General features: G+C 47.0%; 2 protein-coding genes and 1 long non-coding RNA gene across 4 annotated transcripts; 2 read left to right on the top strand and 1 right to left on the bottom strand.

Moving 5' to 3' along the window:
• Positions 1–7,696: 7,696 nt before the first annotated feature.
• LOC135905586 (uncharacterized) lies at positions 7,697–26,774 on the top strand. The gene is made up of 2 exons (XR_010565413.1): positions 7,697–8,008; positions 26,060–26,774. It is a non-coding gene; the product is annotated as an uncharacterized lncRNA (long non-coding RNA).
• Positions 26,775–36,648: 9,874 nt separating this feature from the next.
• LOC135905585 (coiled-coil domain-containing protein 148-like) lies at positions 36,649–120,375 on the bottom strand. Of its 2 annotated transcripts, XM_070532428.1 has the most exons (13): positions 120,238–120,375; positions 113,381–113,670; positions 71,974–72,151; positions 71,043–71,197; positions 64,623–64,748; positions 62,191–62,406; positions 56,857–57,006; positions 54,233–54,412; positions 53,563–53,707; positions 44,326–44,550; positions 42,853–43,223; positions 41,091–41,193; positions 36,649–37,764 (listed from the first exon to the last, which is right to left on the bottom strand). In XM_070532428.1, exons 2-13 carry the CDS (start codon positions 113,647–113,649, stop codon positions 37,744–37,746), a joined length of 2,139 nt encoding a protein of 712 aa, XP_070388529.1. In that variant the 5' UTR covers positions 113,650–113,670; positions 120,238–120,375; the 3' UTR covers positions 36,649–37,743. The 2 variants fall into 2 exon arrangements, with proteins under 2 accessions (XP_070388529.1, XP_065292594.1); XM_065436522.2 differs by lacking the exon at positions 54,233–54,412.
• Positions 120,376–127,201: 6,826 nt separating this feature from the next.
• LOC135905621 (kelch-like protein 10) lies at positions 127,202–179,625 on the top strand. The gene is made up of 11 exons (XM_065436577.2): positions 127,202–127,538; positions 129,593–129,799; positions 136,794–137,002; positions 140,063–140,388; positions 146,323–146,521; positions 152,844–153,043; positions 158,030–158,140; positions 160,356–160,547; positions 171,638–171,760; positions 172,305–172,448; positions 179,414–179,625. Exons 1-11 carry the CDS (start codon positions 127,221–127,223, stop codon positions 179,431–179,433), a joined length of 2,049 nt encoding a protein of 682 aa, XP_065292649.1. The 5' UTR covers positions 127,202–127,220; the 3' UTR covers positions 179,434–179,625.
• Positions 179,626–237,368: the final 57,743 nt, after the last annotated feature.

Below are 237,368 nucleotides of genomic sequence, written 5' to 3'. Positions count from 1 at the left end.
TCGCACTTTATTAAATGCCGCGGAAATAGCTGTGGACAATACGACTATGACACACACACACACACGCACGCACACGCACACACACAGGTATATATATATATATATATATATATATATATAAACGAGAAGAAAGGGGGTTAACCGAGGGACCCGATATTTATTAGTCTATATTTAAGCACATGCAATTTCCCCTATGTTGTACTTGGTGTCTGTGTTTGTTGGCTTCTCATTATATGACTAATATATATATATATATATATATATATATATATATATATATATATATATATATATATATATATATATATATATATATATATATATACCGTTGCGATTCTCAGTGACACATAAAAGGCGTAAAGAAAGAAGGAGTAGGACTGAGTTAAAAAGGGACTTAACAAGCGCTGACACCAACCAAGGTTTATAATGGAGCACACGTGAAATACACACGTCTTGTCCGAGCGATTTCAGATGAACAAAACGGTAAAACAAATCCAACTGTATTAGAGACGTTTAGCTTGTACGCTATTCCGGTAAACGGGAGCGGTTTGGGCGGATTACCGGATGGTCGGGGCGTAAACGTGAGCGGTGAAGCCGCCTGGTGTTGTAGAGCTCAACCAGACAAATGCATAGCTAAAACTGCAGTAACTCACCATATCCTGCTTCGCTACTCGTGCAAATTTTTGGCAGCGGCGTAAATGTGAACACGATTACGCCACTGTAGAAAATTTACGCCAGCAGCTAAGCAGAATATAGTAATTAGCTCTGTGTTTGTGTGGTTGAGCTTTGCGCCACCAGCTGGCGCCACCAAACTGGCCGCTCACCTTGACGCCCCCGCTAAACCGGAAAACCGCCCGCGCTTGCCCGAATACCGGACACGCTAAACGTCTCTATTAATGAAAGACAGAAAAATTGTGTAGATGCAGCCCGCATGTTGGAATTTGAGAAACGGAGCTGGTTGTAGCCTGCACAGCGTTTTGCACCACAGCTAGGACTCCGTGTTTTCGGATAAATCCCCAAAAATTCCAATAAACACTCGCCGGTAAAAATTTTGACAATTCGGATTTATCCGATAAACTCCGATTTTAACGGTCAATATGACCCTGCTCCGTTATTTATCGAAAGCCTTTCGATAAAGGGCATGTTCTGAGCGGTCATTGATACATCCGATGGTTTGGCCGATATACACTTTACCTCATGTCAACAGTATCTCGTAGACCGCGCACATGGCACACTTAACAAAGGGCTTGTCGCCCACCAGGGGTGCGAGACGATATTTTGATATACGGCCCCTGGCGGCACTCAAGCGGAAGGGGATCCAATCGAGCGCGGAAAGCCTGCCGGCGGAAAGCATGGCATGCTCACATGACGCATTTTTGTAGCGTGTGAACAGAAATTTTGGGCAAGCAAAATGGGAAGGAAACGGAAGTTTTCCAGCGACTACGTAAAGGAGTTTAGTCATTTTTAAGAGTCAAAGTCATCTGAAGGAGTCATTGTTTGCAAGTTTTATTGTGTGACAGTTGGCAATGCCAACGGCAAGGGCGCCTTGAGAGTGGCTTCCATATATGACAGCAACCTCGTAAAGTGTGCTTGCGTCTATTATAACAAGCTTTAAGGTAGTAATACACACAAACGTAGGTGTTTTATATTCAAGTATTTGTGCTTGGGTGTATATGTGTTTGTGCGTTCAAATCTTCCAGACAACTAAAATACGCTGGGTGTGTTCTGATGTTTTCGTGTTCAGATATTTCACCTACTATTTTGGAGTATTGGGAACAATGTGAAATTAAACTTCGAATGTCGTAGAATTGGGGATTTACGAGAAACAAACTTCGATAAACGCCGAATTTCCGCCAAAAATTTCACTCCGAAAAAACACCCTCCGAATTTCAAGAAACATAGACTCCGAAAACACGAAGCCCTAACCATAGCGAACACCTGCATACAAGGGAAGACGGCAAGCCGTGGAGACCTCCACCACGTCACACATGTGACCGTGCATTATACTGCCTCCGAAATTGGCCCCCTATGCTATGACAATATACTCAGGGTTGGTGCGCTGAGCGGGTCGATCCTGCAGATACCGCAACAATATAAACTGCCCTTTATTCGCCGAAAGACTGACCACGCAGATGTGACTAAGCCTAGGAAAGTGGGCATAGAAATGTTTGCGTCTTAAAGGAATTGTGCTCTTAATGACGTATATTTGTCGCAATAAGGATTTTTAGGTATAATTTTCGTTATCACTCCGTAATGCCCTAAGCAACAAGGCCAGTGTCCTACTTGCAAGGTTGTAAAGATAGCGGCTCTGCCCTGCATGTGAGCTATTCTGCAATAAACCCAGTAGTTCCCAGCAGCCACGTTATGCTGCCCTTAAAAAAAATAAAATAAGGTGAAGCAGAGTGTTGCACAGCGCAGGTGCACACTTTCACTGACAATAAGCAATATCAAAAATAGCGGGATAGACAACAAAGACCCCCCCCCCCCCCCTCCTCAACAAGAAAAAATAATTTTTTGTCTAGCTGGTATTTAGGCGCACCATCTCATTTTCTAGTAAGTGCACGGAAGTGTTGGCTCGCGCACATGACGTCCTACCGCTTAATACAAGCAGCATCGATTACCTTCCTAGATAACTGGTCCCTATCATGAAAACGGACGTGCTTTCTAATATAGGGTTGCAGCCGCACTCTTGGCAATGCCAGGCCCAGATTAGAATGGCGAGAACCTTTGAAAGAACTGTGGAGCTCGAGAGGCCAGATGTTCAAACATCTGTCAGTCTTGCCTACGTGCACTTTGCCACAAGCGAATGGAATGTGGCAAAGCCTCCCCTTTAACGCATGACGCAAACCTCCGGTGGACCTGAAAGGGAACGTGGGCCTCTCCCAGGCGGAGATACGGGCAGCGGATCAAGAGGCTTGCGGGTCATGAACGAGCTTCAACTCTTGTGCTCGGAACTTCCTGGACTTCGTGCATGCCTGCGGCTTATCCTCCTTGTTTCAATCTCACTTTCCTTTTTTTTCCTAGGCCTGTGGGCTTTTTTTATTAAACATAAACAACAACAATTTTACAAAAGATATTAATAATACTATTATTAGGTTTGCGTACATGAATTAATCACAGAAAGGAGGAAGAGAACTAGCTAGCCTCTGCCGCCAGGAGGAACACAACGCCTGCCGGCTCTGGAAGAGAAAAGGTATATGCAAAAAGAATATTGAGGGAGAGAGAGAGAGAAATAAACTTTATTGTTAGACCAGGTTTCTTGAGCCCAAAGGTGGGTGGGAAGAACAGGATAATGTAGGGGAAAAAGACATGGTGAGTGAAGAAGGAGAGAATTAAAAAAAAGAAAACGTTCGGAGAACAACACAAGAATAAGATATCCATCTATATCACGAACTCATCGGTCGGCACTTATAGTCCTACAAATTGTCTTTATCTCTCTAACGGACTGTTTATCAGCCACATCCTCGTAGTGGGTAAGCGTCACTCTTTGAAGAAGCAAACAATAATACGCCGAGTTATGGAACAGCTCGCGATGAACCTTGGGGAATGTATATCGCAGGCCATCTGTAGTAACTTATCTCATTTGATGCAAGCCACCTGTATTAGTCCTCTAATGACCCAAACAGTTGATCCCAAGGCACAAACTATTGATAGGAGTTCAGGTACCCATCCTTCGAAAGACGGTGTTGAACCTTCGACTTCCCCTTCCATACGGCCTGTCGATGGTAATCTGGTTAACACAGATTTGGAAATCACAGATGTGGAACAAAGCGCTCGAGCGTATAAAAGAACAATGTCACCAATCAATGATTCTTCCTCTTGTCCTCACTCAAAAGATAAGAAAAGTCAGCCTAGTGCTATACCAAAAGAAGGTGTTCTACAGAAGGCAGTTTCGGCTGCGGCACCTTTTAAACCATAGGTTCGCTGAAAGTGCTTCGGTGGAGCTGTCGCTCTTTATATTTTGCTTCAGTAGATTTAACTTGTATAACTACTCAACTTAACCCTGATTTATTTCTTTTACAAGAAACTCGGTTAAATTGTCCAAAACATTTTCAGATAAAATTTTGCAGATAATTTCGTCTAGACAGTCCTACTAGAGGTGGCGGATTAATTACATTTATTTCATCTCACATTTGCCATAAGGCCAAAATTTCATTTCAAATTTCTACTCCTGAGTATGAAATCCTAGAGATACAGCCGAATCTTCCTGAATGTAGCCCCTTCGCCATAGTAAATGCATATTTTCCTCTTGGCGTACAGGACACACGCACACTGGATAGGGTTCTTAGTTCTTGTGGACGGGACATCCTACTGTCAGGTCACTTTAACTCTCACCACATATAATCGGGATTAAAAACAGATTTTTGCGGCCCCAGATTATGAAACTGGGCTATGGACAATGGGTTAACGTGTGTAAACTCAGGATCTTTTACACACGTTAACCATACGTTATAGGTTTATGCGGGGTAGATCCTACTATGCAAAAGATCTTACATTCTGTGGCCCGAGTGTCTCCGTATCTTCTTGGTTGACTGTTGAGTATGTGACAAGCAGTGATCACCTTCCAGTAATTTTTGAAGTAGCACGCCCTGTAACGTTTATGAGCGATCAGGTGCGAAGTTTTATTAATTACAATATTTTTAGAAGATGCTTACTAAATGCTCTTTCATCGCTGTCTGACACGTCCACTGAGCAAAATACTATGATTATTTGTTCTGCTTTGGAAGGTTCCTGCAAAAAGTTTTAATTTGAGATTCATCTAAATAACAGAAATTCATACAGCCCTTGGTGGAATGAAGAATGCGCTCGTGATTATAGAAAGAGGAAAGCTGCTTGGAAAAAAATTATTGGATAACCAGAGTCCCTAAAATTGGAGCAATTATAAATTTTTCGAGCCGTCTTTAAACAATGTTTCAAAAGCCAAGGACGAATATGACTGCAAGCATTTTGGCATCCTATCTAATAATAGAAATAAACGCGCTTTGTTCAGTTTTCTGTGCAGTAGGAAAGTTCTTCCGTGTCCAATTAATATAGACTCCATAGTCTTAAGTAGTAATGAAATGAAAGTCGCTAGAAGAAATCGCGAAGGGACTAGAAATTAGACTTTCTTCAATTTCGCCACATTACATGGTCCAGCTTGCGAAAGGCATCAGTTTATTTTATAGAAATTACCACATTAGAATTGGTTGAAATCGTGGAGCGACTGCCAGATTCAGCTCCCAATGCAGATGGCATAACCTCAATCATAATCAAGATGTTATTTAAGGAAGTTACTGATGGCCTTTTAGCGATTATAAATCACTCAATTAGATTTTCATGGATTCCGTCTGCATGGAAAATTGCTAAAATAATTCCAGTTCTTAAAAATCATGGTGTATGATATGCAATAGATAACGTTATACCAATCGCGCTAACCTCAAATGTAGTGAAATTAATTGAAATAATACTATATACCAGTATGCTTAAATTTGTAGACACCAAAGACTTGCTTAATTACTGCCAAATTGGATTCCGATCATCATGTTCAATATGTCATGCTCACTTGGACTTAGAAAGTGGAATAAAATTAGCACGGCGCCAAAGACAGATAGATGCTAATACTACACTAGACATCTCCAAAGCCTACGACAGTGTAGAATATGCAATTTTATTGGGTATGTTACGAAATATAGAGTTTCCAAGTTACCTTGTATACTGGATGTGTGAATTTTTAAGTGGAAGGAAATTCTACTGCTCTCTGAGAGGCTTTTCTTCGAGCATACATAACCAATCACGAGGTGTTCTTCAAGGAGCTGTCACTACTCCATTATTATTTAACCTTCTGATGAGTTCCATTCCTCGGCATTTAGACTTAAAAACATATGTATACGCAGACGATATTGCTTTCTATGCATCAGGCACGGATATTCACTCCCTATATTATCGACTAGAGAGCCATCTCTACGCCATAGAAAGCTGGTTGAACAAGATTCGCCTTTCACTTAACGTGAGAAAATGCTCAATATTGGTTTTTCCCCTTAACAATCCCGTTAATATATCGCTATCTTACCGTCTCTAGACTATACCTCAAGTGGAGTCGGTGAAGTACTTAGGTGTAGTCTATGACGGCTCCCTCAGTTGGCTGGGCCATATTGGCCATATAGCTAAAGAAGGAGTGAGAGCAGCTGGCATGCTACGTAAGCTATACAACAGTCGGTCGGGGATGCGGAGAGACCCACTACTAATGATTTACAGAATGTACGTGCGGCCCATTTTAGAATTTGGTTGTGTGCTCTTTTCTGGTGCGCCAGCTTATAAATTACGCCCCCTTGTTCCACTTGAGTGGGAAGACCTGCGATTGTGCTGCGGATTATAGAAATTTGCGGCTAATAATGTCTTACATCAAGAAGTCAGGTTGTCCTCAATATTGTGCAGATTTCGGTTGCTGACGGTGCAAACATACTTAAATATATATACGAATCCCCTATTAGAAGATTGGAAAACATATTCATTTCCCAACCTGCATTATTTATCGAAGTGCACTGGCCTCGACAGGTGGTCTTTGTACAAACATTGATTAACTCCTTAAATGTGCCTATTTGGGAGATGCCACCTATTTGTGATGCGCGAGAGAGTCTACAAATGATCTATGATGACATCTACCCTAACAATGCACAATTTCTCTCTCACAATATATTAAATGGACTACTGCAAGATCATTTATTGAGTTTAGGTATAAATACGGTCATGGCAACAGACGCCTAGCAGTGTGGAGAAAAATCAGGAATTGGCATTTTCGCTCCTCCTCTAGAGTGGTCATCCTCACTTAGGATTCCGGACTAATTCGTATTTCAGGCTGAATTTCTAGCTGTAGTATTAGCCCTACGTGAGCTAAATTCATCAATATCTACGGATGGGATAAAAACGGGTTCTTCACCTTTGTGTACATCGCTCATAACGAATAGTGGTGCTAGCCTTCTACGTACACTGCATTTTCTAGTGCTTGACCACATAAATTTATATAGAATAATTTGGGTGCCTGGTCATAGGGGATTATACGTGAATGAGATGGCTGACAGTCTCGCGAGAGTGGCCCTCAATGGCCCTGTACCATCATTACTTCCGGCATCAGCTTACCTAACTACTACTAGATACAGGAGATGTGCAATTCTAGACTTTTTTAATCCAGCGATAGGAAAATTTTCAGAATATGGACATCTCCTATTCCCTTGGCATGAAAATTCCTTTCGCACGAGAAAAACTTAAGTAATTTGCACCCGGTTACGCTGTCATAAACCATTATTAACCTTTTATCGTCACAGGGCTGGTCTGGTATCCTCCCCTCTGTGCCAATTCTGTGCAGTAGATCAAACCATCTATCATTTTTTATTATTCTGCCGCCGTTTTCCCGTTTAAGGAAAAACATTTTAGAACCAACGTTCACGCAACATGGTTTAAATTTCTCCCTTTTAAATATCCTTTCTCTAGGGACCTCCTCTCTTGGAAACTACCACAGAGATGCGTGCTCAGCCATTGAGGAATTCATAGTTGTTTCAAGACGTTCTTGTTAAGTTCTTCAAACATTCTTTTTATCTCTTTCCACAAGGCACTCTTGCCAATTTTTGTACTAACAAAATCTTCCTAATACGATCCAAATATTGGCCGATCCCCCGCAGTGGGTACGCGCCATGGAAGAAGCAAATCGAATCCAATCCAATCTAAGCCGAGTTGTGATGACCTGGCTTTAATTCAACTGAATTTCAATTGTAATGCCAATGCCCCGTAGTGCTTACGAACCAGTATTTGAAGGCAAGACAAGACCTGGCCACTTATCACGATATGAACGCTGCAGGCGGTCCCGCGTGGTTTCACTCCACACACTCGCTACTTACGACGCGCTCGCCATCGACTGGTTCCCACCGAGATGTCGGCGTCGGCTCGTCTGAGGAGAAACCGCGCCCAGCGCCGAACCAACTGCAGGATTCTGCGCCGCTGCTCCCACTGGAACAAGTCGCAGCTGCAACTTCAGGTGCAGTGTCCTGCTTTGCTCGTCACGTACACTGATACGAGATACGCCACTGCAATTGCCGCTAACCAGTTGTGGTGGCGTACAGTGGCTTTAGGCGTTGCGCTGCTAAGCTCGAGGACGTGGGATCGAATGCCGGTTGCGGCGGCCGCATTTTCATGGGGGTGAAACGCAAAAACACCCGTGGGAATCGCGCCTTGGGTGCGCTTAAAGGGCACCTCACCAGGCCACATAGAAAAAAGAAGTTGTTACGTGCCCTCTAGGGAGCGTTCTACCACAAGTATTTTATAAATTGGTTCATTAATAGTAGAGATAGAAGTAGGTCAATGCCGCGAACCCATGATTTCAGGTGGCGAGCGGCACCGCCAACACACAGACCGTCTCCACTTGCTCCGTCTAGCCTCCGCAAGCGAAATTCCTTCCCTGCGTTCTCCTGTACCCGATCTTGAGGATCGCATGATGCATACGTCACAACCCCGCCTCCATTTCTTTTTGTCCCTCCCTTTCTTGCTGCACGGCGGGCTTCCGCTGACGGTGCCGCGCGCGAGCTGTTGCGTTTGTCTAGTTACGCGCAGTTCACGATTTTTCGCGCTGTGCACGAAAACACCTGAGTAGCGGTATAAGTCAGTGCTACACGAACACTGAGGCAGACACAATCGGATTACAGAGCGCGATCGCGCGCTGGCGCATGGTAGCAAATGGCACAATATTGTCCGCGCGCGCGAGTGAACGACGTGGTAACAAACAGACAAAACGGAAGCACATATCTCTTACTGCGGTACGAAGTGAAAGAAAAACACGCCAGACATTCGGTCTGTGTGTTTTATTATTTCTCTATACTTTAATTCATTTATTCAAGCAACAGATTACACAAATAATAGATGTTGCCTTGAATAATTCTGGAAGTCCCTTGTCACTGTAGTATGAGCGACGACACAGCATATACATGTACTACGTAGGTGCACTTAGGCATATTTTATGTATTTTTATTTATTTTAAATATTGCGAGCCCTGCCGGCCTGCATCAGGGTGGGAATACAGAGCACAAAGTTTACGCAAAGAATGCTTTCAAATTTTCCTCGAAAGAGTCCTTCATGTCACCTCTCCGGCTGGAAGCGCGGCGCCCGCGAAGGGAAGGGTAAACGGCGTTTGGTTTGAAATTTCAGCTCGTTCCGCAAAGCCTAGCCATGTAATACTGAGCAGACACGATCGTTAGCACGCCTTGTATATGCACTGTGCTTGTCAGCTCAAAGTGGCCAGACCTGGTGAGAGGCCTCTTGCAGAGCCCCAGAGGGTCTAAATTAACCCGGAGCGCCCACCACGGAGTGCCTCACCATGATATCTTGGTTTTGGGGCGTAAAACCCGATAATTGAAAAAAAAGAAAATTGGTGCTAGATGGGCCCTGTATGCGACACGACTATTTCCTCAATCGTGCGTTTCGGTTTCATGCGCCGTGCAGGAGCTCCAGCTCGCGGGTCCCAATGTTACAATTAAGCGACTGTCGGCACCTCTTTAGTATTTGATGATTTAGCGCTTTAGACAATATTTAGACAAGACAATACAATAGATACGCGAGACAGTAGACAAGACAATAGATTTAGACAAAATGTGTCGTGTCTATGTCTTATATATATTCACCGCTTCGTGTCGTTGCCGGCGCATGCATGCTGCCCGCTCCCCCTTTTTGCGCCATTGCTCCGGCCCCTCACGTGACCAGCTGTCGTTCGCCTCTCCTCCCTCGCTGGGAGCTTCCCTCCTCTTCCTCTGCTGTAAATGCGTCAGTGTCTTGCATTTTCGAGATTGATGTATTAATATTAATTGTGTTATTACATATTAATATGTATTAATAGCGATCAACGTGAACATGGCGCGAGCAGGTCGCTTCACAAGTCAGGAACACGCAGCTCTACGCGACCGACGCTTAACGTTACTTGAAGTGGACAGCTGGACTAGTTGGAATATCGATATTTAATCCAATTCCAGGGCTTTAAAGAATTCTAAAAAATGAGAGAAGAAAGAAATCTAAAGAACAGGTAGGCGTCCTATCCTGTTCTTTCGTCTTTCTTCTGCGTGAAATGTCGCTTAACGTTAGGGCGTGTCTAGTGGGCTAAGGCTCGAGTGCGAAGCTGCTTCGAGGTTGAGAAAACATCGTGTGTGCAACAGAGTGTCTCCCTGGTGTTGTATTTTGCGACTAACACTTTAATTTTCTAACTTTTTTTTTTTGCTCTTTGCCGTTGCATCGCACGAAGTCGCGTCTGTGCTGTGTGTGACCGGACACACGTATAGTGACGGATGGTAAGAAATGAATAAAATCCGAAGAAGTGGCGCAAGATTGCAGGTTGGCTAGCGTGTCAGGCTGGAAGAGTCTAAACGGGGTGTGACTGCTGATTGACTCAACCGAACAGTCGGTAACTGAGCTCGCACACTCGTGAAGACAGAGGCTATACTTCAGCCCTACATGCAAACTCGTCGTTGTATTTTCTCCTTTCTGGTTCTTGTAAACGCTCTCGCTTGTATTTTTGTTCTAAAAGGATATCGCTGGAATCAGCAGTATAGTACTGCTTCGCTACGATGGCCGAAGTGACGCTGTGGTGTTCTATTGAGTAACGGAAAAGAGCTCATACAGTGTGTTTACATACAGTCAGTCATACAGTCAGCGTTCTCTCGCTATCACGTTTTTGTGCCCTATCAGGCTGCTTCATTGATTAATCACATAATAATTGATTTAACTGAAGAGTAGAATTCTGGGGTTTTAAGTGCCAAATCAACGATTCCAGTATGAGGCACGCAGTAGTGGGGGCTCAGGGTTAATTTTGACCACCCGGGGATCTTCAACGTGCCCCAATGCGCGGGACACTGGTATTTAACTGAAGAGTAAACCAGTGGCCCTGCAACACATTCATCTTGAAGCTCAGATAACCCGCAAGGTTTTTCTCCTCACCAGCATGTTGTTCTAGCATTATCGTAAGCATCAGTACGTTCTGTATCGGCATGCTCGGGCCACTGAGTTTCACGCTGGTCCTTCTACGTAATTTTCTCGCCATACGGCGGTGAAAAATGTGAGCCTAGAATGCGCATACTTACTTCGCTGTTTCCTTAGCCTACGCGTGTGTTTATTTGGAATGTTCATGTGACGCAGAAATTTCTTTTAACAACCGTTGCTTTTCCACCCACTTGGCAAAAATAGACGAAGTTTGCAGTCGGTCGCGAAAGCTTACGAGACACGGTTTCGCCGAAAAATGGGAATTTATGCTCTGTTAAGCATAAATCTTACAATGCAATTGATCGCCGCGCATATCACAAAACCTGCTACGGATCGAAACGCTCCATGCGAGGTTATGTGCACAGGATTCGTGGGAATTCATCATGTTCGCAAATCCTGTATCCCGGAAAAATTTGTGGCTGACTGAACCTTTGGCTAGATCAGTATTATTCACCAGATCTGCTGTCGACATTCACCGAACCTACCATTTGTCAAGAATACCTATGGACAGCGTGTCGCTGTGATATGCTTTAAATCGACATTAGGTACAATGCTGTAGTCCATACATGCTGCCCATGCTCCATCCCGTGTACGCAGCCATCACTGTAAAAAAATAAAAAAAGAAGAATTGGGCGGATCTTCACGCGTATGTGGGAATCAACGGTAAACGAACCTTTCTTAGATTTTTGCGCTTATAATAAAGCAAAGGTTATGCAAACACAACGTCTTAATGAAAATTCATGTGCGAATTGGCGCGAATAGAACACAATGTTTATATACGTGTTGCACCATATAATGTTTATGCAAATGTAACACACTGGTTTCGATGTACAAGCGGTACCTGTTCTAATGCGACACAAATGCACATTATGCTTGTTGAACACGAGGCACGCGTCCGCTCATCTCTTGCACTGCACGTCGCTACATCACTAAAAGTAGTTTCTTCCCGTTAGAGAATATCAGCACTATGAGTTCAACCATACACTGAGTTTAACTATGAACTATGAGTTCAACGTTCAACGTGACACGGTTGCACAGGCGTCACGTAACTAGAGGATGCATCGAATGAAACACGTGCTTCTGTCTTCTTTAATCTGATCTTCTTATTCGTAGAGCAGCTGTGTCAAGAAGAGTGCACAGCTTCAAACGCTGCTCCATTGCACCAGTTGTCCTGGTGAACCACTCCTTGGAACTGCAAGTGCACGTTGATTTTGCGAGACTTGTCCGACAGTGCGCGTTCCTTGTTATAGCTGACGCTCATTCTAAATGGCCTGCAGTCTGCGCCATGAATACTACAACCAGCAAAACAACCAGATGTACAGGAGTGCGCTATTCGAATGTCCCTCAAGTCGTCTCCCAAGTCGTGCCAACGGTTCGAAGATGTCCTACCCGCACACGTCGACCCCCGGATTGTTATACCATCTTAGTTACTTGTTATTGTGGTACCCGCTAAATTAAGAAGGAGAGAGAGAGAGAGAGAAAGAGAGAGAGAGAGTCAACTTTTATTATTGCCAGGAATCACGAGGGCGTATACGCAGCCTACCTCCGCCTATAGCAGACGGCCGAGATCCCCTGGGTCTCAGAGGCTGCTTCGGCTAGCTGGACGTGCGAAAGGAGGAGGACAAAATATTATGTATGCGATAGTGGCGCAAATCGATGATGTCGCTATCAAAAGCTAACCAAGAATGCTAGTCACGTGAGCTGGCTGACAATTCGTTAAAAGGCCAGCACGAGGCTTCGCGCTCTCACTTTTTGTTTGTCTCGTATTGTTGCTGCGTGATGCGGTAAGACACTCGTCACTCAATCGTCTCGACACTCGTCTCTTTGGAGTACACAACAGCTTATATGTATATGCACAAATACATGCGGTGAGATACCGACGAATCCAGGAGCAGCAGAAGCCACCGCTGGCACCATACCAAACCCCGGGGGGTTTAGGGCAAAGAAAGCCTCTCTTTCAAAAAAGGGCGCTTAATAAAACTGAGCGCTGTAAAGCACTTCCTCACGGCTGCTATTGTTATCGTTTAGGCAGTCTTCGCGGTGTGCCTCCGCATTGCTATATCGCAGAATAGAAAACGTTCTCGTGATGCAACACTTCCGATTATTTTCTAGGACAATGATGAGCGCGCAGATTATCTGCACTGCCAAAGAGGCATTGGTACTACATCTAGCAAGTCGCTTGAACCATTGTGGAAGCTGCTGGACTCGGAAGACGACGAAGTGATCCTATTGCTGAGTGTTTGTTCTCCGTCACCAGTATTTTCTGGTAATTCTCGCTTTCTTCCTGGGAACACTGCTCCCTGCTCGACGGGAATGGAAGTGGAGCCAACCGCACTCCCACCTGATGTAGCGGCGCCCGCGTCGGCAGCCTCAAGGAAGTGGAACAGTCTCTCGAGCGGCAGCAATGCTAGCTACCCTTATAGACTCGACCGAGAGTGACGAGACAGCTCCGACGACGACTACGTGACTGTCCTGAGTCAGAAAGCAAAGAGGCGGATGCTTAGGGCCTCTGTGGACACATCTACTATGAGGACTCCGCAGAGGCCGCCGAAGTACACCATCCTTTTCTTACCTGTGCTACTCTCCGACAACATGAGGTTCCTCAACAGGCAAGTTGCATCGATTGAACTCGAGAGACTGTTGCCAAATGGCATTGAGGACGTCCGAGTCAACTCTCGGAAGAATGTTGTCGCGGTAGACGTCGCCCAAGCACCGGCGTTAGATTCTCTGCGAGCTGTCACAGCCCTAGGTGGCATGAACGTCCGTACCATCATCCCGATGGGAAAAGAGGCTACTACAGGCGTCATATATGACATTGATGCGGCCATCTCAGGCGAGGATTTACCACTTTTGATAAAGCCTGCCAATCATGGGACCCACATACTGCAGGTGGCCCGTCTCGGAAATGCCAGGTGCGTGAAAATTGTCTTTAAAGGTGACTGCCTTCCATCGCATGTGAAGGTAGGCCATTCCTGACATGCTCTCCGGCCCTTTGTTCCCAAGCCGCTTCAGTGCAGAAACTGCCAGAAATTCGGTCACGTGAGCGCCGTCTGTGGAAAGTCTGCTATATGTTCCCGCTGTGCAGCACAACGCTCTGCAGGCAACTGCCAGGCAAAAACTTATAAGTGTCCGAAATGTCAAGGGCCCCACGATGCCTCATCAAAGGAATGTCCTAGAGTTAAGCGAGAACTTTCCATATTGAAGAAAATGTTGAGGGACCGGTCGACTCATCGTGAGGCAGCTGTTGACGTCAGGCGACGTCGTTCTCGTCGCAGACGCTCATCAAGGAATTTCGCTAGCCGCACAAAGAAGACGCGTGCCGCAAAGCCTCTTGCTGTTGAATCTGCTCCAACCCCAGTGCAGAATGTGTCCAAACCGCGTATAGATAACGGAGCAGCTGAAAAGAATGCCGTGGATGAGAGAGAGAGAGAGATAATTTAATTGAAAGAAGGCAGAGAGGTCGGCCTGAGCTAAGGCACTCTAGTCTGCTACTCTGCACAGGGGGAGGGGGAACGGGGACATAAAGGTGTGATGAGGGATGATGATGACATAGCAAGAGGAATGCGCAAAGGTGAAAACAAGTTCAGCACTTTGATGATAAATATTCACAAATATCCATGAAGCCGCAATCAGGTTTCGCATCAAGTCTGTAGTCACCCCTCACCCAGATGAGCTGACAGAGCATGACCGCCGAATTGTAACAATGCTCAAGTCTTTTATAAATGCGATTCGCACGCTTGTGGGCAACTCGAATACGCCAACAGCTCGAAGCACTGTGCAAGTGTTGGATGCCCTGAGCCCAGTGCTTGCAAATCTTGCGTAAGCACAATGGCTCTTCAACTGCCTTCATTCCATGATGAAGTGCGTAGTGCGACGATTTTCCAGTGGAATGGCAGAAGACTTAAATCACGGATTTCATGTTTCCGCCAATACATCTTTACGAACCGATTTCCTGTCGTGGTAATATGTGAACCGAACGGGAAGGTGTCAAAAGTGCTAAGACTCTCTGGATACGAAGCCTTTATGGCGGCGACGTGCGGGCAATCCAGCAAATTGTTCACATGCGTACAGAACTAACTTACATTCCCCACTCGGTGCAGCCTCATGATGGAAACCAATACGTATGTCTCCGCATTACAAAGAATAAAGTGGCCTTCACCCTTATCGGCGCCTACTTCTCCTCATATAGTCGGTTCGACGGTGACCGACTGCGAGACATCCTGACGGCGACTTCTGGACCCTGGATTATCACGGGAGACTTTAATGCTCATAACTTGGCTTGAGGAAGCTCCAGGATAGATTCTAGGGGCCAGAAACTTGTGGAATTTGCTTCCGATCATGAACTCAGCATTATGAACGATGGAAGTTCGACGTACTTGCATGGTTCGAACTATAGCAGTTGTTTAGATTTGACTTTGGTGTCACGGCAACTTGATCAAAATGTTCGATCGTTCTCTGACATCGAGAGTCATAGCAGTGACCATATTCCCACCTACTTAAGAATCACTGGATTTGGAAGCTTCTCCTTTTCTACTTCCGGACAAGTATATATAAGGTGGTCAACATATAAGACAAAGGTGGAAGAGGCATGCAAAGAGGGATTTACCGGCACCATTGAGAACCTTATTACAAATGTACTGGAATCGTCTAAGTACACATTTAGATCCGCTAAAAAACGTACGGATTTCGACATGGAACTTGAGCGACTTCAAACGATTCGCAGAAGGGCTGAGAGGCGATACAGGCGCACCAAGTCAATTCATAATCTTAGAGTCGCTCGACGTATACACAAGAAAATCCAACGTCGTATGGACAGGCTGGAGGAACAACGGTGGAAGACGTTCTGCGAATCACTTGACCCCCGCAAGCCACTGTCTATCATATGGAGGACGGTGCGCGGCCTCTCCACAGCAACGACACCCATTCTCAGCCCTAGCCCTCCTTCAAGGCCGCACGCAGATCGATATAGCCGAATATTTTTGTTTAAAGATTGCGGGCAGTGTGGTCACCATCAATAGTGAAGTTGGTGAGGTTCCTGCGACACGCTTCCCAGAATTGAATGTGTCCTTCTCACTTGAGGAATTGGACGCTGCTCTGGCCACATGCAGGCGCTCGTCGTCGCCAGGACCAGACGGCATCACCTACGCTGCTTTATGCCACCTAGGTGAAGATGGCCGAGGTAGACTTCTGGAATGTTATAACCAGTCATGGAATGATGGCGTACGTCGTTCCTGAGTGGTGGAAGTCCAGCCGCCTGGAAAGTCGCCACTTGACCTAGCGACCGACCCATTGCGCTGACCCAAGGTCATGGAAAGAATGATTCTCACCCGCCTAGAGTGGTATCTTGAGCGCCACAACGTAGACCCCGAGGCCATGGCTAGGTTTAGAAGAGGCCGTTCCTCTATTGACAATGTCATCGACCCCATCACGTCTGTACAAAAAGAGAAGCATCACAAGCATATATCGGTTGCACTATTCCTCGATGTGAAAAGCGCCTATGATAATGTAACGCATGAAGCCATACTTGATGCCCTGGAAAATAATGGAATTGGTGAACGCATGTTTTGGTGGATTCGGAGCTATCTATTCAAAAGATCCTTCTTTGTGCACAGTGCACATGGCCGAACCGCTGACCATTACACTTGCCGTGGTGTCCCTCAGGGTGGGGTTCTTAGCCCCACTTTGTTCAACCTTGCAATCCTTGGACTTGCCGACGTCTTACTACATACAGTAAACCTTTCCATATATGCTGACGACATATGCATATGGGCCTCGGCAGTTACACGTCTCGAGGTGCGTGCACGGCTCCAAAAAGCAGTGACCTTAACATCATCGTACCTGCGCGCTCAAGGCCTCAGCATTTCGACCGTGAAGTGCGCCTTAGTCGCTTTTACCCACAAGCCCATGACCTGGTACCCCATTTCTATTGACCACCAACCAATTTCCTTTGCAAAAACTCACCGATTCCTAGGCGTTACTATCGACAGAGACCTTTCATGGAGCCCTCCCCCCCCCCCCCCCCCGCCATCTTCTACTTGAAGAAGAGGCTTACTTCTATCTCCCATATACTAAGGTTCCTTGCCGGTAAAACGTGGGGTACATCCGTGACATCTATGCTTCAACTATACAGGACGCTCTTCCTAGGATACTTGCTATATGGCACACCAGTGCTGTCCAATGCTAACAAAACTAACATCCATGTCTTACAGAGCATTCAAGGCCAAACCCTTCGAACATGTCTGGTGCTACCTCGAAATGCTTCAACCGTGGCAACAATTGCCACCGCGAGAGACCACCAATAATGACCTATATAACTGTCGACGCACTCCGGGCACATGTTCGCCATATATCCAGAGTCCCTGACCACCATCTCGCTCGCTTACCTAAGAAAGGCTGAAGGCAGCGTTCTCCACACCAATTGCGGCTAACCGGCACTCTTTGTCTTTGAGGCACTCACCCGCAACAAGAACGCCATCCCCTATGTGGTGCTTGAAAAAGCCTCCTGTGTATCTTGCTGTTCCAGGAATAGTAGTAGTAGTAGTAGTAGTAGTAGTAAAATACTTTATTGGGGTCCTGAGGAGCTAAGCGGGGGCCTGCAGGTCCCTACCCAGCCGTTGGCTAGTCCCATGTCCGAACAGAGATGCCATGCCTCTCCACTGGTTCACGGGCTCTCTGGACAGCCAGGAGCTGGACGTCTTGTTTCGGGTCTGTGATGGCCTTCGTCCAGTCTTCTTCTCTGTTAAAATCCTGTAACACAGGGCACTGCCAGAGAATGTGATTTAATGAGCTAAATTCAGTGCCACAATCTGGGCAGAGTGGGTCAATGTCCGGGTGGAGCATGTTCAGAAAGCCAGAGGGGTAGGACCCCGTCTGGAGCATGCGGAGTGTGCTAGCTTGTGGCCCGTTGAGCTTATGATGAGGGAAAGGAAAACTCTGCCTATTCCCTCTGTAACGAGAGGTGATTTCATGAAAAGTAACTAGTGGATCACTGTGGGCGAGCTCTCCCGAACTCACCCGAGACACCATCCCGTCGCGGCATTGGGGTTCAGGTGACCTGGTAATACGTCTGGTCCCATGTGAGCTGGGAACCAGACTATGTGGTGAACAATGTCAGAGGGGTGTTTGCCGTTTAGAATCCTGGCTCCTTCTTTGACTATCAATCTCGATGCGAACGCTCTAACGGCTGCTCGGGAGTCCGTGTACACCGTAGTGCGTTTTGAGGCCAGTAATGCGAGAGCTCTAGCAGCCTGTTCCGCCACATCGACCGAGGAGGTCTTCAGCGAGGCTGCCGTGAGGAGTTCTCCCCTGTCATTGACTATGGCTACGGAGAACTTGTTGGCACTGGCGTGTCGCGCCGCGTCAACAAAGGTCTCTGTTCCGGATATGTTCTTTAAGAAAGTTCTAGCCCTCGCCAACCTTCGACCTTTATTGTGTTGGGGGTGGACATTTCTTGGAAAAGGGTCTACAATAAAAAAGTTATTTGCTTGAATATCGAGTTGCGTGGTATTTCCGTGATTGAAGCTAGGACGGAGGCCTACCACATCCAGAAGTCTTCTGCCTGCTTTGGAGTTTGATAATCTAATAATTTGTGCTGATCTTTGTGCTTCTATTAATTCCGAAGTTGTGTTGTGTTCTACCAACGTCATGAGTTTCTCTGTGCTAGCCGTGATTGGCACGCCGATCACCCTTTTGATACTTTTGCGCATAAGCGTGTCTAATTTATCCATTTCCGTTTTCGTCCAATTGAGGGCCGCGACTATGTAAATGACATGGCTGATGAGGAAAGCGTGGTGAGCCCTAAGGAGTATATCCTCGCCTATGCCGCCTTTCTTGTTGGACACTCTCATAATTAATCTAATAATGTTCTCAGTTTTCGTGGTGAGTTGGGCTATAGTCTTAGCGTTGCATCCCTTTGAGTTTATTGAAAGCGCTAGTATTTTGATAAGAGTCTACTTTCGGGATGCTGCGTCCATCTCTGGTACGAACGCTAATGGGCACCTGATCGAGTGGGGTGAGTCCCCTAGCACCTCGTTTAGCCTGTCTGTACAGCAGGAGTTCCGACTTTCCAGGCGAGAGTGCCAGTCCCGTACCTTCCAAGAAAGGCTCTGTAACATCCAGAGCCTCCTGTAGAGCTTGTTCGACCGTAGCCTCCGATCCTCCAGGGCACCAGATTGTAATATCGTCAGCATATAATGCATGACCTACGTAAGGAATTGCTGCAAGGCTTTCCAACAACTTGCGCATTGCTATATTAAACAGAAGGGGTGAGATAACTGCCCCTTGGGGAGTACCCCTTTTTCCGAGCGTGAAATATTCCGAGACTGACTGCCTCAACTTTATGGCCGCCGTCCTACTCTCGAGGAAGGATGCAACGAAGGAGAAGAATTTAACTCCTAAGTTCAAGGCCGATATCTCCTGAAGGATATAGTCTTGTGCGATTGTATCGAATGCCTTAGATAGATCCAGTGCGATGACCCCTTTTACATCTTTGCTTTGAGAGTCGAATATCTGTGTTTTGAGCAGGAGCATGACATCCTGCGTTGAAAGCAAGGGCCTTAAACCAACCATATTATACGGGAATAGTTCGTTGCGCTCGATTTGTCTCGATATCCTGTTATGCACTGCATGTTCCGCTACTTTGCTAATGCAAGAAGTAAGGGAGATAGGACGGAGGTTCTCGAAGCTGGGTGATTTACTTGGCTTGGGGATTAGTACCACTGTGGCCTTCTTCCAACTCTCCGGTACAACGCCCTCCTCCCATACTTCATTTATCTCCTTCACTAAAGCTTGAATTGCTTTCTCGTCCAAGTTTCTTAAGAGCCGGTTTGTAACTCTGTCGGGGCCTGGGGCAGACCTTCCGTTTAAATTGTGCAGCACTTCCCTGATCTTTGCTTCCGAGAAGGGGACGTCCAGATCTGGGGCAGGCGCGCCCTAATACTGAGTGAGGGGAGAACCTGGACTTTGGCCATTTGGAAGGTATTTGTTCGCTAGTTTCCGAAATATGGAGTCCTCTGAGATGCCTTCCATTGTTTCCTTATTAATTAATCGGTCTATGACAAATCTCTGATTACATTTGGATTGTCCATCATCTAATAGATGTTTGAAGAGGGTCCATTTGCCTCCTTTGCGCATTTTTCCATCCGCTGCCGAGCAGGCGTCTCTCCATTGCTGTTTATTAAGTTCGGAGCAATGCTCCTCGATGAGTTTATTGAGCTCCGCGATCCTTTTCCGTAGCCTGCGATTGAGCCTTTGTGTCTTCCATCTTTCGAGAAGAGAGCGTTTGGCTTCCAGGAGGTGCGCTAACCTTGCGTCCATCCCTGGGGCATCAAAATCTGTAACTATTTCATTGGTGGCCTTCTCGACATCCATCTGAATCTGTACAAGCAGTTCACTGAACGTGTCGTATACTGCCTCATCTTCACCTCTTATTTTCCTAAAGAGGTCCCAGTCTGTGTATTTATAGGTTTTGGGAGGAGCTGCTATTATTTCCGTCCTGAGTTCTATTATGTAGTGGTCGCTCCCGAAGTTCTCCTGTAAGTTGGACCACGTGGCCACCGCATTTCTAGTGAAGCTGAGATCAGGCGTCGTGTCTCTGGCGACCGAGTTTCCCAGCCTCGTGGGGAAACGTGGGTCTGACACCAACGTTAGGTTTAGGTCTGTACTCGCTGAAACTAGGTTGGCCCTTTCTTTGTTCGTGTTACATAACCCCAAGCCGGGTGGGGGGCGTTGAAATCTCCTGCGAATATTAATAGCTGCGATTTCGCAGTGGTTGCGACCCTATTTAGTAGTGGGCGGAGATTATGCTTATAAGCGGAAGGAGAGCTGTACAAGTTGAGAATGAAAATGTTGCGTCGGATTTTTCCGCGGGGGATGATTTCGATTAACTGTGCCTCGAGACCGAATTTCTTATCCGAGTTACACGTTTTGACTTCGTGCTCCTGAAAAGGTATCTTTCCTGACGAATGTGGCGATACCTCTGTCATTTTCTCCTTTTTGGCTAACCGAACGGTAGCCCGATAGATTTACCTTCTCACTAAGTGTTTCTCGCAAGAGCAGGACGTGCGGCATTATCGCTTGTGCTTTGATGAGCTGCAATAGAGCAATAGAGCAGCCTTGCGCCTTAAGAAGCTGGCGCAATTCCACTGCCAGATAATTAGGTTTCCGCTTTGCCCCGCCATTTTGATTTCTATTGAACTAGCAGAGCCTGCAGGGAACTCGTGTTATCGGGATCCTGCTGTACTTTCTTAGCTTTTGCAATGGTGCCAGTGGTGATGCTTTTGATTTTTCTAGAGTCTATCGTTTTCAATTTAGACTCGAGGATGCCAACTCTACGTGTTAGGTGGGAGATGTTACTGTCCACATGCTCGACAGTGCTAGATTGAATGGCTAAGGCCTCTCTCATCTGCGTGAGCGATTCCTCAATTACCTTCAAAGACACGAGTAGGTTTGGCTCTGGCTTAAAGTCCTGAGCGGGGGACTCGTCAGTTTGCATGGGCTCTATTTCCGTGGTCGCGGGGTGGGAAATAGCTTTGCGCTTATTCGACCCTTCTGGTTGAACTGGGATGGGTAAGGCTACTTAGCGGAATTCACGCGAGTTACGGAAGAGCTCGAACTCAGACCTCAGCGTTCGTAGTGCCTCTTTTAGCTCTGCATTTTCCTTCTTAAGCATTAAAATCTCAGATTGCTCTCTTTTATGCTCCGGCGAGATGCCCTGTGTTACCTTTTTGCCGCTTGGGGTGTTTATTCTGGCCTTGTCCGCCCAGGACATTGGTTCCTGGATTCGGACCCTGGAACCCGATCGTCCTCTCGAACGGGAGCGTCTGCTGCTATTGTCGCGCCCTCTCGAGCGAGAGCGCGATCTGCTGCCGGGGTGCCCTCTGGAACGGGAGTGGGAGCGTCCTCTCGATGCCGATATGTTGCGGCGGGGGGAGTAGAAGGGTTTCTCTCCCGACATTGCTTCTCCGCCGCTTTTTGTGTCGAAGCCACGTGGTTCTGCCGCCAGCTGCGCGTGCAGTGCGCGCCTGCGGCGCCGCCGTCTTTGGCGCACGATGTATGGCACCTGGAAGCGCTGTTTGCACTTGCGGTGTGCCGTTTTGTGTCATAATCATCATCATCATCAGCCTGGTTACGCCCACTGCAGGGCAAAGGCCTCTCCCATATTTCTCCAACAACCCCGGTCATGTACTAATTGTGGCCATGCCGTCCCTGCAAATTTCTTAATCTCATCCGCCCACCTAACTTTCTGCCGTCCCCTGCTACGCTTCCCTTCCCTTGGAATCCAGTCCGTAACCCTTAATGACCATCGGTTATCTTCCCTCCTCATTACATGTCCTGCCCATGCCCATTTCTTTTTCTTGATTTCAACTAAGATGTCATTAACTCGCGTTTGTTCCCTCACCCAATCTGCTCTTTTCTTATCCCTTAACGTTACACCTATCATTCTTCTTTCCATAGCTCGTTGCGTTGTCCTCAATTTGAGTAGGACCCTTTTCGTAAGCCTCCAGGTTTCTGCCCCGTGGGTGAGTACTGGTAAGACACAGCTATTATATAGCTTGAGGGATAATGGCAACCTGCTGTTCATGATCTGAGAATGCCTGCCAAACGCACCCCAGCCCATTCTTATTCTTCTGATTATTTCTGTCTCATGATCCGGATCCGCAGTGACTACCTGCCCTAAGTAGATGTATTCCCTTACGGCTTCCAGCGTCTCGCTGCCTATTGTAAACTGCTGTTCTCTTCCGAGACTGTTAAACATTACTTTAGTTTTCTGCAGATTAATTTTTAGAGCCACTCTTCTGCTTTGCCTCTCCAGGTCAGTGAGCATGCATTGCCGTTGGTCCCCTGAGTTACTAAGCAAGGCAATATCATCGGCGAATCGCAAGTTACTAAGGTATTCTCCATTAACTTTCATCCCCATTTCTTCCCAATCCAGGTCTCTGAATACCTCCTGTAAACACGCTGTGAATAGCATTGGAGAGATCGTATCTCCCTGCCTGACGCCTTTCTTTATTGGGATTTTGTTGCTTTCTTAAATATCTATAGCGGCTGTGGAGCCGCTATAGATATTTTTCAGTATTTTTACATATGGCTCGTCCACACCCTGATTCCGTAATGCCTCCATGACTGCTGAGGTTTCGACAGAATCAAATGCTTTCTCGTAATCAATGAAAGCTATATATAAGGGTTGGTTATATTCCCCACATTTCTCTATCACCTGATTAATAGTGTGAATATGATCTATTGTTGAGTAGCCTTTACGGAATCCTGCCTGGTCCTTTGCTTGACAGAAGTCTAAAGTGTTCCTGATTCTATTTGCGATTACCTTAGTAAATAGTTTGTAGGCAACGGACAGTAAGCTGATCGGTCTATAATTTTTCAAGTCTTTGGCGTCCCCTTTCTTATGGATTAGGATTATGTTAGCGTTTTTCCAAGATTCCGGTACGCTCGACGTTATGAGGCATTGCGTATAGAGGGTGGCCAGTTTCTCTAGAACAATCTGCCCACCATCTTTCAATAAATCTGCTGTTACCTGATCCTCCCCAGCTGCCTTCCCCCTTTGCATATCTCCCAAGGCTTTCTTTACTTCTTCCGGCGTTACCTGTGGGATTTCGAATTCCTCTAGACTATTTTCTCTCCCATTATCGTCGTGGGTGGCACTGGTACTGTATAAATCTCTATAGAACTCCTCAGCCACTTGTACTATCTCATCCATATTAGTAATGATATTGCCGGCTTTGTCTCTTAACGCATACATCTGATTCTTGTCAATTCCTACTTTCTTCTTCACTGTTTTTAGGCTTCCTCCGTTCCTGAGAGCATGTTCAATTCTATCCATATTATACTTCCTTATGTCAGCTGTCTTACGCTTGTTGATTAACTTCGAAAGTTCTGCCAGTTCTATTCTAGCAGTAGGGTTAGAGGCTTTCATACATTAGCGTTTCTTGATCAGATCTTTCGTCTCCTGCGATAGTTTACTGGTATCCTGCCTAACGGAGTTACCACCGACTTTCATGGCACACTCCTTAATGATGTCCACAAGATTGTCGTTCATTGCTTCAACACTAAGGTCCTCTTCCTGAGTTAAAGCCGAATAGCTGTTCTGCAGCTTGATCTGGAATTCCTCTATTTTCCCTCTTACCGCTAACTCATTGATCGGCTTCTTATGTACCAGTTTCTTCCGTTCCCTTCTCAGGTCTAGGCTAATTCGAGTTCTTACCATCCTGTGGTCACTGCAGCGCACCTTGCCGAGCACGTCCACATCTTGTATGATGCCAGGGTTAGCGCAGAGTATGAGGTCTATTTCATTTCTAGTCTCACCGTTCGGTCCTCTCCACGTCCACTTTCGGCTATCCCGCTTGCGGAAGAAGGTATTCATTATCCTCATATTATTCTGTTCCGCAAACTCTACTAATAACTCCCCCCTGATATTCCTAGTGCCTATGCCATATTCCCCCACTGCCGTTTTGTGTGCCCCACCCCAGATGGCGCACTTGGGATCACATTGATGAACCTCTGATGGTGTGAGCATGCCACATCCGCGGCATTTTTTTCGGGTCTTCGCCCTTCGGGCAAACGTCGGACCTGTGGCCCGATTCTCCACACGCATAACAGACGTCTACTTGCCTGCGATACAAGGAACAAGGGTAGCGAACAAGGTAGTAAAAAAAGCTAGCCTGACCACCACGGCTCTCAAGCAGATCCCATTGGAACTTTTGAATTGTTCATACGCTAACGGAATACATGTTCACACGGATGGTTCCTTCTCGAAAAATTCTACGGGCGATATTGTTCTACCATCTCAATCGGTCGTCATCAAGTAAGACTTCACACGTAACGACATCTACAGGTTCCGAATTGGCCGTTCTTCGCGCTGCTGTCGAATACATTGAATAAGAACCGCCCAACAAATGGGCAGTATTTTGTGACTCGAAGGCAGCCTTCCAGAAATTGCGAAGTTTACGGCGTGGCAATTATGAACAGCTGGTGTCACAAATCAACGAAACCTACCATTGCGCTTCTGAACGAGGACATGATTTTATATTTCAGTGGCTGCCGGGACATTGTGGCGTCCTTGGTAATCACCTCGCCGATGACGCTGCCCGACATGCCCAGGCTGGCGCACCGACACTCCTGATACCTTTATCAAGAGTCGACGCTGCAAGAGAGCTTCGCAGTCTCACTTGTACCATCACGTTAAGTTACTTGCATACACCACAGAACTCTTAGTGTTGTTTATACAGCCTCGATCCATCACTGAAACTTAAATTATCAGCGAACCTTTCACGACGTGACGCAACACTGCTGTGTCGGCCGTGGGTAGGAGTAGCATTCACCAACTCCTACAGCTATCGTATTAGAATGGCGGATTCCCCAATGTGCGTTAAGTGCAAGTGGGAAGAGACCATCGGTCATCTTCTGTGCCACTGTTCTCGCTTCAATAATCAACGTGAGACTCTCCAGTGTGCTTTGATTAGACTAGATGACAAGCTATTTACGGAAGCGAAGATATTGGGAGCCTGGCCTCACAGTTCATTAGCGCAGAAAGCAGTTCGAGCGCTTTTTCACTACCTGAAGGCAACAGACTTGAGTGCCAGACTATAGACATCCTACACCTGTTTTCTCTCTCTCTCTTTCACTGGCCGTTCCCCTCCCCACGTGTATGGTAGCAAACTGGACTCAGCTTGGTTAACCTCCCTGCCTTTCCTTCTTCCCTTCTCTCTTTCTCTCTCTGCTGGACACCTTAGCCAATAGTAAGACCGAATGCCACTCGGGATGTGTTCATCTGCGCTGCGTCGTCATTTCACCGCCACAGTGTCTCGCGGTGAACAACGTGCATACGCAAAAAATCCTAACATGTCGCATATCGCTGTAACGTACCATGCACAAAACAAAATTAAAACTCTATAATCTCGCCAAACAAGAGAGTTACTAGGATACTAGTAACTCTCTGCGTAAGGATACTACATGTGTAGCCTCGTGCCTTTGGCTGTGCTGCAAACGCCTTGTTACGTGGAGTATATAGGTGTGACAAAAGAACAGTTCAAAGATCAACAATCCGCTTCTTTGACAGGCGGTGTCATGGCGGTGACCAGCGACGCGACGCTCGTGAGCTTGTCATCTTCCCGTGGCAGTGACGACGGTGGTACGATTGTGTCTCCAAAGGGCGCTGCGGCGGCGCTCTCCCGCTCTCTACTTCTTGCTTGCTGCAAAAAGGCGGCGATCACGGTCGGGTCTGTGTTACTGGTGTGTGCCGTCGCCGCAGCTATCATCGCACTGGTGCAGCTGCTGGCCTTAACCGACGTCATGGGCGAGGACCCTTCGTTCGATCCGTCGCTGCCCCTCGTCCGGGGCTCCTTTCCCGAGGGCCCGGTGCGACACGTGTCCGGTGCCAACGTTGCGACCACGGTGACGACGATTTCGAGCAGGTCGGACGCTGACCCTAAGCCGATAACCCCGGCGGCCACTCAGAGAAGTGTGAACTCAACACGGACGATGGTTGCGGAGTCGGAGCGCCATGTTTAAATGCAGTTTCTCGTAGCAATACACAAGAACAGCTAGCGCGGGACGCACGATTGTCGAAGCTGCGCGCATCATACAATTACGAGCACAGTGGGTAAGGCTCTTTGATTGCTAAGTTCGTCGAGTGCCCGGGCCGTTACACTTCTTGGCTTTTCAAGCCCATACTTAGGCAAGGTGCACATAGCCGACGATCTAATTATACCGTCAACGTATATCGCGAAAATAAAACGTTCTTTCTGCAACACGCGGGTATTTGGCGCAGCGAGGTTTTAAGGGTTGTTCGATGTCGTGACATGTGTCCTGGTTAGAAAACTAGGCGTTTTTTGTAACGCCGCGTTATCAACGTCGCGGCTACCACGCTCTACTGTGATTCGAAATCTTTTGCCAGAAATGTTACTCCGATGAGATGGAATGGTAACAATAGACCAACCAAAATTTTATTTTCAGTCGTAGAGTTCAATACCTTGCTCACAATGAGCTGGGGTCCCCGTGACGACAACAGTCGTTTCTGTCAGCGTTGTAAGTTGCGACTACGTGAAGTAATTTCAACTTTCAATGCTGGCTCTGGATAGTAAAGAAGGTGGGGTTGAATGGATGGAATAACGCTCACGGCGGGGATGGAGGGGGTGCGGGGTACAAGTGCTACGTATGCGTTAGGAAGCCCTCATATGCCTTTTAATGGTTGGATCACCCTATTAAACTTGGATTCGACGAAAAGAGACAAGACCATTGTCATTGAGCGAAACATTATTAGGATAGCATTCCTGGGCTACAAAGCGCCTACGCAACATTGTGTGGATGACATTGTGTGCAATCAGTACCAAGAAGCAACCATAAGTTCCAACACGGGCAGAATAAATAGATAATGTCTAACTATACCTAATGAACGACAATGAAATAAAATTAGAGTCATACCATCCTGTGAAGGTGGTTGGCCAGCGAAGATGCTATGATGGCATAAATGATGTTAGTGTAGAGTTTTGTTGGCGTGTAACCATACATATAACTGTGTACATTGTCGCAGGTCGCAAAGCACAGGCGCTTCATTGCGGCAAGTAGCAGTACCACGTTGTACTCGAAAAAGACGTGCAGGATGCAGGCCAGCACAAAAGAGTCTTTTTCTTTATCGTGCTCGTACTCTCGAGCGGCCCGGTCGTCGTCTTTGTTGCCGTCAGGGTGTAGCTGGTACAAGTAGTGACGCGGCAATATGTTATTTATGCGAAATACAAAGAAATATCAGGTGCGCATGACGTCGCGCACTATGTCATACATACACAGAGCTGCCACCGAAGGGCTTTTACGACGTCGCTCTAAAGACACAGGTGTTGACGACGCACCTGCGACGGAGCGCCGTTTAGACGCAGGTGGCCGTTAAGCCGAGCCTAGACGCGAGCGACGATATGCGTTGACGGGGGCGCAGCCCAAAATAGTTAACCGAACAAAATACGTTTGTCTATAACGTGCGATTGAGCATACGTGTTCCTAATTAGCTGAATGAAACTTGGAAGGAGTAGAGTTTTACTCTAACGGGCAAACATGGGGCTGTCCGTTCCCCCCCCCCCCCCCCATAGAAGTCCATGTATTGACAGCAGGTGGGATTTCCACGATATATACAACTTCACTGTGAATTACGTAGTAACTAAAAGTAAATGAAACTCGGCATAATGTTAGAGTCGTCTTAGCGGCTAATTGTCGTATAATTTTGTTATCAACACTTTCTTATGAAGCTGTGCAACTTTCATATACGCCCCCTCTCCCCTCCCCTTATGCAATATCCTCGGGCCCTTACGGTTCAATAAATGAAATGAAATTTGTTACTGGAATTCTGTAACGTTCACACCTTTACTGTGAACTAATTATGAGAAGTAAATGAAACTCGGCGTAACGATAGAGTTGTTTTAGCGGCCAATTTCAGTATGATTTTTTTTTCAAGATCACTACAATCGAGAGCTACAGAGCATTCGCGAGAAAGTTGGCTTTGCCGCAAGGCGTTTTCTGTTCGTCGCCACGTTTTTTTCCGGAGGGTAGCCACGGGCAGTTGTAAAAATTGACTCGCCGTCCCGGACCTGCGAAAATGGGTCCAGTGAAGCCGGTTGAGAACCACCACAACTACTAAGGGGGGCACGCAATGCTTTTATGGCTTTAGGATAATGTTAGTAAAGGGAATTTAGAGTAACGGTAATTTTACCAGCACGCTGCCCTCCCATCGTGGTGCTACAACTACATTGAAATTAACTGCCAGCTTATTTTGTATACGAAAGGCTATGGAAGTCACTCCCCACGTCGCAAGCTGCAGTCGCCGCGGCCGCTTGCGCAACAGTAATCGTTAACGGGAAACGTATGCGGGGAGCGTTGCATGCTTCGCGTTCTTATCAGGATGGCCTTATTATCAATTATGGTAGTACGGATGCTTGTTTTGAGCTAGATTTTATTGAAACACACGCTGTTCTATACGTTGCATGCGCGATTACAAAGAATGTGTGCATTGTTGGCTTCAGTTGGCTGAGTGCTTGTAGCCTCTGCCCTACCGGGGGTACGAGACGCTGCACCTGGCCTGCGCTGCACTGCATTGCCGCCGGAATAGGCCCACGTTTTTGCTAACGGGCGCGGGCAAGAAAAATGCCGATCACCGAGAGGCTACGACCTTCGCTGTAACATGACAACAGACTTGAGCGACCTTGCAGAATTTCAACAGAATTTGCAGCTAAGTTGTTTCGTTCGAGCAGTTGAATTAAGAATTTCAGTTGCCTGTAACTAAGCCACACACTTTAAAGCTTTGCCCGCATATGACTAGCCCGTATAAAACCTTGTCCTCACGTACCACTTTCGAGCACTTGTTAAGGAATGTTTTACAAAGACATTACTTCATCCGCTTCATCCGCATACATTTCGCTTCGCGAGAACAGCGGTCACAGTGGTTTCCCCATTTTCGCTAGACATGATCTCGGTGGCATTCATAGTTCTCCCAGGCAGAGGCAGTGTTGCGGTTGGGTACTCAATGAAAGGCGTCAAAACTTAAGTCAAAAGTAGCCAAAGGTAGCCAAGTTGATTATTCTTGCGCCATATTTGTCGCCAATTAGAAAAAAAAAAAACGCTGAGCACTGTAAAATGAGGGCTGTTAATGTTCATCATCGTCGAAGATAGACGTGGCTGCTCAATCCGCGGTTCGGAGTTTATTCTGATTATTGCTGTTAACAGGTTCAGCGTCATTTTGTTTCTAAGCTTTCTTATTGTTGACAAATAGGGGTGTGCAACTATGTTAATATGCGAAACTTTCGAATAACGAATCGAATAGTGTCATATTCGATTCGGTCTTCGTATTCAATAGTCAATATTTGTGAATGCGAATATTTTTAATACCTTTTGAATATTCAGAACGTCAACTGCGCCCAAATAAACGTAAAATTTAGCAAATGTACAGTAAGTTTTCTCCCCTGCGGGCATAGTATAGACTTAGAGCGTGAGAACTTGCTTAGTGGAGCAGGCTACGTATCTTAGGTAGCCATACTTTACAGGCTGTACACCAATCATTCGCACTTTCTGAAGAGCCCTGCGCATGCGAAGAAACGAGTTATTTGCTCCTAACGGTCCATCTGTGTTTTTATTGAGCAACGCTTCATAATGTACCATATAATGACAGAAACTTGCTAACTTGAAGAATACTGGGATTTGAACATTGTTTTGTATGCATTGTCATAACGGCTGGTCAATAGACACCTTTAGCGTGTCCCCTATTCCGGCAAACCGGGGCGGTTTTGGCGGTTTAGTGGATGGTCGGGGGCGTAAACGTCGGCGGCCGGAGCGGTGCAGCGGCCTGGTGTTGTAGAGCTCAACCACTCAAACGCGGAGCTAAAATTGCAGTAACCTACTTTATTCTGCTTCGCTGCTGGTGCAAATTTTCGGCAGCGGCGTAATTGTGTTCACAATTACGTACTGTCGAAAACTTACACCCCAACTAGGAAGAATGTGGTAATTGGCTCTGTGTTTAGGTGGTTGAGCTTTGCACCACCAGCTGGCGCCACCAATCTGGCCGCTCACGTTTACGACCCCGACCATCCCGAAATCCGCCCACACCACCCCGGTTTGCCGGAATAGGGGACACGCTAAGGGTCTCTATTATTTGAAAACTATTCGAAAACTAATCGAAAACTATTTGATCCGATTCATTTCTGGCACTATTCGATTCGGGTTCTATTTGGTCTCAAAAATCACTGTTCGCACACCCGTGCTGTGAAAAAACACGTGCAGATTCGGCATTTGAAATCAGGAGACACAAGATCGCCTTACGCGAGGAGAGAAAAAGAGCATGCGCCGGTAACATCACTGCAAGCAGCGGCCGCGTGCTGTAAGCCTAATCAGCATATCTGCAGTGGCGTAGCAACAGGGGGGGCCGGGGGGCCGTGGGCCCCGGGTGCAAGGGGCCAGTGAGGGGGGGGGGGGTGTCATACACGTCTGAAGACACCCCTCTTTCCGCCGGCTACACCCGGGGAGGGGGGTGACAGAAGACCTATGGGCCCCGGGTGCCAGGCGACCTAGCTACGCCACTGCATATCTGGTCTAATGTACTCACAACCATTTGTAAATACTGAATTTCCTACTGCAGCACCAGAGGGACCCATTCAAATAAACCACGTGGTAGAGCCATTATGTCACCGCGGCTTTTTGCGCTTCCTATGGTTACTGGGTTGATGACATCCTGCCTGCGAAGTGTAGGTGAATCATTTGGCAGCATCAGTTGCAGCTGTATTGCCATTTGTTACAGAAAATGCAAACAGCGCTCTCGAATGCTTCTTTGAGTTTCACTTGAGAGACTATTTACGCCCTCACTGAAGACATCTCCAAAGTCGAGCTCCTTCCAAGCTCGAGAAGATTCTTGGTTTTTGTCTTTGCGCCACTCGTGCCAGAACCTTCGCTTTGCACTTGAGTGTTTCTCTATGATCACTGCCGCAATAAATATTCGCAACGTCAGTCTGTTCAGTTTTTGGTGGCTTGGCTCAGACCTCGGAATCCAGACGTGGGCAGGCCAGCAAGCTCGTGAGTCGGCGTTGAGGCAGGGCCTTGACGTTCCCCCGTGGGAGACCTGAGCCCGAGTCGCGTTAAACCTTGCCGGACACACAAGAATGTTCCATCCATCCATCCATCCATCCATCCATCCATCCATCCATCCATCCATCCATCCATCCATCCATCCATCCATCCATCCATCCATCCATCCATCCATCCATCCATCCATCCATCCATCCATCCATCCATCCATCCATCCATCCATCCATCCATCCATCCATCCATCCATCCATCCATCCACCCATCTATCCATCCATCCATCCTATCACCCTTTTAAATACGAAGCATTTCTTGGCGAACATCTACCACTTGGACAGTATCTATCTATCTAGCCGCCTACGTCTTGGTGCTCTCATGGTCATTTCGTTAACTTGGTATGCACCAAAATTGGCATAGTATAACAAGAGTGTTTGAGGAACATGAATGATAGGTCATGACATGACTGTCACGACATGTGTGCCATGCAAATCATGAAACAGCCGCCTACATCTTGGCGCTCTCATGGTCGTTTTGTTAACTTCGTAGCCCCCCTCACTGTTTCGCGTACCATCATTTCCCACAAGGTGTGAGATCTGGCGGCTTTTTTTCTGTCATTGTAGCCAAATCATTTACGCTCAGGAATACAGTGATGGTGAAAAGTGTCGATTCTATTTTATTCTTGATTTTTCTGCGTTTACGCAGTAGACCGATTAGCCACTGAATATTACTGCCATCTAGGAAAACCCCGATTAGCCCTGTTTCTTAGCCTGCAAATGCAGCACGACATTTCAAACAAGCCTGGTGCCGGCATTGCGATACTCAATACTAGCAAAAATTCGAACATGTGGCAATGATCGAGCAGAGAAGAGGATATGTGAAAGCCCAGCAACATGATATAGAAAAATTATGTAGGGGCATGTGCATGCTCTCATGCTTGCATGAAGGGTTGACAATAAATTACGCTGAAATGCAATTCAAAAGTAGCCAAAAGGTAGCTAGGGTGGCTGAGGGAGCCAACCTTCTAATCTAAGCGCCAAGCACTACCAAAACGTAGCCAATCTGTCGCAAAGTAGCCACCAACGGCAACACTTGGCAGCGGGCTAAGTTTTGTGTTGGTAGTGGACCAGAGTCCTTTGATACTTTTTTGTTGGTCACGGAACATTGTCACTCTATAGGAAAGTTGCATACGTTGCCAACTGTGGCTGCGCGGCGGCGCCACCTGTTCAGAGTACGAACGTTGAGGGGTACTCAGCAAGCGGCGCAGCAGCTAGCAGGTGTGTTCGTGACTTTTGTAGCGGCTGTATGCGTTCATTCTGCGTCCGCAGAGTAGCTCGAATGGTGCTGCTTGACGGACAATGCCGAATGCCTGTTATGTGAAGCAGTGCCTCTCCGACTACAGAGGGAGAGACGAAACGAGCTGCCAACCGTAGAGAAATCAACCGCTGAAAGATAACATCGCACAGCCAACTCGACTGTAGAAGCATCTGTCCTTGTATAAATACTGAATGTCCCAGCTCACGGTAGCCAAGCTGTTCAACAGTATCAATAAGCGAGATTGACGATTATAGTACGATCGAGACGGCATGGCGAAACAGTACCACAAAGGATGCATGACAGTCTATGTGACGACGACGCAATGACGACAACGGCATGGCGTCGGCGATATTATCACCATTGAATAACGACAGCATGATTACGATAGAATGACGAACAAGGAATGATGTCGGTGGATCGACGACAGTTACATTACGATAATGAGATGTTGGTACTGAAGTTATGATGGTGGTGAAACGAGAGCGTGACGACGACGGTGGGGCGATAATGTTATGACGGCGATGTGATAACGAGAGTCGGATATCGAAGCTACAATGACGACGATGAAACAACCGCAACGGCATCCTAACGAGAGTATGATAATGAATACGGGACGACGACTGTATGACGATGATGCCATCACAACGGCATGACAAAAATGGGGTGACGCCGAATGTATGATGAAAATTGTGTGAGGATGACTGTATAAAAAAAAACCTGTATGACGATGATGGCGGGACGACGACGGCATGATGAGAGTCAGATGACGAAGCTGCAGTGACGATGATCGCCTGAGCACGATGGCATATCGACGAAGGTCTGACATAGGAGGCATGAGAGTGACTGTCTTACGATGGCGAGATTACAAAGAAGACATAACCATGATTGAATGACGATGGTATAATTATAATCACTTTAGAAGAATTAGTGACGTCAATACAACAACGAAGGTGGTATGACGACGATGGCATGGCGAAGATGGGAGGACGTTACTGAAGTGATGACAATAATAAAAGGACAGCGTGACGACTACAGCATGACCACGACTGTGGGACGACCGTGGCGTGTTGGCGACGTCATGACAACACTCGGATGACAAAGCAGGAATGACGACAATGCGACGACCACGATGGTCTCACGACCTAGAACACCCATCCACGATCATTGAACGATGGATCACTAGGGGAGTCTAGTCGTCTTGCGACGGCTAGAGCACCCGACCAGGCGGGATTCTGTCATACCCTTGACTTCAATGTTCTCGTGTGAGTGCCCGGATAACGGATCTGACTTTTGGCTCAAGGTCACTTGAAGGTCGCCGACAACGGGAGCTAGAAGCATTTCATGTTTATAAATAAGAATGATAACCCTAAATAGCAGTAACATAGCACAATTACATCGTAATAATCCTAGCTCCCACCTTAAAGGGAATTCGCGCATTAATTTTCTTACTGCAGAATATCTCCTTATATGGAATATTATCCTCAGTGACTCTTTTGTTAAGCTTTTGTTAAGACGAAGTGTCTGCGAGCCAGGACGCTATTTCTCTAGCTCAGCTGTTTTCTCCTTATTTCTGCGTACATCTTTGGAGAGCCATCTCATCTCTTACATCTCATACATCTTTGGTTCGTGGCGCGGATGCAAGTTGACGTCCCCGTGCCTTTGCCGGAAATGGCGACGTCAGTGGCGGCTGCGTCTAGTAAGCGGAGCGGCCTCCAGAGTGACACCGACGGCGATGGCACCTGCGTTTACTCGCTCAACCGTGAGGACTTCTCTGATGACGCCTTCGAGCTTGTGCGGAGCCGCAAGGCGAAACGAAGACTTACCACCAGGGCATCCATGTCTTCGAGCACGCCGACGGTAGGACCAACTCAGAATACCACAGTCCGTACGATTCTATTTGTACCAGAACTCGCTACCGACAACCTGAGGCGACTCAACAGGCAATCCGTATCGGTGCAACTTGAAGCGGTGGCGCCCAATCAGATAACAGACGTTAGAGTCAACACGAAAAAAAGTGTTGGCTATCGACGTCAAACATGAGACTGCACTGAGAAATTTGGCTCAAGTTACAGAACTAGGTGGCGTTAAGCTCCGCTCGTACATCTCCCTGAACAGTGGTTCCACTACTGGTGCCATCTGCGACGTGGACATCTCCATCTCCAGCGCTGACTTGCCGATTCTAGTGAAGCCTGCCGTTGATGGCGTCGCCATAACACATGTGTATCGCCTCGGCACATCCCGCTGTGTGAAAAGTATATTCAAGGGCGAGACTATCCCTTCGCACGTCAAAGTGGGCCGCTTTAGACACCCTGTGCGACCATTCATCCCAAGGCCACTGCAATACCGCAGTTGTATGAGGCTGGGACACGTGAGCGCCGTGTGCGAGAACACGAGAGTTTGCTCACGCTGTAGCGAGTCCCTTACTGCAGACTCTTGTGCAGCCGCGGTTATCAAATGCATCAATTGCCTTGGGTCACATGACGCTTCCTTGAAGGACTGCCCCAAAATAAAGAAGGAAAAGGCGATATTGAAGCAGATGGCTAGAGGCCATTCGTCTCGTCGGGAAGCTGTTGCGACCATTAGAAAGCGACGCTCCCGACGCCGTCAGACTTCAAAGCACGCTGATGCCTCTGTGAAGAGTACGCCCCATCCGACAACATCTCCTCCTCTGCCCCCTAGGCCTGGGGTTATTCAATCTAAATCTGACAATACAACTTGGTCCTCACAACTAAAGCAACAGGCAAAGCAGGCAACAGCAACAGACAACAGCGGAAGTCACAACCGAAGCCACAGATGATGCCACAGCCGATGCCACAGACGGAAGCGATGCCGCAGCCGATGCCACAACCGATGCCACAACCGATGCCACAGCCGGACCCGGAGTCACGTCAAGGGATACAGCTGCGCACGGCTGTAAAGTCCACAGCACGGGTTCCTGACAAATTGCCCGAAGACCGGCAAGTGGTTATGATGCTTTGGTCTCTGATGAATATTTTTCGAATGCTCTTAAATAACCTGCACACTCCGTCAGCGCGAAGTTCAATGCAAGTGCTGGATGCTCTCAATTCAGTACTTGCAACTTTTGAGTAAGCATCATGGCTCACCCGCATCATTATATTCGCACTGAGGCTGTGGTTTACCTTAAAAATATACTGCCACGCGCTGCAACATACTGCTGACGCCCACCGGCTTCTTGGTCTTCACTGGTGACTTCAACGTGCATCACCAGCTATGAAGCACCAAGATTACCTTCAGACAGCAGAATGACGGCAGCATAACGTATCGACGGTGCACTTGCTTTGACTTTACTGATTTCCAGGCGCTTTGCTGCGTACACAGACAGTGTTCACTCTATCCCGCTTTCCTCTTTCTGTACCCCCTTTCCCTTCCCCAGTGTAGAGTAGCAAACCGGTCGCTTGTCTGGTCTGGTTGACCTCCTTGCCTTTCCACTCTTTGCTATCTCTCGCTCTCTTCGCTCAGGACCAATCAATAACGGTTTCCTCACATCAACCACAAGAAGGCAACAAACAAAGTAGGCATAGAGAGCATCGGAGCAATAAACCGTTCTTCCTTTAGGAAAACAAATGAAAGTAGGACTACAGCTGCCGGTCGGAAGGCCATACTTACCTTGTCTCTTGGTTTCATGTAGTTGATAGTAACGTTAGAATTGGTTGTTCTCGTCCGATGAGTAAAATAATGCATAATAAACATAGTGAACTACGAATAAATAAGCGACTGATCAAGCAGTTCCTGTTGCTTTCCTGCCAGTGAAAGCAACACGTGCGCAGATAAATAATAGCCGACCTTTATTGGTTACTCTCTGCTGGTCAAAACAAACAATCTCAATGTCAACAACTATCATTTGCTCCACGGGCAGTGTATCTTGTCGAATAGCTTCATTCAATACTTTGGGCTTTGATCCAAATATATTCGCGCAGTCATCAATTTCACAGCTGTCCAGACAACATCCACACAGCTCAGCAACCGCGTACAGAAAGTACATTCAAAGGAGAAATCCACGGCCTGTTATAGTTTCTACGTTCAAAACGATTTTATCTTTATGACAACTTCCGTCCTGTTGGCACTTGTACTAATACGCATGCAATGCACCCAAGGGCATCTTGCAGTGTGAAGTGTGAATGTAATATGAAACAGCAATAGCTTTCGGAGCATGAAGTCGCAAAACAATCATCATAATGGTTTCCCCACTCAGCCTGTCCTTCAGCAGTATGATATGGTGGTAGCAGAATATTATTATGCAGCGAACCCTTCTGTTGTAGCGAGAACGAATTGCACGGAACAAGACGACCTTTTTTTTGTGCGCAAAGGTCTTGCTCCGAAACAACTTAGGTCAAGTGCTAGTGTCTAAGCCTACCCATTCTTGCATGATATCTCATTTTGTTTGCCATTGGATGAACAACAGATTATAGTTCAACAAAAAACTAAAGTCTGACATAGCAGGGAAGCGGTAATTCTGCTGGTTTTTTCTTTCATAGTAAAGCTGCATGGTAACCACAAGCATACTACCTTGTTTGTCTCAGTTAAGATGCTCACTTTCAGGGGAGGAAAGCTTCGATGCATGCACTGCAGCATAACTACACGGGGCTCGCGACGGGTATGCCGTGGGCGAGCAATGTTCGCGTGTTCTCCACTGGACTGATGCTAGTTGTCAGCGTTGTCCTGGTGTGGTGGTGGTTGGAGCCCGCTTCCGGTGGTACGCGGCCGCGTACATCCACTCGTAAGTCTCTGACAGGCCTTGGCTTCTTCTCTGGCCTGTGTATGACCGGCACGGTCAACAGGTGATGTTGCTGGGATGGCTGCTGCCGCTGATTTCTAGTGGGGTCACTGCCGAGACGCGTATCACTGCACGGTCGTAGATCACTGCATCCTCTTGGTTTTCTGGAAGGATCGCTCTGGTCACAATAGACCAGAGGGAAGGAGGAAGGAAAGAAAGTGGAAGAAAACGGAGGAGAACGCGTTGACATCCGTACTGTATTTTAGCAGCATCTGTTAAGACCACAACATGCCACTCATCTAGGCGTTGATTAGTGACAGCTATTTTTCAGGCGCTCAATAAAAATTTGCAACTGGCAGAATTGAATTGATTTATTATTTGTTCGACGAATGTTTGGTCCATCTGCCATGTTATCTTGTCATAATAATATTTTTTTTTTGTTTTAATAATAAGGGAGAGCAGTGGCAGTAGTAATCAATCTTTCTATAGGGATAACTATTAAAAAACAGACAAAGAACTTGAAGATTCAGCAACTTTTGGTTTGACTTTTTTTCTGTGTGAGCAATTATTATGTATTTAGGATTACTAAAACTACCATTTTGTCTTTTTGTTGATGTAATTTTTTTAAACGATGGATTTTTCAATCTTGTAGCAGCCTGCTACAAATTTAGGCCACCGATGTAGAATATTTAATTAGTTTTCAAGAAAATAGCAAAGAAGGCTTCACATTTAGAGTGACACTCCTTTAGGGATTCAAGCACCAATGATTTAGAGAAAGCGGGATGTAGCATTAGTATGTATAAAGCAAGGAAGTTTATTTATTTACATACTCAGGGTGCATTTGATGCGTCACGCAAACTGCTTCACAGAACAAAGCCCATCGGCCGCCACAACACACCACAAGACAAGCGCCACTATAACACATGCGACACCCAGGGTAGAGAGGAGCATGTCGATGGAACGAAACGCTTGCAGGCACAAAGAAACGTTGACGAAAAGAATCAAGGACGGCAGAATAGTGGCTGCAGGACGGCCACTACTGTCCCGACCAAAATTTACTTCGTCGAATGTTTCTTCTGCAGCGAACACAAGCAAACCGTTTCCAAACTGCTCATTTCACCATTCCTTCGCATACAGCCATTGTTGAATATCTTCTAAGATGTGTGTATCGGTCTCTCTGTACTGCCGTCGCTTTACCTCCGGCGTACACGGACATCATTTCTCGTGGGTACAGTCTGGGATTGTTCACAAACTGGGGGAAGGCACACAAAGAGCAGCCACGCAAGCTACGGGAGCCAAGCCACCGACAACACCATGCGACACGACCGTGCTCAACACACAGGCGGGTAAACGGGGGCTCTCAGTGCGTGCGAAGACTCACTCTGGACCGAGGTGGCAGCATGTCTACGGTCAACTCATGCCGAACCGAGTTCAGCTCCTTAAGTATGAGGCTGCGCTCTGACCTCGCCCTCATCTGTGACCCGGGACAAAAAGCGTGCACGTTCTGGTTACGCTGTTCTTTTTTCTATTGGTATTAAGTTTAGCTATTGTAATTGTTAAGCACACCGACATTTTTGTAGAGTTTGGGGTGGTCACTTTACGTGAGCCAAGAATGAACGAAAATATATTGTTCGAGACTTAACGCATACATCCGTGTCAACTGACGTGCACTGGTTATCTAAGTATTTAATCATATTTCTATGAATACCTCAAATCTCCGTCTAGTTTTTACTCTGGTGCTGCAGTTCACTGGCACAGTGGATTATAATAGCAGTTCTGTAATTATTCAAAAATACTGATGTTTTTCCGTAACAATATGAGTAATAAAATAGAGGAAAGGAGGTTTGATTCAAGCCGCGTAGTCAGAGAGAGATAGAACCCAACTTGGGAATTGATGGAAAGCGAATGAAGTTTAACGTAAAGTAATGACATAAAAGCATCGCTCTAATCGGCACATTGCTTCTACTTTGTCATATGTCCGCTTTCACGAAAGGTCTACAGTAGGTAATTAGGCTCCACTCTACGGCACCCTCAAATGTCTTTGAGGCAGGCGCACTCCAGCGTTTCAGTGGCTGCAGTATGTTCTTTCTGAGAACAATGCTGCAACACTAAATCCTAGCTTCGGAGGGACCACACTGCAGAATAAGTCCTTTTTCTTTGCTGCATGTTGGCGAATACGGAATAGCCAAAGTTTTGTCAAAAGGCTGTTATTTAGAACATCCTTCCGCCACCCAAGAGGCTCCCTTGAAATCAAGACCTGGCAGAACTATGAAAAGTGTTACGCCTTTGAGGCATTCTTAATTTGAAGACCAACGTGTTGCCACTTTTCAGGTGATCATTAAAGTCATGCTATCATGGTCTTAAAGTCATGCTATCAGTGCTCCATGCTTCGGGAATCTACCAGAGCTTATTTCGCTATGAAATTGCTTTAGTTATCTACGTGTCTACTTTATCTACACATTCTTCAAGCAGCTATAATTCAGAACGAAACGGTAACTTAGGCCACAATGCCTACCGAATGCCTGTCATGACTTTATTTGCACCATATACCCCTCCGCCTCCAAGAAAAGGACTTCAAAAGCGCTTACAGTAAGTGTCGCGAAGACCTCACTAACTCTTTGCTAGCTTATGGCAATCTGCATGGCGTAGCCCGAAGTAACAGTGTTCTGGTTGTTCTTCACGTCGCTGGAGATAACACAGCATCGGCTGAAGATTAGGTAGTAGTAGGTATTGTATCTTGTGCGTGCATGTATTTGCATTGGCCAGTGCTTTCTGACAGCTGACAAAATAAACAGGAGCATATTTTCAGTCTAGTACACGCTACGATACGGTCTCTTCTTCGCCTTTTTGCCTTACCTACGCCGGCAATGCCAGGCTCACATCGGACGATGGCTGATCAAGCTAGTGCACCCTTCATTGCTCTGCTAGAGGCGTAGTTTTCGCGTGCTAAATATTCACATGCCGTTTAGATATTTAAGACGGAACCGAGACAATATTTCTTAACTTGCGTGAAGCTCAAGATCGCGTGGAATGCTGCAAAAATATTTTTCAAGAATCAATGGTAGGAAACAATTGTTTGCTTTCCTGTTTTGTACGTTCTGCCTTTTACCTGGGCGTATCTAACGCAGCGTGCATTCAATGACAGTTACGCCTTAAAGTTGTAGTCTGCAGTTTATTCCCCTGTTGCATTTACAACTCTTTTGTTCTTCTAGAAACGGCTCTACAGGAACAATAAGTATCTACTTTTTCCCCCTGCTTTACCGATGCTGTGCTTCTTAGAAAATCAATCTCCTGTTCAAGATAAAATATAATTGTAACATAAAGAAAAACGCCTGACGGAGAAGGGCCTGGCGATGCACTTCGCGAAGTGGTCGATAATGGCAGAACATTGCGATCTCTAGCTGTATAAGCCAAGCAGACAACTACAAACGGTAAATGTACGTATAGAAAATAAAGTGCTGCATAAACAAGCTTAACTCGGCCCACTTGCCTGTAATTGGAGCTTTTCTAGCTTCACCTGTTCCTGCTTCTTCTGCTCGACTCGTAAACGGTCGCGTTGTTTCTTCATGGCCAGTTCCTGACGAAACTTCACTCTTGAAAGAGGAAAACAACGCAAACGTCACAAGCACTGTGTTCAGGCTTCAGGACAACAACAATGACAATACAATATTCGAGAGAAACGACAAAGTATATCACATCTTATAAAGACAACACTGTTCTGCTTTTGAAGAATGAATATTGAGGCTTCTTCAGTTGCGTAACGTCGCTAGAGCAATTCAAGTTTCGAAGATAGCTTTTTAGATTTGAAACAGGAAAAGTAGCACGTTAAAAAAAAAAAAAACATTGTATGGATAGTAGTGTCAGGTTTCCCCCCAAGTGGGTATCTTGCGTGTAGGAAAAGAACTGCCATCTTGGAGGCCTTCGGCCAAAGATTCTGGAAAAAAGGTAGCCTGTGCACAACTGGATGAACTATTTCGGCAGATGCGGCGTTATCTTCTACGCGTAATCTAAATCAAATCTACTACAAAAACGAAAGTTTGTTTTCATGTTGTTTCTTTTACAGAGCTGCAAAACAGTTTTTGACTATCCCGTTGTTCAGTTATTTACCAGTTATATAAATGTTTTATTGTATTTATGCATGTGCGGATTGAGTGTGTGGATTCGTGTGCGAATTTTGTTAAATTGTGCCTGGTATTCCGCTGCTCTTACCCGCCTTTATACGCAGCGGCCAGCAGCCGCCACGTTGACATAACCTTTTCATTTGCTTCCCTCAAAACATTCGTTGCAGTGTGTTCCAGTAGCCGTCGCCAGTTTATGCAGATATTGCATTGGAATGGCTGACTCACACATGTGTGGTCAGTGTAGAACGAACTATGAAGAGACTATCGATCATCTAATCCGCCACTGTACCCACTTCGACGAACGAACGACGCCAGGCTGTCCAGCGCGCCTTATGCAGACTGGATGATCGGCGTTTCACCGAATACCCGCCGTGGTTGCTCAGTGGCTATGGTGTTGGGCTGCTGAGCACGAGGTCGCGGGATCGAATCCCGGCCTCGGCGGCCGCATTTCGATGGGGGCGAAATGCGAAAACACCCGTGTGCTTAGATTTAGGTGCACGTTAAAGAACCTCAGGTGGTCGGAATTTCCGGAGTCCTCCACTACGGCGTGCCTCATAATCAGAAAGTGGTTTTGGCACGTAAAACCCCATAATTTTTTTTCACCGAATAAAAGTCCTGGAGCCTGGTCTCACAGATCTTCAGCCCAAAGAGCCGCACAGAGCCTGACAGATGCAGGCTTGAGCGTCCGGCTGCAGACACGTTGCACCTTGTCTGATACGCGTGTTGCTCTTAACTCTTGCCTTCTCTCACTTTTTCACTCCCCCATCAGCTTCCCAAAATGTATAGTAGCAAAATGGATTACGTCTAGTTACCGTTACTGCCTTTCATACAGTTCTCTCTCAGCGAAATGCGCAGATAAATGCGTACCTTTTTGTGCGTTTACTGTAGTCATTTGAATCTATTACGATCTACTTCCGATACAGAGCACGCGCCAAAGGCGAAGTAACATTACGCTTCGATCGAACATCCTTGCTGCGTTTGACGGTTGTGATCACGCGTAAATATACTACGCCAGGGAATTAGCGCATTAGCACTAGTGGGCGCCAGCTCTCGCCTCGGTAAATCGTATGGTTTCAGACGACTATCGGAGCTATCAGTATACACGCACTGAACGATTCTGACGTAGACTACCTTTCCAGGTTGAGCTTTCGCTGAACCTTGGCCAGTTCCTGAACTTCGGACGCGTCGTCCACACCGGCCACAACGATGGACTGCTTGCGGCGCATGCGCAGCACCTCTATCTCTCGCACCGTGGACAGCGAGCGCAGCCGCCACTCGCGGTTCCGCTCCTCCAGCGCCTGCCTCTCGGCCTGCCGGAGCTGGTCGGCCTTCGAGCCGACCGCAGATGCAGCCGCGACGCCGTCGAGACCGGCAACGGCGCCGAGATGCGGCGCAGAGGAAGACGACATGGTGGTGGGATTGGGCGCGATGCGAACACGGGCCCTCGGTCGTGGCGCCCTCTGCTCCTTGAGCTCGGGATCAATCGGCGGCAGACGGTTCGGCTGCACAAACCATGCGTGGAGCTTTCATTACAATAAACCGCGGCCGATTTCCAACGAAGTCACCAAGCCACCCCCTATAGGGCGGCTGTCACGTCTGTTGTATTAGATGGCAATACATCACACATCTTTATTACATTTCGTACCGAGTATATAAAGGTCACTGCCACGCGGTCTACCTTCCAACCATAATGACTCGTAATTATTTCTTATACGTACACCCATACCATATATACGCATGTCACCGAGGCATGTATGCCAATGCTTGCAAACTTGTAGCGTGTGTTCCCACAGAAGCGATTCCTGTTTGCAAATAAACATTAGTGTTAAAAACTTATGTTCCTCGTATCAGTGTTCTTTATACAGTTGCAATTGTTGCTAGTGTGCCCGACGAAAAAAGCCACATAAACTACTTCTTAATCAAGGGCTCGACGAAAGTTCATCTGATCAAGCACGGAATGTGGAGAGTCACGGCCACTGACCCAGTCTGATAGAATATCTGACGTTTCGGAACCGCGTACGGGTTCCTTGTTCAACAAGGAACCCGTACACGGTTCCGAAACATCAGATATTTCATCAGACTCGGTCAGTGACCGTCAGTCTCCTCATTCCATGGTTGACCAGACCAACTTTCGTCAAACCTTTGCGTAAGTAGTAGTTTATGTGGCTTCTTTTGTTTAATATACAAGGAAGCCGCACGCGGTAACGATACGTCAGATATTGCGTTAGACTTGGTCAGTGACCGTGATTCTCCTCATAAACTACTACTACGTTATCGGTAGGAAGATAGCGGTTGGCACACCGGTGTGCCTTCGCAATGAGACTTGTTCGATTTAAATTTATCCATACTGATAGTTTTCCATTTCTAGCCACGTAGGTCCCATTTCTATGGGGGCGTAATGCAAAAGCTCTCGTGTAAATTGATTTGGGCACACGGTAAAAAAAACTTCAGTTGGTCAACATTAAGGTCGAACCCTCTACTAAGAAGCCCAACGCACTGTGCAGTTTAGGGATGTCGAGGCCCACAATTACACTTTCCTTTCCAAGGAAAGAGAAAAAGAGAGGACTATGAAACAGGGGTGGTTTTTCACTCAGGTGTGGTTACCTTCTTTTGTAGTGACGGAGCAGGTGGCAGTGCAACGTGGTGCATTGTCCTTCGTCGCTGTGGTGGGCCACTGGACGCAGCCCCTGTGCCAGGGCCGTTCCGCGTGGTCGCCGTCTGCTTTGCCTTGGCGAGCCACTGAACGCGTGCGCGCTCCCACTCCTGCAGGCACGACTGCACCTTGTCCCGGTGGTAGCGCTGGTTTTGGCACCACGTCATGTAAGTTGACTGCGCAGCGACACAAGCCGGAAACGGGTACAGTTTGGCAAACCTGTCATAATATACGCGTTTACTAGGGCCATTGTAATACGTATACATCGCTGTCGGGGCTGCAGCGCAACTTTTCCGGCAGTATTGACGTACAAGTGGAAGATATTGGAAGAATAAGGTTGGATGACCCACCCTTTGTACATGTCACTTTGCCTTTGCATGCATTAGGTGTACCTTTGAAAACAGCTGTAGGTCTCCAGCTTGTCGTCGTCGGCTCTAGAAGAGCGCAACGTATTCAATTCAGTCCTCTACTATCTTTTTGCGGCATATGACCCATTGCAAAGTGAAAAGCGTGCCTTTGAAGCAGTGTGATCAAACAAGACATGTTTTGTTCAGCTTTTTTAGGTAAATTTATGCAATGCCTTGTTTATGTGAACAAATATATGCCCATCCCACGCACTGTACAAATTGATGTTATGTGAAGTGTTTTGCAGCCAGCTGGCTATTGAGCATCATTTGAGCGTTGTGAAATGGACCACCGTGGTTGTGGAAGGCGAGAAATTGTGTGGATGACGCTATTGCGATGGTGTGACGACAGTAGCAAGATGACGGTGACGGTGACAGTACGTTGGCGTCGGCATGACGACTGATTAATTATGATCTTTTGTCGCGTTCCGGTGAAGGAACATTATAACATGTCCGGTTACGACCGGTGCCGATATCGAAGGCGGGACAATATCATGCTGATCATTTTTGAAAACTCTACGTTGCTCTTTCCTAGAATATGTCAAATTCTCAAAACGTATTATAACAAGATGCTACCCTTACCTGAACATTCAAGCATTTCATCCTCGTACAGACTATTCAAAAATAGTTTTCTTTCCGTACAGTATAGACAAACCATTGGAATTTGATGCCTGGCAGTATTGGTGACTTGTCGCTTGGAGTCTCTAAGATATATTGAATGTTAGTGTTATGGAACTTGTTTTATATTACTTGACTACATCTCTTATTCCTCTGTTTTTTGCTCATTCATTATCCTACTTCTGCTATGGCCCCCTTTTGGCCATTGTATGTAGAATTAAAAAAAATGAGTCACTTCAGTATCCTTACGTGATTTCAACGTGAAATAATTATGACTTCTCTAAATAATTGGTTACGTCCATGAGAAGTGATGTCATACAATGCCAAGTGTCCTTCACAACTGTACCCTAATTCACCTTAATCCACTTTAATCCACCTTAGCCCACCTTGCTCTAATTTGTACGAAACTTAATCCACCTTGCTCTAATTTGTACAAACATTAATTAAGCTTAATCCACTTCAAGTGATATTTAGTCTACCTTGCTCTAATTTGCATCAACCTTAATTGACCTTAATCCATTTCATTGCGCCTTAATCCACTTTGCTCTAATTTGTACCAACATTAATCCACTTTAATTCACCTTCATCCACTTTGCTTCACCTTAATTCTCTTTACTCCACCTTAAGTCACCTAACTCTAGCGTGTTCTAGCTTTAATTGATCTTATTTCACCTTAATTTACTTTAATTCACATCAATTGACATCAATTACCCATAAGTATTAACAATTAACATTGCTATACCATTTACTATCTTCTGCATTAATGCTGACGTCATACAAGACTCATACCATTTACTAACTTTTGTATTACTACTGACGTCATACAAGACGCTGATTACATCACTGATGGTGATTTCTGGTAAAATTGCTTGATCACGTCGGACTTTCTGCCTCATTTTCTACCGAAAACATAATATTTTTGGCATTAATAAATAAAAATAAATTAACTGCTACGAGGAAAGGACTGGGGATTGCGGACCAATCCAGAAGGTGGTGCGCCGTCTAACACAGCGCATTAACACACTAAGCGTCACGAGGTGGAATGGGAGAGCCTAGAACAGTCTCGCTTCTATCAGCAACGGTAGTGCTAAATGCGCAGAGAAATAAGAACAGGCGCGTGTGCTCTCGCTCATGTTGTGCCACGTGACGCACGCACCAATCGCTTAAAGAATATGGAATTTTGGGGTTTTACTTGCCAAAACCACGGACTCGCCGTGGTTGCTTATAGAGGCTGTGGTGTTGGTCTGCTGAGCACGAGGTCGCGGGATCCAATCCCGGCCACGGCGACCGCATTTCGATGAGGAGGAAATGCGAAAAGCAGCCGTGTACTTAGATTTAGGTGCACGTTAAAGAACTCCAAGGGGTCCAAATTTCCGGACTCCTCCACTACGGCATGATAATGAGATGGTGGTTTTGGCGCGTGAAATTCCATGATTTATTCTAATGAAAAAAAAAAACATGATACGAGTACAAGGCACATCGTAATGGGGGATTGATTTTGACCAGCTGTGGTTAACATTAATAAGGTTGATGGGCCTATCAGACCGATCGTGCGGTTATTGTGTGGCATATGTACGCAGTGTGTACTCGGCTGAAGAACCGCAGCATAAATGGAGGTATTGTTTGTTTGCTTTCCCGCGTATTAACCATGCCTGGGCATGAACAATATCCATAGCGATGTGGGCGAGTTTATTTAAGTCCATGGTGGAAAATTTCTGCAGCGCGGATTCCTGAAGTGCGGAAAGAAGAAAGGAGTTAAAAAAGGACGAAGGAAAGAAGGAATGCAAGAGGACAAACACGAACACAAAGCAACTGGCCCACATCGCTATTCTCAGTCAGTGCATTTCTAGTACAGAGGACTCTTCCGCGATGTGTAACCTATCTCCTCAAGACCCATGCGCTCGTGTTTGTCCTCTTGCGTTCCTTCATCCCTTTTGCCTTTCTTTGCGTACTTCAGGGCTTCGCGCTGCAGAAATTTGGACAAGATCTCTCGTGCAGCGATAGCGTATTTTTTATGCATTAAATAGAGAGAAAAGTAAAATATTGTGATCTAGTGGTTAGAGCACCGGGTTGTTGTTATGGAAGACCGACGTTCCATCCTATCGTCCGGCAGAGTACATTTTAAATCTTTACTATTTCCTTCCTTTTTCTATATTTCGCGTGATTTAGTGGTCGTTCGTCTTCTAATTGCACACGCGAGCCTCTCATTGGATAAGAGGGTGACGGAATCTGAAGAAGCTAGCCCAGGGTGGAGGAGAGCAGGATAGCACAAGGACGGAGCTGAGAAGGATCAATAGCAGGAAGGAGTAAGGGCGTGTTTACGCGGCGTCTGAGGAGGACAAACGCGTCGGGAACGGCGGCGTCAAGCCTAATTCCAATGTGAAGCATAGTCAGGAATTAACCCAAAATCAGTCCCAGTAAGCCCACCTGTTTTTTGGCGTAATAAAACATTAATCCTGACATAAAACATGTACCTATAGTGTCGTTTTATAATAATATCTACACCTCGAAAGCATCTCAATAAAATAGAGCATGATATTCAACGACTTTATTTTTGCACGCCAGCGCGTGCGTCACTCCCTATCACGACAGCTGTTTCCCTGATGTGTCGCGCGCTTATTCATCAATTTGCCCTTGATGTGATCTATCAAAGGATGTGCTCTGAACTCTGAGTTAGACCTGCTGAAACAGAAAACAAGAATAATCATCGTGCAGAAGTAGCTCGTCGTCACCTCGCTAAAAAGGCCGAAGTTAAGCAGTGTTGTGGGAAACCTCTGAAAAAAACATGGGCAGTGCCCCTTGAGTCAAGAGAAGCAGCGTCAATAAGCGATGAGTAATCGTTATCGCGATCTTCAATGAGCGGTGAGTGAAGAAAATTCTGGTAGTACTCATTGCCGATAGCCGCCAGTGTCAGCGATAGCTTTCTTGATTTCCGCTGTGTCACTATGGCACGTTACGGTTGAACCAAACATATGGGTGGTGTCGTCAAGTTTTTGTCGAACACTTGACAACAAAAAATGTGGCACAAACTTCACGTAATAGTCCAAATACGAGAGAGCATTGCCCCACTTGCCCATCTCTACGCACGCCAGTGTCATTATATCAATCTTATCAAACTTGATCCGATCCTTATCAGCTCTTATCGGTTGTTATCAACCTTATCGGAATAGATCCAAGCCTGATAAACGCTTATAGGTGGTTATCAACCTTATCTTAATCGAACCGATACTTATCAACCCTGATCTGTCTTTGTCAACCTTATCGGGCTTGATCTGACCCTTATCAACTCTTATTGTTCCTTATGAACCATATCAGACTTAAGACCCTTATCAATCCTAATCTGGCCATTCAACCTTATCAGAATCTATCCGATCATTACAAGCACTTATCGCTCCTTATCCATTAGTGTCGAACCATTATCAACCGTAGCGAGACATATAAGCCCTCATTACTCCTTATCAACTCAATGACTGCTTATCTATTTGTGTTGCGCGCCCAACGCGAATTGCGTCAGCCCTCAGAAATCGGTGGCATATCGGTCGGTAAAAGAACGCTCCAACGGAAGGCGCATTCGACCGAGACGCATTGCGGTTGTTGCGTGTTTAGCATTACAGTTTCGCAAATTCGGAATTTTCCTAATGTGTTCCATGATTCAAGTCGGGTCTACATGTGGTCCTAGAGATGGCTTTTAGTCCACCATCACCAAATCTTTCAAGAAAGCCTACACAGAAACTCTTCTCCTTTGACATTTATTTTGTACCACCGGTGCAGCACATTCATATTTTCACGTAGGTGACGGTGAGCTGCCCGGCACGCAGGCAGACAGAAAGGGACACTGCGTCGGTCGTAGACCTAAAGAGAGTTTAATGGGCGAACTTGTGCCCTTAATCAAGCGAACAACTCGGTGACGGGGAAAGCAGCAAGCGCGCCTAGGGCGTTCGTCGGACTGAGCCAGCGCACGCGGTGGTCCCGTATTTATACCGTTTATACGTTTCGCATCCATGATCGAAAGGCGCCAAGCGACGCCGCTCGCGTCGCTACAAGCCGAAATAAAGGCACGTGGCATTACCCTCCCCCCCCCCCCCCGTAAAAAAAAAAGCATCGCCCCGATGCTAAACAACACAAGAAACTTGTAAGTATGCGAGGAAACATGGAAAACGAAAAAAAGAAACTGGCTGTGGCTTAGCTAAGGTTAAGCCCAGGATGCGAAGCATACTAGCCTTTATTTTAACGCGACAGCGTTAAGGAGCTCGTGTCGCAGAAAAGCCGGTGTCGTCGGCGTCGGCTCAGGCGTGCGGCGCTTGCTCAGGCGCACATTTCGTTGTCGCGCCGAGCGCTGCGTTGCTCGACGCTCACCGCGTCCGATGCGGGGCGCGTAGTCGCTGCGCCGTAGCAAAGCCACGTACAAACAGTCTCTGTAGCACGCCGCAACCTTCGCTTCTCATTCCAACGAGCAGCTCTGTCTCCAGGAGGCATCGCACCTCGTGAGTGTCTATAGCAGAGGCAAGCGCAGCTGCTTATATACCGCCGCCACGCCGCGAGCGACGGCGCGAGTTGGAGCCCCGTTTCTCCTCTGTCGTGACGTCACGGTGTCACGTAGTATTGAAGGCGACACCGCCGCGCCTGAGGAGCTGGGTTGAGCTCTAGTAATATGCTTCGCATAAAAAAGATTGTCTATTAGTCCGCTAACGTTCAAAAAACTTTTTAAGGCGCGTGACGTGCACCATCTCAGGTCGCGCGCGACGTCGCTGTGACTGTGTCACTCCATCGGGCACAACCACGTAGACCAGCGGTCCCAGTCGTCGAGTTATCTTGTAGGGCCCGAAGTAATGGCACAGGAGCTTCTCACTAAGCCGGCGGCGACGAATCGGTGTCCACACCATAACGCGGTCTCCAAGTGCATACTCTTGGTCTCGTCGTCGTAGGTTGTAAAGTCGGGCGTCGACGTTTTGCTGCTCTTTAATACGCATTCGGGTGAGCTGACGAGCTTCCTCGACGCATTGAAAGAAGCCGGCAACGTCTGCATGGATGTTGTCGTCTTCAACGTGAGCCAACATTGCATCAAGCATGGTTGTGACTTGGTGACCGAAGACAAGTTCGAATGGAGCATCTGCGTTGCTTCCTGTTGCGTGGTGTTGTACGCGAACGTCACGTACGGAAGGACTTCGTCCCAACTCTTGTGCCTGACGTCGACATACATGGCGAGAATGTCGGCGAGGGTTTTATTTAAACCCTCCGTAAAGTCTTTTGTCTGCGGGTGGTACGCTGTAATGCGCCGATGGCTCGTGTGCCTCAAGTGCAGAATCTGTTGCGTGACTTCTGCTGTGAATGCCGTACCTCTGTCCGTAATAAGGACCTCGGGTGCACCATGACGGAGAAAGATGTTCTTTATGAAGAATCTGGCGACCTCGATTGCATTTCCCGATCGTAACGCCGTTGTCTCGGCATAGCGCGTAAGATAGTCCGTTGCTACCTCTATCCACCTGTTCCCGCAAGTAGACGTCGGGAAGGGGCCAAGCAGATCCATCCTTATCTGCTGGAATGGTTTCCATGGTGGCTAGATATGTTGCAGGAGGCCGGCTGGCCTTGTAGGCGGTGTTTTCCGGCGTTGGAAATCACGGCAGGTTTTCACGTAGAGTGCGACGTCTGCGTTTAAGCCCAGCCAGTAGTACTTTTCTTGAATTCTTCTGAGAGTTCGAGGGAATCCCAGATGCCTTGCTGTTGGCTCATCATGAGACGCTTCTAACATCTCTTGCCGTAGCTTGACTGGCACGACGAGTAGGTATGCCGCTTTGTACGGCGTGAAGTTTTTCTTCACAAGCAGGTTGTAGAGCAGGCACAGCGATGAAAGCGTGCGTCTGAATGCCTTTGGCATTGAATTGGTCTTGCCTACGATATATTGAACGACACAGCGTAGATCAGGATCGGCGCGTTGATCTTGTGCGAAGGTGTTAGAGCTTATGGGCCCAAGGAAGGCACCGTCGTCATCGTCACAGGGCGGGGCGGATTCAGCAGGGGCTCTCGAAAGGCAGGCGGCGTCTGTGTGCATTTCGTGGAGGTGCTTATGCTTCGGACACTCCCTCAGAGCCGTGACACCAGCCCGAGTGCATCTGGAGCTGGTGACACAGAAAACAGCTCCAGAGAAGAGAAGAAGGAAGAAACCCGGAGCAGCCGCCAACTACAAGGACTGCCGGCTGAACAGGGACCACTACCTGCCCCTGGTCGCCGTGTAAACCACCGTTCGACGTCACCAATGCCAGCCGCCAGCACACTTGCGCCGCTCGTTGTCCAGCAGCCGCGAGTACCAGCGCTTTCTAGCGGCTCCACTTGCGAAAATGTACAAGATTGGCTGGAACGTTACGAACAAGTTGCAACTTTGAAGTGGTCTGACGAAGACAAACTTCGGAACGTCTTCTTCTCTCTCGAAGACTCTGCTATAACCTGGTACGAGAACCAGGAGCTGTCCTTGACAACGTGGGAGGCTTTCAAGAGGCACTTATCAGCAACGTTCGCAAGTATTCTGCGCAAAAGAACGAGCTGAGGCCTTGTTTGGATGCCAGCAGCATCCAAACGAGTCCGTAACCGTCTTTGCGGAAGAAATGCAAAAGCTCTTCCGCCACGCGGACGCCAACATGACTGAAGACAAGAAGCTTCAGTACCTTATGAGGGCCGTGAAGGAGCAACTTTTCATCGCTCTCATTCGCAATCCGCCGAGGACCTTCACCGAATGGATTAGCGAAGCGGCCACTATTGAGAAGACGCTCGAGCTTCGCGCAAAGCAATACGACCGCAACTTACGCGCTCCTCCGTCAGACTGCGACGACTCCCGAAGTGCCTGTGAAGTGGCTCTTCGAGATACCATCCGCGCCATCGTGCGCGATGAGCTGCGCAAGTTGCTACCGGGTGCGCAACCACAAATATCCTCGCTCGCTGACGTCGTAACGGATGAGGTACAGCAAGCGCTGGGCACACTCGATCCTGCCGAAACGGCACCAACCCTATCGCCACCTTGTCAGGAGCCACGCGTTTCAACTTACGCCGCCGCTCTGCAAAGCCAAGCGAGGCCAACCAGCTGGAGACGGGAAACGTACACGCCACCTCAACGCAGCCAAGCCTACCCAGCACCTCCACCAAACGTCACGTAGGTGACGGTGAGCTGCCCGGTACGCAGGCAGACAGAAAGGGACACTGCGTCGGCGGAAGACTTAAGGAGAGTTTAATTGGCGAACTTGCTCCCTAAATCAAGCGAACAACTCGGTGCCGGCGAAAGCAGCAAGCGCGCCTAGGGCGTTCGTCGGACTGAGCCAGCGCACGCGCTGGTCCCGTATTTATACGTTTCGCGTCCATGATCGAAACGCGTCAAGCGACGCCGCTCGCGTCGCTACAAGCCAAAATAAACACACGTGGCAATATAGTCGAGGTATAATCACCTTCTGCAAGTGGTTTTGCTTATCCCAGCTCAACAAGGCTGATGTCAATTCGCGACCTACACGTGATCACTTCATTGAACCTGTAGTACGGTTCAGGGATGTCCATCGGGCACTCCCTGTACAACCAACATGGATTGACATGCTAGATAAGCTTGCAGTATTGAAAAAATCTTAATATGTCGTGCCAGCAAAATCCTTCTTGACATGTTTGCTTTTTTGTTTATTGTTTGTGTATATCAAAGCCGGCAATAAGGGTAAAAAAAAATTGTGCTTATCCCAGCGCGTAAGACACACGGCTTCTGAGCATGGGGTGGCAGGTTCGAAACTTACCACGGCTAATGTTTTTCCTTTCGAGTTAATTCTAGTTTTATGCGTTAATTTCTTTATGGCGATTGGTATTACCTGACAGACGGACTGGTTTCCTCGTTGAGTGGGCATAGAGATGCATTTGAAAGGAAGTCCCATGTTAACGAAGGCAAATTCGGGTAGAAGTTATCGCTTGCTTTGATAATCTTAGGCAAACTTTCCACTGGCATTTTTTTATTCAAGAGATAAAAAAAACTATGCGAGACACGAAGCTATATACATATCGTAAAACTGCATCGTATGAGCGAAACAATGCTCTACTCTAATACCGCATGGCTGCCACTTCTCTGCGAGGCTATATATGGCGTCGTGCTTGCCGCATGCAAAGTCGTGTGCCTATGAACCCGTTGTAGAAGCAGCTGCGACTCACGATGTCCAGGATAGAGCGCTTTTTGAAGTGCCGGCGCAGCCAGTCCATGATGAGCGCCCTCCGGTTGCCCAGGTTGCTCGGGTATTGCTCGAGCACGTGGTTCACAACCGCGAAGTCGTCGGCGGTCCAGTCGGCAGGCTCCTCTCTGCGCAGTGCGAGCAGAAGCAGATAAAAAAAAGAGTAAAATAGGAGTTTTTCTTTCCAGCGAAAACCACGATATACTTATGAGGAATGCTGTAAGGGGGAGGGGGGGCAGGGGGGCTCCGGATTAATTTTTGCCACCTGGGGTTCTTTGATATCCACATAATACACAGTACACGGGTGTTTCTTCGTATTTCGCCCCCATGGAAGCGCGGCCGCCGAGGCCGGAATTTGATCTTGCGACCTCGGACTTAGCAGCGCGATGCAGAAGCCATTCGCCACCACAGCGGGTAAAGAGAAGGAAAAGAAATCAGAGAGCGAGAGGGGGGGAGAGAGAGAAATGGAAAGAGAGCGCGTCACAAACTTCCCTAAGGGGCATTGCCGCGGTACGATGCATTATACGTATGTATAGTGGCTTCTTAATTGCGCGTTTGCGGACTAAATGCTCTTGCTTCTCTTCTTCCGTTAGATTAGGGTGGCCCTACCTATCGCCGGCTGTTCCGGCGCGTGACGTAAAAGCAACGCTCACCTTCTCTGGTGGATGCATGTTCGCAGTCCCCGCGAGAGCAGGCGCAGCTGCGGAGAGTGGCGAGCGCCGTGGGGCGTCCAATCATTGCACCACTGAGCGCGCGCCTCTGCGCCAGGTGCGCGCCAGTTCGCTAGCTCGTGAAGGGCGCAGTGCTCCGGACTTTGGTGCGGGCGATGAGGCCTTCGTGCCCAAAAGACCCAGGACTCCCAAATTATTGCATGGTCATGTGACCCACCCCAAGCGGACCCTTACTGCGTAGATAATTGAGATTGGTTGTTTTCAAACACTTACGTTATAGCTCAACACCTAACACTCCTCACAAAACCTAGAAATTTAGATTTATTTACAATTCAATAATTCGCTACTGCATATATACTTTTGATTTTTCATTATTATACACTTTATTAGGTCTAGGTTAAGACTGTAGCATTATTTTGCCGGATATGTAAGTGTACAATTTATTTGTTACGCTGAACAGAGATACTGAAAATGGTCGTGCTTGACCTTGCCGAGAGCTTCCTATAGAGAGCTTCGCATTAAAATCTCGACTCATCTAAAAAAAATGTTGCAGTTTCGCCCGAATGGCAATGCACGTTCAGAGGTAGTAAGGTTGAGAGCTGCGCTATGAGTATTTCTGTTAGGGGCCTCTGCTCCGGGATTCAGCCACAAATACATTTGCTTCACAGCCCAGGAATCTTTTATGGAATCCAACGGAACAACCTGTAGAATTGTATACGTTTGCTTTCTTTTGTGCGCTTTTCAGCTATCGATTACTGATTATTCCCACTGTCATTGCTTTCATTTTAACGTGTAATTTCACCTTTCAATAGCATTTACTCTGCCGCAGTCCTTGAAGTCTAATTGTGGTTATAACTTGAAATATTCCGCCAATTGCTCGGCCAATCCCACATAGTGAGTATGAGCCATAAGTTGGACGGCAGCAGCAACAACGCCGCCTCCGAGAACCAGCGTTTAAACTAGACGCGGACGTGATTAGATGTTGCCGCGAGGAAGCACGCAACGTAGCTCCTGTTGCGTAGAAGGAACAGCGCGCCAGCAGAAGCGAAACGTCTCTTGCACGCAGGGAAATTGTTAAGGGTGTTCTATTTCACCAGCTAAAGTGTCCATGGCCTAATGGTTAGAGTACCGGGCGTCTGTGCTAGATGGCCTTTGTTCTAATCCAGGTGTCGGAGAATTTTATTGGTTTATTTGTTTAAACGCACGCACGCACGCACGCACGCACACACGCACGCACAGACTCACGCACACACGCACACACACGCACACACACACACACACACACACACACACACACACACACATATATATATATATATATATATATATATATATATATATATATATATATATATATATATATATATATATATATATATATATATAATGTGAGTGTGGGTTAAACAAATCATCATCATCAGCCTGGTTACGCCCACTGCAGGGCAAAGGCCTCTCCCATATTTCTCCAACAACCCCGGTCATGTCCTAATTGTGGCCATGCCGTGCCTGCAAACTTCTTAATCTCATCCGCCCATCTAACTTTCTGCCGCCCACTGCTGCGCTTCCCTTCCCTTGGGATCCACTCCGTAACCCTTAATGACCATCGGTTATCTTCCCTCCTCATTACATGTCCTGCCCATGCCCATTTCTTTTTCTTGATTTCAACTAAGATGTCATTAACTCGCGTTTGTTCCCTCACCCAATCTGCTCTTTTCTTATCCCTTAACGTTACACCTATTATTCTTCTTTCCATAGCTCGTTGCGTCGTCCTCAATTTGAGTAGAACCCTTTTCGTAGGCCTCCAGGTTTCTGCCCCGTAGGTGGGTACTGGTAAGACACAGCTATTATATACTTTTCTCTTGAGGGATAATGGCAACCTGCTGTTCATGATCTGGGAATGCCTGCCAAACGCACCCCAGCCTATTCTTATTCTTCTGATTATTTCCGTCTCATGATCTGGATCCGCGGTCACTACCTGCCCTAAGTGGTTAAACAAATAAACTTAAAGAAAATTGTCCGAACACCTCGATTAGAACAAAGGAGATCGTTTGTTAATGATATTTTCTTAATGGTCGACATCTATTGTGTTAGCAGTTAGATAGTCAGCGCAGGCGAATTAGCGCCTTCATCGTAATGTTCCGGACATTATATGCATACATATATATATATATATATATATATATATATATATATATATATATATATATATATATATATATATATATATATATATATATATATATATATATATATATATATATATATATATGTATATATATGTTCGGCACATTACGACGACGGCGATGATTCGCCTGCGGTGTCTATGTAACTGCTATCACAATAGAATAGATGTGGTCCATTAAGAAAAGATCTGTGAAACTCATTGAGAGTAATCGTCCTCGGAAGCAGTTTCAATTTGTCACGCGAAGGTATCTAGCTTCCACAAACTTAGGTTTCTCCTGAGCACGGTTGTGCGAAATGAAGTGAAAGCAGGATGATTTAGCTTACGAGGGACGGCTAAAGAAGAAAAGTTGGCTCAAGTCATGCAACAAACGTGCCAACATCGATTGAAAACTCGGCCACCGAAGTTGCTCCGTGCCACTCACTCCAGTTTGTGCGCCTTGTCGATGTCCTTGATCTTGGACTCGAACTTGTGGTCGATCTGCTTAAGTTCGGCCAGCAGAGGGCGACGCATCCGCTCGTCTCCGTTCCAGGACGCTTGAAAGTCGTCCTCGACGTTGCGGGAGAAGGTGAACCTGTGCCGCGCGCAGGAGTGAATTAAACGCAACTATTACGTGTATTATTGCAAATAGCATTTGATTCGCAGCGGCAGTGCCGTGTACATTTTTGCTCAGCAGAGTTTTGCTTAGTATAGCTGGTCGTCACCCTTTCCTTAAATCCATTTGCACATTTCTGATTACGTCTCTTTGTCATTCTCATGATTTAGCTTACATGTTTTGAATCACATCGAGTCCTCATCTACTGATCTTTTTTTGGTTCTTACTATCAATGTGCTGGCTTTAGTGAACTCGTGACGTTTCTTAACCCTGAAATAATTTTTTCTTCGCTGTCAGGTGAGAACGAATAGCCTTTGTATTTTTCAGGTGCCTAAATTTGTTTTTTCTCGGTCATTCGCAAATCAAACAAAAAAGATATGTTTCATTGTGGAACAATGAGCACGGTGAAAAGAGATTACGAGAAAAAATAGATATCTCACTTGATACGCCTCATGAAGCCTACGGTGCGATTAAAACAACTTACGCTGCGCAACAGTGGCGGGAAAATTAATGACGTCGACGTACGTGCGCCTAAAGAAACGATGGCGCCGGCCCGATAGCATATTTGGTTAGCAAATTAGTAGACAGCCATGCGAGCTGGTGCACCTTTCATGAAAAACGAAAAAGACTGCATAAAGCGAGTAAGCGTACTAGAAAGCACAGCCTAGGGCACGCGATGCCTTTGCTGCGTTTGAAACCGCATCTCGTGATTCTTATGCAAACAATCATAGGCGAAATTTACAGTGTTTCTCGTTTGTAAAAACTATTTGTCACTGGCTTACAGCCTTCGGAAATAATTTGTTCGAACATCACGATTCGATGGCGCCTATTTTTACGAACTGTTCTAGTGCACAAAGGGCCACGAACTGACGTTAAATAGACCCAACTCACTGTGGAGCTTCGCTCGTGAAGATTCAATAAGTGAACAAGACTTAGCTCACTCTCGTCGTTACACACTACCCCGAACAGGGCTCGAGCCATCATTCAATTATTAGCTCTCGTTGCGAGCATGTCGAAAATTCCGGCGCAAGCTCCTTTGCTTTCTTTTGTTGGCGGTGTCTGCGTACTGTCGTTGCAGCTACTATGGCTGATACGTTGTAGAAGGAAGAGACTACATTGCTGATCAATAAAAGTGCGCTGACGCATAGGGCTCATCACTGCCTGTATGTATCTCCTTATTCGCTAATTTTTCCATGTCGTTTCCACATATTCATTTAACCGAGGTAATAAAGCGTTTTGGAAATGTCTGGTGACGAATGTTTCGAACATTCACAATACAGCAAATAAATAAATAAATAAATAAATAAATGGGCGACGTTGGAATAGAGCTACGAAGGTGCGACCTGTGGAAGCCTGGTTTGCGCGAATTACACCCTAGATTTGCATCCCGATTTTTTTAGCCGCGCATCAATATCAACCCTTAAAACTCTACCAGTCTTGCTTATAATTTCTTTTCATTAAGCAGCAACTCCTGCCACTTGAAACTCGTCGTTCCGAGCACCACGCTGTATCACGTGGCAGTCGCGTTCTTTTTCCCAAACTTCGATTATTGGCCTTGCCGATGCTGCGCCTCGGACCAGTGGTCCTTGGACTCACGCCGATCGCACGCTGTCCGTTGGCTATGTGGACGAGGCATGCTCCATCGATGCACTTCCTTCGGACTATTAAAGACTGGACACTTCGGAAACGCAGTACGTTTATGGTGAGCTTTTCAAAGCATAATGTATGTCACTCGCATCCGCGCCCTGCTGTCGGGTTATATAGTTAGATTACCACCTCGCTTTCGACTGCTCTGTTTCCTTCTGACGCTCTGTATAGCGCTTTTTCACTGGGCGTTTCAGTGACCTTTCATTTCACTTTTTCACGTATATTTGAATCTGTCGGGTAATCTGTCGGGTATATTAACGCGCCAGCGTTAAGGAGCTCGTGTCCCAGAAAAGCCGGTGTCGTCGGCGTTGGTGGCGTTGGCAGTGAGCGATAAATCCCAGCAGGCACTTCATGAATAAAAACAACTTGCAAGATGGGCTGGGTGGGAATCGAACCAGGGTCTCCGGAGTGTGAGACGGAGGTGTTACCACTCAGCCACGAGTTCGATGCTTCAAAGCGGTACAAAAGCGCCTCTAGTGAATGCGGTGTTGCCTTAGAAATGAGCCGTAGAAAGTTATACTGGGGTGTATGTCGGTAATTATGAACATGTAACTTACAGAAGTCACAGTTCCACGAGTAGCGAAGTGCGTTTCCACTACATTTCATCTGCGCTTTCCGCACACGCAGAGCCATCTTGCGGCAAACACAGAAGACCCTCTCCTCGCAATGTACGGCGCTGCCCCGACACGTGGCGCGCCACTCGCCCCATGACCGCGTCCGCCTTCATGGCGCGTCGGGACCCTGCTATCTCTGCCGATCGCGACGCTTGGCTGGCGTAGCGCGTTTGAGTAGGCGGTGCGAACGGGATGCGATAACGCTATCGCGTTCCACTCTTGAAGGCGAAGCTTAAGCGTCTTCCAATTTTTTGAATATGTGCGATGAGAGGCATAGCTGCCTCTCGTCGCGCATTCATCGGGCAAAGATTGCAGATGTCGCAATTGCACATTAGTTTCGAGCATCACACTCCGAATCGGGAGGGCAGAAAACGGAAGAGGCTTCTCCGTGAAAAGGATGTCCAGCCTTCACGACGTCAGCATCCATATCGATAGTTTGGTAAACGTGAGACGAACGCCGCATAGCGTAGATAATCATTCAGTACCATACATGTGGGAATAAAAGGAAACGAAAAAGCAAGTTCTTTTCACCCGCGCACGAAATACAATAACCCAGAAGTTGGGCTTGCAATGGTTGACTTCAAACGGCTACTATTGTGTGTATTTCAATACTGGAGATACCAGCGGTTATTGCAGGATAACGCCAGAATTACAAGGGGTCACGGCACTACTGCTCTCATTGCTTGCGCTTGTTCATTTTCTCCATTTCGAGAGCGTTCATTGTCCTCCGGAGGGTTCGTTCTGCGTGAGTGCGGCATAAGCCTTGGTCATTAAGCTTGGCCAAAGCCTTCGTTGCACATTGGAAATAATGTCGGCCCGAAATGATAGAACAGTACTTAGGCATTATTTTTTTCGCAAGAGCTAGTGCCAAGCAATGTTGATGTTCAACATAATATTAGCGAAGTGGGTCCGCCAACGGCAAACAGTACTCTTCGTGAAATCGGCTCCCGATTCGCCCTGTTAGCTTCTTGCTGTTAATCCGGTTTTGTGAGCCATAATACTTAACCATGTATGTACTTAAGGTTCCTTCAGGGCTTACGCATTGCAGAGAACAGGGCCACTGTTTCACAATGTGAGCAAGAACATGGCACATAATGTGAGAGCAATTTTATATAAGAAAAGAGATCGATCGATGGAAAGCAGTAATCAAAAAGTGACATAAAATGTGAGTCAATTAGGATACAAGGAACATTTCAGAACATTGGGCAATGTGGTCAAATAAATTAAAGCGAAGCTTTCTTTGCCGACCCTCCCCGTTTTGTCGTGGCTGCTGGTTCGGTCACTCAGTATCTCAGATAATATACTGGGGGATATATATATATATATATATACAAAGGTTGTATATGCACCGAATTAACGCACGAGGGAACGCGCTGATGATGGGATGTGCAAATATGATCACCTCTGTTCTGCGTGACAGAAAGCAAATACATTCTTACACGAAACCTTAACATACATTGTCGGCTCACAGGTGTCTGCAAAGCACACCGACTTGATAATTGAATGGTGAATTATATCGTCATGTTGCACACAGAAAACTGGAAACGAGGAGGCGTGTTACAAAACAGCCTGTTTAAGAGATAAAGCGTGGCGCTTTCTTCTTTGTCTTCGGATCTTTCACGTTACGAGAAGGAGTCCGCCCAAACTGTCGTCGTTGTCTTTTGTCGTCTACATAGAGATAACGTGAGAATTTTTGCGGAATTTTTAAATTCAAATATGGGGTTTTACGTGCCAAAACCACTTTCTTATTATGAGGCACGCCGTAGTGGAGGACTCCGGAAATTTTGACCACCTGGGGATCTTTAAAATGCACCTAAATCTAAGTACACGGGTGTTTTCGCATTTCGCCACCATCGAAATCCGGCCGCGTGGCCGGGACTCGCGGAATTTTTCGATTTATGGTTATATTGCGCTCAGTTTTACACAGACGATATTAAGGAAGGACAGGACGTGGACGGACGTAGCGCAATCTTATTTTTTTCCACGTCCTGTCCTGTCCACGTCCTGTCCTTCCTTAATATCGTCTGTGTAAAACTGAGCGCAATATAACCATGAACGTTCACCAACTAGCCCCCTTCATTGCTTTACTAAATGTCATTTCGATTTACTTCATTTTTTTTAGCCATCCGGTATGTGCAACTTGAAAAGGGCCCGTTCTTGGCCAACCCTTCAGAATGAGTATCTCCCACTGTGAGACAAGAGGTATAAAATCTCTAGGCGTTATTTGATACATGTCGTACTTTTCTGTGCATACGCCTGTGATTGCTATTCTTCCATATAGACAAGCATCATACATGGCCTTCGTCCTCGTCACGTCGATGTGCGGACTTCTCACACTGTGAATGCGCCTGAATTGGAGTTTGCATTTTACCGCAGCTTGCGAGTGATGTAGTGCTTAAACATAAATATTGGATGAGAATAGGGTTGTCAGTTTGTGGCGGATAAATATAAACATTGCAATATATTACACCTTGCATAGGATGGAACTAAACAAAATTGTACGCATTGCCGTTAGCTGTGAAGCTTTACTTACCCACTTACTAAAGCTTCGCTTTACATAGATTGCAACATGTGCATTGTATCTGCATATTTTTTAGCGTATAAAGCGAGGATGTGACAAAAACTCATGGATAAATAGGGAACACAATGGCGGCTATGGTAGCTGTTAAACAGAAATTAGTAGGTTTTAGACAGCGTAGAATAAGTGGCACAATATAACATCGAGACACATTAGATTGCCGCAAAAACTCAATAACTACTGTAAACAATTCAGTAATATGAAATCTTAAAAAAGTATGACATATTTGTACACTGGCCATGAGGTTTTGCATCATCGTGCACGGTGTCGTAGCTAAGAGATCTTGGCTAACGACTTCGCAGAGGCAGTTGGGTGTTGGCCCACCTTGTGTTGCTGAGGGGCGACGACTCGAACGCTCGCGCCACCTCCTCGTCGGCCTCCCTGAACTGCTGCTCCAGCGTGGCGGTGAGCTGGCGCGTCTCCCGCTGGGCTTCCCGCAGGTCGGCCACCATCTGGGCCTCGCTGTTCGCCGAGGGCTGCGCGCCCCCTTCCTCGCCGTCCTGGTCGTCCATGAAGCCGAGCCGGCAGGCCAGGATGCGCCTGGTGGTGGGCGAAACGGCCACCTGCCGTGCGTGAACGGACACCACGCTCAGTGCCGCGGTTCACAACACGGCGCACTGAACAACCGAGCCCTCCCCGGCGTATACCGTCGCCGGTGTGATTAGACAAGTCTTTGCTGCGAACGGGTGCCGCGAGCTTTGCTACTGGTCGATCGTGTTCGTTCTTAGCGTTCGATTCTGGCACGGAACGACGTCACGCAATGAAGGACACATATAGGACGCTTGCGCGACAACGCACAATCACGGCTATGTTTCTTGTGAGTAGCTATACTAATAATATTGAATCCCTTGATTGAAGAGCATACCTTAAACTATGCCCGCACATGGCCCGCAACAAGGCCCTCATTCCCTCCGACGGTAGAACGTTCAGTTTTCCTAGGAGACCGAGAAAATTTGCGCATAGTGCTCGTGCAATGCTTTAGGGTGCTGAAGTAAGCAATTTATTGCAAGCGCCATGAACAAATAGCACACTTAAAATTTTGCACGCGCTTGAGGCGTAATGTACTCCCTCGTACCCTTCCTTCATCCCCATTTCGCAGTTGATACTAAACATGAATATGCTGCAAAATTTTGTTCTCCCAGGACAGCAGCTAAACGGTCAACGCCGTCCGGTAAACACGCGTGTAAAGTTTCCGAGCGCTTTTACAAGTAATTTACGGCAAATGCCGCAATTAACCCACACACTTTAAACTTTGCTTGCTCGTTGCACATAACGAAAACCCTTGCGCTGCCCCACATTTAAACCAAGTGCGAACTTAACCCGAATTCATTTTTCCCGGGATTATAGGGGCAAGCATTCTACACGGTTTGTAAAACATACCGCTAACGGTCCCTAGCGCTTGCATAAGAAATGTTGCAGTAATTCTGCGATTAACCTGTGTCCGCTGTGAGAGTGTGCTGCTTTCGCAGGAAATCAGTTCCGAGCTGAAATAGTCGCTGAATTGCAATGATGTTTCTTTCACGAGCTTTTAAAAGTTTACGCGTACGGTTTACAGATCTGACGCCCGACACGCACGTTAATTATTATAGACTTGAGGTAGCTGCCATCGTTAGACTCATGCATCAAAATAATTTAATTCTTTCAACTAAAGTTAATGTTCAATCCATAATTACGTGTCACACTTTTAGTACTGCCCACTTGATTTGGGTCCCCGCTACTGAAACAAATCTTCAGAAACTTTACATTGCCCAGAAGAAAGCTCTTAGTATTCTACAACAAACCTAATAATTGCCTGACTGCGGATCGTTTCTCTTAAGTCAAAAATAACAAGGCTGCTTTTCCCTGTATAATTTGCTGCTCTCCCTACGGTAGAAACAAGAGATAATGCACGATGAAACGACACTGTGGTATCGACTTGCTGTTCACTGGGAAGACTTAATGCGATCATCATTGAATGACCATAAAATATCAATAATTGAATTCTGTAGGAGTATATTTCGCATAATTTGACAAAATACGTCATGCAAAATAGATTCAGTTTGGGCAGTTCTTTCGAATGTACATCGGAGCCCAATGCGCACTTCCTGCAGAAATACACCATGAACTGGCCATGAGTACGAGAATAAATAGAACCTACGAGATGTCAGCGTTGCAATTAACCTAATTATATTTTTAATACGAAGCCCCTACACGGTTTACTCGTTTACATCCGGGCACTATATAGTCCAGCTGTTGATGGTTCATTGTAGATTACTCTGTTACATCCCACAACTGCGCCACGGCCTTACATTTTGCTCTTTCTTGGTGTTTTCAGGACTAAATGCATTTCTGGAGCTGCGCTTTCCGGATGAGTTCTAAAACGGTGTAGTCGGTGTTGATCTTGAGGAAAGAATTTAGTCTGGTAGGAAGCGTGGACTTGGTTACAATTTTCGGTTACCCGTTTGCGAAGAGCTCAACGGCCTGAACACTCGCAGCTAAGGAGCTTCAGACTGTCTTCTTCTGCCGAGAACGAATACTGGGAAGATATTGTTTAAACACTTTAGCACGGGCTTGTATTGGCATTGTAGTTCATCTGCCGACTTTTCTGGCCTATTGATTTTTTCGCTGATCGAATTGATCGACCGTAGAATTAAAGTCGTCGAGTAAAGATTAGAGTCGGTGGACGTGATGCAAACGCTCAGACATTATACCCGTTGAGCGCTGTTGTGCAAGTCAACAAATTTTGAAACAGAGAGGAAGCGACATCGCTTGCTCACCTGAACCACTCGACTCTCGAGTCGGCGCTGTCCTGGAACTTCGTGCGTCCCAGTTCATAATCGATCCAGTCCTCAAGGCACTGGCCCGCCTCATCGTCACTAGAGATGCCCGTGGAAGATATGTACCTGCCGAGAAGTCGAGAAGTCAAGAAGAGCCACAGCGGGTACAATTTCTATTGTAGAGGTTCAACGCATGCATGCTTTCTCGTTTCCTGCGTGTATCACGTATTATGTGCGCTGTACGCGCAATAAATTGTGTACATGCATGGAAAATAATAGTGCTAGCCGTTTTTTCTTGCGAAATGCTTGAACATAGTGTATAAAATGTGTCTGTAGTATTATCCCTGAGTTGGTGACAACACCAATATTTGAACAAACGGTGTATCTTGTAACATCGATAGACTTGCTGCACAACAAAAGCTGAAACACAGAACAAAGTAATGAAGCGGCTGAGGAGTAAAACTTTCAATTTTACTGCTAACATTTCCGATGAACTACGGAACGAAGACGCGATAGTATTCGTTTGTTCTTGGTGGCGGTTGTAAACTTTACTGAAAAGGGGAAAGGGGAGGTGGCTGAGTGATCGGGCTCAAGTAAGGCCCTGGGCCTGCTTGGCCTTCTCCGCCCGGTCTACCAGTTCAAGCTGTTGGTCGACGTCGCCGGAACTGAGCCAGGCGGTCCAGTCAGTTTCGCTGCTGACGGGGGGATGAGAAAACGGGAGTGAGGTGCATTCCCACATTATGTGTGTGTCCCCCTGTTTGTGAACAGAGCCTAAACAGGTCGCTTTCCTTGCCCCCTGTGATTTTGTTAATGTACTTTGCGTGTGGGTATGTGTTTGTCTCGGGTCGCCTAAACGCGACCGCTTGCGTTTTATCGAGTTGCTTGGCCGGTGGTGGGAGCGCGCGACGCCTCAAGCGATGCCTCTGGGCTATTTAGTGATAAGTTCAGGCGCGGCACAACGCGACGTAACATAACAATATGCAACCTTAGAACGAACCAGCGATCTGGTATTTTCAGGGCAAGCATCGGAACCACCATGGCAAGCCGACTTACTCCACGTTAGTGTGAACGAGAACATCGGCTACATCCATTTGCTCGCTAATCAGCATTGCACTTTTTCTGTCACTTGGTGGCATAGAGTAAATGTGTGGCTCCTGAAATGGACCTCTGCGTTCATGCATGAGCATGATGTGAAAGGATGGAAAGTTGCACTGTAGCGCTCTAACACAAGGCAAGCGAAAACGTATGAAGACATGCACAAAGCGTGATGACACAGACAGGACAGGCGTTCATATTTCTTCGCTTACGTCTTGTTAGCTCAGTTCAGCGCAACTTCGCACCCACGGCAAAGAACAAGCTATTCTGCACGAAACTGCTCACTCAAAGACAAAGTCGTCCTGATCGGAAAATGAACCTGGTTGATGCACCGGATGCAACAGCAGTTGGAGCTTAAGGAGATTTAAAGAAGGGCTGTCAGCGGGGGATTGCGTGAGAGCTGGGCGCGACACCTGGTGTCGAAATCGGGGCATGATGACGAGAAGCGCGCGCTTCCACCAACATGTGTCAATAAACGACTATAGTATAGAAAAGAGTATTTAAGAAAGCGTATATATTGTCAATTCCTTCATTGTAATTCGGGTGACCTGCGGGCTACTTCGCCGAAGTACACGGTCGCATGCTGGGCTCTGTTTTTCGTGCTTCAGCCGACAACATGTTCCAGCTAGCGAGCAATATCAAGGCTGAAAATCACTACCTGTTCTCTCTCAGGGCACCTTGAGCCCATCGAGGATCCATGTAGGGATCAGAAGGGCCTTGCCGGAACACACCATGAGCTCACCACAGAGTCCTCATTGGAGATACACAAACAGGCGCACTGTTCACACCTGTCCATATTCGCCTACTTACCTGGCCCCACACATACAAGCGTCCTCCTTTCTCTCAGTGTGATCTAAGATCTAACATAGCTCATGTATTTAGCAAGGTCACTAATTTCTTCCCGCACCGCCTCACACCCAACCCCCTCAACCTCTACCATATGGATGGCTACCGCTACGAACCTACATCAAACAAGTGCACCGGGCAAAATATATTTAGCAGGCTGTCAAGCATGCTGTTATAAAGGCCTAACACAGAGCCACGTAAACAAGTACAACGCGCAGTTAAAACATTCCTGTATAAGTATTCCCTCGATAACCATCGACGGAAGAACTTGTGTGGTAAGATATGCTAAGTTGATCATATATGTTGCTATGCGCATGTTTTGTCAATACGCGTGGATTTACACACGCTCTGCTGCAAGTTGTGCTGTGGAGCGCATGATAGGTTCAGCATGACGGTGTTTACGGATGTGTATATAACGGTGGACCCCCTCTTGCTATAAATTTGCAATAACCAACGCATTGTGTGTCCACTCTTGTATATATAGCCTACGTCTATTTTTGCATCACGAACAAGCCCATTTTTATTGAGATAACAATTGTACACTCCAGAAGTATTTTTGCCGTGGCCGTGATGTTCCGTATGAAGTCCAAGGGCGATAACACCGTCACCGCGCGAAGTGTGCTGTATGTGCAAGTGAAAGCGTTCGAGGGTAATCCGACAATCGCTGCTCAATCTCGCGTGCGCAAGGGAAGAAAGCGGGAAGGAAGCGCGCCGTCTTCTGTCGCGCGCAAGGAACCGGGAGATGGAGCAACTACGTTTGCGCAGCCGCAGGTGGTCGGGCAGCCTTTATCTTGGAAGCGATCTGCTTTTGGGTCAGAGTATACGTGGGCCGACGGCTCGTAGCTTTGCGTGTGTTATGTTGTCGCCGAACGCTGAGTTTGCGTTCAAGTGATAGACAGCACGGAGGTAACTTCGCTCACTGCTGCTGCCGCGCTTCCTCATTCCAGCGTTTTGACAGCGAGTGTCCGCGGTCATCGAGTGCGATGTGTGCATGTTCGTCTGTGGGCGCTGACACCACGCCTGTCAATTTAGTTAGTAGCAAGTGTTTACAAGTTTGTACAGCAAACAAAGCTGCTATCCTTACTTATTATGGTTGTCTGCTAATTTGCTATCGTAATCGATGGATCGCCTTTCGGGCTAAACGGCGTTTTTCTTTTATTCTCCCGAGGAGAGAATAATTTTTTATACTCTCTTCCGCTGATCAAAAAGAGTGGATGAGTTAAGGAAAGAGGAAGGAAGAAACAGAAATGTAGCGAAGTGGACCGCAGGAAAGCATACTATCTTCACAGCGACATTACACGCTCTCTGCTGCATGGGAGAGAGTACTATTTGGCTCTGGTCTTCAAGGCAGCATTGTCTGATGTCTAATATTTATTTATTTATTTATTTTCACATACTGTCAATCCCTCATGGGATTATAACAGGAAGGGCAAGTACATAGGGTAGTGTTTGCGAACAAAGAATATAAATAGATTATATAATCATAAGTGTGTTATTGCAAAGGTTTTGGTTTCACTAAACACAAGAAATAAGTAGTTCATCACAAATGCAATATTTGGGCACAATATACTATAACAAGAAAGAATCTGAGAAAACAAGAAACCAAACAAGAGAAAAAAAACACCTGAAAGCACATGTGATATACAATACCTAATGAACATGACAAACAGGATGCAGTCATGCGTATGATTCATCATACAAAAGGCACACTCATAGATTAAAGTGTTAGGCTGTGAAGATCGGTAACAAACCTGGCTATGTGTCAGAGCTGTAAGGCAAGGAGGTGTTCTTCCACTGAATTAGCAAATGTATCTAGTGAGGATATGTTACTAATGGATTCACTAAGTTTATTCCACTCTCTTATCGCTAAAGGAAAGAACGAATTCTTAAAGCAATCGGTATGAAAAGAATGCTCATTGAGTGTTTGTGTGTTTTTATGCCGCGTCGGCCGTGTTTCATTTCTGGAGATATATCTAGAGGTATCGATATTAAGCTTCTTATGTAAAAGCTGGTACATAAGTTTAGAACGGGCTAGTACAGCTCGGTTTTGTACTGTTAGGATTCCGGCTTTGTTAAGTAGTTCGGTGGGCGAGTCTGTTAATTTATGTTTATTGTATATATACCGTAGAGCTTTCCTTTGTACACCTTCTAGTTTTTTAATTAGTTGTTTAGTGTGTGGAAACCAGATAACATTTGCGTACTCAAGGACTGACCTGACGAAAGTTTTGTAAGCCAGAAGTTTTGTATTGGGTGGTGCTAGTCTGAAGTGCCTTCCAAGAAAGAAAAGGCGTTTCATTGCAGTTGCTGTGACATTATTTATATGGGAGTTCCATCTGAAGTCATGTGTTAACGTTAATCCGAGGTACTTGTGTTCATGAACTCGTATTAGTGGCACGTCGTTAACGGTATACGTAAAGCTCGAGTTATTTTTTTTTTCTGGTGATTGAAAGAACAGCAGATTTCTTAGTATTGATGGTCATGTACCAGTGGGCACACCAGTTAGACACAGCTTTCAAGTCGTTGTTTAATGTTATATGGTCATCATACGAGGTAATATTTCGATAAAGGATGCAGTAATCTGCAAACAGCCTAATGTTTCCTGTGATTTTTGCGGGTAGGTCATTAATAAAAATTAGAAATAAAACCGGAGCCAGAACGCTTCCTTGGGGGACTCCCGATGTTACCCGGGCTCTCTGGGAAATCTGTCCATTCACTTCCACAAACTGGGTACGGTTAGTAAGATAGTCGCAAATCCAGTCAGTTATGGGGCCTGTACCTAATGTAGCCTCAAGTTTCCTTATGAGCTTTTTGTGTGATACCCGATCAAACGCCTTCGAGAAATCGAGTAGGATGAGGTCTGTTTGTCTGTGTTGGTCGATAATAAATGATATGTCGTGGGTTAGTTCCAGTAGTTGAGTGATTGTAGAAAGGCCTCTGCGAAAGCCATGTTGATATGGTGATATTATACTCTCCTTGTCTAAGAAAACGGTTATATGTTTTAGTATGATGTGTTCTAGAAGTTTGCACACGGTACTCGTAAGCGAAATCGGCCGAAAGCTGGACGGGTCGTCTTTGCAGCCTGACTTATGTATTGGGACAACTTTTGCGGATTTCCAATCCTGTGGAAGAACAGATGATGATAATGATTTGTTAAATATTATACAAAGGTACTTCGTCATCCATTCTGCGTACCTTTTCAAGAAAGCGTTGGGTATTTTATCCGGGCCTGGCCCTTTTTTTGTGTCCAGGTTTAGGAGAAGGTTCAGTACTCCGGCCTCCGTGACGGTGAGGGGGCTTAGTGTGCTGTTAACGGTGATGTCAATTTGGGGTAGTTTCCCATCGTCAGATGTGAAGATAGAAGAAAAGTAGTTATTTAGTGAATTAGCGCGTTGTTTGCTAGTTTCGGGCGACACTTCGGGATCACTTGATGCCTTAGGATTAAGGTAGTTCCAGAATTTGCTTGGTGAATTTCTTAGAAATCCTTGAAGTGTGTTTGTGTAAAAGTTTGACTTCGCTGTCTTTATTTTAGATTTCATGTCTTGGATAGCCAGAGTAAGATTACTTCGAGATGAAGGTTTAGGTGCTAGTTCCATTGATTTTTTCAGACGTTTGACTTTACGTTTGGCATGAATGATGTCACGTGAGATCCAGGGATTGTGCTTTCTCGTTTTTTTAACTGTGAATAACGTTCAATTTCTACGTTGCAAATATGAATAATTTGCAACGTAGAAATAGTGTTGTCGGGTCCTTAAACTCGTATGACTAATGGAGAGTGATCATCAGCAAGCGAGCCAGGGACGCTTCAGCCTTGAGTCGACTTTTCGGCAAGAGGACTCGTCTTCCTGAGACACACACGCCCATGTCAAGATTCCGGCTCCAGCCCGAGACTTCCGTTGTGCCAACATTGAAAAAGGACAAGAAAAATCAAATAGACATTGACGACGATTGTAACGTAAGCGAACGCCGAACACGTTTTATTATTGTAATGATGGGCTCGGAGGCATGTATTTGTGACGATGTTTAGCTAGCGCTGGTTGCTTAATGGCGTAATTCCGTAGAGAATAGAGCCGTTAATCAGCATATATGTAGCGGTAGCCTAGACAGCTCTGCATAACCGCCGATCGGTCACATGTGTGCTGTTTCCAGCGGCGTAAGCGGCAATGTGGAAGGCGACTGCGATCCTCTTCTCTCGCCGCCCGCCGGCACCCTCTCCCGCAAGGCTCCACAAAGCGAAGGGGTGGCCGAACAGGAGGAGGCCTGTCTTTCCCGAGCGCCACCCCCACTACAGCCTCTAAAATCTTCAGACCCGCACGAGACCACGGCGTTCCGCTACCAACATGCCCCGCAACTCGGTCGCGCGAAAGCACGTGCCCTTTGCATCCGCGCCTCTGTATCGGCGCTAAAAGCGCGACCGCCACAAAAACGGGAGCAAGAGCCAAGTAAACCTGTCGTCACTTTGCGCAATGGCGTCGTGCCTACCTGAGCTTATCGACGATGTCGTTCTTGAGCCTCTCCTCGGCGTCGTGCAGCTTCTGGAACTCGTTGCGCCACACGGACCGGTGCTGCTGCATCAGCGAGGCTGCCTTGTTGCGTGGTGGCTGCAGGGGAGCTCCGCTGTCGCCAGGCTGCTTACCCTATATACGGTGGGGACGAGTGCAGGAATGCGTTCAACTTTGCCTCTGGCATTGCGGCGTAATAGGACACGAAACAACTTCGAGTAAGACTAGGACAGGGAATAAGCGTCCTTTCCTCTCCTCGTCTTACTTCAGTTTGTTCCGCTTGTAACTACACCGCGTAATAAGTATGAACCAGCTGGCCCAGCAACGACTGGCAATAATTTACGCGATAACGGCTGGCATTGCTCATGGGCCAGACAAGACACTGAATTTTCAACATAAGCGTGCACCTAGCTTTATCGCGCATAGTAATTAGTTATTCTGCAAATGTGTAAAATTTCAGCCCGGTCCCCGATTCCTCTATCTGCCGTGAAATGTTTACAAACCCCAAACGCTTTTATGCCGTATGCGGTCGCTCGCTAAGAGACGACATGAAATTGCGTGATTATACGGGCTAGTTAAAATGAGGCCACGTAATTTACAAGTGCATCTTCAACCTGCGTTCACTGTAAATGAAATATGTGCAAACCTTGTAGATCGCCACCCGAATTCCTCTGCTCGCAGAAAACGTTTCGAATTGTCGAGAAAGTTACGAATGCTGTAGGGCCCAGACGTATACAAGGGTGTATATGTGTTTCAAAAGTTAACTGTTCGCAAGTTAAATTTTCTGCTCAACGTTACAAAACCGAACCACCCCCTCTGCGCTAAACTGGAGTCTGTACAGGGTGAAATGAAGGAAATATGTAACTTTGGAATGGCCCTGCCTTGCAAGTAAGTATAGACGGGCCCGTTACCCTGCTGCTCTGCGAGTCTGGCGTCTGGTCGCGGCGTGGCGGAGTCGCCTCGTCCCGGTGTTCCTCCGTGGCCGCCACGATGGACTTGCGGGCGGCCTTCCGCGTAGGTCGCTTCTTGCGGCTGGCTTTGCCCGCGACTGGACTGTGGTTGGACTTCACCTCGACTTCCATTGTAGCGCTGCGTTTGGAATGACACCGATAAGTGTGGTTCGAAATTTCGGCACTCGGGTAATGAAATGATTTCTTTTCAAGTATAGTTGGATAAGAATGGGATCAAATTGAAGCTAATGCTTTCATAAAATGAAACAAAACTCAAAAGAATTACAGACTCCACGCACTGTGTGGATCGGCGTGAAGCATCGGACAAGAAGCCAGCGAACTTACTGTGTCGGGGTAAAGAGGATCGGGAGCGATTGGAAAGCCAGTAAAGACAATTAAGAATGTGTAAAAAAATAATAGATGACATTCAAACAGATAATTAAAAGTCCCACGATATTACACAAAGAGAAGTGTTTACACAAATCTTGCCGGTAAATCTCCTTTCTAATGCACACCGCTTCGTTCCCGTATGATATAGCATTCGGAATGATTATGCTGACCTCATGATATTTCACAATGTAATTATGATATATTACTTCATGTTTTATGATACAGTTTTCAGCACTGATGAGTATTTAGGAAGGCTCCGCAATGGGATTATCCACCTGAAATGCCGTAACCATTTCTATAACGCAGGTCACGAGCCAACGGATGTAGTATACCGCCCACATGATTCGGGCAAAAAAATTTCCCTAATGCGGAGTTTAAAAGTTTTTGAGTCTTCAACCTTCATTGTGGGTGCTGCTGTGTTACCGAGTAAACACGAACTCATTACCCCATACCTACTGCGCAGGGAAGAAGTAAGATGGAGAAGTCGGCAACAGAAAGTTTCCTTCCGAAGCCTTGGCCTGAACTGAATAGTTGCTATACTTCTTTCGTTTGGGGCCTTCTACGCCGGGATTCAGCAGTGCGCTATTGCCCCGCCATTCGGGAGCTACTTAATGCCTAACCGATTGCTCAGTTAAATGTAGATTGCTCTTCTTCTCTTCTAATTTTTTAGCTATTAAGTATACGTATCCTTACTGTTTTTCTTAGACATGTCATTTCGCCTTTCCACATGTTTAACTGTATAACAGTCCTGATAATTAATTTCCAGTTTTAACTTGCAATATTCAGTAGATTTCTTGGCCCATCCCACATTATAGTTGTTAGCCGTATATTTGTTCAACAACCACACAAGCAGCAGAGAAGGCGACCACAGCGTACGTGGTGCGTGGAAGAGACGAAGGCCCGAAAGAAGCGCCGACAGGAACAGAAGCGCCTTCGTCACGCTGTGAAGCGTGGTGCAGAACGGGATCGTTTGCTGCTTCGTAAATGATAAGCGGACCAACAGCGCTCGGCGGCCAATTTTTATTTATTTAGATGTAGAAGCTGGAGAACGTAGGCTACGTCAAAGTCGGCTGTCTCGAAATAAGGCCATGTGCAACGAGGAACGCGACGAGCACAAACATGATGCGAAGCGGCAACGAGTGGTCACATTGAAAGAGCAGCGCGTCTCATTTGCATGCGCAAGCAAGCACTTGGCCCAGTAGAGTTTTCCTGCTTAAATTACTAGAGGGAACTCTGGCACTGAAACTCACTGAGGCTCGCAGTCACGTATAAGATATGAGTGCACTTGTTAGAAAGTACGCTGAAAAATGAGTTGTTTCATAGGTGCACGTAAGAATGTTCGAAGCCGAACGCTTCGTCACGAGTCACACCGTCAGTGAGTGATGAAGGATATTACGTAGTTTCTGCAGGCTGCTACAGAGCTTCAAAAAACATAGATGTTTTAAGAGTGGAGCGTGGCATAAACAAATTGGCCGCAATCATTGCACTCACAAATGATTACGCAGAAAATTAATAATTTTCTGACGTACTAGCAAAAAACGTTACTGAACCCACAACATGGCAACATGTAGCTTCCAAGCCGTTCGCAATAAACGGAGGAAACGCGATGAGAGAATGACAATGATCCTGACCGAGAATAGTGGCTGAAAGTGCGTACCACCCTTTCCTGGAAAACAATTTCGGGCCCTGTCTTCTTGTACGCGCACCACACGGCAGTTCTCGTAGCATTTGGCCAAGGCGTGATGAGATCGTAATGATAGATATATTACATTTACATGTTTTCTGAAGCTTCAGCCAATGTTTCGTGTCGTTATCGTTAACGCAGTAATTCTCGGCGATAAATGCTGAAACGTCGGTTTGCTGCGATGCACCAGCGTCCTGCGCTGCCGTTGTAAACAGAGGCAGTGAAGGCCGGCCGAGAAAAGCAATTGACGCTTCACCACGTGATCAAACGTGGTGACACGTGATCAAACGTGGCGGCGCCCACGGGAACACGGTGAAAAGCGTCTATGACATTACTACAAGTAAATATCGCACTGCTGTGCTTAAGATACTATGCGAATGATAACTACAACGTCAAGTTATCTAGTCTTGGTTGTGGCTTTAAACGTTGTAATGACGCTATTGATTGCGTTTTACACATTAAACTTACAACAACAGATAGTTTCCTAAGCACAGGAATGCAATGATACTGTGCGCACATGGTTAATCGTTGCGAATTGTTGCAATTACAACGCCATGTTTTGTCGAAACTCTTCAATGTGCAAAGTCGGAACGCCAATTAAAGCCAGAAAGGAAGTTGTGGAAAATTCAGGTACTCCTCCGCTATTGCCATGCCGGCTGAGCCACCATAATCTGCAGCTGCAGCAGAGATTAGCGCCAGAGCTCTTCCACGGCAATTTTTGCAGGAAACTCCGTGCTTCTATACCCGCACGCCGTGAAGCACAATAACGATGCGGGGCGGTTGAGAATATCGTCCTCAGGCTCGTGCGCGTGCCTTAGGTCACCGGCACAGCAGAGCGTCAGCCAACGCGATGGCCTTCCGGACATCTGGTCTTCGTTGGTCGCTCAACGACCGTTTCTCAGGGCCGCACAATGTTCCTTTGCATAAAGGCCAAACTGGACCCTTCGCCATTGAGTGCTTCGACGCGTTCGTTTACTCGAGGCTTCTGCTCCTCTACGCGTATTGACCGTTGTTCCGTAGAACTGACGCTCACCATGTGCGGCTAAAGTCTCTTTATAAGAAGGACACTTCCTTTTGTTGAATCAGAGTCATTTTTATTGAGTTATTAAGTGTAATACAGAAATGGAGATACAGTATCGGCCCCGATTTCTCTATCTAGTGTTCGCCTATTTTTGTGCCACCGCCAATACTTCTGCGGAACGTTTTTTTCGCTCTTGGACTTCTCCTCCGTTAACATGAGTGTAGACACTTTGTAGCAAGGAAACCTCACCGGAAGACGTCATGATGCCAAACCGGCACAGATAGGGCACGTAATATTACGCTCATAGCTTTTCTAAACATGCAAGCATCTTAGGTGCTGCGGTTCACATCAACAATTGAGTTCGCACGTTGCATTCTTCATCTATTGCTGTCGAAGCGTTATGCATGCTAACCAAATAACCAAACGAATGAACGAATCGTGGCCTGTCTCTCTGCTGTGTTTCCAGTGTAGTCGTGTCGGTTATAAACGGGCGGCCTGATGTGCCCAATGGTTTCAGTGGAAACCTTATGTACCGTCAATCGCCCGTGGGAGCTGCATTCATAGCTCCAACCACAGAGGTTATGGATACCGACATAGGAGACCACCATTTAAGATGGCCTCCCATGCGGCATCAGCAGTAAAGCTTGTCGGCGAAAAAGAAATCACGCGTCTACACGCCTTTTTATACCGTGTGTCCCTGTTGACGTTAGCCCAACTGATCTACAAAAGAAAGAAAGATGTAAAAAACACGGTGCAAGATAAAAATATATGACCCACCGTGTGTGGCCGTCAGAGGTCTTACGACCGCACAACGCAATTCCTGAGATCGGATCTTCCAACGCGTATTTTTTATCCTTTTTTTTCGTTGCACCACATGGCTATAGCGTTAGTTGGTATATATCCGGCAGACCGGGTGCAACGTGAACAAGGCCGAAGGGGCACCCTCAAGCCAACCATCCACAAAAGATACTGCAGACGAAGTATTCAATACTCATTGCTAGCAGCTATTGTCAGACAGAAGGCTTTTCTCCTCAAGACAAAAAGTGTAACGCATTGAACGCGACATCAGCCAATACCGGTCATGCATTGTTTTTGATTAAAAGCGTCACACGGCGCTATATCCTTCGACCGAAATGCTGATTTATCCCCGAGTCCGAACTCACTGTGTAGCGACAGAGTTTTGCGGGAGTGAAAGAGCGGGGCTCACTCACCCGACTGACCACTGAACACCGTACAGCTAAATGCGCGCTAACGACAACCAACAAGCGTGCATGCGTCGCGGTGCGCGTCGCGTCCACTCTTGCGGAGCTTCGCGCTCTGTTAATTCGCGTGATTGCGGGTCGCACGTTTTTGTCTAGCGCCGCTTTTATTTTTCTTTGATTTATGGCGGAAGGCAGAACAAACTGCTCAATGTGGCGCGGAACACGAATGTCCTCATTATGATTACAAGCCCGCATGGCTGTCTGCTTGCGGTTATCACGATTTCAACCTGACTAAGTGACGCAATACGCAGTGCCTGTGCCTCGCGCTAATGGCATTTTTACTTTTGATAACAATCGTAAGTTAGAGAGAGGTTTATTTTTTTTTCCTTTACAGTGGAAGGACATAAACGCGCGCCCGCGAGAGAGAGACAGAAACAAAAAAGAAAAATCTAACGATTGCTGCAAGCTTTCGTCTTCTTTTTCAGATTTCGTTATCTTTCGACGTAAAATAGTGACAAAAGAAATCACGAAGTATATGCCCGAAAATAGCACAGCAGTGGAGTAGCCACGCATTTCTTTCGGGGAAGAAGGGGAGCAGGGGAGGGGGGAGGGCGGAGCAGGCGGGTGTTTTGGCACGCCGTTTTATGCCAGGTATCCTTGCTGCACAAAAGTGTAAAGCGAGGGGGAGCGGACGTACTCGCTTCATCCCAGTCGAATATGGTGCCAAAGAGATTCACTTAGGAGTGTCACATACCTAGTGGCACGTGCCGAAGCAAACGGCTCACATTTTGAGACTGCAAGACCTTCGGAATAATCGGCCAACATTTTAGGTGGGATAGGTGTGTGCTGGTCGGACAATGGTAGTAATGCTATTTGAATTAATACCGCATATATGGTTAGTGACTGACCAACCCATTGACCGACCGACCAGGTGACGTGAAACCGTGTTGGTTTAGGAAAGGAAAGCTTCGCCCTAAAAGTACCGAAGTTTTTTCGTTGTTCAGAACTATAGGTACGCGAATTGCACTGCACAATAGAGAGCTCCAAGTTATTCTGCACTATGACGAGGCCTAAGACAACGTGCGCTTTTCATAATGTTAACTTCTTCATGGTTCTCTACAGTCACGTCTAGGAGGAGGAGGAGGAGGAATGAACGTTTATCGTGAGAAACAGCGAGAAAGTGTTCTTTCTTCGCCCTAGGTGGGCGGCTCTCTTAGTCCAGGAAGCCGTTGGCTGATGCCGCAGCCTGGGCCCACCAGACTTCGCTGATCTTCCAGGCTCCGTGCCTTTAACATTGCCTCCCACGTTTCTTCGATCGCTTGTAGCGGTTCTGAGGCAGTCAAGTCGAGGAATAAAAAAAAAAAAGAAAAGATATAACCCCGCACCTTCGCCAAAAATGTTACAGGGTGTATTATATTTACGAGCAAACATTGAAAAACAGTGGCAAGATGGCATAGCCCTGCTAAGGTTAGCACGAGCACAGCGCACCAACCAAAACCATTCTCATCGTCTTTGTCGATGCGCACAGCAACCCGCCACAATATGGCTCGGGAAAGATGCCTGTAAAGAAGATCACAAGCTAGGCAGTCATCGCCCGTGTGGGTATTATTCTGAATGTCGCCAGTCTCTGAACATGGCATACCCCTTTTCGATGAAATGCGCACATGAAGTTCTTCTGTAAGGAAAGAAGCAAGTCACTGACCACACATTCAGAACAAAACTACTTCGCGGCATCAGTACGGATCCTGTATTCACAATTTTTAACCAATTTCATTCGGCTATGGTTAGTTACCTGCTTCTTTTCTGTAGCAATGATTATAGCTTATCAGACGGCTTTACGTCGAAGTTTCGACGACATGCATGATCAGCTTCTGCAACCCATTTTCTAACGAGACGTCTTTTGTCACACGCTGAAGGTGAATAACACTTGCACATTTTTTTTAGGGTTGCAATAGGGAATGACTGACTATTTTGCGAGGTGACCGTTCCCTACGAATTGGGATCTTCCCGTTTCTCAAGTGAAAGCACCTAAATTAGCAAGAAGTCGCACTGCAAGAACAGGCCAAAAATAGACGCATACTTGGTAGAATACGGGACGATTACAGGTGAAGCGTTTTCGTATCGCCGAGGAAAAAGAAAACGAGAATCTAGAGCTGATTATGATAGCTTTAATGGCATTGTGCTTAAATGTAGGAGCGACGACCAATATTCACGTAGCATTTCTAAGGTATTTACGTGCTACCACATCGTCACTAGCTAATTGATTGATTGATTGGTTGATTGAAATTGAATTACCTGCCTTAACTAGTAAATTTACATATGCCTCTGAAGATTCCACCCCTATCATTTCCATGCTTTTTTCCACCAATACCGCAAACGCATTTTGCATATCTCAATCGCTGACAAATTTTCGTTCCCATCCTCTTTAAGCCCAAGTGCCCCTATAAGGCAGACGTTAATTACCTGTGGTGGATCAGTGAATACTAGTTATTTGCCGAGTCGTCGCGGATTTTTTTCTGCGGATGACACAAGCTTCACTCTGGTATTCGCTGCGGTACATTTATACATCTGGCAGCCCGCTCGGCCCTTAAAAATAAACAAAAAAAAACAGGCACTGTCATTTTTATTGTTGTAGATATTTTCTTTCTTGATTTAGTTCTACCCGCCATCTTTCTAAAACACGCGCATTTTTTTTCTTTTTTTTTGGTTTTCATTCGATAGGGCTCTCACACTTCCATTTCACCAAATCTAAAACGCGTATACGAAGAAAATAAAAAGGACGGTGGCGCATTTTCCTTGCAGCTCCTACGAAATATTAGCTTACGCGAATCCCACCGCGCACGACTGTTCTCGACCAGGAACGTGCTTCTGGCCCCCTCATAACGGCTACAGTTTTCCCACATAGAAAGCAAGCGTTTTATGGTCCTGCGACGCGTTTGGTTTTCTTCTGCTCGACAGCATTTAGTGAACAAGTATGAGGGAGGCGGAGAGGAAAGTATTGTTCACGAAGGTAGTGGATCTAGAGTGCGTAGGCAAGTAAGTGCATGTCATTTCTCAGAAAAAAAAAACGTTTTAGGTTAGTTATAGGCCTGAAAGCAATTATGCGAAGTATTTTTTCCTGGTCCTACAGGAATATTAATTCGTGCAGGCGACTATTTTTACCGTGCCTAACTTCACCAGCAATCATTTTCAGTTTCTTTCATTACTTTCAGAGAGAAGGTCAGCTGAAATGAGACTGCGTTAAAACTGAGTGACACAATCGGGAAGATGAGGCACGCCCTGACGATCGTTATTCGAAGCAAAACAAAAAAAAAGTAAAGCGCAAGTGAAAGAGGTCAAGCTGGATTAATCGTTTCTGTAATCAGGTTACGCAAATTAGGACGCGCGAGGTTACGGTCCATTGTGCACAAGCGTGACCTAATGCCTCAGGACAAGGGACAGCCAACGCAGGTAAGGCTCGTTATGCAGACGGTTCGTTTTTCGATGATTGAAGGGAAGTGAGTGAGGAAAAGCGTTCGATACGATACGCATATTTTCAATTTGCAAATAGCCAATCGATTAGTAGGAACGCTGGCTAGGTTCGTTGTCTTTCTTTTTTTCCCCATAGGCCGCAACGTCAATCCGCTCCTCGAGAGTAGGTAATAGTGCCGTGCGAACACGACAGAGCACGCGTATTGCGGCTACATTGTGGACTTTGGAATGAGAAGGTCCCGTTGCATGCCTGTAAAGCAAAAAAAAAACGATACGAAGACATGTCTTTTTATGTAGCATACCATCTGCATGCATGATTACCTAATGCATGGTTGATTACAAATACGTATCATTCAGATAGTCTGTGGACCAACTCCGTGACGACTGAACGCTAGCAACTTGCGCCTCCCTGAGGTGCTGCTAAGGGGGGGGAGGGGGGGGTTGAGGTGATTGTTCGGAGCCCAGCAGAACGTCACAAAGAAGCCGGCGACTGGAAGGGCTCAACGACGACTCAAGTATGACTAATAAAACGAAGCAAACAGAGCTTTTTTGAGGTTAGCTCTTTTGCTGAAAATCCCCCTCCCCCTTAATTGTTCACATTTTTTTTTTCCTGTGTGTGAGAGACATTTGCCTTCCCAAGTGCATTGTAGCGTCGCATCTGTAAACTAGACATTAGAAAGAACGCGTTAAAACTTATAGTTATGAGTTGGGCTCTTAGAAGGTTGTCATTTCTCAGTTTCAAAGTTACAGAATCTTAGTTTTTAAATACTTCATGGACGACAGGTTAGTTCCCTGGGTCTTGAATTTGTCCTATGTACGTTTTGTGCATACCGCCGTCTGCTGCGCACTAGAGTCATAGCCCTTGTCTGATTTAGGCAGGGCTTCATTTACAAGGTTATTATGGCCAAATAAAGGGTTACGGTTATTATGCACAGTGTACCCTGTAGAAAACGCAGCATGTCTTAAGGCAATCAGTTTCACTCGAAAAAGAGCGCATGCGATTGTTTATACCTGGTGTGCGTGTGTTTTCTTTTTTTTAAATTTGCGAGACGACTGCGAGGAAACATGCAGGAAACGCCGTTTGACTTATATTGGTGGACCGTGTCTTTCTTAATGCCCTACCGCTGACACTTCAGCATCTAGTGCGAGCTGTTTTAGAAAAGAGCGGCAGCATTGAAGTTTTTCGATTGAAGAGTTCATTTATGGGGGTAGGAACGAGGGCGTGCTTTCCTTTTGTCTTAGCAAAACCTCAACAGAGGAACACTAACAAAATTGAAAACAGTCAGGATCAGAATACTGAGTGGGAGTGACAAATATTATTAGGGAGCTCAAACAAACCTTATTGGGGGAGTAGTTAGCTTTGCACGAATTGGTAACAGGGCTGCGATATTTTGGTGCATCGGCTAAAGAACACAGATAAGATGACCCCTCACAAAAAGAGGCCTCAAGAGGAAACTAGGCCGGCAGAGGAAGAAAAAAAAAAGGCACTATGGCACTGGAGGCGTTAAAATATCTACTACCGAAAGGACCAGTAAAAGGTGGGCCCCGCCTTAAAGAAAATAAACTTGTCAAAAAAGCGCTGCCACCCAGAAACCGGAAAGAGCAACCAAGGAAGAAGAACGAGGATGCACTTTCGCGAGGCCCTCGCGGGAGTAGCGTGATTTAGGCTTAAGAGTTTTACTCGCTGCGTACCACTAGTCCAGTTGCGTAGGTAAAGTACTGCACGCAATTTGAGTGAGACCACGCCTGCGCCCGGGGTCACGTCGTTCTGCTCCACCCACGTGCCGATACGGTGGCCCGTGCGCGCGCTCTGTCGGGGCTTCATCGTGTCACCGGGGGCGCATAAATGACGCGTGAAGAGAGCGTACCTCTAGCCCCGTTTGCTTGCAACGTAGTGCATGATACGGAGACGGAACTGAACGCTAAAAAGAAAAGAAAAAGTTATCAGTAGACCAGACAGGTCAAGGCTGATCGCACCGCCGTCACGCATGTGATGGTACATTGTTTCCTTACGTCAACATTTGAGAAGAAGCAATAAATGATCAGATTTGCGAACCCTTCGAGCCTATAGCAAATCCATTAGATGTTCTTTCAGTGTACGTGCTTTGCTTATTGGAAGGGAGCTACGCTGCTTACGATTTTGACTTTATTCCGCGCCTCCACATTTAGTTTTGTCATGCACTCACTGTTGTAGGAACATCGAGACCTAGAGTAATTTCCCAGTACTGAACGTAATATTCTTCAGAAAGGCGTTTTTCAATATTGCTGCCCGAAAGTACTCCGTTTCATGAAGAATAAATCATTCATATGGCATGCGGAACTGGCCCTAGAAGTGTCTTAAATGGGCGCGAAAATTACATTTCGGCTATAAAGATAGGCTTAGCTTCATAACCATATTACACAACTACTTCTTGAAAGGAGGTAGAAACCTATACAGAGTACATTTGTCTTTGTCTCTTCCAGTTGAGGATGTGGCTACGTAACTGATTTGAGGCTTTCAGCGTTCTAATATTAATCGAAAATGGCATTCCTGACCATTGGCGACAATGAGCTTGTGTGTACATCACCGAATTTGTCCTTCGTAGTGCGAATTCTCATACTTTTGAACACTAACAGAGTTATTCTGTTTACGCGCTACACACAGAAGACAGGGATGCTTCGTTTCTCGTCATAACAAAAAAAAAGAATACAAAAAAACTCAGTGCCCTTCAACTCTGTGAAGCAAGCTGACCAGCGAAGCTAGCTATGTATGTGGGCCCCTTAATGGTGGACTGCACCTCCGCCGCTGGTCGGCCCAGAATTGCACTATCTTCTGTGCCTACCCACGTATGGGGAGTGCTTAACGTCTGCTTCACCTCCGCCGAGGATCGCCCCGGCATTCCTCTATCTTGGGGATCGGCCCACGTATGGGGAGCACTTAACGCCTGCTTCACCTCCGCCGCGGGTAGGCCCGGCATTGCACTAGCTTCAGTGTCGGCCCACGTATCGGTAGGGCTTAGCGTCTGTTTCACCTCCGCCGCGGCTTGGCCCGGAATTCCTCTATCTTGGGGATCGGCCCACGTATGGGGGCGCTTAACACCTGCTTACCTCCGCCGTGGTTGAGCTTGGCATTGCACTAGCTTCAGTGTCGGCCCGCGTGTTGGGAGTGCTTAACGCCTGCTTCGCCTCCGCCGCGGGTTGGTCCTGCATTGCTCTATCTTAGGGATCTGCCCGCGTATGGGGAATGCTTAACGCCTGCTCAACCTCCGCCGCGGGTCGGCCCCTCATTGCACTAGCTTCAGTGTCGGCCCACGTATGGGCACGACTTAACGTCTGCTTCCCCTCCGCCGCGGGTCGACCCTGCATTGCAATATCTTGAAGATCGGCCCATGCAAGGGGAGTGCTTAACGCCTGCTTCGCCTCCGCCGCGGGTCGGCTTGGCATTGTACTAGCTTCAGTGTCGGCCCACGTATGGGGAGTGCTTAACGCCTGCTTCAGCTCCGCCGCAGGTGGTCCCGGCATTGCACTAACTTCAGTGTCGGCCCACGTATGGGTAAGGCTCAACGCCTGCTGCACCTCCGCCGCGGATCGGCCCCACATTCCTTTATCTTAGGGATCGGCCCACGTATGGGGGCGCCTAACACCTGCTTAACCTGCGCCGCGGGTCGGCTTGGCATTGCACTAGCTTCAGTGTCAGCACACGTATGGGGAGTGCTTAACGCCTGCTTCACCTCCGCCGCAGGTCAGCCCGGCATTGCACTAGCTTCAGTGTTGGCTGTAGGGGTTGAAGAACGGACTTCGGGATGAAAAGCAAACTTGGGAGGGTTTATTTTACATTATATACAGAGAGGTGAGACGTCAAGTAACAGTCGTACAGTCATTACGGGCCGGCAGCAACTCGGACGCTGCGGCCCGTGGCAAGAAGTTCGAGAGAGGTGAATCAGGGAATCAGGGAATGCTCCAGAATGCTCTGGTCTCTCTGGAAGGCTTCCTATAAACCCTTCGAGCACTGGAAGTCGCGTCATGTTCGACCAATGGAAGAGTCCGCTCAGATGACGCCATTTTCAGCCAATGGTTGGCGCCCGTATCGCGTTGTCACACCCGGCGGCTCTCAGCGGTCTTGCCTCGCAGACTTCAAATGCGCTTCTTCAAAGGAGGAGAAGTGGGGGCGCTCATGCTCCATTGTCCGAGGGCCCACCTGCTCCCGGTGCTACGGCCCCGCAGTGGTAGCAAATGTCTTCTTCAAAGGCGATGAAGAGGGACGATTGGGCTCCATTGTCCGAGGGCTCCTCTAGTCCCGGCGGTACGGCTCCGCTGTGGTAGCAAATGCCTTCTTCAAAGGCTACCGGTGCGACGCTGCCAGGCCTTCTCGGTACGTCACAGCCGTCCGGCTGTCACGGCGCATTACCGCCGTCTTGGTTTGGCACCCACTTTACTTCCAACAATGCCGTGCTATCCCCTCGCTTTCTGGAAGAGTCAAGCAGAGAATAGCTACCGGCGGCTTACAAACTTGTTGGCTCGTGCGCTCCTCTGGAATGTGCTGCGATTCGATGTGGTCCGGGGCAACTTGAAGTAGGCGCAGGAAACAGCTCCATATCTAACAGCTCGTCCTCGCCCCGGTTGTTCTGAATGGCCGGTGAACTCAATTCGCTGGCCATGAGGAACGCGGAAAGAAGCTGCAGGGTACTGGGGTCGAGCCTCGTTTGACGAACTTCGGGATCCTAGGCCCTGGAAAACATAAGTCAAACAAACAAAACAACACAGCGCTGCACCACGCGTAAGCGCAGGCTCTTCACCCCTGACTCGCCAGGCTATTACTGAGTCAAAATGAACCCTGATCTTTTATTTCCCCAATTTTGACAAAACAGTTCCAACCACCCTTCCAAACAGCCATCCATTTCTCCTCGAATGCCGACAAGACCAGAGTACTATTGTTGTTGCAAAACAAAGTGTCGTTGACGATGCAAACAACAAATGAAAACAGCCGAACATAACTTAAGTGGCCTAACTACACGAACAGCATGTTTTCAATCTATCGCAGTGGCGTACTTATCGCACGTATTGGTGCCACTGAACAATCTGGTCAACCTCACAAGTACGTAATCACAAGCGCACTAGCCTTGTGGTCACTAAACAGAACGCGTACTTGCGTTGTAGGCAAACTTTTCATTTACGCTTACTCACGTTTCTTCCCTGAAAGTCCTACAGGACGCGTGACTTAAACGAACAATTAAACTTGCGGGACTTACACACTCCGCAGAACCCTTAAAATAATGCGTCTTTTAATAACTCGTTCCACGCATACTTATCAGAGAAGTCAGAATACGGCTGCCCTCAACACACACGAGCAACCCAGTCATAAATCTGCTTCCTTCCGTCCACACAGGACATGCGCTAATGGAACTAAGAACGCTTCTCAGTGCAAATCATGCACTCACTGAAAGTCTACGCGCTTAACCTTAGAAAATTAAAAAAACACTTAAAAAGAAAGAAGGTTAAATAACACACGCGCTTTACCATAGGCCTTTCGACGATAACCTTGATCTTCAGGTTACTCACACACACACACAATAAAAAAGCCTATCTACTTATTAATGAGCATCTCGCGAGACTACATGTATACTTAAAACGCATCTTTCAAATCTCGAGACAAACAAAGCTCAAACCTTACACATAGAAAGAAATCCTAGTCTCAAATTGCGAACATTATCCGATGCTCAAAAATAAAACAAAATAACACGTTTTACTTCTACGGAAGCTCTCTTGGCCACCATTTCCAAACGCTTATGTCTGGCTCATACTTTGAGTCGGACTCGAGGTGGTCGCGGTTTCAAAGCTACCCTGGCTACGGAGGAACAACAAAAGGGCTGACTCACTATCAGCTCCCCCAAGACGTTACGGTCTCCTGCCAATTTGCGTCCCCGCACCCCGCTTTCAACATGACCTCGATTGACCGCGTCGCTACTCCCCACCTGGTCTCGTCTTGCCACCTTGCGCTTCTTTGTACTGCACGCTGAGCTTCGAAGAGAACGATGGAACGACGAGGAATTTGACTGCCCCGCGCCCTTTGTCCGCGTCCGTGCAGAACAAGCTTCTCGGTCCCCCTTTGACCGGTGGCTCGAACGTTCTGGATGCGTCAACATCGTCCTTGACGACCGCACCTTTTCCTTGCGCCCTGCCCTTTTGGGTTTCTCGCCATCTTTGGCGACGCTATATTAGTTACCGTCTTTCGGTCTTTACCGCGCTTCTTTTTCCTGCGCTTTCTCTTTGCACTCGCTTTCCCGTCGCCTTCTCGTGCCTCATGCTGGCCGGTACACATTTCGTCGGCCCGGATCGGTCTCTTACCCGCACAGTCTGAGTGATCTACATTTAAATCTACTCTCACTTTGCCTCGACTGGCGGACAGCCCAACCAACTCTGGAACAATGCAGCAGGCTTTACTCGAGTTAGACAACTCGCACTCTTGCGAACTGCCCTCTACTACATTGCTCAGCTCACGCTGTGCATCGGCACACAGCCCGTCGGTATCGATCGCTGTCTCACGCGCACAGTCCGAATGATTAACAACTGAATCATCCCTATCTAGGGTATCTAGACTGGCGGAGAGCCGCACCGATCCCTGAACAATGCAGTTGTTCTCTCGTGAACTACGGAGCTCGCCATCCCGAGAACTACTCTCAACTGCATCGTCCAGTTCGCACTTCACTTGTGCACGCACATCTGGCTCTACATGGGTGCTCGCGTCTGTCGGGTCAGCAGTACCCTTTTCTTCGCTAGCAACCTCGCTAACATTACCAGTGACGCACACGCTCGGTAACTGTGTCAATTTGTTCGCAGCTGGCCTAGCTGTCTCCACAGTCATCTGTTGGCACAGCACCTCGTCGCTCTCACTACGGCCTTTAACGGCCTCTGTTGCCACTAAGGCATCGTTAGCAGCTAGCCTTTTCCCTTACGAATCTGCAGCTAATCTCACAGGGACTACTCTTCTCGTCGGCTTTTGGCGAAAATCCGCTCGATGCTGCCTCATTCTTTCGCTCTGTACTACCTACAGAATTCTCAGACAGTCGTTGTCTCTGTGCCATTAACTGATCACAATACTGTATCTCTTTGATCAGTGCTGCCTTCTCTCTCTCATACTTTTGCTCGCGCTTTCGTTCCTGATACTCACGTTCGTGACGCTCACACCTAAGAGTAAGTTCTTGAAGCTCATGCTTCCGTTCATTCTCGCGTTCTTCACGCTTACTCTCACTCTTAAGTTCACGACGCTCTCGCACACGTACACGACGCTCACGCTCTCGTGGTTCCTGTATCACCTCCCAAGCAAGCTCAATGCTTTTGCCATCATTGCCACTATCGTTTTTCGCCTTTATGATAGCTGGTGCTTTCATCCGTTCGTCCGCCTCAACTCCCAAATCGTCGCACACTAACAACAAGTCTAACCTCGTCAACCTTCTAAGATCCATGGCAGCTGTCCCGACAGGTGGCTAAAACTGTTTTCCTTAATTAATTTGTGCAAACACACAATGCATCAAACTCCCGATTCCCAGAACTATCAAAATGAACACACAACATTTGAGTCTGGCGAATCAAAAGGAAAAAAACCACGCGCTCACTTACGGTTGCAGCACTCTGCCATCCGGTTCATTTGTCCGCTGTTCCCGGTTCCTCCGGACTCCCTGGCTCGAAGGCTCGCTCTTCTTCGCTACTCCCAGTTTCTTCGGACCTCTTTCGACGAAGGCTCTCTCTTCTTCGCTCTTCCCGGTTCCTTAGGATCTCTCTCGACGAAGTTTCATCCGTAGCGCTGCCACAAGCTGATGCATTCGGAGGCGATCTCACCGCTGCCTACCAGTTGTAGGGGTTGAAGGACGGACTTCGGGATGAAAAACAAACTTGGGAGGGTTTATTTTACATTATATACAGAGAGGTGAGACGTCAAGTAACAGTCGTACAGTCATTACGGGCCGGCAGCAACTCGGACGCTGCGGCCCGCGGCAAGAAGTTCGAGAGAGGTGAATCAGGGAATCAGGGAATGCTCCAGAATGATCTGGTCTCTCTGGAAGGCTTCCTATAAACCCTTCGAGCACTGGAAGTCGCGTCATGTTCGACCAATGGGAGAGTCCGCTCAGATGACGCCATTTTCAGCCAATGGTTGGCGCCCGTATCGCGTTGTCACACCCGGCGGCTCTCTGCGGTCTTGCCTCGCAGACTTGCAATGCGCTTCTTCAAAGGAGGAGAAGTGGGGGCGCTCATACTCCATTGTCCGAGGGCCCACCTGCTCCCGGTGCTACGGCCCCGCAGCGGTAGCAAATATCTTCTTCAAAGGCGATGAAGAGGGACGATTGGGCTCCATTGTCCGATGGCTCCTCTAGTCCCAGCGGTACGGCTCCGCTGTGGTAGCAAATGCCTTCTTCAAAGGCTACCGGTGCGACGCTGCCAGGCCTTCTTGGTATGTCACAGCCGTCCGGCTGTCACGGCGCATTACCGCCGTCTTGGTTTGGCACCCACTTTACTTCCAACAATGCCGTGCTATCCCCTCGCTTTCTGGAAGAGTCAAGTAGAGAATAGCTACCGGCGGCTTACAAACTTGTTGGCTCGTGCGCTCCTCTGGAATGTGCTGCGATTCGATGTGGTCCGGGGGAACTTGAAGTAGGCGCAGGAAACAGCTCCATATCTAACACGGCCCACGTATGGGTAGGGCTCAACGCCTGCTGCACCTCCGCCGCGGATCGGCCCCGCATTCCTTTATCTTGGGGATCGGCCCACGTATGGGTAGGGCGTAACGTCTGCTTCACCTCCGCCGCGGGTTGGCTTGGCATTGCTTTATCTATGGAATCGGCCCACGTATGAAAAATTGTTGGTCTATGTGCGGGCGTGATCAGCCAGATCCTAGCCGTAGACAGGTTAGCTATAAAAAGGTGGTTCCACCCGAAAGGAGCAGCGCTGACCGTGATCGAAAGCTTTAGCGTTGCGTTTGAACTCCTCCAGTGGTGGTCTACTATACTCGTGTTAAGGGCTCTAGATATTTTAGAGCGCAGCTCTTAATGACCTATTCCTGCGGTTAGCGTCGATGGTGGCGGCGGTGGCGTAACCGAGCTAACCAGCACAGGCGAGAGAGATGAAACAGCGAACGCGGAGCGGCAGATGAATGACCCGAGCCGAAGGCGATGGATACCACTGTGAACGACCTATGGGGGCCTCTTCAGTGACGTGCGCTCTGGAAACTGTTTTTGTGCACAACAGCCCAGCCGCATGATCCGCACGCGTATCTGTTCTCAGTCAGACCACCCGTGCCAGCTCTCGCTCACGCTCGTTTGGCTTGCGTGGTTTGGTCTCGTTCGCGCTTGTTTCGATTGTCATTATTTGCAACTGTTTTGTAATCTGATTGTACGCGTGACGCGAATTTTGTAGTACTTTCTGGGAGCCAAGTGGCATCGGCGATTACGCTCAAACATTCGATGAGTCATGTAGAAATGCCGACGCACTTGGCCAGCAGATCAGATTTTCCACGATTGTCGACTCTGCTACAAGTCTCTCTCAAATTCTTTGGCTCATTACATCGCGAAATGAAAACACATACTCAGCTGCGCTAAAATTTCGCATTAAGGAGTATCGTAATCGTCGGTGAACTTTTTCTGTTTCTTTCGCAAAAAAAGAAAGAAAATAAGGACATATCTAGAGTCATTAGGTCAGATTAACGTTGGCGCGACATACGCTGGTGCGCCAACATTTCTGACACCCTTGAAAGCTTTAAGGTGCCATTTAGGCCCTGCAATTACATCCCACAGGCCCCACCATACGCTTCCCGTAAAGAACCGCGCCAGTCAAATGACATTTACTAGTTTGTTATTGTTGGCACTTTCAATACTTTTATCAGTCCGAGAAGATTTGAGACCAATGCTATGTTTGATGACATTTGTTTGCGGGCCGCCGTTCTGAAAATTCTGAGGAATAACTTAATCAAGAACGTAGGACCTGCTTTTAGAAATTTGTTGGTTGGATAGTATAGTATTCTTACAAGGCCTATACGGCATACATAAACATATAGCATTCATATGCCCAAGTATATGTGCAGCTGCATGGCAGCGCTGACGGCGACAGTGACAACGACGGTAAAAATTCGCCTGTAGTGTCCATATAATTGCTATCTCTGTAAAAAGTGCAGATTTTGAGGAAACACGTATGCAACACTTCGTCATTAGCATGGTCAGCCCGGGATGTTTCTCTAACGCACAACGCCACCGACGCAAACACCGCATTTTCTGCAACACTGGCCCCTTAACCGTGCCGCGTTAAAAGGAGACTTTTTGAAGAGGAGTTGAGCGTCAAAAGACTAATTAACAAAGAAAATGTTACTTTTCTTTTTATTAGTGCCTTAGGGAGAGTTGTTGAAATGGCGAATGTGAATATAGTACATTTTAATGCTACCCCATTTTTTTTAAACAACTTCAAATTCGCACTTAATTAGAGATAGTTATCGTCAAATTTCAATGGTAAGTCCAGAGAATGTCGAAACTTAGCGTCGCGGGTTCGCAGAAAAGGCGGCCCCGCTATGGATGGATGGATGCTATGAGCGTCCGCTTTGGAACGGGGCGTTAGGTTGCCCCACCAAGCTCTTGTTATTATGTTGCTTAATGTCTTACCTATCTTAGGAAGAAAAAAAGTAAAAGAAACCCACGATGAATTCCGATAACCAAGTTACTGAACCGTTCTTGCAAACTTTGTTTTTGCACGCCTCCGTTGTTTGTCGTTTCCCTAGTTTTCTTCCACCAATCTTCCGATCGCCACCTACTAATCTCTATTGCGGACATGTTTACTTTTCCCCTGCTCTCGCTGAACCGAAGGGCTTCAAGGTGGCCAGTGCTGCCTAAATTGGCCGCTGGGCAGATCTCTTCCCATTCTAATAAAACATGCTTCATCGTTTCCATAGCTTTTCCGCAGCCAGTACATGCTTCTTCTTCCTTCTTATATCTAGCTTTATAGGCGCGTTTTTTAAGGTGTCCTGATCTCGTTTCGAAAATTAATGTGCTTCGCTTTTAGTTATCATAATTTTTTTCTTTCCTGATTGCGTTTTTTTTTCTTAAGTAGGTACTCAGGTTTCTTTTCCATTGCCGCCATCAATGAGATTGCCTCAGCATTTTTGAATTTTCGCTTGACGTTCTTTGTGGCCATACTGCTCGCCATGCAGATCGTACACTTGCTGGTAAGTTTCCTAGTTCTTTTCCTCCAATGTGAATTAATGTTTTTCCTGTACAAATAATATCTAAAGGCGCTCCCAGCTCCTATACCTTTTTCCGTGCTCCTCAGTCACTCTTCATAATCAATTTTACTGTGAGTTTCTCCCACTTCAAAGCTTGTCCAGCCCATATAACCCTGCACAGCTTGATATGTAGTATCATATCGCAACTAAAAGCCTCCTGACCTCAGGCGCTAGGACATTTGAAACCGAACGTCCCGGCAAAAAAAAAAAAAATTGTGGGGTTTTACGTGCCAAAACAACTTTCTGATTATGAGGCACGCTGTAGTGGGGGACTCCGGAAATTTGAAGCCCCCCCCCCCCCTCCCCGGGGTTCTTTAACGTGCACCTAAGCTTAAGTACAAGGGTCGTTTCGCATTTCGCCCCCATCGAAATGCGGCCGCCGCGGGATTCGATCCCGCGGATGTTGACGTTTGAGGTCCCGAGTGAGAGATGTTTAGCTTTTAGACTTGAGTTTAGAATTTGGGAGACGTTGCCCTTGCTAAATGCATGCACCCCCGTCTGTGGAGCCTGTTCTTCCACTTGGGTAATTCGAAGGTAGTAAAGAATGTTATTGCCGTCTCCTGTCTAGATGCCGCCTTGAATGCGGCATGCCCATACCGAATGAAAGATAGCTTCGCCAGGCAGTTAGAGCAACTAAATCGATCGGTATCCTGAATATCATTCAGGTTTTGTCAGCGAAATGGTCCTACAAAGTGTAAAAGCGGAATAAGAGCTAAGTACCTGAAAGAATTGCTAGGAATTCGCAGGTTAGCGTTCGGCTTCTGCACCGTGTCCTATCATCAAAAAATTGTGGGGGGCAAAAGGCTGCAATGTTGTATTTCCGGCAGAAATCAAACTGGGCAACCTGTGCGTTGCTGTACACAGAAAGGCCGAAGGCAGCACGCAAAGCTCACATGGGTGCAGTATTAGGCGCCGCGAAGGAATCGTCGCGTGGGAGACAGGTGTAGTGAATGTCATTTCCTATTATGAGGGAAATGCTACGTGAGCCGGGGCGGGTGCCATTTGAATAATAAGCTAATGGACCATGAAGCTTCTCTGAAGGACCAGCCATTATCTAACCTATTTCTGAATTGTAAAGAATGCAGTTGCTTCCCGGTGTCTTCTGATACCAGGCTGTTCTTTAGGTAGAAATAACAGGGTAGAACGTGCGATCGAGAAAGCGCTTTTTGTAAAACAAGTCGCCTGAAGTGGAAGTTCCTAGCGCATTTGTTGCATTCCAAACCTTTGAGGTGAAGTATCTGGATGCACATTATTACGCGCTGTTTTGTTGCATTTTGCTTTCTGCCTTTATTTCCGCGTGTTTGTCCTCGCATACATTTATGTGATTTCAGTGAAAATCGCAATGGAAAGTCAGCGCGGTACTCGTTTTGTTTTCCTTTGTATTCTCCCAGGAACTGAATGCCAACTCGCTCACCAAGTCATGCTTTTAACTTATCAAATAAAGTTATATTTCTCAAGCCCCTTATCATTTACCGTCAAGGGCGCCACAGAAGGGCCCTTATCACATGCAATTCCATGATAGCTTTTCATGAAGGACATGCGCGTCTATGTACGGCTCTGGCAGAGCTAAAACGAGGTCACAGCATGTGTGTTTACTTATAACACTGATGCCCGCCCATAACCCATAAACAAACACGTAAACAAGAACTCGCTTACATACCACTGCGAACGAAAGAACGTGCGTAAGTGCTGACCCGGGGGCTACCCATAAACAGAGGCCTCTGTTTTCGCCGGCCCACTATAGATGCCTGTCGGGCGAACCCTCCTTCTCGCCAGTTTGCACGCTTTCAAACGAACCTAAGGGGAGGGCGGCCCCACTCTTCCTTTTCCTCGATATTTACGCTGGCCCATTTCCCTCTCTCGATATGGAACAGCAGACGCAGTAGCGAGGTGAAGTCGCCCCCGCCAGCTCCGCCCAGTCCATTTCCATGATTGAATTCCGCAACTTCGCCGCTTGGGCAGCGCGCACTGACGACGTGCCACAACCGCGTTGCGAGACCCTTATTCTAGCTTCTGCTGGCTTGCGTATGCTCGTTCATGCCTGCATTAGCAGGACGTGTACAGCGGGGACACCGAGCTGGCTACTGGACGCGGCGTGATGATATTATAAACGGCGTCGAAGGGTCGCCCCCGCCCCGTTCTACATTTGCTTTTGATATCACCCTAAACCGATCCTACTCTCTCACTCTCTCTCTCTCACCCGCTTTCCCAATTCCCTCGTTAACAGCGTCCCGAATATTCGTGCCGGTTTATCTTGGGCGCCCGCTCTTTATTCTAATTTCGACGGTGAAACTGGGTTACGGTTTTCACAGTCTGTCTTTGCGAACATGCCAATCGTGGGCAAAAAACAAATGACGTGTCTCTCTGTGTCAGGTCGTCAGCGAGCACGCGTTGTGCATAAAATGGGAGCCGGAAGTGGGCAGGCAGGGTTTTCGCGCTTCTGCGGCAGTACGGCGTCGCAAATGAAGCGACAATGAATGCCATTCCCAGGACCTGCATTCGGTGCCTCTTTGTTATGCGCAGGCGGTTGGAATATGAGAGACGCCTCCCTCGGTCGCTCCTGCTTGCTCGTGACATTGCGATAGTAGGAATAAGCATAAGCTCTTAACTCTGACTGCATGCACTGAAGTACCGTGTAATCCCGCATGTAAGACGAGGCTTTCTTCAAAGCGAAGCTGTATTAGCCTACACTTAGCTCTTCTCCCCTCTCCCGCCTTCCTCCACTTCCTTGACTGCTGTCTTTCAGTCAGTCGGATTCTTACCGAATTGAAACTGGGCCACTCCCTGAGGCAGTGTTGCTACCGCGTAGGAACATGTAATGTAAACCGGGCCGATCCATGAGAGGGTGTGATGACACTGGACTGATCTTGGAAACAGTGCAGGAGTCAACTTGGCCCTAGTCCGGAGACTGCGTAATCATACTTGATCGTGGTTGGCTGACCCTTACAACAGCGCACGATACAGTGTGTCCTCGCAGAGGCTTTAATGTGGTTTTTGCCGCAGTGCCAATCTTGCAGGCAGTGCAATTATGATAATCCTGATAACGTTATTGCGTTACAGTTGCGCCGGTGACAGCACCTGGACCTAGCTATTATTGGTTGCTTGCTCCATTTTGAGCCTCGATGTCCCGTCGAGTAGTCGTAGTGGGGGATCATCCACACAGCCGTGGAAAAGGCAGGGAACACACGAAGGACATTGAATGGACAAAGGATGTTTACAAAGAACGAAGGACTTCTAGCAGGATATGCAGTCAGCATGAAGCCTCCGGGGTGCCGTCGATTGCTTGCGTTGCATGCATCACGTCGTGAAAGCGATTGAGTGATCGCGTGTTCGCTAGAAGCATTGAAGCGTTAAACTTCCATCACTGTGTTTCGTACTTCTCCGTATAAGCATAGCTCCTTTCACATTGCTCCTTCCTTTAGCCAGAAAACATCGCACACAGCCGCAAGTCATCACATCAGTTACGTCGCATACCTTCAGGTCATGTGAACTTATGTTGGTACTTAAGAGGCGCAAAGAATTATCAAACACAATCAATCAACACAATCAGAGGAAAAGATACATTGGGGGAACAGTCTCTAGGAGCTGGCTTTGCGCGATCCCGTTAATATTCGCGCATGTTTAACAATGCTTCAACCCTTAGGAGCCATATTCAAGTTTTGGAGTTTGAAAGTGGCAGACAGCTATAATTCTACTGATACTTTCCTTGAAATATAGCCTTATCAGCTTCACCCTCTTGTCAGCCTTTCGAACTGCCACCCTAGATCGTGAAATGCCGTGGAAGCTCAAGAGAATACTGAGGTCAAATGGAATTACATCCAAATTTTACAAAATCCTTAAGCTGGAACCGCCAGCAGGTAGGCATTTCTTGAGAGTACGTTGTAAGATATCACAGAACAAAAATGCTAACAATCTAGAAAAACATGGTCGATTGTTTTCGGCTTCCGACAATAGAAAGACTGAGTCCCCCAAGATACAAAAATCCCTTTCCGCGCGAACGCGCTCGTGCCACTGCTCGCGCGTTCATCGTCGTCTTCTTCCACAGCTGCCTCCGAAGCAGCTCTTTATGCCAGCGTTCCCATAAACTGCCCATCCCTCTGCAAGGGCGCTGACAGCACTGGCTCACTGCCAGTCGGTGCGGTGATTTCGGTGTCGGAATCTTTGCCGCAATATATTACGAAACGAAAACACCCATTTACCTGCGCTCAAATTTCTCATTAAGGAGTATCGTATTCTTATGACATTTTTCCCGCGACAGAGTCCAAGTATGGTCCAATGAAATACAAACCTGCAGGAAAATACGCGATAGGCACAGGTACTCGTATTTTAGGTATCCTCCGAGGCCTTCTGCCATACTCTACAAAGTGACTACTAAATTGAACAACGTTCTTTCCACTGTCACTTGGCAAACAGTCCACAGAGACGGGTCTGAAACATCTCGAAAGAATATGAATCTGCTAGCTAGCTGTCGTATATCGATGTGCGCAAGTTCAACGTTCTGTAGCGCATACAACGAAATAGGTTGTTTCACCATGTGCGCTCTCATGTAGATCGCCAAATGAAAACGGCGAAAACTCCATGCAACTTTTTCACATTCACACGAGAACAATTAGTTACTTGCGTCATACACCAGGATTTGTCTATTAAAATCAAATTACGCATCGTTGTTCTCGCAAGAATTGACGAGTAAAAGCACTTAGGTTGTCAGCCTTTTCGAGCACTTTGACGACATTACGCCGCCCCAAAGGCTCACTATCTTTAGAATTTTCCAACAGCACTGCCAAGTAAGATGCTGTTGTCGTTTGCCACCTTATATTGCATAAAAAGCTCGGAGTCGTTTGCCAGTATCCATGCTAAAATCCCAAGAACATTTCTCAGTTGATTGCGCTGGCGCTAACCCCAGAAGTCTTTGACAACCTTTGCAGCATTAATAATGGTTTGACGATCAGCACAAAATAGTGCTATGTGTTCTGCATATGCAAGCAGACGTACTTACATTGTATGGAAACTAACTGCTCGTTTGGTGGTGCTATTGGTTATGCTCATACAAACAGATTATATGTACATGAAAAAAAGAAACAATGGCCACAGAAGGCAACCCTGGCGTACCGAAGTTTCACTTTGATGCGCGCTACAACCAACTTATTTTATATCAAATGCGTCGTGCGGCTACTGTACGCCATGGCTACACAAGGGAAGCTAAAGAAAAACTTCTGGAGTGGAGGGAGCAACCCGTCAAGTGAAGCCGCCGCATCACCATCTTGCGGGGGGCAAAAGCAAGCCAGTCACCACAACTTATGTGTTTCAGGTCGTCGTATCTTGCCGTGCATTGTGCTGTGCGGGTTCCAAAATGTGCTAGCGCGCTCTGGTTGTTTTAGGAAAGTTGACGCACACGCAGTCGACTTACTAGCGTCATCCTTCTCATTTAAGTAATGTTGCAGATTGGCATTGCCTTGCTCTAGAATAAAGGAAAATTTTATATTTCTGACTAAAAGGAAACATGGGCCAATAGGATAGGATAGGAATCAACTTTATTTGTCCAACGGTTATTGATGTTGGTGCCCGGGGCTAGGCTGCCAGGGGTCCATCGCCCGAGGAAAATCTTTCGAGATCCTCGGCAACGGCCCTGGCCTGCTGGACGGCAAAGTACCGAGACTCTCCATGCAATGATGATGCTGAAGCACCGGCAACACCTGATGATAATGAAGCTAATAATGAGTACTTATGTTTGTTGCATGTACTGCTATTTCTCGTGCTACATTTTCTGTTTTTAATTGCTTTTCTGTTCTGACAGCTTTAATAATTGATAAATTTTTACACTGCATTAATGAAGGTAAATAAACGCTAATTATTGCGTGAATTTTGTCGTACTTTGTGGCAGCTGCAACTTGACGCCGATAAAATAAACAAATGCACCAGTACTCGGATATCCGCGATCTGGAGACCTCTGATATGGCTCACCTCGTAGTCCAGTGTTGCATTATAACATGACAATCCGTGAAGCATTGAAAAAGCGCTGGAAATGTCGGCGAACAGCGCTGCGAAGCTTCTGGCAGGCCGCCTCTTGCTCCCACAAGATGGCCTCCATTGACTTCACCCGAGCCCATAGGCCGGTGTAGGCGCCTTACACTGCAGCAGTTTTTCCTTTAACCTCCTTTATCTACACACTACCTTAAAACGGATCCTACGTTCACGTGTTCTAATACGTATAGCCAAGAATATATCATAAGGTGCTGTACCCAAACACTCTTTGGAGATGTAGCTGTAGCGTTCCCGAGCCTGTCAGAGTTAGTATCCCAACATTTCAGAATGGACAGGGCTTTATGTATTTTGTACTATGGTTTGCAGCCTCTTAGCAAGAATTTTCACGAATACCTTGTAGTCGGTGTTTGTGAGTGATATCGGCCTATGCGAGGTAACTTGAATGAGCTTATTCTTATCTTTACCTTAGTTATAAGAACAATGTTTGACGAAAAAACGATGCGGCATGTAACGACGCATCAAAAGCCTCGTTAAAGAGTGACACTAAAAATACAGCTCCCGTATCCTCTAGAACGTTATACAGGGTATCCAAGCTAACTTTAGCCAAAGTTTAAAATATGCAAATGCCACGTAGCTGGACAAAACAAAAGTAATGTTGTTTGTGGTCGCTTGGAGATACTCAAACTATATTTTTTTCATTCTGCCTAATTAAATAATTAGTGTTAATTAATCAACTTCTCACATATAGTTAGATGAAAAGCGTCAATGAGAAAATTGTGCAGCGACATGAAAAACTCCCAATAGAACTTTCTATTGCTCATACAATTAGCTCGGCCTTCGTATCACAAATAACCTCTCATGGCACACCCACATTGACTACGTCTATAATAATGCTAACCGCATGCTTGGATACCTGCGTCGTAATTTTGCATCTGCGCCATCATCCCTTAAAGTAATTCATTACTGAACATTGGTACGATCAAAGCTCGAACACGCAAGTGCCATATGGTATCCCGCTCAAATCACTCTACTCTTGCTCTCGAATCAATCCAAAACCGTGAAGCTAGATTAATTTTATCAAATTGCTTGCGTCATTTCAGCATTACAGCAATGAAAAATATCCTAAACTTACCCTTGTTTTATCCCGTAGAAAGTGCGCTAGCCTTTCGCTATTTCAGAAAATTTTCCACTTCAGCCCTGCATTGAAAGAGCAGCTTCTCACACTGCCGTTTTATGTTTCATTTCGTTCAGATCATTGCTTCAAAATAGGCATGCAGTCATGTAAGACTAATCTTTACAGTCATTCTTTTATTCCTCGAACAAGCACGGATTGGAACCAAGCACCTTCCCATTGCCATCTCCGCCATCGCGGACACTACTAACTTCAAGAACGCCATTCAACATGCCTTTGCCTAAATCCAATGTTATTTGCACAAATTTTTTGTTATGTTTTCTCCACTCCTGTCTGCAGTGCCTCCGGGCCCTGAAAGTAAATAAATAAATAAGTACGTGCTACAAGAAGTTTTTGCGAGCGTGAAAGAAGCCGGTACAATCAGGCAAAATTGCCGCGCGACTCGTCGCTCGAGGCACTTTGCGTATATTCGCGGACTTCTTGCGCGATCGGAAAAACACTTTTATGGAGCGCGCATTGAGGAACAGAAAGCTGCATCGGGAGGTTTTACAGTGAAGCTCTATATGGCTAGGATTTCGTTTATTTTTGTTCTCCGTGAACAAAAGCACCAGCGGGTAGGTATATTTTGCAGTCAATTGAAGAATCGGTGGCTGTGTCGCATGATAGGGCGCCCCTACGCGAGTTGAACGTGAACCTTAGGGTCAATATCATGGTTCGTCCGTTTCCGCGGAATGTGCACCCCGTGCACAATGTAGAGAGGCGGGTCGCGAGAGCTAGGGCTTTGTTGCGAGAGGCAAAGGATCAGGAGGAGGAGTCTGCGTTTGTTGACGCCGCCTGGATTAATGGTAAAAATGCTCATTCGGTGGTGGTGGTAGATGGCAAAGCGAGCGTTAGAAATGCCGCTTCCATTTATATCAAAGATCCGGGGGTTGCCGAACAGGTGGCTATTGCTCTAGCACTAATTGATTCAAGAAGAGTTTTGGTGTTTAGTGACTCGCGATCTGCGATTAAAGTCTTCTCGAGAGGACTTGTTGCGGAACCGGCTAACAGACTGCTGCAGGTTAGGGACATCACTTTGCATACCGTTACTTGGTTCCCGGCGCAAACGGAGACAGAGGAGGGAGCCCCGCGTAATTTCAACGAGATGGCGCACAGGGAGGCACGAGGATTAGTGTGCCGTGTACTCCCTGAAGGGGCTGGATCTCCCGCTCCTGAGTACAGGGACCAACTGTTAAGCTACAACGAAATCACCGAGCACTATTACTTAGGGCGTGGGGCATTCTCCCTGCCACATTCTAAATTAAATAAGCCACAGGCGGTTACATTAAGGCTTCTGCAGACACGAACGTACACTAGCCCGGTGATCATGAATAAAATTAATCCAGACTGCGGGGTTTCAGCCTATTGTAGTAAGTGTGGAGGTCTACTCGATTTAGAACACATACTTTGGCGCTGCTTGGCGTTGGCCGGTGATTGTTCTCGAGGTGAACAGTGGTGGAAGCGGATGCTGCACAGTGAAGTGCTGGCGGACCAACTCAGGGCTGTCCAGAGGGCCCGTGTGACGGCAGTGGGGCTCGGCCTCTCTGTACCGACGTGGGAACGGCCCGTATCAGTCCCAGACTGATCCCTCAGGACCTAAATAAAGTTCTTCATACCATACCATAGCCATATGTGAGGCTACAAGCACTCACGGGGTTACAAGAACTCAGCAACGTGAAAGGAACAGTGCTTAAATTCTTTCTAATCACGCATACAACATACAGAACAGCATGTCCAAAACTGTCATCATCAGTGGCTCATATCCCCGTGAGCAATGGCTCATAGTCCCGTAAAGTTCATTACTCACTTTGTGTGAATTAGCTGCGATGACACTATCCCTGTTGTCGCTGTCAGTGATTTCAATGGGAATGTGTAGGTACCGAAAAGGTAGCGGCTTACGTGTTCCGTGTTGCAGACATATTTCTTGCGATGCCGCACTGATTCGGCCCAACCGGCCCTCCAGCGGCGTACGTGCATCGATTTGACATTATCAAAGAATGTGATTGCAGTTACGAGGAAAATAATGACCACCGATCAAGACAATAAATAAGTGTGCGTACCTTTATTCACGATGACCACCCATCAAGACAATAAACGAGCTCGTACCTTTGTTCAAGATTATGTGTCACCTCCGTGTTGTATGCTAAAAAGCTTCGCTGGTTAGCCACCTTTACAGAGTGGAATGGCTCATGGTATGGCATGACGCTCTACAATTTTCTCACTGACACGTCTAATCTAATTATAACATTTGAGAAGTTGATTAATTGATTTAAAATAATTGCCTAATTAGGCGAAATAAAAAAAAATGTAGTTTGAGTGTGTCCAAGCGACGGCAAATGACGTTATCTTTGTTCTGTCCAGCTACGTGGCATTTGCATATCTTTAAACTCTGGCTTCTGGCTAAAGTTAGCTGGGACACCCTGTAGAATGAAGTTGTAAGCCCATCTGGGCCCAAAGACTTCTCAGAATTCAGATCACTGATAGCTTTCTTAACTTCTTCCAGTGAGATCGGCAGTTTGAAATTTTCTTTTGTTTCTTCGCTTGTTCGCGGGATTAGAGATAGATATTTGGTTTTGAAAGCATCTACGTCGACTTCAGTTTACGAATATAATGCACTGTAGTATTCGTAAAACGCGCTTTGGATGCCTTCCTTTTCAGTAAGAACAGCATTTCTCCTCTACTTTTGCTATTTCGTTCAGGTGCGCGTGGCAATTAGGGCGAAAGCCCTAAGTGGTTCATAACCCCGATGGTCTTAAATTGTGGGGTTTTACATGCCAAACCACTTCCTGATTATAACGCACGCCGTGGAGGGAACTCCGGAAATTTCGACCAACTGGGGTTCCTTAAAGTGCATCTAAACCTAAGTACACGGGTGTTTTCGCATTTCGCCCCCACCGAAATGCGGCCGCCGTGGTCGGGATTTGATCCCGCGACTTCGTGCACTGTAACCCAAGACTATAGCCACTGAGCAACCGCTGCGGGTTCCCGGTGGTTTGGAAAACGGGGCGTGCGGTACAGAAAGTCACGTGAGCTCGCCTCGCGCAGGCACGCGCTCGTGCCACTGCTGGCGCATTCGGCGTCTTCTTCCACAGGTGGCTCCGATGCCACTTGTAATGCCAGAAAATGGCAAAGTTAAATAAAAATAGAGTGAATTAAGGCACTCGATACCCATGATCTTTGGTGTTAATTAGGGTGAAGTGAACTAGGGCACAGATAAATAATGTTGCTTCAATTCAGGCACTCGAACCCGTGACCTTTCGTGGTAGAAAACAAGTAGCAACGCGTTCGAATGAAAATGTCAAGAAATCTAACGAATCTCTCTTGAGTGCGCAGGCTTTCGCCTTCGCCCTCTTTGGCGTGGGCTAAAGTTACATAAAGTAAATCTTTTTCCAATCCTAGTGCACGCTTGGTAGTAAGCTCTCCACCCATGAAGCGCTCGGACCGAATTCTGACCACAGCACCTTTGTACTTCTCCTTTTCTGAAATTTCTAATTTTTGCATTAAGGCACTTACATCTTCCTTAAACGTTGCAGGATGTCTAAACTCTTATGAAACGCAAGCTTTTAGATAGGCTCGGAGCGCATTTTCTACATTTTCTTGCTCGAGCTTTACGGCAGCTTATTTTTCAATGGCCTGCATTTTCTCTTCTTTCTTAAACAGCTCCCAGTGTTCCCCAACCTTTCCATAATACCTTTCGTAAAATTTTGAAATTGCGTCGATGTCATAGCTTGAAAAAAGTAGTAATTTAAAAGTTCATTGTTTAGTTGCCAATTTTAGCAAACAAATCTGCGCCTTTTATCTTTTCTTTTTCCGCCAAAAATAATACGAAGCAAAGTTCGCTAAAATATACTGGTGAAGGAGACATTCTGCGGTCAATGGTACTAAAGCTGCATATGAAATAGGCTCAGTCGAACCACGCGTGCCTTTGGCCCAGAAAATGGGTAAAGCGAATATCAGTCGCAAACCCACAACATTCACCGACGTCTTTCTAACAATGCTGACTGATGAGATTAATTAAGCATACTACACAGGCATCGCCATAATGGGTCGAGCTGGTTTGGCCGCTTGCCATGCATACGCAGTTGAAGTCCCCAATGACTAAAGCAATGGCAATATGCAAAAATGCATATCATGCGCCAAATGAATTAAAATATTGTAGCATCACAAACAATGTTTTTCCCTGGCTTACATGTCATCACTTTATCTAGAACTGCACCCAATGTCTTACGTTTCATCAGCACACACCCCGCCGAATTTCCCGCTGCGTGACACACACATACATCGTACATATTGGTAGATATGACCATGTAAAGTAGCAGTTTAACTAGTTAGGCTTTTTGGTTGAACATAGTGGAAGGCTACAGCGCGATAACCGACGGAGACAAAGGAGGCACACAAAGTACGCAGACACAGCGCTGACTTTCAACAAATATTTTTATTTTGCCTGTGCGCACGTAGTTTCAAAGCGAACACTTGGCAAAATCAACATTTTTGTTGAAAGGAAGTGCTGTGTCTGTGGACATTGTGCGCCTCCTTTGTCTCCGTCGGTTCTTGCGTTGTAGCCTTCCGCCATATAAAGCCAACAGACAATGAAGCCAAGGAAAACATCGGGGAAACTAGCTGTTGTTGAAATTAAAATGTAGAGAAAAAAAAAGAAAGGCGAAATGAGAGAAAAGATAACATGTCGCCGGTCGGAACCGAACCCACAACCTCCGCATTACGCGTTCGTTGCACTACCGATTGTGCTACGGCAACGGCCATCAAACCGTCCACTAACTTGGGTATTTATGTTTACTACATCTAGCCCTAGGCGAGTTAGCCAGCGTCACTCAGAGACAAGGTGAGTGGATGTGGAGCATCCTTTTTTTTTCCTGAAATCGTCACGTAACATGTGATCTTAGGAGACCAAGCACGTGGCTATAAAAACTCTCGTACGCGATCTAATGACGTCACGGCTACCAGATTCGAAAGTCATTGCTACGTCGTGGAGTAGGATGTTGATGCGTAGTTGCCGGCGGCGGAGGATCTTCGGCATTTATTTATTTATTTATTTATTTATTTATTTATTTATTTATTTATTTTGGCATTATAGAGAGGAGTGGGTTGTTACACAAGAAATAATTGAACAAAAAGGAGTCAGTACAGGTAATTCAACAAAACAACGTTCATAGTTATACAATGTTAGCTAATACATCACACAACCTAATTATATAATGCTAGCTAATGCGTGGTGGAACATGTGGTTATCACTAATAATAATAGTAATAATCCTAATAGCAAGAACATCAAGGGGAACTGCCTCCCGCTCCTTTGACGTAGAAGGCAAAAATGAGTTAAAGCATTCTTTGTGTCGCATAATGGCATACCTACTTTGCGATGATGACCGATGCGGCGGGATATGTGCTGTGGGCGAAGGAGTAGTTGGTCATGTAGGAAACAATGGTGATGCAACTTGTGCAACTGTGTTAAAGGAGAAGCTTTTCTGCGAGATGTTAAAGAAGGAAGTGCTAGGGAAGTTTTCATGGTGGACATGCTCGCAGTTCTGTCATAATTAGACACTATAAAGCGAACTGAGTTACTCTGGAGAAGTTATAGGGGTATTAATCAGGCTCGCGCGCGCGCACCTGACCCTTCTCTGGATCGCACAGCGCCGGCGGAGCGGCAGTCGCTCCCTAGCACTTTCGCAGCAGCCCTAGCAGTCAGAGCTGTGACCCCTAACCCGCGGTTCGCAGTGAGTTGCGACCACGGCGGGTTCAGGCCAGTGGGGACAGGGTGAGTCTCGACCTAAGGTGTTTATTCACCTTAGAGTACAGTGATTCCAACAGACAACAACAGCCACAACACATACAAATACAACACAAAACACAACCGCAGCGGCGGAGCATTCCGCACGTCTGGGGTGAAACACAAACCGCACAATGTGGGAACCACAAAAGAGGCTGATAAGAGTTCAGCTCATCCAAAGTGGTTCCGCGCTCGGGCCCTGGGGCAGTGAGTCGCACACAAAGGCCTGGGCGCAACAGGGGACGGCGTGCGGCGGTCTCAGCGGCTGATTTGAGATGCGGCCGTTCGCAAGCTCTTCTACCGTGAGACAAAGATCCGTCGGGGGAATAGCCCTTCTCCCGAGCGGCGGAGAGGAGTCTCCCCGGTTCCAAGAAAGGGAAAGGAGGGAACGGGGTGCCTTGGCTGCAGCGTCGCGGCCAGGCGCGAAGAGCAGCGGGAGTGGCGAAGGTGCCCTCTCCACGCTACCCTCCGCGAGCGAGCACGTGATTATCGCGTGATAACCGCGTGGCCGCTCCGGAGATATCGGGATGCGCGTGCGATCCCCACAAAGTTCAATTGAAGTTACTAGGTTGATATAGTTGGGGTCCCTCGCCGGTCTCCATTTGGCCTTCGACGTTCCCTGTCCTCCATCGCCCGCCACCCTCCAGCTGTGGAGGAAAACTAAAAGGCGCAGTTCCGGAGGCATGAACTGCGATCTCTTCGAACTGCTCAAGCCCTCGTTTATTCCCTGCGAAGGTCATTGAAGTTAAAGTTTCTTCTTCTTCTTATGCCGAAGGTATCGCCGTTCACGTGCTTGTCGACAAGAATGCCGCAGTGTCCGTGATTGCCGACATGCTTCTCCGTACGCTCCGAAAAGTCACGACGCCTTTTTCTGTCATTCTGCTACGTACAGCAAGCACTGAGCCAACTGAGCTTTTAGGAACATGCACCATCCGTATCGCCATACAAGACCGTTTATACCATACTGAGTTTGTTGTTCTTCTCCGCTGCTCTCATGCCATCATTCTAGGATGGAACTTCACCTCATCTCATCATGCAGTTATTGATTGTGCCCGTGCAGTACTTGCGCTGTCCCCCTTTCGCGGCAGTCTTTCTGAAGATTTGCCTCTGCCTTGTGCTCGAGTGTTCGTCGCCACCGACACTGATATCCCTCCTTTCTCTTCCGCGCTTGTGCCCGTTTCCCGTGCGGCTTTCTACAATTCCACAGAACTCTTCACGCCGTCTCAACTTGCCTAACGCCGTCATCCCTTATTGCTTTCCTTTGCCCTCCTTCCCTTTCGTCAGGGCTCCATCACATTTTACGTTTCGAATACGCTTTCGTGTCCATCAGGCTTATATCATGGCCAGTGCCTCCGTTTTGCTGACGAATACGACACAAGCTCTGTCTGCGATGTGCCTGATGACTCGACTCCTCTTCAGGTTGACGCCATGGCTCTTTCTGTCTGCGTTTGCGCCTACATGGGACAGAGCGTTTGCTCTGTCTATTGGTCCCAACCTCAGTCAGAGTCAGTGCACGCAGATCGTCGACCTCCTTAACCGATTTCTTTCGACCACCAACAACAATGTTTAGGACGTACCTCCACAGTCATCCGTCACATCGATACCGGCATTCATGCACCTCTACGCCAACGTCCATACCGTGTGTCCGCGACGGAGCGCTGTGTCACCGATGAGCACGTAGGAGACATGCTCCAACGCGGCGTGATACAGCCATCACGCAGTCCCTGGACTTCTCTACTAGTGCTGGTCAAAAAGAAAGATAGGACAATTCGTTTTTGTGTGTACTATCTACGACTCAACAAGATAACCCGGAAAGATGTCTCTTTTCTCCCCCGTATCGACCGCGCACTGGAGTGCCTCCAAGGCGCTGAATTCTTTTCATTTTTAGACTTACGATACGGTTATTGGCAAGTCCCGGTTGCTGGGTAAGATCGCCCGAAAACGGCATTCGTTACACTTGACGACTAATATGAATTCATCGTGATGCCCTTTGGCCTGTGTAATGTGCCTTCCAGGGTTAAAAGAATGATGGATAACATCCTCCGGGTCCTCAAATGACAGACGTGCCTTGGTTATATCGATGACATTGTCATCTTTTCCCCGGACTTTTCTTCTCCCCTGCTACGACTCAAACGCATGCTCAATTGCCTCGCCGATGCTGGACTCCCACTCAACCTAAAGAAGTGTCGCTTTACCGCACGGCAGCTAGTGATCTTTGGCCACGTTGTTTCGAAAGATGGTGCGCTCTTAGATACAACCAAACTCCTAGCCAACGCCGAATTCCCACCACCAAAGACCACAAAAGAGCTCCGCATGTTCGTCTGATTATGTTAATAGTTTCGTCGTTTCATTCGTAGCTTCGCTACCATAATACCACCTTTGACGCTGCTTCTCGCGGGTAAACACGAGCTCTTGGCTTGGTCTCCAGTTTGCGATGCGGCATTCATGACGTTGCGTCATCTTCTAACCTCACCCCCCATACTCCGACATTTTGACCCAAGCGCACCGACAGAAATATACACGGATGCCAGTGATGTCGGCATTGGCGCCGTTCTTGCACAATGAAAGACTGGCTTTGATGAATACGTCGTTGCCTTCACTAGTATACATACTATGAACGTCCTTCGCCAAGAAAGCTCGTTTCCTTTGCTACTAATGCTATATTGCATAACAATAAAACATCGGGTATTACAAAAATAGTAATTTAGTTTTAAGCAACACAGCCCATGAGGTTGTCTAGACTGGTCGAGATTTTCCAGATTCTCCTGTTAGGGTAGCTGTGGCGTCTTCGTAGATCCTGCCAAAGATATATTTATGTATGCCTGCAGTACTCCCTGATTACTCAATTCCTCCATGACTGCTGGTGCTATTTTCGTATTTATGTATTTCGTAATTTATGGAAGTTATATAGAGAGGTTGATTATGCTCAGAAATTTCTCAGTTACCTTAATCGTGACATGAACGTGATCTATTACAGAATATCCTTTGCTGAAGCCAGCCTATTCTCTTGATTGATTGAAGTCAAATGGTGCCAGATTCTCTTGTAAATTATCTTGGCGAATACTTTACACAATATATACCGAAAGCAAGCTAATGGGGTTATATTTATTCAATTCTTTATTGTCGATTCTTATGGATTAATATAATGTTTGCGTTCTTCCAACTCTCTGGTATACTCGAAGTCGTGAAGCATTGCGTATAAAGGACCCCAAGCTTTCAAAGCAAAATATCTTTTCCATCTTTGATTAAATCGACTGTTATTATATGTTCTCCTGCCGCTTTTCCCCAAAACATGTCCTGCGAGGCCCTTCTAACTTCATCGCCAGTTATTGAAGGAGCTCCTGTAATCTGTTCATCACTACTTTCAACATATATAGAAAGCAAGATGCAATGAAATCTGGCTATCAAATATCCCTACGGCAGCGCGTAGTTGAGAGTAGGACGTGACAACCACTGATCTACCTCGCAACGCTTCCAATTGTCAATTTTGGAGGGTGTTTGTGTTCCACGCTGACTCTGAGGGTCATTGTGTTTAAGCCTGTAATTCGAACGCCACAGCAGGCGGTGCTATCGCAGTCGAAGGTCACGTCTTGCGTATCGCAAGGACCTTCTATATTGAGAAGGTTGTGGCGTAAATGAATTGCAAGAGCCTGCAGCTGTAGCGGCAAATGTATTGAGAGTAGGGGGAATAGCCGAAATCCACGAACTTTTTAGAACATTTTAACCAGAAAAGTCACAAACTAAATGCCTGCTTGTGCCTTCGTCCTCCACAGTTGCCACGTGCAGGGCTTTTGGCCATTTCATAGCACATTGAAGGGGCATTCGTTAATGTGGAGCCGAGCCAGAGGTGACAAAGAAGTGTTGCTTCAGCTCGCAGAATCTCAGATGGAAGACTGAGTATCCGATACGCATGCAGGATAAGTTGAGGTCGAGTCTCAATGCTCGCACCCATGCGAGCAAAGCCTGTTGGCTGCATATAATCTGGGCGATAGTATCGATATAACTCAATGGACGAGACTGCGGCCACATTGAGAATTAACCTCATCCGAATCTGGGAACGCCATACTTAATCGAAATACTGGTTAATTAGAGCTCGAAATTAACCAGTTATAATAAATGTCGTTCACGTCTCAACACGCGCCTGTGTAGATCGAGTGAAAAATTGGCAATCGAGCGGCTCGATATAACGTAGCAGTCATAATGAGCCAACAAAAGTAGACGCAAGGAAAAGTAAGGGGAAAAGCTGGAGCCTTTATTTATGGAATTATAAGGATTTGTTGACATTAAACGGTCTTCAATAATGCTGTCAAGGTGAATTCAAAACTAATTTAAATACTGCAGCTGGAAACAGGCCGAACATAATAAAGTTTCCCTTTGGCAGCGCTCTAAGTGCATCATACTTCCCGTGACCACGAATTGTGAATTGTTTCATCAAGCGCAACATGTGTTATTGATAGTTATGCGGTGATTGCGCACCAATTTATACCGGTAATTAGTCCTATAACGTCGCGCACTGCTAGCTTAGCGAGCGTAAGCACGACATGTTGTAAAGCGAAGGTTTGTTTGTCTACAAGCGCGTAGTTTCGCCTGGGTCGGTCAGTCGGCCGCTGTTCGCTTTCTTGCAGGTTCGTAGTCTATAAAGCACAATCTGTACTCTTTGCAACACAGTAAAACCACAAGCATATTTTCCCCCCTTGATAAAGAAATTGGCGACCGAGGTGGTACTATTCTGGCTGAAACTCTCTGAGGTCGCGCATGTCCTTCAAGTGACCAATTTCTTGCGCAATCTGAAATTTAGAAGAAACAACGGGCGCCGCATTTCGGTCTAAGCACTCGTGGTGGTCATCGGTGGTCGCGCCCCGCGCATTGGTGGCGCAAGATCCAATTGGTGGTCAAAATTAATCCAGAGTCCTCCCACTACGGCGTACCTCATAGTGAAATCGTTGTTTTGGCACCGAAAACCCCAGAATACATTCATTCGTTGCGGTCGAACATGCGTGTCTTCCACAAGCTGTTTGATATGCTTTTCTTATTTGGACAACATCAGCCTCAATTTCTTTCTTTCTCGCGTGGTGTTTAGTTGTCGCACATGACTCTTGCGGGAAACATGGACAGATACACGAGCTAAGAAGTACTCTCTTCCAGTCGAATGACGACAAATACACATACACGGAGTGCCATAGGGTTCCTATTCATTGCCGACCGTGACCTGAGCAGCATGTTTCAAGGATTAATTAGGCCACAATTGCAAGTATGCTTTTAGGAGGAGAAAAGAGAAAAGAAGAAGGCAGGGAGGTTAGCCATAATAACGTCCGGTTGGCTACCCTACACCGAGGAATGGGAAAGGGGTAAGCAAAGATCACAGGGAGAGAGAGGAGGGAAAGAAAGAAGGAAATTGCGGCAAGTTCGCTGATGCGTGTGGTTTTACAGAAATTGCAATAATAGTCACAGGTGGTCGCACAGACCCGTCGCCCTTAAGAAACACAAAAGCGCCTTCACCGCTTTATAGGCCGACGGGCGATGGGGCCGGTGTTCCAGCAGCATCTGCACAGAAAGCGGCCGATTGTCCAGTTTTTGGAAAGCTTTGGCAAGTTCTTGTCTCTCTAGGACATATCTTGGACAGTGGCACAGCAGGTGGTCGATGTTTTCTTCGGTGCCACAGACCTCGCATGCTGCACTGTCAGTCACTCCAATTAATGCAGAGTATGCCTTTGTGAAGGCAACTCCTAACCAAAGGCGACAGAGAAGCGTAGCTCCACGTCGAGGAAGTCCGAGTGGAGGTCGGAGCTGCAGGGAGGCGTTTAGTCGATGTAGTCGTGTAAGTCGTAAGTTTTGCGAGTTCCACTCGGTCACTGTGAGGCTACGTGCCAGGTGTCGAAGCTGCCTTGCAGCGTCAGTCCTCGAAAGCGGAATCGGAACGCTGTGCTCTTCTTGATGAGCTGTGCGAGCAGCGTTATCAGTGGAATCATTGCCACTGATTCCACAGTGGTCAGGTACCCACTGAAAAACGATTTCGTGGCCTTTTTGTTGGACGTCATGGTGAAGTTTCACGACTTCGTATGTCAATTGGTCATGACATCCGTGTCGGAGAACTGACTGCGTGCACTGTAACGCCGGTTTTGAATCACAGAACACAGCCCATTTTCTGGGTATTTCCGAATCAATGAATTCCAGTGCTCGACACAGGGCCGTTAGCTCTGCCGCCGTTGAGATCGTGACATGCGATGTCTTGAACCGCATTGTCATTCCTCGCGTTGGTATAACCACGGCACCACCAGAACTGCACGACGTTGTCGATCCGTCGGTATAGATGTGCACGTGGTTGCTGTACTTTTCATGCAGAAGAAGTAAGCTCAGCTGTTTTAGAGCAGGGGCCGGTAGATCTGTCTTCTTCTGTAGTCCTGGAATCATTATCTCAACTTGTGGATGGCTCAAACACCACGGAGGAAACGCTGGCTTGGCCGCAGGTGTGTACCCTGAAGTAAACGACGCACGATGTGCACTGACAATACCGCTAAATGTTGAGCAGGGCCTTGCAGCAGTGAAGCTCGCCAAGTGGTGGGAAGGGGTCCTAGCATAATGCCTGAGATGCATACGCATTGTCTCAACGGTAATGTGTGTCGTGATCGGATAATCCTGCGCTAGGGCAATGGTTTCAGCCGTTGATGCACTGTGTGGTAAGCCAAAATATATCTGAAGGGCTTGGGCTTGACTACTCTGAATCGTACGCAGGTTAGTCTTGCAGGTGTTGGATATTGCAGGCAGGCTGTATCGCAGCATTCCAACGAACAACGCCATGTACAACATAGCGTGTATAGATACTCCCGAACTTTTTTCTGCAAGGAACCTGAACAGGTGACAGATAGCAGTCAGCCGCTTTTTCACGTAATTGACGGGCGGAGTCCAAGACAGGTCTCTGTCAATTACGGCTCCCAAGAATCTGTGACTTCTGCTGTATGGTATAAGTTGTCCGTTAATAGATACGCCGTAACCAGACATTGGCTTCCTCGTGAATGCCACCATTGCTCACTTTCCGCATGAAATTTCAAGTCCTTGTTCACGAAGGTAGCAAGATGTCATTGTGGCTGCCTTCTGAAGCCGAGCGCGAAGCTGAAGTCGTGTCACACCTGATGCCCAAATGCAGATGTCGTCTTTAAATGGAAATTCGTACGGTGCTTGGCAGGTTATAAACTAATCCACTGAGGGTGAGATTGAAAAAAGTCGGGCTAAGCACTCCGTCTTGAGGGACTCCTCGGCTACCGTAATGCTCGGATGTCGGGCCATTTTCTGTGTGCACGTAGAATGGTCTCCTCTGTAAGTAGTTGCACACCCACATATACATCTTACCACCAAGTCCGACAGCTTCTAACGTGCTAACGATGGCCTCATGGGTGGAATCATCATAAGCTCCTTTAACGTCTAGAAACAGAGCAGCAGATAGTCGCTTACAGGCCTTTTGGTGTTGCACAAATGTCATCAAGTCAACAACGCTGTCTGTTGACGAACGGCCCCGTCTGAATCCGGCCATAGCATGTGGATAGATTTCATAGTACTCTAAGTACCATTCGAGACGTGTTAAAATCATTCTTTCCATTGTTTTTCCGACACAGATGGCAAGCGCGATTAGACGGTATGAGGAAATATCCAAAGGCGACTTGCCAGCTTTGAGAAGTGGAATGAGGCGAGTTGACTTCCACTCTTGCGGAACCGTACCCGTCTGCAGGAGTCGTTGTACAAGAGCAAGAGTGCCTTACGAGCTTGGTCTCCTAGGTTCCACAGGGCACGGTATGTAATACCGCCAGGTCCTGGCGCTGAAGAACGTCTGCACAAAGTTAGCGCAGCTTCTAGTTCTTTCATAGAAAAAGGGCATTCCATGTGGGGATCACGTGAGAACAGTGGGTGGTCGAGCGTTCCCGTACCCGTTCCATCGGAATTTGCCTCGCCAGCAATCTTTCTGCAGAAAGATTGAGACAGAAAGAGTGCACACGCCAGCTAGCTCTTTGAGATGGTCTGCGCGACAGGTGACCGACACCTTCTATTCCCCTGGAGCAGAAACTTCTGCTTAGTAAAAGATAGGTTGAAGTGCTGTTCATCAAATTTTCTGTGTCGAATACCTAGACTAAACTATTATTTGCATCGATCTGGTCTGGTGCCCTCTTCCTTGTGCTCATACTCTGCTGAGAAGGAAACAATAGAACACTTTTTCCTGCCATGTCGTCGTTTTTCGTCATTAAGAAAACACTTTAGAAGGGAAATTTCATGCTGCTGGGATGTCAGAATTCCCGATATTCTGTCATTGGTAGCCTCTTCTCTGGGAAACTATCATACGTTTTTACCGCAGCTGCTGTGAGGTAAATCAGTGAATAAGGACGATTTTCGATGCTAAACTTTTATCTGACTTCATTCTTTTCAGGTATTTAAAACTTTTTTTTAGACTGGGATAATCTTTCTTATAGATCTCCTGATTCTTGACCGATCCCCCATAGTGGACATGAGCCACTTTTGGGGGCAAAAACAAACAAACAAACAAATATACCCACGACGGGAGAATGGTTAAGAACCCGGTTGTACATATCTGGCCAACGCCCACTAGCTTTTTCGGATATCGCTGCGTGCTGATAATCATTATGATTTCTACACTATGACACATGCTCACAACGGGGGATCGACCAAAAAGTGGCCGGTACATTTATTTTGAATAAGACTTGATGACATTAAGACCAATATAAAAGTTGTCACACTGCTTAGCACGGGTGCGCGAGATCACATGCATGGCGCGCCAAATTTACCGCAGAGACGCAGGAATCCAATTGGCAAGTCTATAGTACTTAATTAAGAGCTGCACGAGAGCTTCGCGTCACACAGATCGCAAAATGTGCGTTGGATAAGGATAATATGTCTTTTTTTCTCAGATACGTTGTGTAGTGAATTCTTTCGTTCTTCTTAGGAAATTACTTGGTCGAAATTACAAATTATAATTATCCAAAATTACCGAAGCGGTATCACTATAGCGAGGAAGGTGTGAATCAGCGTATCACGAAAATCCTGTAGTCCTTTCTTCTTGCTTATGCGAAATAAAATGACAGGCAAGTTCTTACCGATCTTCAAGGCAAACTGTGCTATAATGATGTGACCGAGCGCGGCCTTACCGAAAAGTGGAATTATTCTTGTGCTTTAATATTTGAGTCAAACAGTGTAGAAGATACTACGGAAGAGGAGCATCCTCGTGCCGCAGTAACAGCAGAGCCCCGCCGCCAGACAGACAGCTTCGACAAATGCGACCGATCGAAGCAGCGTGCGTTCACCTCGCAGTGTACATGAATGCGCCCGACGTGCGAAATTTTGACAAAAGGAACAACTTCGACGACAGCTTCCGTTAGTCGCGTGCCGCGCCGAATGCACAGCCGAAAGTTCGCGCACCACTCACCTTTCTTCGCTAAGATGTGCTGGCAAGCCGAGGAGTTGTGGGCTGTGACGCTCGGGGTGGCCGATGCAGGGCGGCAACTGACGTCCGCACCCGTGAGTGACACGCGCGCGTGTGAGCCAAGCCTGGCTCCTGGAACGGCGGTCCACGTTCAGATGGGCGCGCCTACGGCCTCTCTTCCCCTCACCTTTTTTCCCCGCCCGCCGGGTCGATAAGCTCATACCGTAACCACGCTCACCTCGACGCTGCCCGCCGAGTTTGACGCTGATCATTTGACCGCGTCGTCACACTCGCTGCGAAGAGGAGAGAAGGGGGAAATGGGGTTGGACAAAAACATAGAGAAGAAAGGAGCCTTATAAAGGGCGAGGGTGCTTATTAGAGGCACATTTATTCGGAGGAAGCATTCATTCAGAGGTTGGCTGTCAATCGTATCGTAGAATTTTTTCGGTAGCAATTAGGCGGGAGCTCGAGGCGCATTTGCGCCGCCGGCGATTGCGTCGGCGTTGTCGGGCTGTCGTGCTATTGAAGGCGCATGCGCGGCCCCTGCGTAGTGGTTAAGATGGCCACCAGAGGCGCGCAGCTCCAAAAGAGACGAAGCCAACTGAACGCACAGTCAGGCTGCGCTAAGTCGGCTCTGCCGGAGTCGGGCCAGCCGGCTGGCTTCCTCTACTCGGAGGAGCGTCGTGTGCACACACATTAGTGTTGCTGCCGAGCAATGCAGCCGAATTCACACACCCCCGCTGTGCATACAAAGGGAACGGACTGTAGACATCAGAGATAAACGTTTGCAATGCTTTCTTTGGATGCTGACAAATGCCGAGGATTTTAGTTCTTTCACATCTCGTACATCATCGAAGCGTTATGCATACAGCGTAGAATCTCGTACAATTAGCCGGTGTAACTGGGTGCGCTACTGCCTAAGGGAGCTCCACGCAGGGAGCCTCTGCCAGCATGGGAATCATGGTTAGTAAATGGATTTGCCTAAACTTCGTCCTTCTGGCTTTGAACGGCTTCAGACATTGCAAACTGATAATTTTCAGCAAAGTACTAGATTATCAATCATTAAATAACCACTAATAAGATTGTCCCACGGCAGCATTCGAACATACAACCTCCAGCACAGAAGCGCTACATTGAAACTATTACGCCACGGACCCGCGTACAAACGGAAACATTGCAATTTGCAGCAGTTATGCACGTTCGCAGAGTCTAATTGCCTTTTGCAGTTAAAAAAAAGTATTTTTTTGCTTTGACGTTTATGCCAATTGATGCTGATAAAGCGTGATAAACGAAGCCTCAAGAACGCGTGAAGCCACAAGCACGTAGATAAGACAAATTCATGTACCCATGGTCGCTTAACGATTGCAGCACCAGAGTACACTCTAGTAATTATTGTACGAAACTCTCTGACCAGCAGCACGGCAGGCAGCTCCTCATCACGCAAGCGTTCTGACACGCATTCAGCGTAACGATAAACCTTGCTAGGTTTTCTATCATACTTAGCAGCCCCCCCCCCCTACTGTACCCACTTCCTTCTCTAAAACATTAAGGGTATTCAGAGTGCAAAACTAACTAAATAACTAAATAACTTTGGTAGCCACAACTAGCGTTCAGAGGTACGTGATGCGAAGAATTGTTCTTTGGTAGTCGAATTGCTCACCAGCCGTGGTAATTTGCTCAAGCGAAACGTACACCGCAAGTGATGATGAAACGTTTATATAACACTGCATTCTTTGTGATGACGATTATGTACAATTTTACAATTTTCCATTGTTATATTGTTTACGTGTTGAATCATATATTGTACATCACTCGACGTAATTGCTAATTGTCCATCGGTTCACTGATTAGACCGTGTCTTGGCGGGTGGCATCATTGGTGGTTTCACTGGTCGATTCACCGGTTAGGTTGGCGCAATTGCAATTTGCGTTATTGCTGACGTCAATGCGCACTTGCAGAAGAATCCAGGGGCGCTATGCCTAAAATCCGAAAGCGGATTTCTCAAGCGGTACGCGATTGCATATCGTTTCTTTGGCGCTCTATCCGGGTTTGAAGATCACATTGGGCGCCGTCTGGCTGTTTGAAAACTGCTCTGCACTTCAAATGCAGTCCTATATATAGGTCACTATTTGAGACGCTGTGTTAGATGGTGCTGCCGTCGGGATCGGCCACCAAACGGTCAGATACCTGACCGGAAAAGCCGGTCTACTTTCGAGAAATACAGTTTGCGTTATTGAATGAATGAATGAATGATTGAATGAATGAATGAATGAATGAATGAATGAATGAATGAATGAATGAATGAATGAATGAATGAATGAATGAATGAACAGAACACTACGCTGTCATCTGCGTCTCGCTGTCCGCCTCACGGCCTGCAGTCTTTTCCTCCTTGATGCAAAGAATTGTAGTCACTGGCTGCGCTTTTTTTTGTGAAAATTATAGTTTAATGACCTTGAGTACGAAGAGTACTAAGGTCATCAGTTAACGCATGGCGGATGTGAGGTTTACCGGAAAACGTTTTCAGCGCAACAGTTATTAATTTTTCAGTGATAATGTGTCCAAGCGCAGCGTGCATGTCAGCGATATGCAACCGTATCAGAAAAGTTTTTGAACGGAAACGCCGCAACGTGGTGGCCTCTGCGAATGCCGCTGCTGAACGTCCATGCAGAGAGAGAGAGAGAAATAACTTTTATTTATATAGCCGGCAGATTCGTGGGGGGGCCAACCCCGCCTAGATGGCGGCCAGAAGCCCTTGAGCTCTAGCGGCATCCTCGGCCTGCTGGACAGCCAAAAGTTGGTCTTCGGGGGCCGAGCTGGACAACACGGTCTCCCACTGCTTCCGATCCTGAATTTTTCGGCCCTGTCGTGGCGCCCGAGGGCAGGCCCAGATAATGTGATCCAGGTCCGCCCTTTCTTGACAAAGTTTACAATTGGCCGAATATTGGTCTGGGTAATAATGATTGTAAGACACCGGGTTCGGATATGTATTTGTTTGAAGGAGGCGCCATGCCACCGCCTGCTGCTTATTAAGTGATGGGTGTGCGGGAGGAAAACGCACCCTTCCCAATCTGTAATGATTAGTAATATCCCTGTAGCCAACCATCCGGTCCCCTGTCAGCCCCAACCGCGGCGCCCCGGTGGCTCGGTTTGCGAGTCCTCGAGCCACGGTGTCGGCCGCCTCATTGCCGGGGAGAGAGGAGTGCGCAGGCGCCCAGATGATATGGACAACCCGCTCACCGCGAAAGTTTGCCAGGATACGTTGTGATTCCGGCGAGATGCGTCCCTTTGCGTAATTTAAAATGGCGGTTTTAGAATCACTGACTATTATCGTGGCCAGTGTGGAAGCCATTGCGAGAGCAATGGCCGATTCCTCAGCCACCTCGGCTCTGTTAGTTTTAATAGATCCGCTGACCTTACGCTCACCTTGCGAGTTCACTGCAACGATACACATATTCTGAGTAGTCGTGTACTCTGCCGCGTCGACGTACACCACGTCCTGAGAGCGTTGGAATCTCCTCTGTATAGCTCTTGCCCTTTCCTCCCGCCTTTCCCTGTGGTGTTCAGGATGCATGTTTTTGGGTAGCGGTGGGATAATAAGCTGCTTTCTTATGTCGTGGGGAATGTCTACTTTAGTGCCATACTGTGATGCGTATGTTACTCTAAGCTTGTTAAGTATGTGTCTGCCAGTAGGTGTTTGTGAGAGTCTTTCATATTGCGCTATCGTATGGGCTTCTATGAGTTCTTCGAGCGTGTTGTGGACACCTAAGGCTAGAAGCCTGTCATTTGATGTGTTTATCGGCAAACCTATGGCTTGTTTGAATGATCGTCTTATGATGCCGTCGATTTTTGTCTTTTCTGCTACTTGGAGATTTAGGTAAGGGGTTACATATACTATGCGGCTGATGACAAACGCCTGGACTAGACGTACCAGATTGTTCTCTTTCATCCCATAATGGCGATTAGCTATTCTCTTAATTAGCCTCAGTGTTTGTTGTGCGCTGTTTTCTAGTATTCTGATTGTTTCCCTGTTGTGACCGTTCGCTGATACGTGGAGTCCGAGGACTCTAATGCTGTCGACAATAGGTATTTGGGTGCCATTTACAAAAAGCGTGATGTTTGGTTTACCCGTAGAACTCTTACGGCCCCTGCGTGTCGGTCGGTATAGAAGTAATTCTGATTTTTGCGGCGAGCATCTCAATCCTTTATCCATAACATATTTCTCAACCTTATGTATGGCTGTTTGGAGGATTTCCTCAATCCGCCCATCACTTCCACCTGTTACCCAAAGGGTGATATCATCGGCGTACAGGCTATGCTGTAATCCTTCTATATTTTCTAGTTCTGCTGGCAGGCCAATCATAGCTACATTGAAAAGAAAGGGAGATAAGACTGAACCTTGTGGTGTGCCCCGGCTTCCGAGTTTTATCTCTTTGGATTTCACTTCACCGATTGTGATTTGCGCAACACGGTCAGAGAGAAAGTCTTTAACATACGCGTGGGTCCGTTGGCCCACTCCTAGGCCTTGTAAGTTTTCTAAAATAGCCCTGTGGGTGATATTATCAAAGGCCTTCGTAAGATCAAGACCAAGGATAGCTTTTGTATCTAGTGTTTGAGGTCCCGCGTCTATTATTTGGTGTTTTATTTGCAACATAATGTCTTGTGTAGACAGTTTTGGTCTAAACCCAATCATGGTGTGCGGGAAAAGGCCGTTATCTTCCATGTAATTAGTTAGACGTGTGAGGATGACGTGCTCCATGAGCTTGCCAGCACACGACGTTAACGATATAGGCCTGAGATTCTCAAGGTGAAGTTTCTTTCCCGGCTTTGGAATCATTATAACCCGAGCGGTTTTCCATTGTCGTGGAATATTACCCTGTTCCCAGCAGGTGTTAATATACCTGGTGAGGGCCGAGATAGATTCATCATCGAGATTTCTCAGGATCTTGTTGGTGATTCCATCCGGGCCTGGCGTGGATTTCGTGTTGAGCCTCATGAGTTCCGCTCGAACTTCAGCCTCGGTTATGGGGCTGTCAAGGTACGGGTTCTCCTTACCAGTATACGGATGTTGTTGTTCTTTGGTTGTATTTCCTACGTATAGCCTTTGTAGTTCCTGTAAAAGTTTTTCTTCCGTGCCTTTGTATCTGTGAATTATTTTGTACAGGCAGTGTCGTTGTGTGGACTTGCTGTTTTCCGGGTCTAAAAGATAACGCAGAAGATTCCAGGTTTTAGGTAGCCCTATCTGTCTTTCCATGGCGTTGCACGTGGCCTCCCAATTTTGACGGCTTAATCTATTCGCATAGTCCTCTATTTCCTTATTGAGCATGGCGATTTTCCTTCTCAGGTTTCTATTAAGTTTTTGCTGCTTCCAGCGTTTCTGCATGCTGCTTTTTGCCTCCCACATATGTAGGAGTTTGCTGTCCGCCTCCTCTATCCCTGCTTTTTCCGGAATAGTCTTAGTGGCTCGTATCACACTTTGATGAAGTTTTTTAATCCAAATATCGATGTCTTGTATGACCTCATCAGCTTCCTCCTCCCGGATTTTGCGGAAGAAGTCCCATTCGACAATTGTTATTTTCCTGCCTTTCTTTCGTGATGGGCCTGCGTGTACAGTTGTTGCTACAATGAAGTGATCACTACCCAGATTTTCTTGTGTGTTTATCCATTTTGCATCAGGTGTGTTCTTTGTAAAAGTTAGGTCTGGTGTGGTGTCATTGCTGACACTGTTACCCATTCTAGTGGGCGCCTGTGGATCCGTTACGAGAGTGAGACCCTCCTGCTGAGCGTCTAGCCATAGATTACGACCCTTGACGTTCTCCAAACGGTATCCCCAAGCCGCGTGGGGTGCATTAAAGTCCCCTACAATTACCATTGCATTTCTTTCTGCTAAATTTAAGGATTTACGAAAAAGCGGTCCGAATCTCACCTTGTGTCGAGGGCTACTGTATACATTTAAGATGAAAAGGCTTCCTTCTCCCTTGCGCGTGGGAATGATTTCAATCAGGACGTGGTCTACACCGGTCACGCCAGTGGTGTGTTCTATGACCGTAAGGTTTCTATGTACGAGAGTTGTAACAGACGCCTTCTCGTCGGAAGCACCGTATGCTTTGTAACCGGATAATTTAGCCAGTCCCCCCGTTTCTTGCAGGGCGATGACGTCTGGGGCCTCCTTGCTACTTAGGAACTGCTGTAGGTGCCCCCGTTTCCGGCGATACCCGCGACAGTTCCATTGCCATATTATGTATTTATTACGCGGAGCCATGTTTAATTGTTGGATTCTCCCCGGTGACTTTACTGGTTTCTGTCACTACGGGTCGATGATATGGTTTGGTGGTCGCTTTTACCGGTCCCACTCCCGCAGGCCTCAAGTCCTTTTGCGCGTTTTCAACGACTGTTAATCGGGTTTCAATGCCTTCTATTCTTTGTATAATTTCCACGAACTGTGCCTGTAACCCGGCGAATTGTTGTTGTAGCGTCTTTGTTAACTCCACAAACATTCCCTCTACTTGCTTTTCTAAGTGCGTTGAGACGCTGCTTTGCGCGTCTGACGCGTCTTCGGCTTTTCTTTTGTGGGGCGGCGTCCCTGTCATTTGCGCGAGAGCGGGCGTTGACTCGCGGCTAGGCGTCTGTGCCGTACTGGCGGTAGGCGTATGACTTGGCTCGCGTGTCCTATTCTGCTGAAGCCTAGCGTTTTCTTGCTTTAATTGTTGAATTTCCTCCCTCTGCTTAGCATTCTCACGAGTAATTTGCGCTAGCAATTTTCTAATTTGGATCATTTCCTGCTCCAGGGCGGACCCTTCTACATTAGGTGTTATATTAGACGGAGAAGCAGCGCCGGAGACCGTGTCTGCCCAGCTCACCTGCGTTTTGTTGCCGTCGGACCCGCCAGAGCCCTCCGGGGTTCCGTGTAGTGGTGATCCTCTCGATCTCGATTCAGACCTGGGCCGGGACCTGGACCGGGACTTGGAGTTGGACTGGCCGCCACCGCCTCCACCGGGGAGTCTTGGGAAGGAACTAGAGCGGCTCCTGTCGCGGTGTCTGCTGCCGTGGCTGTTGGTCCATGTCGATCCCTTGTGCGATTCGGTGCTACCCGACCGCTCCCTGGACCGACTTGGGCGATTGTCCACCATAGCTTTCTGCGGTGGTTGTTCATTCCGTTGTTGTTGGTGGTGTTGTTGTTGCTGTTGTTGTTTCCACTGCCTCTTTCTGAGAAGATATGGGGTCTTGAACCGTTCACGGCACTTTTTGTCTCCTGTGAAGTGTCCCTTCCCACACATGAAGCATCTTGGCTCGCACTGATGATCTTCGGGTGGATTGAGAGTTCCGCACCCGCGACATTTCTTGCTGTTCGGTGTCGGGCAAACATCCGCTCGGTGGCCGAGGCGGCCACATGTGGTACATGTCTCGTACTGCTTACGATATAGTAGGCATCGGTATTCAGCTCCGCGGTAGTACACGTAGTGTGGTACGTACGTACCTTCAAACACTATCACAACCGAATCGGTGCGTCCCATGCGTCTTGCGTGTAGTATAGTCGGGTTTCTGCAGTTCACCAGGCTTTTTTCAACGTCTTCAGACGTGTCGTATTCTGGTATACCGTGTATGACTCCCTTGGAGGTGTTCTCCGGCGCAGTAATGTAAGCGGCCGTACTGTAGGTGTTCGATCCAAGTTGGATTTCCCGTATCTTGCTGTAGCGTTTCGCATTCTCCAGTTTCGGTGTGCTCATGATCATGGTGTTTTGTCTTGGATTGATGCGTAGCGTATCTTCTCCGGCATTTTCTGGTGTCAATGCGGCTGCCAGCAGAACGCCATCCTTTATGTACGCAATACGTTGCTGCGCCATGTCGAGCCCACCTCTCGGGCGGATCACGACCTTGTAGTCATCCTCCGGTAGCTGCGGTTGCCTCGGGGCCATTGGTCGCTGTAGAATTCGTGCGTTCTTGGTTTTCCACGCCGTTGAAACCGGCGAGACTCCGATGTTCTTCAATCGTTCATCGAGGTCTGGGCGTCTCTTGGCGTTACTGCGGCGTTCGTGAGCCGCAATCCAGCCCTGGTCGTCATATTCTTCCGGGGAAATTGTCTCCCCTTCCACTTCTACGACGTCCATCCTCGCGTCTCGTGGCGAAGCGGGGGCCCGCCCGCACCCGAGTCAGGCGGCGTTCCCGCCGAAGTGGTGGGAACAGTGGCGTCGTAGACCCAGCTAGTTAGGGTTAGCCAGGCCGCCGGCGTGGCAGTGTATTAAAACTGCCTTTGTGGCTCAAAAAATCGCCCACCTCGGATAATCCCGATGTCTTCGTAGTCCGTCGACCTTCCTGTGTTAGGGGTGGTAGTTCTAGACTCGAGAACTGCCTTTTTCCGCCACAATCAGGGAAAGTTTTCGGAGCCCATGTGTAGCCCGTCTTGTCGGCTCGGCCCCCTAGCGGCGTCTCCCTCCATGCAGAGACTTTTTTTTTCTCTCTCGCTTGGGTTGCCTCGCGACATCACTTCAGTATGAAATATAATTATAAGCATGCAGGTGCATTCATGCAGATGCTGCAACAGTGACTTATAGAATGTGTTGTCCGTAATCCATCGTTCATAGTCTTCGGATTGGTCGCTGTTCAGTTTCACACGTCTAAGTAGACCTTCGCGAACTGTCTTCGTTTCAGGGCACGTCCAAGGAAGATGGCGGGCATACGCTACAGGCGCTGGAGCAAAGCACTTCGGATATTCACATGGTTGAACCTGAGAGAAAATGATGGTGGTTGTAAAGGCGGGAGCTGCCGGAAGTCTCCGGAGAGGGTATTTCTCCACCTGAGAAAATATTGTGGGGAAGGGAGGAGACACGCAGGGATGTCAATGGGCGCATGTCCCGTCGGAGGATAGATTTTCAGGCAACGAGAACAGAGCCGGGGGTCAACTGGAAGTGAAAGAGGAGGAGGTCACGGGTGTCGAGAAAGAGTGAGCAATGCGGTGCGCTAGGTCATTGCTGTGGTCATTACCATGTGTCTGCACCTACTGGACAGTAATGCTGACACGTGTAAAATTGGGAATTTTGTACACCTGCGCACAAATACGCAACGCTTTTCTTACTTGTTTCCGATGCTTAACTGCGCGGAGGCTTTTGGTGTAGATGTGGACCTCGTTGATGATAGGCAAGTTGGCGAGGGTTCCCATCGCATCGTGTATAACCTGGAGCTCAAACAATGACGGAATATGAAAAGTCTATTGCATAGTTGCAGGTAGTTAGGACCTCAGGGAGCGTTAGAGTGACTTTCTCCTCCTCTTGGATACACCTCCGCGTCCGTGCAGATAACACAGCGTCCCCTAAGTACGGTCATTTGAATTGTTGGAATCCATTGAATCTGTCGGTAGAACTTTGTCATCTTGTTAGTGGCTATTGGCGTATACCTCCACGGTGGAAGATTGCCCAAGGTCGTTGCCATGTATAATCTCCGCAGAAGTACGAATGAAACGCCGCGAGGATAGGTATGTGGTATCTTTCAAGCTCTTTTGCTTGCTGTCGCTGCTCAACTAGGGATACCGCATATCCGGAAATTATTGAGCCGGCGGAAAGAAAAGCCGTTATTTTCCTGCTTCTTTCAGGGAATTTTGGAAATTTCGAAAAATTGGAAGTCAAAGAAAATAATGATCTCATTATTCTTTTCCAAAAATAAAGCAGTAGTATCCTTAAATAGATGCCATTATAACGCAGATATCACGAAGACAATGCACTGAACACCTTGTCCTCTTCCAAGAAAAATTCCTAATCTGATAACGGAGAAAAAGTATTTCAATGTGTGAGTCACTCTTGCTGGACAAACACATTTGAATTAGAATCCAGCATGGAGGTTTGCACATTCAAATTTGATCGTGTAGACGAGTTCCCCAGCATGTTTATTTGTGAGCTTGTTGCGAAACTTGCTATGAATATTCCCAAACAAACACCAGTTTCGTTCCTAACTGGCAGATGGCGAATGCATCTGGAGCAGCTAGCCTAGAAGCTATACGTGTCAGCGGCTCATTGGTACAAATGCTTTGCCACCAGGTTGACTGTTCTACGTGCTTCGTGGTGTCCTTGACGCCACTACTGGACCAAAACCCCGAGTGCGCTAGGTTGAACGCTACGCTACCTTTTTTTTTTTCGAAACCAAACTGAAATCTTATATACAGTTGTCCCACGTAGTTTGTGTCATAATTTAAATATATGCCACTACCGAGTAGCTGGACAGAGGTGTTTGCCGTCGCTTGAAGCAAGTCACACTACTTTTGTATTTTGCGTAAATGTATAATTAGTTATAATTAATTAATTATATTCTCAAACATTATACTCATAGCAATATTGTCAATCGGAAAATTGTAGGCCTTCACAAAAAATTCCCGATCCATCTTTCCGTTCTCTACATGCTACATAAAAAAAATTTTGCAAGCCTGAAGAAAAGGGCGCGAATAGTGCCACGCGACAAGTCACACAGCATTTCTTCGTGTTTTGTGGGCTTTCTTCAACGTTGTTGCAAACATTGGCCATCTCTCAGAGCCTATAGCTATCCAATCCTCTGTCAAGCAAGGATCTTGTATGTCACTTGTCCTCTTTTCTCTTTACTTAGAGCCGCTGTGCTGGAGCATGCTTCAATCTGATAGTATTCATGCGGGCACAGCATGCTAAAACATGAAGTTAAATCACTAGCGTATGCAGATTATATTGCTTTTTTCTGCAAAGATGAGCCACACATTGAACAAATTGTAGGTACCGCGGGACGATTGCGTCTTGTTTGAGGCGCACAGATGAACTCTTCAAAATGCACAGGTCTGGTGGTTAGGGTCCTGGTGGTTTACGCTTACTCCGTTGACTGGAGTAGAGTGTTCTGTGGTGCCCCCCAAATACCTTGGTGTTCCATTAAATGCACAAAAGTTATGTGCACATTACTGAAAAGACAGAGTCCCTGCCCATGAACGTTATGTTAAATCCTTTGTACCTGACAACCTTTCAATTTTCGGTAAACCTGAAGCACGGGACACCTTCTGGCAACAAAACTTTTCTGTGTATTACAAGTTCTGCATTGCGCCAGATCGCACATTCAACGCGTCTTTGCGACCTTCATGTAGCCTTCAAGTTATCAAGCTATGAGAGGACATATTCTTTCCAGGCTGGTTAGTGCAGGTGGACTGGGCTTAGTATATCTGTATGTGTGGCAACTGGTGTATCTACTTCTTTTTCCGTGACTGTTTTCACCCTATAGCTCTAGCTTCCTTTGCAGGTCAACCTGAGAAATGTTTGACCTGACCTAGAGGTCTCATCAAATTTTATTGCGGTCGCAGTTATATGAACACTCCAGGCGCGTTTTTGCCGTTGCCATCGCCGTGATGTTCCGTATAAAGTCCAAGGGCGATAACACCGTGGCCGCGCGCCTTACGCTTATGTGCGAATGACAGCGTGCGAAGGGAGATGGCGATCGCGGCTAAATGTCGCCCGTGCGAATGGGACGGAAGCGGAGAGAAGAAGCGCGCCATCTTCCGCGGCGGGCGAGGCACCCAACATTGCGAAGCACCGCGAGGAGGGAAGAGAGGAAGGTGGGCGGCGTTCTACTCCGGCTGCAATTGCACGTGTAGCGGCTTAGCGCGGTCGCGCGGCCGCATCTTTAGAACGATTTGCGTTGCAAGCAGAGTCGAGCTGCGTCGGCGGATTGTAGCTTTGTGCGTGCTGTGTGTTTCTCGGTGAGAGTGAGCGCTGAAGCGACGCACAGCAGGAAGGCCACTTCGCTTTCTGCTGCTGCCACGCTTGCTCACACCAACCTTTCGGCAGCGAGTGTCTGCATTCATCGAGTGTGATATGTTCATGTTTCCTTTGCGCGCTGAAACCACGCTTGTTAGTTTAGTTAGCAAGCGAATGTTTGCAAGTTGATACGGCCAACAAAAGTGCTATGATCACTTCGTATGGCTGTAGGCTAATTTTCGGTTGCAGTAGGTGCTTCGCCTTTCTGGCGAAACTGACACTTTTTCATTGAGACCACGTCTTTGGGGTTTTACGCGTCAAGTGCATTTCTAGGTTTGTTTTCTAGCACTTACATTTTCAGATGAATATTTGTACTATGTATCACGAAAAAAAGCGTTTACAAAGATTTAACATCTATGCTTTTTTCGCCACCATATCACCGCACAATATGATTTGGCGCGCCAGGACATGATGTACTATCTCGTGTGCGTAAAATGCGTCTGACTCCACCTACTAAAAAAAATGTTATTTCGTAAATTACATTGTGAAACCTTGCTTGTCAGAATTTGGATACGCACAAGCGTCATTTTCGTGACGTCCAATAATTGTCGCTTGTGCTAGGTGCCTAAAATAATCGAACATGGTTTTATAGGCTGCAACGGTGCCATTTGATTTTCACAAATATTATGATTTAAATCACCATTCGGTGTGATATCTGGTGCCAACTAGTTCTGACGACGTACTCTTTGACATGCTACTAGTCATTGGAACGCATATAACCTGGGGAAAGCACGCATGTTGCATTGCCGAACCTGTTTTTTCATTAGCTACTGATTTCATTCAAATAATTGTTCATATGAAATATTCATGGGAAGAAATTGTATTTAGTCCGCATTGGTTTTCTGTATTGATAAGTTGCTTCACCACCTTACCAGCATTTTAGTGTTTCTAGTGAAGATTGCTGTATTAAATTCTGGCATTTTACGTGCCATAACTACGATTTGATTATGAGGGACGCCGTAGTACGGTACTCTGGATTAATTTTGACCACCAGGGGATCTTTAACGTGCCCCTAATGCACGGGACACAGGCGTTTTTGCATTTCGCCTCCAACAAAATGCGTTCGCCGCGGCCGGGATTCGATTCCGCGACCTCGTGCTTAGCAGAGCAACACAATAGCTGCTAACCCGCCGTGCTTGCTCAGTGGCTATGGTGTTGGACTGCTGAGCACGAGGTCGCGGGATCGAATCCCGGCCACGGCGGCCGCATTTCGATGGGGGCGAAATGCGAAAACACCCGTGTGCTTAGATTTAGGTGCACGTTAAAGAACCCCAGGTGGTCAAAATTTCCGGAGTCCTCCACTACGGCGTGCCTCATAATCAGAAAGTGGTTTTGGCACGTAAAACCCCAAATATTATTATTATTACAATAGCTGCTAAACTACCGCGGCCGGTATGTGAAGATTGTCGCATCACTGAGACGTATAAGGACGGAAAGAAAACAACATGGGCAGGAGAGACGATGGGCAGCGCGACCTGAGTAGCGCGTTTCGAGAATGAAGAGAAATTCTATGGTGCTCCACGCATGTATCTTCGTCGCGGTGCAGCTAGAAGAGCTTTCTAGCCGATGTATCCGTTTGTTTCCGACAGCACTCATGCATGCTGGATATAAATACCACGAAAAAAAAATCGCGGCCTAATGGTTAGAGCGCGGGGATGCTGCGCCTAGGGGACGAGGTTCGGATCGTACTGCCGAGCGCGAATCTCTCTCTCTCTCACTTAATAGTGTGCAAGAATCTAGTCGGTGAAAAGCCGACCAGCCAACTGACCGACCGCCCTAGGCGAAAGCACAGGATGGGTGGCAAAGAAAGCTTCGCTTTAAAACTGTTTGTTAACTAGGTAATCTCGTGTCCTAGACTGTAAGGCAAGTCCTAACCGTAAGCGACAAGAAACTTGACTCTAACAGAATAATTATATATTCAGCTTGTAGCCCATAATCGACTATATATCTCAGAAGATCGAGGCACATGGGAGCAGCTTTGAGCCATTGTTGGGGAAACAAGGACAAGGGCTGCCCCTTTCTGTCTGCTTCTAAAGTGTTTCGTTTTCTTCCTGCAAGCTGTAAATCCATAAAGATACCGACGCTTCACCATGAGCGCTACCGGGGCCAGCACCACTGTCATCGCCGCCGACGTTCAGCGGTGCGAGCCCGAGTGGCGGTCCAACCCTGGGGTTCGCGGGTGTGCAAGGGCGATGTCCTCGGGCTGGGGTCCTTTCGTGCTGCCCGGAACAGAGGACTGCGTGTTGCGCACCGAGGACGGTGGCGCATTCCGGGCACACAGGGCCCTTCTGTGCGCGGCCAGCCCCTACTTCCGAGGCCTGCTACGTGGCGGCCATACTGACGTGCTGATGGGAGGAGTCAAGGGATCGGTGCTCAATGCCTTGCTCGCCCACGTATACACGGATCAGGTGTTGACACTTTGTTTCTCGAGCTGGATCGCTCATAAAATATGTGGGGGAAGAGGATTGCGAAAGAAGGGGAGCTCTTTGAAGACCAGCGAATGCAATCATGTGCAGAATTGAACAGAGCGCATAAATTTTGCTCTTACGTGGACAAAGGAATCATGCATGGGAGTTAGCATCGCCACTGATAAGTTGCATGTAAAAACGGAAAGCGATAAAAATGGAGAACCGCCAAAATAGGGCAAGAAATAACGCTGCAAGCGCATTTAAAGTCGCAGAAAAAGAAAGAAACGAATGTAAGTTTAGTGAAATTACCACAAAATCGGCCTTGATGAAAAAAAAAAAGCACGCTGCAGCAGCGGCAGGGAAGATAATAGAAATTCCTACATAAGAAGTAACTGAACACAATGAACATGAAGAACGCTACCCGATATTTAAGTTGGTTTCAGGTGCATGTTAACCCTTGCGATGGCCGCATTCGTTTTTTTACATCATGCATCAGTGGCACATGCCGCCTCTTTTACAACTTGCTCAAATGCGATGCGCTCGGCAGCGCGCTGCCCTGGAGGCAATGCCTGCGCACTGAGCTCGTTGTGAAGAACTATCACCGATGCGCGAGAGCGCGTAGACACGTCATATATTATATTTCGTGGACTTTATTTTAAACGCGTCAAAATGAGTCAGGAAATGAATAGCGCGCCGCAAACATTTTAAACTGATGTGTTCGAATGTGCTTTAACCTGTATAGTGTAGACATGTCTTCGATAAATGTAATATTATGAAAGTTAGTCACACAATGATTTTAAACAAATTAATTAGCAAGACCACAGCACGCATTTGTTTCAACGGCATAGAAGGTCGTGCTCTTTTCTTTTATTACAGAGTCTGGGATACCAATACATTCAGAAAATATCTCGAAAACAACCTTCCTTTGTGAGTCGGCACTTGCTCTGTCTCTTAACGCGTAAGCATTCGTTGGCGAGCTCCCCAGCCCTGTGACGCGGGAAGTGTAATGCCTTTTATCTGCACAAAAATGCGTGATTTGCAACAAAAAAAAACACACATAATCATTGTGATAGTGCAAGTGTACATGAGTGCTAGCTTTTAAGCAATAAGGAACCATTTAAAGCAAAACAATATAACAAGAATACCGATAGAGATACATAGGGCTCCTTAGAATATGCATGGGGAAGCTTATGGTAAGGGTGGGCCAAGTGAAATTTGTGGCTAGGCCAACTAAAATTTAGAGGTGGGCCAACTTAAATTTGAGGGTGGGCCAACTTGAAGTTTGTCTGCTGGCCAACTTGAGATATTCGGGTGGGTCCTTCGAGTTATCAACACCTGGCGGGCAAGAGTGCGCGTTGAGACGGTTGGCGCGTTTTCATTGGGACTTGCCAAGGCGCAGTCAGAAGGCAGGCGAAAGCTTGCGTGGACGAGGAACGCGCGCAAAACATAGGCTTGCGAGAGCGACAGCGAGTGTGGCATGGCATCGCGGCAATGCACTCTCCCCACACGCAACGCCTCCCGCGCTACTGCGGCAGGTGATGCTCCCTTTCGGCCACTCTCCTCCGTTGAGGTGTGCTCGCGCCCGTCGTTCCGGCTCAATTGGTACGATCGCATTGAAGAGGCCGGATGCGGCGGGAAAACCTGACAATTGTCTACTAAAGCCTAAGCATTCTTTGCCACGTGAAAGGCCATGGGTAGACGTGCGTAAACTAGGAAAAGCAAGTAAGCAAAAAACAAAGTTACAGCTGAGCGAGACAATGCTTACGCATTAGTCGACAATTCTCATTTCTGTAGCTTTTTTTTAAAGTCCTTTGTTCTTGTCGCAGTCACCTGTCCTTAACCGTTTACATCTATTTGCGAACTGCTTTCGCCAGTTGGCGCTGCATCGCGACAAAAAACAAAATTAAAAAAATAAAAATAAAGAAAGAAAAAGCATGGTTCAAGTGTGTCTGAATGCCTTAGCGATAGTCAAGAAGTCCGCGGTGACCAAAGATGTTGAAAAAAAAATGCCTTAACTCAGTTCCACGCCGCGGCGATGTGCGATTTCTGCGCAGCTATGCGTTACAACCGATAACGTGCTGGAGGTGATGGAGGCTGCCGACATGCTGCTGCTAGAGCACTGCCTAGAGGAATGCATGGAAATGGTGCAGCAAAACGTTCAAATCGGGAACTGCCTTAGCCTGGCCGTGGTCAGCGGGCAGTACTACTGGCAAGCTTTCCGCGACTACCTGCTGGGATACATACTCGAACACTTCGATGAGGTGAGCAGCAGAGCGAAAGTACTTTCACCAATCATCGGCTTTCTCACAATTTTTTTTTCTTCAGCTGAGGTATTGTCGCGTTGCAGTGAAGGTGTCGCCAAGGTGTTGCATCGCAGTAACGATGTAGAATAAAAAATACAATTAATGGAACTGCCAAAAGCACAATTCTTTATTGAGCGAACTTGTGCCCAGCAAAACAAGCAACACTGAAAGTCCAGCGATAGCGGCGAGTACTGTCCCGAGTCGTCGAAAGCTGATTTACGGGACAAGTGCGCCGAGCCTTTACACGTGACTCATCGTACATTCCAGCGTGATCGATGGCGCTCGCGCGTATTTCAGAATGGCGTTGCTATGCGCACTAAGGAATGCGCCACTCCTAGAAATGGCAGAGGGCCCGACGCACATCCTGCGTAAGGCTTGTCATTGCATCCGTACAGTAGTGTGCCTATCGAAACGCACACTCACGGGATTTTCGAGTCTACGTTAAACCTTTACAATTCGCATACCCAATCCGGGAGCTTATGTAATGCTTCGTTCTAACCGAATTATCCGGAGCTTGTGTTTACCCTAACATAACCTTATTCAACATAACCTAACGTTGCACCAACCTTAATTTCCATGTCACCACGCGAAAAACAAAGGTACCCGAGTGAGAGAATCGCCATCTTCTAGAGGGCGCTGCATCATCGTGAAGATATCTGCCCCGAAGTTGATTTAGTCACCATTGGCCTCCTTGAAGCCCTTGGGTTCAGCGAAAGCAGGGGGAAAGTAAACATGTCCGCATAAAGATTAGTAAGAGGCGAGTGGAAGATTGGTGGAAGAAAAGTAGCAAAACGACAAAAACCGGAGTCGTACAAAAACAAAGTTCACAATGGTGGGTCAGAAAATTTGGTTATGGGAATTCATCGTGGGTTTATTTCTTCTGTTTTTCTTTTTTCAACCTAGGTAGGGCATTAGCTCGCATAATAGCAAGAACCTCGTGGCGCGACTCACCGCCCTGTTCCAAAGGGGACGCTCACAACATTCATCCATCCATCCAACCATCCATCCAGCCATTTGCGGCAGGGGCGCGCTCCGTGGAGCGCATAGCATGATTCAGTTCAGAAATATACGCCACCGCTCATGCCGTGCACACAACTTTAGCTATGACTCCTTCGCGGTAGAATCAATGACAGCATGCTCGAAATTTCAGATACGGGTAGCAGCATCTTGCGCGAAGCGATAACATTTAAACATCGTCCTATGAAACGTTGGCACCTTTTGTGGCGCATTTTCATGCCCTTCTTTTACTTAATGCTGCATGGCCCGCAATTCTGGGTAAGGATCGGCGCGCTGCATGTTATCAGAGTGGCACAGCATAATCGACATGACAGCAGTGAGCGCTAAGCTTTCCAGAAAGGAAATGCCAGAAGACGCATGATGATCATTGTTTCAGGACAAGATACACCTAGAAGTGGGTAAACTTTTTTTTTCGGTGAGTTTAGTTAGACGAGCGGGGGCGCAAAAAATTGTTAGCGAAAATAATAAGCAGTGTATGTGGATGAATATGTAGCAAAAGAAAATTGTGAAAATTATATTTTTGTGTAGTACCTGTAAATTAAGTTGTATGGGTAAATATACCGCAAGTAAGGGCAAGTAATCTATAGACTTTTTAACGCGATAGCGTTCCATGAGTGAAAATTTCCGTATATATTTAGGTATATGTATGTGCCATGCTTTGCTTTCTGACATGCGGTATATGCGGGTTATATGGCCGCGCCATTGTGTCACTAAATCTGCTCATAAAATTATTCCTCTGAATTTTGAGAATGGCAGCCCACAAACAAATGCCATGAAACAAAACACCGAAAGCGCATGCCTTTTGTGTAAATTCTTCTCAGACTGAAATATGAAACGTGCGATACAATAACAGGTACCTGAAAATTATGTAGTTCTTTTGGTGCGGCTGTTCATTACCTCCACAATCAGCCCATGAAAAAGGTGGCGTTTCTACCAGAAAACTCGCCTTCGTGCATAGGTTTCTCCACCAGCTTTGACCGCTACACATTAGGGTTAGGTAAGCTGCAGTTACCAGGAAGCGTGAGAAGCAGTCAGGTATCTTTGAATGCTATCGCGTTCAAATCTTAAAGGCGAAGTTTAAGCGTCCGCCAAGTTTTTGTTCTTGTTTTTTTTTTTGGAGGCGCCTCGGTGCTGCCATCTGGGGCACTTCACGAAGTCACTACTTTTTTTTTTTACTTCTACAACAAAATGCATGGCCAATGAACTTCTGTTTGCGAAAATGGCAGTATGAATTCTTTTGGTGTTTGATGATAATTTTCGACCGACATCATTACACGCGAATATAAGAAATTCGTCCAACAGTCCAAAATGACGGTGCCTATAAATGGAAAATAAAGTGTTCTTCTAGAAAGATCGCAGTAATGATGAATCATATCTCCCGGAGCATGGATGAAATGATCGGTGACGACATTGCTTTCCTTTCACGGACCTCCCCAGCCTAGCGGAAAGGTGATGGCATCTAAATGTAATTATACGCTCGACAAGTGCCACGCAAAGAAGGCGAGGGAAGTAGCCTGAAGGTAAAAAAATTTAATTGAGCTGAATTGTATGTACTCCCCAAAGAACTGCGAAGTTGACCTGGGAAAATAATTACGGCAGCGCTCATCTCACAATGACTGTCGATGATAATGCGATTAGCATTATAGCAATGTGTCAACATACGGTATTGCTGAATTCACGTTTATTTAACCTTTCATAACGACGATGGAAAGATCACGACGCGACCACTGGAACGAGCGCATATATAGTGGCCCAAGCTGGCAGACGAATCGAGCCGGGTGGGCAGAAGATAGATAGATAGATAGATAGATAGATAGATAGATAGATAGATAGATAGATAGATAGATAGATAGATAGATAGATAGATAGATAGATAGATAGATAGATAGATAGATAGATAGATAGATAGATAGATAGATAGATAGATAGATAGATAGATAGATAGATAGATAGATAGATAGATAGACGACGGAAGGATGCACGGACGGACGGATGGATGGGCGGGCTAAACGGCTTATGTAGGTAAAGAATGCTAATCGCAGTAAAAGCTATATCTACAGCTTGAATAGAACCTGGCGACCTGATAGAGAGCGCAGGATCGAACGGGATAAGCGTAAGCAGGCATCAATACTTATCTCTACAGTGCAGATTGTAGCAGAAACGAGTGCGTACGTATACAGGTTGCCTCTCGTCACTTGAGTGACGAGAGACAACCTGTATCAACCGTCACTTCAGTACTGAACGTGCAGTGTTGGAAATAGCCTAGAGTAACTGAGGCTATTTTTTGTATCTGCTATAACTAATTGTTTAAAGACATTAAGGTACACAACTTTTTACTTAGTGGCTTAAGACCGTATGTGTGATACGCAAAGTTGTAGAGTACCTTTAGAAACCGCGTAATAAATTGTTATCTGCAGTGTCTCGCGTAGTTCCTTATTTTTCTGCGTGCCAAAGGAAGCCCGCGAATACAAAAAAAAAACACGTGATGGGGCGCTTGCGCACTGCTTTAACCCCTTAAACTTCGTAAAGTAGCGACACTCTCTTCCTCCGCCTTCACTCCTCGTTTCTCCTCTCTTTCACACTCCCTCCTCGACCGTGGCGCCGCCTACACTGCTCCAGCGTAGCAACGGCGCCAACATGCACACCTCGCCACTCCGTAGACGCTTCTCGAGCAAAAATGGCGCTGATGCACGGCGCGAGGGCCCACGTGATGCTATTAGGCCGATGGGGAACCAGCGCTGGAGTTTTCACTTCACCTACAGCGCCGCCCTGGCGGTTAGAACGTTCACAACTCAGCTGCTCCTGCGGACGAAAATTGCTACTGGTAGTGGCGTTGCGTGCGCTGAAAGTCGAAGGAAAACAAAAGGACGCCGACGGTACTGTTGTGTATACAAATGCCACAACTACGTCGGGATGAGGGAGGATGTATCCTTCGGCGTCTTTCCATCTAAACCCTAAGAACAAGAACGGAGGCGGCGTTGGATACAGGCAGTCAGGCGAGCGGAGTAAGTTCCTGTCTTGTCGCCCTGTCAAGCGGTGTCGGGCTGGTTTCTAAACCGAATTTCACGTGTATGCTTGGTCTATTCGATAGTGAAGACGGTCAGCCGTGGCAGCCAGTTCCAAACAGCAGAAACAGCAGCAGTCGGCATTTCTTCGGAAACAAAATGAGCAATAGCATGCACCATCCGGTATATGTACCAATCATTTTTCCTTCGCAATACCACCGCCAAGCCCCTTCCAATGCCACCGCACGAAGCGAACGATACGAAAAGTAAATATTATTCATTCATTGCCAAGAATTATGTGGGAGGAAAGCTGCCTTGTAATACGAGTTGCGTGCGCATACTGCCGGTGCACGCGCGACTAAACCGCCTGTGTATTTTTTTAAAATGCGCATGCGGATGAGGACTCGGCGCTGAGATGCATCCGGCAAATTTATGTAACTAGTGCTAAATGTAGCCAGCGTTGTTACGGATCCAGCAGCGGAGCACTCAAACCCTCGCTTGCGCGAATCAGCTGATGCTCTGAAGCTTTCTTCTCCATTGACTGCTGTGGCGAAGTAACGTCAGAATTTTTCATGTCTATCCAGAGAAATATGGAAAGTCTTCAGGCCAACTAATACTTCCGAAACCATAGCGCAGCACGACCGGAGCCATAGCTGCTAGATTTGCGAGGCAGGCTGCCCCGCACGCATGGCAATTATTATTATTATTATTATTTGTTTTGAAAAGGCAAAAAATGGCAACGGCACACGCGCAACCATTAAAGAAACACACGTGCTCGCCGCGACACACTGTGAAAAACATATAAAGCTTAAAAAGCTTCTTTCGTCATTTCTTCACTTGACGGCGCTAGCTTCTTTACGAAAACTGTCCACTTGAAGCGGCGCGAAACGGAAGCATACGAACTATAATACGGCCGCGCACGTGTGTGTCGTCTGGTCGTGTGGCTGGAATATGCCGCGTTTCGTCGCCAGGATGGCGTGCAACGCACTCTTTTCGACGCGCCGCCTATCCAGCGCTGGTTCCCCATAGCGACGCGGTGTCGGCCAGAGCGCCCGAGGAGGAGGCGGCATTCTTGAAAGCATGGCGCTACTTTACGAAGTTTAAGGGGCTTTACGCACTGCTACTGTGCCGCGCTCTCAAGCGTGCAATGGGTGTACAAGCCTGGCAACAGCCTGACTGTGGCCGCGGGGAAGTGACAGGGCGGTACGCAGGTTGCAGGCACCTGGGCCGCCGGCTATAGTCGCATAACGCTGCAAATGCATGCTACTGGCCAAGCGCTGCCTGAGTTACTGTTGCGAACACTTTATGTTCGGTTCGGCTCGAGTCCGAAGTGCCTTTCGTTTTCGAAGTCGTGGGTCAAGTTACGCGGGACAATGTGCATAGCATGTGCGAACACATATTATATTTAGCGTATGCAATTGGTGCGCCATCTTGGAGCGCTGTTGTAGTGCATAAAGGCGAGGACCCAAGAAGGCACTCGAAAGACACATACGCGGCGCCGCGTTGGTCTCTTTCACGTGCCGCCTTGCGTGCTCATCTTAATGCGCCACGATAGTGCTCCATAACATAACGCTTCGTTTGAGGAAATGCACATATACCACGAGGCACTAATGGTAACAAAATTCAGCCAACCATCGCAATGTTTTTTTCGAAGGGATATTAGAAAATAATAGTTTAAGAAACTCTGTATTAAAGAAAACTGGGCAGATACACTTAGGTCGGCTAACTTGTGGGAATGTGAAAGCTTTGTACCGTTTGTAGAACTCGGAACGTCATGAACATGTTCATTTTATACAGCCGTAACGTGGCGTCACCTCGTCCCAATTGGCTGCACCATCACGTGCCCGATTACGCACACACTAATCACTCGTTTAGTCAGCCAGATGGCTACGACGTGAAGCGTGCTATAGCGCGCGCACTAGGCAGACCTTTAGTCAGCCAGGCCCGTTGGAGCAGCCGTGGCGTTGGCGAAGTGGGCTCGTCTCGCACCCCGTAGGTCCGGCATCGATTGCCACCCAGACCGATATGTACCAGATTTTCTTTTCAAAGCCATTAATTTGCTCTGTTTACCGGAACCTCCCTGAGATCAATTCGAGCATCTTTTGACATGCTTTTACTCTTTACGCTGTCGGCCATTTTTGGTACCATCTTCCGGTCACGCTGACTACGACGAATTCTTGCTCAATGCGGCACATAATACTTTCGTAATAATAAATATTACAGATCAAGTTACGTAGGTGTTGTCCGGCCTTTACCCAAAGATTATCTTTACAAATGATTCTCGATGCGCCGTGCATTTTCTTTTGGCCAGCTAATTAGTGAGAATATAGAAATTAATTATTTGGAACAAAATGTCATATGAACACTGTTTTCCTTGTTCGCCGGTTGTGACCGTCTTTTCTCGCATTGCATCTGGCATCCAGTTATCACTGGCTTCAAGACTGGCTTCAAGAGCATTTCGCGAATGTTGTTGCCGATTCTAGAGCGAAATAATCTCTCCTAATCAAATTGTGCATGTGACCAAGACACATGCTGTACGTTCGCAAATGTAGACGAATACCAGCGATTAAGATATACTGTATGATGACTCAGCTACAAATTGCGGACGCACTTAATCCTAAGGAGCACACTTCGACTACCAACGAGTGTGCTCAGTGCTGTGTTGTGGTTGCAAATGTCATTTGTTTTCCTGGGCGCCATTTCGCCCAAGAATGACTTGATGCTTAACTTGGAGTTGTGGTTCTGTTTGATTCCTGATCGTCACAACATGAAAATATGGTGAGGCCGAGGTATAATACTCAGAATACCACATAGAAGAGTGCGTCGTCAAGCTAGTATGCAGCTCGTATTCTAGGTGTGCTCTGTAAACAGCCGCAGTTGTCTGAGTTTTGCAGCCACTCTTCCTTCGCGCGAATGTGCGTCGACTGCAGATATGGCGCGTCAGCAAGGAGTTTCCAGAGATGTCCGCACGGCATCTCTGCGAAGTTCTGGAGTCGCCGGAGCTCAACGTTCGGCAAGAGCAGACCTTGCTGTACGCTATTGCACGCTGGGCGAATGCTGGTGGCGACTTTCCCATGGTTAGTCGGCCTGGGCTTCGACAGCTACTGGAATGTGTTCGCGTTGGCCTCTGCAGCCCAGCGTAAGTGTCCGCGCGAGTGCTTTCGTGGAGGTGCGGCTAGCAAAATGTTTGAGTGCTCTGAACGGAAGAAAAGTAGCGTCGACAGCTGATAGCTCTATGATGCTACAATCGAAGCGCGAGGCAATGCCTCGTCCGATGCACGTCAAGAATGTCTTTCTCGTATACAGGGTGTTTCAGCGAACGCTTTAAAAAATTCTTAAAGATTGCCTGTGGCAGCTAGCACAATTATTGTTCATGAGGTGCTCTACTCGAACTGGCGGACACTACTTGCGAAAAAAAATGGAGATGCATAATTGGCTCATTAACAAATTCACTAATTATCTTTTAAACTAGTTACCGTATGGCCCATATTGCAATTCACAAATTCTAACCATGGAGTTCGCAAGGCTGATCCACTTCAGTTCCAGTTACGTTTATGCTTGAATGCACAAAACGACGTTTTGTTAAGAAAGTAACTGGCACGCCAATGCATTCCTCCGCAAATTTCGGGAATTGATATCTCAAACCTGGTGTCATCCTGAGAATTTGTTCCAACTGGATCCGCCTTACGAACTCCACGGCTAGAATGTGAGTTCCAATATAGGCACTAAAGTAATTAGTGAAAAAATTATATGATGAGTTTTTGTTAATTAGTCAGTTACGCGTTTCAATTTCTCGCGCAAGTACTGTCCGCCGCTTCGAGTAGACCACCTCATTAACCAGAATTGCGCTATCTGCCACAGGCGACCTTTAACAATTTTTGAAAGTTTTCGCTGATACACCTTAAAAAAATTAAATTATGGGGTTTTACGTGCCAGAACCGCTTTCTGATTATGACGCACGCCGTAGTGGAGGACTCCGGAAATTTCGACCACCTGGGGTTCTTTAACGTGCACCTATATCTAAGCACACGGGTGTTTTTCGCATTTCGCCCCCATCGAAATGCGGCCGCCGTGGCCGGGGTTCGATCCCGCGACCTCGTGCTCAGCAGCCAAACACCAAAGCCACTGAGCAACCAGTGCGGGTGCTGACACACCTTGTGTACGTAGATAATATTCGCATGCGTGGTGTCTGACATACAGCAAAGGGCAGCAAACATGCCCCCTCCCTCCCCCCCTTTCTTGGAGGCCCATTCTCTACCCGGCTGGTACATGCAGAACACGCAAGACAAGCGATGCGTCTTAAATGAAGGAAACACAAATTGCAGTAGTTTTCAGGAGTTATAGCCTTTGACGTATTTTCTGTTTTTTTTTCTTTCTGACGATTGCCATGCCCATAACGTGCATCGAAACTTACTGAATCCTGTTTGGCGCGAGGGAAGAGCGCGCGCAAACCCAGAGCGGGGATGTCTGCCACATATTTTCTGAATATCCTAGCAAACAAGGACATTTCGGTCCTATAGAATAGGGTGAATGCTATGACCCTAACTGACATTGTAATTACGCATTGCTATCACAAATGAAAGTGGGAGCGAAAAATAATTGAAAACCGCACATGGTACTTACGTACCTAAGAGCACGAATAGATGACGACACTGAGCCTACCGACGATCTCATTATGACAGAATAATTTTATGGGGAAACCTTAGTACGAGAACTACCGGACACACAAGCAAGCGTGTAAACTCAAGGACGCCCTCTTCACATTTTTTCTTAGCTCCGAGTTCAATTCCATGATGAGACATCGCTCTATATATCCGGCCGTATAGCTTCGGAAAACTTTACCCTAAAATATTTAATTTATTTATATTGCATTACAGTTGCATACACTTAATACTCCCGTACAAGCAATAGCGAACTGTTCATAATGAATAAACAGCAAACCTTCAGTATTTATATTGCATTTACAGATAACTCAAAGTGCGCTTCTTCTTGCGAAGGGTACATGAGATACAATAGCTTTGAGAATGGAAGGATACTTATTTATTAATGTGTAGGTTTAGGCTTCCAAAGCGACACTGAGGCTGAGTGAGCCACCGTATAATGGAAGGCTTCAGAGTAATTTTGACCGCATGGGCTTCATCAAAATGCGTGCAAATCTAAGTCGACGATCGTTCTTGCATTTTGTCCTCACGGAAATGGGGTTGCCACGATTGGGGAATCGATCTTGTGACATCTTGCTCAGCATCCCAGTGCCGTAGTCGCTGAGTCACGCTTGCTGGTCAACAATGGCTGGACATCCTTGTATACAGAGATTGTGGATACGGTTAAGTGTGGTTCAATACAGAAGCCTTCCACGCGATTCCACATCAAAAGTTGAACGTCCCTTTATTGCTGAGCCCATAGCCAGACCCAGTATTTGAAGTACGTAACCGTCGCTCGTCATTTCTAATGAAACGCTAAGAGCATTTTGTCCACTTCTGATTGGATGACTCGACGTTCAGCATGCGATATACGATAGGGACGCCGACGAATATGATTTGTGTCTCCAGTGTTTAAACTTGAGGAATTGCGTGGTTCATCACCTCATCACCTGCAGCTACGTGGGATTCCTTATGTGTGCCTAACAGTTAGGTCAGCTGAAATCGGTATTCGTTCGCAAACGCGATGGCCATCATTCAGAAACTTCTCGTTTCGGGACCAGTCCTGTTGTATGGCGGCGAATTCGAGGCCCTGTTCTACTTTACTTGTTCTGAAATCTTAGAGTTTGAAAAGTAGAGGATCTACAAATCCCTTGAGCTTTGGAATGCTAGGCGTCTTGTGGTGCTTTGCCATGACGTCCGACGGTAAAATCGTCACTAGCCAGATTATATTTAAAACTTTACTGCAACATTGTTGAAGTGCTCCAGAAAGAGTTGAATATGTCCGTCTGTGCGCCCGTTGGTGCGGTGCTTCGTACATTCGTAATTCCGCTACACTGATGAATGCGTTGTATTACTACGATGCGCGATTTCTTTTGTATGTGATAAACTTTCCGCACGAAACGTTTTACCGCTGCAGATGCAAACAATATCGAATGGTGCAGGTAATGCGTGTCAACATGCGACGTGCCACTGCCGAATACGTGTGAGCGCATCGTTAATAATGAAAGACTTCGGCAACTGTGTGCAAGGCTGACGGTGTTGTCGCGTCTGGCACCCAGTGACCTGGAAGCATTTCAAAACTTCTGTCCTGCGTTGGCCATGAGCCCCGCTTACCGTGAGGCCGTATTGGAAGCCCTCGAACGTGGCCCCTGCCTGTGCTCGCCGATCCCGTTCCTGCTCGAAAAATGCTCTGCGCAAGAACCGGGAGCGCCAGTCGCGGAAGCGGCAGCGATCGGAGTTGCGGCCCCGCTCGCCGCTGACCCCGCAGCTGTTGTCCGAAACGATGCCGCAGCTGCCGTCGCAGATGCAGACGCTTCCGATGCTCCCGCTGATGTTGGCGCAGACGTCGACATGGAGGAAGACGATGCCGACGCTGGAGTCACTGGTGAGCCCACTAGTATTGTGACAGCCTGGATGACCCGGTTGTTGCAGCCTTGGGCCGTCTGAATTTCTTTCGATGGTTATTCAGACAATTTTATTTGCTACTGAAGAGGAAGCGTTAGCATATGAGCTCCTGTCTAAATTGATGGAAGCAAAAAAGAAAAGAATAAAAGTAATATTTTTTCGGCAACCACTGCAGTAACTTTGATATGGTTTTCCGAAATTAAAAGAAGGCGTTTAACCTAGTGACTGTGGGAAGCGGATAACTGGAGCAATCTAGTAACTGCGGGTAGTCAAATTTCTGACAAGGTTGTAGAAAATTGTAACATTAAAGAAAAAACATGTTCTACTACCAAGTTGCAGCTCTGTACATATGAAAAATTAAACCAAATGAAAATTCTGTAAACTGTGCGTAATCACAAATGTCTAAGGGCCAATTTGATGAAATATACAGCGTACTGAATTAAATCACTAAATTGTGAATAGGACTTTTATGAAACCCTCATGAACACTGTAACAATTTCATTAGCTTGTAATTTATATATCAACTTTGTCCAGTTTATATCGGATCGAATAGATTAAGTTTATGCAATTGCAATTTCTGCTTTTAGTTTGAAGTTACGGCTGTGTGCACTTCGTGCTTCATTATGCTTGAAGCTTCTCAGTTTCCAAAACGTATTCAAAAGATTGCAGACGCTAAATAAAAATTCTGCTTGCTACATACATTAGAATCTATCTGTCTGTTTCGAATGAAACAGATTTCATTCAAATCGTTTGAACTATTTTGCTATAGAAGCTTTTCTGCGTTTTACTAGTATTTCCACAGGGAAATCAAAGTTTGCCTCGAGCAGTAGCTTCATTATGAGCGCTGCATATACACTACGGGGTACCAATGCTGCGATGTGCAGAAAGGGACGATGTTTGGAGAATATTTTTTTTTTCGCGAGCGCATTTATGATGTCATGGATAAATGAACGACAAGATTCTTTCCTTGAACTTATTTGCACATTGGGGATTGCCGAAATAGCCTTTGGAAAATCTTGTCTTCGAACTGTTTGAACTGTTTAATAATTGAAGTGTATTTTCTATCTCGAACAATAATCTAACACTGACAAGAACAAATGGGATGGCATGGACGCCCAGGCCGTGATATGTGTATGTCTGTCTGTATAATGGGGTCATGATAATGAATAAGGTCACAGTAACGGATGGGGTGATAGGTTGGAATGAATCTTATAAACAAATGGTTAGTTAGTCTGGTGATGTTACGCGCATTGCTTTCGGATCAGCATATGTCCGTCATTATCTCGGATGGCATAGCAGATTCCTGCTAATGCGATGACTCTAAGTCATACTGCATAGACCAGGATTACATCTGTACAGAAAACATGTTTGTTGATCTCCGTCTCTACCTCGTATTATCGAGGAGGAGGAATAAACTTCATTTGTAAAAATGAGCTGACGGTTGAGTCATCCGAGGTGAGCGGCGTCCCTAGTCCAGCATGCCGTGGGCCTGAGCCGATAGATAGGCCCTGCTCACCAGACAATGCTGGTCTTCATGGCTCGGGCTTGTCAGCAGGGCCTCCCACTGCTCGATGGTTGTTCCAGTTATGTGTGCCGATGATGGGTTGTACCAGGCGCACTTGTAAGTGAAGCTCAGAGGATATATGACGTGCAGCAGGATGCCGTGCGGCAATGCGCCGGTATGTTGTTTGCTGAGAATCTAGTCTCTTCTCTAGCTCTAAAGTTCTAGAGTACTTTTCTAGTTCTCTTCTCTAGATCTACACTCTTCTCTAGTCAGCTTCGGATGCGGAGGAAGATAGATTCTCCTACCCAGGCTCTAGTGGCTCAGAATGTCGCTGTATATTTTTGGAACGCCATCGTGTAGGTCTACCGGGGCTCGTGAACCCGGCGGGATAGCCCGGAAAATATGATCTCTCGCAGCGGCGTGAGCCGCTAAATTACCCGCCAGGGGCTCGTGTCCCAGGGCTTAGACGAGGTATATTCGTTGAAGATTGTCGAGTTTCTGGAGGATGCTCAGATCTTGTTTAGAAGTGCGGCCTTTTTGATAATTTCTGCACACTGTTTGTGAGTCCGTGATGACTGTGATGTGATCTTCCTCTCACTTCCCCGTCGTGGCCGCTAGGGATATCGCCGTTTCTTCCGCGAAGTCGCTGTCTGAACTGTTCACCGAGGCGGCTACTACCTTTTCTCCCTGACCGTTGATCACGCTGGAAGCGCGGGCTGCTCTGTTCTGCTTTGCAGCGTCGGTGTATCTGACTTCTTCACTTCTTGGTCCTTCGTAGGCCTTACATAGAGATTGCACTCTCGCGTGTTTTCTTCCTCTGTTGTGTACCGAGTGCATGTTTCTCGGGATGCTGGCTACCATGATATTCTCTCTCAGGGGTAGAGGCGCCCACTGTTTTCTGGATTTATATTCGACTGGGTAGCTCAACCTTAGCCTGTTCCTGCTCGTGCTGGTGAGCTTAAGTCGCTCTGTCTGGCTCGTCTTGTCGGCCTCTGCTAGTTATTCCCAAGTAATATAGATGCCCAGGCTGAGTAGCTGCTCCGTAGACGTCGTCGACGGAAGCCCCAATACCAGTTTGTAGGTCTTTCATATGAGAGTGTTCAGTTTGTCCTCCTCGCTCTTATTGAGACCTAGGTACGGGGTGCCGTAAGTGAATCTGCGGATTATGGGGGTTTGTATTAATTTTATCGCGTCCTCTTTCAGGCCGTGCTTTCTGTTAGTCACTCTTCGAACTAGTTGCACGATTTGGGTAACTGTCACTTGCACCTTTTTAACGGTAGTGAAACCGGCACCGCCCTTCTGGAAAGCGCGGCCCATAATATGGAATACGTCCACCTTGGGTATGTTTACTCTGTGCAGGGTCAATGTTGGGTTTGGTGTCTCTTGGGCAGGCCGCCCTCTCATCCTCTTTTTGAGGATTAGGAGCTCCGACTTTTCCGGGGCGCATGAGAGACCACAGTGGTGTAGATAACACTCGGTCCTGGCAATGACTTACTGCAGTGCGTCTTGTTGTTCACCCACCGATCCCGTGCCCGCCCACACGGTCAGGTCGTCCGCGTACATTGCGTGACGGATGCCCCTGATGAGGTTCGGCAATCTCCTCATCGCTATATTGAAAAGCAACGGGGAGATCACCGATCCCTGGGATGTTCCTTTCTGTGGTATTTGGATCTTGTCAGCCCTGAGGTCCCCCGGGCTGGTCGCTGTTCGACCCGTCAGGAAGTTCCCGGACGTAGTTGTAGGTGCGCCGTCCACATGTGGTACGTTGTAGGCTGTTTAACACTGCTCATAGGAAACCTTGTCGAATGCCCCCTTAACATTGTATGCGAGGGTGACACTATTGTCGCTTGTGCTGAGGCCGTGAATGACTTCCTGTTTTAGCTGAAGTAAAATGTCCTTTGTAGACAGGTCAGGCCGGAAACCAAACATAGTGTTCGGAAGGTGCCAACTCTTCCAGATAGTACGAAAGTAGATTGTGGACCATGTGCTCGAAGTTCCCCCAAGCACGACGTGAGGAAAATCGGGCGCAGAAAGACAGGTCATTCTAAAGACCCTCCTGGCCAAGACGGAATCAAAGACTGCATTATTGAAATGAAAAAAAAAACGCAGTGTTTTTCGTGGGATGCTGTCGAAGGCTGCTCCTTTTCGGTCATATATATAAAAATATATGATAAAATGACTGTGATGGATAATACTTAAAGAAAACACAAGAAAATGTGTAGCGACATTAGGGAGGAAGCACTTCGTAACAAGTTACAGTATAAACAATATCCATGGATGTCAGACGTAAACATGGATTTTCACGCAGATACAAATTGCCATTATGCACCCATAGTGTTGCCAAGTCAATACTCATCACACATACAGCTATATTCTAAACAGCGTTGAAGGAGCTCAAAGCTTTGAGACGCACTGCAGTTTATTGCCATGTACCGAACGAATTTTAAAGTGAAAGCTGATTTGAATAAAGCATACGGTGTTTGGATTGGGCCACTGTCTAAGCGTAGTGTGTGTGCGACACTTGACAAGTGCATGGTATACGTCCGCATAGTCGTTGCTGATTGGTGTAAGCAGTTTGAAGTGTCAGACGATGCAAGATGGTATCGATGCTTCGTGAAAACTGAGGATTTACTACGTACTCAATATCTGGGTCAAGTGATGTAAGCGCTGATTCCTGTGGGTTCTCTCTGCATTAGTTGGACAAAGTTCTCTCGTGGGGCTTCTTAGGATGCGCCTTGTGTCGAATTGGGACATAGCAATGAGATTTCTTACACAATGAGCCGGATTTTCCAACGCATTCGCCAGTCCAATTATTTATTGATGCCGTAGCTACTTGTAAGTAATGGACTGAAACACCCCAAGTTTTATATTAAACTGCATGTTTCAACCGCAGCATGAGTGAGTTCTTCCCGGGGAGCTTAGGTCCCGCGTACTGGAGTGGCATTTTAAATACAAGAGCTGCCAAAGAAAGTTTTAATGACCCATAATTTTTATCGCGTGTTCGACATTCTTATGGAACCGACGGCTAATACAATGGTGAACAGCTGCAATGTTGTGGAGGAAGACCGATGTCCCAGCAGGGATGTATACCGTATAGACTCGTTTACGGGCCGTACCTGCGTATGGGCCGCTCTTGGCAGCCCAAAATAAGGAAAAAGAATTTCAACGGAGAAGCAATTGTGCTCGGTACCCCGATGCCGCACGCTCATCGGCGAATTTTAGCTCGTTGCCTATTTCAGCATGCCGCTAGTAGATGGCGAGAACTGCGCGATGACCTCTGATGTAATGGCCCATCCAGAGATCCGCGGTGTGCACAAGCCACGGCTGCGCCGGCACCATTTTGGGGAAAAGGTTCCATACCGTGTAAGAATCGTATCTTACCAAAATTGTAAAAAAGAAAAAGAAAATTGAGCAGCCCGTACACCAGTCTATGAGGTATCTTTAATGCAACTCGGGTCCGTCATGCGCTTGCGTGAAGCTTCCTTTGGTGATCGGGGTGTTTTCCTTTCTCGCAGGAGCCGTGGACTAAACTAATATTCTTGCCACTGCTATGCATAATTAAAGCAACGCGTAGGCAACGACGCTAGAGAAGCATTATTACGAAGTCAACGCTTTTTCAAGCCAGAACGTTTTCTTTGACGACTCGGTTAATAACGACAAAGTAAATGTATAGCGGGAAAAAGTAGGGGACGTGAAATACAGCGCACATGGCAGGCACAGTCATGTGCCCTGTGTTTCATGCACTCGACTTTTTGGCCCCCCATATTGATTTATTTTTCCTTTAAACAATAACCTCTTTGCGACTATCCAATCCTTAAATCCATGGTAGGTCGGTTGGTTTCTGAGAGCAAACACTGCGACACTGCATGTGGTATACACGTTGAATGAATCGATATAGCCATTTGAAATGCTTATTAAGAATTAGCCGGTAAATGGATCTGCACAGTACAAGATTTCGCAAAGAAACAACAAACAATAGCTGGGTTTCGACACTGGAAGAAATCTACGCCTTCAGAGTAGCAGTTTCTTGATTAAAATTAAGTTTTGTTCATCTTACTGCCGAATAATTGGAGCGTCACTCCGTCGGTTTTTCACCAAGTGGGATAGGGACGTAGGGCATTAGTCTAACAGGAAAGTTGTCCGATCGGCAATGGTGCAATAAAAAGTGGGTCGATCCCGGAATCAGTGCAATCCCCGGTCTATTAGGTCACGTGATGGATTTCCTGCGTATCAGGAAACATCTTTTCCTGGATCTGTGGAGTGCTTGTACTTGTTTTGTCGTTGAGGCAGTTTACGTGAAATGCCACTCAGCGAAATTTCGGCTGATTTCAACGCAGCTAACCCTATCTATGAAAGTCGTTATCCATGGTTTTTGGTTCACGTTTAGAATTGACCACCAACTTTCTGCAGAAGACCTGCCCGTGGTGAAACCCCAGTGCGATAAATGCGGCAAGAATAACCCTGAACGCTGGCTTCCTCGCTTTCCGCACAACATGTTGTTCGTGGTAGGCGGCTGGAGGATGGGGCAGCCGTTGTCTGACATCATAGCCTTCGACCCACGCACCAACCGGTGGGTTTACCACAAGAACGAGTCCATCTTCGAGCCAAGGTAATCTGGGTGCGCTTAGCGAATGCTGCCGTACCAGTGAAGGCCACACTGAACCAAAATAAAACAGTAGTAAATTGCCGGACGGCAAATTGCGTTGAGAAGTTAGAGAAGTTGACTGCCAAGACGCTCCTGACAGGCGCGCCTTTCCAGTGAACGGCTCTAGCTGCCTTCCCGCACCACGTCAGACCTCCCCGTAGTTCAAATCTTTAAGCCTGAGCTAATAAAGACAGCCGTGCAAAACGCACTCGTGGAAAAAACGAAATATTACGGTAAAGCTTTTCTTAACGTAAGTGGTTAAGTTTCGGTAGCTAAGTGAATAAGTTTGCTTTTGTTTCCATTACAGAAAAGTAATTCAAGCATTTTCAGTGTCAAAATATTTGTCAATGTGACAATTGAACATTTGAACTGCAATGAAAGGCAATTACGTCGCAAAAAAGCTTTCCGGTAGGGCACAAATTTTCCGCTTGGTACACCAAGGTTTCATTCCTGCGCTGTCAAAATTAACGAGCAGACAATCTTTCAAAAAAACAGGTAATGAATGTGGTGGCTTTCTTTGTCACTTTACTGCATGAAAGAGCATATGAACAGGGGTATTGCGTTCCTTTTAATGATGCTGATGCTATTATAAGTGCGCTAGGTGGAGGGTCGGCTGGTCCATTACATACTCTATTGATGTTGCTGGGCTGGTAAGTCTTGCACATGGAGATGCTTTGCAATCATTAGTAGACCTCTGCACTTGACACGCGTGCCTCACCTGTAGACGTTGGCCTCCTCAAAACGTTGACGGGCAAAGGTAGAAGCCGCAGAAAGTAGAAGCCCAGAAGCAGCAGTCACGTGACCACTAAAAGAAGCGACGCGACATCTGCTTATGGCGCAATCTCGCTATCGTGTAGCCAGGGGCCCTATAACGTAATACTATTCCAATCTGTTTTTACTCCAACCTACTCACGCCAAGTTTACGTAACCACCAACGCAAGCGTTGGGCGGTAACCCGCACCATTCTTTGCAGAGCCCGATCAAACGCGTTCTCATTTTTAGGAGCTAACTTTTGTTTGATTTCAAAGCTAACGGCATTGCCTACCTTCACAGGCGTTTCTTTATAATTGCCTGGGAAGAGACAAGGAGGAGGAGGAGGAAGTAAACTTTATTGCCCTGGTTGATGGTTGATGCCGATCTCCGGCCTGCATGGTTGGCGCCCCTATTCCAGGGCACCACTGAGCGTGGCTTCTCGTCGGGCATGAACACGCAGAAGGCAAGAGAGTTTCGGTGGGGCCGAGCCAGCTCAGTGAAAATAGATAACCTGACGAAGAGGATGCACGTGCCGGCATCTGCAAATGGTCCGCTTCCCCGTTCTTAGCTTGCGGTGGCTCGTCGAAAATTGCAACTGAAGCACAAAAATGCTACTAGAACGGATTCTCAGCGTCGAAGAGCTGGCAGAGCGACGTCGTGTACGTGCCAAGAGGGCTGGAGAAAGTTACACTGCCACGCAAAATTTATGATATATAGAAATAAATCCATGCTGCCCGAACGCTCCAACTAGCCAATGTCCTAGCGATTGGCGGGCAGCCATCTTCTATTCATCTTGGAACGGGGAAGTCTCCGACTATTCGGGAAAAAATTAAGTTTTGTTCGGCTTTCTATAGCATGTTTAACACCTGCACGTTACCATGACGCAGTGAGTTTTCGCGATTTTATGGCATCGCGTGACAGACAGGCCAAGTGAGGTTGTCCCAAAAATTGTCTGACCATCGTGGAGGGCTGACTACAGAATTGAAATCGAAACAGCTTTAAGTAGCTTAACGTTATAGCGCGCCAGTAGTCAGATAGCTGGCCAGGGAGCTATGCGCAACTTATGGTTCCCGATAAGTCGCTGCAGATGAAAGGGATCGTTTTGTATCAATACAAAACTTTAAAGTTCCAAAAAAAAAACTGCAGTTCCAAATAGAAAAGCTTTCACAAAAAATTCCTGACCAGCTTTGGTCCTAAACTTAGAGACTTATTTTACTTGTACGCAATTGTTAACCAAGTCTCGCGCCGTTTGCTTTATTGAGACCACGCGTACGGCTGCTTCAGTAAGTGCGGCGATGTTAAATAAGTGGCCAGATAAAGGAAAGAAAGAACCACGTTATAGTTCTTAGCAAAATAAATTGCGAGATCTTACACGCGCATTGAGTGCCTGTGACTATCACTTCCTCTTTAATAACGTCGATAAGTGAGACAAACGCTTACGTATGTAGTGCAATAGTGAATATTACATGGTGATTGATATACGTGTGAGCAAAAGGCGAGAGGGGCAGGGCCCGCAAGTCACTTGATATTATTGAACGCTTCAGAATGTTTCCAACCAACCGACTACCATTACCGACGAATTTCGTCATGACTGCGATTTCTATGCTGTATATTACTCGTAACCGCTTACTGAAGCAGTGCAGTGCTTTTTAGAAGCTACTTTCGTTGATATTGATGACATGGCGCCCCCGCTAAGTCAATTACCATGGATTATCTATCGCAACGACGATATTGTCCGACAATATTCAAGAAAATATTACATGCCCCGTGGATGGACAGTTGTTATTTTTTCATTCACATACCATTAATAACCTTTCTGGGCATTATGTAGGCCGATTACAGTAAAGGAACATAAACAGAAGTTATCAACAGCGACGCTAATAAAGCAAACAAAAATAAAATAAATTAAACGGAAACTAAGCATGAAATAATAAAAAAAACAATAAATGTACCAATTGGAACATGGTTATCAAGTCATATTAAATCTATTGAACCATTGTATAAATGTGCCATGACATTACGGAGACGACACCATGTGGCCGCTTATTACAATGACAGATGGCAAAAAAAAATTGTGGTGAGCTATTGAGAGGGCTAAATAGCGTGAACGCAGCTCGAACTTTGAAAGGGTGAGAAGAAACAGCGGGGAGCGGGCCAATATGTAGCTAATGAGTGACATGAATAACGCTTTAGAAAGTGAGACAACAGCGCCAACACTCTTACTTTCATAAGTGATGGAAAGTCAAGCGAATCTTTGATATCAGTAACGATAGAATGGCGTTTATAAAAATGGCGTTCTTTTTATAAATTAGGCAGGCTTTATTCTGAACCGTCTCTTGTTTATCATGTAGGCACATTTCACGTGGATTCCACACGAGGGACGCATACCTTATTTTAGAGCGAACCCGAGAGGTGCATGCGAATACTTTATTGTTTAAGTTAGCTTGACGTTCGTGACGCCTGATGAATCCGAGTCGGATGCTTTAGCAGTTATTCCGTCCATGTGGGTATTCTATATCAGGTCTGCAGAAAAGTGCCCGCCTAAGTATTTTAATGAAGAAACGTATTCAATGAGCCCAGTATTGATCGCGTAAGAACTGCGTGGGGTGTTAGTAGGTGTCGTGAATGTGAATATTTTGTTTTAGAAGCGATTATTTATATTTTCATTCATCACAGCAAGCAGGAATATTTTCGATGTCGCTTTGTAGAACGGGGCATACTGTCTTCGCTGTTAGTAATCTGTCTATGAATATCACCAGCCATCAGCAACGAGAAACAATATCGGTTCAAGTACAGAGCTTTGTTGTAACCCGAGTTTAAATAATGTTATTAAAGAGAAACATATCATTTACAAAAACAAATTGATAGTGGTTACACAACCAGGTGGCAATGCCTTGATTCATGTTGAGCCTGTTTCATTATCATGAGTGTGAGGGATCTTATCAAATGTTTCAGTGAAATCGATAAAGATGGCATGATTATTACGGACGCATGAACAGAATGATGGATGTCAATTACTAATTCAAATATTTGTCTGACATGAACGGCCTCTGTGGAAACCATAATAATTAGCAAAGAAAAATGTTGTGCTAAATAAGTAGTTCACTATTGTGGACGACATGATGTGTTTCTAGTAATATACAAGGTATGCTGTTTACAGAAATGGGCCTGTACTGAAATAGCACTCGGAGGTATTACCGGGTATGAACGGAGTCACACTGGCATTTTTCCAAGCTTCAGTTATGCCCCCTCCGTCAATTAATTGTTCAAAAATAGCTAGTATGATGCGTGATCTGTCGAGCTTCGTTATTTTTTTAGATATGACCGGCTTCGTTATTATTTCGATATGATCGGCTTCGTTATACTTTAAGTAATTTAGGGCACACGCGGTCTCGACCAGGTGACAAATTATTTGTGAACCAGTCATGAGCTAATTCGGCTCCTTCACAAGTGATCGCAATGTCATTCATAATGGTGCTATTAGACCTGAATTTTATTTCCGCCGCGATACGTTTCTTGTCAGTGAAAACGGAACTAAATAACAAGTTCTGCAGTTTCTGATGGCGACAAAAGCTTTGCGTCCTTAGGCAAACGAATATATGTTAGAAAAGCCCTATGATTAAGCATTTTTTCCAATTGTTTACCATTACTGGTTAGCAGCGCAGATAAGCCTTGAACAAAAAAGTCTTGAGCTGCTTATTTTTCTCTATTGCCCACACTCACTTCGTTTCTGTAGTGGTCCAAGTCACTATCAGAGTCCGGCAGCTTCGCTTTTAAATGGAAGCGTTTGTGCTTGTTGACGCGATGTTTACGGGCAAAGGGAACAACGTGCTATGGATAGATGACGTCATGGTGGTTTTAGGAATGTCCTGATTCATTAGCTGTGTAAGCTTCTCGTGGAGCACACACCAACTTTTGTTAGAATTACGACAATGCAAGCTCAGAAAACGATGGGAAGTCACGAAAAAGCTGTTATGTATGATTTTTTTCTGGCATTTCTACCTTTACGTAACGTGAAAGTGCGAGAGGTTTAGTACAATCCAGTAAATAAACCCACATATCTTCAGGTTCAGTACTAAAAACAGGTCTAGAACACAACTTCCATTTGTTGAGAGGAAAATAATTAATGTATAGGATTGTCTGTCAGGAAATTACACAGATTCAGTTCGTATTTAGTGCCCACGGGTGTGTTTGTTGGACAGTCTATTCCTGGATAAGTAAAATGACCGGCTTATACAATCGGTAATGTTGTGTGCTTGAACTGTGCGAAGACTGCATGATTCGTTTAAATGATCGCTAAATTTAACAGATGCGTCTAGCTGACGATAGCCCACCCCGACGATACAATTGGGTTGCAATGGGCAATGCATTCCGCAAATTTCTAAGTACGTGCTGGTGCCTAGGATATACGCTTGAACATAACTTCTCACGTCAATCATGGCGCCGGTACCACAATGATCAATTCTGTCTTTTATAAAGTGTCCGATGTCCATATGAGAATAATTACCGGATCATCGAGATTTTTCATTTCCGTTCAGCACGGTCATCACAGAAAGTGCTATTTATGCTTGTCACGTTTCACAATTGTTTGTGGTTGCTCCGTACGTGCACGCCTCTACCAAATCAATAAGACGTCGAAGAGTACCAACAGTACTGCGCGGTATTGTTAGGGTTTAAACATGGTGAAGAAGCAGACACGCTACAAGAAATAGTGAATAGAGAATATAACTTTTCGTAAAGCGAACTAGTGCACAGTAAGCAAAAGAACACCTGAATAACAACAACAGCGGTGAACATGGTCGGCATGGTCGAAGGTGATCTCACTGGACAAGTCCGCCGGCTATTCATACATGAATGATAGCGCAACAGGAGCAGTCGCTGGTGCTCGCACAGTTGGACATCGCGAGTGCACGACATCGCGAATGCAGTACGATTTTGCATATCTCGCTGGTGAATTGGGGGGACCGTTGACGAAATTCATAATAAAGGAAAAAAATTGACTCGCCATCTGGGCCTTGTGAAAGTGGACGTCCTGCGACGCTGTTGAAAAACCACCACTACAGCTGCCAAGGGGGGTATGAAATGCTTTATTGTTTATTGTTTTAGAGTAATGGTAGTAATGATAATTTAGATTATTGGTGGTAATAGGCGTAATGGTAATTTTGACAGCACCCTGCCACTTGTATTGCCATTTCTTTTTTTTCTCCTTTTGTCGCTCCTGATGTTCACGCTGCTCCTCGGGAGCCCTCACTATGAGCTGCCTACCCATAGCGGGGCTGCAACAACAGTGAAATCAGTTGATAGGCTGATTATTTCATATAGGAAAGGCTATTAATTAACGACATTCCCGACGTCGCAAGCTGCCATCGCGGCGGCAGCTTGCAATAAATTCTCTTATTCAAGCGCATCCAACGCATTTTGACAGGTTCCACAGTTGTAGTCCCATCACACGAATGCTAGCAACACATTTTCACGCAACTTCATCCCTTCTCGAATCGAAGTGTGCGTTTAGGTTAAATACTCTCTGTTGCAGAGCCTACCACGCAGTGGCCGTATACAAGAGGCGTATTTTCGTGCTGGGCGGCATGCAAGAACGGAACTACTTGCGCTCCACCATCAGCTACGACATGGACAAGTGCGAATGGAAGAGCGAGTCCTCCATGAACGTCCCACGCGCCTATGTTGCAGCCGTGGCACTGGGGGAGTACATCTATGCAATAGGCGGACACACTGGTAAGCAACATACAAATGTAGACAGTAAAGAAATTGTGAACCATTGAAGCAAGAACAAAGAGATAAAGAGACGCTTCGGAGCTGTGCAACTGATTGACTTGCAGCACAACTCGATGAGAGAATTAGTCCTATGTATTTAGCACGCTTTTGATTGCGTGCTTGCAAAGCGGAAATGACGCCGCAGTAAAAAAAAAAGTATTTGTTGTTGGGCGAGTTAGTGCTGTGTGCTATGCGTTCTTTGTAACAGTAGCAAAAGCGGACCATGCACAGGAGCGACATACACAAGCACCACCGCCGCTTGTTTATTGAAAGGTAGGCGTCAGAAGAGCGAATATTATTTCACGTATGCGGAATATACCGATAGTCTAGGCATCGTGATGTGTTTTGCTGTGCAGTGTTCATCAGGCGTACATCTAGCGTACGCCTGATGAGTGTAGCAAAGAGAAAAATATTGAAATTACGCCCGGAAGGCGAAGCATTGGTAGTAATAGCAAAGTATTAGGCAACTACAAGAAGAAACATTCGTAATTTGATTGGCAGTAGAAATTGCTATAAATGTTCGCTTACTAATTAAATTACTAAGCGTGGTGGCGCGCTTTTACAGGCAAACATGATTATATTTCACTCGATGACCGTGCGCATGCGCTGTCACAACGCTAATGGGATGAAGAGCGACGGCAGCCGTACGAGAAAGCTTCGAGCTGCTTATCACTTTATACCGCGTCTTCGAAGCGAGATTATGCGACCTTCAGCACTATGCGAGCGGGAAGACAGCGTGTATAAATCCGCCCCACATCTCTGCTCACCCTAGTCTTTGCACGCCTACTTTCAGCACGTGCAAGGCAGAGAGCGGGGAGGTGGGCGCGCGCTAAGACGGGGGGGGGGGGGGGGGGTGAGGGCAGAGTAGCGCACGCCGTTTCTTCTCCCGCGACGGGTGCGCATGGTGCGGCTGAGCGCGGTGGCGCGCGTCTTATGTTCGTGGTAATCTGCGGTGGTTTCGAATGCTAGCCCACCCGAGATAGCTGATGGATTCATGTGCGCTTTGTTCCCGCGCGCGTGATTCGCGTTGAAGCGAGAGGCAGCACGAGTGACGAATGCGCTTGCTTTTGTGGTTCATAACGCCGGCGTTTTCACAGCGGCTTTGCTTTCCATAGTCATCAAGTGCGATGTGTTCATGTCTACCTCCGCCAGGGCTCCTACGGTGCACCAAGCCGGCCGTTCTACCTTCGTGTTCGTCAAATTCAGGTTCTCAAAGCTGCGTCGCCTGTCACAGTTTGTCTCGTCCACTGGTTACATGTAATCGGTTACTGAAAGAAGTCATTGATTTATAGTGAGTGTTACCGAGCAAACAAAGTGAGCGTTAAATTACAAAATCAGGCAGGATTGTAAATGATTACAAGTAAATAATATGTAATTCGCTAGCCCTTGTCATGTAGTGTTCATTCTTGTCCTAAACAAATGTTGCCTCTCTGGCGCTCCGATGCTTGTACTGTCCCCTCTAGCCGCCATACCTCAGCTAGCCAGCGGTTCATCACGTGACCTTTAACAGTGGGCGCTATTATCTTTGGCACACCCTCTCACACTTTCCCTCGCACCCGCAGCATACAGCGTGGGGAGCGCTATCTTGTCGCTCAGCCTCTTCATATGGAATACCACGGTTACGTTGAAATTTCGCCTGGAGTTTCCAGATGATTGCTATCTGTCTGTGATAATATATGGTACGCGGAAGTGGAAAACAAACATATGAAGACAGTCGGCCGTGGCGGTGGTGAAGAGGACACCGACTCTTGACAAATACTTGTGAGTGGGTATGTGCGAAAGGGCCCTCATCATCATCATCGACACCAATTTCTGAGCGTCGACAGTGGCAGCTCGAAAAGCGTGGCGCGAGAGAGTGTGGCTCCTGGCGTGAGCAGTGCGTGAGGTTCGGCGTTCGAGGACAAAGAGCTTCCTCGCTGGGCGTACGGCCCATAGGAGCTATCACCGCCCGCGTTAATATGTCTGAACCCGAATCAACGCTGCCACCAGCTGAGAGGCTTCCTCTCCCAGTAGTTCCGCTGGAGAACTGGTCCAGGAGGGCTGGCGGTCCTGAGCCTGGCTGAACGAGCGTTCGGGTGAGCTGCCACCAGGCTACTCCGCCAGCTGTGAACGCAACCCGGTGGCTGCTGCTGTGTGCTCCCGAGCGCAAAGCCCGCCGGCGGGAAACCGGGCACGTGGAGGCACCGGTACATCGTCTGTGGCGCAGGGCCACCTGAGCTCCACGAGGTGGTCTGACCCTGCCGTCCGACCCTACTGTCCGACCGTGCTGTCCGACACTGCAGTCCGACACCGCGGATGCCGGTTCCACGTCTCCGACATGGCGACACCTGTTTCCGCATGAACTGTAGGCAGATTACGTTTGACTGATCTATATATATATATATATATATATATATATATATATATATATATATATATATGTATCCGCATGTCTTCTGGAATGTATATTGGGGAGCTGTCGGCCAAAACGTCCAATAAAAGTCTGATGTGTGTTTGTGCTTCTGCGTGCTGCCTCTGTTTCTTTCTGGAGTGATCCTGTACCCAGTAACATCATACTGTCGTGAGGTGCACGCGCTGTTTCAAAAGGTGAAGTCGACAACGACAACGATGAAGGCGCGAGCATGACCGTGCAATGGCGATATAAAAAGGAAAAGGAAAATTAGAGGACGCTTAAACTTCGCCTTCAAGAGTGGAACGCGATGGCGTTATCGCACCACCATGGGGTGTAACACCCGTCGACCCGCCAAGGGGTGTAAGACAATGCGCTACGGCGCAGCGAACACGTCAGAGGCGTCCCGCATCGGACGCTGCACTTAGGAATCGCACTGTGAGCGGAAAGAGGAGCCGCTTCGCCTAAACACGAGGGTTCGAGTGACACACGTTGGAAGTTGGAAGGGGAGAGAGTGAGAAAACGTATTAAAGGCAAGGCTATCTGGGCATCCTCGCACCGGTCCCCGCACGGCTCGAAGGGGAGAAGCGGGCGAGTGGCGCGCCACGTGTCGGGGCAGCGCCGCACATTGCGAGGAGAGGGTCTTCTGCATTTGCCACAAGACGGCTCTGCGTGTGCGCAGAGCGCAGAAGAAATGTAGCGGAAACGTACTTGGCTACTCATGTAACTGCGACTTCTGTAATTTACATGCTCATAATTACCGATATACACTGCAGTATAATTTTCTACGGCATGTTTCTAAGGCAACACCGCATTCACTAGAGGCGCTTTTGTCCTGCTTTGAATCATCGAACTCATGGCTCAGTGGTGGCATCTCCGTATCACAATCCGGAGACCCTGGTTCGATTCCCACCCAGTCCATCTTGCAAGTTGTTTTTATTTGTGAAGTGCCTTCCGGGATTTATCCCTCACGGCCAACGCCGCCGACGCCGACGACACCGGGTTTTCTGCGACACAAGCTCCTTAACGCTGTCGCGTTAAAAAGCGTTGCCGGTGAGCCTCGTGGCGCGAGCTTGGAACACGGGAGCGGCGCCATTGTGAGGCAGGAAGCGGAGGGAAGAAGGCAGCGGCCGAGGAAGCAGCCCGTGGAACGATGAGTCCGGGCTCTTGCCTATGCCTGGTGTTCCTAAGCCTATGGCTCAACGTGTAAAGCTGCCGTTCATCTGGGATGCGTCCAGGAGAGCCCCGATCAGAGCTTCTATGCTCCCGAGCTTCTCTCCTGGCTTATACGTTCCTTCCCCGTCATGTCAGGTCATGTCGACGCCCGGCCGTCCCTCCTGGCTTGCGTTCATGCCCGCCGTTCCACATAGTCTCGCCTCCCAAACCCAGCTAGGGTACCTCCACAACAGCCCACTCATCGTCTGCACCATTCCGGCCGCGCCCCCACAGCGAATCATTTTGTGATGTATGAACTTTCATGCCTTAATTCTGTAGTTTGCAGACTACTTAGGAACTCCTTACTTAGCATTGGTTCATAAGAATTTTTTTACCAGTTATATGTAGTTGGATCGATATAAAGCATTGTTTGTGTGTGTGCGACAGAGAGTGTACGCTTTATATTTTCTTTCCTAAATAGGTCAGAGATGGACCGCGTTCAACAACTGACTATGGTGAAAATATCTATCTGGTGACACTGTCGCAATAAAGCTCGTTATGTCTGGAATTTCAATGTATGAGAATGTGCGGAAAGATATTCGTTCATTTGACGCCTTACCATTAAGTAGGTGGGAGGGGCGGTTGTGTGTGTCGTGTTCGCTGTGTGGTGCTATACTTTCTGCGTGATTAAAAAAAATGTTCTATAGTAAGCCAATATTGGTTGGCCAAGCATGTTAGCTTCCGCGGCTTAGGCACATTTGACGAAATTTTGTATAACCATGCGTTCGAAATATAATTGGAAAAAGACAGCACCAGTGAGTAAGTGCATCTCCACTGAGTTCCGCTGTTTCGTTTTGCTGGAGGTGCGTTGAACTACAGCAACGTCCTGCGTCTTCGCACTTTCGACCATCGTAAAACTACGCATACGTGCGGGTAATACAAAACATCATGATCGCGGACGTGGCAAAAAAAAAGAAAAAAAGTCGGACTCTTAGTTTTCCTAGGTTGACTTCTATAAAATGCTCTTGAGTGGACGTAACTTCATTATGTTTCCTTCCTGGTTAAAACGATACCAATGGCGCAACAGACTAGTTGAAAAAAGTATGCGGAAAGAGAAATTTCGACGAACTTCTGCAACCATCATCATCAGCAGCAGCAGCAGCCGCCGCCGCCTATTTTGATATCCACAGCAAAACGAACGCCTCTCCCAGAAATCTCCAATTACACCTGTGTTCCGTTAGCAGATTCCAACTTGTGCTTGCAAATTTTCTAATTTATTCACCCTGCCTAATTTTCATACGCGGAAAGAAAAGCGAGTATCGGTAATCTTTGGAAGCTGCCATTACGCTGTTTTATGCTTAGCCGATGCGCTTACGTACGGTGGTTCGCAATGGCATACGCAGGTGTGGAGCGAACGCCTAGTGTAGAGCGCTACTGTCCGCGGACCAGGCAGTGGGCCGTGGTGTCTCGCATGAACAGGAGGCGTAGCGATGCCGCCGCCTGCGTCATCAAAGGTAATAAGGGTGCTCTCAACTCTTCTGTTATGTGCTCTGATATCACTTCTCTAAAACAATTGTACGGGTTCTGTCCCCTCAAAACCTGCCTGTTTTCATTTTACTTATATGCCTTTCTCTGAATGAGTACCTTTGTGCAGATAATTTTGTTTTGTTTTTACCACCTATATTTTGTTCCCCCCTACGTAATGCCTTTATGGTGATGTAGGTATTCTGCAAATAAATAGTGGCCACGTAATATATCGTTTTGCTTAAATAGAAATAGCAAATTCGTGCATATAGACTGCCTAAAGGCAAACTTTTTTTTGATCGAATTTATCTGTACCCCGCGTTCACTTACAATGTGGTGCCTGTCCGCGATAACTGTTGCTTTCATGCAGCAGAACAATTTAGGTCAATTTCCACAAGCATTCTGTTTTCTCCCTCGACACTCGCCATAAGTGTAGCTATCCAGAAACGAATATTCCATAACTTGAAATAATCATTTCAAGAATTCAATGCGAAATTATAGCAGTGACTTGTAGATCTGTATTCCAAATTTAAGTATTCGCCCACTCCTAAATAAATGTGCCGTAAATAAATAAAAAAATGTGCCCAAAAAATCCCAGTTGGAACGAGTTCGTTTAGTAACAGGAAAGGCCCTGAAATTGCACTCAGGATGACGCCGCGAAGTGTTAGTGCTGTCGAAGTATTCTGTGTTGGGCTTGTTGATCAAACAATTCTACTTAACGAAATCCGCATAAGAAAATGTAAGTTTGCTAGCTTTCCTTGCAAGTAGTATGCAATGACGCTGCCGTAAGCAAACTACATTGCGCTTTTTATTACGTTTTATTTTTACACGGAATCTTTCACTCTCTATGGAATGTGGAATACCACTTGTAGACATGCACTGAATGATAACATCCTTTCTGATAACATTCTACTTTGGCTATTTCCGAGAACTACATATTTGCTCTCGTGGTTTAATGTGCGCCGCACACAGTTCACACTTGGCCTTCACATTCGCTAAATCAATAACACGAGTAGCTTCGGGCACCCATGCATTGAGTAAAGTTAGCATTCACTGGGTAGCGGGAACGAAAGAAGACTGAAAAGAGCAACACAGATGTCACAGCAGTTCTTGTGCGTGATCATTCGAAAAAAGAAATATGGCGTTTAAATACAACGTACGCTGAAAACGCAGTGTCATAAAAGGAACACAAATGGTCGCTCTTGCAGATTCAGCTGGTAACGGGATTTATGGTGTGCTAGAATTTATTTACACTCATTGCTCATTTTCACTTGTGCGAATAGCGTATCCTATTAGAATGAGAACCTTGTGTGACCTAGGATGCAGGGACTTACAGAGGTTGGAATTGAGCGCCTGCGAATATTTATCGGCAAGACTGCGCTTGAAAAGTTACTGTGTTGCATGAGATATCTTGTTTGACATATAGGGGAACACTACAACATTGGAATTAGGACCGCTTCTGATCCATTAAACCATTGGCAGTGCAATACAAACGCAGTCGCGCAATAAGTGAGACTTATTTGCCCCTGGCTAAATGAAGCTTATCATTAGGGCACGATCCATGCCGCCATTGTCGTGCACGAATCGTTATCGTGGCCAGACAACGGTATGCACAGTCGCGACTAAAAGGATGGACACCAAAGATGTCAGGAAAACATTATTCACAGCCTGTGGCACAGCCCACGTCTGCGCGTTACGTATTTAATGAGGTTGATTATTTGTTTGATTTGGTTCATTTATTTATACATTTATTTAACGCACCTTACAGGTCCCTAGGTGAAGCAATGAGTGAGGGCGATAAAAAAATGAAATAGCAGCATGAGGAACTCCATTGCTGGACCGAGTGACAAATCCAGGAACAAATGTGCCATGAACGAGGAACATCATTATACCGTTCCTAAATAATGTTATTAGCTAATGACATAGAAAATATATCGAGAATTGAATAAAACAGCTCCACTAGTACTCGACCAATGCAAGGCAGCGTGTACAGCGCTGCATAAATGCATGTGCACTACAAGTACCCGACGAACGAAACACATGGGCAAAATTCTAAGACATACATGTGTGCCTTAATACATTAGGTTCGCAATTGGTTAGGTGGAGAGCACCAGGCAGGACACAGAAACAGTCGCTTGTAAACTGCTTTTGTTCCGATGATATCCTCCGTGCTTTGTCATGAAGCCATCCACTCACCCCGCGCAGGTCGCCTTCTCGTGAGTGGTGGCTTCAATGGCCGCCGCTACCTGGAGAGCATCGAGGTGTACACGCCGCAGACGGACAGCTGGTCACTCGTTCACTCGCTGCCATTCCCTCGCTGCAGCCACAGAATGATCGTGCTGGGGGCATATGTCTACGTCATAGGCGGTTTCGACGGCCGCCGACGTCTCACATCAGGTGACGGGTCGACGAATAGCGCCGGTCTCGGCAGAATTATGTGCGGCTGTCACCGACCATAGCGCTGGCAGCGTAATCCTGCAGCCACTGTTATAGCAACAGCAAGGATACGTTTATTGATTTTGGAAGATCTAAACACAGCCCTGCAACACTCTCCGTTTTATAACTGCAACATAATCCGGAAATAAGAAATTTATGCTCGGATATAACAAGTCTTGCAGTTGCTGAAAATAGCGAGAGTTGGCTGCTGCGATAGTAAATGAAACTGATATGAAAAGTGGAACACGATACATGAAACATGAAGATGTGAAACATGCTACTTGGGCAAATGAAGACGATAAATGTTACTGATTTGTGCCTTTATTACTGAACATGAACGGCTGGAGGTCTAGACATGTTCGGTCGAAGTCCTATTGCCTTTCTGTCAAGCCAAATCTAATAGACCTGACGGATAGCTCATTATTATGTACAGAGAAAGTGACTGCTCGATGTAATGACTTCAGAATGGGACAAAAATGTTCGCGTCTTTAGTAACCTGAGATCTCAGTAGCCTAACCCTCACCACATCACATCATGGGTAGCAAAATTAGCGTGCCTCATATACGTCTATAAAGGCGTTACAACTGCGTTCCTCGCGACATTTTCGGATTTGTGGGTGCACTCGATACGAAGGCATAATGTTGCAGCGCGAGCTTCTTGCATTAATGAAAAATTTTACGACTTCACACGACGGTTTTCAGGTCTCGTACTAGATACTGTCCGAGTGTTTCGATTCGAAGATTCATTATTTTATTTTGTATGACTACTTGTCTAATTGCTACCCGTAGTCACTTCTATGTCTGCCGCGGTGGTTAGCAAGATATCGAGGAGATCGCTTGATAATGGCATCTTTTTTCATGTATATAAATAATTTCTAAAGCACTGTTTTTATAAGCCCTTATTTTTAAAGCTTGTCCTGAGAAAGCAATTAAACGAATGCAAGACGTGGAAGGTGTGACCCTAATGATGCAGATACAAGACACTCTTATTGTATAGGATATAATTTCCGTTCAAAACGGGCCATAATTAAGAACATTTCTTTACACACGGGTTTAATACACAGTGTGCGTAATTGATGTCACACTTGCTTGGCATCATCCTCATTTCAGGCGCTCTCTGCAGCGCTTATTCTTATTTGGGCGAACATGAAACCTTTGTAAGCAATTGTGCATACTCTCACTCCTGAAATAGAGCCAAACTGACTCCGAAAGCTGGGGTGTCATCTTGTCTTGGGTAATGTTCACTCCAATTTCAGTTATTTACGAGATCGGACATGCCTTATCATTTACATTTGAGTCCCGAGAATTAATGAGCGCATATCTCCGCCGATTGAAACCAAGTTAACAGGACACTAAAGAACAAGGAAGTTCACAATTCAGTTTATGTTTGTGAACTGCTGTTCCGACGCTCAATTGCCAGTAATATTGCGGGGAAGCACAGGACGCCATTGCATTCCCCGTTATCCTGTCATTTAAATATGAGAGGATAAATCAACGATGTGGCTTGGGCTGGCTGGGCTCACGAATGTGTGCCGCAGTGATAACACGTAAAATTTTCGTGACGTGGAATTGAGCCATGCTCAATACTCCCGATGTCGCGTGTCATGAAGCGCGTGTTTTGAATTTTTCACATGAAATTGGTCGCAAATGCGAACTGGTGAATTGGAGTAACTGAGGCCGCATGGCGTTATTACGAGTTCGACAGCTATTGTTAAAGCCAAAAAAGAAAGCGAGGCAAACATTTTTCACTAAGAGAATGCTTTCCCACCTCCAATGAGAACTCCAGCCTCATTCTCATTTCATGATCGCTTTCATGTAAAACAGTTCATTTGTTCGCTTGCATGTGTAAGCTTGCACTCTCATCGCAGAACTCCAATCACAATGAGGAATCGCATGAGACGTGTTTTTGGCGTAAGCGCGTCAGCACTGAGGGAGTCATGACAAAAGAAGCTAGCTTTTCTTTTCAATGATTAAATTTGTGAGAGGCAAGTATTTCTAACGCAATACCACACAATGCAGTGTCACAAAACTACGCCATTAGCGCCGTTGATGGTGAGATCAGTCTTTCACTAGACCGGCGTACATATACACTATCTTGCGTACGTTATAATAATAAACCACGCTGCAATATATTTTCGCGGTAAAGGGAAGATCTTCACGAATGACTGAAAGTTACTTTTGTGGAATGGGATAACAGAGAATGGGGCGGGGGGAGGGGGGCGTTTGCCGCTTTGTCTATGAAGGAAGCCACACCATTCCCCGCACGCATTACTGTTAAAGAATCCATGACACCAGCTTTTCAAGATTAAATTTTTGCATTGCATGGTAAATCGTACATGTCTCACAGCGAGCTAGCCAAATTTGAGCGCATTCGGTGCGGTATGAAAAGAACTTGCATCTGAATATTTTGTACCTAGTTACACTGGGCCATAGCGGCGCTCAGGAAGAATACAGCGCTGTACGGAGATGTTCTCTGCACACAAGCCCAGTGGGCCTTCAATTGATACGAGGTGGAAAGAGGCCTCTAGGAGATGGTGGTTGTGCCGGACGTGACGTTCGGAAATGTAGAGCTTTGCTTCTCCTCAGAAAAGACGGATTTCGTGAAACGGCCTCAACGAGGTGCAGACGGCATGTGTCTGGGTGTGTATAAGTACAAAACAACAGAAGGCATCCACGAAGACGTGGGATGGTTTATGTTCGTAGCACCGGAGGCACCAGGGGTGCTATGCAGGATGCGCCGAGTTTGGCGAAACTCGGGATCTTCACGAGCTCTGGCGACACCCCAAGATGAAAGCACGAATGGTACCGAGACACAGTTTATCTTTCGACAAGCCTCCAGTTTCATTGGTTTATCTAGATTCACTCTGGCTGGCTATCATTCCTTGGGCGTTGCCTTCTGGGCGGTCGACAAACTGGGGCTCACGTGATCATACCGTCGGTGCATGGTCGTGCCTTCTTTCACTTGTTTGTCGTTCCACCGAGTGCATTACATGCAGAAGCAAGTTGTAAAACAAATGCATTTAGTACAATATTATTAGTTACTTTAACGTGGTTTAGAAGCATTTTGAAGCTTACGAGATGTGCACTGAATGCGTCTTAGACTAATTTGTAATTTAGTACGCTTCGCATTATACCACGAGGGAGCGCTGTAGTGGCGTCATCACATCCATTCACCGGGCAAGCATGGCGGCTAAGCATCAGAGAGACCCAGTGTAAACAAACCCGTACAACGAGCTTGCAGTGCGCGACGTAGTGATCAGGCTCGACGAAGGCCACTATTTCTTGGATAGTTCTGTTCCTCCGTGGGCAATCTTCCCGTGCACCCGGTACGACTGCCAATAGCTTCGGCGATTTTACAGATCGCAACGCGCACCTACTGTTCACGGCGAAGTGCTGAAGAAACAACTTGTCCGGTGCTGCTTCTGCGAGTGCGCCGAGTTCCTCCACTCTCCGTGACTGCGAGCGTCACGAACATTACATAGTGTGGGCAAAAGGTAGACATCCTATATAGCTACGATGCGACGAGGAGGTACCGACGATGGATCTCGCTACCAACACAGTGAAGGAGACTTCGACACACTGCAGATAAGTATATTTCTACTGTTTCATATTTAGCATAATTAGAGTGCACGGATTAAGTCACTTTCGTAGTAACGAACTGAATGTCCAGCAGTTTAAAGAAGGCAGTGAGAACCAATGAGTGTTCGTGCTTTTACGTGCAAGTGGGCCCGCGGAAATATGGAATAGATGAAGGTAACCTTCACTAACTTGGTGAGGCAACAGAAATTCATGAGTGACATTAAGCTAGAAAATTTATGGAAGAGTATCTTTATCCAAGTGAAATATCAATAGCAAGTACTGATATAAAGCAGGAAACTTATACAAAAATTTCATGGGTTGAACAGCACATAGAAGGCATTACCGAATCGTGATCGCCACGTTACCGATATCCTTGAAAAAAGTCTAGAATCATTGCATTCCACCGGTTATGCAATATGGGACATAAACCTGGAGGTTAAGAAAGAAACTTGAGATGTCAAGGACTGTGTAGAAAGCGAAGTAACAAAAATTGTTGCAGATAGCATTAAGGCAGGAAGACAGCAGCGTAGTAAACCGTGGCAACTGATATGCTAGTTGAGATTAAAAAAGAAAGGAATCGGCAGGCAGGCCATGCACATATTCGATCACTTGTTGCCAATTCATATCAGGTGATTACATAAGCATTACAGAATGAATGTCAAGGAGAGAGAACTACAGCCAAGGATGGTAGAAAATTGCGTAATGGGACAAGAATATGATGTTTGTAGGCATAGGATGCAATCAGCTCGTATAAGACGGGATTGTAGGGTGAGGCATTTGTTTTGCAGCGAACAAAAATAGGTTTGTGGTGCTGACAGTAGAGACTCGTGAAGGTGCAGGGCCACCTCAGCTGCTGGCACACTAATCAACATGACAATTGGCTCTGAAAAAGAAAACCCCAGTTTTGAAAAATAAAGCAATGTTGTCCCAACGCATTGTTTTACTAAGCATACTACACTAGAGGCTTCCACATTTAAGGGCACTTAGTACTAATAGTGCAACGAGCATTTTTCTTTGTAAATAATGGTTTGTACGTGGCTGATTCATTCCAATACACTTTTTTGCAGCAAAACATTCTGCTGCTGGAGCCACTCAACCGCCTGGTGGCAGTAGGCGAGCGCCAGGCACGTGCTCTTGAGAGTGTGGCAAAGGTCCAGAGGGCTGCTCCGCAACAGTAGTATCGGTGCCCTCATTGCTCTCCTGTCGAGCCCACAGAAGGCACCTTATAAAAGAGCTTTCAGTTTAATATTTTGTTTATTATTCAAGAACATGAATAAAATTATTGCAGTAAACATTGTGCTGTGCATATTAGGAGACTTATAACATGCACTTTGTGTCCCTTCAAAATAGGCAAAAACGTAAGACAACCTGTGCCACTCTTGGACCATGTAAATAAAAAATACACTAATGCAGCATACACGTGATCATGCTGTTTGTTCTTTCTATGTGCAAGAATACAGTGCGTGTTCATTAGCCACAAGATGAACGGTGTGTGTAATTCACAATGAAGAAAGGAAACAGCAGGAGCTTAATAATGCTATCACCTATAGACTGTGCATATGACTGCAACACTCCCCGATTCAAATGTGCCATTACATGCATGTTCGATACCACATATTCTTTAACATTGTCTTATAATTGCATGTACCATATTTCACACATCTTAAGCCCTTGCATAGCACACTTCCGATGTATCCATTTCATAGGCCAAATAATTGTACACTTTGTCCTTTTGTGTTGTATGAAAAGCAGCATCCTTTACAGTCGGATAAAACTTCAGAAGACAGGAGAGGCCCCACCCAGATGACCAAAGCGCAGCAGCCAATTGCCTACACGTCTAAAGAAATAGTCCCTCTCCAACGAACAATATTAGTCTGTCTGGCGGCACGATATCAGTCTCGAGAGCGTGCCCATTGGTGCAGGCTTGTGTTCACCTGCCTTAAAGTGCAGATTCCGCAGCCTCCTAAAGTTGTATCCGACTATAGAAACACGTAATGCCTTGCACCAGTTGCATAGACTTCTGCAATTTGATAGCACACAATGATCAGGAGCAGAAATCTATAAAGGCATCCAAGCAAAGCTGGCTGACCACACTTCCAGTATGAGGGGCTGAAAAAGGTCTCGCCAAATATTCCCATGACGTCCTTGAAAAAGAGGTGGTGTTTGGCACTTCTTTAGAATCAAAAACAGATTACACTGAATGTTGTGTAGCACGTCAAAACAAACTGAGCTTGGTTATTTGCACAGCATGTAATGGGAGGTCGAGCTTCACATAGGAAACAAACTGCTCTGTCCAGTACAATTTTGAGGCCGGTATGGCACCTATTATGGCACCGGTATGGCACCTATTATGTCAACAGTGTCTATATACAAATTTCACTTTTCACAGGCCATTGATTTCACCATTATTTTTGTGTGATGGTTCTTTCAATCAGCGCTTGTATTACATGAGCAGGTGGATTTGAAAGCAAAGCTTTGTTTGCAAACCTTCCGACTTCCATAAGTGTGTGGCAAGGCACTGGCATTTTGTCGAATAGCTCACACTTCCTCGGTCCTGCACCAAAGAAGCCCAATGCTCTATTTTAAGTTGGATCGCACAACAATTCAATGGCACACAAAGAAGTGTAACACACACAGCAAAGCATTCTGCTGTGTGTATTTCTCTTTGTGTCCCGTCGAATTGTTGTGCAATTAAACTTCAAGCTTCTATACCAATACACCGTCTTCAACCTCACCAATGCTCTAGTTATTAGGCCACAATGGTGCACATCTTTGAAATTTCCCAACACAAATTAGTTCTCCGAAAAATCACAAATGTTAAATTTTGCAGCACAGCTGTATGTATGAACGTGCCATATTCTTTACCACTAAACTCACAGGAATCAAAGAGGCAAGCATTAACCAGCCTTGCTGCTGCCGTTATCATTATCATCATGACACCAATGGAAAGACAGTGCCACGTTTCAGTAAAGGGAGTGCTGGAGGGAAAGGTGTGACAGTGAGGGCTTACAATAAAAATAACAGTTACGAGACATGTTCAATGCCAATATATGCTGCATGTCGCTCAGCCTACTTTGGCAATGCGGCAAGTGTTTACTCGTTTGGGCATATCACGTTTTGTGTAATCATTGCTCTAAAGCTGTACAAATGGTCTATTTGCTCTGCAAGTTTTATTTTTATCATGGTAGGTTAAAGACCCACTTTTCATTGGCATCTGCGCCACATTTCTCCCGATATGTAATAATGCCTTGGTGGTTCATGACATCTTCACGTACAGAGAGTTCTGCAGAGTATCGGATGTGCATTGTTCTAATGCTTAAGAATTAGAGCCCCATTATGAAACGAAGATATACAATTTATCCATCCAGAATAACGCCGCCCCCCCCCAAAAAAAAGGAAGATGCACTGAACCTCTGGCACATGCATCGACAGTGAACAGAGCAAACAATCTGAAGTATTTTCTTCATGCAAGCCAACACACTAAGATTCTCAATGCATTTTCATTTTGCCACAAATGCATAGGCACAACCGGCTTGGCGCAACATCCACATCTCGCGCTGCAACAAATTGTGCAATGCCTCGCTGTTTCATAGCGCGGCCGATAGATTACGCATGACCAAAATTCAGCATTGTGCATACTTAGTAACTTCACCAATGAAGAACCCCAAGTTCTTTATGAGATTAGGATTCATAGGTTACTTCACACAATTAGTGATATCTATTTATCTATTTATACTTAACCCCTTTCCCAAGAAAGTGAGCCATTTGGAAGGCACCCTGACAGATAAGTAGAACAATCGACAAAAAGTGATCAACCAGCGAAAAAGTCTGTTAATCACAGTAACGCTGACACTGAAGGCGCCTTAATTCCTACGTACGTTCCGTCGACACACCCGACTACGTTCGTAATGTTCCCACGAAGTGGAAAGCATTCTTTTATATATGCCCGCTCCGCCGCAGTATTCTGGAAAGCTAGCCACCGCTTACGCACTGCCGCATCGATAAGCGCGTCAGACACATCTCTGACACAGTGGCTAACAGTAGTTTGATGGCGTCCGATGTAACGCTCGGCGCCGATGCTTCCCTGAAAACTTCCAGTCCCGTAGAAACGGAGGGCACAGATGACTTGCTCTACGACGGTGAGCGAATGAAGCCCGCCACGCTGTCTCCGCAGACGAGAGTCTTTGCCTAGGTCGTCACACAGCCAGCACACTGATGTCTTCGACAGGCGAAAATGACGCTGAAACTCCCCGTCGGTCATGCAGGTGAACGGGTCCGGACGGTCATACTGACGCTTGCTGCCGCTGGATGCAATGAAACAGGCTGCTGCTGCCGCCGCCATGTTCCCGAGTTGAACTCGGAGGGGGTTTCGCGATGTACGAGTTTAGCACGAGTTCGCCTGTCAATCAAAACCAGAGGTCACGCCCCGCGCGAGGCATGTAACTATTGCGCGCGCACCCACTACAGTTGGGCCACGCCCAACTTATCTTCCGGCAACAGCGACGTGGTGTCGAGCTGAGAGGCATCAACAATCTTGACCGCCGACATAAAACACGCACAACGCACTGTCATCGGTGATGTACTGAGCACCACTATCGAAAACATAGCGTTGACTGTCGCTGGCATACATCTTCTCGGGCTGAGATGGCCGCACAACACGGTTTCATTGCCTGCATTGCGGCGCGTAGCGCACAGTAAATAATTATCGGCACGTCACTGTAGGTGCTTGCAAGGCGTCGAGGGGGACGACGATGCTGAAGAGTGCTTATTGCAGCAGTCGTTTCAGATGGCTGCTCTGTCATCGGTGATGAAACGGAGCCACAACGTCGTAAACACGATCAGCGTCCGAGAATCGCTCGCTCTTCTAGGCCCAGTGCAATGGCATTTCTTCATCACAAGCACTGCGCACTCGACAGTTCCAACACCTCTCTCCGTTCGAAATCTGATTTCATAACTGCACACAACAGCCCTCACCTGCCAAAATGCGAGTGCTGCGGTGTCGTTACGATATCCATCTGCGATCGCTGCTGGCTCCAGCAGAGGTAATCCGCAAGCACCTTCGACTGCACAACACACTCATATACTGCGTACATGCGCTCAGAGGCGCCTTCACTGGGCAAGCGATGACAAGCGATGAATTCTGTCGCTGGGGAAGCACGCACGTTTCGCAATGTATCGCAGAGGCTTCGCGCACAAATATAAACTGATTTTCACTGAACTGCGTCACTACGCACTCTAAAATAACATACCGCCATTTTACAGCGACAGCTGTTGTGTCGTTTTTAGTTGGTAAAGCGGGGGCCTTAATAGCCTAGTGAAGCGCCTGCGATGAACAGCCGTACCGCGGCGCTGCGTTTCTATTCCGCAAATAGAGAAAGAGTGGCCATGACCCTCCATGGATCATGACCGACTTTATTGAGAATAGCACTGCAGCGCCCCTAGGCGACTAATCACCGTATGAACGCCCTCGTGCGTGCGACCCGCTTCAATGTACCGCTTGTAAGCTTTCGCCTCCCTGTCGCCACTCACGGCAGGAAGTGCAAAATTTAATAATTTGCTCGATCTCCGTTTGTCATCACAAATTTCTAGCATTGAAAACGAAAAACAGATACCTAAAGAAATAAAAATGTGCGTTATTTTATTTGTCGTATTTTAACGTATTCGTTTGAGTGAAAGTGTAGGTGCAAGAATGCGCCGCATGTACCCCGTTCGCATTCGATGGGGGATAGATAGATAGCGCCCGAAAGATGAGGCACGCCCTTGACGCGCCCGGGAAAGGCGTGGCAAACGGCTCACGGCAAGTGTGCTGACAGACAGCGGGGCAGTCACGGTATCGCTAAGTTGCGATAATCCGTTGATAACAATACGCGGCGCTGGCGCGTTTCGTTGTGCAGCCTTCTGCGCTTGAAACGTGGAAGCAGCGTGCCGCGCAGGGTGCGCTCATGTTGTCATACGCGACTTTTTGTCTACATATTTTTTTGCCTGCACCTTCGGCCCGTTCCGCGCTATCTCCGTTCACTGACTGCCGTCGAGCAAACTCGGGCAAAACTCGGGTGAACGAGAAACTCGGCGCATCCTGCATAGCACCCCAGCAAAGACACTGTACGAGTTGAGGGTCGCGGGGCTGGAAGAGACAAACCTTGTCATGTATGTAAGGGGCACATTGTGTTTTCCAGCACACCCGCCAAATGGGCAAAGCACACACTCCCTCTCGGCCACCGTTGCAACCTCTCCACTATTTGCGCAGACGGTGTGCAGACTGGCGCTCCAAGCACAATGACAGCGACGGAGCTGGACAAACAGGTCTCGCGAGCGGAGTTGGCAGAATGAATGGAGGCGGTGAGAAGGAAGCATTTGCTGGCAGTGTACATAAAACAAAATGAAATCGGCAAAGAATTCTACGACAATTCCACATGCAGCCACGTAACGGCGGAGGCACGCTGTGGGGCTCTGCGCACTCGGCTTTGAGACTCATTACATGGCGGGCACGGGGAAGGCGGGAGATGGAAATTCAAGACGATGAGCAAAACGAGAACAAGGTGAAAGCAGGAGCCAACGTTTCGACAGGTGGACATATCGTCTTGAAGAAGACAAGTCCACTTGTCGAAATATTGGCTCCTTTGTTCAGCTTGTTCTCCTTTTGCTCATCGTCATTACATGGCAGGTGTCTCGACTCAATGACCGCTCTGCAGCACACGTGCAGCGCACCAGAGGAAGGGTCCGTAGCACACATCATCATGCAAAGTCCACGCATACGCACTTCCACTGGGACCACCTCCTTACCGATGGCACTAGGATTTCTGGACGAAGGTAACACGGACGCTGCTAACGCGCAGGCATGATAAGCCTGAGACGAAGTCGGCTGAATAGTCGACTTGAGGAAGCGCCGCCTTGAACACTCGTGGATACAGAGCGCTACGACGGAGTTATGTCTGGAAGAAAAAAAAAGAGAAGTGAAAAATAGAAATAATTGTTTATCTTACTTTTTTGTAATACTGTAGGAAAATAAATTGTTGATTTCTTTTTCAGTTTTAGACTTTGCTTCGGGCTAAATCTCTTGGCAACTCGTTGAAAAGGGCACCGACTCAAGAGCATCAACATCATCCCACTTCTTGACATCACACAGCCCATTCGAAGAGGCCGGTGGCGCGAGCTTAGAGGCATCAATTTCGATGAAGCAATCACTTTATTTACACTTTAGAAAGCGGAAGGCACAGGCAGCAAAAGCTGTACAAGCAAAATCTCTGTAGAGCTTTTCTGTAATGCTCCTCGGCCTACAAAGCTTAAAGAACAAAAACCACCTGGATTTTCGGATTTAGATTTTAGGTTGGAAAGCGTGCCGAGAGCCCAGTTTAATATGTCTTTTTACCATACCTGACACTCTGCTCGGGCAATAATAAACTTAGTATAGTTGGATGACCATGGCCATGACTCGGTTAACTCGCATGCAGTGTTCTTGTACTGTTTTCACAGTGGTCCGCAGCCTGACCCTGCTTCCACTGAAGTGGCACAGCGTCGCTCACCTGAAGAAACCCCGGAGCACCTTCGCCCTTGCACAGCTCGAGGATGAGCTGTACGTCATCGGTGGCCACGATGGTGCGTATACGCATGACCTTTACATTTTCTGTGGTTCAACTGACTGCTAAGGGGCTACACGATGTTTTACTTCTTATCTATGAACTGCGTGTATTCGTCTAGCTTTGCGTTTGTGGCGCCTGCGCTGCTATTAGGACTGAACGGTGCCTGGTTGGATTGTTGATGCGACAGGGGCACCACATCCATTGAGCTACGATTTTAGTACGTGTTGCGATTTTAGGAGTCTTGATAGCAGAACAATGAGGATTTATTAGTAACGAGCGCAACATGAGCGAAAATAACTTCAGAAGTCTGAAGTCATGCTTTCATTAGGACACAGAGATGGGAAACGGAGAAGCTTGCACAAACGTACAAACAAACTAGAAAGAGCAATAAAGTCTAGAAGGCCATAGATGGCACGTCGAATAATAGGTTGACCCAAGCGAAGGAGTTGTGATGTTAAAGGTAGTTCGTGCCGTGGTGCATCGGTTTCCTTAAATTAATGCGCGAATAAGGTTTACGTGCACATCCACCATGTCTAAGAATGTGGGTATTCATATCACAGGCAAGACTATTGTATCCAACGTGGAGCGGTATTCACCGCGCGACGGCAGCTGGAGCTCAGCCCCGTCACTGACTGAGCCTGTGAGTGCCATGGCTGCTTGCCTCGTGTCGGGTGGGGCCATCTGCAAGAAGCTTTCTATAAGGGGTAAGCTATTGCTGGAGTCTTGAAGCTGCTGAGGCTCTGCAATGATACTTTCCGTCCCGTGGCATTCCACGTAGCATGGTGACATTTCACACGCAGTATTTTGTTCGCAACTCTCCTTGTGAGTGCTTTGTCATGTGCTTTTCTACTTGATGGCGCCATTTTAGCCGTTTCATGAGTGCCGTGTGGGAGCGTACGAACCATATGAGAGGTCATACAGTTAATCTTCCTTGGTCTGAAATCTGTAACAGTAATCAAAAGAACTGAATCTGTACGAAAAAACACGTCGATTGGCCCAACATTTACTGCTGTTGCTGATTTGGTTGGGAAGTTTGTAAACCTAGCCAGTTTTCTCAATGGTTCACTCCTTGAGAGCAGCTGTAAATTGTAAAGCATAGAACACTAAAAAAATAGAGCACTGCATGGGCTGGTTTCTCGACCGGGGCTCGCTTTGTGGGGCCCGAACTCAGCCCAGGCCAGGCAAGGGCCCGGTTGTTCAATGCTAACTTTAGCCAAGGCACGCGTGCGCATGATCAGGCCTAGCCCGGGCATGCTGGAGTGAATTTGTTGATGATTATTAATATTATTGGTCCCTTGACCTTTATAGCGGGCGATCAGACGGAAAATACGGTGTGTACATGCACTGAAATGTTGCTTTACCCATGCTGGTAGTTCAGCGGTTAAGCTGCTGCGCTGCTCTAAGACTCGGGTTCAATCACCGGCCACGGCGGCCGCATTTCAATGGGGGCCAAATGCAAAAACACCCATGTACTTAGATTTAGATGCACGTTAAAGAACTCCTGGTGGCGGAAATTAAGTCGGTCGCCAATATGGCGTGCCTTGTTTTCATATGGTGGTTTTGGCACGTAATGCGCCAGAATATAAATGAAATGTCGCTTATGTTGTACATGAAAACTCATTACAATAAAAATATGGCGACAATAAAAGATACCAAACAGTTTCTAAAATGAACCCTACAAGTAACATGAAGAAGCGGATAGAATCAAACCCAGGGCACTATCTTTAATGCTCTTGTCTACACTTAACGTGGGAATCAACATGGGTTACAAATGCTTAAAACATTTGTAACCCATGTTACAGAAGATAAAAAAAGCATAAAGAAGATACAGAAGTTAAAAGATTACAGAAGATTACAGAAGATAAAAAAAGCATAAAGTTATTCATTGTGAGCAGCAAGCAAAAGCTCATGAAATGTAAATAGTTGATATTCTGACTTCGACACGAAATATAATCACAACGTACAAAATAAATTATATAATGAAGCGGTCACGCTCCATATTTCAGGCTATCCCAGATAAAAGGTTCCTCCCTTTTTTTATGAAATATAGAAAATATGCCTAAAATAACACGCAATGACATAAAAATACTGCGCCCGGAAAAGATGCCACAAGAACAGGACTGCGCGAATGGCAGCAAAAGGCTAAAATCTACACGTTCTTCTGCAAAAGAGCAGGCTGTCCAGGCTGTCCGGCTTCAAGTAGGTTCGTATCTTGAAATACCTACCAAGCTAAAATAAAATTACGTTCGCCACTTACGAATTCTACCGTATGTGTCAGCCTCGCCTTCTCGAGATCTAATTAGCTACAGTGCATAAAAAAATAAAATACTGGAAGCTTTGTTTCTCTCATGGGAACGGCAGTGATCAGGCCCATCGCCTGCAGTGTTATTCTTCCGCTAGTGCGCATGCACTTGCGGCAAATTATCGTACGATTTGGTCCTACGAGGTCATTTACCATAGGGATATATATATATATATATATATATATATATATATATATATATATATATATATATATATATATATATATATATATATATATATATATATATATATCCCTATGGTAAATGACCTCGTAGGACCAAATCCTACGATAATTTGCCGCAAGGGCATGCGCACTAGCGCAAGAATAACACTGCAGGCGATGGGCCTGATCACTGGCGTTCCCATGAGAGAAACAAAGCTTCCAGTATTTTATTATATATATATATATATATATATATATATATATATATATATATATAGCACGCGCAAAGAACGTGCTATATATATATATATATATATATATATATATATATAGCACGTTCTTTGCGCGTGTCACTTCAATTGGGCACAGAATGCCTTGGACCATACAATCCATAACATGCGCTTGTGCTCGAAGGTCCGACTTGGCCGTGTAGGCGTGAGGCCCACGGCCACACGCCCACGGCTTCAAGTTCGGGCCCGCCGAAAAACGCTTCGGACTGCCCGGCCCAGCTGCGCGTGCGCGGGGCTGGGCCCGAGCTTTCGGATCGGTCCGTGCCCTTTCATCCCTCTGAGCACTATGGGCGATCTTTGGCTAGACACATACTGCATACAGGACTTCTGCGCGTCGCTTTCGTTGTAGCATAGATAAGGGGCCATACTTCAAGTATTCCTCCTACTGGTGCTTACGTAGAAGGATAAGTTCTGTGGCATTTGCGTCACCTCCATTGTGCATTGGGATTGTAGATCTCTATCCGAAGATAGTTTTCCAAAAGAGAAAGCAGCGAAAATATTAATGATTTAACTGATGTATTAATATCATGATACACGTCATAATCGTATCTATTTTTATTGTCATCATTATCGTCGTCATCACCAGCCTTTTTATGTAGGTCCTCTACTGCTCGAACGGCTCTTCTAGCGACCGCTACCTCGTATTTGTGTCGGCCGACTCCATCACAGCTATGCCACTATACACAAGTTGTAATTTCATCGTAACATCCAATTTACCGCCTCAGACTGCGGATCCGTTCTTATAGCAACCGGTCTGTGCTCTATTAAATCGCCCGTTTTTACGTTTTTATCAAGCCAGCTCAACTCTGTTAGACATTCTTTAGACACTAGAATATCAGTTACCGGCGTTTTCTGTTAAAGCTATAGTGTCCTTTTCCTGTCTCAAGACAGTGATGAGTCAAGGTGAACGAATGCGTGTGTGTGTGTGTGTGTGTGTGTGTGTGAGTGCGTGTGCGTGTGCGTGTGTGTGTGTGTGTGTGTGTGTGTGTGTGTGTGTGTGTGTGTGTGTGTGTGTGTGTGTGTGTGTGTGTGTGTGTGTGTGTGTGTGTGTGTGTGTGTGTGTGTGTGTGTGCGCGCGTTTGGGGGGGGGTAGGTCTCGCGCTTAGTTTGTATCTCTTGATTGCATCACTGAGGTTGTGGGAACTCGGCGAATTTATAGTGAAAAGTGGCAGTACCGGACACTAAAGACATCGAGCGAAGTATCGCGCCTTTGTGTAAACGTGGATTTTCTGCTCGGGAAATGAACTATTGACATTTGCATGCTGATCGGTCTTATGTTTCCTTGTGAATGACATGAGCTTCAAAAAGCTAATTAGCGGGATTTTGTTAATTGGCATTCCTATCGTAATTTTCACGGTAGATATTTATATGGCAAAGTTGGAGGCAGTTGCATTTTGATGCGCTCCTTTTTATTTTTTTATTTAATATCGCAGCTTATTCAAGATACTCATCATCAAATTTCAACGCTGAATCCAGGCAAAGCCGAAACTGAGCGCTCCCAGCTGCTACGTTAGACGCAAACGCGCTGTGATGCAGTGCGCGACGACGCTTGAATGATGGCACGTATCGGCAAATTGTGGTAAGGCACGTCGCGGCAGAAGTTGGCGCAGACAAAGCGTATCACATCCGTGTCTTCCCCAATTGGCTTCGACGTCCAATTTCAAACTTATCGTTTTTTTTTTCATGCGCGTTTCCATTTATTACGATAGCGGGACAGCTTTTACTGTGCTCCAGGCGTGCTCGGTTTCGATATTGCCTCGTTGAGCTTTAAAAGTTGATGATGAATATTTCCAATGAGGTGCAATTTTCAAGATTAAAAATATGTGGGTGGGTTAAAGTGTAACTTCCTCCAAGTCTGCCATATAAGCAACTGCCCCAAAGTGCTAATTAATATGTTACTTGAAACATTGGTCATATTTTTTCAGAAGGTCACGTTATTAGCGCATGAGTTTGGCGGCCTCGCCTAAGAAATCCTTTGCATAAAAGCCACCTTTGCCACCCTCATAGGCAATTTATAAAAAATATGTATGATCTAAAAAATACCCTGCATAGCCGACAGAAATGCCTTTCAGCCTCACTGTTCGAGGCTACTATCATTACATACCGATTAATTAAAGATCGCTAAACTTACCATAGCTTTGGGCATGTTGTAGATATGTGCTGACATTCAGTGATATCGGGTTGTAGAGCGACTGCAGTGACATATAAAAATTTATGCGCTATATTTTGCTTATTCGTTTCAGGTTATCTGCTTCATGCACATGCATCACTGTGCTCTAGACAAAACTGTCATACAGTTGGCGCCATCTGTGGGAAGAAAAAAAAGGAACCGCCCATTGTTCTATTCTGCGCTGTAGAGCACTTTTCTATTGCGAAGTACACACTTGCAAAATTTTCTGCGGTGTACTTTAATTTATTTGCAAGCTGCTTGCAATAACCCCACGTGATTCCTTTCGTTAAGTGAGTTAAAACAAAAGTGTGAGAAAGTTTCTCCGAGATTTTAGAACTATGTGTGCCTTATTCCGATTGTTCTAAAACAATAAACTCTGTGTGGCTGCCACAACAGCTACAGAAATTTCCTCATGCCACTCTAAACCGTATTAGCACACTTGACCTAGATTGTTTCTTTTCTAATTTACAAGCGGATCCAATTCCTGAAAGGTAGATTTTCCGCAGGAAGCGCACGGGGTCAACGCAGTACTGACGTGATATTTTTCACTATTTTAAAGCTATGCAATGTCTTAGTTTCTGCGCCCACTTTAGATGGTTGAACGATCTGCTCCAATAAACAGTGGCAGATACTCCACTGACCTACGTTGTCTACTACTTTGGGACACTCGGTATGTGCTGGCTGCGGTGTTGCCGAGCAAAAGACATGTGCCACGGCGCATGCGTCGAAATAGACAACTTACTGTCCTACGAAGTAGACCACTTGGGTCACCGAGTATCTGCTGCCGAGAACGGCGCCCTAACAGACACTTTCGGCACTGCGCATGTCACATTTGGTTTGTGCCCATTCTTGGCCAATATCTCGGAGTGCATGTGCCCCCACAAGGCTTATAAAGCCGTCGATAGCACCCACTCCGCAACAGGCACCTCGACGTCGAGCGCGGCTTCTTGATGGGTAGCCATTGCATAAATGTTGCAGCTAGGATAATAGTGATCGTGAGGGTCGCGACGAAGCTTCAGCTGGGCTGCAGTGATTGCAGCATTATATAGTGTATCTTGGTATCATTCGGTGTTGTGGCTGACAGCAAGGTGCCCAGTTCGTGCGCCCCTCGATTTGCTCGTAAATTTTAGTGGTTATTATTAGCGGATTGCATGCAGCAGCTTGCACAGGAAAGCTGTCGTTGACTTCAGAACGATCTTTCATGATTTCTGCCACGACGTTTTTATGCCTCCATATGAAGGGCCGAGACCTCCAAATCCTAGAAAGAATACCCCGAAGCTTCAAACGCGCGAAATAACTGAATTTAACAGCTTCTCTACACGGACTTTTTGTCCCAGGAGGTGACTGTGCCGTGACCTCATGACTGACAACGAGGTCACTTAGGAGTAGGACATCGCAACGATTTGGCGCTCGCTCAGTTGCCTTTTACGCTGCGACTTGTCTCCACACATTCACTCTACCCCCTCCCTTCCCATCCTCCGGCTTCTGGGGTCACAAAAAGAAAAATGGGTGTAGAAAATCTAATACTGCATATTTAGCGCCATCCGAGGGTTGTATAGCGCCATCCGAGGGTTTCTACGTATATGCCCTACACTCATTGCAAAAAATGAAGAGTGGAAAATATGCCAGTAGCACTTCGTATTTTTTCAGTGTAGTTGTATTCCAATGCTGAAACAACATGACGACTTCTGAAAATCATGTGCTGGTATCTAGAGATGAGTCGGAGACTCACAATTCCTCTTCGCCTAATCGTTTTGGGCGTAGTCACTAGGCACACGGGACTTTGTTTCTTGGCATTGGCAGATTTCAACTTTGTTTTATGGTGATAGCAATTCCATGGACACTCCAGGCGCATTCTGGTTGTCGCCGTCGCCGTGATGTCTCATATTAAGTCTAAGGACGATAACCATCATCGCGCGTCACGTGCTGTATGTACGAGGGAAACCACGCGACGGAAGCCGACTATCGCGGCTCAATCTGGCGCGCGCGAAGGAGGAAAGCGGAGAGCCAACGCGCTGTGTTCCGTCGTGCGGAAAGCTGTAGTGGGATGGTAGGAGAGAGGGAGGGAAGGATGGCGGGTGGATGGCGTTGTGACTCGGCAGCAACTGCGTATTTCGCGCGAGGGGAACGAACGATCGCGGCTCAATCTCGCGCGCCATATGTGGAGGAAAGCGGGGAGGCAGCGCGGGAGGGAGGGCGGCTTCGATTCCGCCAAGTGCGTACTTCGCGCGGCCTTCGCGCCGCCGTAGGGATCTGCAGCTGGCTCATACCTTTATGCGCGCTGTGTTCTCGCCTCTCGCGTTGAAGCAATAGACCGCCCGAATGTCACTTAGCCCGCTGCTGCTGCCGCGCTTGCTAACACCAGTGTTTTGAGAGCGAGTGTCCGCGCTCGTCGTATGTCGTGTTCATGTTTGCTTGTGCGCGCTGACACCATGCTTGTTTATTCACTTCGTCAGCAAATGTTTCCAAGTTTATACGACCGATAAAACTACCATCCTTGCTTCGCATAGATGCCTAGTTAATTGCTACCGCAATCGATGCTTCACCTTCGGGGCGAAACTGCGACTTTTTTTTTTTACTCTGCAAGCTAATTTTAGCGTAACCGAGAATTGCGCCAGCCCAACTAGGTTTAGCAGTATACGCTGAATGACAAGGCGTAGTATTAATCACTTGGAGTGCTAACAGCATAGTGGTTCTTCCCATGTAAGTTCTGATTTGTTTCTGGTGTGCGTTTCTTTGCAGGAACTCTCGAGCTTTCATGACAGAAGCAGCGCGGAGTGGACAGGTGCTTCATCACCCATCTGTCAGTTGCGTGCGGTGAAACTTTTGAAGCTTACGTAATTTAACATCTGAAAAATTATTTGCGTCCAGTGACAACAGAGACCTTGTGAAGAAAGGGCTTGGCTGAAATTGTGACGACGCAGTTGTAAATACAAGGCGTCGACCAAAATCAATATGTTTTTTATTGTTTCACAAAAAGCCATCTGTGTGGTGAAAGCGTGCAAATGTCAGGCGGGCTATTATCGCATACGCTGCTGAAGAAAGGACGACCGTGACATGTACGTCCGCAAGTAACACGCAGTATCTCAAGTGCTTTCGGCATGGGAGTGGCGAAGTGTTTCCGAAACATGCGCCGCATTAAGAAAATACGACAGAGTTCGCTTGCCACAGGAAATGATGAAGCTTGGTGGAGGACGCTGGTATTTCGGCCTCCTGATTCTGCATACGGCTGGAACATGTTATTCCTGTTTTCCTCTACATTCCTAAAATCAGTGACTTCGATAACGGCATGAAGGCGAGTTGAAGACGCGATCGCGAAGAGGCAATTTAATGCATATGTGCAGCCTTGCATAACTGCACATTTTTGTTTTTAATCTTTACTAACCGTGTCGAGCCGAGTTAATTTCGCCGTCGACAGCAATTTGACCTTCATTTCACCGCAGCTTCGCCGTCGCCTTGGCAACGCATCACGTGACTCACCGCGCCAAGCTCCGCCGCTGTCACCGGCTTGGCGCATGCGCTATATTTAGCTCGGTCGCCGCCTGACCACGTGACGCCGCGTGCCTGACTGAAAGGAGCGCCGCGCTCGCCTAGTCAGTGCGAACTTTGCCATGGATGAGAGCGAGGCCGTTATTCTCTGAGCGTTGCGCGGAAGCGGGTGGCTTTGAGCCGTCGTCGTTAAGCGGCATCGGACTACTCCGCGGATATCTCCCGGCGAGCTGCTTCACTGGAGAGGATCCAGAATGCAATAGGCGTCGCACCGTCGATATCAATGTATCGACCACGTTCGCGCCCTGTCCGGTTGTGCTTTGATGCTGTGCATGTTCGTGGTGTCTCTTTGCATGCCTAGCAGTTGCGCTTTCCCTGTGGCCCAAGAGGCGTCGCACCGTAGACCGATGCGTGTCTACCCAAGCCTAATTACAGCCATCTCTAGCCACCGGCTTAAGCACAGCCTTCATACCTTTCTTAACGATGATTGTAAACCTACGTATAGTAATTACAGCTAAGTCAAAGGTTAACTAAGTAAAATCAGAACTTAACCAGGCTAAAGCAAGCTTTCGCTGTGCATATCCAGGGTTAGCGGAGCTAAGCCGCAGCGAATTTTTTCTTTGGAGATAAGTAACACTATATGTATCGTACTTGATGATACTAGCTGTGCCGGTCGTCTTTTTATTCGCTCTTCAAAATAAGTTACATACAATGGCCCCACGCCGTCTGAATGATAGGAATTGTTAGCAGGGACTCTGAAACCGGGAGGGAGGGGGAGGGGTTCATGGGGGCTCGAACCACTCCGTAGTTATTTCTTTTACAGGGCTCAGCTCCCCACCATCCTCTGTCTTTCATCTCTGCTCCTCCTTCCCTGGCATGACGCCGCCTACTGTTTGCCGCCGGCATGTCGAATAAACAAAATGTTGGTCATCATATCATCCCTCCCCGTGTCTTTCGCGTTATGTGCCCCTTGTTTCAGATGATGCTGGCGGGTGTATTGGCCGAATTGGGTTGTTTGGTCTTCCCTAAGGCATGTCGGTGACCAAATTTGGCACGGACGAAATTCGGCGCCGCCTGCCCGGACATGTCACCTTTGCGCACTCCGCGTCGTGCTAGTCTTACTGCGATAAAAAAAAAGCGCAACAGGACGAAATTGTTAGGGGGGAATATTAGGCCAACGCTCATGAAGACTGATCTTTTGTTAACCAATCACTTTTACGTGGTTGAGGCTGCCTGTAAATTAAGTACCCATGATTGGTTAACAAAAATTAATTGTCTTCATATTAACACGAGACAATTTTGTGCTGTTGCGCGTTATAATTTTTATTGCAGCATAGATAGCACGACGCGGTGTGTACGAAGGCGATTTGGCCGGGCTGGCGGCGCCGACTTTGGTCCTCGCCAAATTTGGTCCCCGACATGCCTGAGGGAAGACCAGTCATCGCTTTTAACGATTTCACCCACCAGCATCATCTGAGAGAAGGGGCTAGAAAGCCTGACAGGACTTTCCACGGCTGAGGCTGCCAGTAAATTATGTAAAGATTCATGGTATGGGTTGTAACAGCGCACACAAGACAGGGACAACAGAAAGAATAAAACAACGACACAGCGCTGACTGTTGAGACTGCTGACAGTTGAGAGTCAGCGCTGTGTCGTCGTTTTATTCTTTCTGTTGTCCCTGTCTTGTGTGCGCTGTTACAACCCATACCATGAATCACAACCAACTGGTCCAACTTGCCGTTCTGATGAAATTATGTAAAGCCCTGTCAGGCTTTATGGAGCATCAATCCGCGATGCTTCGCCTCAGTCTCGGAGGGATCGTGGCACACGCGAGTCGTATGTGCGGCGCGATGCCGGCTTCTCAACACAAGATAGGCAGTTTCTTTCTGCCAGAACCAAAACACCTATGTGAAAGAACCGTATGTGAAACGCTTATGCGTTTGTCCTAACTCTCAGTCCGAGCAAAACAGCCATATTGCGCAAGAAAGATGCTGTGACGCTAAGGCTTGTCGAATGACTCAATGAATTCCTTTTTATTAATAAAAGGGAGGACTGAAGGTCGCTGGTGAGGGAGGAGGGACATACGAATGAAACTGTTTTAAGTGACAGCCATTGGAGGCAACTAATTGTCTCCTGACTTTCGCAGCAACTTTGACTGAACTTGCGACTGCAATAGATATCGCCGACGGACAAGGTAGGCGAGGCTGAAATGCAGTTCTAAACCATTGAGTAGCGACATCAGTTATGGTGGTGCGATTGAAGCGCGACTAAATACAAAAGACCAGTTCATGAAAAGTATGCATCCGATACGTTACCAATGGAAACATTTGCAAAGGTATGGACTATGCCATTAAAATAGAATAATCTGAGGTCACAGGCTGGTTTCTTCTATCCACGTACAAATATGAGTACTAAACTGTGCAGGCTTTCTGAACTATGCGCTAGCGATGTACACTGGGAGATGCCGAGACTGTATGACCGTATTTAAAGCCGTAATGTTGTCAAAACTGTTATGCGTAACCATAAAAAATACTGACAGTATATATGGCGCTAACCTTGTAAGCTATGGTCAGTAACTTCATTTTTAAGTACCTTTTGACTAAATATGCTTTAGCTATGTGTTCAATACTAGAAAGCAAAATGCAGGTGGCACGCGTGCTGTGTTAAAATGAAAGTGTGGTTTTGGGGAATTATCTCAGTGTAATGTTGATTTTATCTTAACATCGAAATAACAGATGTGTGTTGGTACTAAAGCCTTATGCATGCGGAGCTTCGTTCAAAATCTGGGTGAACCCATTGCTATGAATTCATGCTCTCAAGGCTCACCAGTGTAATGCGTGTCTTTATAGAATGAGACCTGTAAATACAGATGGGCTTATTCAGGTTACATTCTTACGCGATGTTGTGGCTAATATTCTAACTTACTTACGCTTCATTTGTACCGATGTGTGCTTTGTATGTGCGATGTGAGGTAAGCTGGCGCAGTAGATGACTTGGCGCAACGAACCTCGAACGGCAAGCGTTGATTTTTTGACACCGACCAGTTGGCCACGTGAAATGCAGATGTCGCTGGCGTGCCTCCACAAACCGCCATTGCAGGATGTAAGGGCTTCTATGGAAATTTCGCTGCCATATGTACATACACCTTGCAACAACTACAGTCCGATTGCATCCAGTCATCGCCATCGTCCACAGAATGTTCTGCGGGCCAACTGTGTTCAGTTTTGAGGCTATAATGTGCGCATCCCAACTTTAAAAGGAAGGTAGGCTCTCAGTATGTGCATCGAGCCATTACAGATCTGCCGAGATGAACACACAGGCCAAAGTAAAAAAGCTTAATTTTGCCTCTTCGTAGAGGCGCCTTCGACGTCGGGGTCACTTGACCAAATCGGAAGAGTGGACTTTAGCAAGGCAGGCAGAACCCACTTGCTTTTGGGTGAGAGTTCACCGCGGAGCAAACCGAATGAGGACGAGTCAGTTCCATCCGGGCTTCGCTTGCTTCCTTCTCAAAGCTACACATTTCCTAGAAACAAAAGTAACAGGTGCTGCCAGCAGGATTGGTTTGAAAATTTCGCGTGGTTATTATTAGACAGTGACACAGTCCTTTGTCACGAATGCATTTCATTTTCCCAGGAAAACGGTTGTAGGACTGGAATAGCATAACCAGCTTTTGAAGACTAGCTTTAATAGCTGGAAAAAAATTGCCTGAGGTTTAACTCTAGTAAACCTAGTTATCACGAGCGAAAGGTCTGCTTGGCTTGGTTTTGCAATAACTATACACAGTACTTCGTTAAAGTTAGGCCAGTCTTTCACACACGTTACGCTGCCGAACGGGTTGTCCGTGATGTCGCGGTGAAGCCTGGCCGTCGCAGTCGAGCTTACCGCGAGCCGAAGACTGTGGTTCGTCAAATGTTCGTTGTGGATGCCGTTTGTTGAATCCATGGTTTCGTGTCCTTGTTGTTCGAGCCGCTGAACGACGGCGGCGGTTGCAGTAGCTTCGATCTTGGCATGGTTCTTCGCTTGGTAAGACCGTCTGTAACGTGCTTATCTGGCCTCCCTTTCTCCGGTGTTTCCGCAGAAAACTTTGCATTTACTTGAAGTTTCGAAGTCGGCCGTCTAGCATCTGAGGCTTTCGCTGAAGCGGACGCACTGATGGCCCAGCCGGTGCGCCATCCATGGCGAGACTGAGCCCCAGGCGTGAATCTCTACATGGCTGCCATTGGCTGTTTTTGAGCAGACGCTCTTTCGACGCTAGCGCTAAGGTCCCCTTCAGTGACGGCCCTAGCATGAGGGCGATACTTTGGCAAAATGGCGGCGCACACGATTGTTTACGTTGTCATGGCAACAGAAACAGCAGGCGCATGGCACCTGCTCAGCCTAGTGGTTTGTTTGTTCTTCTTTATTATGACGACCCGCTTCCTCTCCACCCTTCCCCATTCCCCGTGCACCTTTACTTTTGATTTCTTTTTGCCTGTCGGCGGCACGTATTTTTTTTTTATCGCGTGCGTGCGCTACCCCAGGCATTGTTTGTGAACTGGCGCGTGGTGCGGCGTGGGCTCTTTATGCGTTAGCATGCACGCACGCACGCAGTCTTGTCCATAATTTGAGTATGCCAGCATATGCTAGAACATACATAAATTCTAATTCCAATAATACAGTTTTCGGCCTCGTTTTATTGACTTCCGTTTCCGAAAACAAATATTTGCATATAACTTCATATGATACACGGTCAGAAAGTAAACAAAGGTGAAAAATACATGACATGTACATGATTACCAAACAACACAAAAGTTCGCAGGCAGTGAAATAACAAAAAAAGATATAAAGCTCAAGAGAACGCAAGGCCGTTTTATGTACACACATATAAAAGGTTCTTATACAATGCCCTAAAGACCAAATTAGAAGAGCTTCTGATACTCACTGAGATGTTGCACATAACTGGACGACGTGTATGACATAGTCATGACAGCTAAAGAAAGGGAAAATTCACTGGTAATGGAAAAAACAATGATACGCAAAATACCTAAAGAATAGAATAAAATGCTAAGCTTGTTTGATTGACAGCTATACCGAAAAAAAGCAAGAGCTTACTTACAACCTTGCACAAAAGTATATGAAATGCGTGATATGTTCATTACTACTGAACAAAATGAAAAAGACATGGCAGAACAAAAATACACTTGTACTAAATAGTGAAATACATTATCACATTATTTTGCATTTGGCCACAACTAGAGTAACGGTGGCAAGGGAGAAAAGAAGATAGTCAGCTTTTGCAGCAGTACATAGACGACATTCGCAGAAAGTCCTGTTCCTCAATCAAAGACCAGGTAAAGTAAGCCAACAACACGACTTTTCTTTTACCCCGAATGCAATGCTTCGCAGTAAACTTACATCACTTAAGGCACTAAGTCGTACCTACTGGCCACTCCTTTGTATAATAAACGCGAACTGCAAAAATCTGCATTTAGGACACTTACAATGCTCATGCTTTCCAGATGAAAAAAAAAAGTGTATCATGCCTACATATGAAGGTTTTACGCGCGGTTTTCTCGTGGGCGATTACTGCGATAATACACAAACACGAACAGTAATTTTTCAGCTGTTACTACGTTCGTAGAACGTGACACACAGAACAAGCACTGAGGGTGGAATGGAAAGCTGGGGAAGTTGCTGAAGTTGCAGAGTGAGACTTGGCACGGGAAAACACAGAAAAACAGACATAGACAGTTGACAATGAGGAGTAACATATCTTTGTCAGCTTTCTCTACCGATAAGAGGGAAGCGTAGCGCAATCAAGGCGCAACGACGTCCGGATACTCATAGAGCACACACATGGACAGGGCGGCGTTCGTGTGCAGTCGCGGGCAGATTAAAATGGACCACGGCTGAAGCGGCCGGAGCGGCTGCGGGGCCGCACTACGGCGCTGCTATCGCGCTTCGCTCGCACACGACGAGAGTAGCCCGAGTGACGTCAAACTTCTCTGCACCCTCGCTCTGGCGCTGGTACTTGTCATGCTTGATAAATTTCTAGTGCCGCGTTCGGCTGCTCTGCTGCTGACGGTCGGGACGAAGGGGCGCCTGAATCGCCAGTAGTTCAGCACTTTGCGCTATCGCGCTGTAGCGGAGGGCCGCATACCATCAAGCCGCCGCACTGTGAGGAACCAGAACCCGATTTTTATGCGAAGCATATTACTAGAGCTCAACCGAGCTCCTCAGGCGCGGCGGTGTCGCCTTCAATACCACGTGACACCGTGACGTCACGACAGAGGAGAAACGGGGCTCCAACTCGCGCCGTCGCTCGCGGCATCGCCTTCAAGGCTGACCACGTGACACCGTGACTTCACGACAGAGGAGAAACGGAGCTCCAATTCACGCCGTCGCTCGCGGCGTCGCGGCGGTATATAAGCAGCTGCGCTTAGCTCTGCTAGACACTCACGAGGTGAGATGCCTCCTGGAGACAGAGCTGCTCGTTGGAATGAGAAGCGAAGGTTGCGGCGGGCTACAGAGACTGTTTCTAGGTGGCTTTGCTACGGCGCAGCGACTACGCGCCCCGCATCGGACGCGGTGAGCGTCGAGCAACGCAGCGTTCGGCGCGACAACGAAATGTGCGCCTGAGCAAGCGCCGCACGCCTGAGCCGACGCCGACGACACCGGCTTTTCTGCGACACGAGCTCCTTAACGCTGTCGCGTTAAAATAAAGGCTAGTATGCTTCGCATCCTGGGCTTAACCTTAGCTAAGCCACAGCCAGTTTTTTTTTGTCGGTGATTGGCAGGCGCGGTCACAATAAAATGAAGCATGGCTTCGGGTAAAAAACGCGAGCCAATGCCAACTTGTGAAAAAGGCGCCTGGTGTCGAGACGTCTCCTCTCGCACGCGCGTCCTTTTTAGCTCGCAGCCTCTCCAAACCTTTAGCATCGGCTTAGCGCTCTTTAATCATAGGGAGATTTGCCGGGAGAGACCGAAACCTCGTGTTATTTAAGTGCGGTTCTTGTTATATCGTGCATAGTACTCAGTACGATTTCAATAGAGCCCTCTCCCGATAATTTATTCCACCCTCTCTTTCTTCTTTCCAGGCGGCTCCAAACACGCGCCTTCTAACGGCGCTGCAGTAGGCAGCGACGCCTTATATAGCATATCCCTTCTTGGAAAAAAAGATACGGTTGTCCAATACTGCCTAACATAGTCCTGCAGCTTCTTCAGTGTTCTCTTGTTACGGGTGCTTCATTCACGCGCGCTTCACATCCTGGCAAATTATATGAAGCTTACTGCGCGCGCCCTGCAGCAGCAGGTTAAGGGTTCACAGGTGCATTTTCATATTTATCTACGCTTGATGTGTCAGGTTGTGACGGATGATTTGCAGCCGCAATAGCTGAATAATCGGATGCCGGTGACCGTTACATGACTGCAGAGGTACCGAATTTGATAGCGTCACGGTGAACGGCCGCCAGTTTGGAAGCATGCCACACACGCCCATCTTCCAAGAGGAAAGAAGCAGGTCCGCGCTTTTCAATCATTTTCTTGGGCGCAAAAGACTGCGCAAATAGCTTCCCATGAACTGCAGGTAATTTAACCCGCAAGTAATCACCAACGACGAAGTTGGGTTCCTTGGCACCGCGTTTTTCACGGATGTTGCTCATGGACTTCATTTCTTTGTCATTGATGCGCTCTTGCAACTACTGTAATGCCTTTAAAGGGTCCGTGCTGCAACATTTGTCAGGCAATCGCACAATATCAAGTATGGTTCGACGTAGGCGTCCACGAAGAAGAACAGCGGGTGCAACACCAGTAGTCGCATGAGGCGTACAGCGGTACGCTTGCAAGTTTGGATCACTGGGTAGTGTGTGGTCTATCGGTCTACTGGATCCCGCTGCTGTGTGATATGAGGGAATGGGATTCAAAAGCAATCATCTGGCCAACTTGGATCACAGGTATCTGACATTGCATATGTGTCCTCTTCCCGCCAACTTGGATCACTGGGTAGCCTATCGTCTAGTGGTTCACCGCATCCTGCTGCTGTGTGATATGACGGTTGAGGGTAATGCGCTTATATCGAATTACTTTAGCGACAACACGCATTGCCATCGTCGGAACGAGTTATGAATGAGGCGCGTACTTCAGCGGGACTACTCTATCGCGTTTCCCTATCACAGTTGTTGGCATCTAGCACAAAGACTGCCACGCGCCGGTTTGGCGGCGGCACAAAGACTGCCCCGGCCAAACCGGCCCATGGCCTCCGAAGTGCAAAAAAGAAAAGTAACAAGCGTGCACACATGCATACATAGCACCTGTATGCAGCCTATAAGAATGTTACCGCATTAAAAGAACAGGGTGCAGTTCATTTGCTGAACCACCACAACAGGCTGCGTTTGAAATGTTAGCGTACAAACTTGGCCTGTGTGTCGCTGGCGGGGCTTGGGAGAACCAGCGAGCCAAATTATTTTGTTGCGTGTTTTTCCTCAACAGAGACGTTTTTCGTTTGCGCGGCATCAAACCCTTAACACCTTTTCCCACCCCAAGTCTCTCCTGCCCATATTAATGCCGCACACGTTGATCTGCCGAGATTCGACTCCGCAGCCGGAATCAAAGTGACACCGTGTCGAACAGCCTCCACTATAATCGACTATCTCTAGGGCTAGTTCGCCGTGCGGCTAATTGCGCGCTCCACTCAGATACGCCAAGTACAGCTGCCATTATCACGGTTTCACCGGTAGTGGGCTTACAATATACACCGCAAGGTGTATATTGTCTCTTTTTTTTTTCTCCCTAGTCGTGACGCGCCGAGCACCAGCGACACCGAGCCGTGGGATACTCCAGAATCCATCGTTACTGATGCAGATAGGCTATTACGAAAGGAAACAAACTGTTTTCTGTGGGTTAGGCGCACAGCAGTCCATTCAGTTAGCAGATTATTTTTGAAAACATTATGCAATTTATAGAGTAGTGTTTTGTGAGTAATTTCTTCACATGCTTTTGAAAAATCCATGAAATAGCGTCAATTTATGTAGAACTGTTAATTGATGTTAATGTTAATTGATAGCTAGTCAGCTACCGCGCACTGCGAGCCCGCTACTTGCAGGTAATGAACGGCATGTGCGCATTTATCAGCGTGACATAGCATTTCTGAAAGTAAAGTAGCGAGCGCAGTGTTTTAATGAAAGGATACGCTAGCGAGACAGATTACGATCACTGTTTGGAGACAAGCCATGCCCCAAAAGGTGTAAATATGTTTTTCAGTATATCACAGCCGAGCGTTCAAGGTACCACTAAACTGAACAAACCCTTAGCGCAGTAAGCAAACATTTTGCAACAACATGGCTTTATTAGCTATTGCGATTGTGTTGAAAAGATACCGAAATAACAAGAACAACAAAAAAAGGAAAGAAAGAAAGAAAGGAAAAAGAAGCCATGCGCAGCACTTTTTACACAATGGCGCATGAAGTCATGCGCACATAAGTCCCTTCAATAACCTTTTCTTCGTCTCTCTCTCCAGATCTTTGAGTGGCGCAAGCTACAGCAGCATGCACTCTGACACAATCTCGACTGTCGCACAATGAACAAAGGCTAAACTCTCAACTCTGGAAGCGTAGTAGCGAGTGTGGAAGACGCCAAACGCTCAGAGGGCCAGATGGTAGCTGCGAAATCTCACCTAAAGTTTTCACCGCAAACAATTGCTACTCCCAACAAGTGCATCTGTGCTCAACTGGCAGAGTGGAAATACTCCTTCCAGCACCACTACCCACATTACCTGTGGCATATGTTTATGCATGGTTAATCCACCACTTGCTTTTTACTTTCAGGTTTTAGGTATCGTCTATTGGTAGTGGATGTAGTTCATGCTTTCTTGCATACAAACCTTCCATATGAAAAACGAAATATCTACATTGTTTTTTATGCATCCAATGCCGCAGTTTCATACTTGAAAATCTTGGCTAGATAAAGGTTGCCCGAACTAGATAAAACATTTTCTTAATAGCGTTCCGATAGCGCATGCCTGTATCAACACGCATTTGTTGAATAAAAGAAACACTACTCAGAAACACTAAATCAGTGTAGAATGATAAGACATTCTTTCAAAACTTTGTTTTCGTCAATTTTGCTGCAGGAGTTTAATTACAAGAACAGAGAATGAAGGCCACACTTCTGTTCATTTAATCTTGTGCTGAACCCCCATGCCAGTAAGTGACGTGATGAAGTTCAAAGCTTGGGTTGTTGTCGTGCAGTAAATGATCTAGCAGCTTGCTAAGCTTAGTCTCTGACTCTATTAAAATACAATGGCAGTTCATCGTCGCCAATAAGTATTTAGCCGGGTCCGAGCAGCTGCCGTCAAAATTCACGACGTCATGGCGTGCTCGTGTGGAAATTTCACTAAAGTTTTTTGTTTTGATGCCTTTTTTGGCTTACCAAGCCATATCTTCCAACAGGATTGACCCTTCTGGTAATGCATAATTTCCCGATGCAGCTCAACTTATTTTGTTGTTTAAGCCATTGATTTTTGCATCTAGGCTGTGATCAAACATGCAGCCGCAGATTCTGAATAAGCTTCAAAGGCCTAAGGTTCTTTAATGCGCACAGAAGTTCTAAGCACATGTGTGCTTCTGAATTCCAAGTGCCATCATAAGAGCATGGTTGTGAGCGTTGGAATTCACAGAGACCATGATATGTTCGGCAACAAAAAAACTGCACCCACTTAACACCCTTCCACTGATTACTGACACACAGAAGGGGCAGAGAGAAAAAAGAAGGTTATGCCTAAAGAAGGTAGCCTTACCTTCTTTCTTAGTTGCTATCAAATCCCTGAATGAGTTACTTTGGCTGTAAATGGCAACTTTCTGAGACACTGAACTACTGTTATGATAGTTGGTTCTTAAAGAATAGTATGCCCAATGGGCATTTTCCACACCTCTGTGGGTTGGCTGCCCTGGGAAGCTGCAGTGACCTTCAGAAATCATCGTCCACAGACATACTTCATTCCTGTGGGAAACGCAGAGCTCACAGGATAAAATCTGCTGAGGCTGTCAAGCTACCTCAGGTCATTATTTCTGCTTTCTTCTTCATGAATTATTCCGACAAATGTGGTGTTTCTACACTTGGTGGTTTGGCACACTGAGGCAGCAGTTCTCTGGGTCAAGGTTGAAGTTACTGTTCCTTTTCAAGGGGCCCCTCCAGAAACAGTGGTCAAAGCAGCCAACGATGGCTGAGAGCTCAAAGCAGCCAAGGCAAGATAGCATTCACTTTTAGCTTTCGCTATAAATACACGAAGTGGGCCGGTCGACAAGACTTCTTGGGAGTATGTGGAGCTTTGCAGGGCAGCCACCTTGCAGGGATGTGGAAAGGGTCCATTATACACTTAGACAGACTAATCCGGGTTGCAATTGCAGATGTGTATATTGTTTATCGGGGTTCATATCCTTGTTCCTCTAATGAAATTCCCAGATAGTGTCTCAATGTGAAGTATTGTTGGTAGCTTCAACTGTTCATACTCAGCTGAGGTGCTCCCATGTATAGAATGCAAACAAGCTGCACTGTTCTCGTGGGCCTTCTGAACAGAGCACAGCCCCAACATGACTCACTTTGAAGAAAAGATGCGATCCTGATGCTAGGGCCTGCAACGTGGCAGGGCTGTCACCCAGCTGTTCATAATCATAGGTGAAGTCGATGGGTGGGCCAACAGCAGCTGCCTGAAGCTCGTTGGGTAGCCAATTTTTGCGGATGCGTGCCTTGAGCGTTGTAGCTTCCCAGCGTGGGTTGGGACCCAGCAGTAGCACCAGATCCGCTTCGTCAACAGCAGCCAGGCTCACACTGAACAGGTAGTCGGCAGGCATGTCCGCTGATCCCGGAAACCGCTCTTCTGTGCATAATATTTCTGCGCCCAATGTATTGAGCAGGTCCTTGAGCGCTAACACGGCTTCAGCATCTGCCAGGGCACTTGCCACAGCCACAATGCCTCCTGTGCCGCCTTGCGACGCAGCAGCAGCCGCAGATGAAAGGCGACTGCCACACTCCTGACAGTGCTTCTGGCCACGTACACGGCTGCAGCACTCCCTGCGCCATGTGTTTGACATTGTTAGTTGAGATGTCAAGGTGAGCTTGCTGGTAATTGATAGCCAATGTTAAAGCAAAGCTTTCTTTAGCTACTTGCTCGGGTTTTTATGGTTGGTGGTTATTGACAGTTAATGGAAACAAGAATGAGGAGAAGAGTAAAGCGTGAAAGGGATATACACATGCAGGGTACGAGTAGAGAGATGTGCGTGATTGGTCGGCGTAGGTGATGGTGTCATGTACATAGATGTAGCAGAGAGTAGGTGAGAGGGTGTGCAAAGCCCCATCCTCCACGCCAGAAATTCTTCAGAAAAACCAGAAAGCTACACCTGACTTTGACTGTCATTTTCAATGGTTTCAGTGAATTGTTTTTTTTTCTTTTTCGTGCAGTACAACCGAAATACAAATTAGTAAAAAGAGCAAAAAAGAAAAAAAAGCAATGCCAGCAGTCACTACTACTTTCGGTTTCCGGTAAGGTTTTCATATCAGTGGAAAGGTGAAAGTCTGAGAGCACAGCATGGCCTGAGTGCTCACTGCTTACACATTGAATTGTGCGTAGAAAACCAGGAGCATGCGAAGGCAGGCAGGCAATGTGAATGAAACCACCACATGGAACACCTGACCCACCAGGAACAGATCAGCTTCCACTTCACTTTAGTCCTTCCTTCAAGGACAGGAAGGCTGGCGTACAGCTTGCTCACTACATTTTAGATGTGAATGATTAAAACATCATCTGCAGGCTTGGAGTGACGCCTGTCAGAGCGAGTGGGGCTATACTAATCCAGGTACGACCAAATTAGGAAGGCCCACTAAGCTTCAACAAGACATTTCCTCGCCAGAACAAGAATTGGCCTCCCTAGTGCAGTACTCGATCACCCCCTCCCACATCGCTCACTCAGTTGCCCAATGGCACTCAGTTCCCAGCAGCTGGGGAGCATCTCACCAAGGCGGCGGTCAGACCTGTAACGCAGCAGGGAGTGCCAAAAATCTCTTGGTCCGGACAGGCCGCCAATAGAAACTGACCCTTGCAACGTTTAACACACGAACCCTCTCGAGTGAGGCTAGCTTGGCAGGACTCTTTGAGGAACTATCAGACATTGTTTGGGATATCATGGGCCTATGGGAGTTTAGAAGAACTGGTGAGGCTTATACATTGCTGAATAACGGACATGTCCTCTGCTAGAGGTCTCCTAGATAAGCAGTACGGGGTATGATTCTTAATTCATGGAGATATAGCGGGCGACATTGACGAATTCTACATCATTAATGAGAGGGTAGCTGTAGTCGTCAGCAAACTTAATAAGATGCATAGAATTAAGGTAGTACAAGTCTACGCTCCAACATCCAGTCACGATGACGAGGAAGTAGATCAGTTTTATGAAGATGTTAAATTAGCCATAAGAAAAGTGCAAACTCACTATACTTTAGCCATGGGCGACTTCAATGCATAAGTGCGGAAATAGCAGGCTCGTGAACGAGCAATTGGCAAATACGGTGTCGATTCTAGGAACGGTAGAAGAGAGATGCTGGTAGAATTCGCAAAAAGGAATAAGCTTCGAATAATGAACACCTTTTCCAGAAGAGTAGCAACAGTGGACCTGGAAAAGTCTTAATGGTGAAACAAGAAATGAGACTGACTGAATGAAACGGCGATAATACGCACACAAACCTAGGAAACGCCGCACGGCCTTCTTGTCGGCCTGAGGAGGAAAAGCGGCTACCGGGGCTAGCTTGTCGGTGTCGGGTCGGACTCCTCTAGCGCACGTGCCCGAGAAAATTTCGCTCTTCATAGCCAAAGTGGCACATTTATGGTTTAAGCGTGAGATCAGCCGAGCGGATCGCTTCTAGCACATTCCACAGGCGATTAAGATTTTGCTCAAATGTTTCAGACAAGACTACTACGTCATCGAGATGCACGAGACTAGTCTGCCACTGCAGTCCAGCGACGACACTATCCATCATTCATTGGAACGTAGCTGGAACTGAACAGAAGCCGAAAGTGAGCACTCGAAATTCATAGAGGCCCTTGGGAGTCACAAAGGCAGTTTTCTTGTGGTCTCTTTCTTCTACCTCAATCTGCCAGTATCCGCTTTTGAAATCGAGTGATGAAAAATACTGGGCGCTCTGCAGTCTAGCTAACGAATCGTCGATACGTGGCAGAGGTTACACGTCCCCTTTAGTTACGTTGTTGAGCTTCCGGTAGTAGGCGCAGCAGCGTAGTGTTCCGTCTTTCTTTTTGACAAGAACGACCGGAGACGACCATGCGCTCTTGGAAGGTTCGATAGCGCAGTCTTCCAGCACCTCTTTTACTTGCTTTGTGTGGCCCCTTTGTAAAAAAAGAAAAATAAAGTTCGGGCAAATCCGCACCACCCTTAAGGTACAACGGGTATAAAATCTAATAAATAAACGAAAAGGGGCGGCCAAGGCCGCCCAAAATGGTTTTAGAGAAAAAACAATTGATAAAAAATTTGGCGGAGGCAAGCTTGTAAGTATGAAATGATTAAGTGGAAAACAAACGTAATGACGAAGAGGACGAGAGTAGTAGAGGGTAAACTGCCTCCGACGAAATTAGTCTGCAAACAGCTCACTCACTCAAGACCCCCCCCCCCCGCCCAGGGCAATCCGCCGACGCCCGCGCAGGACCCGCAGCTGTTTTATTGCATAAAAAGAGGCCAAAGCCATCGGTGCATCTTTCTTCTTGCCTGGACTCTTGCCGCGTCGAATCGACTTGAGTGGTCCGGTATGCACGGTGGAGTACATGTTGATGGTGACGGCGAGGTTCGTCAGGGTAGGGTACTGCAAAATTCTGCACGATGGTAGGTGACACAAGGGAAAGAGAAAGTGGACAAGAAAGAATGAGAATGTAGCATGCGGTTAGTGCCATTCAGCTCGGGGAAGCCCCGCCATAGTTTGCTTATACAGTGCGGATGGCAAAGAAGAATCACGCAAGAGTAATATCAAGGGATCAAGGAATGCGCTAGTGAGCATCAGGAAGCGTTGGAGAGACAGGAACGGAAGAGGAAGGAACGGAAAGGATTAGGATGTGTATTAGTTGCAGGAGCAGGGTGCGGGATTGTTCTGTTCTCATCAGTGCGGGATAGACGTCCGGTGAAAGAGCATCGAGCTGTAAAAGCGTTCGCAACCGCGACGCAACGCGTGCATGATGTCAGGTTGTGTGTCTCATCAACACTGGGAGCCCCGCACGTGCACCAATCGGAGGTGCTGAGATGAAAACGATGAAGGTAATAAGGAAAGTGGCCATGTCCAGTGAAAAAATGGGTTAACAGACGAGTCGGGGGCACCCAAGATGGGATTACATATACACTACTGACCCATCTATAAAGGCCCTCTCTTGGCCCTCTCGCTGCCGATAGCAATGCCATTGGTGCAATGAGGTGTTAAATAATATCTTCGTGATCGTATGGAGGTGAGACAAAAACGAACGAGACCGGTGTTCATCGCCCACCACGCCCCGGTGGCCGGGGACGTGGAAGAGACGGACCCTTCGACCCGCAAATTTCAGCAAGCGCAGTGTTTGCTGGAATTTCCAGGTGCGTTTATCCCTTTCCCGGAGGCTTGAAATCACCTTTAAAATTGACAAGCAGTCTGTATATAAGTGTATCATAACAGGTCCGCGCACGCAAAAGCAATGGACTCGGCACTGTACGCGCTGGTGGCGTTCTCGATTGGAAACTTAGGCACTGCGAGAAGGCGGCCGCGCGGGTCGGATGCCACGTACGCCACACCCGCCGCGACTGTCGTGACGGCGCCGTCACATGGTAGGCCGGCAAGGTGGAAAATTTGGCTGCCTGGGTGGGCGTGAAGCACTTGGACGGAAAACGACAAGTAACGCGCGGGTGATGCGACCACTCGTCGAATGGACGCGCTATGGAGGTCGGGTAGAAAGTTTCCTGGCCATAATAAGTGATTTGTCGGAGCGTTAAGATGGAGAATTCCGTCCCCAACCTATCCAACTCCACATTCAAAGGTGGACAGTTGGCCAGGACATGTAGTGCCGTGGTGCGCGTGGTGTGATATATACGCGCCGCTCAGAACCACGAGAATGTAGCGCTGTACAGGCAATACTCGGGTGGTCAAGTATGACGTTGGAAAAGCCGGCCACCACACCGGAGATGCGTATGCAATCGCAGGAAGCAGAACCTGTCTATGCAGATGCCGTATAAGAACGGGACGCAGCGAGAAGTTCATGCGTAGAAATGTGAGAGATCGCGCAACCAATACCTCGGCTTTGGTCTTAATAAATTCAGTGTGGGTATGGAAATTGAATTTGTCGTCAAAGACCACGCCGAGAATTTTAACATGGTCTTTGTTCTTTAGCTAAGCGCCATTCAATCTAATGGACGGACGCGGCTTAGAGGTGCCAATGTGACCACTGTTGAAAAAGACAAAATAAGACTTTTGGTGACTAATCTTGACCATGTTTTGCCGGGCCCAATTGCAAACCAAGGCGTGTACAGATTGCAATCGCGGTGGACCGGAAACGAGTATGATGGTGCAGTCTGCATATGCCTGGATATGAACCCCTTGTGGAAGTGGGAGGTCTAGTAACGAATAAATTGCCAAATTCCACAGCAAGGTGCTAATCGGTGAGCCCTGAGGATTTCCAGTGGACGGATTCGTACTGGCGTACGAATCGCTTGGCGTCTTTTCGCCGACACGCGGTAGGGCTGCTAGCGTATCGGGCGTGCGTCGTCGCATGTGAGGGTCCTGTGCCTCGCTATTGAAGTCTGGCGAACCTTAGACGATCTTGCGAAACGTGCCCTGCATTCAAGCAAGAGCTCGCGCAGTGCTGCCTGGTCGTCTTGCGATAGCTCTGTATTAATGTCGGTGTTCCCCAGTGACTTGTCAATCATCCCTACTGCTTCAGAGGCACAACATTCAGCCATGTTCTCTATTTCGTCGGCAAACGCAATTGAAGTACCGCGGAAAAGCTGTGGATGCTCGTTACTTAAGTTGGTGACAAGCAACTGAGAACGGTCATCACTAAGCTGGAGCACACTCCTAGGCGCACAAACACCTTGCGTCAGTAGATGCGATAAGTTACTTTCTTTTATCACTTCACCTTCACGCATTCCACCGCACCTAACTTCGACGAGGACACTGGCTCATGGAGGGAGCGTAACACTTTCGGCGGAAACACGAAAGGCGTCGTCACGTCGTTTGTCTTCGTACCCATCGATTGCTCGGTCGGCTGAGAAGGTAACTACACCTCCCCGTTGGTCAATAACAGCGCCGTAAACCCCGAGAATGACGTCACTGAAGCATTCGCGCAGGACAAGGCAGCTGGCCACGAATGTCGATACTTGAATCCGAACTCTATAGATAATCGTGCATGTTCTTAGCGGAGTAACGACGTCACCACCAGCCGTCCCAATCTGCGATCCATGCCAAGGAGTAATCACTTTCTTCAGAAACATCGCCATCTTCCCGCTTATAATTGAAAAGTCCGCACCGGTATCCACTAAAGCGCTAACTGCGTAACCGTCAATCACAACCGGTATGTCGAGCGAAAGCCGGTCATTCCTTTCAGTTGCAGTTGACGTCGGATCGGTGCCCGTCCTTTTTCGCGTCGATTGAGGTCTTCAGCGCATCGACTGCCAGCGGCCTCGCCCCCAGAGGTCGCTGTAGTTAGTTTTGCCGGGGAGGACTTGGTGATCGTGCGCTAGAAAATCGCTGGGGCGGTGGTGAAAATCGCGTTGGCGACGGCGAGCGTGACTGTCGTCCGATAGGCGGTGGCGTGCGCTATTGAGCCTGATAATGTTCAATATCCTGGGGTCGTTGGCTAGGTTGGGGTGGCGGCGAGCAGGCGGAAAAGCCCCGCAACCCGAGACGTCGGTATGGGCACTGACGGTACAAATGATCTGCTTCACTGCAGCGGAAGAACAGAGGACGGCGGTCCGATATGCGCCAAACATCCGACTTTCTAGGGATCGTGCGTCGATCGTCGGCGTAATGCATGGGCTTCTCCGGCTGAAGAACTACATGAGGAGCGGCAAGCGGAAACGCTGGAGGCGTGCGTCGTTCTGCGATGTATTGTACCGGTTGGGCTGGTGAAGCTGCCACCAGATGAGCGGCGTGAACAAACAGCGAGGGTGACGAAGGAGGGAGTCTAGGGCTTCTGCGTAGGTCGCATGACGGTGTTCAGTCGATGCAGGCGCTGTGCTAGCAAGAGGAAAGCTGGACAGGAGCGCTTGGTGTACTTTACCTTTTACCACATTCGCAATGGAGTTCACTGTAGCCTGTAACACATCGTAAATCTTCTGCATTTCTTCCCACACAATGGTGCGGATGAGTTCTCGGAGGTTGTCATTGTTGCTTCCAGCCGCTGTGAAAATATCTTATGTTGCGTTCACTTGCCGCACGTAGAAGTTGACCACGGCTGAAGCATCTCCTACATACTTACAGCCTCAGTTAAAAATTCGGCGACACTCTTAGGAGGGCTCCGCACAAGACCAGCGAAGAGCTGCTCCTTCACTCCTCGCATCAGGTGACGTAACTTCTTGTCTATGGACAATCCAGGGTCTGCTCGTCTGAGGAGGCGTGCATGTCTTCGATGAACGTGGTGATACTTTCATTGGAAAGCTGGACGCGGGCCTGGATCGTTCGTTCTGGTCGTTCGCGGCGATCAGGGCTTGCGTAGGTGTGTAGCAGCTGACGGCGGAACTCGGGCCGCAACGTCAGTTCCTCCTCACAGCTTTGGAACCACCTACGTGCGCCGTCCTCAAAAAATAGACATTTCTAAGTTTAGTGGCGTCGTCCCATTCATTGTACTCGGCCAAGCGCTCAAAGTCAACCATCTAATCTTCGACACCTTCGAACATGCCAGCATGGAACGACTTTGCAACCCGTTTGTTCTGAAGTGCGTACCGGGTCGTCATCGCGCTATCTATGCCAGTTGAGATGGTTTGAATCGTGTGTGGTCTTCTGGAGGCAGTCTCTTCATACTGCGGCTGGCCCGATGGACGGGAGTGGCACTGGGCTGGTGGTTCGGCTCCCAGGAGGGGTCTGCGGCATGAGTGATAAATACCCAGCACCTCCACCAGTTTGTCACGTGCCTCAAAAAAAGGACTGACGACGTTTAATGGAGATAGCTGGCGTCTGAAAAGCAACAGCGACGGGACCAAGCTATCGAGCAGGCGCGGGTAGCACACGCACTTCTTCCTCTTGGCCTTCCTGTCTCTCCCTTTGCACTGAAAAAACTACTACAGGTGGCAATATGAATAAATACAAAGCATACAGGTTGGGAACACACAAGGTTACATAAGAAGTATAACACTGTTACTGGAAACATGATATAAACAAAATAATTGCACTGTAAACATGATAAGAAGGAAGGTAATGCTGCCGCAGAGATGACGCTATTTTTAGCTGGCTCCAGTCCGCTATTGTACGCGGGAAGAATGAATACCTGAACGAGTCCCTACGTGAGGAGAAGGGAGGTATAGTGAAATTCTGTCTTTGCCGAGTAGCGTATCCAGACGAGATAGATAGGATTTTTGTTATGCCAGTCTTGCAATGACACTTTATTAGATGTATAAATGTCAGTCGCGAATTCTTTTGTGCCATAGAATAAAAATTGGCCCTCTTTAAAAGCTCAGTAACTGAACTTCTCGTAAATGTGTTATAAATGAAATGGCATGGCTCTTCTTTGTAGCTGCTCTAGTTTGGCTGTGTTAGTTTCTGTAAAAGGATCCCATATCATTGCAGCGTAATCTAAAACGGGCAGCACTATGGATTTGCAAGCCAAGGGGTGTACAGAACGGGAGGAAAGCTTAACTGCTTACCTGAGGAAAAATAGTTTAGGTTCGTATTCGGAGTGACAGAATTCATGAGTATTCCAATTGAGATCAGCATTGCCATTTGTTGGGCGTGTTGGTAAACTGACTTGGAAAGCATATTTAGTGCCATCAAACAAGGACAGAAGGGAGACGACACCACAATGCGTTAACTTCAACAACTTGATTTTCAGGAAACACACACCTATTTAACCCATGCACAGTGGCGCCACCTCATCCAAATCTTAACCATCCACCCCCCTCCCCTAAAAAAAAGAAAAGCTGCTATAATGGTGCGGGTCAGATAGCACAATTCGGGACGCGGCAAATCAACGGACGGAACGCAGAGGGAAGGGAGCGGTAGTGCCCTACCTGCATAGAACGGCACATAGTCTTAAAAAAATGGCTAGCTGGGTGGACACAAAAATGGTCTTTTCAGCGCCAGAAAAGCTCGCGAAAATATGTCGATTAACGGGCCCGTACCGTAAGCCAGCTGTCGGATGCTCTACGAATCATTGTAAGGCACCAGTGGGTTGCGTAGAAGCTGTTGTTTATGAGCTCCCGCTGTCCTGTGGGAAAATATACATCGGGCAGACAGGAACGTGTCTTAATGGCTGATTACGGGAACATTGCCTAAACGTTAAAATAAGCAATATGGTCATCTGTCAATTCGCTGCCACGAATGCGGCTGTGCGCCGGTGTATGGATCTTGCCGGGTTCTTGCGAAGCACAAAGATAAAGACTTGCGAGAGATTATTGAGGCTCAGGCTATCTGTCGGAATAGTGGCACGTAATGTTAGTGCCGCTTCGGTCCACTTGTTAGATAAGGAGACGGCTTTTTTGGAGAATTGAGATATGGATGATGTGGAACCACTGTGCATGGGTTAAACAGGCGTGTGTTTCTTGAAAATCAAGTTGTGGAAGTTATCGCATTGTGGCGTCGTCTCCCTTCTGCCCTTGTTTGCTGGCGATAAATATGCTTTCCAATTGAGATCGTTCGAAATCCAAAGCCCTAAATATTTACAGTTACTAACTTAAGAGAGGAAAGTGTCATTAATGCAGTGATCAGAGTGTGAATGTTTCTTTTTATGTTTTATTCTTTGCTTTTCTGTTTTAACCATTGCTTCAACGTTTATCACCATCTTCGATTCTCGACACCAAGAAGCAATTTTCTGTAGGGCACTATTCAGCAATATTTGATTCGATTTCGCAATAATTTCGCAGTTCGAAACACAATCGTTGGCAGAAAATTTAACATGAACTGCAATATCTCGTACAATATCATTGATATATAGGAGGATCAAAAGTGGCCGTACCACCGAGCAGTGGGGTACTCAAGAATCAGCCGTTACTGATGCAGATACGGTGTTACGAATGAAACAAACTGTTTGCTGTGGGTTAGGCATGCAGCGGTCCATTCAGCTAGCTGATTATTTTTGAAAACTTTATGTAAATTATAGAGTGGCTTTTTGTGAGAAACATTAAATTAAATTATGGGGTTTTTACGTGCCAAAACCGCTTTCCGATTATGAGACACGCCATAGTGGAGGACTCCGGAAATTTCGACCACCTGGGGTTCTTTAACTTGCACCTAAATCTAAGTACACGGGTGTTTTCGCATTTCGCCCCCATCGGAATGCGGCCGCCGTGGCCGGGATTCGATCCCGCGACCTCGTGCTCAGCAGCCCAACACCATAGCCACTGAGCAGCCACGGCGGGTGTGAGAAACTTTGACAGGTGCTTTTTAAAAATTCATGAACATAGAATAATTTGGGTAGCATGGTGAATTAATATTGCAAAATGGTTGATTGTTTCAGTGAGCTGAATACACGTCGAGAATCCTTTCATAAAACCACGTTGATGTTAGGTTAAAAAATTATGATTATAAAGAAAATTTAGCATTTGATTATGTATAATGTGTTGGAGTAATCTGCAAGTTGTGGATGCTATTGGAATCGGGCGATAGTTCTTAATGTTGTTTGTCCTTCCACTTTTATGCTACGGTTTCATTCTGGCTGACTCCCAGTCATGCGATAGTTCACTGTCCCATAATGATTTATTAAATAAAATGTGCAAATACTAAAAGAATTCGGGTTGTTTTCTGGCCCCGGTGACTTCTCTACATTCAATTTTAACAGCATGTTGAAGTTACCTTGTTCTGAGATAATGATTTCTGGTATTCGGGGCAAGGAGACATAAAGAAAAAAGGGTGGCACCATCATCTTCAGTAAAAATAGATTTGAAGTGGTCGTTATATGAGTTGGATATTAATTCAAAATCGGTTAGCTGTTCCGCGTTAATTTCGAAGGTCAAGTACAAGGATTTAGGTGAAATAGTTCTCCAAACTTCCCCGGTTATGCTGTAATGAAACTAGGTACTCATTCCCCGTAGTAACGTGTTTTGTCTATGCCCACTTGATTCTTAATTTTAAAGGACAAACCTGAAATTAAATTTTCACAATACGAAGCGTTGGAGCAAGATTTTTCTCTTCTTATGTCTCTTCAGCCGCCTCCGTTTTTTAATTTCACCCTGGAAATGCCCGCACCCTTACTTTCGGTTTCTACAGCTGTTCAACGCTTAATTGAGTTCGAACGGCTAAAACAAGAAGCTGCACCCAGACACACGCAGTCTCACTGTTCGATTTTGAAATCGCGGAAACGGAAGACGGCTTAGCGCGGATTCCGGGCAGCAAACACGAGCGCTGAATTCTAAGCGCTTTGAGCTCCTCGACTTTGTGACGCCACAGGGGAGCACAAAAGTTTCTGCTGAAAAGAAAGGCAATGAAATATAAAATACACTTAGCATCTGCGGATGGAGAGTGTGCGCTAGGATTCAATGCCCAAATGAACAGCGCGGGACACACACAGTTGCACATACCCGTCGACCCAAAGTGAAATCCAAGAGCGTCGTGAAAGTGTGGCAGGTGCCTGCGTGCCCAGTAATCCAAATTGGTATGAGCGAGGCTCATTGAACGGCGGCACGTAAGTTGTAGCACACGCTAAATAACCTAAGTTGGCGGAAATACGCCACATATGCAATGTGAGATTACTGTGATCCAAGTTGGCCCCACGATCGCTTTCGAATCTGGTTCCCTGATATTACACAGCAGCGGTATGCTGCGAAGCACTGGACCATAGACTATCCAGTGATCCAAGTTGGCGGGAAAACGGTAGAGACACCGACAGAAAACCAGGCAGCCATACATATAGACAGCATGTGGAAAGTGCTTGAAGAGCCTTAAGAATGCTAATCACTGTACAGGCGCAACACTACTGCATTCGTGTTGTGAAAATGTACGACGCAATGATGCCAACGACAGGCACATATACCTCCACGGACTATGATGTGCTAACCAGCTTCGTGACTAGATGCGATGAACGCTTCTTCCTTCGAATATGGGAGGTGGCGGGTTCAAACACCTTGCGGTGTATATTGTGAGCCCACTACCGGTGAAACCGTGATAACGTGCAGCTGTACTTGGCGTCTCAGAGTGGAGCGCGCAATTAGCCGCACGGCGAACTAGCCCTAGAAGTAGTTGATTATAGTGGGGGCTGTTCGACACGGTGTCACTTTGATTCCGGCTGCGGAGTCGAATCTCGGCAGATCAACGTGCGTGGCATTAATATGGGCAGGAGAGACTTGGGGTGGGAAAAGGTGTTAAGGGTTTGGTGCCGCGCAAACGAAAAGCGTCTCTGTTGAGGAAAAAAACATGCAACCACAAAATAATTTGGCTCGCTGGTTCTCCCAAGCCCCGCCAGCGACACAGGCCGTTTGTACGCTAACATTCCAAACGCAGCCTGTTGTGGTGGTTCAGCAAATGAAGAACTGCACCCTGTTCTTTTAATGCGGTATGTGGGGTACATAAAAGTGGTATGTATGCATGTGTGCACGCTTGTTACTTTGTTTTGTGCACTTCGGAGGCCACGGGCCGGTTTGGCGCGGGCAGCCTTTGTGATAGCAACAGTTGCTATAGGGAAACGCGATAGAGTAGTCCCGCTGCCAGTACGCGCCTCATTCATAACTCGTTCCGGCGATGGCAATGCATTTTTTCGAATATGTGAGGTCGCGGGTTCAAACACCTTGCGGTGTATATTGTGAGACCACTACCGGTGAAACCGTGATAACGTGCAGCTGTACTTGGCTTCTCAGAGTGGAGCGCGCAATTAGCCGCACGGCGAACTAGCCCTAGAAGTAGTTGATTATAGTGGGGGCTGTTTGACACGGTGTCACTTTGATTCCGGCTGCGGAGTCGAATCTCGGCAGATCAACGTGCGTGGCATTAATATGGGCAGGAGAGACTTGGGGTGGGAAAAGGTGTTAAGGGTTTGGTGCCGCGCAAACGAAAAGCGTCTCTGTTGAGGAAAAAAACATGCAACCACAAAATAATTTGGCTCGCTGGTTCTCCCAAGCCCCGCCAGTGACACACAGGCCAAGTTTGTACGCTAACATTCCAAACGCAGCCTGTTGTGGTGGTTCAGCAAATGAAGAACTGCACCCTGTTCTTTTAATGCGGTATGTGGGGTACTTAAAAGTGGTATGTATGCATGTGTGCACGCTTGTTACTTTGTTTTGTGCACTTCGGAGGCCACGGGCCGGTTTGGCGCGGGCAGCCTTTGTGATAGCAACAGTTGCTATAGGGAAACGCGATAGAGTAGTCCCGCTGCCAGTACGCGCCTCATTCATAACTCGTTCCGGCGATGACAATGCGTTTTGTCGCTAAAGTAATTCGATATAAACGCAGTACCATCAACCGTGATCACAGGATGGGTTGTACCGCTTTCTTTAAGGAGCGATCATTACGTGGCTCATGAGGCGGATCATCCGGCGTTGGCGTGACTACACCATGCTCCAAAAACACTTGTAACCTTTGAGCTTTTGGTGGAACTCGAACCTACGACGTTTTGTGGTAATTAAAGCACGGTTCTTTAAAGTCGACCTAATTAAAGCACTGAAAGCATTTTTTCATGCGGGCTCCTGAAATAATATATTTTCTGTTTTTACTTCCTAAAATGTAAGAATGGGTTGGTTATTTCTTAAGTCATCGCTTTAATTATTAGGTTTCATTCCTTGAACAGCATAGCAACAAGCATGCGCATATCGTTGTGATGCGTAAAAAAAATACTATCGTGCCTTCTAGCATGGACACACTAAGGAATTCTGGACATTGCACCTTCGCCATCCTGTGCAACTTCACGGTAATGTGCACGTGTAACTGAATGGGCAAAATTTTAAACAATTTTATATATATATATATATATATATTAGCCGAGCATAAACAAGTTGCTACTGTCTGCGCCAGGAGGGTAGCCTTTTGTAACAACATATGCATATATGGCACTTACTCGGAAAATTGGTGGTGCGTTAAAGCAGTGTTTTGGTCGAGGATTGGCTATTATGTCACACGACAGGAGCAAATGGTCTTGCACCTTCTCAGCAGAAGGCGCATTGACTTGGAGATGTGAGAAATTTAAACCGTAAAACGATTTATTACAGCTGGAGTTTTGAACTGTAATTGCAGAGCGAGTGTCATTCAGTCTGTTTGCACGCGTATATTTTTGTGATGCTACAGGGAGAAGAGGGAGTGTATATGGGTACGCACACCTTGAGCGTGGGTGCGTGGGTACTTGCGTGTGCGTGTGTGTTTGTGCTCAGTATTTCAATAGGCGTGCGCAGAAATGCGCGTATGCGTGTGCGAGCGTACGCGCGTTTGAGTGCCTGCAGTTCTGTGTGCATGCGCACGTGCGTTTTTGTGGGTGTGTGCATGCGTGGGCGCGTGTAAATCTGAATGTGGGCAAGCATGTGTCGTACCGCTGTGTGTGTGCGTTTGTGTGAGTGTGTGCGAACGTGCGTACACCTGAGTGGGCGTGCGTGTGTGTAAGCGCGCTAGCGGGCATTCCCCCGCTTACGCCTATACTCTTGCGGATGAATGGTATGTAGAGTTTATATGAACCCATATTTAAATCTACGAGACTAGAACGAATGACGTTGCATTTATAGAATTATCTCTTTCTGAAAGCGAAATCAAGGCAAAAAGAAGAAAACGCATTTCCCTTCCACTCTCTGAAGAAGTATGACCAGAGAAGCTCTGTAATATGTGCCCCTTAATGGCGAACTGCACCTCCGCCGCGGGTCGGCCCGGCATTGTACTATCTTCGGGATTATGTTCTACACGCGGACACGATAGTGGGAAAAGTGGCTCTTAAGAGGAAGCTTTAGCTCGAGTGCTCGTATGTAAATACATGCAAAAGGAGAATTCGTTTTTCTCGGCAACCACTGCACCAAATTTGACGAGGTTTGTTGCACTTAAAAGACAAAAACTTAAAATCTAGGGGTTGTTTGTTTCGAATTCTTGATTTGGGTCATAATTTATTTATGAAAAATTTGCGAAAATCGAAAATTTTTAGAAAACTATACCGAAAGCTTACAACTCTGTCTTTCGGCAATGAAAAATGGTATCATAATTCTGTGCATTGCATCTAACAGCACATCTAAAGCGGATAAAATTGATATATTACTTGTGAATAGCAAAATATTTAGTAATATGGAAATACAGCTTTTGCAGAACCCTTGTACACTACGTAACGAATTCACATAATATATAAATCTACATATTGAATTTGTCCGCTTTGAATTATGTAATGGGTGCTGTTTACCTAACCGCAATATCAGTTCTAGATGCGGAGTTATTAATTTGTAAACTTGGTGCTTCTATTTCCTTCGCACTGTCGAATTTTGAAAATTCTTTTACCGAATTCAAGCCCCCAATGGAAATTCCGCTTGCAATAGTCACCCGAATTTACCTTTCTCTCTGTATATATGAGCTCGGACACAGTACCCGTGGTGGAAGTGGCCCCTAGACTACAGGGCTACATGGAACCACGAAGTGCTGGTTTGATAAATACCAGTAATTGGAAAGTGTTTAGCTCTTGAATTTTGGTATAGCGGCGCCGCTGTACCAAATATAGCGCCGCCGGTATAGCGGCCCCTTTTTGCCGCGAGCACTATGTTTCAGCTAATATTCAAAGCAACACTACACTATTTTTTAGGAGGGGGGGAAGGGGGGAGCTTTTCTTTAGCGTCTAACTACTGTTCCAAAGTTATCGGTTAGCTCAAGGCGCGCCTGAGTGTGTTTCTAATATCCGGTATGTTGTCACGGATTCAATAGCGAAAGAGCGTTATTCTATCAGATTGCGCGCGTGAAGCCAATACTGGCGTACATTCTCCACCACATTTGAGGACCCGAGATGGCCCTGCAATGTGCAGACATTCCAAATTGATGAACGGATGCCTTGATCCGTAGATGAGATTCAGAGGAAGCACTACTTTGCGCGCAGTCATCGTAGACCTTTGAGTGTTTTCCAGCGCAAGGTCACCTGATAATGAGTTATATACGTGACTCACTCTTTTGGAAGTGTTTTGTTCTTCACATCACTACAAGGTGACAGTATGTAGGTGGTAGCGTAATGGTTAGCCTGCCCATTGCATCAGAGGCGTCAGAGGGACGTTTCTATGTTATAAGAACACATCTCCCCCCCCCCCTCCAATAAAAACACACAAAAATAAGCTTGCGGACAGGGGCATCACAAGATCGAGAACTACGGCACTTGTTGATTTTGTTCAGGATAACGTCAGTGTTTCATTCAGCGCTTATTTCTGAGAAAATTAGCTGAGGTTACGTTTATTTGCATCACATTGGCGGGCGTAATCAGACAAAAATTTACCACATTTCAAAAGAGGGTGCCTGAATACGTTGTGTAGATTACTTACGTCAATGACAGCAAGAATACAGCATTATTAGATAATATAATTCGGAAACAAGTTCACTTATTGTGGCAGTATATTAAAAAGGAAGTACCTCCACAGTATAGCTGTCAGTAAACAGTCTTGTAGGTCTGTAGTAAACTGGCTGCACCGTTCGCGTCTTGGCAACGGGATAAGGTTGCTCCTGAAAGAAGAAAGTCTAGTTACGCCCTATTAAAAAGTCCTCCAAAATATGAACAGAGGCCGAGAAAGATGTGGGCGTTTTGGGAAAGGTGAAACCGCTTGAAATCTCAGAACAGCATTTTCCTAAATATTTAAGATGACCTAAAAATAAAAAACCAAAACGTTGACAGGGTGCCGATTTATATGTGCCAAAATTTGGCACATATAAATTGGATGTTGAAGCAGTTCAGCTGAAACGCGAAGGTGCGAAATAAGGCGAGAATGTCGGCAAGTGTTGAAGAGGGGTCAAGTACGTAGGTCCTGTGGACGACGCCAGCGCCCGGCACTGTCAGGCGACTGCACGTATAAGCGAGATGCCTGGTCGTCAGTCGTTATAGTGTGATACGGGTCTGAAATATTGGGCGAGGACTCCATAACATTAAATACAGTGCACTCTATGGTGTCATTATTGGACGGCTGGTACCGACTCTCGCGCTATGAGGAGGGGAACAAATTGTCTCACGTGCCGACTGTCACCTTCGCCGAACTGCCAACTTTCTTTCCCCTCCGTAGTTGCTTACGTTTTATTTGGTTCAGCTGCCAATCACGAGGTAGCGGGATCGAAGCGCAGCCATGCTAGCCGTATTTCGATGGGTGTGAAATGCTAAAACATCCGTGTACATAGGGTTAGGCGCAAGTTAAAGAATCCCAAGTGGTCCAAATTATTTCGGAATCCCCCACTACGGCGTGCCTTATAATGATATTGTGGGTTTAGCACGCAAAACCCCATAATGTATTACGTAACCTCCGTTAAGGATGTCCTTGGCAGTCGCACAACTATTGAATACAAGGAAGTGTTAGGAGTTGTGCGCGATGTCTCTGAGTATGTGGGCAGCCTTTATGGCGTTCGATACTTGCTAGTGTACAATGCGGCTACATTATAAAGGCGGAACTGCAATATGGTAGACAATATGGAGAACAGACAAATTCCACATATATTACTGCACAATAATTTTGAATAGCGATCTTCCTTCACGCGCGTGGATAACCGTGACAGGAGACTACTATAGAAACCAACTGAAAGTGCTGCATTTGTCATACCCCAGGGCTTACCTGGCCTCATCATCATCATCAACCTGGTTACGCCCACTCCAGGACAAAGGTCTCTCCCATACTTCTCCAACTACCCCCGGTCATGTACTAATTGTGGCCATGTTGTCCCTCCCAACGTCTTGATCTCATCCGCCCACCTAACTTTCTGCCGCCCCCTGCTACGCTTCCCTTCCCTTGGAATCCATTCCGTAACTCTTAATGACCATCGCTTATCTTCCCTCCTCATTACATGTCCTGCCCATGCCCATTTATTTTTCTTGATTTCAACAAAGATATCATTAACTCGTGTTTGTTCCCTCACCCAATCCGCTCTTTTCTTATCCCTTAACGTTACACCTATCATTCTTCTTTCCATAGCTCGTTGCGTCATCCTCAATTTGAGTAGAACCCTTTTCGTAAGCCTCCAGGTTTCTGCCCCGTACGTGAGTACTGGTAAGACACAGCTGTTACAAACTTTTCTATTGAGGGATAATGGCAACCTGCTGTTCATGGTCTGAGAATGCCTGCCAAACGCACCCCAGCCCATTCTTATTCTTCTGATCATTTCAGTCTCATGATCCGGATCCGCAGTCACAACCTGTCCTAAGTAGATGTATTCCCTTACTACTTCCAGCGCCTCACTACCAATCGTAAACTGCTGTTCTCTTCCGAGACTGTTAAACATTACTTTAGTCTTCTGCAGATTAATATTTAGACCCACCCTTCAGCTTCGCCTCTCCAGGTCAGTGAACATGCATTGCAGTTGGTGCTCTGAGTTACTAAGCAAGGCAATATAATCAGCGAATCGCAAGTTACTAAGGTATTTTCCATTATTCCATTTTCCATCTCCAATTCTTCCCAATCCAGGTCTCTGAATACCTCCTGTAAACACGCTGTGAATAGCATTGGAGCGATTGAATCTCCCTGCCTGACGCCTTTCTTTATTGCGATTTGTTGCTTTCTTTATGGAGGACTACGATGGCTGTGGAGGCGCTATAGATATCTTTTAGTATTTTTACATACGGCTCGTCTACACCCTGATTCCGCCATGCCTCCATGACTACTGAGGTTTCGACTGAATCAAACACTTTCTCGTAATCAATGAAAGCTATATATAAAGGTTGGTTATATTCCGCACATTTTTCTATCACCTGATTGATAGTGTCAACATGGTCTATTGTTGAGTAGCCTTTACGGAATCCTGCCTGGTCCTTTGGTTGACGGAAGTCTAAGGTGTTCCTGATTCTATTTGCAATTACCTTCGTAAATGCTTTGTAAGCAACGGACAGTAGGCTGATCGGTCTATAATTTTTCAAGTCTTTGGCATTCCCTTTCTTAAGAATTAGGATTAGGTTAGCGTTTTTCCAAGATTCCGGTACACTCGAAGTCATGAGGCATTGCGTATACAGGGTTGCCAGTTTCTCTAGAACAATCTGCCCACCATCCTTCAACATATCTTCTGTTACCTGATCCTCCCCAGCTGTCTTCCCCCTTTACATAGCTCCCAAGGCTTTCTTTACTTCTTCCGGCGTTATCTGTGGGATTTCGAATTCCTCTAGACCAGTCTCTCTTCCATTATCGTTGTGGGTGCCACTGGTACTGTATAAGCCTCTATAGAACTCCTCAGCCACTTGAACTATCTCATCCATATTAGTAATGATATTGCCGGCTTTGTCTCCTAACGCATACACCTGATTCTTGCCAATTCCTAGTTTCTTCTTCACTGCTTTTAGCTTCCTCCGTTCCTGAGAGCATGTTCAATTCTATCCACATTGTACTTCCTTATGTCAGCTGTCTTACGCTTGTCGTAAGACAAGCGTAAGACAGCTGACATAAGGAACATGACATTGGCGCTTCTTGATCACATCTTTCGTCTCCTGCGATAGCTTGCTGATATTCTGTCTAACGGAGTTACCACCGACTTCTACTGCACACTCCTTAATGATGCCCACAAGACTGTCGTTCATTGCTTCAACACTCAGGTCCTCTTCCTGAGTTAAAGCCTAATATCTGTTCTGTAGCTTGATCAGGAATTCCTCTATTTTCCCTCTTACCGCTAACTCATTGATCGGCTTCTTATGTACCAGTTTTTCCGTTCCCTCCTCAGGTCTAGGGTAATTCGAGTTCTTACCATCCTATGGTCACTGCAGCGCACCTTGCTGAGCACGTCCACATCTTGTATGATGCCAGAGTTAGCGCAGAGTATGAAGTCTATTTCATTTCTAGTCTCGCCATCCGGGCTCCTCCACGTCCACTTTCGGCTATCTTGCTTGCGGAAGAAGGTATTCATTATCCGCATATTATTCTGTTCCGCAAACTCTACTAATAACTCTCCCCTGTTATTCCTAGTGCCTCTGCCATATTCCCCCATTGCCTTGTCTCCAGCCTGCTTCTTGCCTAGCTTGGCATTGAAATCGCCCATCAGTATAGTGTATTTTGTTTTGACTTTACCCATCGCCGATTCCACGTCTTCATAGAAGCTTTCGACTTCCTGGTCATCATGACTGGATGTAGGGGCGTAGACCCGTACAAGCTTCATTCTGTACCTCTTATTAAGTTTCACAAGAAGACCTGCCACCCTCTCGTTAATGCTATAGAATTCCTGTATGTTACCAGCTATATCCCCATTAATCAGGAATCCGACTCCTAGTTCTCGTCTCTCCGCTAAGCCCCGGTAGCACAGGACGTGCCTGTTTTTAGCACTGTATATGCTTCTTTTGGCTTCCTAACTTCCCTGAGCCCTATTATATCCCATTTACTGCCCTCTAATTCCTCCAATAGCACTGCTAGACTCGCTTCACTAGATGACGTTCTAGTGTTAAACGTTGCCAGGTTCATGTTCCAATGGCGACCTGTCCGGAGCCTTACATGGCGTGGTGGCGAGTAAATGTGCCGTAGTATTGCGAGCAGCTCCGGCCGTAGCATGCTGACGAACGACGACACAGAGACAGTTTGCTCAATTCTTGTGTCGTGACTTTTGCGTCAAGGTGCGAAACCAACATATCCATGTATATGTCTTAATACTTCAGCACATCTCGATTTGCAGCTGCCTCGGTAGACCATGAGAGCGAATAACAAAGTCGCTAGGGAAATAACTGGGGACCCCTTAACGAAATCGATAGGTCAAAATTAAAAGCCGTCCACGACAGCGTCTCTAGTAGACTGCATACCATATTGACTGCAATGGAGACGGGTACAGCGGAAGAGAACACATAAACAACACGCCTGTGTTGTTTATGTGTTCTCTTCCGTTGCCCCCGTTCTTATTGCGGTCAATATGATCAGCAGTAAACACCAACTAGGCCAAACTGAAGTTCTTCTGAAGCACATGTCTCTAGTAGACGCTGTGCGATGTTCGTACGTTAAGAATGTGTGCCGACTGAAGAAAAGCTGCCACGGAGGGCTTCTGACGGTTATAGAGGTGTCTCTGTGTGCCGTATAGTGTGCCGAACCAGCGTAATCATCCCCAATCCAGATAACTAGCAGGCGTCCGAGGAAACATGCTTTGGTAGCTCTCGCGCTCGTAACATATTTGTGGTACCATTTTTTTAGACATTGTTTATTTTGCACCCGGGAATCGAGCATTTGAACTGTAACATGACCCGACCGAAAGGGTCGTTAACCTGAAGTACTGGATAATACCACCTGGCGACTGCGGCCGCGTATATGCCACGATCAGCCACGCACGCGACACCTTGAAGGAGTATACGCACTCTTAGGTTCCTGTTAAAGGGCACCTCGCCGACTTGGGAGAGCTGGAAAACAACTATTCTCTGTAACAACAACTTTATTCCTTTAATACAGCGCGCTATGCGCGGCGTCAGCCACATCGCTTGTCAGCGAGATGCTGAAGCACGGAAAGTCCAAGGGGCGGCGGGTACACAGCAGGCATGGCTTCGATTGCAGAATGAAAAAGAACACACCTCCATCTTCCTGGTCATTACGTACGTCCCCGGTCAACCTCCACCACAGTGGTGCCTGCCAAGCAACATAATACACTTGAACAGAATAACCTTAATATGGATGCGCTTGGCCCATTTGCACTGGTTGACCCACTCGAATACGTACCTTTAGTTCACGTCGCTGATTGATCATGCCTGCCGATTTCTTCGCCTGTGCACTCACAGGAAACAATATCTTCTGAACCCGAAGATGGTGGCACCAGGTGCTTTTATTTACGCTGGCAGTCCAAAGCCGGCGCTTGTCTGCAGTCCACAGAGTAGCCGCGGCTGAAGTTGCACTTCACATTCACTTCCTAAAGCTTTATTTCCAGCCGAATACAACGCAGTGGTAGGTCGCTTACCTTAATTCATCTCATATCGCAGCAATAACACAAGAACCATGTTAAAATCGCAAAACTGCACAAAATTTGCAGAGGCAGGGCAGACCTCCAGCACATGGTTTAGTCGTGTCCACCTCAAACATAGCCAGGTTCAACAGAAAGAACATTCTTTATTATTTATTTATTTATGCACATACCTCACCGGTTCCAGCTAAAGTACTGTAAGAGGGGGCTAAGAAAAGCAACATATAGCGAAAAGAGGAGAACATAACAAGAAATCAAACAAACAAAAAAACGTCGTTTAATATCAAGGAAACTATGAATACCAACACTTTGGGCAATTAGAAACACACATGGCTCCATGTAACTCTTCGCAAAGAACTACAAACGTATGTATACATTTACATAGCAAAACACAAATGTGAAACTGCATGTGCTGCAATAAACTGTAATATAAGCGGCGAGTTATGTGAAATGGTTGGGAAAGGGGTAATGCCGTTGCGTGTTGACTGTGAGTGGTTTTCTGCAGTAAGCAAAGCATAGCTATCGTCCTTCTTGTTTAAAGAGATAGGAATTATAGTGATTTGCTTATAGCTGCGGTTCCTATACCCCTTTCAAAAACTGATGCTGCGCGGCAACTTCAGTCACATGCTCGCCACATCACACTTCTGCGATGTAATTCACCGGGCTTCAACTACTCACGCTTGCACTCTCTCGGCCCTAATTGGCGACTTCGCCTGCCATTTAATTATCCCGCCGTGAAACAACCTTATTGTGTCGCATGTGGTTTGGCGTCGCATTTATCACTGCATATTCATTCCTTATAGGAATGGCCAACAGTGTGGCGTGCTACTTGGACCGGTACGATGATACTCTAGAGCACCGTTTTCGTCACTGCCCATCACTGGACAGTCAATGACGTGCTCTACAAACTAAACTCAACCTGCCAGATAATAGAGCGCTCGCGGAAGAAAAGATCCTTGGATCATGACATATGCATTCTTGCATTCAAAAGGCGACATGAGCCCTTCTGCAATTCGCGAAGGATGCTGGATTGTATGAACGCTTGCGACAGTCGAGATTCCTCTGCAACTGACTGAATGACTGACAACTATTTTTTTTCTCCTGATCTATTCTCCCCCTTTCCACCTCCTCAAGTGTAGCGTAGCCAACCGGGCACGTCCTTGGATAACCTTTCTACCTTTTCCTCTCCATTTCTCTCTCTCACTTATAGCAGTAACGCTTATTAGACATCAGAACAACGGAGCAGTGGGAGACTGCGCTGCTCAACTCCGATCCGGAAGTTCAAGTCCGACTCGTCGGGATGGCTGAAGACGCCGCCGAGGTCCAAAGACTCCTGGCTGCCCTCTAAAGGGGGAAGAAGACAGAAGAGGATCTCCGTTTCTTCCCCTCCCCTTGACCCCATGCTGGGCACGCACTTAAGTTGTTGTCTCTCTCTTCGCAATAACAAAGCTAGCATTCGAAGCTGCCGCTGGTAGATAGTCGAAGAAATATTTTTTTCACATAGGGAACTGTAGGGGGTTGGGAGGGAGGCGGCACAGGTATTTCCCAATATTTCTAGCCAAGAATTTTTGATGTGGGCGCTATTTCTGGAAGTTTAATCCTTGCAATTGCCCCAAGCGCGTTAAAGGGACACTAAAGCGAAACAATGAATCAGGTGAGACTAATAAAGCATTGTTTGACAACCCCGCAGGCAGTCTTTTCAAAATAATAGTTTGATTACTGGATGAGAAAAGCAAGGTCGAACTATCAGTATTTGAATTTAGCCCCGAAACCCCGACGCTGGTACGTCGGTGCTACGTCGGGGATTCCAAGGTATGTTTTCGCATTTGGGCCGCGTTGGCTGAGTAAAGGTTCGAGAAACTTGCCATGTTTAATATTTGGTTCCTTTAGAACACAGTCAATCTGTACCGCTATATAATTAAGTAGGCCCTAGAAGATGCCATCAAAATCCATGACGTCGCAGCGACCAGGTGCGAGAACTTCAAGCGACGTCGCCCCCTGCCTTTTGTTCTTGCGCTTTTCCTGGTTTACACCAAGCGTCTTATTGTGGTGAGAGTGGTGTTTTTGGTGTCGTAGAAAGGTAATTTACTGATGCAGAACAAATAATCTTTCTCTTTAGTGTCCCTTTAGGCATCATAAAACGTTATTGAGTAGAATATTTAGCATAATTATAAGAAAATATTAAGAGCGCTTGAAGCAAGACAGACAATACGTAGCCGGGTTTCTTCAAATCAAAGAAAAAAAAACACATTCTAAAAATAAGCTAGATCGGGGGTTTCTGAACATGTTATGTTGAGCTCTATATAAGTATGGATTACATTTTGCACAATTGTAGTCTCTGACTTACATAAGCGGACTAGAGAAAGTATACGAAGTAAAGGAAGATAGCTGTAATATGCCGTTGGGCATATTAGCCATTGACGTATATTTTCATTCAGTTTTGTTCTGGCTTCCTGTAACAACCTGCGTATACTGATTCTGTAATGAAGCACGGTCTACTGCTCATGTAATTTGACGCGCATATGGTGTGTCTGTCACAGCAACCGTTGTACAACACCACGTTTCCCCAAATAACGTCGCGCAAAATAATGTCCTGCAAAACGAAAAAAATATAAAATAACGAAATGATGTGTTCGCGAAGTGCACTGAAGTTATAGAGTGCAATATTGAGGAACGCGCATGGCTGGCATTGCAACACGCAATTTCTGACACGGTGGCTTCGGACTACGACCAGATCAGCGACTGATCGGAAAGGCTATACGAGCGCACGGTTCATTAACGAACACGGGCGTTGACAGCTGACGACCACTTTGGGTAAGTACAGCAAGTTCGTTTTCCCTGAACCATGGCGTGTACGACACCTTCATCATACCGTAGTTTTGACAGGCAAGGCCATCCTGCTAGAAAAGCCTAACTTTTTCTCCTTTTCTTCATATAAGGTGAAAAAACGCCGCGCCTAGTGTGGGGATTTTCCCGCTCGATAAAACTCCCGCTATGCTGCTTCCCTCACTCATCATCGAACACACCCAAGGTCGGCTCGAGAAGCAAACATACGCCACACCAGAACATGCCAACTTGCCTTCTACGTGCTTCTGACAGCGAGCGGTAGAGGGAGAGTTTGAGACTAGGGAAGGGAATGGGGAGAGTGCGAGGAGGCAGAGGACGGGGCATCGTATACGCGGTAGAAGCGGCGGTGGTCATTACGAGAATCAAGGCGGAGCCGCTGATTAACGAGAACGACGTGACAGCCGACCTGCACACTGGATTTCTCGCAACCGGAGTTGTAGTGAACGCTTTGCTTCTTTCTGTCCTTGCTCACATCGTCCACACAGCACCACTCCATGGTCGTGGCGAAAGGGACGCAGTGTGTGTTGTGGGGGGAGGGGGCAATACGTGATTTGTCTGTCGGGCTTTGGCGAGCACTTTCCTGCTGAGTTCACAGTTCATTGCGCCTGCTAACAGTTAAGTGCATCGCAAGCTGTACAGAGGATATAGCTTGGGCAGACGCGTGTTATTTCGCACGGGTGTTCGCGCTTCGTGCGTGCCAAAGAATGTACCAATGCCTGCGATGGTCAGAAGTGCCTGCGCCGACAAACTGCTGATACATTATTCCCTACGCACGTTGTTTTCTCAACTTTCCTAATTGATCTAGCTGAGCAACTAGTTGACGGCACCGAGTTGGAGCGAGTGGCGTAGAAAGAACAAAGCTGTCAGATACCGCAGTGATGGGGAAAGGAGGACCAAGGATGACTGCGCGCAAGTGTGTTCATCTTCTTTCTAGTGACAGTGACAAGAACTTTATTAAGAGTGTCCTGAGGAACTCGATTGGGGGGACCGAAGGCTCCCCGATCAAGTTGGTGGCTCCGCCCACGACGGGACAGGGAGGTGGTGACTCTCCGCGAAGTCACGGGCCCTCTGGACGGCCTGTAGTTGGTTTGTGAAATCCGAGCTCTTCAGCAAGGCGTCCCACTTGGACTTGTTATGAAAGTCGGAGCCCGCGTTGTACGGGCACAGCCAGAGCATGTGGTCGAAGGAGCAGCACGCGTGACCGCATTTGGAGCACGATTGCGGGAAGTTCGGGTCTATCCAACTCAGAGCTCTAGGGGTGAGGTAGGATCTCGTCTGTAAAAGTCTGAAAGTAACAGCCTGAGCCCTGTTGAGTTTCGGGCTGGGGGGAGGGAATTTTCTCTTGCTTAGTCTGTAATGTGATGTAATTTCATGAAAGGTCGTAAGATTATCTTTGAAGGAGCAATCCTGAGGGAGAGCCGGACCGTTATCTCGGGCGCGGTTCGTGAATTCACGCGCCAGGCAGTTGGCCCGCTCGTTAGGGTTGCAACCCGCTTGGTTAGTTACATCGTTCATGTGCGCCGGGAACCACGCTAATGTATGGCCTCCAATGTGTTCTCGCATAGTAATACGAAAGGATCTGTTGACGATGTCGGCTGCGTATTTACAGACTAGAGCGGACGAGAAAGCCCTAACCGCCGTGCGCGAGTCGGAGAAAATGGTCGCCGGGCCTTTTGCGGCTTGAAGAGCCAAGGCTATCGCGGTTTCCTCCGCCTCATTCGCGTGTTTAGCGTAAATTGATGCGGCGCTGATAAGTGTACCGCGCGCGTCAACGACCGTGATTGCAAACCTGTCTCCGCTGCCATATTTGGCGGCGTCGACAAAGAATGCGTCTGCCCCGTAAGGCTCGATTCGTCGAAGGATGGTTGTAGCCCGCGCTCTTCTGCGACCTTCGTTATATATTGGGTGGATGTTCCTCGGCACGGGCTCAACCTTTATACCTTCACGGGCTAATTTAGACAGGGGGTGTCTGTCGAGCGGTGCCTGTATAGGGAGCTGACCAGCTTCATCGAGAATTTTGATTCCCGGCTTAGTTGACGAAAGCCTGGAGATCTGTGCAATAAACTGCGCTTCAATTAATTCGTCTGTGGTATTGTGAATTCCGAGTTGAAGTAGTTTTACTGTGCTAGCGGATTGTGGGATACCGAGTATTCTTTTGATGCCGGACCTGATGAGCGTGTCGAGTTTGTTCCTTTCAATTTTGCTCCATTTGAGGTACGGTGCCGTGTAAGTAATGTGACTGATGAAGAAAGCTTGGGAGACCCTGAGTAGGTTGTCCTCCTTGAGTCCCCCCCTTTTGTTTGCGATTCTAGTTATGAGTCTTAATATGTTTTTCGCCTGCGCACCCAGCTTGTTTAGAGCTTCTGCATTACAGCCTTTGGCGTTGATTAGAAGTCCTAAAATTTTGATGGAGTTCACCCTCGGAATGGGGTGCCCTTCTCGTGTTGTAATTTTGACTGGCAGCGTTTCCAGAGGCTCGAGGTTCCTAACGCCCTGCCTCGACTGTCTGTAGAGGAGGAGTTCGGATTTGGTCGGTGACAGCTTGAGACCCGTGCTTGTAAGAAATTCTTCCGTTACATCTATGGCCGCCTGGAGAGATTGCTCTAGATCGGCCAGAGATCCCCCCGGGGACCAGATTGTAATATCGTCTGCATAGATTGCGTGGCCTATTTTTGGGAGTGCGGCCAGCCTCTCGGACAGTTTATGCATAGCGATATTAAATAGCAGCGGGGATAGGACAGAGCCCTGAGGGGTTCCGCAGTTGCCCAGTTCGTAAGGACCGCCCGAGTTCGTGCCCAGTCGAAGGAACGCTGTTCTTTCCGATAGGAACGAGAGAGTGAAATTAAAGAATCTCCGCCCTAGGTTGAGATTGGAAATTTCGGTCAAGATGTGTTCATGAGCCACCCTATCAAAGGCCTTAGTGAGGTCGAGTGCAATGATAGCTCGTACGTCCCGCGTTTCGGTATCGAATATAGATCTTTTCAGGAGGAGCATTGCGTCCTGTGTGGAGAGTCCCTTTCTAAAACCTATTAGATTATGCCTAAATAGTTCGTGGTTTTCTACGTGTTCGACGATTCGATTGTGCACTGCATGTTCTGCCACTTTGCAAATGCACGATGTTAGAGAGATGGGACGCAGGTTACTTATGTGCGGAGGTTTCCCCGGTTTGGGGATGAGCACTACCTTGGCGGTGCGCCATTCCGACGGGACCTGCCCCGAGCTCCACACCTCGTTTATCTCTGCCGTTAGGATTTCGATGGCCTTGTCGTCCAGGTTCCGGAGGAGCTTGTTGGTGACCCCGTCTGGCCCCGGGGCCGATCTTCCATTTAGGTTGAAGAGTACGTCTCTAATTTCTGAAATCGTGAAAGGTTCGTCTAATTCTGGCCTGTCTAGCCCCGTGTAAGCCGCTCTCGCGCTTACGCCTTGCGAATCTCCTTCCTTGACGGGTAGGTAAGTTCGCGCCAGGTCGTCGACAATTGCATCGTTTGTGAGGCCCGAGGTGACCTGTTTATGTATGACCCTATCGACGGCGAGATTTAGCGCATTTCGGGACTGTTTATCGTTCAGGAGGCTTTTAAGCAGATTCCACTTACTACCTCTTCTCATGCGACCGTCCGTTTCGTTGCACGTTTCGTCCCACTGTTGCAGGGCCAGTTGCTGGGAATAGCACTCTATTTCCTTGTTTAGTGATGTTAGTTTTGCTCGCAGTCGGCGATTTAATTTCTGTGTTTTCCACCTCTCTCTAAGAGCGTGTTTAGCCTCCAGGAGATGCGCTAGCCGCGAGTCCATCTTCTTTCTAGTGATTTTCAATAACGGCGAAGCTGACACCTGCTATCAATATGCACGGCGAATAAAATTGTCCATCGGCATTCTATACGAGAAAAAGATGTTGCCGATGTAAGAAATGACGAGAAAGCAAAGGTATGGATCACGTGTCAGGAGAAAATGCAGCAAGTCACCTGTAAAACCTGCACCAGAGAAGATAAGAGAAACAAAAAAGGCGCAGGAAAACGGAAAGTCAGAAAAGTAAAAGCAAGGTGAACCAGACGATTGTCCGGTTCGCTACGCAATGCAATTCCAAGGACCATTTATTATGTAAGCAATCGCTGTTGTACCAAACCAGAAGAGTAAGATGAGTCCTTCAGTTTGTTCAGCTTACGTCTATATATAAAAACAAATGAAAAGAGAACTCTTTGGCCTCACTGCTTGCATGTTGAGGAAAGAGTAGCGTTTCTTTATGGACCCAGGTGGTGCGTGAAATGCCTCCTTTTAAACGCTGCGTTCACAGCTTCAAGACATTTGCATGTCACTGCTTATGCACTAAATTTAATATTACACCTGCATCATTTTTTCAGGTGTAAAAAATTCACCGGCAATTACGAGGCTCCCTAATGCAATGCTTGAGCGCAGCTGCATACGTGCTTTCATTTCGCGATTTAATAGTTGGCGGCGACACTCTTGTCTCCTGCGCCACGCTGCAAACGGAGCGACGTGTGGCGCGACTTCCTCGCTAATCGAGAGATCGCAAGAGCTGGCAGGTGGGTGGCGTGGGGGCTCGACTCACAGTAAAACCCCTTAACCTTCGTAAAGTAGTGACACTCTCCTCCTACGCATTCACCGCTCTTCTTTTTTCATCTCTTCCACGCTCCCTCCTCGACTGTGGCGCCGTCTGCACCGCTTGAGCGTAACAGACTAAAGCCCCTCCATCCACGCGCCACCGCCGCTTTCTTAAGTAGCGACAACCGCCTTTTCCCCTCACACCAAATCCGGTTCGGGCATTTCCGCTTCCGGCATGTCCGGTTTCAAGATTTCCGGTTCCGGCGTTTACGCTTCCTGGAGTTGCGCTGCGAGAATTTCCACTGTGATTGCAGACGATGGTGAGACGCCCGTGCTTAGCAACTGGTGCTAATTTGAGTAGCTCGCTCTAGCCATTTCACCAAGCGTCATTCGTGTGCATCTACGTGCTTGTTTGCGTACGCTGCGCCCGCACGCTTTGCCTGTCGTTCCCTTTCTCTGACAAAGTGCGGAGAGCCATGGGCTGGGGCACAACACACGAACGTAATTCGCCGTACACATCTGCTCGCGTCACAACACTAACACAATTCGCCGTACGCCTTCGCACGCGTTACAACACGCGCGCACGCACCAATTCACTGCGCACCTTCGCTCATATCGCACAAGAAAAGCACACTTGTTTTCACCATGTCACTGCATGCCCTCCACGCAAATTTGAACTTGTTATATTTCATAGCTTCACGTCTTTGCAGTTCTTCACGCAGTGCACGCACTTGGGACGTTCGTTACCTTCGATCTTCCGCACGAGACAAGTTCAACCTCAGAATCAACAGCATAAACTCTATGCGTCTGCCATACAAATTGGCATCGCGAACTCCTTCACTAAAGTCCCTCCATACGTGCTGGCTGGAGTGGATGTATGCTTCAAAACAAGAATTCAAAGGGGACAAGCTGTTGTATTCCGCTGAAGTAGTAGTTTGCGGTCGCTGTTTTCCAAATGCACGAAAAACGGGAGTGGTCTCCAAGCACCGAGGCACTACATTCCACTGTACGTTGTCTCTCGTGGCACAAGCCCTCGCAGGTTGACGCGAAGCAGCGAACACAACCAGATCGCCGATTACGATAGGCGGTGGTTCTTGGATGGAATCGCATTAACAGTTTCAACCGCTGCTGGTGCAACTAAAGCCTCTCCGTAGACGCGAAAGTAAACAACGCTAAAAGCATAGCGTCACTTCCACTCGGAACAGGAAGCTGAAGCTACGTAAGTTCCGCTTGACGCCGGAAGCTGAGGGGGTGAGTGGGAGAGGAGCGTGGATGAGGAGGGTAGGTTGGCGGTACTTAACCTGGTCGGCGGTGGCGCGTGGATCTAGGGGCTTTATAACAGACGACCTTTCGCAGAGTGAATGCACACGTGGCAAAACGGTGCGCTTGAAGCGTTCGCGTTGGCTTTGTGGCTCCGAGTAACTTCGTGTACAAACAGAATTTCTATACGGACAGTTACACAAATTAAGTTACGGCGGCTTTTCTTTCTGTTTTGAAACTATTTTTTTAAGTGCCTTAGCGAGAGCTAATACTGTGCCATGACGACGTCGAAGGTCTCGCGGGCGCTACAATTAGGTATGCAACATTTGTAAAGCGCGTCTCGCAAGGTCTTGTTGCCAGTGGTTGTATATAACGCGTTTACGATCGAATGCCAACATCCTGACCACCAGCGAGCCGTCAGTAGCCTAAATAATCCGCGCCGTCCTTACCGTGTGAATTCGCAGCGCGTATTAGCTATGATGTACAAAGGCTGACAGAGGGCATGAACGATCGCTGCTATGAAGGTTCGATAAAGTATTACGTGCCACCAACATGCGTTGGCCTATCTTGTAAGCACTTGCAAAGCTTACAAGACAGTGCGCTTGGCGGCCGGGTAAGAGGTGGGCACCTGTGCTATTACATTTCTCGAGCCTCAGCGTCGATATAAATACAGCGGTCGATCATCGAGTCGGGAAAAAAAAATCAGTTTTTTAGCATTCATTCGCGAAGCGGGGACGCGACAACAGCGGTTCACTCAGTCTCAGACAACAACTTAGTGGGCTTGAATATTTTTTTTTTCAGGTTAGTCACTTATCACGTATAACATTTCATCGTGCTCGTCCGCTCACTAAGTGACGTACTTGTCGTGAACCAAGTTACACTAAGGCGCATGCACTAAGGATGGCTGCACTCGCTCCGAAGTAACATATGCGAGATACGACTTTACATGGTGAAGCGATGACCACGCAAAGAATTGCCGCGCAATGACGCGGCCAAAATTGGCGTAAGTGAAATGATGTTTGATAGAGGTCAAAATGATATGAAAGAGCATTCGAGCTGCAAGTTCAGAATTTATTTTCAGCATTCCCCAGGTTTGCCTTTCCAGTCACAGGAAGTGCGTCTCAGAAACAGAGTGGCCGTATGAACTAATAGTGGAACGAGCGAGCGAACGACTAAACTAGTGTGAACTAAATGAACGAGCAAACGACTAAACGAATGAGCACGAACGACGACTAAACCAGCAGGGAACGAGCGAGTGCTCCACCACCGCATCTTAACCTTCGCACACTTTAAAGCTCACTTGAATTAGCACGTACGTCTTAATGACCTAATGACCGTAACTCGGTTTCGGGAGAACACGCAAGCTTTCATCGGTGCCTTTGTATCGCAAATCCACCGGGCGACCGCCAACGATGAACACGAACAAATGAGGCAAACAAAGCTATTCTGTCCACAAAAGGCAGAGGGCTGCTTTCCTAAAAGGAGATTTCATGATCGAGCCTGAAACTTTGTTAAAAAGACTGCTTTGTTAAAAGTTTCGTAATCACGTTATCCGACGCAGCCTCGTGTGCCCGCGAATTTAAGCTGGTTGGCGTACAAAGTGATCAAGCGCCCCAAATACGACTAACACGACCTCATAGTGTTTATATAAACAAAGTACATGCTGCATAGGAATCATGTTAAGGGGTGCACACAAATGACAACATGCTCAGTGAACTGTGCAATATCTACTTCGTTATGGCCCGCAACAAATTACGCAAGCCTGACACACAGTATACTATGAAATACAACTTAACTCGCATAGTCGTGTGGAAGATGTTGGTCGGAATTTCTCTGTCCCACTCCCGATTCAGGGAAGCCATGCCTTTCTTCTTAATACGTCGCCCTTACCGGACGATATCTCTCTTCTCTAAAACAATTCTGGCATCCGAAGGTGCAGCATGTCATGGTCATAAAAAATGCCGTGAAGCGACATCGCACATGCCACAAAACTTACTTCAGCGCGTCCGCAAGTCAAAACAACACAGAAGAGCAAAGGCGCCAACATTCGCTCCTCGCCACTCCGTAGGCGCTTCTCAAGTCAAAAGGCGCTGAAGTACGTCTGTAAAGAAACGAGGCCGGCGCGAGAGCCACGTGATGCGAGCAGGCAAGTAGCGACGTGGCGTCGGCCAGAGCGAGGAGGAGGCGGCATTCTTCAAGGCATGGCGCTACATTACGAAGTTTAAGGGCCTTTAATTTGCAGCAGCCGCCGCAGGAAGACCTCCGCTCATGCGGCGCTTTGTTTCGATACGGACGATGCACGCTACTCTGGCGCCATTGCGTAGCCGTCATCGCCACAAACCCGTCTTGCGCGGCATTGCGCTTTTCTTCTCACTCATACCCTCCTCCGCTTCCGCGTCGTGCTACCGCTGCCTCCTTCTCCGCTCTCCTTCTCGCGCTCTTTTCGCTATCGCCGTCTTTCGTATGCCACTGCGCTTCGCGTCCGCTTTCATCCTTGGCTGTGTTCGTTCGCTCGGTTACAAGGGGCAACACCGACACTCGCCGCAGGAACGGGCACCTAAGAACTGCGCTCTAAAAGTAAATATAACTTAATCAACGGCCAAAACACCGCTTATCTAAAGGGTCAGTGAAGCGGTGGTTTTTTGAAACATGTGAAAGTTGTTCTCATGAGCGTTATCACCAACACTCACGGCTGATATGCTTGTTCATGTCTTTTTTTCTGCATTGCGTTGTGCGTGCGTGCATGTGCGCATGCGCGCGTGCGCATTTTTTCTATTTTTTTGGTAAGTATGGCACATGGCAAGCAGTTCGAAACGGGCCGTTGCGCTCGCGTAACATATCCACCTTTTCTGGACCAATGTCATGTTCGTGCGGTCGCCGCACGGAGGCAACGGTTCACGACCACCCCTCGTGACGTCAGCTCGGCCATTAATGGCGGACCTCCCGCTTAAGGTGCGGCTTGCGGCGATGGGCGGGTGGAGCCTAAATTGGCCGTCAACGCCTGCGTCACCTCCGCCGCGGGTCGGCCCGGCATTGCACAATCTTCTAGATTTTGTTCTACACCTGGACACGGCGGTGGAGAGAAGGAGAGAGAGCACTTTATTTGCACCCGTCAGAGAGTATCGGGGATCGGGGTGAGACATAGCTCCCTTTTCACCGTCTACCTCCCCCCTTGACGTCGGCCGGAATCAGTTGGCTTCCGGTTAGGGTCTGAGCTTGACCGATGACTTCTTGTTTGGCTTGTTCTTCCTGGCTATGGAGAGGGTTCCCATGACTCTTTGTTCCCAGGAAGACCGGTTAGCGCTGGGCAAGCCGAGAGCATGCGATTCAGGGTCGCTATGCTTTCAGATCTTTGGCATTTGGAAGAGTGAACCTCAGGATGCCATTTGTGTAGGATATGCGGGTTTAGGAAGGTACCCTACAATTCGTTTTTTTCGGCAACCATTGCACCAAATTTGACGAGGTTTGTTGCATGTAAAAGAAAAAAATATCTAGTGACTGTTGGTTTCGAATTTTTGAGGTAGGTCGTGAATTTTTTATTAAAAATTGGCGAAAATCGAAAATCTTCAAAAAACGAAACTATCAAGTTTCCAACTCTGTAACTCAACCACTAAAAATGATAATACAATCCTGTGAATTGCATCTAGTAGTACATCCAAAGCGGACAAAATTGATATGTTACACATGAATATAAAAAAATTAAATCATAGGGAAAAACAACTTTTGCAAAACCATTGTAACCAACGTAACAAATTCACGTAAGATGTAAAATGACATATTGAATTTGCCCGCTTTGAATGATCTAATGGATGCCGCTTACAGAACCACGATATCGATTCTTTATGCATATCTATGAATTTGTAAACTTCGTGCTTCTATTTTTTTCAAGCGGTCAAATATTTGAAAATCGTTTTAAGAAAATTCAAGCCCTAAATCGAAATTCCGCTCCCAACAGTCACTAGTATTTAATTTTTTCTTTCAAATGCAACAAATTTCATCAAAATCGGTCCAGGGGTTATCTCATAAAAACGTTTTTGCGTTTTACATGTATTTGAATAGGCCGCGTCGAAGTTGGGCCCGAGCTAAAGCTTCCTCTTAACGGCTCCGCTGTAAAAAGAAAGAATAAAACAGAAAAAAAACTGCCTAACCGTCAATATCGCGTCCCCAGATTTCGTCACGTTGGCACCGTCGCCATTGGCATGCTCCGTGAGTAGCTACCAAGCTGTTCCTTTTCGTTATCTTCCTTCCCTCGGCGGCAGCGCATTGTCTTGATGCCAGCGACGCGCTAAATCTGCTCCATCATTGCATCATGCATCGCTTCTGCGACCAAGCAGTCTTTCGGCGGCACACGTTGGCTGCTATACTTACACTAAAACTTTAAACTGCTTGCCTTCAAAAAAGAAACAGCGCGAATAAAAATCAAAATGCGGACTGGCCACAAGGAATATGCTCACGGGGCCATACTATTGATGACAACATTACAAAAGGCTAGATGGGGTCAGGTTGACTTCACAGGTTTGCGAGGATAGACTGACGGGCTAGTTGGTTCATTATCACTGAAATCACAGCGCTTGAAGTTAGTGCAGTGTGTGTGTGGTTGCTCCTTCGTAACGCGTCTTGAAGCGCTGTTCTTTCTGTGACTTTACAGACAGTTTTCCACTGCGTAAGTTAGGCTTTCTAAGAGCGTTTACTTGGAAAATTGCTGTTCGCCTGGCTCTTACAGAAACATGATTAATCAAAATGTCTTCGCTCGGCTGGTTAATCTTGGGGAGGGGCTCCAACCTGCTAATTTTGTTTAGCCACCTAAGATCAATTACTGAAAATTTAAGAAACGTAGCTTTGTTAATTACGCACACAACTTCCGAACTTACTCCGTATCCAGAGGTTACCAATCTGAACACTCGAACAATAAAATGACGTCACCAATACTTGTATTGGTTTAGCGTTTGTCACCTTACGTATACGTTAAACGTAATCACCTTTGCGAGACGTTACGGTGTGCGTCCTTTCAAGACCTTTAGTTTACAGTACGGGAACGCAAACGTAATCACTACGTTATAAAACAGGGTACCATCTGGTGCCTCGTGCCAAACGTTTTCAAGCCAAGACAATCCATTAGCAACCATCCTGTTCTTGCTAAGCCGACGCGTCCCGTTAGGCCTGCGGACGCCGGAATCGCCGAATGATCTCAGAAATTGTACGCCTATGCCTCATAACTAACGTTTCAGGTGAGTCTAGAGAAAGCGAAAGCTTATTTCAATAGTTACTGGCGATAAACGCGAGCCAGAGCGCAGCCATTACGAGAATTGACGCTGAGGCGGGAGCCATGGGTGCCGCCATGTTCGACAACGCTATTTCTTAGCGTACGTAAACATTCGAACGTTAAACTCACCAAATAATGTACGTTATCATGGCGCACATAAACCGCGGAAACCAAATAACGTTCAGAGCATGCGCAGTGATGACAACGCTCTGTCTTTACGTACGTAATGCGTTTACGTTTGGTTGCAAACGTTCAATCAAAACTGTCTAATAGCGAAGGAGCGTTATCTTATCAGTTCGCGCCCGTGAAGCGAATACTGGCGTACATTCGCCATCACATTTGAGAACCCGAGATTGCGCTGCAATGTACGAGCATTCCAATCAGACGGACCGACGCCTTGATTCATAGATCAGATTCAGAGGACGCACTACTTTGCGCGCAGCCATCATTGTGTTTTGAGCGTTATTTTCTTTTCCAGAGCAAGCTCACTTTATCATGAGTTATATTCGTGACTCACTCTATTGGAACTGCATTACTCTTAACATCACTACCACTTGACAGCATAGACGAGCTACACCTTCATTGAGTGAATAGTGGAAAATGGACTAAGACTTTTGTTGCGTGTGCATTTGCACATTTACCGCAACAATTTATTTTTCACAACCTACTTCATAAATTTGGAGACTGTAAAAGACAGCAACCTTACGTCAACAGGATGTCTTAATAGAGAAAATTTAAATGCTTATTAGTCGGCTTTCATCTCCTGGTAAGGAATTTCAACAAAGATATCCTTATGATAAAAGCATATCCACTTGACGTTTCATTTGAGTTACCAATTTGCAAGCCGATACCGACTTCAAGGTGGTCCGTATTGTGGGCCCTTGATATATGTACAACCGTCAAACAAAAGGTTATTCCGAATGTCTCATTTCAAGAAGGCATCTCCCGGCCCTCCGCCTCCCTTGACCCTAGCAACGAGTTTTAAGAGTGTTTGTCTCTCTTCAACAAAAGCCATTGATGCTGACTTGGGGGACTAAGAATGCGGGACTGGCCAAGTGGAATTCTGATGTGTAGCACTCTTCAACGAATCTATTTCAAGCCGACATGGAGCACTGTGTATGTGCCACTCGTTTTGTATTGATCGTCAACGTGCCTCGTTGATACCAACTTGGGTCATTGAGTATATGCTAGCAGGTGTGCGCCAATCTTGCGTGAATATCTTAGACGTCAGCTTCGGTAACTAGTTAGTTGCCACTGATACTGCGGCGCTCTAAAATGACAAAAAGATCCTTTTAATTTTTCCGATGGTTGATGGAATCAATACCGCATTGAGTGCAAAATTTACGGCAGCATTAACAGATTTCGCAGCGTCTGCAGTGGGAAGCAATGTGCAGTCAGTAGCAGCAGTGCAGTGAAAGAGGAGCCTGGGTGATGAGGAATGTAGCCGTCACGCTGCGAGTATTTTCGGTGCATTTCACAAAAATGGTAAACGCAGGCTTATCGATAGCAAAAGCAGGCTTGTCGGATGTGAGAGCGCTAACTTTCAAATTCAAAATGTTGTTTACTGGACAACAAATATGCGCAATCATGTAAACGGTGGTGTATGAGGATATGCTATGCGATAAGTTAATACGATACGCTTCTAGAGTATCCATGTAAACATACAGCATCCATCACCTCAACGCAAATCATACAAGGTAGCTCAAACCATAAACCTACACCTTTTGGGGTAGCACAGTGGCTTGGGTGGTGCGTGACTGTGCTGCAGTGAGATGGTTTCGAAGGCCGCGTACAAACCGAGGATTTGCGCGAAAAGCCTCTTGGCACACACCCTACGGACCTTCACGGCAGGGCTGTAGATATTGTATATAGTGTTCATCCGCCGATATAGTGTGCATAGCGCTTGTTTGTACTGATAGTGTGTTGTTAACTTTCTGCTTGGTGGAAAATGTTGGGTCGAAGTTTTTATTAATCGGAGCTTTTTTGCCTCCTCTGTGGACTTTAGAGTGAACATGATTGCAAGATTAGACTGTAGGGCCCCCACAAGGTGAGCGAATAAATATCACTTGTGCATTTGGTTACATTATTTCTGTGCCCTGGTGCCCATACGCTCTCACCAGCACGCAAAAGATGTTTCATGTACCTAATGGGGCTACGTGCCCGACCGTACCCTTCCCCCCCCCCTTCCCATCAACATTTTGTGTGTATATGTGTCCGGGTTGGGCTTGCACTAACATTTTGCGCAAGAGCGCAAATCCACATTTTTTTGCAAGTGTTCTCGGGTTCGGAAGCGTATCGTCGCCTTTCGTGAAAACTTTCAGCTTCTAGGTCGCAGCACTATGGAGGGCAACAAAGGCACCTTTTTCTTTCAATGAAAACTTCCCTCCAGCCCTGTGAACTTTTAGTGGTTGCGAGATTGCACTTGGGAGATGCAAAAACGGGCACCGCTGTGTTTATGGATTTAACTTGAAGAAACAGCGGTCTCGACATGCGTTTTCAGTCTAACTAATCAGAGCTTATTTAATTACTTAGGTATATATTAGGCAGTAACATCACGAGTTGAGGACCATTGAACTCATCATTGACCTCACAGCGTAGTACTTAGGTTGCGCGGTAGCTCAGTTTTGCTTTGAAAACGGCAAACGAGTCTGCATCGTGGCGCATATGCCAGACATGTACCATGCTCTTATGATATGTATATATTATAATATATCATATCATATATCATATAGCATATATCATGTCTGGCGCATATGCCAGACATGCCATGCTCTTTTGACACCCATGTAGGAAAGGCTGCCATTATCAAATGCTTTCGTTGCATTTCGTGTATGTAATTTTGGAGTTACTACGCAATTGCTTAAACTCAATGCAGTTAATGCGGGTGTACACATGTTCATGCGCGCCCATTCGTGTCAGTACATATGTGAGTGCGTGTCTGTTTCTGTACATGCTCACATGTGCCTTTATTTGTTTAATGTTTCACTTGCTTCAACCAGTTTGCCCTAATCTGTAGCCACCTGTGTATCCCCGACATTACCCGCCGTTGTGGCTCACTGGCTATGGCAATGAGCTGCTGAGCACAACGTCACGATTTCCAGTGGAGGCAGTAGGTAAAAACACTTGTGTACCACAAATTGTGGTTGCACGTCTAATAACCCCTTGTGGTGAAAGTTGAACCGGAGGTCTCAGAACCACGTTCCTTACAAGCCACTGGGAAGTTTCGGGACGTTAGGCCCCACGATTTGATCAATGACGCGCATTCGATTTGGGGGTCCCTATATCGAGGTTTATTTTGAGTAAAGTATCTGTAGACAGGGCTAATTGGATATCACTGGAAGAGGCCTTCGTCCTGCAGCGGACACCAAAGTAGGCTGCTGCTGCTGCTGGTGATGGTGATGATCTTGAAATTTTAACCATACGCTTCACCCTCATTTCAGCACTTTCCTCACTGATCTGGAGAACTTTATTGGTGCACGAAGACGCGGTGTGTCACTTCGTCCACGCCAGACTGCCACTTCGATTGCGGAGAGCTGACTTATCACAAAAGTAGCACACCTCCGTTACAACGCATTCTCTGCTTCAAAATTTTTTTCGACGAACTGCGGCAAGTTTAGTAGCACTGCCTAGAACTCACTTCACTCCGCATACCGTGGAACCAGATTGCGCAGTAGCTCATTTTTGCTTCCAAAAACGGCAAGCGGCTCTGCGGCGCGGCACGTACGCCGGATCATGAAAGCCTCGTCCATCTAAACTGAAGCTTACTGGGGGCACAGAAAAGCAGGGGTACGGTCTGCGTACGTGACGTCGTCTGTAGGTTACACGTAGCAGGGTCAAACAGGGTGGAGCGCCGCGATCCGCGGCCTTGGAAGCTGTGTGTTGCTGGTGATTTCTCATGGGTGTAGCTACTTTCGGACGCTGATCGCCCACCACGCCCTTTTTTACAGTCATTTTTTGCGCAGTGATTACAGGGGCATTTCACGGCATCAAACGTTGCAGTAAACAGCTCTGTTTGGTCGTCATACGCTGTAAAAAATGGCCTCTGTGTTGCTTTCGCTGTGAAGCAATGATACTGAACCGCTCAACTCTGAATTTGCTTACGCCCCAGAACAATCGAATGATCATTTACACGTACTTTATCCACAAATAAGCTACTGTTCGCAATACGCACAAATCAGCATACTACAAAGAAAGTGGGGCCAGCCTACAGGCTGAAAAAAAGGGTTACGGTACCACATCTTCGCACAGTAATTGTTCGTGTCATGTTCTACGTACGCCAAGCGGAAAACTTCGTCAGACATGACTAGTTTTATGCCGACTATATGACACAATGGGGTTTCGTTAGCTCGTGAATGCTTTCATAATCTGGATACTCGTGCAAGTAGCTGCTGGAAGCCTAAATTGCGACTCAGCCCTAGTATCCTCTGCTGTATTTGCGGATGACCTTTCCTTAGCAGTGGCTGCAAAGAAGACGCCACTTATTCTTCTATTGACATGAAACGGAAAGAGTGCACCGCTAGAATTGGTAACGCATTAACTCAGCAATACAAGCTGTCAACTGCTTAGAGTCTCATGTTAATTAAACAAGCGGCCGTGCACGCTTGTTTGCAAGCAAGCATGCTGAGAACATTGGCTTCTGCGGCGCATTATTGTCTAGGGGAGAAGAACATAGACGTTTCTGTTTATTATGATATAAGGATTTTATTTGCGCAAGGTTCAGCCATAGCCAAAGAGCGCAATGTTTCTGTTCATAATTCGAACGATTTTACACCGACCCACGAAACACTAATTTGATAGCTTCTGATAGGGGTCTCAAAATACTAAGAAAATCTCCTTCAGCAGGAACTTATCATTAGGAGTATAGTGTCGCAGCACTGCGCGGCTGCGGCTGAGGCAGAGAAAGACGAAGTAGAGTGTGCGCGCGTGACCTCGCGGTACTCTGCGCCGGCTGGGCCTGGCCTGTAGCTTCCCTCTCGGACCTCGTTTCACCGTTTCATCCTGTAAATAAACATCATTCGTAACATCTTTGGTGGACGTGCGGGGTAAATCTTGGACAATCCTGGATGACCCAGCTCTACCAACTGTCCGATGGAGTAGGCGCTTGGCCGGTTTACGACCACAAGCAGCGGACATGGCCGATTCCGGAGAAGGCAATGACGACACCACCTGCAGCGGACCAGACAGCAATCTCGCAGGTCAGGCTGGCTACTGGACACCACTGCGAGAGCCACCCACCTTTTCGGGGAAGGCCAACGAAGACGTTTACGACTGGCTTAAACACTACAACAGAGTGAGTCGCCACAACCACTGTAACACTACGAAGCAGCTCGATAGAGAGAGAGAAACGTTTATTAGACGAAACAGTGTCCCGAGCGAGGCCGGGTATCACCCTAAGGTGGGAGGGCTCCTTAGTCCAGGAACCCTCTGGCTTCGACTGCCCTCTTAGCCCTGGCGACGAGTTGTCGTTGGTCTTCCAGGTCCCCGAGGGTTAGCTTGGCCTCCCACGTTTCGAACAGGTCGTTTGCCTGCGTTTCTGGTGGCATTTCGCTGCCTTGCTGCCACGGGCATTCCAGGAGCAAGTGTGCCAGAGTGTCGGGTACGTTGCACAGTGGGCAGAGGTAGCCGTGGAGTGTCGGGTAGAGGCGATGCATCATCGTTCCGTGCGTGTATGTGTTACTTTGCAGGCGTCTAAGGATTAGGCTTTCTTCTCTGTCGAGTTTAGGGTGCGGTGGAGGGTACACTCGACGCTCGATAACGTGGTTTTTTTTTTCTCGCTGGAACCGCGCTCCTCTGGTTTGAAAACCACGAAAGCGTTCTAACAAGCTGGGATAATTTTGTAGAAGAATTCACCAAGTGCTTCGGGGACCCAATCTCTAAGAAAAAGAAGGCTGAGCAGACGCTTTCCCGACGAGCTCAATTACCTGGCGAAACGTGTACAACGTACATAGAGGCTGTTCTGAAATTATGCGGAATCATCAGCGCTACCATGACAGACGAAGACAAAGTAGGACATCTGCTTAAAGGAATCGCTGAAGATGTTTATAATTTTCTGATAACGAAGGACGATCTTAGTACTCCGTCTGATCTGAAGAAACACTGCCGGGCGTTTGAAGCGCTGAAAATTAGAAGGATTGGGCCAAAGTTTGGGCGATTGGACAATGTTACTGCTATCGCAAGTGTGTCCACCCCAACCCACGACGACATCTCCTCAGTGATTCGGCAAGTGGTTAAAGAAGAGCTTGAACGCCTTAAAGTTGTTGACGACGCTCATGTGTGTCATCAGTGTGCATTTGACCATCGTTCTCGTGTGCCACCGTCGACCTGGGCACCTCCAAGTTTCCGAGAACCTCGCAGGACCTATGCTGATCGTACGGAGAGCAGCAACTTGCCACCGCAACCGCCAAGTCTGGGACGCCGACAAGATGCACCACAACAATTTGTTCCGCGGGCTATTCCCTCGTACAACCAGCCTGAGAGTAAGTTTCTTCCCATGACACCCATGTCACCGGTGTCACCCGTGACAAGCCGTGACTCCCGCACTTGCTACGGCTGTGGTGTGGCTGGACACATTGCTAGGTATTGCCACCGCCGCCAGCAGCGTGCTCCACGGTTTAATTCCTACACGCCCCGCGTGCCCGCTGACGAGCCCTGGCCATATCCCAGTTCCTTCCAGCGGCTGCAGCAGGGACGCGCAAACCGCAGTGACTCCCCCGTTTCCGATCGCAGCCTGACACCACCACCGACACGACAACGACGCTCTCCATCACCTCGTCGTCGCTCGTTATCACCGCCGCCGCTGGGAAACTAGCTGGTGCGACCGACGGGGGTGAGGCCGCAATATGTTCACCTTCATCAAGACCCCCTTGTGTTAAATTGTTTAAAAACAAAGTGTGCGTTTTAGTTGACAATGTGAGTGCTTTTGCTTTAGTTCACACTGGGGCGTCAGTTTCTGTTATGAGCCTGTCCTTCAAAAATAGTCTTGGACAAAAAGTTATGTTTTCTTGGGATCGGAACGCTACCTTTCGTGGAGTTGGCGGGGAAATGTTACGCCCACTTGGGGTCTGTTCTGTTTCAGTTACGATGGGGGAGCAGACATTTAGAAGTGAATTTACTGTGCTTGCACGTACAACGCATGACATTATTTTAGGAATTGATTTCTTGCGTGAGTGGGGGGCAGCTTTGGATTGTGGAAGTGGCGCGATTTCTCTTCGCCGCGACGCGCGAACTTCAATGACAGATAGCACCAGTGATGCCGCCGACGTTCTCACCGTGTCACAAGATGTGTGTTTGCCCCCTAAGACTGCAATGTTTGTACCTGTCACTACTTCTCGCCCTCGTACAGGTTCTTGTTGTGGTTTAGCCGAGCCCGATTATAACAATGCGCTCAAGAAAAATGCGATAGTCCCTCGCTCCCTCGTTGTCACCACTGATGGTTGTACTCGTTTGTGGACAGTGAACGTTTCAACCCAACCCATAACATTGCCGCTAGGACTTAAACTGGCAAGTTTTGATGAACAAGCCATTGTCAGCGTCGGAACGGTCGGAATGTCAACTGCCGAAAAAAAATCCAACCCCGACTCCAACTATGATAATTCTGCTGACTTTAAGCGCATGATTGACAAGTCGCTGTCTTCTAGTGAGCAGTGTCTGCTGGAAGCTGTGCTCGCTCGCTACGCCACAGTGTTTGATTTTGCTCAAGGCCAACGAGCGTCCCATACACCACCGGCGTCTCGTATGCAACACCGCAGCCATACAGGGCAAGCAATGCCAATTCGTCAGAAGCCCTACCACGTTTCACTTTCAGAGAGAAAAGTCATCGCCGAGCAGGTCGAAGAAATGTTACAGAAAGGAGTGATCCAGGAATCATCTAGCCCTTGGGCTGCTCCTGTGATCCTAGTCAAGAAAAAGACAACTCATGGAGATTCTGTGTGGACTATCGCCGCCTCAACACCGTCACAAAGAAAGACGTGTACCCCCTACCACGAATAGATGACGCCGTCGACTGCCTTCACTCCGCGTCGCATTTCTCTTCTGTTGATTTGCGGTCAGGATATTGGCAAATTCCCATGCACCCCTCAGACAAGGAGAAGACAGCCTTCGTGACACCTGACGGTCTCTTTGAATTCAACGTTATGCCCTTTGGCTTATGCAACGCTCCAGCGACATTCGAGCGATTTATGGATACGGTGCTCCGCGGACTCAAATGGGAAATTTGCATGTGCTATTTAGACGACGTCATTATCTACGGGCGGACATTTCACGAGCACAATCAGCGCCTGTCGATCGTTCTTGACTGTATCCAGCAAGCTGGCCTTATTTTAAACTCGAAGAAATGTCATTTCGGTGAGCGTCAAGCCCTCGTACTAGGCTTTCTGGTCGACAAAGACGGCATACGACCAGACCCTGAAAAGATAGCAGCGGTTCGCGACTTCCACCAGCCACAAACGGTGAAAGATCTACGAAGCTTTTTGGGCCTTTGTTCATATTTCCGACGCTTTATCAAGAATTTCGCACAGCTTGCCTCTCCCCTCACGTCTCTCCTTCACAAAGACACCCCATACTTGTGGACTGCTGACTGCGAGTCGGCGTTTCAACAGCTGAAATTTTCGTTGACTTCTGGACCGGTACTGCGGCATTTTGATCCGGAGGCGTCAACTGAGCTGCACACTGACGCCAGCGGTGCGGGTGTTGGCGCTGTGCTTGTTCAACTCTGCGATGGCCGTGAGCATGTCATTGCCTACGCTAGTCGGACACTTACAAAAGCGGAGACAAACTACACCATTACTGAACTCGAGTGCCTAGCAGTCGTCTTCGCCATTCAGAAGTTCCGTCCCTATCTACATGGCCGCGCATTCACGATAGTGACTGACCATCATTCATTCTGTTGGCTGGTTGGGCTGCGTGACCCGTCTGGCCGGTTGGCCCGCTGGGCTTTGCGCCTTCAAGAGTACAGCTTTTCCGTTAACTACAAGAGCGGACGCTGTCACACGGATGCTGATTGCCTATCCCGTCTCCCTTCACCGCACACTAAGCTGAGGATGATGACTTCGACGACTACCTAGTTTCCATCTCTTCCGACTTTCCAGACCTGCGCACCTTCGAGAGCGAGCAACGTTGCGACCCTACCTTGAAATCCCTACGGGCAGCTGCATGTGAGCCAGCAGGAACAACACCGTTTACTTTTCGCAACGGTTTGCTGTACAAAAAAAATTACTCGGCTGATGGTCCCCCATTGCTTCTAGTTGTGCCCGAAAACCTGCGCCCTGCTGTCCTTCGTTCTATGCATGACGATATCACGTCCGGGCACTTTGGCTTTACACGCACACTACACCGACTTAGACAGAGATTTTTCTTGCCCAAGCTCTGGAAAACAACGAAACAGTATGTCGCCAGCTGTACTGTTTGCCAGCGCCACAAGCAAACGACGACGGCCCCAGCAGGCTATTTACAACCAGTTAAGCCACCGACGTTACCCTTTGAAAAAGTGGGCATCGACTTGCTTGGCCCGCTCCCAAAGACGTCAGCTGGCTACCGCTGGATTATAGTATGCGTAGATTATCTTACTCGCTACACGGAAACGGCGACACTTCCATCTGCCACTGCAGCAGATGTCTCTTCATTTTTGTTGCATCACGTCATACTCCGTCACGGCGCTCTCCGTGTTGTCACCAGTGACCGTGGACAGCAATTCACCGCCGACGTCGTTGAAGAACTTTTGCGGCTTTGTGGTTCTGCATATCGTCATGCCACTCGTTACCACCCGCAAACCAATGGTCTCACGGAGCGGACGAATCGAACCCTTACCAACATGTTATCAATGTATGTCGCTGCTGACCACAAGAATTGGGACGCCGTATTACCTTTTGTAACGTACGCGTGCAATATAGTGCCAAGCACGAAGTTACTGGATATGCGCCGTTCTTTTTGCTGTACGCACGCGCACCCCAGAGCTTTCTGGACACTATTCTACCTTTATCGTGCCAAGAAGATCCTTCCATCGCCCAAACTCTGTGTCGTGCTGAGGAAGCACGTCGACTGGCGCATCTTAGGACGTTGTCCTCACAAGGCAACAGCAAGATTCGGTATGATGCGCGGCATATCCCCGTCAGTTTTACTCCCGGT

Source organism: Dermacentor albipictus, chromosome 1, assembly GCF_038994185.2.
Source record: "Dermacentor albipictus isolate Rhodes 1998 colony chromosome 1, USDA_Dalb.pri_finalv2, whole genome shotgun sequence".
NCBI lineage: Eukaryota > Metazoa > Arthropoda > Arachnida > Ixodida > Ixodidae > Dermacentor > Dermacentor albipictus.
Note: the sequence above shows the minus strand (reverse complement) of the source record. Positions and strands in the feature narration are given on the sequence as shown.

Bases quoted from the DNA above. Each gene is read 5' to 3' on its own strand.
- LOC135905585 (XM_070532428.1), bottom strand. From the start codon at position 113,649: ATGATCAGCGTCAAACTCGGCGGGCAGCGTCGAGGTGAGCGTGGTTAC. The intron at 64,749-71,042 runs GTAGGCACGACG...ACTTCTCGGCAG, and splicing joins GACATCGTCGATAAGCTCAG to GTACATATCTTCCACGGGCA. The intron at 62,407-64,622 runs GTGAGCAAGCGA...GCCCACCACCAG, and splicing joins TCGAGAGTCGAGTGGTTCAG to GCGCATCCTGGCCTGCCGGC.
- LOC135905621 (XM_065436577.2), top strand. From the start codon at position 127,221: ATGAGCGCTACCGGGGCCAGCACCACTGTCATCGCCGCCGACGTTCAG. The intron at 158,141-160,355 runs GTAATAAGGGTG...CACCCCGCGCAG, and splicing joins CGCCGCCTGCGTCATCAAAG to GTCGCCTTCTCGTGAGTGGT. The intron at 171,761-172,304 runs GTGCGTATACGC...TTCATATCACAG, and splicing joins CGTCATCGGTGGCCACGATG to GCAAGACTATTGTATCCAAC.